The sequence below is a fragment of the Leucopleurus acutus genome (genome assembly GCF_964270905.1).
Source record: "Leucopleurus acutus genome assembly, chromosome: 16".
NCBI lineage: Eukaryota > Metazoa > Chordata > Mammalia > Artiodactyla > Delphinidae > Leucopleurus > Leucopleurus acutus.
Window position 1 is genome coordinate 36791429 of NC_139158.1, and position 217204 is coordinate 37008632.

At 49.8% G+C, this 217204-nt stretch overlaps 9 protein-coding genes across 15 annotated transcripts; 4 read left to right on the forward strand and 5 right to left on the reverse strand.

The window, feature by feature from the left end:
- Positions 1-894: 894 nt before the first annotated feature.
- On the reverse strand, positions 895-22393 carry TBC1D24 (TBC1 domain family member 24; the record flags this gene model as incomplete). Of its 5 annotated transcripts, none has more annotated exons than XM_082856173.1 (7): positions 10486-10639; positions 5642-6721; positions 4426-4584; positions 3182-3245; positions 2026-2121; positions 1507-1729; positions 895-1059 (listed from the first exon to the last, which is right to left on the reverse strand). In XM_082856173.1, the coding sequence occupies exons 2-7, from the start codon at positions 6604-6606 to the stop codon at positions 905-907; spliced, it is 1662 nt and encodes a 553-aa protein (XP_082712299.1). In that variant the 5' UTR covers positions 6607-6721; positions 10486-10639. The 5 variants fall into 5 exon arrangements, with proteins under 5 accessions (XP_082712299.1, XP_082712302.1, XP_082712301.1 ...); XM_082856176.1 differs by lacking the exon at positions 10486-10639 and adding an exon at positions 7856-7944; XM_082856175.1 differs by lacking the exons at positions 895-1059; positions 10486-10639 and adding an exon at positions 22307-22393 and having other exon boundaries at positions 1349-1729.
- A 1701-nt stretch (positions 22394-24094) lies between these two features.
- NTN3 (netrin 3) lies at positions 24095-26748 on the reverse strand (the record flags this gene model as incomplete). The annotated part of the gene is made up of 6 exons (XM_082856416.1): positions 24095-24602; positions 24899-24973; positions 25102-25152; positions 25321-25470; positions 25561-25749; positions 25821-26748. The coding sequence occupies 6 exons, from the start codon at positions 26746-26748 to the stop codon at positions 24253-24255; spliced, it is 1743 nt and encodes a 580-aa protein (XP_082712542.1). The 3' UTR covers positions 24095-24252.
- Positions 26749-32374: 5626 nt separating this feature from the next.
- On the reverse strand, positions 32375-36348 carry TEDC2 (tubulin epsilon and delta complex 2). The gene is made up of 10 exons (XM_082856565.1): positions 36299-36348; positions 36115-36213; positions 35817-35887; positions 35311-35719; positions 34791-34844; positions 34058-34151; positions 33774-33885; positions 33581-33682; positions 32957-33144; positions 32375-32650 (listed from the first exon to the last, which is right to left on the reverse strand). Exons 1-10 carry the CDS (start codon positions 36337-36339, stop codon positions 32501-32503), a joined length of 1320 nt encoding a protein of 439 aa, XP_082712691.1. The 5' UTR covers positions 36340-36348; the 3' UTR covers positions 32375-32500.
- A 1652-nt stretch (positions 36349-38000) lies between these two features.
- Positions 38001-38536, forward strand: LOC309972784 (coatomer subunit zeta-1-like; the record flags this gene model as incomplete). The annotated part of the gene is made up of 1 exon (XM_082856628.1): positions 38001-38536. The coding sequence occupies one exon, from the start codon at positions 38001-38003 to the stop codon at positions 38532-38534; it is 534 nt and encodes a 177-aa protein (XP_082712754.1). The 3' UTR covers positions 38535-38536.
- A 2917-nt stretch (positions 38537-41453) lies between these two features.
- On the reverse strand, positions 41454-60123 carry CCNF (cyclin F; the record flags this gene model as incomplete). The annotated part of the gene is made up of 17 exons (XM_082857777.1): positions 41454-41929; positions 42586-42755; positions 43384-43511; positions 43588-43693; positions 45799-45886; positions 46241-46421; positions 46702-46825; positions 48726-48890; positions 50893-51044; positions 53418-53495; positions 53790-53894; positions 54554-54607; positions 55033-55226; positions 56574-56641; positions 57584-57690; positions 58734-58888; positions 59994-60123. The coding sequence occupies 17 exons, from the start codon at positions 60121-60123 to the stop codon at positions 41454-41456; spliced, it is 2481 nt and encodes an 826-aa protein (XP_082713903.1).
- On the reverse strand, positions 60120-151639 carry LOC309973486 (ATP-binding cassette sub-family A member 17-like; the record flags this gene model as incomplete). Its single annotated transcript, XM_082857778.1, is given in 25 exon segments — positions 60120-60518; positions 61196-61256; positions 63332-63669; positions 64135-64204; positions 64337-64531; positions 64783-64953; positions 66172-66359; positions 74038-74192; positions 79825-80041; positions 80643-80847; positions 81015-81288; positions 83251-83374; positions 83376-83555; positions 85118-85280; positions 92209-92307; positions 99191-99341; positions 101572-101782; positions 102090-102260; positions 106672-106809; positions 109069-109212; positions 110175-110210; positions 110212-110261; positions 110264-110344; positions 116996-117169; positions 151552-151639. Coding segments are annotated over 25 exon segments (4083 nt in total).
- Positions 151640-152593: 954 nt separating this feature from the next.
- On the forward strand, positions 152594-189217 carry LOC309973188 (phospholipid-transporting ATPase ABCA3). Its single transcript, XM_082857210.1, has 30 exons — positions 152594-152657; positions 152811-153075; positions 153971-154098; positions 154796-154961; positions 157570-157829; positions 159767-159883; positions 160161-160281; positions 164399-164572; positions 166957-167138; positions 168866-169009; positions 169508-169637; positions 170138-170292; positions 170560-170715; positions 170802-171012; positions 172017-172167; positions 174419-174517; positions 175664-175847; positions 176619-176922; positions 179222-179495; positions 181186-181390; positions 181747-181966; positions 182238-182396; positions 182674-182846; positions 183451-183579; positions 183677-183871; positions 185617-185804; positions 186278-186448; positions 186698-186892; positions 187036-187105; positions 187480-189217. The coding sequence occupies exons 1-30, from the start codon at positions 152604-152606 to the stop codon at positions 187609-187611; spliced, it is 5112 nt and encodes a 1703-aa protein (XP_082713336.1). The 5' UTR covers positions 152594-152603; the 3' UTR covers positions 187612-189217.
- A 6800-nt stretch (positions 189218-196017) lies between these two features.
- Positions 196018-205406, forward strand: RNPS1 (RNA binding protein with serine rich domain 1). Of its 3 annotated transcripts, none has more exons than XM_082857013.1 (8): positions 196028-196080; positions 199068-199255; positions 199485-199640; positions 200301-200492; positions 200682-200784; positions 201088-201241; positions 203742-203883; positions 204481-205406. In XM_082857013.1, the coding sequence occupies exons 2-8, from the start codon at positions 199185-199187 to the stop codon at positions 204578-204580; spliced, it is 918 nt and encodes a 305-aa protein (XP_082713139.1). In that variant the 5' UTR covers positions 196028-196080; positions 199068-199184; the 3' UTR covers positions 204581-205406. The 3 variants fall into 3 exon arrangements, with proteins under 3 accessions (XP_082713141.1, XP_082713139.1, XP_082713140.1); XM_082857014.1 differs by lacking the exon at positions 196028-196080 and adding an exon at positions 196284-196472; XM_082857015.1 differs by lacking the exon at positions 199068-199255 and having other exon boundaries at positions 196018-196080.
- Positions 205407-206653: 1247 nt separating this feature from the next.
- ECI1 (enoyl-CoA delta isomerase 1) lies at positions 206654-216473 on the forward strand. The gene is made up of 7 exons (XM_082857061.1): positions 206654-206710; positions 206805-206918; positions 209612-209739; positions 213270-213416; positions 214205-214326; positions 214447-214625; positions 215989-216473. Exons 1-7 carry the CDS (start codon positions 206659-206661, stop codon positions 216153-216155), a joined length of 909 nt encoding a protein of 302 aa, XP_082713187.1. The 5' UTR covers positions 206654-206658; the 3' UTR covers positions 216156-216473.
- Positions 216474-217204: the final 731 nt, after the last annotated feature.

Consider the following 217204-nt stretch of genomic DNA (forward strand, 5'->3'; position numbering starts at 1 on the left):
GCTAAGGAGGGCCCGAGCTGGAGAGGAGGAGGGCTGAAAAAGGTTCCAGGGGTCCAGGCTTCTCCAGGCAGGCCCCTGGAAATGTTGGTTGGTTTGGGGTCAGTCACGGAGGGCCCCTCCCTGGTCGGCCTCTTTAGGCGTGGCTACACACTGAGGCCCAGCAGAAGCAACAGGCTCTGTGGAAACACAAGGACACGTACTGTCCCCTGCAGCCCTTCATCCTACTGGCCCTCGGCCCTCCCTCGGGAGGGGCCCAGAGCCCTGCATACAGCCTACCCTCCCTGCCTTCACCCTGCTGTTCCTGTCTGAGAGGCACCCCCAGAAGGCCAGTATGGGGAGGAGGGAACTGAGTCAGAAGTTTCAGGCAGATGCTCCTGCTAAGGAATAGTCCCCAGGATGCCTGTTGTCTTCCCAAGACCAACACACCCCTAGGGAACCACCAGCAGCAGGCCCGGCAGGAGGCCGCAGGGCCTGCTTGGGAGCCATGCTCAGAGGCACCAGCAGGGGGTGCCATGGACCCACACTCGAGGGGCAGGCTCCCTCTGCCTTTCCAGTCTCATCTCCCCCACCCCTCTCACCCCACAGAACCAAGGCTCAGGGGCTGCAAGACTTAACCCCTCCGGTCTTGGGCACAGGATGCCTGCACAGAGAACAGCCAGGGCCTGAGTCCGAGGTGGAGACAGTAGCAAGTATGGGCAGGTCTGAGAAGGGCCAGGAGGGACAGGCCTGGCCAGCTGAGGTGCTGGCACCACTCCCCAGCCCAGCACCAGAGCCCAGCTGCACCCTGATGGTGCCCACGCACGTGGGGGGGGGCGGTCTTCATTCACTGCCTCCTCCCTGAAGAAGGGGCCCAGCCACCACCCCACCCTACAGCAGCAGCTCAGTCACCGTTACATCACGCCTGTCACTGGGTGTCAGGGTCTTGGAAGCCCCAGGCCTCCACAGCAGCGATGAGGAAGTTCTCAGAGCAGAGGGGCTGGTTGTTGAAAGTGTCGCAGTGGCCTGTGCGGCCCCGGTTCAGGTCCCCGTCGATGTAGAGTGCCTGGCCGCCCCCTCCACCTGTGGGATGCTTGGTCAGTGGCTGCCCGCTGTCCAGCGCTGCCCCCAAGGGGCTCTCCTTCTGCTCCTGAGCAACTCCACTTGTACAGGGCAAGTCTTGGAGCCGTCCCTGTGCAGCCCTGCCAAAGGCCTCTCTAAAACCACGGGGCTGGCTTTCCACTCTGTAAAGTCCCCCGGCTCCTGGTGAGACCCTGCTAGTGAGCTCAATTCCCCACACACAGCCTCAGGTCCCCACGCCTGCCCCGCATGCATGCTCCACTCCCAACAATCCCACTGCCTTCCTCCGTCATCACAGGGGCTCTGCCTGTCCCTCAGGTGAGGTACCTATCACCTGGCTCAGCAAGAGCTGGCCTGGGGCTTCAGCCACCCACGACCCCGTACCCTCCTCCCAGGCTAAGTGACCAAGGGCAGACAGGAGCCCAGCCTGAGGTGCAGGGAGGCGCCCACCTATGATGAGGCAGTCGTTGCCCCCGGCCATGAACAAGGACTCCGTCTTGGAGGGCAGGTTGAAGTGTCGAGCAGCCAGGAACGGCGAGAGGCGGTCAGCAGGGTCTGAGGACACAGAGTGGCAGGGCGAGGACAGAATGGTGGTAGACTCCAAGGACACAGGCTTGGTCAGCTCCGGGTGTTTGATGACCACCCACTCGTAGCGCTGGACCTCGGGCTGCAGCTGAGGGCAAAAGGGCAGCATGAGGAGTTGGCACATGGCGCCCACAGGGCCCCTGCCAGCTTCCCGCCCCCCACCCCACCCAATTCATCATCAGTGCCTTGAGTGAGGCCCTGAGTGGGGGCTGGGAGATGGCGCCACACAGCGCAGATGAGGGCCTGCCCGCTCTCACGGAGCTCACGGTCTAATGATCACAAACCAGAGAGAGACGGCGAGGTTAGCCTGTAGGGTAACAGCTCTGATAGAAGTAAACAGGGTCACGTGAGTGGGGGTGATCTCCCACAGGGAGGCCCACTCACCCTAAACACAAAGCATTCTCCGGTCCCAAAGAAGCCCAGCTTGCCTCCAAACTTGTTTCTCTCATTCCAGTCTGTTGACAGGTAAGCTCCACACACCTGGGGAGAAAGAAAGGCCCAGGGTGAGGCTGTGCCCTGCTTGCCTGCAGGAGTGTCCCCTCACTCAGGACCTGCTGAGAAGCCACAGTACAGTCACAGCTGGGGGTGTTGTGGTCACAGCCCCCCTCACACTTGAGGGCCAGGGCTGGAGAGTAGTATGGGAAAGTCAGAGTTTGGAGGGCATGGGGCTGGCAGTGACCATGCGCGGGGGCTGCCTCGGCTGCCATCAGCTTAGTTGGGATATTTTCATTTCCCTCTTGGGCCCTAAAGCATGGGAATAAGCTCCATATCCACACTCTGATTGTGGGCATCAGTGCCAGGGAGGCCCCTCAGATGGAAGCTTCCAGGAAGCACCCCTGCTCAAGAAACGTTTTCCAACCCTCCCATCAGCCAGCAAAGTGGTTGATTTCACCATTAAAGAGTCACTCCTTTGAGTCGCTACAGGATTTGCCCAAAGTATCTGACAATCAGAGCCATCTGCTATAACATAGATGCCTGGGCTTCTCCTGGAGAGCCAGACGCAGACTCTGCAACAGGGTGAAGAAACTGAAACTCCCACAGGTGCAGGTTTGGGAGCCACTGAACGAGGAGCCTCTATCTCATGCAGACACCCCCAGGACTGGGGTGCGTGAGCTCTGACTTTATTCTAGACATCTTAGATACTTTCCAGATGACAGCACTGCAGAGAACAAGGCCCTGAGAACTACCTGTCAGGGGCTGGAGGCAGGTGAAGGCAGACAACTCACCTGGTGCTGGCCAACTACTACAGGAGGAGGTGAGGCCTCACTCACTAGGCATTCCTGCAAAGCTCCTCTAAACTGCCAGGCTGTGTCAGGCTTGGGGCCTGGACCCCAAGGGGAAACAGGGAGGCTCTGGGTACTTAGGGGGTCCTAGGGGAGGCTAGATTCACCTCTCTGTAGAGGGCTGGCCCTGCTCTGCACCCCTAAGCCCAGGGAGCCTGGGTAGGGGCTATCAGGGAACACCCATCCTCTCTGGGGCACAGACTCCCCCAGAGCTCATCAGAGGCCAGGACCCCAAGCTCCCTCTGGTCCCTCCTCACCTCCTTTTGCGTGGTCTTGATGAGCAGGAGGGTGGGCTCGTGTCCTTCACACTGGAAATAGAACCTGGGGGCAGAGACCACACATGCCAGTCCTGACAGTAACAATCACACCTGCACCCCTTCCCTGTGCCACTTCAGCCAGCCTCTGTTGCCCCAGGCTGTCTGGGGGTGGATGGACCTGGAAACTGCTTGTCCTCCTCTCCCAGGGACCAGGCACAGTGGCTTGGATGGTAACACCTTGGCCCAGGCACTTTTCTCAGACAAGATGGAGCCCTGGCCAGGAGGTCCGCAGGCCAAGCGGTCAAAGGTCCCAGGACTCTCTGCCCTGGTGTGACACAGAGGAGAAGCTGCATGGCAGAGGGCCCCCAGCAGACAGAGCCACGTGCCAGATGCTTCAGGGAAGCAAGAACTAGAGGAACAGGTCCCTGCTCTGGGAAAGCTCGGAATGTCCTCGGAAGCTAGGCAGCACTGAGAAGCATGTGAGGAGGACTGAGGCTGCCGCTGTGCCAGCACCAGGTGCCCAGGGGTTGGCTGGTATCCCTGGTGGCCCTGCTTAGCCGTCCCTCAGCAGGCCTCCCACACTGCACAGAGGTGGGGGCCAGGTCAGCGCAGCTCTGGTGCCTGCTGTGTGGCTGGGCCAGCCCCGACTGCATCACCTATGACCCAAGCCAGACCTTGGGTCAGAAGCTACCTGCCATCTGAGGCTCTAGGGGGGTGGCCACGCCTGGCAGAGTGACCCTGGGAGACAGTGTGCCCTGGGGGAAGCCTGTACAGGGCCCGGCACAGCCCACAGGGCCAACATGGACCTGGTGTGTGGATTGATGAAGTGGGGTGGAGGAGTAGTGAACCAAGGCCGGCCGCCTCAAGTTGTCCTGACAGTTCTGTAAGCTCCCAGGAGGGAAACTCTGCCTCCCGTGTCATCACAACGCCTACGTGGGGGCCTGGAGCTACGGCGTGTACTGTAATGACATCTGATGTTTGAGTGGCCTTGGAGTGAGAGAGATGCCCAGAAAAGGGGCTCCCAATTCTAGGGCCCCCCAGGAAGAGACAGGGCCTTGCCCAGGTGCTCATGTTTGAAGGCTCATTTCCAGGCCCACCATGACCTCCCGGAAGTGGGGACAGGACGAAGAAGCTGGGCAACTCCACAGCTCACTCCACCCCTTCTGCACTGTCTGGCCCTTGAAGTCCATACCTTGGGGCCTTGGGAGGGTAGGCCCAGCATTCCCCAGCCTCCTGGGCATTACCTGGTCAGGCTGTACCCGTGCTGCAGCGAAGAGAAGAGCAGGAGGGGCTGGCAGAGGGCGAACCGCTCAGGGACCCATGACCAGATGTCTCTCATCTCCTTCACGCCGACGATCTCTGAGTGGAAGTTCTCTGCATGAACAGCCAGGTGCACAAACTGCCTGGGGGAGTGGGAAGAGGTCAGAGCACAGCTGCGACCCCAGCCCTGGCCACGCCCCCCACCCTGGAGGTGTGCAGAGCCTCTTGTGTGAGCTCAGCCTGGAGGAAACGTCTCACCTGTTCAGCCAGGTCAGAGCCTGGTTCTAGGGGCCCTCAGGAAGAAACGGGGTGGAGCTGTCCCCCTGGAGTCCTGCTCCCACCCCGCTACACAGAGGGGAGAGCGCCCAGCCTGGGTGGGGACAAAAGCACCTTTTCTCTAATGGGGATAGAGAGTGAGTCAGCTCTGAAAGACAATGCTTCCTGGCCAGCCAAGCACCGACAGGCAGACAGACAGGGCCTGAACTTCGGCCAGGCTCTGAGGCAGCACTGCTGAAGCCAGCGCCGAGAGCCAGAGCAAGCAGCCAGGCTGGAAGACAGAGGGAAGCCAGGCGTGGAGACATGGTTTCCAGACCTACCTTTTAGAAAGTGAAACACTGAAAAACAGGAGGAAGCAACAGACGTGGAGAAGAGGAAGAAAAATAAAACAGACAAGGAGAGGTTAGTTGCAAGTACTGATGCCCAGGATACGCCTGCCTTTGGCCTGCAAGAAAGGCCTCCACACCTAGAGTACACTCACAGCGTCTGCCGCCGAGGTCTCAGGACACCATGGGCCCTTGCCACGCCTGTTCCCCAGGGGTCTGTGCTCAGGGCAGGGGGCCACGCTCAGCAGCCACGAGAATGGCCGGCAAGGGAGCCCAGAGCTAGAGTGGTAGAGCAGAAGCTGCTCTAAAATGACCCAAGGAGGACAGCCTGGCTCACTGCTGGACCTGCTGGGGCCATGGTCAGCAACCAGCTTCCATCTCAGCCATGGCCCCTGTACCCGGGAACAGGACCCTATGCCTTCTGCGCCCACAGGTGCCTCAGCAGCCTGTGGCTGTAGCCAGGAAGGCCCTTTCTCCTTTCCCGTGGCTTTCTATCCACACACGGATGGCTGGCTGGACAGGCTCAGGCCCCAAGCACCCAGAATGCATTCCCCCAAAGCCCCACCCCACTTGGGCCCTGATGGTAGCCCCTGCCTACCTCTTCTGCTTGACAGTGATGCCCTTCTGCTTCAGAGCTTTCTCATTGGCCATCTGTAGGAGCTGAATCTCCTTCCGAGAAAAGAGGCGGATGGCAAACGCTTTCTCCAGCAGCTTCTCGGGAGACACAGTCTTGGCGATGTCCTTGACAAAGGTGCGGATATCCTGCTTCACGTTGTCTGACTCCAGCGGCTGCCCAGCTCTCACCTTGTGGAAGAATTTGAGGATTGCCAGCGCCACACGGTACAGCACCTTGTAACCTTCCACCAGGAAGACGTCAAAGACACGAGCAAAGTAGTTGAGGGGCAGCTCCCCAAACAGCCACCGCTGCCAGTCCGCATAGACCTGCAGGACGTCCTCTGAAATGGCCACCATCAGCTTGTGGGCTGCCTGGCAGTACTTGTTCACCAGGTCCCCGAACGTCATGCAGGAAGACTCGAAGGCCAGGAAGCTCTGGTCGATTAGCTTCTTGCTGGGGTCGTTGCAGGCCAGGATGCGGCAGGCCTTCTCGAAGCACTCGGCCTCGTCGATGCTGTAGTGGAGCAGCAGGGCCACGACCGCAGGCAGCGCGGGGCAGAAGGAGACATCAGGGAACTGGTTGGCGATGCACAGCAGGATCTTACGCACGGCGCCCTCGCCCCGTGTGTTCAGGCAGTAGCTGGGCACCTGCGTGTTGTCCACAAACTCGGGCAAGGGCAGGCTTCCACTGCTGTGCTTGCCCACGATCTTGCCGACGATGTCACTGTACACGCTGGCGTCTGGTGTGACCGTGCGGCAGGGGATATCCCGGATCAGGCGCTGGTACACCTTTCCCCGCAGGGTGTAGCTGCGGGCCCAGTAGCCCTGGCGCGCCAGCTGCTTCAGCTCCTGCAGCTCGGTGCAGCTCAGCTCCTTGGGCCCCAGGTCCTGGATGGTGGCATCCATCTTATCCCTGTCCACAAAGCAGTTGTACCCCGGGGAGTCCATAGCGCAGGGCGTGCCCAGGAGGAGGCCCAGGGCTGCCAGGAGGGGGCGAAGAGCAGCTAAATCCACCAGCGCTCTGTCCGAGGCTTCTCTGCTAACCTGTTTGCCATCCCATATCCTACAGGATTAAAAACCATGCTTAGTACGCGTGTATAAAGGTTTACATTAAAAAAACACATGTTTTTGTTTTAGTCTTTTTTTTAATTGAATTGTATACTTTATTTTAAAATTAATGAATTTTTATTTTTGGCTGTTTTGGGTCTTTGTTGCTGCGCGCGGGCTTTGTCTAGTTGCGGCAAACGGGCTACTCTTCGTTGCGGTGCGGGGGCTTCTCATTGTGGTGGCTTCTCTTGTTGTGGAGCACGGGCTCTAGGCACGCGGGCTTCAGTAGTTGTGGCATGTGGGCTCAGTAGCTGTGGCTCGCGGGCTCTAGAGTGCAGGCTCAGTAGTGTGGTGCACGGGCTTAGTTGCTCCGCGGCATGTGGGATCTTCCCGGAAGAGGGCTCGAACCCATGTACCCTGCATTGACAGGCGGATTCTTAACCACTGCACCACCAGGGAAGTCCTGTTTTAGTCTTTCTATAAAGTATCAGTAGGGCTTCCATTTAAGATAAGTGGATACTCTGAGAATTCACTACGAACTCTGGAGCATAACTTCTTTCCTTGGGGCTTATGAAGATACTGGAAGAGGTCACATAGATTCTGGGTCATGAGAAAGGGCTTCGAGAGGCTGACTCTACTGTAAACAACTCTCTGCTCAGGGGTGGGTGGCCCACCGGGCCCCCACGCTTCACCCTGCAGGCCTTGTAAAAGGAGCAGCTAGTCAAGAAGACTCCATGAAGTCAACAGATGCTGCGTTTCTGCCCCAAGACCCCTGGCTTGCAATCTGGAGGCCAGCTCTTAATTCTCTAAAAATAACAGCTAAGTTTCGGGCAGGTATTCCGAGAAGACTCAGTGGTGGGGAGTAGACATGAGGGCTGAGAAATAAATGGAAGGTGTCACAGCTTCAAAATTAGACATTTCTGGAACCAAATGAACCAGAAGTATTGGGGGATTTGGGCAACTATTGAGATTCGTGCAGACATTTAAAAAAAAAAAAGGATAAAATGTGCTATTTGAGAGTCTCTGGCTGCATGTGGACAGCAAGACAGAAGTCTACCGTTCAGAATACCGCAATCTGACATTTGTTTTGCCAAAGGCTACTGTCCTCAACACTAAAGTACAATAGTCTGCCCATGCACCTCTGACTAACCTTTCCACCTGGGATGGTACACTGTCCAGAGTTATCACAAGGGTTTGCTTCAGTGAGTTTTGGTAAATGACCAGATCATTCCGGTTCTGCTTGCATCAAGAACATTTATCTGAAAATATTAAAAGTAACATTTTAAAAATATTGAGTGGAAAGAATTGTAATGTAAAACCTGTTATATTCAAGAAGATGTCTTGAGAAATCACCTTGATACGGTGGGTTTTTTTATTGTGTTAAAATATACCTAACAAAATTTACCATTTTAACCATTTATAAGTATACAGTTCAGTAGCATTAAGTACATTCACAATGCTGTACAACCATCACCACCATCCATCTCTGGAACTTTTTCATCTTCCCAAATAGAAACTCTGCATCCTTTAAACACGAGCTCCTTATTCCCTGGCCCCCACCCTGTTATCCACCATTCTACTTCCTATGAATTTGACCACTCTAGGGACCTCATATTAGTGGAATCATACAATATTTGCCCTTTCGTGTCTGGCTTATTTCACTGATTATGTCCTCAAGGTTCATCTATGTTTATAGTATGTATGAGAATATATTTTTTGAATTTAAGACTATTATTTAGAGCAGTTTTAGGTTCACAGCTAGAGAGGATGGTACAGAGATTTCCCACATACCCTCTGCCCCCACGCATGCACAGCCTCCTGGTTATCAACCTTCCCCACTAGATGGTACATTTGTTACAACTGATGAGCTTAAACTGACATATCACCCAAATCTATAGATCAATGAGGATTCATTCTTGGTGTTGACATGAGTTTGGACAAATATAAAATGACATGTACCCTTATTATAGTATCATAAAATGTATTTTCACTGCCCTAAAAATCCTGTGCTCCACGTATTCATCCTTGCTCCCTGCAACATCAGAATTTCATTCCTCTTTATGGCTAATGTTCCATTGTATGGACAGAACACATTTTGTTTATCTATTCATCTGTCGATGGACATTTGGGTTGTTTCTACCTTTTGGCTGTTGTGAATAATTCTGCTGTGAACACAGCGGTACAAGTATCTGTTCAAGTCCCTGGATATATATCCATTGATACTGTTTTTATAGGGACTTTCCCACAGAAATAAGGTTTTGTGACAACATCTATTTAACACGTCCCACTGGAAAAACCTTACCCACAGCAGGACCAGACGCTGCCAGTGCTGGAAACTTCTTCCCCAGAAAAGAATCCCAAATGGCAGTTGGTCTGTTTGCTCTATCCTGGGAGGGATGGCAGTTAGGGCTCTCCCATTTCCCCAGGTTGTGAATTACCTGTACAGTTTACATCTTTCGTTCTAGGCTCTGAGCCCACTAGCCTCTGGAGGGACCCCAGGCCTATCCTCTTTTCTCGAATAGAATCCACTCCTTGTCAGGGCAATAAACATGTTTATAAACAGAATATGGGCTTCCCTGGTGGCGCAGTGGTTGAGAGTCCGCCTGCCGATGCAGGGGACAGGGGTTCGTGCCCCGGTCTGGGAAGATCCCACATGCCGTGGAGTGGCTGGGCCCGTGAGCCATGGCCGCTGAGCCTGCGCGTCCAGAGCCTGTGCTCCGCAATGGAAGAGGCCGCAGCAGTGAGAGGCCTGCGTACCGCAAAAAAAAAAAAAAAAAAAAAAAGTGTTTATAAACAGGATAAGAGCTAGGCAGGACAGTGCCAAATCTTGCTCAAGTGGCCTCAGATTCAGGTTGAATATTAAACTGGAAACTCCAAAAACGGTTATTGCACCTTGCAAATTCCTTCAGAAAGGACCTTCAGGGAGAAGCAGACCCACTTTTTTTTTTTTTTTGCGGTACGCGGGCCTCTCACTGTTGTGGCCTCTCCCGTTGTGGAGCACAGATTCCAGACGCGCAGGTTCAGCGGCCATGGCTCACGGGCCCAGCTGCTCTGGGGCATGTGGGATCTTCCCGGACCGGGGCACGAACCCGCGTCCCCTGCATCGGCAGGCAGACTCTCAACCACTGCGCCACCAGGGAAGCCCAAAACCCACTTTTTATTTGTTCTTTTGTGGCTGTGCCGCAGGGCACGTGGGATCTTAGTTCCCTGATCAGGGATCAAACCCACGCCCCCTGCAGTGGAAGCACAGAGTCCTAACCACTGGACCGCCAGGGAAGTCCCCCACTGTTTTATTTGTTGTAGCAAGTTGTTGCAGCCTGGGGACTCCGAGGCAAAGACAGGTGCAGAAGACCCTGAAGGAGGTCCTGGATCCCTGCAGGCCTTCTCCCACCTGAAAAGACAGCATGGTGTTTGTGGAGCAGGGCAAACAAGGCTTATGATGACCTCCTTAGGCATCTATAAAGCCAGGTCTCAGGGCAGGTTTTTGTTTGGTTTGTTTTTTACATAAACACATAATCATGAAAACATCCAGTAATACAAAATTATACAGTAAAAATGTAAAGTCCTGTTTAAGTTACCCCCTCAATCCTACTCCCTCTTCTACCTAAGGTAATCACTGTTCACATCTAAGTGCATGTCCTTCAAAACCTTTTTCTTTCATTTACGTGCACACGCATCCACAACCCAGTTAGATAGTTTAAGCTGGCTATTGGGAAGGGGAAGTCAGGAGATGGGAAACGGATCAAAAACACAAAGTCGCTGGGCTGGACCCTCACTCACCGTGTGGAGGTGAAGGTACACCCTCCCCGAGCTGTCCCACCTGCAGCTTGCAGCCATCCTGCAACACTGTCCACACCTCCAGCTCCCACTCAGAAACAAGGCCTCACCGGCTCCCCACAGTCCCCCAGCTCCTGACTGAGGCGCCAGGCCCAGGAAGGAGGCTGTGCTCCCTGGTCCATGCCTGGCAGCCAGTGGTAGAGAAGGGAAGCAGTTTACTCGGGAAGCGAGCCAGTTTAAAGTCAGACAGGCCGGGCTCAGAGTCCAGTACTGCCGCTTGTTGGGCTGAACCTCAGATAAGCCATGCCTCCTCCCCGAACAGCTGGTGCCCGTCTCTAAAATGGAGCCAATGAATATAAGCCACTGGACAGACATTAATCCCCACACAGCACCTGTGGGTTAAGCTCTTACTCTGGGCTCACTGGCTGGGGTGTGGGTGACACCCCACACACAGGCACATCCCACTCTCTTCCACTCCCCCTTGCCCTGTGGCAGCCCAGGGCAAACAGCCACTCTTCTCTGCCAGCGGGGCCCTGGCGGCAGGTGCACTAGGAAACCACTTTCCCTCAGCCTCAGGAAGGGGAGGGAGGGAGTGAATTCTAATCTCAAACACTGCACTCACCTTAAGCACCGCCCCCCCCCAGTCTCAAGTTCACTGCAGAAGAAGAGGGTGGGGGCAGGGCTGGCTCTGGGGTGGCACCTCTCCATCAGCCCTGTGGGAGGAGGCTGGCCCCAGCTGCCCACAGCTCCCTGAATTTAGAATGTAGGAAAGAACTTTGTGTTTTCTGTCCTTAGCTTTGGGCCTAACCTGCAATTCTGGGAAAACAGGAAAAATTCTGCTCAGCATCCTGTTAGACTCACAAGAACTGCACACAGTGACCATTTCAGATAGTTGGGACACCACGCCGTGTGTCTGGAGGGTGGCGGCTACTTCAGCTAGGGTTGTCAGGAGGACCGCTTCCCTCCCGAGCTGAAGTGATGAGAGGGAAGCTGCCAGAAGAGCTGAGGAGAGGTCACTCTGGACCACGAGAAGACCGCGTGCAAAGGCCCCGAGGCAGGAAGAGGCCTGCTCCAGAAAGGGAAAAGCATCCAGTACAGCCAGGGCACAGTGAGAAAGAAGAGCGGAGACATCCATGGGTTGGATCGTGCACGGGGAGGAGCCTGGACTTTAAGTGCAGTGGGAAGCAGGGAAGGTATGTGATCCAACAGACGGGTTTAAAAGCTGACTGCTGTGAGGATTAACTGAGCCTGTTTATAGAAGGCACTCAGCCCGGCCTGGCTCACCAGGGCAGCTCAGAAGTCCCGAGGGCCTCTCGTCGTTACTGCTCCTTGGGCTCTGCTGGTCTGGCACTGGCTCAGGGAAGTCTGGGGAGTGATGGGGTCAGGCAGGTCAATGCTAATGCCCGATCAGTCCTGTGGTGAAGCTGAACCGTGCCCCTCCTTAAGGGGGCAGTGCAGCCACAGGAGGCTGCTGCCAAGGTTTTCCCACGGGCCGAGAAGGCCCCTGCTCTCTTTGGGATGGTCCCTTCGAATGGCCTCTTCGAGGGCCCTTCTTCCCCTTCCCTGCCTGTGCTACTGCTTCCCCACCCGGAAGCCCCTTCCAGTCACCGTCATGTCCCTTTACTCACAAATACTATACCTGTTTTAAGAGTTCAGGCTACCTAATGGAAAGCAAGTATTCCTTAAAAAGAAAAAATAAAAACGTTAAGTGGAACTAAGTGACCTCTATTTAGGGGTGTTAGGGGGCCCCTTCAGCAGCTCTAGGACTGCAGTCCCATGGACCCTGGGACAGGAAGCTTTTCTGAGGAGGGGAGTTCCTGTGACATGACTTTGTTCCCAGCTTTGGCTGGGAACACCCCATGGGAGGTCAAATAAACTCGAACTCTGCTCTCCTTGGTGAACCACCAAAGTGTGCCCACAGGAAGAGGAAGGCGGCCAGTGGGGTGGGAGAAGCCCTCCCACCCCATACCCGCCACTTCTGCCTCCAGAGTGACCCCACAAGTGTCTTCGACCCCTCTCCCATCTCAGGAGCGCAGGTCACCCAGGAGGGCCAGCCCCACTGCACTCCCTCCTCAGCCAGTTGAGGGCTGGCTTCTTAATGCCACACTGCTATCCCAAAGCACTACCCATGGTCTGATAGTCACAAGACCTCTGCCTTTCTCACCTTTTTAGTGGGGAACATGATTTTCCCAAACAACTGGATTTGAAAAAAAACTCACTTGCATGTGACAGACCGCCCCCACCCCCCTTAAGCCTGGGTGATTCCATCTTAACCACCCGACAACACTCGGCACTATGCCTTCCTTACAGGCTGCCTCTCCCAGAGGGCCCAGCACCCCATCATGCCTCCCCTTGACTCAAACTTTTATTCATTTGACAAACTTCTACGAAGTTCCTTTTCTGGGCAGGGCACCGGGGATACGAGGGTAAAAGACAGCTCTCGAGGAGACCAGTGGTCACGGCATCCACAGTAAGACTACGAGAGCCCAGGCGGGGCACTGGCAGACCACCGAGGCAGGCGTTGACTCGGTGTGAGTGCCACAGAGGGGACAATAGTACCTGAGTGTACAAAGACGGGAGTGGGGACAAATGCATGAGGGAGAGCACGGCAAACTGGGGAGCCTCAGAGAGATGGTAGGGAGTGACCGGAGGTGGGATAGGAGGGGCTGATGGCCTTCTGTGCCAGCTGCACTAGAAGACCAGACATCACCCCCACACAAGAGGGAGCAGGAGGAGAAGAGCCGAAGCAGAAGGTGACATATCATATCTGCATTTTAGAAAAAACCCCTGGTGGCCAAGGAGGAAGGAGGGCAGAGTCCAGAAGCGGAGGCAGGAGGAGGGTTGGGCTGAGCTGGCCAGGGAGGATGCAGAAGATGGGGTGGATTCCACCAGATGAGGTGACCTGTTCGGGGTGGGGGGCAAAGACCCAAGCAAAGAACAGAGAATTCTGACCCAGGGGTGGGGTTTTGGTGGGGCAGAGGAAGTGCTCCATTTTAAAGTGCCTGTTTATACACAGATGCCTCTCAGGCAAATGCCAGAGCAGGTCAGGTGAGGCAGAACCCTGGGCTGCTGTGCTGAGATCCTGCCCAGACACCCACCCCTCAGTCCTGACACCTACACTGGCTCCTGGACTCCTCTATCACCCAGTGGGCTTCACAGATGGCCCCTCCACATACCCAGAGGCCACCAAAGAGCCAACTGTGGCCCAGGTAGAAAAAGTCAGCCCTGTGCAGAGGGAGCCTGGTGCTCCCCAGGAAGCCTACCCACTCCTACTGACCTCTGCCCAGCCCAGCCTGACCACTCCCCACCCTCCCCCTTGGCTGCAGGAATAGCTCATAGCCCAAGCAACCGGGGCTCAGCCTGGCCGGGCCTTAGTCACTGCACCACAGGACAGGGTGCTGCACAGTTGTGTCTCAGTTCTTCCCCTTCACTCTGAGCAATCCCACATCTGTTTCCTGAGAGTGAGATCAGGAAACAAAGAAAGAAGAGGAAGGAGGCTGGTTCCAGCCCTGCCGACCGGTCAAGAACGGGGCGACAGATGGGAAGGAGGGGCAGTGAGAGGCGCTAGGTCCTGGGCCTGAGGAGTTCCACGTGACCAAGAAACATATGCTCCTCTCAGGCAGTTTCCCCAGGGTGGAATTCAGAGCACGCGCTCTCTAGGGAGCCCCTCACCCTCAGAGACCATTGGTCCCCAGCCACGACGCAGCAGAATGACGAATCCTTCAAACAACTAGTGGCCCCACTCTAGCCCTCAGGGTATGTGAGGTCTGGGGATGAGAAAGACACAGCAATTACAGGACATGGTCACTGTCTGATAAGATCTCAGGGTGCCAGGCACAGAATGTGGCAGCAGGACAGGGAAGAGCAGATGACCTCCTGCCTGTGGCTCTGCTTGTAGGGTATTTGGGTAGAGGAGCAGGGCAGGTGGGACAGCCTGGAAGGGAATCTGGGCTGGTGAGTAGGGTATGGCAGGTGGAGCTCTGAGGCAGAGAAGGTGGATGGAGGTGGGGGGTGGGAGTTATTCCTGAGGCCATCCACCTAGCACACCCAGAAGGGGCAGGGTGGGTGGGGCCTGGAGCAGGATGCATTCCACCCTCTCCTCAGGCTGGGACCTTCCTCTCAAGTCCAAGTCTGACTTCCTTAGGAGAGGCCCAGTGCTCCCGTCCATCTATAGGGAGAGGCCAGGGAAATGCCCAACCCCACTCCCAAGGATCTGCTGGAGGCCTCGGAGACACAGCTTCAAGACTCTGTCTGGAGTCCTAGGTCGAGGATACTCATCTCCCTGCCCAAGGCCTCAGCAATAGGATGATTCCCAATTCTGCGGATGACTGGTGGTTGACAGTGTCATTGATTGGGGTGACTACCGTCACCGATCCCCCACATTCGCTTCCTTTGCTGCCTTGCTTTTTACTGACCTCACTCCCAACTCCCAAATCTCTTCTTGCTCTGGAACTTGGCTTGTAGCAAACAATCCCCCACCTCCTCATCCTCTCCCCTAATGCACCCTTCCTCCAGGCCAGAAAGCAGGGGGCTCTCCCTGGGATCCTGCCCCTTCTCTCCAGGGTCTCCCCAGGGTTCTGACACCCCTCTGTCCAGGGTCTCCCCAGGACGTGCCACACACTTCATTCCAGTTCTTGGCCTCCTCCTCTCAGCTGCCCTCATTGCAGGGCATTCGAGGGTCAAGCAGGCAGACCTGGTTCAAAGCTCCCCAACTTTTTGGTTTTTTTTTTTTTTTTTTTTTTTTTTTTTTGCGGTACGCAGGCTTCTCACTGCTGTGGCCTCTCCCGTTGTGGAGCACAGACTCCGGACGCGCAGGCTCAGTGGCCATGGCTCACGGGCCCAGCTGCTCTGCGGCATGTGGGATCTTCCCGGACCGGGGCACGAACCTGTGTCCCCTGCATCGGCAGGCGGACTCTCAACCACTGCGCCACCAGGGAAGCCCAAAGCTCCCCAACTTTAGAAACCTTTACATCTCTGATGCTTCATCTACACCCAGGTCAGCCCCAGAAACTCCTCCACTCAGTGGGCGCATATCACAAACACCCCACTCTCTTGTAACTGTCCTGAAGCTCTTCACTGCCCTCCTCCCACTCGCCATAACTCTATCTCCCCGCACCGCCAATCCTTTGTGACTTTACTTCCTTGTCTGCTCAGCCTAGACCTGACCCTCCAAGCCTCAGCTCCACCACTTCCATGCTCCTGTCTCAGCTACCCAGAAGCCCCACGAGAGGCCAGCCTGACCAACTATAGAGAGAAAATCACACTGCCCTGCTCGTGGCCCTTGGAGCCACCTGGCAGCCCTCAGCATGCCTCGTGGCACCCGCCCCTGGTCCCCACACTAGCCAACAGCTTCACATCTACCACTCTCCTTGAGAACCCAGTGTCACGCAAGAAGCATCCTCTCCTGTCTGACCCTGGCCCTTGATATGCACCCCCACCCTTGGTCCTGGATCTGTTAGATAGGGCCCCAACCCCAGCACCCAACACTCCCCTTGAGCTAAGCCTTTCCTCTTTCTTTCCTTCCCAGTCAAGCTCCCGGGGAGAGCAGGCTGTATGTCTCCCCCCTCGCCCTTCACGCCTGGCTGCCAGACCTAACAGACACCTTTGAGCCCTTATCTCCCTGAATCACACAGAGCTGACCCAACTGCTCTCAGCTCTCCTCTCCCCAGGCCTCCAGAAACCCCTTCTGTCTGTCTCCTTGCCTCTCTGGCTGCTGCTGCTCCTGTTCCTGTCCCTCAAATGTCCCTTTTGCAGAAATCCATCTTCTTTTCAGCCAAGAATTCTCAGGTCCCATACCTCCAACTGCTTTCCTGAAGTCTCCCCACCTTCACACACTCCATGTGACTCCAAAGTAGCTCAGCTCTGACTCCCAACCCGCTCTGCCCCAGCTCTCCACCTGAAACCCTTTCCCGCCCACCTCCCCAGCCCCCCCCCTCCTTTCAGGATTTGGCCCTACCTGCCCTCCACGTAGGGCAGCTTCAGGAGTCTTGACAGTGGGAAGGGGGAAAGGCAGGACACACCTGTTCTTCTTCCTCCTCTCGGGCCAGTCTGCTTCAAGCCTCGGCCCAATGCCCCCTCCTTCACCAGCCTTTCTAGACTCCTGACCTCACAGGCAGGACTGAGGGCAACCTCCCCACACTCCACCCCTCCTTGTCCAAGTCTGTTTGAACTTGGCAGGCCTCTGTGATGAGCTGCTTATGAATCAAGCTCTTCTACTCTACTGTGACTTTGAGCCCAGGTGTCTCACACCATATACTCAGTGTACCCAGGAAGGAGGAAGCAAGAGAAGGAAACAGATGGAGACTCGGGAAAATCCCAAACCACTTGGGCCCAAGAGGGAAATTTAACTCTAAATAACAGGGGCCATTTGCCAACTTGTTTGTTCTAGGCGTGTGTCCTTCCCAGCAGACATCTTCACATGATGAGAAGGCAGACTGGGCTCCGCCTCAGCCCTGAAGCAGCACTGGGATTTTTCAAATGCTAATGGAAACTGGCATTCCACAGTGACTGCCAGGCTGCCAGTTACCCGGAACCTGATAGTGGGCCCTTTGCTGATGGCACATAATGGAGGGCACGTGCCAGGTATAAAGGGGCGTAACCATTAAGGAGGCATTAGTCACAGCACCGTAGGCCAGTTGGCTGGCCCATCTGCTGCCGCTGGTCAGAAGTTCAAATGCAGGTCTTACCAGTGGCAACTGAGCCTATGGATGGGACCCGAGCAGGGCAGAGTCCTAACCGTATTAGCCACTCAAAAGGTTTCCTGCAGGGACTCGGGGACTTCCCTGGCGGTCTAGTGGTTAAGACTTGGCGCTGGGACTTCCCTGGTGGCGCAGTGGGTAAGAATCTGCCTGCCAACGCGGACTGGGGACACGGGTTCGATCCTTGGTCCGGGAAGGTCCCACATGCCACAGAGCAGCTAAGCCTGTGCGCCACAACTACTGAGTCCATGCACTGCAACTACTGAAGCCCGCGCGCTCTAGGGCCCGAGTGCTGCAAATACTGAAGCCCGTGCCTAGAGCCTGTGCTCTGCAACAAAGAGAAACCACTGCAATGAGAAGCCTGCGCACCACAATAAGGAGCAACCCCCGCTCACTGCTGGTTTGGTCCACCCACAAGCAGGGACTGGGGTTGCAAGGGGGCTCTGCTAATTCAAGGTCTTTACCTTCTGAGTTCAAAAGGTCCTCCCAACAACAGCCCCCAAGGGCATAGGAGAAACCAACTAGCTACACAGAATGAGAAGCAGAGAGAGAAAACCCAGCTGTCAGAAGCTAGAATTTTGACTGGTCTGAATTCTAAGCAAGGTGCCTGTGATAGGTGTGCCTCGGAAGGCTGGGCACATGGCAGGCTCTCAGCAAGTATCTTTAGGCCTGACAACAGAGCTGGGCTGGGAGGGAATCTTGCAGGTTTAATCATTTTAGTAGGCATTCAAGACACTTCCTGAACACCAGTGTATCAAGTGCTGGAATATGAAGATGCAAGGCCCAGTCCTAGCTCTCAATGAGCTTCTGGATGTGAGGACATGGTGTATTGACCATGCCAACTCAGGAGCAGATGCTATGAGAGAAAAGCACAGGGTGTCTGGGCCCCCAGCCTACAAGAAAAGAGGGGTCTGGAAGGATTCCCTAGCCAGCACCTGCCTGGCCTAGAACCTGAAGGCTGAGGAGGCCTTCGGCCAGGAAGCAGCAGAAACAGCATGCGAACAGGACAGGGCCTTGGAGAGCATAGCTGTTTAGGGCCAGTGAGTGTCATTCATGGCTCAGATTCAAAGACAGTTCTACAGCCCAGCTTCATGGGCTCTAAGAAGCCAAAGGGCCCAAGACAGAGGCCTGGGGTTCACCAGGCTGCCGAGGAAGGACAGTGCTTCTGTGTGCTGGGAGGTGGGGATGGGATGGCCCAGGAAGGCAGGGAAAGAAACCAGAGGCAAGTGGAGTTAACGTATACCCCTGGATCCTTTGAAGGCCCACAGGTTTAGGAAGATAGGAAGGCGGGAATGACCCTTGCTGAAAAATGAATTACAGATGATAATTAGGGAATGAGGACAAACTGACTCAAGGAAAGGCTGAAGGGACAGAAGCCAGGGAAGCTTTTGGTGGGACACAGGTAATGAGCTACATTTAGAATGCTACACAGTGGAAGGGCTTTTATTGGTAACAGAATCACCCATCGGTAATCAATTGGTACCCAATTAAAATTGTGTAACTATTAGGCGGACGCACAGTTTCAGGTTATGCGAAACAGGCCAAGCCATGTGTAGCGGCTTCTCAATGGCCTGTAAGAGGAGAGTGCAGGCTGGGCAGGATGGAGGGAGAAACCATGACCGTGCACACGTGACCTCTGCCAGCAGCTCCTTGGGCAATACCCAGGGGAGATGGATAAGGTCCCACAGCCAGGCAGGGGACCATAACTGCACAAGATAGAAGGAGAGCTTGTTGCACATACCCCTAACTGAGCAGGTTCCCTAAGAGACGAAGATAACTGCTAACAGCACTTATCCAGAGGCCGGGACAGCCCTGGGGGCCATGCGCCTCCTTTGGGTAAAGAGGAACTCCTTTTGCCTTTCCTCACCCTCTCCCGTGTGGCCCCTCAGCATGGGGGAAAGATTACGGAGGGGGCACTATACACTTGGCCTCTGTATCTTCAAGAGTCTTTCCAAAGTCCCACCTGCTGCTAATGCTGATGCACTACACAGAAACTGGGGTCCTGGAAGAAGAGCGACAGGACCCAGAGAATTCTGCGACCTTGGATCTATCTCTGTGTCTGAGAAGGCCTGTTTTCAGAGATCTAATTGTGAGAACGCCCTGAGAGGACCAACTGTCGGGCTGGAGGGGAATGAGGTCCTTTGAGATGAGTGACAATCTGGAAGTTTCCCAAAAGGCAAATAAACACACATGTGACAGGAAGCCCTGGGAATCAATCATGTGATTTTGCACCTTTAGTATCTTACATTTTGCTGTTTAACCAACAAACAGGGGCTCTACGACAGAAATAAAAAGCCCACTATCCTGCCCCCATCTCCCCAAAAGGCAAGAGATCATTAATCAGATTTTTGTTACCTTATCTACTCTGCTCTACAGACATGAAACATCAGGCATCTCCAAGGTTCAGTCTTCTTTTTCTCACTCCACACCACCCCACTCCCTGGCTTCAGTGCCACACAGGAAGTAGTACCCAGGACACTTTTGTGTTTGCTCTCCTTGGCTCCAGACCAATCTCTATCCAGGAATTCTTACCGACCCTCAGCTCAACATCACACCGCAAGTCATCACCCACTCCCAGGCCTGTCCCTTCCAGCACACTCTGTGTGGCACAGCCTTACCAGCTGCCAGTCACCTAACCTTGGAATGTTCCCTAAGTCCTCCTTTATCCCTGGTCCTTCTCATCCCTGCAGCCACTTGTCTCAAGGTCTTGCTCTCTTTTCTGTCCCCACTGCCCTTCCTTGGTGCTGGGCCTTTTGTCCCGCCAGGTATATCCCCGTGTTCTGTTAATCGCCCTCAGTGCAGGACTTCACCAACCCACCCTGGCCACCACTGCCTGGTCACCCATGAGGGCACAATCTGACCAGTCACTCACAAACCCGAGATCCCTTAGCGGCTCCCCACCACTCTCAGGGTAAAATGCAAACTCTGGACTGGTACTCAAGGCCTCTCCTGACTGCCACCAGCCTAGCTCCTTAACTTAATCTCCCTCTCCTCACCCCAACCACCGGAGCTACCCACTGCCCTTCTCCCAACAGCCGGTGGGTGGGAGCTGTATTCCTGTACTTCACACACTGTGCCTTGGCCTAGAAGTCTCATTCCCTCATGTGGCCCTGCCACTCCCATTCGTTTTTCAAAAAAAAAAAAATTTTTTTTTTTTTTTTTTTTTACCACACCGCGAGGCTTGTGGGATCTTAGTTCCCTGACTAGGGATTGAACCCATGCCCTCGGCAATGAGAGCGTGGAGCCTTAACCACTGGACCGCCAGGGAACTCCCCGTTCTTCAAAATTTAATTCGAGCCCTTCTCAGGAGCCCCCACTAAAGGCCAGCTGGACTCCACCCCTCTGTGCCCATAGCAAGCTCCATCTGCCTCTGTGAGAGCGCCGACTGCAGTGCCACAGTTCACTGGCCTGTCTCCTCACTGTACCCTAAGCTCTTCAAGGGCACAGGCTCACTCAACTTTGTAGCCACAGAATACCGGGCACAAGTCCTCATCATGTGAATTATGATTTAGATAAACCTGCACTGAAAGAACAACAAAAATCATCAAATAATGAATTTAGGTTGGTCCTTAGTGAAAAGCCCAAGGTGTTGTTTCTCTGATATTATCTCCATTTGGAAAGTGACACTTGAAACAGCCACTGAAACTGCTGCTTCAAGTTGAAAAGGCTTTTTTTCTTCCCTGCACAGAGTTGTCATAACAGAGAAGCTATGCTCAAACAGGTAAAACATTGAACAGGGTAAATATTAAGTGCTTTTTTATAACCTGCTTCATTGTCCTTATGTACTTCAAACCAGAAACAATCTAAAAGCAAACACTTAAATATGTCTTCTGAGATTGGCTGAGACTGTAATGAGAATTAGGCGCAACACTGCATGCCCAAGGTCACTTGGCCTGCTGACAGTCCTGGCAGGTGTGGTCAGCGACAGCTAGCATGGCTCACCAGCAGGTGAACTTGCAAATTCAGGGTGTGAATTTTGTTATTATGAAAAACCTGCCTAGATTACTAGATTACTTCTACATCCTCTGAAGGTCACCCTTCATCCAGATGAAAACCACTGCATTAGTTTTAGCACCTTGGTTCATTTCAACAACCATTCAGGGAGAACCCCTGGCCCATTCCATATGAGGCAATGGGGGAGCAAAGATGAATGCGACGTGGCTCCAGCCCTGTTCATAGGGAGAGATGAGCTTCTAAACAGAGCACTCGCTACTGGATAAGTACTTCTCATACAGGCTTTACCTGAGAAGACTAAACGAGGACCAACCTTCAGGATAAAAGGATGCATATGTGGGGGTTGTACCACTGGCTAGAAATGGAAACTGTAAAACCTCCGCGAGTTTTCTTGATCTTTTCTTACCTGGGTTTGTTTCTCCAACCCTGTATCCCTTAAAAAGAAAAAACCAGCACATCTGTCTTCAAGGCAATTAAGTAAATGTTTACAGGTAGCTACTGTGTACTGGGGCTAGAAAGTGAAGATGGAGCGGAGCCCTTGCCTCAAGTGGAATAAACCGCTGTATCTGATGAATAATGGGATTTTTTTCCCCCTGTAATTGCCTAGATGTTCCTGCAGACCTGGGAGAAAACACACACAGAACTAAGGAAAACCACCTTCAAGTCCTTCTACTGGCCCTGGAAAGGCAGGCAAACTCCTCACCAGGAATAAGCAGCTAGGTAAAGACCTCAACACAAGCATCACAACCACAGCCACATCGGCCACCATGTCTGTGCCTCCCAGGCACATCGCTATCTTAACAGCTGACCCGCGCCTCCGCACTGCCCAGGTGGTCTTCAGCCTCTGGCCTTAAGTGTCAGCCCAGCAAGTGGTAATCCAGGAAGCCCACAGAGTAAGGCCACCAGGCCACCAGCGCCCTTGCCAGAAGAGGACCTTGACCGAGTGCAGCCCATCCCCGACCTCCAGCTGTGCTTACTCAAGGCTCAGAGAGCACAGCGCCCAGGGGCCCCCGACCTCCAGCTGTGCTTACTCAAGGCTCAGAGAGCACAGCGCCCAGGGGCCCTGTGGAAACGCTTTCGTCCCCAGCACAGCCTGGCGGACAGCTGCCGCCTGGCACAGCGGCCACCCCAGGAGGCACCCGCCGGACAGGACTCAGAGGCTGGGTAGATACCTAGGCGGCAGGTGGGCAGCGTGTAATCCTGGGGCAAGCGTAGGACCAGGACGGGAGCAGCTGCAGGTCTTCGAAGACAGAACGTTATCAGAGAATCTGTTGCAATTTCGAGTCTAGAAGAGGATTTCCTACCCCGCAGAGACCGAAAGCGCCCGAGGAAGGAGTGACACAGAGCCAGCTCTTCCCACCGCCGCCTCGCCCGGAGCCGGCCGGAGAGCCGACAGCGGCTGGTGAGGGGCGCCGGCGCGACCCCCGGGGTCGGTGTCCCGCGGGTCCGAGGTCGGCTCCGAACCCACGTCGCGCCCTGCCCGGCGCTCGGGCCGCGGGGCAGAGCCGGCGGCGGCGGGCAGTGCCCGGCGGGCGGTCGCGGGCCCAGGGCGCGCGGGCTGCGAAACCGCCACCCGCACCGCGGCCGGTCCCCGCGCCCCGCTCGGACGGAGGCCCGGCAGCCAGGCCCCCACGCCCCCTCCGTCAGCACGCCCCCTCCGTCAGCACGCCCGGGACGCGGTGACAGTCGGCCACCCGACCCCGCGGCCCCCGCGCCGGGCCGTCACGCCCCCGCCCACCCCGTTGCGCACCTACCACCGCCCGCCGCGCTGGCCGAGAACCCACCTCCCGGCGCCGCGCCGCGCCGCACCGCGCCGCTTTCTCCTCAGCTAGCTGAGCTCCCGAGCGTCGGCCTTTCTGCGCACGCGCGCACGCGGCCCCGCCCCCGCCGAGACGCGCCGCCGGCTGCCCACCCGCGGCGCCCGCGGGTCTCTGGGGCAGCGGGCTCCGGGCATGCGCGCTGACGCCCCGAGGCGAGGCGGCAGGAGCATGCGCCGGCTCAGCACGGGTCCCGATGAGAGGCGAGGGGCGCGCGCGAGTGGGCGGGTGGCTGTCAGGCCCAGCTGTGGGCAAGGCTGGGGTATCGGGGGTCGGCAGGGGTGCCCGCCGGAGTCGCTGCCGGGTTACGCGTAGACCTGGGAACGCGCGCCCGCGTGGGCACGACGTCCGGTCCCGAGCGGGCGGAGGAGGAGTGCATGGGGGGACCTCCGGGTGGGACCTGGGTGGAGGAGTCCTGAGGCCGAGGCCAAGATAGACAGCCAGACGGAGACAAGAGACAGGGACACAAGGGGGCAAAAAAGAGGCTGAACACAGCGGGGGGCAGGGACACGGACGCCCAGCCGGCAGAGACAGGACAGGCAGAGGTGACCTACGGGACAGACGGGAACCAGAGGCCGCCGTCCTCGTTGGGGGAGGAGTCATAGCGCCCTCTGCGTGTCCTGACAGGGGGCGGGGGAGCCAGTGTCACCGAGCTCCATGGGGGTCCACAGGCGTCTGTGGTAGCCACAGTGCCTCTTGGGGAGTCAGGGCGCTCTCTGGCGGATCACAGAGTCCGGGGGCGGGTGGAGTCTCAGCGGCCCTTGGGGTATTCGCAGATCTCTATGCGTCCTGGCATCAGAAGGGGGTTCATAACTATTTGAGGGGGGTGTCAGTGCCTTTCAGGAAGGTGGGAACGCTGAGGGACCACGACATCACGGGGGGCTGTGTCACAGAGGCCCTTGAGGTGTTCGCAGAGCCTCTAAGTATTCGGCCCCACAGGGGGTTCACAGCCCTCTGGGGGTATCGTGGTGTCCCTTTGAGAAGGCAGATAGCTTGAGGGTGGGGGGGCCAAGGGGTCCTTTGGATGACAGGTGCTCCAGGGGGCCTCAAAGCAGCTCTCTGGGGCTATCACATCCCTCTGTTGGGGCGGGGGTGTCCCTGCGTCCGTCACACCCCTCCTGGGCAGGAGCTCGAGGCACCGAGGGAGGCGCAGGGCAGTGTCGGGGCAGGGGGCCCAGATGGCGACGCGCGCGACGCGAGCAAAGACTTCTCGTGAGGCGGATGCACTGGATGAACGTGTGCCTTGATGTGTGAGAAGCGCCCCGCCCGGTCCCCGCCCGGCCCCCGCCCGGCCCGCGGGCTCAGGCCGCCCCGCAGCGCCCCCGCCGCTCGCGCCTCTGCAGCCTCCGAAGGCGCCTCGTCCACGCATCCCGCCAAGGCAACACGAGGCTCCCGCGGGCGGCGCTGAGCCCGGGCCCCCGGCCCTCGGGACCCCCGGCCGCGGCCCCCGGTCCGCCCCCCAGCAGCAGGTAGCGGCGGTCCGGTAGTAGGCGCGGGCAGCCGCAGGCGGCGTCCCGCGCAGGCACCCACAGCGCGCTGCTCCCGCGCCGCGCGCGCTCCTCGCCGCTCCGGAACACGGCAAGCACGGCCACCGGGAAGCGCGTCCAGGAGCCGCGTGCCTCTCCGCGCGCGCGCACCGCCACCTGCACCGCTGCGGGGGAGGCGAGAGGGGGCGGGGTCAGGCGGGGCGGGGCCCGGAGGGGGCGGGCCGCGCAGAGGAGGACACGGCGCCCGCGGGGGTGGGAGGCGGGGTGGAGGAGGAACACAAAGAGGACACGCCGCAGCGGGAGCACGAAGAGGCCACGGGGGCTGACAGGGCGGGGCCGGCGACAGCGTAGGACCTGAGGGCCAGGGGATGGCCTTGGGGTCCAGCGAGGGTCAGGGTATACGGAGAGAAAGTAGGGCAGGGTGAGGAGGACGGGGGCAGGAGGCCTGAGGGTGGCCTACCGTAGTCCTTCCTGCAGAACTTCTTCAAGCTGATGCGGTAGCTGCCACGGGCAGGTTTGCAGTGCAAGTTGCAGTCTGGGAGGAGGGCGCAGGAGGAGGTTGGCACCGATCTGCACCTCCTTCTCCCACCCTCTCCTCCTCCCCTCCTGAAATCCATAGCCCCCTCCAGCCAAGGACATGCCCCCTCTGGAACCTCCACTCACCCTGGGGCTCCACAGGGCTGCTCTCCTCAGTGGGTCCAGGGACAGGGGTCTCTGTGGAGAGGATGAGATAAAGGCCTTCCTTTGAAGGGAGCCAAGGGAATCTGCAGGGCTCAGGGGACAGTTGAGGGGGGCAGGGGGATCTGCGGGGCCCAGGTAGGCAGCAGCAGGGAGCTGGGTTGACCTTGGCTGAGGTGGTCTAAGCAGGGCAGCATCACTCACTAACGCAGGGTGCCACTGGAGAGCGGCTCTGCTGGAAGCCAGGGGCACAGCGGTTGCAGGTGAGGCCAGTGACGCCATCCTTGCAGGGACACTGGCCTGTGGTCTGGTTGCAGGTTTTGCCAGCAGCACCAACAGGGTGACAGTCACAGGCTGAGGATAGAAGTGGAATGGTCAGAAGCCCATCTAGGGATGTGGGAAACCAGAAGGTGAGGGTGTGCAGGTAGCTGGCAGCAGGCTCACCCCTACAAGCGCGGCGGTCACTCAGGGCACGGCCTGGGTCTCGATAGAAGCCCTCCTGGCAGTAGTGGCAGTGCCGGCCGGCAGTATTATGCCGGCAGTTGAGGCAGACACCTCCACTGCGGCGGCCAGACAGTCGGTACAGCTCCATGTTGAAGCGGCAGCGGCGGGCATGGCCATTGCAGGAGCAAGCTGCAGGGAGGGATGAGTCAGGGACAGGCTGGCCTGGTCTCAGATCCCCAGGCCACCCTCCAAGGCCTCACCAAGGCAGGCGTGAGCTTCCCGGGCTGTGGCCCGCTGCCATGGCCTGTCGCAGTAGAAGGGCTTGCAGCGGCCGCAGTCGGGGCCCTCGGTGCCATGCCGGCAGTCGCAGATCAAATGGCCCTGGGTGTCCAGCAGGCACCTGGAGGCATGCCCATTGCACTTGCAGCGCCCGCCCACCTGGAGCTCAGTGGCTGAGTAAGAGTAAGGGACCATGGCCGTGGCGTCCCTCGTGTCCCCCAGCATGGTAGGCCTTGTGAGCACTACTTGAATGTCTGTGGCGGTCACCCAGTCTTGGAGCACCGGGCTGCTGTCCAGATCCAGGCCTGGCGGGCTGCCGTCCTGCACGCTGAAGGCCAGAAGGCCACCCCCATCAGGCTGGGCCTGGGGCTCAGGGAAGCACAGGGCTTCGGGCCCCAGGCCAACTGGGCCATCTGCAGGGGCAGGCACGCGGCCATAGTCCAGGCCACAGCGGGAGGAGAAGAAGCCCAGTGGGGTCCAGCTTCGGCCATGGTCCTGCGACTTGAGCAGGGCCACCGAAGTGGGGGGTGCAGAGCAGAAGCGCAGGCTCACGAACACCAGCTCAAAAGCCTTGCCGAGGGGCACTGTGAGGGTCACGTTGAGGGGCACCTGCGTCAGCGAGTCCGAACGCCAGCACACCGGGCTTGTGGTGCCCCCTGCGGAGGTCAGGAGGGTGGCAGGGTGTGCCCGCCGCGGGTCCGAAGCGTCGCAGGCCCGCGTGGCCGGCCGCCCGCACGTGCTGGACGCCAGCACCTCGCGGCCCAAGGCCGCGTTCACCAGGCCGGGCACGCAACCGCGGGGCGCGCCCCCCTCGTCATGGCAGGGGTCGGCGGGCCCCGGCGGCCCCGGGCTCAGCGCGGCCGAGATTGTGCCCGCGGCCAGCAGCAGCCCCCAGGGCCAGCCGGGCATGGCCGGAGCCGCCGTGGGTCAGCCAGCCGGCCGGGGGCCCACGCCGCTGCCCTCGGGAGAGAGAGCCCGATCCGAGGCTCTGCCCGCTGGCCCGCGGTGCCGAGCAACCAGAGCCCCGGGCCGCTCCAGTCAGGGCCCAGAGGTGGGCGCAGCCGCCGTTACGCCCCGGGCCGAGCGGAGCAGCGGGGATGTCGGCGCGTCCTCCCGCTGGGCCTGGAGCGTTGACAGGCGTCGCCCCCGCTCTCGGCGCCTCCGCCCGCAGAGGCCCCACCCGCCGCCCGCCGCTCGCACTCACCCACCGAGGGCCGGGTCGAGCAGGTCTCCCGGCCTCCCGGGACTGGCCGAGGGCGGGCGGGGCCTGGGGCGCCCCGGCCGCCGCCTCCTCCCGGCTGCAGCGAGGGCGGGCAAGCTGTGCCAGTAGAGGGTGGGGGGCGCAGCAGGCGCAAGCCTGGGCGCAGCCGGGGGCGGGGCTGCTCGGGCCGGGAAGGAGGGAGGGAGGGGAGGGGAGGGGGCCGGGGAGGGGGCCTCGTCGGCAGAGCCGGAATCAGAAGCAGATTCAGACACTGGCTGGGCCAGCGGGGGAGGGGGCTGGGAGGCCCTGGAGCCGGGGGAGGGGCCGGGGAGCCAGGAATGTGCTGGCGGGAGGGCTCTGGAGGGGGTGGTTCAGCCACGCAGCCCGTGGGGGACCACCCAGCCGGCCCCCGGCCTGCCTCCAGGCTTTGACTGCTCCTGGGGTTGTGCCACGTGCCGGGTGGGGGTCTGGCTGCCTCCTCCCTCAGGCCCATCAGGCAGGCTGGGCCCTGGATCTGAAGGTGGGACCCTCATGCTCCCATTGGTCCCTACAGGGCACACTCAGCACAGAGGGAGCCAAGCTGGGCTGGTGGTTGTGGGGTGTCCCCAGGGCAGCAGTCTGCTGTAGTAAAAAGAACCCAGGATTGGGGCCAGGTCTGATTTTGAATCCAAGCTGCTTCAGTTTCTAGTTGTGTGGTTTCAGTTCCTCAACCTGCCCAAGCTTCAGTTTCCTCATCAGCCAGATGCCTATTATTCAACTTTGCCAAGCTGTTGGGATTTCATGAGCCACATAGGTATTGGATGTAGCCAGGGAGCTCAACAGACTGGAGTCCCTCCTTGATGGAGGAGGCAAAGCATCCCAGGAAGGGTCAGCCCCATGCAAAGGGGGCAGGGAACATGGGAATATATCCCACCTGGGAGCAGCTCTGAGGCCTGAAGTTCTAGATGGGAGGCTGACCCCAGGCCAAGCCCAGCTGTCAGTGGAGGACACCACATGGGTGTGTCTGTGTAGGCGGGGCTGCCACCTTCGGTTGGGCCAGAGACACTGCAAGGACAGATAAGAAGAGGATGGAGAGAAGCAGAATCCTTGTGCTATTTAGGAGAGGAGGAGCAGGAGGACATAGAAGCCTCCCAGGGGACACTGAAGGAGAAGAGGACACACGAGGGCTTGACCTTGGAGAAGGAGCAGCAGGAAGACAAGGTGATTGATGGGCTACCTGGAGTGACTGACACTCTCTGGTCAGGCCCTTCACCAGGCCTAACCAGCACAAATGCAGGGGTGAGGGATGAAGGGACTGAAGGGATAATAGGAGACTTTGGAAAGACTAAGCCAGGAGGGCCAGAGGGGCTGCTGGCCTCTCTCTTCTTCTCTGGCAGCAACAGGAAGGCTGAGGGTGCCCCTCACCCCACAAAGCAGGTGCCACTGGGGCCTGTCCCTCAACTTCCCAATAAAGAGAATGTGTCCCTTATAACAAACAGCCATGCACGAATGAGGTAGCTGACGGGGAACACGGTTCTGCTCTGGGATGGGTCAAGTTCAGAAAGAGCACCTTCCCAACCATTCTCTTCAAGGTTCTTCTGATCATCAGCCTCAAACATGCTTGGGATGGGGGGAGCTCTGGTGGGAGAGAGGGAGGTGCGATAGACCCTTCTCGGACTGTTAGAAGCAAGGAGGTGGCCACAGTGGGGAGAAATGCCCAGGCCCAAGCCAGTGGTTCCCCAGGGCCTGAGACAAGACTCCAGGGAAACCTTGGCTGTCTGGACTTCAGGACTCCTGCTGGGAAGGAGGAAAGCAGGGAGCAGCTCCCCCTCCCGAGCCTTGCAGACTTTGTGTGCAGCACAGCCTCCTCGTGAGTTGAGGGTAGGGTGTGCAGAACATCTGGTGGCCTCTGGTGTGGGTGAAGGCCCCCAGGGCTCATCCTGCAGAGTGTTCATCGGGGTCAGCAGGCAGGTACCTGGCCCAGAGCGTCGTTGCCCCACTAGCTCCCCAGGGAGGTGGCTGCAGGCAGCCCAGGCTCTTTTCTGGAGTGGCCCTAGGTGTGCTTTCTATTCTGGCCCCGGGGGCAGCCCTGGCAGATGGTGTGATGGGAGTTAGGGAGGGCCTTCCTCACAGCCCCCCACCCAGGCTCAGTGCTCCTTGGGACTCAGCCATCTGTCCCCAGTCCTTGACTAGGGCCTCTCAGACCTCACATCTCTCTGCTGGCCCTGCCCCTTCCTGGCACCTTAGAAGAGGCTCAGCCTCTAGTTCCCCACCTGCAACTCCTCAGGCTGCTGCAGGCCTCCCCTCCCCTGCCCCCACTCAGAGTGACAGCTGCTAGCTCTGGGGCTCCAGGAACCTCTCTGGGGGAAAAGGGACCGAGGGGGGTCCTGATATGTCTCAGGGGGCTGGGGTCTTTCTCTTAAAAGGCCAACTGATAAAATACTCCCGGCTTAGCCCAGGACTTACTGTCCCCACCAGACTTTTGCAAGCCACCACTTGTTCATATATAGCACAAACATTTACTGAGCGCCTATTTTGCCTCGAGGGGCTTCCAAACCAGTGGGGTTTGGACAGCTAGGGGAGGAGGACACAGACCACTGTGCCTCGCCCCGAGGAGGGTAGCCACGTCAAGTTCCCGGCCCGCCGCCGCCCAGGACCCTGCATACCCTGCAGGGCCCCCGTGCCATGCAGACTGCCGCCAGCCCCGCGCTCAGCCAGGACGGCTCTGCGCGCCAAGCGAAACGCTCAAAAGCAACACGGGCGGAGGCGGGTGCGAGAGCGGGAGAGCTGAGTCGGGGGAGGGGAGGGAGATGGCTCGAAGTGCCCAAAGCTCGGGCATCCTGAGGGTTCAGAACAGTTTGGGGACGGCGTCTGGGGAGGAGGCTTCCGCCACACGCGCTTGGCACTGCGCCAGCCGGGCCCAGGCGAGACCCGGAGGGAGGAGGCGCCGGCTCGCCGTGACCTCGCAGGGGAGAGCGCTTGGCGCGTGGGTTCAGGGCGTCCCCGGCTCCCGCCGCCCCCCGCGCCCGGCCTTCTGCCGCTGCCGCCGCCGCCGCCGCCGCCGCCGCCATGCGCGCCAGCACAGGAAGGCGGCGGCCAGTAGCCCGAGGCCCGCGCCGAGCCCTGGGCCAGGTCCAGGCGGGGTCCGCGCAGCGAGAAGGTGATGGCCGTGGCAGCGACGCCTGCAAGCAGAACCACGGCGCCGAACGGCGGGACGCAGCGCGGCCAAGAGCCCCCCGCGACGCCGGTGGCCAAGAGCAGCGAGCGTAGGGCCCCGGGGGGCTCAGGGGCCTCGGCAGGCGCAGGGGGCGAGCGCTCAGCCGCGCTCATGCTACCGAAGCGGGGTCTGCGCTCCGGGTGGGTGTGGGCGCCCCCTGCAACCCCGCTTGCCCGCCACGTCGGAGCAGATTGGCCGGTGATGCAGTGACGCCACGGGGACAGTTCTTCGCTGCAGCCTCCTGGCGTGGTGTGGAATCGAGGTGGGCGGGCGCTAACTCGCAGGGGGTCTCCCTTTTCTGCTTTGGGTGCCTTGTGTTGGGACCTACCCAGATCTCTCCCCTCATGTTATCTGCTGGCACCTCCCTGCCCATGAAGGCCCAGGTGCCCACAGAGGTCCGCAGGACACCACCAGTGCCCAGGACTGGCCAGGTGGGTCATTGAGTCAACAACCTCTGGGTGCCCATCTGCGCTTAGCTAGAGATGCAGGTGGACAGCATCCCTGACAATAAAGTGCACAATCAACTAAGACAACCAGTGGGTGAAATAATTGCAGTGAAGACCACCTGCTACGGATTCTGGGGTGGCCAGTAACAGGGGGGTGGTGGGATTTGCCCTGGAGATTAAGGGTTCCTCCAGATCCCAGCACCTGGACATAAGCTCTGGAGGCAGCAGTGGAGTGGCCAGAAGGAGGTGGTTGTACCCCAGGCTCCCTCCCTCTCTTTCTCCCCCTTCCCTGGTTTCCTGCTCTGGAGTTCCACTCCCTGGAGGCCCCCTTAGTGCAGTGAGGGCCCTGATTTTTCATTTTCTACTTTGGTCTGTCATCTGGTCCCCAGCAGCTCCAAGGACCTGGGACTCCATGTCCAAGGTTTCTGGCCTGTTGGACTGTGGGGCCCTTTACAAGTAGGGCCTCCTGCAGGGTGGGGCTACCCTGAGGCGGCTTCAACTTCACCCAGTTCATCCCCCATACCTGCAGCACTTCATCAGGCTTGCAGAAAACCTGGCCTTCTCCAGGAGTCATCTGCCTCCTGGGCCTGGGCTTCTCAGGGCAGAAGCAGGTGTTATTTGGTCTCACATCACTGTCCACACAAAGGGCTACTGCCCTAGCTCTGAGGGTTGTGCCTGGTCCACACAGGTACTCACTAAAGGCTCATGAAAGGGACACTGCTGCCTCAAAGCCCTCACCAGGGTGCAGAGCTGTGAAGCATCTAACACCACCTTATTCATCTTCAGCCCAGTGGTAATAACCACTACCCCAGTATGACAGTGGGGACAACACTGGGAACTGAGGCTCAGAGTCTTTCAAGAATCTTGCTGGAAGTCCCAGAGCAGCAAACAAGTCATGATGTAAACCCAAGATGTGTAACCTGTAAACCCAGAGGCTGTGACCTTGACCTCTACACTTTCTTGCCTTCCAAGAAACAGTGCCTCCTTCAACAGGAGAGGTAGGAGCCTTGGAAGTGACAGTGGAGCAGGGGAGGGGTGGACTCAGTCTGGGGGGCCTACATAAGCCACAGCAATGGCACAGGAGCAGGTGGTGGGCATGGGTGCCAGGAAAGATGGCTGTGGGCAGACAGTGGACGTCCACTGCAATACTGGCTTGTGGCTTTTTTGTCTTTTGATAAGCCCGGTACAAATGTAGGCACTTGTGGGGAGAGGTTTCAGGTATGCTAGGGCCAGTGCATGAGGCAAGTCCCCAGGGCAGCCCACTTTGAGTGGCTTTGCCCCCTCCCTTCAGTACACAAGGGATATGCCTATTCTTGGTAAATATACTTGATATATTCTTGGTATATAATAAACACAAAGAAGAAAACAAACATGCACCAAGTCGCACCTTGGTATGATTTAAATATATAAACTTTCTAAAGTAGTTTTAATGTCACACAAGTAGCTTTTAAGTGTACAGCAAGAGAAAACAGAAGTAGCTAAGAAAAGCCCCCACCAGTCTCAGGTCTCCTGAGCCTGTGGAAAGCCAAGCCAAGCTGAGCCCTGACCAGCAGCTTTAGCAGCCATTAGAAAGGCCCTAAGTTCCTCAGGAAGCGCCAGGGGGCAGTCCCCGCCCCTTGGAAACCTGGTTTCCTAAGGGGGTACAGGCATCTCTGGGCCCCTGGCTCACTGTACCAGTGAAAGTCCCCTCAGTGCCCATTCATTTGATTCCTCCTAGGGAAGGGGGGCTCTCACCAACAGTCAGGCTAGAGGCAGAGCCAGCCTGCCTTTGCTGCAGGGTTCTGGGGGACTGGGGGTGGGCCTGGCCATGGGAAGGGCTCAGTCAGCAGGCTTATCTTCTCGTAGGATGGTGAGGAAGCGCTGGCCTCCCTCACAGAGCAGGCTGTGGACAGCCCGGCACAGCGCTAGCCAGGGTGGCCCCAGCGGCTCCTGCTTGCTCACCAGGGGGAGGAGTTCGGCCATCAGGACCTGGTGGGTGGTGCAGGACCAAGGTCTCAAGGGGGCCCTGTCCCAGCTGGCCCAGGGACCCCAGAGGAGGGCTCAAACCAGGGCCGGCTTTGAGGCACCATGCCCCAGCCCATCCCTCCTCCAGAAGCTCCAGCACCCTCACAGGGGCACAGGCCCAGCAGCTCCCACCCTTCCCTGGTGGGTCTTGGTGGGAGGAGCACAGATAGGCTCTTGAGGCCAAGCCCTCATGAGGCTCCAGACCTAGAGTCCTCCCCAGGGCCCACGGCTCCCCGACACTCAGTCACCCACTCCCTACTCTAGAAGTACCTTTTCCAGGTGGATCTGCTGGTGCAGCATGGCCACCCGCAGCCTGAGGGCCGCCAGGGTCTGCAGCTCCTGGGTACTAGAGTAGAGAAGCAACTGGGGGCTCCAGATAGGGTCTGCTCCTCCTCCACAGGGCAAGGAGGCCCTGGGGAACCTCCCCTCAGGCCACGGCCCCAGCTGCTGTTCCACCACTGTTGCGAGGACAGGGGATATGGCCTCACAGGGCACAAGCCAGGTACCTCCTCCCCAGGCCCCTTTAAGGGGGTGCAAAGTCTCCCCTTGCCTCCTGTATGAAGCCCTATTATCCATAAACAACTAACTCTTGCAATACCAGGCATCTGCCAGTATCTCTCTGATTGTCACAAGGCACTTTTTCAATAACAGGATAAATAAGTAAGCTACTCGGAGTGGTGGGGTCTGTGTGTCGGGAGAGAAATTGGAGCAGGGGTGCTGTGCTGGCCAGCTCCACAGCACAACTGCAGAGAACTCAGAATGCAGTGGGGTGACACAGGGAAGGGCCGTCCTGCCCGCCTGCCTCCGTTCCCAAGCTGCTGTTAAAGTCCCAACACCACCCCGTGGCTAGAGGATTTTGACCCCAGACTTCAGCACGGGCGGGGCAGGCCTCACCTGTGCATAGCTCCCGCAGCCTGTGGAGACACTGCCCCACGATGGCCTGCAGCTCCTCCAAGGTGAGCAGGCAGCGGTACTCCTGCATCCAGTCCTTGGGGTCTACACGAGAGCCAGGGGGAGCAGGCCAGGTCCACGCTGGTCCTGAAGCCTTCCCCACCCTGACCAGAGACGCAACTGAGGGCCCACTAACCTGCCGTGAGCTCTTCCCCCATTCGAAGTCTTAGCAGCAAGCAGGCCTTCTGCAGGTGCCGCACCTCTGCCTCCACCTCGGTGGCACTGAGCCTGGGGCCAGGCCAGCCTGACTGCATGCGGGTCATGGAAAGTCCCCTGTGGTCAGGCCCCTCCACTTTCCCCAAGGGCTGGGTCCTGGAGTAGCTCTGGCCCTCCCTGGAGTTGTTCCTCCTCAGACTCGCCAGGTTTAGAGCCAGAACCTCTGCCCCCCACCCCTCACTCCCCCAAGCCCCGCAAGGATACAGTTGTCTGCATTTTCTGGAGGAACTGCATTTTGGCGGTGGTAGCAGCATCCACAGAATCACTGGTCTGTGTAGAGCTGAGCTCGGCCCACAGGCTGGGATACACACATGCACAGCCCACAAACCAGAAAGCAACGTGGTTACTACAGCCAGCTGGGCTGGGCCACGAGAAGTAGGCAAGGGCCAGGGTAGCAGCCCCAGCCTGGGGTGTCTGGCTCTTCTGAATGTCAGGAGGGGCCTTTGGGTGTCCTGGGGAACCGAGGGGGACACTGTCCATGAAAAGGGGACAGAGCTGACCCACTCTGGGAAATGCTAGGAGAGAATTCAAGGAAAAGGGGAGAGGAGCCAGCAGTGACTGGTGACCAAAATGTCTGGTAAGAGCTTTGGATGCTGGCTCTGTACCAGGCACAGCACAAGCACCCGAAAAGCCACCACCTCGTTTAACCCCTACAACACCTCTAGAAGCTGGTACTATTATTGTCATCTTCACAAGGAAGACAAATGGGGACTTGGAGACACTAAGTGCCTTGGGGCCTCAGAAGCTGCTGGCTGAGTCTAAGGTGACTACAGCCGTCCTAGGGAGGCTGACTCTCCTAATGTGGAGTGTCACCACCCAGCAAAGAAAGCCAAGGGACCCGTGGGAAGTCTTACCAGTGGGAAGCCTCAGCCTCCCTGCTCTCCACACTCCCCTGGTCTCCCCTCCCCCTTCACCCAGCCACAAGACTCAGCCTCACCGGGAATTCCGGGAAGCCGCTTTCCTGAAGGCCTCAGGCAGCTGCAGCAGGATCCTGTCAGGGAAGCCGGTGCTCAGAGCAGCTCTGTCTCACTCTGGGGGCTGCAGGCCCCACTCCCTACTCAGAGCCCAGTGAGAGATGAAGCTCACCCACCCCTCAGACAGGGCTTCCAGGGTGACCACAGGAGCCAGCCCAGTCCAGGTACCACCTGGCAGAGAGAAGAGAAAGCAGAGCCCAGGCCTTCGAGAGCTCATGTGGAGCCCTGGGGCTGGGTGGATAAGTGGATAGGGCACAGGTCACGCCCCAGTGCATCAAACATGGCACCTTCACAGCCAGCTGTTCCACTCTGCCAGCTTCTGGGCTTGCCACCCCTCATGGGGTGGCATCCTGGGGTTCCCCTGGCCCACATCCAGCTCAATGCCCTGCCCTCCCTGTCACCCCAAACCCAGACTCCTGCTGCTGCCCAGGATCTGATCAGGTAGAGACAGTAGTTCCTCTAGTGAGGGTCTGGGAAACCTACCCCTTATCCTTGAGTGTAAAAGCTTCTGGGGCCTGAGAAGCAGCCGACAGGACTATTTGTTCGTTCCTGAGGCCTGATTTAGGCTTGGTGGCTCCAGCCCCCTGCCCCATACAGGCCTGATCCCCCACTGACAGAAGCCTGCGCTCAGGGAGGTCCTTGGTAGGCACCCTGGTTTGGAGGATGCCCCTGGGAGGTTTTGTCTCTGATGCACGGCTGCCAGCCCTGTGTGAGGTGCTGGGTGGGGCAGAGGCTCTGGTGGCAGGGGAAGTGGCAATGGATCCAGACTTCAGGCTGGGGGCCTTGTTTCCTTCTCCAGCCTTTGATATGCCTTTTCGCACCCGTACAGCCTTCTCCAGTGCCTGGGTCAGAAGCTCCAGCTCCTTGAGGTCTTGCGGGCTGGGTATGCATGCTGCAAAAACCAAGAGTCATGTAGAGGTCCCTCACCACTTCATGTCTGAAGACAGGCCAGCGGTGGCACCTGGAGAAGGTAGATGGCTGAGGTTTACCTGCAGATGGGGCCTCTTCATTAGTTTCTGGCCCTGGGGTTGGCTCCGGAGCCAGGGTCTCGGCTGGTTCCCTGTGAAGACACAAGGCAGCCGTGGCATGGCCAGGGCCCAACAGGCCCCCAAGGCCGCCTGGCCTAGGGGCAGACCCGCAGTCTCAGAGCCTGCAGAAAAAGCGGGGAGCACTGACAACCCGCAACTCCGAAGTGAGAGCTGGGACGGGCCTCCCGGCCCGGGGTCGCTAAGCGGGGTTCTGACGGCCCGAGGGAGGCCTAGCCGGGTGGTCCCGGGGTCCGCGTACCAGGCACGCAGCAGCCGCCGGGAGACTCGCAGGCTCCGCTCCAGCTGCCGCTGTCGCTCGGCGCAGGAGTCCAGGGCGTCACGCAGCTCGGCCACTAGCCTGGAAAGGACGCACCAGAGGCTCAGCACCCTGGCCAGCCTCGGGCCGCGCAGCCTCCCGCCCCCTCCAGCGGCGCGGGACCCACCGGCGCGAGCTGCCGGCAAGCAACGTGAAGGCGGTATCCATTCTTCGCGATCTGCCGCCGCCGTCAAATCCCGCCCCTTCCGGCCTGGAAGATCGCCCCTTCCGGCGGACTGCCCAATTCCGAGCCCAGAGTTCAGGGCCCGCCCTACCCGATGATGATCCCGCCTCAAGGCCCCCCATTTCCCCCGGGGTCCAAGCCATGACTCCGGTTCTGAGCTCGGGCCGGGGGCAGCGGAGGGAACACGGGTGAGGACCTCGGGTGACGCGCAGGCTTCTGGGTTGGATAACCGGGTAGATGGTGGCACCTGTGATCGCTTAACGGTTGGCTTCGTCTTTGTAGTGAAGGCGCTCTAAAGCAGGGCCCTGCTGCCTTGCTGACCCCGGGCCACCTAGCACAGGGCAAGGCACATGGAGTGGCCCAGTAGGTATTTACTGCAGTCGACAGAAGTGAGGATTACATGTGTGTTGGGAGCAGGGACAAGGGAGGAGGGAGTGTCCACTTTTGGATATGTTGGTGAGGTGATGACATCCAGGGGAGGCATCAGTGGGCACCTGGGCAGAGGCGGATGAAGCCCAGGAGCCAAGGATGTGGCACATGGAGCAATGGGCCTGGGCGAGCTGGTCCAAGGTGGGGCAGGTGTGCATGGATGGGGACAGGTGAGGGGGAGCTGGAGCCCAGAGAGGTGGAGGGACAGCAGAGCCTCGTGTCACAGAAACCACAGGAGGCTATCCCAGGAGGGAATGTCTGCGGGTTGGGGGAACGGGGCCTTCAGAGAATCAGGAGACACCTGGCGAGGAGGGATTGTAGGGACAGATACTGGCTGGGAGGAGTGGTTCGGGCAGCAGGGTCCACTGTAATTGGAGATAACAGGAAAAACAGATGAATGCCAACCCCTCAGGGGCCAAGAAATCTCAGGGGAGAGCAGGACAGGTGACAAACCTGGGAGGGGTTGTTTCAAGTTGGCGAGGTGTCCGTTTCACAGTGCTGATAGGAAGGTGCTGCAGCAGAGGACAGAGACACAAAGGAGGGAAGTTGAGGGTGCCAGGCAGAGAAGGAGAAGGGGGTGAGGACCTAGGCAGCCCTGGGACTGCCCTTAGGGTGGGCCCCTCCATCGGTAGTGGCCTGTTTTCTTGCCTAGTGCGGGGAGGCTGACAGCATTCTGACTAAAATGAGATTCTCTGTGAGGTAGGAGGGGAGGGAAGAGGGCTTCAGTCAGTGCTTAGAAGATGCAGGGAGACCCCACCCCACCCCACGGTCAGGTGGTACTAGGTCCCCACTGGAGTGGGAGAAGGCAGTTCAGTCATGCACATCACGTGGCTGCTACTACCCTCATCACATTTAGTCCTCACAACACCCCTGTGAGGTAGGTATTATTGCCCCATCTTACAGATGAGGAAACTGAGGCTCACACATGCCTAGGGGCACACAGTCAACAGGGAGGTCTGCAATCCCTATGCTGGGATTCCCTTATTCAACCATGCCTGGCCCAGGATGGTCAGAATTCTACTACAGTAGCAAAAAGAGCTCCTACAGGGAAATCAACACCCAGAAAAGCCTCACGGAGTCAGCATCTCCCTGTCCCTGTCGTTTTGGTTCAAGAGCATTTGGGGGACACTCCTGGCTAAGTGGTTCTTTCTGACATTTTCGAGAGGAAGCAAAAGCTATCAGCAGGGCTCCACGTCGGCACCAGCTGCGGGGCAAAATGGAGGCGCTGATTTTGGAACCCTCCCTGTATACTGTCAAAGCCATCCTGATTCTGGACAATGATGGAGATCGACTTTTTGCCAAGTACTATTATGACACCTACCCCAGTATCAAGGAGCAAAAGGCCTTTGAGAAGAACATTTTCAACAAGACCCACCGGACTGACAGTGAAATTGCCCTCTTGGAAGGCCTGACAGTGGTATACAAAAGCAGCATCGATCTCTATTTCTATGTGATCGGCAGCTCTTGTGAAAATGAGCTGATGCTCATGGCTGTTCTGAATTGCCTCTTTGACTCCTTGAGCCAGACGCTGAGAAAAAATGTAGAAAAGCGAGCTCTGCTGGAGAACATGGAGGGGCTCTTCTTGGCTGTGGATGAAATCGTAGACGGAGGGGTGATCCTGGAGAGCGATCCCCAGCAAGTGGTACACTGGGTGGCATTAAGGGGAGAAGATGTACCCCTTACAGAGCAGACCGTGTCTCAGGTGCTGCAGTCAGCCAAAGAACAGATCAAGTGGTCACTCCTTTGGTGAAGACCCCATTGTTCCTGGCTCCTCACTCCCTCAAAAAATCCACATGTCTGCTGTAACTTCTCATCCAGCCCCACAACTGATGCTCTCAGGGTCATCTCGGGGATAACAGGGATCCTTAAATCTCCATCCTTTCTGTGGTTGCCCCCTCGCAAACCCGTATACGTTTCCCGTTCCTTCTCACTCTTTTTTGCAGTCCTGGGAGTAAAGCTCTTAGCAGATTTGGACACAGGGCAGGGGAAGCACCCTCTTCCTTGCTCGACTGGATTATACTCCCATGCTCTCCTATCCCCCATATTTTCTCCTCCACTTCTGTGCCCTTTGCTGCAGCTACACTTCAGATCAAAGCAGGAGAAAGAATATGCTGAGTGTTTTCCTCCCTTTGCCTTTACCCGGCCTTCATCCCAACAGTCCATATGTCCAGCAAGGGGAGAGAGAGAGAATTCTTTTCTATAGAAGGAGTGCGGGTGGGGAGAGGCATATGAATTCTCAGCCACAGCCCCGCTTGCTGGACTCGGTATTTTCTCCCATTCCTTTTTACTGCCCAGGCCTCCAGCCTTGGAAAAAAGATTGGGAACAGCTCATAGTCAGGGGACAGAGTGGAAGGAGCAGTGATTTAAATTTTATTGGAGAGGGCTTATAAAATTCTGTATTTCAGACACAGCTGCATTTTTTACCCTCATCCTGGCTTATAGCTTCAAAACTGCTGTGGTCTGTGAGTGTTCGGTGTGGGAGTGTCTGTCTCTCGGTCTGATACCTTAACTTTCCACCTTCACTACCCCTGCAAGCTCTGCCTGGCTTGCCCTGTCTGTGCCCTGGAGCAAAGCCAGTCCCTGATCTAAAATGCCATTCCAGTCTTGGGAAGAAGAGTTTCTGCTCAGAACTGGGGATAGGGTGGAATTTATGACTTGGGCCTCTGGGCTCTCTCAGTCCCCTTCTCTCTCCCACATGCACCTCACTCCTCTGCCTTGGGTCTGCGATCTCTGCTGCTTAACCCTGTCCTCCCTCTGCCTCAGCCTTACATCCGGGCAGTAGGTCTGGGCGCCTCCCTTCCCTAGGTCACTGAGAGAGGTGCCTTTCTTCAGAAGACCTTTGGGATTTGGCTTTCCCCAGGAAGACGGAGGATGGGACACCCACTGTTGGGTCATCTCTCCCCTTGACCCAAAACTTCCCACAAAAATGTCGCAAGAAACCTTCCTGAGACTTAGCATCCTGTCACCACCCACTAACTGCCAGTTCTCCAAGTGGGGCGGGTAACTGGGCATCCTGGAGGGAGCATTTTTGTGTAAGAGGTGTGCGGAGTCAGCATGATAGCCACCTTCATATACTGTTCTGCGCAAAGAGGAATAAAACATTTCTTTTTCCAAAAAAAAAAAAAAAAAAAGCTATCAGCAGGGTGAGTGTGTCAGCAGGGGAGAGAGGTCAGGGTCAGTCTTTGTCAGATCCCAAGTCCCTGTGGTCATTATTCTCAGGAACTCACAGCAGATCTACCCTCACCCAACAAACAGGTCCTCTGAATCTTGCTCTTCTGTATCTTGGTCACCTCAGATGTTACAAATGACATTTAATTTTTTTTCTGGCTAACCTCTCTGGGAAAATTGGTTTTGCATACAGTGTCAGGATAGCACTGAGGGGTTTGAATCGAATTTTCTTTTTTTTAGTTGAGCCTAAATAATGTTGAGAATTAAAAAAAATTAATACCTTATATATTTAATGTTTTTTTAAAAAATTATTTTATTTATTATTTATTTTTGGCTGTGCTGGGTCTTTGTTGCTGTGTGCGGGCTTTTCTCTAGTTGCGGCGAGCGGGGGCTACCCTTCCTTGAGGTGCGCGGGCTTCTTGATGTGGTGGCTTCTCTTGCTGTGGAGCACGGGCTCTAGGCGCGCAGGCTTCAGTAGTTGTGACTCGCGGGCTCTAGAGCGCAGGCTTAGTAGTTACGGCGCACAGGCTTAGTTGCTCTGAGGCACGTGAGATCTTCCCGGACCAGGGCTCGAACCCGTGTCCCCTGCATTGGCAGGTGGATTCTTAGCCACTGCGCCACCAGGGAAGCCCTCATATCTTCTATTTTTAATTTTTCTTTTGTTTTTTATCTTAGAGGGATGGAGGATGGAAATAAAGACAGGGAAAGAAATGGCCCAGACATTCCGATGTTCATACGGACATCATCTGTTGGGGACACAGACAAACCATCACAGGAGAAGGGGCAGATTTCTAAAATGAGCTGAGAATATGGGAGGAAGAGAGCCTGTGACCAAGACATCAAGGCCCTGGCCTGCAAAAATGTCAGGGCCCACTCACCCGGTATTCACACGCAGTCCGAAACGATCCGCGGGGCAGAGTTCCCTCACGATAGGACCCACCACCCAGTGAGGAAAGGAACGGCTGCCTGGGGCAGAGCAGGCCAGGCCAATGTGGGCGCAGGGATGGTGTGCTCAGAGCTATTGGCTCCCCCTGGAACCCCGAACCAGATAAATGTGGGAGGGGGTGAGCTGTGCCAGGATACCTGGGTCACACATGTTCTCAGCTGTGAAAGCTCTCAGCTCCCGCGGTGCCTGGGGCTCCGTGGGGCTGGGAAGTTCAGGACGTGGGCTTAAGTTTCCCAGAGAAAGCAGGACAAACATGGGAGGGGACAGAGAAATAGGCTTCACACAGTATGGCATGATTGCTTTGAGGCTAAACTTTCCAGAGAGAAGGAACTGAGTTTTTGTTGTGATTTAGACATTCTGATGGCTCACAGTGGGCTCCCCTAGAGAAAGAAACTTACTGCCCCAAGTTCTCCTTTCTATTCCGTGTGACTGCCACCAGGGGTCTACAGGGATCCATCTCCAGCGCCCCCCTCCCCCTTGCTAGTGCAACAGCAGCCCTGCCTCAGCAAACATTCACTTCAGCCAACATTCACTGCAGCAAACGCACTGACACACTCACAGCTTCAAAAAGCCCAAGTTCATGTCCTCCTCCTCCTCATTGTGGGCGGACAGGTTTTTCCTCTTCACCTGTTGCTGGGGAGCACAGCTCTCCGGGGGGCTTGGGGGACGACACTGTACACAGGACTTCCTCGCGTGATGGTGGCAAGGCTGTGTGTTCAAGTCGCTGCCCGGGGACAGTACTGAGGTAGATCGGGCAAGGCCCCCCAAGCCATCTGCGGAGTTTGTGGGACTTGTGCTGCTGACAGAGGAGTACCCTGAGGTCGTTATGTCCTTGCCTGCCCCCCTCCTGCTGCACAGAGGGCGCTCGAGCCCTGGGGTCCAAGGTGTCTGGCTGCCTGGTGCTGACGCCTGTGTGTCCTGACGCCCCTCCTCCTCCGGGCAGGCCTCCTCATCGCTTGATTCCTGGCAGCAGTGCTGTTCCGGGTTCAGGTAGACCACAGTGACATCGAGGACACCGCTGGGAGCTGTCACTATGGGAGATGGGGGGAGAGGTCAGGCCATAGCCTGAGCATCAGGGTGACTCCGTGCTCGGTCAGGACCCAGGGGAGCCCAGGGTCCAGCTCTCGGCCGCACATCCTGAACCTCGCTGGACAGTCCCCTTTCCTTTACGTAAGAAATTGGGGGTGAAGTGTCTCCTTTCAAACTTGGGGTAATACCCAATGTGACTTAGGGGACAGTAGGAAGTGACAACAAACTGGCCATCTAATAATTTAGTTAATCCCCTGAGTGGACACAAAAATAGCAGTTGGAAAATCAACAGAAGCTGTCGAACTGGGCTTCCTGTGCAGATGGCTGATGAGACATGGGGACAGAGCCTCCTGCAGCCTGCCCTAGATGGGTGCCTGAGGGACAGAGCCCAGCAGGGGGCACATCTCACACAACCGTCTAGAAAGGTCTATTTCTCTGTCCCTGACCTGGTGAGGTCCTTCCACCAGCACAGGTCCAGCTGGAGCTGGGCGCAGGTTGGGCCCACATCCTATCCTCCCTGTGGGCTGGTATTCCAGGGGCTCTGCTCTCTCATGTCTACCTGTGTCCGGACACACTCTCCTGCAGCTCAGGCTGGGGGCCCTCCTGCCCGCTGTCCCCTCTGGGGCAGCACTGGGTGGTCTCCAGCCCTGGCACTCACCATCGCCCTCCTTCTCGCCCTCGCTCTCTTGGTCGCCCTCGTAGCCGGAGCAGTAGTCCAGGCTCCAGTCCAGGAAGCTGCCCAGCAGTGTCTCCTCCTGGCTGGACAGCTCTGCGGTCGGCGTGGTGACGAAGCTGCCCCTGTCCTCCTGGAGGCTGTTCTCCCGTTTCCTGTGCGGTGGGAGAGCCGGGAGCCGGGTCATAGGCAGCAGTGTTGGGAGGCCCAGTCTGGTTCTTGGCACCTGCCTGACCCTGCCCCCACGTGCTGTGAGCAGGGACAACACAGCCACCCAGGAACTGCCCTCAGAAGCTCAGGGCAGATTTGCAGAGACAGGGCCAGCACCATGGCGAGGTTCCTGCTCATCTGGACTTTGTAGGATGGATAGGAGTTCTTTAGGTGGGTGAGGTGGAGGGGGAGGTTATTCCAGGCAGTACAGCTGGGATACTGAGATGGAAGAGACAGGGATAAAAGGGATGCACACAATGAGGGCACAGCTGGAGTGCAGTGAGTGCCACAATGTGGTGGAGCAGAGCAGTCCCGTATGGCTCACACCGGGCGTGGGGCAGGGCCAGAGCCTGAGCGGGCTCAACCTGTGCTCAAGACCACCATCCCTCACAGGGAGCCAGGCTGGAGCCAGAGAGCCACACTGGGGAAAGGAGACGGTACTGTAGGCAGTGGAGACTACCAACCGCAGCTTCAGTTTTCTGAGGATCTGCTCTCTCCCTGCTGCTCCTCAGGAGCCCCGATGGCTGCACAGGTCACGAGGGAACCCAGGCCTGGCCCGCAGGGTTCACTCACCGCTTGGTTCTCCTTCCAGAGGGAGAGCTGAGGAAGGTGTGAATGTCCCCTGTGCTGAGGAAAGACGCGGGTTCTGGGCTCTCTTGTTTCACCCCTAAAGTTGCACACAACTGGCCGTAGCTCAGCACCTGAGGGGAAGCCGGGGTCAGAGGGAGGGCCGAAGCCCCGAGGGGCCCACGGGGACCCCCGCTCCCTAGCACCCACCAGCACCTCTTCCTGGCTGATCTCTTCGTATCGCTTGTCCTCGAATCGCTGCTTCACGGCAGTGAGAGAGACCTGCCTGTAGTCCTTGGGGGCATCGTCATGGAAGCTGCCGACAGAGGGACACGTGAGGGGTAGTGGGGGGCAGACGGTGCTGGCACCTCCACCCCAAAAGCTCCCATCTTTAGCCTCCACTCACTGAAGTGAGAGAGGACAAGACATTTTCAAAACCAGCCCAGCAATGGGAGTGAAGCCCAGCGCTGCTGTGCACAGTCTGGCGGTTCCTCGAGTCACCTATGACCCCCAGGTGCATCCCCAGGAGAAAGGGGAACAGAGATCCACACAGAAACCTGGACACATATGTTCACAGGGGCACTATTCGCAACAGTTGGAAGGTAGAAAAACCCCAAATGTCCATCAGTGCACGACTGAATAAACAAGATGTGGTCCCTCCATCCAGTGGGCTATTTGTACAGTGGAAACATTATGTAGGTGAGAGGCTGGTCACAAAAGGCCCCAAGTTGTACGATTCCATGTTGGTGAAACATCCAGAACAGAAAGAGCCAGGAAATAGATGAGTGTTTGCTGAGGGCTGGTGGGGAGGGGAAACGTGAAGGTAATAGGTAGCAAGGGCGGGGTTTCTTTTGAGGGTGGGGAAGATGTTCTCGAATAGATTGTGGTTTGTGGTGATGGCTGCACAATTCTGAATATACCAAGAGCCTGTTGAATTGTACACTTTAACAAAAAGTTTCGTTGGTAAATAAATATGTTTCCAGTTTATCTGGATTGGGGAAAAAAAAACAAAACAACTCGGTGGGGGGCGGGGGATGGGTGTAGGAAGGCAGCCAAGCAGCAGCTTTTGGCAGCCTGGTCAGGCACCGACCCTGCACTGGTCTGAGCAGCCTCGGGGGCAGACACGTGTTGACCTGCCACCGTCACCCATGCTCCCGTCCACCAGCGACGAGGTCTGGGCCCTGTAGGAGAAACGGGCTGCACACACTAACCCAGGAAATGCTGACAGGCTCCCCGTGTTAGCGGGGAGGGGGAGAAGTGGCAGATGGGCCAGAGGGGCTGGTCAGAGGAATCTCTAGACTCGTGCCCAAGTTCTGATCTCATCCCCAAGGTGTAAGCAGAAGTGTCGTGTTCAGAGGCTGCCCTGTGGAAATCCAGGAGGCGGCTGGGGCAATGACCATGGGCAGGTGAAGAAAGTGCATTGGCCCCGAGAGCCGCTGGGATGCAGGGACAGAGAAGCAGAAATGGGCTGGCCTGAGGGCTCTGATAGGATGACCGGGGCCTTGTCCACCAAGCACCAAATGAAATCTATGAGGAGGAAGGGCCTGGCGTGGACAAGCTGGCAGGGGGGTCTGTGGCTCGGGTCAGAGGTTGGCTTTTAGATGTGTTCTGAATCCTGGAAGTGGTTAAGTCTCCCAGGGAGCGTCTGGGTACAGGCAGAAAGGCAGAATTACCCGGACCCTCGTGTCAGGGAAGGGGACTCTGAGGCAGTGTGGCCTGGCGGAGAAAGGAGGAGGTCCCTGGGGGCTTTAGCAGATATGCATGCGGTGGGGAGTGAACGTGAGACTGAGGAGTGGGAGGAGCGAGTCTGCCAGCCAAGCTGAGACAGGAGGCGAGGGAAAGGGCCAAGGTGTGTGCCCGGGGCTGCGGTCTGCTAACTCCAGAGCTGGAGGCCAACCTGTCCTAGACTGAAATTACCGCTGGTCAGGGAGACAGTCTCATTTTTTCTTATGTTCCACTGCCCATGGAATTAGGTTTGGGTTGGGGGGAGCTGCTGCCCACACATCAAATGTTAAAAACGTATGAAATAAGCAACATGGCCCTGGAATTTCTAAACGTCAGTCCTGAGATACGCGGCTCACGCGGGTAAGGTCTGAGTGTCTTGACAGCCCTCACGTGAGAGCAAATTCCCCCTGGACTTGTGGTATTAAGGACACACCCTCTGTGTGGGGGGACAGTCGGGGGGTTGTGGGGGGAATTGCTTCCTTACACGCTTACCACTTTTTTTTTTCGGTACACGGGCCTCTCACTGTTGTGGCCTCTCCCACTGCGGCTCTGGACACGCAGGCTCAGCGGCCATGGCTCACGGGCACAGCCGCTCCGCGGCATGTGGGATCTTCCCGGACCAGGGCACGAACCCGTGTCCCCTGCATCGGCAGGCGGACTTTCAACCACTGTGCCACCAGGGAAGCCCACGCTTACCACTTTTGATGAAGGCTTAAGACACAGGGGATGAGGTCTTCACAGGAGAACCCAGTGAGGTCCCATAACCGAGTGGTCCAGGGCTGTGCTGGGGAGGAAAGCAGGAATAGTGGGGCCGTTCTGATGCCCACTCATGCCCCACAGCCCTGATGGTTCTGGGATGGAGTTTCCTAGGGCTCAGGGTTGAAAAGGCCCCAGGTACAGAGCATGCGTGCTCATTGTCGACAATGTGGGAAATATTAAGCTAGAACTGTCTCTAACCTCACCCCCAGACAATGGCTTTTAGTCCATTCTGGTGTTTCCTTCTCCAGAAGATGAACACACTTCTTTTTCTCCCTCCAACCCCCTTGAATTTGAGCACTGGCTCCTGACTCCAGGAATCCCCCGGACCACTGGCTCAGCCCATGTTCTGAATGGCTGGTGGGGAGGACCAGCTCCTTACTCTGCCCATGTGTCAGCCTCGCCAGGAGCAGGGCGGCTGCAGCCAGGTGGGCCGGGGCATAGGCGGCCAGGCTGGTGTGCAGCAGGGAGAGCTCACAGAGGAAGCTGCACAGGTGCTGGGTTCTTGGCGCCATGGGGACCAGCGTCAGCAGGACGTCCTTGTAATCGACCACAGTGGGGACCTAGAGGGAACGGGGAGGCAGACGTGGGGTCTCAGCACACAGAGGGCCCCTCCACCCACTCGGTGGGGAGGCTGGACCTTAGAAACACCACCCTCGGCGTGGTCAGCCCAGCATCTGGCCCGACTGCTGTGCACGCCAAACAGCTGTGGCCTCGCGCCCTCTGGGTCCAGGAGGGCTTCCCAGAGCAGGGAAGCTCAAAGCCATGCAGATACCCTCTACCCTCCATGCCCTCACGTGACCTCAACTTTGATTCAAAAGGAAAAAGCAAGTGGTCACTTACTCGAATCTTCCCTTCCAAGGCAGAGATGATCTCTCCCATCATCCTCACCAGGTCCTCGTATTTGTACGTGTTGTCTGTGAGCCACACAGCCTCCCGGATCGTCAGGATCTCTTTGCTGATGAACCTGGAGTGTTAAGAAGGGGTCTGAGCACTGAGCCCACTCCCCTTAGTGGGGTGATCACTTTAGGCTTCAGTGATGGGGTTGGGGGGGTCCAAAGAGTGGACCCTGCTGCCCCTAGCCACTGAGGGGAACTGAAAAGGTCAGATGAGCCTATCATGGGGGCTGGAAGGGAAGGGGGATTAGTGTCACAGATCAGTGGCAGTGAGAGCTGCTGGACTGCTAGGCATGCAGGTGTTTCTGCAAAACGCACCCACGAATGACATGATCGGTCAATCCTCTTAACGACCTGAGGGATAAGGGTTCACCCTGCCTTGTGTCAGCTTCTATGGAGCGAGTATAAACAGCTTTAACCCAGAAGGCAGATGAGCCAGCAGAACCAGAGATAGAGGTTGTTTGAAGGTCTGGACCCAGCATGGGGTCTGGCCATGGGAACTGGACTGTCCTTAGGCAGGTGGTCACGCTGTTCTCTACTCTCCACCAGTTCCAACTATCAGGGAACACGCTAGTCCAGCGGCCTGCCGAGGACACCTCCCCACACAAGGGTGGACTGGGACCGGGCCCTTGGCTGCTCTGTCATGGGGACTCTGCAGCTCCCTTGTTTGCTGTTGCCTGGGCCAAGAGAGAGGACAGGAGTTGTAGGGACCGCAGGTGCTGGGGGATGTTATGTGAGTGGGGCGGGCGAAAGCCCTGTGCTCAGAGCAGCGGCAGGTGCTGCTTTGAGAGTGGATGTAGGGGCATCTCGGCTTCTAAAAATCTTTTAAAGCAATTATCGTCTCATTGCCAGCAGCCTGTGGTCTGGTAGTACCTCAGTCTCTCATTGCAAGGACATAACTACGCCATTTGGATCCAGGGAGGCTGGGGACCCGTCTGTTCAGCCCTCTCTGGTGACAAGACCTGGAACGCCAGGTTCCGAAAGCACACGAGAGGTGCTGGACAGCGTGTGGCATTTGCTCACCGACTCTGAGCCCACGGACCCTGCTTCCACAGCCACCTAGAGACCCCACTTCCCAGTTCCCGTCGTGGCCACACGACTGCGCTCACTGCAAAGGTGGACCTGGTGGCCTCAGGGGTCATGGCAGGTAGCAGAGAGCAAGTCAGGACCTGGGCCTCCTTCATGACGTCATGAAACAGATAAACCATCCCAGTGACACAAGCCTCTGGGTTACTGTGCAGAAGACAAATCAGTCTCTCCATAGTTGACACCACTGTGTGCAATGAGCCTGTTCCTCCCTCGAAAGCCTTACAGATAATGATGTTGGTCTGGAAAGCACCACCCAGGGGAGATAGCACACCACGTAGGAGAAGTCTGCTTTAGGAAAACAAGAAAATGCAAAATGTATGGTGGGAACTGCCATCCACATTGTGTCCAAAGGCAAAACTGGGTGGAAAGGTGGATTTAGGTAAACCTTAAAATGGTCTGATTTGAAAAGTCAGAGCTGCTGCAGGGGTAGGCTGCCTCTCTGAGGACGCATCCTGCCCATGTGGTTGGAGGGGGTCTGTGGGGAGTTGGGGGTGGGGGGCACATGACACTGATGAAACGCAGGTCTCTGGACGCAGAGTTGAGAACCAGACTGGCAAGGGCAGCCGCCTGTGACCCTCCCTCATCGCTGTGTTGCCCTCAGGGGCCAGGGGAAGAGGGTTCCAGCCTGAACCTGCCCGACAGAGGCCACGTTCTGGGTCCTGAGGCCGCGTGTTGGGATGAGCGGCTGCCCACACACCAAGGGTCAGCCTTGCCACCCCCGTGTGGGTAGGACCACTCGGCATGGGCACCCCCTAAAATGAAAATCCCTGTCATAAGGAGGTGGGGTGCTGAAGGCTTGTTCCACTGAAAAGCCAGCCTGTGAACTGGGCAGCGCCAGCATGCTGTGTTCCATCTGCGGGCCCAGCCTGGGGGGTTTCTTACCGGGTGCACATGACCATGCAGGCGATGCCCAGCAGCTGGAGCCTGTACCGGGGCACCAACCGCCTCCGCAGGTACCGGTCCACGCACTCCACGGTCAGGTGAAGGCACAGGCTCGAGAAGTCCTTCATGGTCGCAACCTCTACCAGCCAATCGATGAGAATGTACCTGTGGGAAGAGCACCATCCCTGAAAACCAGGCCAAGCCTTCATGAGTGTCCCGTCTCCCATTCCTGCCCGGCCATCTGTCCCGAGGGGTGAGCGATACTTTAGGCATCACTGGCTTATCCAGGCACCTGTCCAAGGCTGAGACACCCTGTCCAAGGGGGAGGCCCCATGACTCCCGACTTTGTTCCTGGGAGGCAGGTGGGCTGCACATATGTGTACTCTGCCTCCCCCACCCCGGGACCCCCAGGCACTGGATAAGCCTGGACCGTTACTTGTAAGGGAGCAAAGCAGGTCTGCTCTGTGGACCTGGGACAGGTCACAGGACAGGAGAAAAGTCAAAGTTTATCGTTCTGCAAACCTGTCTTCTCTCTGAGGAACTCTCACCCATGGGGTCATTTATCACAACCCTCCGCAGTGGAGCAAAGAGCCAGGAATGCATCTAAAGCAGGATTCCCTGAGCCTGTGTGCTGGAGTTCTCAGTCACCCAGCAACCATGATGGAGAACTTGGGCCGGCAGAGCCAACAGACATAGGATCCCTCCTCGACGGGGCTAAAAGCCGGGCCAGGGACACAGACGTCACAAGGGGATACTGCATGCAACATCAAGGATGCCCAAGCATGGTGAACGCCTTTTTGCACAAGGGAGAAGAGATGGGGAGAAGAGAAGCAAGAGAGAAAAGAAACGTGGTGGTGAGTGATTCTAGGCAGACAGGAGGGACTGCTCCAGGTGTCAGCCTGGACAGGAGCATCTTTCATAGGCAGAGGAAAGGAGGGAGTGCTGGGGCCGAGTTGGGGAGGGGAGGAAGGAGGAGGGATGAAGGGGGAACAGGCTGGGGAGGAAGACACGCAAGGCCAGGTGTTTGAGGGTTAGGGGCAGAAGAGGAAGCTTCCTACGCAGACACCTTTGACAAGCTCAATGATCTGACTTATAAAAACAGACCAACGGAACTGTACACTTTAAAATGGTTAAACCTGAAACTAATGTTACATGTCAATTATAACTCAATAGAAAAAAGGAAGAAAAAGTCAGCTGTTGCTTTACATAGAGGAAAATGTAAAGATGCTCAACTTGGGGATTGAAATGATATTATTGCAATAAAACTACTTTAGCTCTTGAAAAGAAAAGAAAGGTTAAGTTTATGTTAACCCCCACCCCCAGCACACAAAAGGAATAGCAACAGTCCCTGGCTCCCGCCGCCAAAAGAAAGGCAGACTGGGAGGGCATGGCGTGGGGCAGGGGGCACCACCCCCAGCACAGGCACAGGACTCAAAATCACAGCAGCTTGGTGACATTTAATGTGGGAGCCAAGGACACTGCACCCCCTGCTATGAGTAAAGACGGAGCCTCTCCAGGGAAGAGAGCTTACCAGGTGCTGGGCTTTGTCTGCCGCAGTACAGCCAGAGCCTGCCCATTATAAATCTAAAATTTATTTGAAATCTCTGGTGTAAGCTTAAAAAATTATTCACATTTTCCATTTTACTCTCTAAACAAGTTCTGTGATTGAGTGTAAAAGTGTGTTATCTCCAAACCTCGAGGGAAAATGGACCTGCAGGAAGAGGCAGTTTGTGGGGTTTCTGAGGCTGCAGGCACATGGCAGCTGCCTCCCACACTCCCGCACGCTGATGCGCGTGATGATGGGTTGGAAAGAAAAGGTGTTTTTCTGGCATCATTTTTGAAAGATGTTTAGTACGGTTTAATATAGTCTGAGACTTAAAAAGGAAAACTGGAGAGAGCAGACATTTATGTGGGAAATTTTTCTTTTCAAAGCCCTGGATAACTTAGGCATAACTGGTTTTAGAACACACACACACACACACACACACACACACACACACACACACACACACACACACACACACACACACACACACACACACACACACACACGTGTGGATCCCAGTGGGGTTGATGACGCAGGGGCCCTGTGACAGGAGGCTCAGCTGAAACAACAGACAGACCCTGTCACGTGGAGACGGCTGTCGCTCTGCCTCGGACCCCTCACCTCATTGTGTCATTGAGTCCCTTCTGCACAGAGAAGACCCTCTGCTTACTGACAGCGTGGGAGGCCTGGAACAGCTGGCAGACTATCTCGTTGGAGGCTTTCGCTTCCAGTCCGAGCTGGTTTCCGTGTGCACAGGCTTTGGCTAGAGACAGCTGAGGACGAAAAGACTCGAGGGATGAGCAAGGGGTTTTGAGGTTCCTGCTTCTGAACGCGAGGAGGATTCTGCCTGTACATACACTGGCCCACTTAAACCTTGTAAGCCTTCTGAAACCAGGAGGGCCAAGATTTTAATCTTTTGGAAATAAATAATATATCATGATAGAACATTTTAAAAGGCACAAAAGGTGCATAATGGGATATCAGTTGACTTCCTGCCCGGCACAGCTCCACGGCCAATTCCAGTCTTCTGCCAGCATTTTCTTTTAAATTAAGTTTGTTTCTGCTCACCACTCCCTAGTGAAAGCTGATGCTCTGGGGGAGGCCACGTAGCACAGTGGCTGAGAGCTGGCTGGGGGCTTGAATGACCCGGCTTTAAGACCTGGGTCTATGTGTGACCACAGGCAAACTGGAGGCTTCACGGCACCTCAGTTTCCCTTTTCACCAAATGGCACAACAGCAGCTGCTTCGGCAGATGCCGTTAGGATTGAATGAGATGCACGAGCACCTTGCTGAGGACCCGCCGGGGCCCTCCAAGCCCTCAGTGGTTACTGTTGACCATCTCTACGTATTTCCTTCCAGAGTTTTCTATGCACTTGTAGCAGTGTGCATGTGCATTTGTGATCACGGAACACACATGTTACCTTTTCTTTGCCTGCCTAACGATTAACGTGGTTCTTTGCGATAGGAGACTTCTGTAAGCCTGTTTTCCTTGTTCTTCCTTTGAGGGGGTTTCTGTTGGTTTTGTCACATTGAGGGTCACCTTTGTGCACCTTCTGCTCACGTAGTCGACCCACAGGCGCTACCTGTGCCCAGGGGCTTTCTGAAATTCCTGCGCGCATTTTCACACACGCTAATAGGAACACTATTTTTTTTTTTTTTTTTTTGCGGTACGCGGGCCTCTCACTGTTGTGGCCTCTCCCGTTGCGAAGCACAGGCTCCGAACGCGCAGGCTCAGCGGCCACGGCTCACGGGCCCAGCCGCTCCGCAGCATGTGGGATCTTCCCGGACCAGGACACGAACCCGTGTCCCCTGCATCGGCAGGCGAACTCTCAACCACTGTGCCATCAGGGAAGCCCTTTCCTGTACTTTTTTTTTTTTTTAGGAACACTATTTTATCACATGTTTGCCGGCAAAAACTGCTATCATTAAAAATGTATATTTTCAGGGCTTCCCTGGTGGTGCAGTGGTTAAGAATCCGCCTGCCAATGCAGGGGAAACGGGTTCGATCCCTGGCCTGGGAAGATCCCACATGCCGTGGAGCAACTAAGCCTGTGTGCCACAACTACTGAGCCTGCACTCTAGAGCGTGTGTTCTGCAACAAGAGAAGCCACGACACTGAGAAGCCCGCGCACCGCAACAAAGAGTAGCCCCCGCTTGCCTCAACTAGAGAAAGCCTGTGCCCAGCAACAAAGACCCAACACAGCCAAAAAAAAAAAAAAACAATAAAAAAAAGCCGAAGTGTATTTTCAGAAGTTCCTAGCTATCCACTCAAAAACACAAAGACTACGTGTATATGATTTGCTAGTGTGATCAGGCACGATCTCTTTAAACGTGTGCCTTTTTGACTAGCAGAGAGGTCAAACCTGCTCCGTATTTTGACTGCTTGTATTTATTTCCTCTTTTTTGAGTACCCTGAGGCTCTGTGAACTTCTACAGGGCCTTACTATTCTTATTGATTAGCCTGAGCTTGAACTAGAACCACATTGTTCATTGTTGTATTTCTTGTAAACTTGTTAAGTGCCTTTTTGGACATAAACATTACAACGTCCTGTGATGTGTCAGGCGGGCCATCCCTCTGTGATTTCTTCCCTAGCTTTTAAGGGCAGATGACTCTCAACCCCCAACTTGGTGGGGTGACAAGAGCAAGTGTCTACCAGCTTGGCAAAGGGGAACTTTCTTTGATTTATCTTAAAATAATGACTTCTTTACAGCTGCACAGGGAGAGTGTCTGGAGAACGCCAACTACAGACCCCTGATGTCCTAGTTCCAACACTGGACAACCTGGTGAGCAGGTCAGATAATGAGAAGAGGACAGCATTCCACACACTCATCTGCTCTAAGGAGCTCTAAGTTCTGTAGCCAAGATGCTTTCCCTACAGGACAACTTTAGGGAGCTGTATAAATTTTGATGCAGATGTAGTCCACAGCACTTAGAAATTAAGTGGCTGGCTGTCTTAGATGGAACTGGCAGAGGTGAGGAAAGCGCTTCTGGGCTCTCCTCCCCGCACACCCTAGAGCTGAACTCCCTTAGATTCAGTTCCAAACCCTGGGCCACTCTTATTTCGTCCTGGGTGGGAACCTGGCAGTGTTGCCCCCACGGTCCCCACGAGAGGAGGCGTCAGGACAAAGGCCAGCTCCCAGCTCACCTGTGCTTCCCAGCAGCCTTTGGCAGCAAAGTCCCTGAGTTTCCGGAAGCTGTGGAGGCATCGTCCGGGATCTGACATCTGTCAATGGGAGAGTCACCATGCCCTTACATGGCCATATCTCTGGAGAAACTCAACCAACCCACAGTCTTCTTAAATGTTCCCCCTGACACCTCCAGAGGGTCCCCAGCTGTGCTTTCTTCCCAGCCCTTTATCCCCCAAATGGTGGTGGTCGTTTCAGGGGCAGTGCTGAAAGCAGCCCCATGACCAGCAGTGACCCCAGCTGCGGTGGCAGAACCTTGTCCACGGGCTACTCTGGAGACTGTGCCTTTGGCCAACATAATCCATTCTTTCCCCAGACCTAGGCCCACTCACATCCATCTTTCTGTCACTTTCCCAGAGGAGGTACGAGCTGGTCAAACACCCCTGATTAGCAGACTCTTCAAACAGGTCCCGGGCCTGCTTCTGTTTCTCTTCATCCTAGAATAAGTACCTCTAAGTAACCACATATACTGTTCTCATCTTTAATAAAATGAGTTAACTACATTAGAGTAAAAACAACTTCTCTGAAGATACATGATTTGACAACCAACTCGTGAAGGCAAGCCCATGAGTTCTGCCCTCAGGCCCTGCTTCCTCCTGCACGAGGTTTGTGCTGGACTCGGCTCTGGGCACTGCCCAGACGGTGATGGGGGAGGGTTTCCCAAGGTCTTCCAGCTCCTCGCTCATACTAAGTGTCCCTCCCTGCTGCTGTCAGAGCACCTAGCGCCAGGAGCCACCACCTCCCCCAAGACTGCTGCAGACGGGGTTCCCGAATCACAAGGCTCACTAAGTAGAGAAGTCTGCGTGAGTAGTGGCAGGGAGCCGCCAGTAGCAGAGCCGTGAGACAAATAGACCCGGGGTCCTGTCCCGCTCAGACACTCTTCCTGGCTCCACACAGCCTCACAGACAGGGCTCATCTTGGCTTTGAACCCTGGAAGCCCCCTTCTGCTGCCTTTCACGCAGTTCCTGATTCTTGGTGCTTGAAGCTGCCAGAAAGGCGAGCAGCACAAAAATGCAGACCCGCTGTGCCCTGTGTGCTCACCCGGGCCAGGACACCAAACAACGCAGGGCCCTGTGGGATGGTGGAGGGGACTCACCTCAAAAAGACTCAGCACTCTCCCCAAGCAGTGCAGTATGGACGCTCTGTGAGTCTAGAGAAAGGAGGTGGAGGAGGAGGGGTGACTGTCAGCGGACAGAACTTCCCGGGGACTGTCCCTCCGTGTGTGGGTCCTCCTTGCTCCCTGCCCAGCCCCTCTGTGCAGAGGACCGCTCCCTGATTCCAGGCCTCCGCCAACTGCTTCACAGAGTCTCAGTCCTGCCTTTCCAGCAGTTGACCCGTCTGCAGCCCAGCCCCTCACCCAATTCCCCTGACCCTGGCTCCGAGGCCTCCTCTCCTGCTAGTCATTAGCAGACACTCCCACATCCGCACTGTTTTCTATGCCTCCACTGCTCTCGGGTCCCTGACTTTACATGGTCCACAGCATCTCCCCTCAAAGTTTTCTCACCTCCCGGGAGCCTATGGGGCTCAGCCCGCCCAGCACGGTCTGCCCTACTTGTACCCCTTGCCAGGACTTACTTTCTGCAGCTGGCACTCCATCCTGAGGCTCTCGTGAACCACGGCCTTGCAGCAGCTTCCGGACACCGACCAAGGTGGGCGGATGAAGAGCCAGATGAAGGGCGCTGCGCCCACATTCAGGCGCTCCGTGAGACTGAAGAAGCGAGAGGCCTTCAGCCCGTTCACTTCCGCCCGGGCCTCATCAGACACAGACACTGAAGAGACGGACAGAACACAGCCCGGGATGTCTCTGGAGGAGGGGTGTAGGAAGTTCCCCAGTCTTTTTGGAAAGTTTAAAGCCTTAAGCCGCTACAACGTGAAGTTGCTGGTGTCTTAGGACAGAAGAGCTGGGATGGGGGCTCCTCCCTTTTCTTCCCATGTTTTATGAACCAAGTGCCCTGCGGCCCCTCCCAGCGGCCTGGATTCCGAAGATCTGGGAAGGTCCCCCCCACGTGGAGGCATCAGATGCCCACCCTCCCTCCTGTGGGGAACTGCTGCTCAGACCCCTGTTAACGGGTAGGGGGTTTCTTTGTGGGGTAATGAGATGATGGCTCCAAATTGAGTGGTGATGGCTGCACGACTCTGTGAAGATACCCAAACCACTGGACTGTACACATTAGACAGGTGAGCTGAGTGGTGTGTGAATCTTGTCTGGGCAAAGCCATCTGACAGGAGGGTGGGCGCAGGATTGCTCATCGTCTGCAGGTCCAACAGTCCTGTCAACCAGCTGTGACCAGGGTGACCTCTCAGTAAGACGCCATGTCTTTTAGAAGCAGAAAAATGGCGACTATACCCAAGTCTTTATGCATCTTGGGAGGTGGGACAGGATGAACTGCAGGCTCGCTCCTTAGTGTGCTCAGCAGACAGGCAGGAATTGGGAGAGAGGGCCGCACCAGGTTCTTTCGAGGAGCACCTGCCCCTTAGGGGTGAAGGAATCTAGGTACCAGGCTGGCTTTGACCTGTTTGTACTTGCCTCCCACTTGGAGCCTTGGCTCCCTGTGTTACTGACACTTGGCATCAGGCATGCTTTGACCACTGCCCCAGGTTCCTCAGATGAGCTGTGGCCAAGGAGAGAAGCTGGGGTCTACGCATGGGCTGTGGTGTTAACTAGGCAGCCAGGGAGGGCTGGCTTGCCTGAGTAGCCCCCATTCTGAGTCTCTGCTCAGAGTCACTCGTTGTCAACCGAAATTAATGGTTCATTAAACAAAGAGGCAACTCCCCCAAACTACAAAATCAAACTTCATCCATGGGTCCCTGAGTAGGACACCTCTGGCACAACCTCCCCAGTGGGGACGGTACACAGCCAGACACAGCAAGAACAGCGACTAAACTGCTGACACGGGCAAGAGCTCATGCTTGTTCTATTAGGTTTTTTGTTTTTGGCTACACCACACAGCATGCGGGATCTTAGTTCTCCAACCAGGGATCTAACCTGCGCCCCCTACAGTGGAAGCACAGAGTCTTAACCACTGGACCACCAGGGAAGTCCCTCGTGCTTGTTCTAAAATGTCAGTACCAAGTGGGGTGAGGCCAGCCCCAGCACCAGCCCCTAGAGGACTTACGGCCTTCATTGTAGAGGTAGGCTATGCCCAGCTTCACAGCAGCTTCAAAATTCCCTTTTTCGGCAGCCCTAGAACATTAAGAACATGAAATATCACATGATTTTATTCCATAAAGGTTATGTTCCACCACAGCACTTAAAACTACAGTACTTATTTTCTGAACAGAAAATATTTTTGGCAATGCAGCTAAATATCAATTATCCAAGACATGCTACAACATGGATGAGCCTGGAAAACACACTTGTGAAAGAAGACAGACAGAAAAGGCCACATGTTGTATGATTCCACTCATATGAAATGTCCAGAAAAGGCAAATCCATAGAGACAGAAAGCAGATTAGTGGCTGCATAGGGTCTGCGTTACTATAGGGAAAATAGGGAGTGACTGCTAATGGTTATAGGGCTTCATTTGGGGGTCATGAGAATGTCCTAAAGTTAGATAGTGTTGATGATTGCACAACTCTGTGAGCATACTAAAAACCATTGAGTTGTACACTTTAAAAGGGTAAATTGTGTGGTTGGTGGACTATGTCTCAGGCAGCCTGCCTGTGACCACTGGCATACTACAGCTTGCAGCCCCTCCGGCCCTTCCTCTAGGTCCCAACCCCGGCCGGGGAGGTGGGATCAGCCAATGAGTATAATGTAATAGGATTCAAATCGCATTGTTCTGACCAAAAGAAGAGGGCTGAGGAAAGTTTCCACATGCAGGTGACCTGCATCTGAGTCACACACAATGGGTCACAGCTCAAGTGGACCCTTCAGAAGCACTGCTGTGACTAATGAGAGTCAGGCCCGTGCTGGTGGTGTGGATGACCCATGACTGTGCTGGGAGTTGTGTGACTCGATGGGCGAGGTCGACAGCCCTCAGTCACTCCCTGGGGGATAAGGTGTTGGTGGGAGCAACAAGCAAGAGGAAAATCATTCCCGGGTCAGGCCTTGAGACACAGACTGGCATAGCAGGGAGGCCCAAAGGTAGGAGAAAGCCACGCTCTTCTCAGGGTGCAGAGATACCTTTCAAAGAGCTTCAGGTTCTTTGGAGAAGGCCACAGCTCCTGGAAGCTGGCACATGCCCACACGCTGGCATGGTTATCCACCAGGTACTTCAGGTGGGAGTGCACCTGAAGAACAATGGAAGAGGGGGAGTGGTGGTTAATCAAGGACCTCCCAAAAGCCCTGCTTCTGGAGCTCTTGAAGACAGGGTGTAGACAGATGTAGGGTCTCCTGTTTCCCTCCCCACCCTAGCAGTAAAGGCCCCGCCTCTGTGTATCAAAGTAACTAACAATTGCTTTGAATAGAGAAAAGAGCCCAGAAACAACTTTCTCTGTGGCTCTAAAGATGGGGACAGTGGTCCTGGAAGGGGGAATAAGCACCTAGGCTGAGAAAGGGGATATAATGCTATAATACCTGCAAGGATCAGGAAAATCAACTCTAATGGGAACAGGTAGGTCAGAAATCTGTTTTGAGCTCCTTTACTTAGGGTCTTGCTAGTGGGAGCAAAGCTGGGGCCTGCAGGTCAATAGGGGCTCTCAGAAGAGACTGAAACACATGACAGCAGCCTCAGGTAGGACTTCTGTCCTGGGTGATAGCAGGAAGTGCCCAGGCAGGGGGCCCTGAGCACAGGTGAGCATTTTAAGTGCTAAAGCTTCCACTGCCATTGGAAATTCAGCACCCATGGATATTATGAACGCAATGGAGGCAGGTTTGGGAGTCAGAGAAGTGGGTTCTTACTGGTGTTCCCCCACTAATTTGCTGTATGCCCTTGGTTAAATCCCTCAAAGTGAGGCTTCAGTTCCGAAATCTGCAAAATAACTCCCAGAGTCTCTTTCAGTGCTGAATATTACATGGGCTTTGTCCTCAAGAACATACTATTTTTCTTCTTAATGCTATCTTATTTCTTGAGGGAGGCAAATTTCACTGCCATAAAAGGGTATTTTCTCTGTCAAAATAAACATTACAATGAGCAGACTCAAACCTTGCTGTCCTATGTTTTAGCTTTCCTGCAATCAGAACAACCTTAGGCATCTATTACCAATATCACCGTTGTTTCCTCTACCTTCATTTGTAGCCAAAGTTTTTGTTCTGACATTTAACACACGAAGGCTTCATGGTACAATATAACCAATGATGCCAAGCCTGACACTATTTTCATCTGACAACTTACAGCTCGGACAGCGAGGATGTCTCCAACAGAAAGCCATTTCAGGATATGAAAGAGCACATCTTCAGGGAGACTCAAGATCGTTAGGTTTCGGGGTCTCCTTCTTATTCTCCGCTTTGTAGGATAACAGAAACACTTGGCACACCTACAGTGGATCACTTAAGAAAAAAAATCAGAATGGTCTAAGTGATGTGTTGGAAACGAGTTGTGCTGATATGAAAAGTTACATCTGAACATGATTTAACAGTTACTGTCCTCTGCCCCAGCCATATTTACAGTCTTAAACAAATATTAAATAAAGGAGCAGTAGTGGTAAAGAAGACATCATCATTCATTCAAATATTCAATAAACATTGATGGTGAGTAGTAATCATGTAACCTGGCTATTGGGAAACCTTCTGATCCAGAGCACAGATGACAACCAGGAAGGGGGAAAAAGCAGCCAACGCTGATGATGGTTAGCCTTGCATTTCACTCTCAGGGAGGCGCCTTGACCCTTACTGATCTCTTTGCTTCTATCTGCACACAGGACTAAAATGCATAATGTTAATAAGGATCTACGGAGTTGAACAGTCTGGTTTTCAAGTCCAAACTAGGAGGGTCCACCCTGCAGAGAAGCCAAAGGTGGACTTGGAGGCCAGGCCTGTCCCAGCTCTGCGGATGTCAGAGCTGCCCAGCCAGTCTCAGTGTCCTCTCTCCCCACAGGAGGTCCTTCTAACTTCAACTTCAGCAAGTCTTTGCTGACTCTAAGCAGACGACAGAGAAGCTTGAAGCAGGAGGAGCCCATCACCTACAATTCACCTGGTTTCCCACCCGTTCCTTCCTCCAGTCCCGACAGGAGGTGGCTGCTCTCCCACCCGCACGACTCCCTCCTCAGGGCTTCTTCCTGCCCCCCTCCCCTCGCTCTTCACCTGGGTCTTCCCATCATCAATTAACATGCTGCGAAAGCCAAGCGTACACGCAGGGCGACCGATCCCTGCGTTTTACCGCATTTTCCTCATTCCCTTGCTCTAGGACAGCCACGATAATAACCACGGAAACCTGAGCTGCGCTCACGGCCCTCGACAGGTGGCAGACCCCGCGCGCCGCTTTCACCGCCTTCACGCGGAGCAGGGCGCTCCCGGGCATTTAAACCACGCGCCGAGCGGGCGCCGCCGGGAAGACACGCACCCCGGGCCGAAGGGCTCGAGCCAGCCCTGCTCAGTCTCGAGGCCGCCCCGCCGCGCCCCGCGCCCAGCGCTCACCGCCTCCGCTCCCCATAACCGTGGCTGCCGTCGCTGCCGTCGCCGGTATCTCTGCCAGTGCCGCCTGCCGGCCCAGAGCGCGACTCCCCACGCAGGCGCAGACCCGCCCGCCGCCCGCCGGAGTTTTCAAATGCACCAGGCGCTCTCATTGGCCCGCCCGGGGGGGCGCGCGCCAGTGTTCGGCCGGGCCCCGCCCCCTCCCCCCCGCTCGGGCTCGGACGCTCGCGATTGGCCGCGCCAGGATGCGAATTCGAACGCCGGCTGTTGATTGGTAGAGCTTGCGCGGCCGCCCCGCCTCCCCGGCCGTGGCGGGTGTCCCTAAGGAGCGTGGCTCCGGGCCTGGGTGCAGCAGTGTCTCTGAATCCGCTCCGGCCCGCGTGGACCTGGCCTGTTCTGGGCTTAGGCCTTGTGGTTGAGTCGGCGGCAAGAGGTCCTGGCGACCGGAGGCCACGGCGTGCAATGGTTTGTCAGTGAAGGTCTGAGCGGACCGGCCGCGCCTCCGAGCCCGGGGTCTCGGAGCGGGGACCCCGACGTGGTCTTCTACCTGCGGGGACGCAGGCTAGCCGGCACCCGCGGGCTGCGCCTCACCGAGGCTGGCCCTGACCTTTCCAACCCGCACCCCGAGGCCGCACGCCCTTCTTCCAGCCCTTGCTTCAGGCGAGGAGACCCCTGGTTCGGTGGCCGAGTCGCTGTTGGCATAGATCGTAATGCAGAAAGTGGAGTCCAGAGACCTGGTGCTCGAAATCTTCATTGACTCATCCAACACGTTTGACTCCTTCCTCCCAGGCTCACCCTGGACCCCTCCTCCATCCCTGCCCAGGGCAAGCCCTCACCTTCTCACTTGGACTAGATATCGTCCCCTGTCAGTCCCCAATGTCTCCTCGTGGTCACCTGGGAGCCCAACTAAAATAGAAGTGCACACCTGCTTGCTTTACTGGCTGCTTTCAGCCACAGCTGAGCGTTCTGTTTACTCAGGTATTAGGCAGTGCCCACCCAGTCTGTCTTTCTGCAACCAGCTCACATCCCACCTCTTTCATGAGACCTTCGGACAAGGAAAGAAATGCAGTCTCCTGGGAGAAGTGTTTGATGGAAGAGGACAGAGTGGCTTTTCCTGGAGAAGCCGGGGAATCTGGGTCAAGACTCTCCTCCCCCATTTCCCCACAGCCTCAGACAGCACTCTGTCCCGCTACCACTTATACTCGCTGAACCCCTTCAGGGTACTTGGTCTGTGCTCAGCAGCCGAACACACAGAGGAGCCATGGTGCCAAGGCTCCATGCCAGTCTGGAGCAGGAGACGAACGGATGATCACAGCATGGGATATGAGGCCTTGGAAGCTGGGGGTGGAGGAGGGGCAGGGGTGATGTTCATGGGAAGAGGAGTGGGTAGAGCAGAGCAAGCTTGGAACTTGCTCCCCAGATGCCCCACGTTCCCACACCAGAGGACAGGAGAATCCACAGGACCCCTAAGGGTTTTCAGTCTTCTTCAGCTCACCTTTGTTTCCATTGGTTACTGTTTGCCAATTTGGTACTTTGTTGTCCTCCCCCTGCACTGTTACTTTCTTTGTTGCTGGTCTCCCCAGGGCAGAGGTACACTCTCTGTTAGATTTTGGTGGCATTGGCTTCACCAGTGAGTAAGTCACGCTCTCGCTCCCCTGTGACGCTGCGTGTCTGTGGAGTCCAAGTGGCACCCTGACCAGTCTCTCAGTTGTCCTCTATCTTGCTCCTATGTCCTTACCACTCTTTTTATTTATTCAGAGGTAAAGTTTTCTTGTTTATCAGGAAATAGGCGTTCTTCTCTTGGCTCTGCTGCAGCCATGCCATCCGTCACCCCCACCCACTGCCCTGGCAGTAAGAGCCCCTGGGCTCAGAGGGGTGATGAGCCACTCCCAGAAGGTGTGAGAAGAGCCCATTTCCCATTGGGCTTCAGGAAGGTGAGAGAACTCACTGGAAGAGTAGATTTTTGGGAGCTCAGGCAAGTTCCTGACTGGAATAAGATGGCAGTTGAAGGCCTGGGGTGAATGAGAAAGAAACTCAAGGGTAGCAGGGTGCACAGGGGAGAGTAAGGAAAAGTGAAGCAGGCTGGGAGCCTGAGGCATCCCCCACTCGGAGAGAAAGGAAGAGGAGCCTACAGAGGAGGCAGATGAGGGGCCATGGGGGGCCTGGTGCAGTGGGGAGAAGGGGGCAGGGGACACTGAGATGCCTCAGAGAAGTCACAGGAAAAATGGATGGAGTGGGTGTGGCAGCCAGGCATGTGACAACGCTGTACTTTTGGTGAGTGGTGAGGGGAGGTAGGGAGTGTGGGCAGGGATGGTAGACACCACTTTCCCAGAGCTGAGCTGAGAAGGGAGGGAGAGAACTACCTGCAAAGGAGAAGCCGAATGGGGCTTTGTAGAGGGGTGGGTGTGACCATGCTGCAGGGAGAAAGGCTATTGGGCAGGGCACTTCTCGGAGGAGAGCCCTCGTGACAAAGGTACACGGCCACATCCATCTGCACTCAGGCCGGATGGTCTGAGCTCACAGGCTTAGCTTAGTTCTTCTCATGCCTGAGCTGCATCAGAAGCACCTGTTAACACAGATTGCTGGTCCTCACCCCCCAGACTTCTGATTCAATGGGTTTGGGGTGGGGCCTAAGAATCTGCATTTCTTACAAGTTTCTGGATGATGTGGATGCTTCTGGTCAGAGACTCCACTTTGAGAACTTCTGCCTGAGTTGAATCCTGGCTCTACCATCTGTTGACCATGGAAAGTTGCCGGATATCTCTTAAGTCTCAGCTTACTCTTCTGGGCAATGGGATAATAATCATGTCCACGTCATGGGTTGACGGAGGGCCATATACAGGCTCACCCCTAACATTCGCGTGGGCCAGGGCAGAGAACAAATGGAGCCCCACAAATCCAAATATTGAAAAATGGTGCTTTAAGTTTGCAAACTTGTCAATCTCTTCTCTCCTCCTACCTTCAGAAGTACGGCATCATTACAACCATGGTCACCCCCAGGCCTCCATACTCTTGACAGGACATGGCAGGTGTTGTTCCTCTGAGGCTGCTTCTATGGCCAGGTCTCAGTGAGGCTGAAAGCCACCCAGGTGGGACTTGAGGGGATCCTTTTCCACAGAAATGCACCTGGGTCCTCCATCAGGCCTCTAAGGTGAGTGGCCTAAATCTGGTAGAGAGCTGCCCCCACCCCTCCACCCTCAAGCTGAGCTCACTGGGTCCTCAAGTTGCCTCTGTAACCCTTGCAGCCCATGGCAGGCTGTGTGCACCTGGGCTAACCTGGCACTGGGAACTCTTTATTACAGCAAGACAGCCTTTGAGGGAAGTGGTGAGGGAGGCTGGGAGGGAGGCCAGGAGGAAGACCTGAAGGGAGGTGGAGTGGGAGGCCAGGAGGGAGGCTGGGAGGAAAGCTGGGAGAAAGGCTGGGAGGAAGATGGAGTGGGAGGTGGAGTGAGAGGTGGAGAGGGAGGCTGGGAGGGAGGTTGGGAGGGAGGCAGGGAGGGAGGCTGGGAAGAAGGTGGAGAGAGAGGTGGAAAGGGTAACAAGGGGCCTGCAGGTTCTGCCTTCGCTTGTTTGTTTTCCCCTTGGTTGGGGGGCACAGGGCAGGTGAAGCTCAGGAAGATGTCCTCCAGAGAGATCTGGTTGACTGAGTAGTCTTCCAACATGTACTTTTTCTTGGCTTGCTCCAAAATGCCAAACACCTGTGGGAAACGAGGAAGCCGCTATAGATGATGGGCACAGGGAAGGGGAGAGGAAGGGTCTTTGGGGTTGTTACAAAGCCCCCCAAAGGCCCATCCCTCTCTCAGCTGCTCCCAGACCACCTCTCAAGAAGTCAGTCCTACAGAATTGAGCTCTCTGTGATTTTAGGGAAAGGGACCCTGGCTGTGAGTGGTGCCAGAAGGCAGAGGCCCCAGCTGGGTCCCTGGATTGCTGTGTGACCCTGGGCATATGGTGTCCCCTCTCTGGGTCCGCTCACCTCTCTGTGAAATGAGGGGGCGGGGGGAGCTGACATCCGAGGTCCCTTCCAACTCAAACATTCTTATTTTCTATGAAATCCATGTGAATGTTGCAGCAGCACTGAATAAGACTTCCACCCGAAAGAGAGAACACCAGAAAGTGGGTGACATCAGAGGTGTGCTCCCTCTGATGCCCAGGTATGTGCTCACCTTCACCCAGCTGAGGTCATTGCCAGGCAGGTAGTAATGGACCATCCCTTGGTGCTCATCTTCCAGGACACTGCCTGCACAGTGTCCCCCTGAGGGCCGGGCTGGATGGCCAGGGGAGGGCGGCCCAGGCCCCTGGAATCGTGGCCCTCGTCCCAGGGGTCAGGGATGGACAGATGCACAGATGACCTCTGCACAGCAGCACATACCTGGGAAGGTCAGGTCCACGAATGCCTTGAACTCTTCCAGGGCCTCCTGCTGCCTGTCGCTCCAGATCTTGGCCCGTAGGGAGTAGCCACTGCCAAACTTGCTCTTGAGGTGCTGTGGGCTGCCCAGGCACTTGAACTGACCCTGCACCATGATGGCCAGCCAGGTGCACAAGGCCTCACAGTCCTCCATGCTGGGGAGAGGGAGTGGAGGCCTGACAAACGGCTGGGAGATGCTGATGCCCACCATCCACGTCAAAGGCTTGTGCAGATGGGAAGGTGTTGATGCCCAGATCAGGCTGTTCCTGATTCCCATGCTCAGGGTGTGGCCCACATGGTAGAGCCTGGGGACTCTCCTCACAGACTCTTACCAGATGCTGACAGGTCTTCTCTCCACCCAGCCCCTCCCGGCCCACCCCTCCCTCAGCCCCGGTCCTGGCTTTACCTGTGGGAGGTGATGACAATGGCCTTGCCAGACTTGCAGGCCCTCACAACGGTGCCCCAGAGCAAGCTCCGGGCCACGGGGTCCATGCCAGTGGACGGCTCGTCCAGGAAGATGACTGTGGGCTCTCCAAGCAAGGCAGTGCCGGTGCTCAGCTTCCGCTTGTTGCCACCGCTGGGGCAGAGGGGGAGAAGTTGGGTGATTGGCAATCTTAAGTTTCCAGTAGTACAATCCTCCCCCCTTTTTTCTTCTCTATTAAGAAAGTGCTCACGCCCCACGGTGGGGCATTCAGTAATATGGCCCACCACCCTCCCTCAGGGGTGCACTGTGACTTGGCTGTCCACTCAGCATCTAAACCATTTCCCTGGACACAGGGATAGGTCCAGGGTGAGCACATGGTCCATGAATCTCATTTGAGGGTCTCTATGGATGTTAGGGGGATAAGAGCATAGGGCCTTTTTTTTTTTTTTTTTTTTGCGGTACGTGGGCCTCTCACTGTTGTGGCCTCTCCCATTGCGGAGCACAGGCTCCGGATGCGCAGGCTCAGCGGCCATGGCTCACGGGCCGAGCTGCTCCGCGGCATGTGGGATCTTCCCGGACCGGGGCACGAACCCATGTCCCCTGCATCAGCAGGCGGACTCTCAACCACTGCGCCACCAGGGAAGCCCCATACGGCCGTTTTAGCTAACTTTATTTAATGAACACATAGCATTTACAATGTACAAGGCACTGTTCTAAACATCCCAGGTGTTAACTCATTTAATCATCAGAAGATGCAAGGAAACACAAAAACATGCTTGAAACCGAAGTCAACAGAAGAAAGAGACAGGGCAACATCATCTAACCGCCTCTGACTTCCCTGTCCCGGGAGTGGGGTACTGCTGCCAGCCTGCAGGGGCGCTGTGCACAACTCGAGGGGTGGCCTGGGATTCAGGACATGTGTGGCCTTGCTTTGTTTAAGCTAACTGGAGTTGGGTTAGGATCATTGGCAACATAAGACTGAGGAATCCCCCAGGCTTCTCAGCAGAACAACAGCTCAGATGCCTCATACAGAGCGGGATAAGGTAGTATGTGCTTGAAATGCAAGTCTACCAGAAATCAGAAGCCCTTTGTGAAGCGACAGGAAGAATAATACCAATGGTGCATCAGCCCGTCCTCAGCCACATAACTGCCTGGGGCCAAGAGGAAGCTGTGCCTTGGGGCAGCCCAGGCCATTGGCCCATTCTTACAGGGGAGGGAGGCCATCTTCCCAAAAATCCACGCAGTGGCATGGACCACAAAACTACCCCAAGCACGGAGCTGACACGCCTTGCCCTACCCCTCAGCACTGAGAAGAACCACAACACATCTTATTACTGGAGGGGGAAGGGCCGAGGGAGCCCCAAGTCTCACCTGTAGGTCTTCACCAGGTTGTCGGCGTACGTGTACATGAGTAAATCATCAAGAATTTGGTCCACACAGGCACTGATGTGGAGCTTGGGGATGCCCCGGAGCTGGGTGTACATGACCAGTGTCTCCTTGTCCGTCATGTGGTCCAGCAGGGCATCAAACTGGGGAGAGTAGCCGATCCACTGCCTCACCTGGGGTTGGAACACAGCCCAAGGGGTAGGCGTGTCAGAAGGAAAGCTGCCAATTGGGCAGGGGCCTGGACCCTGCCTCTGTCCTGTGCACCCCCATGTGTGCCACATGAACAGATATGTGCCATGGGGTGCCAAGGTCCAACAGTGACGTTCGGGAGTCTGGATGCAGCACTTGCTGGTGGCGTGAACCCCAATTCTGGAGGGTGCATGTGGGGCTGGAGTGCTTATTTCCTGCCTGCCTGGCAGGAAACCTCAGTGCCCAGTGCTCCCTACCTCTTGTCACCTTCCAAGTATATGGTCAGCAGAAGACGCTTTATTATTTCCCCTTTAAACACATTTTCTATTAGACATGTAACCTACGAATAGATTTTCTTTGTAAGGCTGCTGGAGTCTCTTGGCAGGGCACGCCCTGGGCAGTGCAGTCACATGGGGGTGCACTTCCAAACTTTTGCATGGCTGGGTGCTCCCCATAGGGGACCAACTGTGTTGCAAACAGTATCATCCTTTATCTACCATTCTGCAACTTGCTTTTTTAACTCGCCATTACGTCTTAAAGATCTTCCTTGGTCAGTAAATACAAACCTACTCCAGCTCAGTTTAACTGCTACTTAGTCATCCAGGAAACATTTCTAGATTTGAGTTGGCTGTTTATAAAAGATTCAGGCACATATGTGATATTTCCAAGTTTTTGCCGTTATGAACTTGCAGCAAACCACCCTGATTTGTGCCCATGTTCAAGAGCTCCCCTGGAATAGAAGATGACAATAGTATGATACCATTTTTGAAAGATAATCAGTGTTCTTCCTTCTCCTTTCCTCCTCCCTTTAAAGCAGCTGGACAGCTCTGGGCTCTGCCATCTGGGGGTGGCGTGTGGGGAGACCATGACGGTGTGCAAACCAGAAAATCACCTGGAATGTCTGCTTAGGGAAGAACATTTGCATCACCCAACTAAAGACAGGGCTTTTTTTTTTTTTTTTTGCGGTACGCGGGCCTCTCACTGTTGTGGCCTCTCCCATTGCAGAGCACAGGCTCCGGACACGCAGGCTCAATGGCCATGGCTCATGGGCCCAGCTGCTCCGCTGCATGTGGGATCTTCCCGGACCGGGGCACGAACCCATGTCCCCTGCATTGGCAGGCGGACTCTCAACCACTGCGCCACCAGGGAAGCCCAAGACAGGGCTTTGGATTCCCAGACTGGGACTTCCCCTGAAGACAGATGTCACTAGTCTGGAGGGAACTGCTGAGAAGAAAAACGCAGATGACTTGAATGAAGATGCTTCAAATATTTCGCTATTAAATATAAAGATTTCTGATTGCCTTTATCAACTGATTTTAACCTAATGTTTCTTCTATTTCTACTTTGCTAAAAAATTTTTTTTATTGACGTATAGTTGATTTATAATATTAGTTTCAGGTATACAACATAGTGATTCAATAGTTTTATAGATTATCCTCCATTTATTACAAAAAAAGGCTGTATTTCCCTGTGCTGTACAATATATGCTTGTTGCTTATTTATTTTATACATGGTCATTTGTATCTCTTAATCCCCCCCATCTTGCCCCTCCCACTGGTAACCACTAATTTGTTCTCTACGTCTGTGAGTCTGTTTCTGTTTTGTTATATACATTCGTTTTATTTTTTAGATTCCACATATAAGTGATAACATACAGTGTTTGTCTTTCTGTGTCTGACTTATTTCACTAAGCATAATACTTTCTAGGTCCATCCATGTTGTTGCAAATGGCAGAATTTCATTCTTTTTTATGGCTGAGTAATATTGCTTTGTTTATATATATATATACACACACACACACATACATACATACCACATCTTCCTTATCCATTCATCTGTTGATGGACACTTAGGTTGCCTCCATATCTTGGCTATTGTAAACAATGCTACTATGAACATTGGGGAGCATGTATCTTTTAGAATTAGTGTTTTAGTTTTCTTTGGATATATACCCAGACGTGGAATTGCTGGATCATATGGTAGTTCTGTTTTTAGTTTTTTGAGGAACCTCCTTACCGTTTTCCACAGTGGCTGCACCAATTTACATTCCCACCAACAGTAGGTGAGGGTTTCCTTTTCTCCACATCCTCACTATCATCTGTTATTTGTAGACTTTTTGATGATAGCCATTCTGACAGGTGTAAGGAGATAGCTCATTGTGGTTTTGATATGCATATCTCTGATGCCTAGTGATGTTGAGTATCTTCTCATGTGCCTGTTGGCCATCTGCGTGTCTTCTTTGGAAAAATGCTTATTCAGGTCTTCTGCCCAGTATTTTTTTTTTTGGCTGTACTGCATGGCTTGTGGTATTTTACTTCCCCAACCAGGGATTGAACCTGCGTCCTTGGCAGTGAAAACGCGGAGTCCTAACCACTCGACCTCCAGGGAATTCCCTTCTGCCCATTTTTTAATCAGGTTGTTTCTTTTTTTGATATTGAGTTGTATGAGCTCTTTATATATTTTGCATAGTAACTCCTTATCAGTCATAACACTTGCAAATATTTTCTCCCATTCAGTAGGTTGCCTTTTCATTTTGTTGATGGCTTCCTCTGCTGAGCAAAAGTTTTTAAGTTTAATCAGGTCCCATTTGTTTATTTTTCCTTTTGTTTCCCTTGCCGTAGGAGACAGATTCAAAAAAGATACTGCTATGATTTATGTCAAAGAGTGTTCTATGTTCTCTTCTAGGAGTTTTATGGTTTCTGCTCTTACATTTTATCTTTAATCCATTTTTGAGTTTATTTTTGTAAATGGTGTGAGAAAACCATGGTGTTCTAATTTCTTTTTTAGTTTTTTACTGAAGTATAGTTGATTTACAATCTTGTGTTAGTTTCTGGTATACAGCAAAGTGATTCAGTTATACATATATATTCTTTTTCATCTTCTTTTCCATTGTGGTTTATTACAAGATGTTGAATATAGTTTCCTATGCTATACAGTAGGACACTGTTATTTATCTATTTTATATATAGTAGTTTGTATCTGAAAATGTTCTAATTTCACTCTTTTACACATTCTTTTACAGTTTTTCCAGCACCTTATTGAAGAGACTGTTTTTTCTCTGTTATGTATTCTTGCCTCCTTTGTTGTAGATTAGTTGACCATAAGCGCGTGGGTTTATTTCTGGGCTCTCTATTCTGTTCCATTGATCTATGTGTCTGTTTTTATGCCAGTACCATACAGTTTTGATTATTGGAGCTTTGTAGTATAGTCTGAAGACAGGGAACATGATATCTCCAGCTCTGTTCTTTTTTCTCAAGACAGTTTGCTAAAAGTTAAAAAAAAAATCAGGGCTTCCCTGGTGGCCCAGTGGTTGAGAGTCTGCCTGCCGATGCAGGGGACACGGGTTCGTGCCCTGGTTTGGGAAGATCCCACATGCCGTGGAGCAACTAAGCCCGTGAGCCATGGCCGCTGAGCCTGCATGTCCGGAGCCTGTGCTCTGCAACGGGAGAGGCCACAACTGAGAGGCCCGCGTACCGCAAAAAAAAAAAAAAAAAAAAAAAAAAAAAAAATCATAAGTGGGTACTGAGTTTTTATCAAATGCTTTTTCAGCTTCTATTGATAAATATTTTTCTCCTTTCATCTGTGAAGGTAGTGCTTTACATTGGTGGATTTCCTACTGTTAAACCTTACTTACATTTCTGGAATAAACCTGATGATTGTAATTTTTATTCTTTCAATATACTGCTGAATTTGTATTGTTAATATCTTATTTAGGGTATTTATGTTCCTGTATGAAATTGGCCTATGGCTCATGTTGGATACTGTCTTTGGTTTTTCGCTTAAGATTGGGTAGCGCTCTGTCTTCTCGCCTATGCTTCTGAAGCGGTTATACAAGAAGGAAATAACTGTTTGGTGGTGGTTGGTATACTTGCCCATCAATCCCTTTTAGCCTAGACTCTTTTAAGAAGGGATAGATCTTTAATCATTATTTCAATTTTACCTCCAGTTTTGGTCTATATAGGCTTTCTATTTCATGAACAAATTTTGGGATAGAAGGCTTGAAAATGTTATCATTTGATGCAAAGAAAATGAAGAAATGTGATGTTTCTTACACACCTGAGTTTGCAGTAAGCCTGTTGCCATGGTGGCTCATGTGGGATGGCCAAGGAGCCCTGCTCAGAGCATGGTGGCACCATGGACCAATGACAATCCCACAGTGGAGCTGAATGATTCTGAGTGAGTAACTCTGACAGAAACGCATGTGGACTCTCAGAAGTCACTGCTGATTTTTAGAATACTAGCAGATTCTGGTAAGAATGTATTTTAGGAAATGTGAAAGAATGCTGAAAAATATTTGTACAGGGGCTTCCCTGGTGGCGCAGTGGTTGAGAGTCCGCCTGCAGGGGACGCGGGTTCGTGCCCCTGTCCAGGAAGATCCCACATGCCACGGAGCGGCTGGGCCCGTGAGCCATGGCCGCTGAGCCTGCGCGTCCGGAGCCTGTGCTCTGCAACGGGAGAGGCCACAACAGTGAGAGGCCTGTGTACCGCAAAAAAAATAAATAAATAAAATTTAAAAATATTTGTACAGATAAAGGGTGGTAAGCAGAAGGCTCACAAAGGAAGAGAGCAAGGATATAGCTCTGTTAGAGTTTGCTGATGAGATTAATCCATGTGAGATTTCTAGGAGAAAATGGAGAAGTGGAGGAGCAGGTTTAACTGTATTTAAATTCTATATTTCCAACTATGAATTTTCACAAATTGCCAGGAGGTGATGTGAAGATGGGTTCCAGGGAGACTGAAGTCCAATTTCTTGCCAGCCAGGCAGGATGAAGGTCTTATAGGCAGATGCCACTTGATTTTAAATAATACAAAGAAATGTAGCACTTCTTATCATTTGAGTTTATGGAGTAGGTTCATACTTTCTTGTCTGTGAGCTTCAGTAAATGTCTGTTGGATGGATGATTGATGACAATTATGCCAGTGGGAGGGTCTCTCCACGACCATCTGCCCTTGACCTGTCTTGTTTTGTCTTTTATTCCTTTGTTTGTTCATTCCTTCTTTCTTTTTTACAACAGCTTATTGAGATATAATTAGCATACCATACAATTCATCCATTTACCACAATCACCCATCAGATGTGTTCAGTTCAATGGTTTTTAATGTAGTCACAGTGGTGGTCCATGATCACAATCAACTTTAGAGCATTTCATCACTCCTCTGCAGAGCAACTTCAAATCCATGAACAGTTACTGCCCACTTTCCCCACTAGTCTACTTACTGTCTCCATAGATTGCCTGTTCTGGATATTCCATACAAACAGAATCACACAATCTGTGGCCTTTCGTGACTTGCTTCTTTCACTTAGCATCATGTATTTAAGGTCCATCCATATTGTAGTGTGTGTCAGTGCTTTCCTTTTTATGTTTTTTAAAATTAATTAATTTATTTTTGGCTGTGTTGAGTCTTCATTGCTGCGCACAAGCTTTCTCTAGCTGTGGCAAGTGGGGGCTACTCTTTGTTATGGTGTGCAGGCTTCTTATTGTGGTGGCTTCTCTTGTTGTGGAGCACGGGCTCTAGGCGTGCGGGCTTCAGTAGTTGTGGCACACAGGCTCAGTAGTTGTGGCTCGTGGGCTCTAGAGTGCAGGCTCAGTAGTTGTGGCACAGGGGCTTAGTTGCTCCACGGCATGTGGGATCTTCCTGGACCAGGGCTCGAACCCGTGTCCCCTGCATTGGCAGGCAGATTCTTAACCACTGCACCACCAGGGAAGTCCCCTTTTTATGGTTGAATAATATCCTATTGCAGGGATAGATCACATTTTTTTTATCCATTCATCTGTTTGTTGGTGGACATTTGGGCTGATTCCACCTTTTGGCTACTGTGAAAAATGCTGCTATAAACATTCATGTACAAATTTTTGTGTGAATGTAACTTTTCAGTTCTCTTGGATATATACCTAGGAGTGAAATTGCTGGGTCATATGGTAACTCTGTGTTTAACCTATCTTCTCTAACAATCTTAATCTTTTAATTGGAGTCTTTAGTCCATTTATATATAATGCAATTATTAATATATTTGAATTTAAGTCTACCGTCTTATTAGGGCTACCTACTTGTCCCATGTGTTCTTTGTTTCTTTTTCTCTCGCACTTATTGTCTTCTATTGACTATTTTTTATAATCCACAGGGCTGCCTGAGTGTCTTCTTTTTTCTTTAAATATTTATTTATTTTCTTTTTTGGCTGTGTCAGGTCTTAGTTGCAGCACATGGGATCTTTCCTTGCGGTGTGCAGGCTTCTCTCCATAGTTGTGGCATGGGCTCAGTAGTTGTGGCACAAGGCAGATTCTTAACCACTGGACCACCAGGGAAGTCCCCTGTCTTCATGACATGGCCACTAGCTTCCTGCAGAGTGAGTGATGTGAAGGGGAGAGTGTACTCAAAACATAAGCTGCAGTGTCTTTCATAACCCAATCTCAGAAGTGACATGCCATCTCTTCTACAGTATTCTGTCAGTCACACAGACCAACCCTGGTACAATCTGGGAGGGGACTACTCAAGGGTGTAAATATCAGGAGGGGGTTTTTAGGGGCTGTATAGGAGCAGTTTTTATATGTTTTTGAAGTTAAACTGATATAAATTCAAATTAGAATGTTATAACTTTAGGATGTTAAATGTAATTCCCATGGTAACCACAAAGAAAATAGCTATAGAATATACCCAAAAGGAAATGAGAAAGGAATTAAAATGTTTCATATGAGGTACCTAGAGTAGTCAAACTCATAGAGATGGAAAGTGGAATGATAGCTGCCAGGGGCTGGGGGGAGGGAGATGGGGAGTTAGTGTTTCATGGATTCAGAGTTTCAGTTTTGCAAGTTGAAAAAAGTTCTGGAGATAATGTTTATGATGGTTGCACAACAATGTGAATGTACTTAATGCCACCAAACTGTACATGTAAAAATGGTTAAAATGGTAAACTTCGTATATATTTTTCCACAATTTAAGAAAATAATTAATTTTAAAAGGTGTTCAAAGGATGTGGATAAATCGGAACCCTCATACATTGCTAGTGAAATGTAAAATGGTGCAGCCACTGTGAAAATAGTTTGGTGGTTCCTGAAAAAGCTAAATAGAGTCACCATAAGACCCAGCAAACCCACTCCTAGGTATATACTCAAGATAACTGAAAACATGTTCAAACAGAAACTTGTACGTGAATGTTCACAGCAGCATTATTCATAATAGCCAAAATGTAGAGACAACCCAAATGTCCATCAACTGATGAATGGATAAACAAATTGTAGTCTATCTATGCAATGGAATATCATTCAGCCATAAGAAGGAACAAAGTAGCGACGCACACCAAAACCTGGATGAACCTCAAAAACATTGTTGTAAGTGAAAGAAGGCTGATACAGAAGGTCACATAGTGTATGATTCCATTTACATGAAATGTCCAGAACAGGCAAATCCATAGAGACAGAAAGTAGATTATTGGTTGTCAGATGCTTGGGGGAAAAGGGAATGGGAAGTGACTGTTAATGGATGGGGTATTTCTTTTTTTCAGGTGACGAAAATGTTCTAGAATTAGATGGTGATGATGGTTGTACAACCTTGTGAATATACCAAAAGCCAATGAATTGTATACTTTAAAAGGGTGAATTTTCTATGAATTATATCTCAATAAAAAAATGTAATTAACAAATTCTGTTTGCAATACTCACAAACTTGATTGCACTCAGTCTGGTTCAGGCTCTTGGCATTGCAAAACTTCTGTAGTTCAAAGTTGTAATATAAGTTGGAGAGAGCCATCCCCAGGCAGTGGCCTGGAAGCGGTAGAAATGTGTGATCCAAAGACTCTGAGACTTTTGTGTAGCCTAGATCTGTGAGGGGAATAGAAAATATTAACTCTTCTTTCAGGAAGAAAAGGGAACATCCCCTAGCAACTCTCTGAACCCACTGTGCCTTTTATCCTGTATAAAGGATCTGTTATCTCTATCTGTTGCTATATCTGTCTCTGCACATCACACTGCCAGGCCCAAGACCGGAATCAGGTTCTCCCTGACTCCCAGTGTTCCCTCTTCCCCTGTAGTCATTCAACCTCCAAGCCATAAGTATTTTTCTTTTGCAGTGCTTCCTGAATCTGTCATTTTACTTCTATTCCTATCATTTATGCAGACAAATCAGAAAGAGCTTGGTGTGTTTGAGAAAACCAGCAAGAACGTGGCTGCAGAATGGGATGCACCTGTGGAAGCAGTGGATTTGAAGGCTGGAGGTTTACAAATGAGTTAGGGCCAGACAGGAGGGTCTGGTGGGCCAGCTTTGGAGTTATTTGAGTGTCATCTTACAGGTAGGTAAGAACACAGTTCCTGCCTGTACAGTTTGTAGAGCCAAAACCATCATTATTTGCAAATGCTGTACATTATCATGTACCTAGAAAAGCCACAAGAATCAATCAAAGAGCTATTAGAAATAAAAGAGAGGGAACTTCCTGGTGGTCCAGTGGTTAGGACTCCACACTTCCAATGCAGGGGACACGGGTTTGATCCCTGGTCGGGGAACTAAGATCCCAAAAGCCTTGCAGCCAAAAAAAAAAAAGAGAGAACAGAATAGACTCGCAGACATAGAGAACAGACATGTGGTTGCCAAGGGGGAGGGGGTTGGGGGAGGGATGGAGTGGAGTGGGAGGCTGGGATTAGCAGATGTAAGCTATTACGCATAGGATAGATAAACAACAAGGTCCTACTGTATAGCACTGGGAACTCTATTCAATATCCTATGATAAAGCATAATGGAAAAGAATGTATATATGTGTATAACTGAATCACATTGCTGTACAGCAGAAATTAACACAATATTGTAAATCAACTATACTTCATTTAAAAAAAAGAAATAAAAGAGAGGTCAGTAAACTGGCTGGTTATAAAATAAATATACAGAAACTGGGGCCTCTTAGAGGTTTGAGAAGCCAAGTTTTTAGGTTCATGTTATATTGAAAAGTGAAGAAATGCCAAACGGGGTTATAAATAAACTGTGTTATATTTAAAATATTTTAAATGTTTATTTACAACAAATAAACACAACTGCTCTGCAAAATAAATATGCTACTCATAAGCTAATTAATTTGTAAGAGGATTAACTCATAATGTGCTGCTTGGGTCATGAGCCAGCAGTGGGGCCATGTTTACAGTCCACAAATGTAATCAAGCCCTCACCCACCCAACAGGCCACTTCGTGCTTATCCCTGATAACTACACGTGCTACTAGCCGCCACCCTTCACAAACCACAAAATATCCTCACCAACAAAAAGGGGAAATAACTGGGTGGGATTAGAGCTCTAATTTCAGACTTCATGACTAGTCACACCACCAGCTCTAAACCAGTGGGTAGTCCAAGGGAGAGAGCCTGTGGACGTGTGACTTACGGATTCCCTGAAGAGAGGCTGAATAAACTCTTCATATAAAAAATGAACTCTACTCTCAGGGCTTGGATTTAGAGAGTAGTACAGCTTTTGGGTGTCAATCTGTGAAATTCCTGTCAGTGGAGGCTACTGTGATGTATGGTGAGGTGAATTTGGATATGAGGTCTCCAGACCAACATTTCCTGGGCCAGGACTCAGAAACTGAGCATCAGAGCCAGGGTCCACCCATGCGGCTGGAGGTGCAGTTTGGGGCACAACTCAGAAGTCGTGGCTCCACACTGTCGCTGAGGCCCCAGAGTCATGGCTCTGGTGACCAGACAGCTGCATCCAAGGAGACCATGCCTCAGCAGTACAGCTGCAAAGGTGGCAGACATGGCTCTGGGAAGGAGACACAGTGGGTCACGTCCTCCTCATTTTTTCTCTTTAGAATTCTAAATTTGGAAATCTAACCTGGAGACTGAGGTAGAGGGGAGATGGGAAAACTACCAGAACATCAGCAGTGCAGCTCCTGTGTGGGGTAGAGAGAAAGACTTAACCACTAAGCAAGGCTCATGAGCCCAGACTGGGAATGAACAGTCAGCCACGGTCTCCTCCCAGACCTTCCCCTGTTCAGCGAAAATCTTCGGGCCCCTAAGAGACGAGTTGTTGAAATCTGAGAGGGGACAACCCCATGCCCCAAGCTCACCCTAACCAGAATCAGTTCACCAACAATACGTGTAATCAAAGGAACAGATATTTACAACTTCTGCTTGTTTTCCTTCCTTCCTTCCTTCTCTGCGGATCCTACTCCAAAGCTTGTTGAAGACTGAGGAGAAGTCACAAACCATCCATATCTAGCCCTCCAACTGAAGGACTTTTCTCTGCCACATTCCTGGGTGGGATCCATCCTTTTCTGGATCTTGTGTCTTCTTTCTCCTTTTCTTTACTCCTTCACTTTGCTGGCCTATATCCTTAACTTTCCAAGAAAGTGACGTGGTGACTTCAATTTCTGTTTGCCCATTTGAAATTGTCTTTGTTCTGTCCATACACCTGACTGACAAGTGAATTCAGTATAGAACTCGTTGTCATCTAGGAAGCATCTGGGTCTTTTTTCATTCAGTGTTGGATATTTGATGGATCCCTTCAATCTTGAAGTTTGTTTTTTCAACTCTGGGAAATATTTTTGCTTTATTTCTTTGGTAGTTTCCTCAACTTCATTTCCTCTGTTTTCTCTTTCTGGAATGCTTATCAATTGAATATAATAGCATCTCCTGGACTTACTCTCTTACCTGCCTTTTTTCTCAACTTCTCCTATTTCTCTTATCTTTTTGCTCTACTTTGGCAGGTTAATTGACTTTATCTTCCAACACTTCTGCTAAATTTTTATTTTGGCAATCAGCTCTTTCTTGTCCTCAAAGTTTTTCTTCTTCATGGAATTCTGTTGTTTAATAGATGCAATCTTTTCCAAAATCTTTGTTTTGTTTGGTTTTGTTTCCTGCATGGCCCTACCCCTGTGTCTCCTTTTTGTTGGTTTGTTTTAGTCTTTTCTTGGCTGCCATCCTCAAGTGATCAGTGATCCTTGATTGGTCTGTCTATTCAGAGAGACAAATGAGGCACCAGGAGGTGATTTGCTAGCTTTGTTTATGGAGGTCGGGGGCAGGCTACATTTTAAGGCAATCAGGCAGGGGACCAGTCCATAATGTTTAGGTCTCTTTTGGAAGCAGTTTCAATTCATCAAGAGGAGGGATCTCTGACTGCTTCCGGGTGAGGAGTGGTAGTAGGGCCAGTGGAGATGGAACAGACTGTTTCACTCCCTTTCTCTGTGGTCCCAAGCCTCTCGAGGATTCTGTGTTGCTAAATTAGATACTTGCTCAGCCATTTCCCCCTCTGAATGCACTTTAGATGTTTCTTCATTGTGAATTCATACATTTTTATTTCCTTTGCTATCGTTTTAGTAGAGTCTCAGGAAAAAGAGCTCAGATTTAGCTTTCATAACTCTCTGTCTACTGCCATGGTGACAGCATCTTAATGAGGCCTCTAGGGCATGTGTACAAGGGCCAAGGGCCAGCCTCTAATGTATAGTTTTCTTTCTCAGGGAGTAGGGATGGAGCCTGTGAAGGCACTGGCATCCTTTTCCCCAGACCAGAGGTGAAGCTTCTTGCCTTGTCCCAGCCTCCCTCTTTTTATTTTTTTATTTTATTATTATTTTTTTTTGCGGTACGCGGGCCTCTCACTGTTGTGGTCTCTCCCGTTGCGGAGCAACAGGCTCTGGACGCACAGGCTCAGTGGCCACGGCTCGTGGGCCGAGCCGCTCTGCGGCATGTGGGATCCTCCCGGACCAGGGCACAAACCAGTGTCCCCTGCATCGGCAGGCGGACTCTCAACCACTGCGCCACCAGGGAAGCCCCCTCCCTCCTCTTTGACTCACCCGATTTCCAGTTAGTTTTAGCAGTTGCCTCCTGCTAAGCAGAAGAAGTGCCTTGGTCCCTGTATTGCTGCATTGGAGGGAAGAGAAGAAATAGTATGAAGCAATCTAAGAAGAAACAGATCCCAGCAAGGCCAAAGGATCCAGAGAGAATGTCCAGAGAGTCAGGTGCTAGCTTGGTCATCTTCTCTAAAAGCTCTGCTCCCATCAGGGCCCTCAGTGTCCTTGGACTTTCAGGTGCTTGTCCTTCTCGGGTGGGTTGAGCGACAGAGAAGAGGAGAAAGGGAGGAAGCCTTAGATTCTCCCTGGAGATTAGGGCAAACATTTCTCAGAGTGATTCCCTGTACCACCTGTGTCGGAATCATGCAGGATGTCTTTAAGTGCTGATCAGTGAATCTCAGATGGAGTTTACAGCTGAGAACTGCTGGATTTGGCTTCCCTCAGGACAGGCCTTTGTGTATCCCCTTTCCTCTGCCTGCAGTGTGCTTTTTGTTCTATTTCAATCATAAAGTCAAAACACTGTCACTTTTATGATCCTCTCAGATGAAAATAATTCCGTCTCTGAAATTCCACAGGTGGTATGTATGAGAACTGGAAAAGGCACCACAAACTCTGAGAGTTAAACTAGTAAAATAAATTCAAAATAGAGAATACACACACGTCCTTTAAGAGACAGAATGACTCCCAAGATGAAAGCAGAAGAAGCTGTTAACATATTTTTAAATTAAAAGAAATGAACAAAACCCCAAAGTCAATTTGAAGGAGGTGGTCAGCATAAAAACAAATGAAAAAAAGCCTTACAGAGGTAAAATATGATCATGGATATCTGACCCAGAGAGAGACGGCAGCACAGACATGAAGACGTCGGTTTTAAAGGATGTGGTGTGAAGATGGCTCACCCCTCAGTTTCTTTGACTCTAACTGCACGTCACCAAGCAGCCTTCATCCAACCCTGGCTTATTATTACCTTTTTTTTGTGTGTGCGTGTGGTACGCGGGCCTCTCACTGTTGTGGCCTCTCCCGTTGCGGAGCACAGGCTCTGGACGCACAGGCACAGCGGCCATGGCTCACGGGCCCAGCCGCTCCGCGGCATGTGGGATCTTCCCGGACCGGGGCACGAACCCGTGTCCCCTGCATCGGCAGGCAGACTCTCAACCACTGCACCACCAGGGAAGCCCTATTACTTTCTTTTAAACTGAGGAATAATTTATTTCAGTGAAATGCATGATCATAAGTGGACAGTTTGATGAATTTTGACAAATATTTATGCCCATGTAACAAACACCTGGATCAAGATACAGAGTGTTTCCAACACTCCAGAAAGTTCCCTAAGGTCTCCATGTGGTGGACCCCCTCCCCCCAGCTCTGAGCCAAACGCTTTTCTGGCTCAGAGTGTGCCTCTTCCACGTAGCACCCTGTTTTGATGTTTGTCTGCACTGCTGCACGTGGTGAGCATCTATTCCCTCTTTGCTGCTGAGCATACTCTGCTGATGAATATAACCACTGTGTGTCACTGTCCTCCTGGAGATGCATGTTTGGGACATTGACAGTTTGGGGCTCTTCCATTGACAGCTGCTGAGAAGAGCCTCACACAGGCCCCTGGCAGACACATGTTTTCATGGGTACAACTTCTGTGGCTGCTGGAAGGAAAGTTAAAGCTGTGTGATGTGTAGCCGTAACGGTCCTCACCTTTTTCACTTGTGACTGAGACGAGAACAAGGGGGTCGATGCTCAAAAAGGTGAGCGTGATGATGAGCTTAACACAGGCGCTACCCGCATTGTCAAAGCAGAAGCTGGTCAGGTAGATGAAGGGGATGATAGAGGCATAGAGCATTAGCATCAAGACAACAGCAGGGATGTTTTCTGGGTGTGTAAAAGCTTCTTCATCATAGTACAAAAACACCACCTTTGGAAAGCGGGGTAGAATTTGGAAAAGTCACTAAGAGTCAGTCCTAAGCATTAGAGAAAGGATATGATAATCTTAATTTTAAAAATAAAGTAAATAAGGTGTTAGCAGTACTACATCGGCAACTCCCCTTACTCATCCGGCAGTGCAGAGACAGCTGGCTCTGCCCCTGGAAATCAGTGCAGTGAGATCAGGGGCTCAGAGGCAGAACAAAGGAGGACGTGATCCATTCTGCACAAATGACCAGGGAACCTCAAGCTGCACAACTCAGTCACCACCAAAGACTTGCAACCCTCAGTGCCCTGGTGAGCTATTTCTGGGCACTGTCCCCAAGGCACTGTCATTTACTAGCTTGAGGCAGCAGTTGTGGGGAAGCCACAAATTAGAGACCCTAGAGCTGGCCCCTCTGCTCCTTATGATACTGGGACTGAAATCATGTTTTACTGAGGGTCAGCAATGAAGGTGCTTTCACACCCTGTGTGGCCAATCAGGGGCTTAGCTGCCAGCCTGGACTTCAGGTAGGGTTCTGGTTCTTCACAGGGTCCCCAAGGCAAGCCCCCTGTGATGTGCAGGGGAAAGGCCTCAGCACCATGCAGCTCACCAGCAGCAGCAGAGTGGGGATGAGAAAGGAGATGAGGTCCCACAGCAGAGCGGAGAGCCAGAAAGTAGTCACATAAACGCCACTGATGAACTGGACCTGCTTGGTCTTGATGCATCTCTCTTTGACTGTCAAGATGGAGAAAGAGCTAGACAGGAAAGCCATTCCAAAAAGTAAGTTGATAACAAGATAATGTCCTTTAGGACCCCTGTAAAAGACAGGATATAAGGAGAAAGGTAGCCATTTAAGTAGAACTGGTCACAGCAACCATACTCCAAAATAACAATTTGTGATTAAAACAAAACAAAATAAAAAAAAGGAAGAAGTAGGTGGTAAAGGGAGAAGCACTGAGGAGGGAAGGAAAGTCGTACATACTCGTACAAGATATTCTCAGAGGTCTCCTTGTTTGACTGAGGTTGAGGGTGGTTGAATACCGTTATTGAAGCCCTGGCACCAGAAAGCAATTTGAAGGGGACATTGTCCACCAGTGCCAGCGCCAGGGCAGTGGAATGGTACGCCTGGTTGTTGAACAGCGCTGTCACTATGGTGTGGTTCCCCACGTCTTCAAAGGAAGCTGCCACTAGGTAGTTCTGATCAAAGACCTCGGGCTCCTCCTCTAACTTTTTCAGGAGGAATGGCTCTACTGAACGTAGAAGAGAGCAGACCATCCGAGAGCGTCACACCAGGCCCAGTGAGGCAGAGAGGATTCGCCTTTGGCCTCCCCCAACCGCTGCTCCTCCTGGGTATCTATCTCATCACTAACCCCCGCCCACATCCGAAAGTGGGCTCCTCCTGACATGGCCGTGCTCTGAATTCCAGTGATCCCCTTTGCCCACAGGGCTGCCTCCTGCCCAAGCCCCATGACCCCAGGGCATCAAGAAAGTTTTCCTTTCATTGACTGGAGCAGTATAAAAAAGTCTTGTCTAGTCATCTTTTAAATCTCAGCTCTGTCTACTCCCCTCCTCCCCACGGCCTTGACGCAGCCCAGGCCCCACCACCTTTGCCTGGACTGTGTGGCTCTAACAGAGCTCCTTGCCTCCTATCCAGTCCCTCCAGTCTCATGTGAAAGGACATGTCTGATCTCACACACCCTACCCAACAATTTCAAGTGACTCCCCCCTGCTCTCGGGATAAAGCTAACCTCCTGCACACGACCTACAGTGCCCAGCTGTTATCCAGACTCCGCTTCCTGTCTTGAAGTTCTAGCCATGCCTAAGGACTCACCGTTCCCCATGCTTACAAATGCTCTTCTCATGGTTTGGAATGTTCTTTGGGTTACATTCCTCTGCTGTGGATCAGTACCTATTCACACCTTAGGCTCCTAACTCTGGAGCATCCTCTGGCCCTCCAAGGCTGAGACATGTCTCTGAGATCATCACTTACGGTTCCTTTGTATTGTAACTACTGTCACTTATCCATATGATCTCTGGGCTAGAAGCTGATCAAGGGCTGGTAATAATACTGTTCATCACTGGACTTCCAGCACACAGTGCCAGGCGAAATATATGACCCACTTAGAATTCTGGAATTTTTAGTGCTGGAAGGGACCTTCAATCACAGCAACAACAATAATGATAATTGAAAAAAAAAACCAAAATACCCACAATAATGATAATTGTACCAGTGGCTGAAGGTTACTGAGTGCCAGTGTTAACAGTGTGCAAAGCTCATGATAGGCACTCTCTCATGGAATCCTCCGATGACAATGTGAGGCAAGGTTTATTATTCTTTCCATTTTGCAGGAGAGGAAACCAAGGTTTGGAGAGGTAGGTCACTGTAATCCCAACCACTTTGCTACATCATGTTCTGCATTTGGTCTCTTTACTTTAGTAAAAAAAATGCTTAAAATTTTTATTTTAAATTAAAATATCACATGAATATAATTTTTAAAATCAAATAATTATATAAAACTTATAATGAGAAATGGCAGTGCCATGGCCTACCCATCACCATCCCTGGTACCTGCTCATCAGAGGCAACCACTTTGAAATCTTTTAGTTCATGTTTCTCTGGATTGCTAAATAGCCCATCTCTCTATTGACATCCTATCTTGGATGCAAGGACTTTGTTCTTTTATGACTATCCCTGCCCCCTATGGCCTTCCCCTCCCCTCTCCTCCTCCTAGAGTTGTATCATAAATTCAGTTCAATCAATAGTCAGTTTTGATGTTACTATGACAAAGTAAAAATTATTCACAGCTGAACCAAGCAGTATATTATGACATGTTTCTTTTTTTGTACAACTTTCCCCCTCTGAAGTTAATAACGTTCTCCTTTTCTCATTTGCTTAGTTTTCTCTACATCTATCACTAAGTCATCCACAAACTCCCTTTGTGGGAGGGAGTGTAAATCTCTTCTTAATACATTCAAATGTAACAGAAAATTTATCAGTTTCATTTTTGGACATGCTTTAGTCCCTAGAAAGACACAACTTGGTCTCATTTCTAGGAACTCTCCCTTTCCTGTCGTTTGGTTTTTGAAAGATGTTTTTCTGAGACTTCTAGCTATTCACTCTGACTTCAGGGAGCATCACGTGGCCTGGAAGCACATGGCTTCACTACAAGGAGCAATGGGCCTGTTTCCTGCCCTGTTTTCCTGGGCCTGGTACTTACTTAGCAGCTGCAGAGGAATCTGTTCTTCAGCCATGAGCATATCTGTAAAATGTTCTGAAAGCTGAGGACCCAGCCTGGATTTCAGAGAAATAAAGAATGGAACAATAGTTTGACCATATGTTTTTTAGGGTCAACTCCAATGGGACATTTTCCATGCTTGTACTGAAGTTGAGGAATGAGAGGCTGACCATAAGGATCACCAGAGGTACCAGGATCTGTATTGACAGCATCATCATCGAGTTGCACCAAGAATATGTAGCCCTTTTCAAGAACATGGCATAGAACTGTTGGCAGAGAAGGCTGAACTACAATTTAAAAAAAGGGGGAAACAACATTAACATAGTCACAGGTAGAAGCTGGCAGGCAGTTACGTGGCTCACGTCCAATGTATTCTCTCATATTGTGTCTAACATTTTGATGATGTTAAAAATTGCTTCAGATTAAAATTCTTTGACTTAATTATTTGATTAACACTTAATGGCAGAAAAAGAAGGCACAGATTGGAAAGAGTCTGGAAGAGTAGCCTAAACAGATAACAAATATAAATATGATACAATTGTTTTTTACCTGCCAGATTGGCAAAAATTTTAAGTTGATGAGGATATGAGGAAAATGCCATTGCTGGCATTTTAATTTGGTATAACTCTTTTTAGAAAACAAATTAGCTGAGTGAATAAAATTAATTTGATATTCACACAGTCTTTAATCTAGAAATTTTACTTCCAGTAATGTATCCTACAGGTATACTTGTGTAAGTATGCAGGACACGCACAGAGATGTCCCTGTGGCATTGACAGTAAATGTCAAAGTGTGTAGTCGTGTGCACTGAGATCCCAAGATCCAGTGCTGGGCCCAGAGGCAGCAGACTGTGGAGGTGGGCACTGCATATGCTCCCACCCGACTTGTCTGTAGTGCTGCACTAGCTGGGGCAGGCAGCGGGGCCTTCAAGCCTCAGGTGCCAGTGTTCCTTGTTCTCAAAATACCAAAAAATCCCTGAAAGTCTCTACCAAGCACCCCCCAAGTTTCCCACATTTGACATGATGGAAGCTCCTTTCCCCTCAAACATTCATTAAAAGGCACTGCTAATAACTCATCAGAGGTGGTGCTCTGAGAAATACTTCCTGGGAAGGTTCCAGACCTGTTTGCTAAAGCAAAGCCTGGCCAAGTAGAGGCCGGATAGATCCTTCCTGGGGGTTGGAGAAGAGCCTCCTGTATAAAACAGGCACTGGCCTAGATGACCCCCAAGACCCTTTCCAACTTGGAGGCTCCATGAATGGCAGCTTCCCCTTGAATAGGTGATTTAAGACTATGAAACAGATTAATCTCTTCACTAACCCACGAAAACCACTCTCATTATTTTGCAACATACCTTATAGATAGCTAAATCAAGACCACTATATAAAATGCATATCAATATTCTTTTTTTAAGCATTAAAAGAATGTCCATGTACTTCATAAGAATATATTTTTAAAACTTTAAATTCCAGGTGGTACAATACATGATCTGTTTCACAATGAAAAATTAAAAAGAAAGATTAAGTATGGGTTTTGGCCAGTAGATTTAATGCTTTTATTCTTTCTTCTTCCTGGTGAAAGGAATGGCCACGACTTTTTCTAGATCTTTTCTGATACTCCCTTCCATTGTGTTGATCCTAGTCAGAAAACACCAGCATTCTGACTTTGAAGTGGAGCAAAGAGCATGGTACTGCTGAAACCCAGCAGAGCCAATATTTTAGGCCTAAAATCTGCACATTTTTTCTTAAGCCCCTATTAAAGGTTGATATATACTTCTTGACAGAATAATATCATGATTCCAAGACTGAAATAAAAATCTGCTTTCTTGCATGCATTTGAAATATTTGCTCACCCCAGTGTTTGGTTGGATTGGTAGGCTGGACTGTATTGAGAAAATCCTTGAATGAAGACATTTAATTCTATTAACAGGAACTCTGCTAACCAGAGGGTGAGAATGGAAGGAGGGAAGCTTGATGATTTGCATATCTATACTGGAATCTACCAACTTACTAACCCTAAACCAAACCAGAAACAAAAAGAAATAAAAATTCTCAAAATCACAACACATTTCATTTTGTTTGGATTTAAAGAATGAAAGTTGTGTAAGATATAAAAAAAATAAGTTAGGACAATAATGAGAGAAAAAAGAGCTGCACCAAGATTCCATACTGCTAGCAAGTATATACTGGCTAGAAAATTCTTAAATAAGCACTAAATAAGAACTGAATTAACTGAGGCAACACTAGCATAAATAGATTTCATTATTTTCCTTAAAAGATACCACATACAAACTAAAACAAAAATATCTATTTTATGAGCAAAACTATAAATTATAAAATGCAGCATTGCTGACGCTCTAGGACAGGGGTTTGTAAACTATGGCCAGTAGGCCAAATCCAGCTCAGAAAGGGTTTTACGTTTTTAAATGGTTACATGTTTAGATGGTTATCTAAGTGACTTACGTAATACCCTTGATTATGCCACTAAACCTACATAGCCTGAAGTACTTACTATCTGGCCCTTTAAGAAAAAGTTTGCCCCCCACCCCCCCCACCACACACACACAACAAGGCAAAAAGATGTATTCATTGTTGGCAGCAAACTGTTAGGTCAAGAAACATATTTTTATTCATAGTCTTTGGGCCAGTTATTCTACTGCTGGGAATTTGTCACAACAAAATAATCCAGTAAACCGGTGACTCATTTTCCCTCTAGTACAGTTCTGCAAAAGACAGTGAATTAATTGTTATTTATTGCTGTGACACAGATTATCCCAAAATTTAGCATATTTATTTATTTATTTATTTTAAAATCTTTTGGCCTTGCCACACAGCTTGTGCAATCTTAGTTCCCTGACCAGAGATTGAACCCACTCCCCTTGCACTGGGGGCATGGAGTCTTAACCACTGGACCACTGGACCACCAGGGAGGTCCTAGCATCTTAAAACAATAGTAAGCGTTTATGATCTCACGCAGGGTCAGGAATTTAGGAGTGGCTCAGCTGGGTGGTTCTGTCTCAGGGTCTCTCCTGAGGCTGTAATCAAGCCATTGGCCAGGCTGCAGTTGTCTGAAGGCTGGACTGGGGCAGGAGGGTAAGCTCTCAGGGTGGTGCCCTTATGTGGCTGTGGGCGGGAGGCAGTAGTGTGTGGTACTCTGTAGTTCTGACAAGAACATTGGTTGATGGTTTAAGTAACATTAATGATTAAGATAAAAGTGAAACAACAAAGATGTATGTCAGAACTTCACTCATTCATCCATGAGGTGAGCAACATTTTTGTTGGATTGAGTAACATTTTTTTAATACTGGAAGAGTATTTCCTCAAATTCTATTCTTAATGAAATTGCTTCAGATATGACATACTTTTAAGCTTAATTCACACTATTAACATTTTCTCAGTCATTACTTTTTTAATCTAGACAATCAAAGCAATAAATTAAACCCCAATTTATAGTGTTTATCAATTTCCATGTTGTAAATACTCTCACCATGATTGATTTCAAATTATCAACATAACATTTCCATCATACAGATGTAAGTAGATGTAAAAATAACCTCAAGAGCACTGATAATAGTAAAATGTGGCCAAATCATGAGGAAATGAAGTTTTTATTATTACCTTTTATTATTACCTTTTGTGATTATTGTGATTGATAATAAAAAATATGTATTTGATCTTTGTCCTGGTTCTGGAATAGAGCGCCTAAAATCCTTATAAATTTCTAAGTGATGAGAGCCATAAAAGTGTCTTTTGTTATGTTAATGGATGACTTTTGGAAAGCGCCGAAGGATGGGGGTTGGTTGCCATGGGAAAAAAAAACAAGTGATTAGAGGGTTAGAACTTTTGACCACCTTCACCCAATTCCCCCACCCCTACCTCCAACCTCTGGCAACCACAAATCTGTTCTGTGTTTCTATGAGGTGTTTTTTTTTTTAAGATTCCACATATAAGTAAGATCATACAGTGTTTGTCTTTCTGTGTCTGACTTATTTCACTGAGCATAATGCCCTCAAGGCCTATCCATGTTGTTGCAAGTGTCAGGATTCCTCTTTTTTTTTTTTTTTATGGCCAAATAGTGTGTGTGTGTGTGTGTGTGTTTATGAATCACATTTTCTTTATCCATTCCCCTGCTGATGGACACTTAGGTTGTTTCTACAACTTGGCCGTTATAAATAATGCTGCAATGAACATGGGGGTGCAGATATCTCTTTGAGGTAGTGAGTATATTTCCTTCAGATATATACCCATAACTGGAATTGTTGGATCATATGGTAGTTCTATTTTTTTAAATTAATTAATTAATTAATTTTTGGCTGCATTGCGTCTTCGTTGCTGCGCTCAGGCTTTCTCTAGTTGTGGCGAGCAGGGACTACTCTTCATTGCAGCGCGTGGGCTTCTTATTGCGGTGGCTTCTCTTGTTGTGGAGCACGGGCTCTAGGCACATGGGCTTCAGTAGTTGTGGCATGTGGGCTCAGTAGTTGTGGCTCATCGGCTCTAGAGCACAGGCTCAGTAGTTGTGGCGTGCAGGCTTAGTTGCTCCGTGGCATGTGGGATCTTCCTGGACCAGGGCTCAAACCTGTGTCCCCTGCATTGGCAGGTGGATTCTTAACCACTGCACCACCAGGAAAGTCCCTCTATTTTTAATTTTTTGAGGAACCTTCAATATCAGTGTTTATAGTGGCTGCACCATTTTACATTCCGACCAACAGAACACAAGGGTTCCCTTTTCTCCACATCCTGGCCAAAGCTTGTTATCTCCAGTCTCTCTGCCATTCTAACAGGTGTGAGGTGTTATCTCATAGTGGTTTTGATTTGCATTTCCCTAATGATTAGTGATGTTGAACACCTTTTCATGTATCTGTTGGCCATCTGAATATATTCTTTGGAAAAAAAGTCTATCCAGGCCCTTTGCCCATTTAAAAATTGGATTGTTTTTTCTTTTTTGCTATTGAGTTGTATGAATTCTTTATATATTTTGGATACAAACCCCTTATCATATAAGTGTCTGCGAATACTTTCTCCCATTCAGTAGGTTGTCTTTTAATTTTGTTGAATCATTTTGTTTGCTGTGCAGAGCTTTTTTATTTTGATGTAGTTCTACCTGTTTATTTTCCTTCTGTTGCTTGTGCTAATGTCCTCCCTTTGATTGTGAGCTGGACCTAGTGACTAACTTCTAATGAACAGAATATAGCGAAAGTGATAAAAATGTCACTTCCAAGATTAGGTTACAAAATGAATGTAGCTTCCATCTTGGTCACGTTTTCTCTCTTTCTCTGATCACTCGCTGTGGGGGAAGCCAGTTGCCATATCACAAGGTCACTCCAGCAACCTGGGAAGAGGCCCATATGGTGAAGAACTGAGGCCAATAGATACCAAGGAACTGAGGTCAGCCAGCAACAACAGGAGTGAACTTGGAAGTGGATCCTCCCCCAGTTGAGCCTTTAGAGACTGCAGCCCTGGCTAACAGCTTGACTACAACCACCTCCCAGGAGACCCTCAGCCAGAACCACCTATCTACCAGCTCCTGGACTCCTGACCCACAGAAACTGTGAGGTAATAAATGTTTGTTGTTTCAAGGCTGCTAAGTTTTAGGGTAATTTGTTATGCAGCAATAGATAATGAATACAAGCCAAAAAAAGAGTATAACAGACATGAGCACCTGAAAGGGAAAAATCATGCATAAGTAGTAGTCCCAGGAGGAGTGGACAGACAGGAAGGATCAGAAGAGAGATTGGTTGAGAATTTTCCAAAACTGACCAATATCAGGAAACACATTGTGAAAAGTGGTAAAAATCCTAAGCAGAGGAACACAAAGAAAACCACACAAAGGCACATCACTGTAAAAATGTTGAAAACCTAAAACAAAGAAAAAACAATATTAAAAGCAGCCAGAGGGCTTCCCTGGTGGTGCAGTGGTCGAGAGTCCGCCTGCTGATGCAGGGGACGCGGGTTTGTGCCCCGGTCCAGGAGGATCCCACGTGCCGCGGAGCGGCTGGGCCCGTGGGCCATGGCTGCTGGGCCTGCACGTCCGGAGACTGTGCTCCACAGTGGGAGAGGCTGCGGCAGTGAGAGGCCCGTGTACCGCCAAAAACAAACAAACAAAAAAAAGCAGCCAGAGGTAAAGGACAGATTGCATTAAAAGAATAATAATAATACTGGCAGCTGACATATAAGTGGACATAATGGAAGCCAGAAGACAATAGAATGGAATGGATAAGCAAAAGTGATCTATCCATATGATAGAGTACTATTCAGAAATAAAAAAGAACAAGTATTTATTATAAACACCACAACATGAATGAACCTCCAAAAATTCTTCTAAGTGAAAGAAGCCAGACATAAAATACATACTATATGATTTTCTACATATGAATCCAAATGATTCCATTCTTATGAAATGCCCAGAATAGGTAAATATATAAAAACAGAAAGTAAACTAGTGGTTGCCTTGGGCTAGAGATGGGAACAAGGAACGTTTGCTAATGAACATGAAAAATCTTTTCAGAGTGATGAAAATGTTCTAATATTGGATTTTGGTTATGGTCACACAACTCTGTAAATTTACTAAAAGCCATCAAACTTCATGGTATGAATTAATGATTAATGTTACAGTATGTAAATTATACCTCAGTAAATCTGTTTTAAAAAGAAGACAATAGAATTACATTGTAGAAGTGCTTAAAAAACCCTGCTAAAGTAAAATTCTATATCAAGGAAAAATTCCTTCAAAAACGAAGGCCAAAAATATATTTTCAGGCAAACAAAAACTCTGAGACTTTATCACCAGAAAATCTGCGCTAAAGATATTGTTTAGGCAGGAAGAAAACAGTTCCAGATGGAAGCTTAAGGGTGAATGAAGGTTTAAAGAAAAATGCAAAGGGTAAATATGTGCTAAATTTATTTTAAATTAATTTTTATTGGAGTATAGCTGCTTTACAATGCTGTGTTAGTTTCTGCTGTACAGCAAAGTGAATCAGCTACACATATACATATATCCCTTCTTTTTTGGATTTCCTTCCCATTTAGGTCACCACAGAGCATTGAGTAGAGTTCCCTGTGCTATACAGTAGGTTCTCATTAGTTATCTATTTTATACATAGTATCAATAGTGTATATATGTCAATCCCAATCTCCCAATTCATCCCACCCCCTCTCCCCCACCGGTATCCATAGGTTTGTTCTCTATTTCTGTGTCTCTATTTCTACTTTGCAAATAAGTTCATCTGTATCATTTTTCTAGATTCCACATATAAGCGAGATTATAAATATGTGCTAAATTTAAATGAATACCGATTGCACAAAAAACAATAATGTATTACGGGTTTTTAAAAATACACAGAATTGCAATAGTTGAACGAAATAGCACATATCTCTGTAAGTAGAATAAATGGAATTTAAGTGTGCTATGTACCTTGCATTGTCTGGAATGTGGTAAATGTACTAGTTTATTGTAAACTTTAATAAGTTAAAAATGCACATTGTAATCTTAGGATAACCACCAAGAGAACAGCAAAATAACTTACAAATTCTAAACTAACAGAGGAGAAAATATAAAGTAAAAAAAAAAACAAACCCACTAAATCAATCCAAAAGACCAGAAAGGAAATAAGAGAATATGGAATTGGTGGGATAAATAGAAAACACTGAATAACATGGTAGATTCAAAACCAAATGAACTAGAATTTTTATTAGTTGTAAAGGACCAAAGCTTCTATTTAAAAAGTAAAGATAGACAAATTAATGTTTTTTTAAACTTCAGCTATATTCTGTTTATAAGAAATACACCTAAAATATATGGCTACAGTTAGAATAAATGCAAAAGGATGGACAAGGAAAATATCCTTCAAAAATCAGGGAGAAATAAAATCATTTCCAGACCAAAATAACTGACAGTGTTTGGCACCAGCATAAAAACAGTAAAGGACGTAGTACAGAATGTACTGCAGGCAGAAGGAAAGTTACTGGAGAAGCACGAGGAGAAAACAGAAAGAGCTAACTATGTACATGAATTTAAATGACCATTGTCTTCCCCAAACAACAATAATGTTTTGTGGAGTTAAAAAAGAGAAGTAAAATATATAATAATAGTATATAAGTTGGTGATGGTGGGATGTGTGTGAATAAAATTCAAGTGTTCCAAGGTCTTAGTATTTTCCAGAAGCAGAGGAAAGATACTAATTCACCTGACACTTTGATAAATTACATATGTGTATCTCAATATCTAGGCTTACCACTAAAATAAGAATATATAGTTTCCAGTTGATGTGGGGTAGGGAGGAAAATATAGAATGAGAAAAAATAATCCAGAAAAGGGAGAGAATAAGCCATATAGACTAAGCAGGACTAGTATAAAATATAAAATGATAGATATAAATTTTAATATATCATAAGTAATACTCGTAAATAGCCTACATATTCCATTTAGAAGACAAATATTACCAGACTGGGTAAAATACTCACCTGTTCTTCTTGCCACTTTATGGCCTAGTGTGGCCTCTTGGGTAGTTTACCTGGAATGCTCCCTCAAAGCCTTCCTAGCACTGAGCCAGCATCCCTGCTTCATTACGTTCAAATAGCTTGGTGGATGAATCAGCCAATTTCAGAGCTGCCCTAACTTGGGAAATCTTTTTAAATGAAATAATAAACCTTCCTGATAAACCAGCTGAGTGTGGGTTATCTGTTACTTACAATCAAAAGTATCCCAACTGGTATAATATTTTTTTTGATTTTCATTCCTAGAAATTTATGTTAAAATTTTGTTTGTTGGGTGATATTACATTCAATATTTTCTGCATTAACCAATATCCCTATTACTGGAAGTACTAGTCAGAGGCTGGAAGACCATTCAGTGAGGATGTTATAGAAAGGATTCAAGCACAGGGCAATGTTTAAGATCCCTTCCAACCCTAAGATTCCTGGAGTCTATAGTTTTGTACTTGCTTACCGAATGACGACTTCTTCCATAGTGGTGACAGAGGCCCCAAAGCCGGCAATGCCCAGCTCTTCCTGCCTCAGTTCCAAGTCAGTAAATAGAGATTCAAACCTGGGATGGAAGAACAGTTTTATTCCTCAAAGGTGGAAGGTGAATCCCTCATTATCACCATTGGCTTTCTACAGAGGAAAAAGCATGGGCTATGGAGTCTAGAATATTTTTGTTCAAATCTCAACTCGGTCCCTCTCTAGCTTCATGACTCTGAACTTGAACAATGAGCATAATAGCATTTACTTCAAAAACTTTCTGTAAGGGGCTTCCCTGGTGGCGCAGTGGTTGAGAGTCCGCCTGCCGATGCAGGGGACACGGGTTCGTGCCCCGGTCTGGGAGGATCCCACATGCCGCAGAGCGGCTGGGCCCGTGAGCCATGGCCATTGAGCCTGCGTGTCTGGAGCCTGTACTCCACAATGGGAGAGGCCGCAACAGTGAGAGGCCCGCATACAGCAAAAAAAAAAAAAAAAAAAAAAAACTTTCTGTAAGGATAAATCAAACATACATCTAGCACATTGCAGATACAAAGTAAATATTAATTAATCTCTTTTATTTTGAGCAAGAAGAAATAACAGTACTATTTTTGGAGTGCTTATGAAATTCCAGGGACCATTCTAAGCCCTTTTCCATTTATTAACTCTGTGAATCCTCTCAACAGCTCGCTGCGGACAGTGCTGAGAAGGTAAATAACTTCTGTGGGAGCCTGGCAACAACTGGACTGGAAGTCAGCCACACCTACTAGATTGCCCATAGTAGTCAGCCTGCCACAACAGAAGAGCACACATAGCTCACATAGGAAACACCTGTAGAGCATAGAGCACTGGTGACCAGACAGGAATGCACTGCTGGGATGCATAGGATGTGATGTCCCCTACCTAAGGCCACTTCTCCAAGATCAGGAAATGTAACCAATCTATCAAAAACGTAAAAATAAAAACAGCTGGAATTAGGCAAAATGAGGTGACAGAAGAATATTTTTCAAATGAAGGAACAAGATAAAACCCCAGAAACAGAACTAAGTGAAGTTGCTTAACTGATAAAGAGTTCAAGGTAATTATCCTAAAGATGCTCAAAGAACTCAGGAGAAATATGGGTGAACACAGTGAAAAGTTTAACAAGGGGTTAGAAAATATGAAGAAGAACCAAACAGAGCTGAAGAATACAATAATTGAAGTAAAAAATACACTAGAAGGAATCAACAGTAGATTAAACAATACAGAAAAATGGATCAGCTAACTGGAAGACAGAGTAATGGAAATCACTCAAGCTGAATAGAAACAAGAATTTTTTAAAATGAGGACAGTTTAAGAGACTTCTTAGACAATATCAAGTGTACTAACATTCACATTACAGGGGTCCCAGAAGGAAAAGAGAGAGAGATAAAGGGACTGAGGACATATTTGAAGACATAATAGCTGAAAACTTCCCTAACCTGGGAAGGGAAACAGATATTCAGGTTCAGGAAGTAAGAGAGTCCCAAACAGGACCAACCCAAAGAAGACCACACCAAAACACATTGTAGTTAATATGGCAAAAATTAAAGACAAAGAGAAAATATTAAAAGCAGCAAGGGAAAAGCAACAAGTTATGTAAAAGGGGACTCCCATAAGGCTATCAGGTGACTTTCAGCAGAACCTCTGCAGGCTAGAAGGGAGTGGCACAATATTTTTAAAATGATGAAAGGGAAAAACCTACAACCAATAATACTCTACCCAGAAAGGCTGTCATTCAGATTTAACGGGGAGATCAAAAGTGTTACAGACAATAAAAGCTAAAAGAGTTCAGCACCACAAAACTAGCTTTACAAGAAATGTTAAAGGGACTTCTCTAAGCAAAAAGAAAAGGTCACAAGTAGAAATGTGAAAATTATGAAAGGAAAAATCTCATTAGTAAAGGCAAATATACAGTAAAGGTACTAAGTCAACCACTTATAATGCTATTAGGAAGGTTAAAAGACAAAAGTAGTATAATCATCTATATCCACAATAAGTAGTTAAGGGATACACAAAACAAAAAGATGTAAAATATGATGTCAAAAACAGTAAACATTGGTGGGGGGAAGTAAAAATGCAGGGTTGTTAAAATACGTTCCAACTTAAGAGATCAGCAACTTGAAATTATAGATATAGATATATAGATATAGTTTGCTATACATTAACCTCATGGTAACCACAAACTTAAAATCTGTAATAGATATACTCACAAAAAAGAGAAAGGAATCCAAATAGAACAATAAAGATAGTCATCAAATCACAAGGAAAGAGAGCAAAAGAAGAAGAAAGAAACAAAAAAGAACTACAAAACAACCCCCAAACAATTAACAAATGGCAATAAGTACAAAGCTATCAATAATTACTTTCAATGTAAATGGTCTAAATACTCCCATCAAAAGACAGAGTGGCTGAATGGATACAAAAACAAGACTCATTTATACGTTGCCTACTAGAGACTTCAGATCTAAATATACACACAGACTAAAAATGAGGGGATGGAAAAAGGTATTCCATGCTAATGGAAATAAAAAGAAAGCCAGGGTAGCACTACTTATATCAGACAAAATAGACTTTAAAATGAAGACAGTAACAAGAGACAAAGAAGTACATTATATAATGATGAAGGGATCAATCCAAGAAGAAGATATAACAATTGTAAATATATATGCACCCAATATAGGATCACCTAAATACATAAAGCAAATATTGACAGACATAAAGGGAGACATTGATAGTAACACAATAATACTAGGGGACTTTAACTCCCCACTTACATCAATGAACAGACCATCCAGACAGAAAATCAATAAGGAAACTCTGGGCTTAAATGACACATTACACCAGATGGACTCTCTTTCTCTGTGTGTGTGTATATATATATATATATATATATATATATATATATATATATATATATATATATATATATATATATATGGAACATTCCATCCAAAAGAAGCAAAGTACACATTCTTTTCAAGTTCACATGGAATATTCTCCAGGATAGATCAAATGCCAGGCCAAAAAACAAGTCTCCGTAAGTTTAAGAAAACTGAAATCATATCAAGCATCTTTTCTGACCAAAACACTATGAGACTAGAAATCAACTACACGAAAAAAACTCCAAAAACCACAAACACCTGGAGGCTAAACAATATGCTACTAAACAACGAATGAGTCACTGAAGAAATCAAAGAAGAAATTAAAAAATACCTGGAGACAAATGAAAATGAAAACACAATAATCCAAAATGTACATGATACAGCAAAGGCAGTTCTAGAGGGAAGTTTATAGTAATACAAGCCTACCTCAGGAAACAAGAAAAATCTCAAATAAACAATCTAAACTTACACCTAAAGGAACCAGAAGAAGAAAAATAAACAAACCCAAAGTCAGTAGAAGAAAATAAATCATAAATATTAGAGCAGAAATAAATGAAATAAAGACAAAAAATAGAAAATAATCAATAAAACTAAGAACAGTTTCTTTGAAAAGATAAAAAAATTGATAAGCCTTTAGCCAGACTCATCAAGAAAATAAGAGAGAGGGCCCAAATCAATAAAATCAGAAATGAAAAAGGAGAAGTTACAATGGACACCACAGAAACACAAAGGAATATAAGACATTACTATGAACAGTTATACACCAATAACATGGACAACCTAGAAGAAATGGACAAATTCACAGAAATGTACAATCTCCCAAGACTGAAACAGGAAGAAATAGAAAATATGAACAGACCAATTACCAGTAATGAAATTGAATCAATAAAAACAAAACAAAACAAAACAAAACAAACCTCCCAACAAACAAAAGTCCAGGACCAGATGTCTTCACAGGTGAATTCTACCAAACATTTAGAGAAGAAAAATCCTTCTCAAACTATTCCAAAAAATTGCAGAGGAAGTAATGCTTCCAAACTCTATCTACAAGGCCCTGATACCAAAACCAGACAAAGATACAGCACAAAAAAAGAAAATTACAGGCCAATATCACTAATGAACATAGATGCAAAAATCCTCAACAAAATATTAGCAAACTGAATTCAACAACACATTAAAAGGTTCATACACCATGATCAAGTGGGATTTATCCCAGGGATGCAAGGTTGGTTCAATATCGGCAAATCAATCAATGTGATGCACCACATTAACAAACTAGAGAAGAAAACCATATGATCATCTCAATAGATGCAGAAAAAGCTTTTGGACAAAATTCAACATCCATTTATGATAAAAACTCTCTACAGCGTGGATATAGAGGGACCATTCATCAACATAATAGGGCCATATATGATAAGCCCACAGCTGACATCATACTTGACAGCGAAAAGCTGAAAGCACTTCCTCTCAGATCAGGAGTAAGACAAGGATGCCCACTCTCACCACTTTCATTCAACATAATATTAGAAGTGCTGGCCACAGCAATCAGACAAGAAAAAGAAATAAAAGGAATCCAAACTGGAAAGGAAGAAGTAAAACTGTCACTGTTTGCAGATGACATGATACTATACATAAAAATTCGAAAGATGCTACCAGAAAACTACTAGAGTTCATCAATGAATTTGGTAAAGTTGCAGGATACAAAATTAATACACAGAAATCTGTTGCATTTCTATACACTAACAACGAAAGATCTGAAAGAGAAATTAAAGAAACAATCCCATTTACCATCACATCAAAAGAATAAAATACTTGGGGATAAACCTACCTAAGGAGTCAAAAGACCTGTACTAAGAAAACTATAAGATGCTGATGAAAGAATTCGAAGGTGACACAAACAGATGGAAAAATATACCATGTTCTTGGATAGGCAGAATCAATATTGTGAAAATGACTATACATAGAAAATCCTCAAGATGCCACAAAAAAAATTACTCATCAATGAATTTGGTAAAAGTTGCAGGATACAAAATTAATAGACAGAAATCTACTGTGTTTCTATACACTTACAACAAATTATCAGAAAGAGAAATGAAGGAAACAATCCCGTTTACTGTCACATAAAAAAGAACACAATACCTAAGAATAAACCTACCTAGGGAGATAAAAGACCTGTACTTGGAAAACTATGAGACACTGATGAAAGAAATTCAAGACAACACAAAGTGGTGGATATACTGTGTTCATGGATTGGAAGAATTATTATTATTAAAATGACCATACTACCCAAGGCAATCTACAGATTCAACGCAATCTCTATCAAAATACCAATGACATTTTTGACAGAACTAGAACAAATAAGTCTAAAATTTGTATGGAAACACAAAAGGCCCCAAATAGCCAAAGCAATCTTTAGAAAGAAGTCTAGAGCTGGAGGTATCATGCAAAGCTACAGTAATCAAAACAATATGGTACTGGCACAAAAACAGACAAATAAACCAATGAAACAGAATACAGAACCCAGAAATAAACCTATGCACCTATGGTCAATTAATTTACAACAAAGGAGGCAAGAATAGGCAATGGGGAAAACACAGTCTCTTAATTAAGTTGTGCTGGGAAAACTGGACAACTACATGTAAAAGAGTGAAATTAGAACATTTTCTCACATCATATACAAAAGTAAACTCAAAATAGATTAATGATCTAAATGTAAGACCAGAAGTCATAAAACTCCTAGAAGAAAACATAGGCAGGACACTTTTTGACATAAATCGTAACAATATATTTTTGGATCTGTCTCCTAAGGCAAAGGAAACAAAAGCAAAAATAAACAAATGGGACCTAATTAAACTTAAAAGCTTTTGCACAGCAAAGGAAACTATTGACAAACAAAAAGATAAACTACTGAATGGGAAAAAATATTTGCAAATAGTATATGACTGATAAGGGGTTAATATCCAAAATATATAAACAGCTCATTCAACTCAGTATCAAAGAAAAAACAACCTGATTTTAAAATGGGCAGAAGATCTGAATAGGCATTTTTCCAGTTTGGATGGAAGGGTGTGAAAGCCACTGTGAAGCAGACTAAGTAATGCATGGGTGATGAGATAAAGCAGGCAACATGCTTATCCCATTTTAAGAGAGTTTTGATTGTGCAGGGTTGCAGGGCATGGAGTGGTGGCTGGAAAGACAGGTAGGCTCAAGAGAGTGTTTTTCCAGATCACACTAATATGTTCATGGAAATGACCCAAAGAGAGAGAAGTTGGTGATGTAGATGAGAGAGGAAATTATCAAACAAGTGAACTCTTGAGAAGGTGAGTTGGGTGGGTACTTGAGCTGGTGTTGAAGCAAGCAAGTTTGTAGGTTTGTGACAGGGATAAAATAGAGTTCTTGTTGGATGGTGTTTATTTTCTCAATGAAGTATAAGGTAAGATTCCTCTCTGAAAGCAACATGAGGACTGAGGAGAGGGAGAGAGGGAAGTGTTGGGAACCAATTTGAGGTCTAAGATAATTACAGGGCTGACTTCTGCTCCCACCCCACATCAGAAATCCACTTATAACTTTATAGTCAGCCTTCCATATCCAAATGTTCCACATCCACAGATTTAACCAAATGGGGATAGTGTAGTACCATAGTAACCTATTTATTGAAAAAATCTGTGTATAAGTGGACCCACGCAGTTCAAACCTGTGTGGTTCAAGGGTCAACTGTAATTTAAAGGAAAATCAAGTAAAATCTTCATCTGAGCTCAGTTACTTGGGTGCATGTAATTAGAGTTCACACAATCAAGGGCCCCTCTAAAGCCATCTCAAAGAATTTGATTTTAACCTGAAGGCAACTGGGAACCATCAAGGGTTTTTAAGGAGAAGGAAACATGATCAGAGTCCTGTATTTTCAAGTGCACTCTGGCTGGGGTGTGGTGTCTTTCTAGGAAATACCAAAGGCCTAGGGATCCAGACCATTATAGCTTCGAGTGCCCTTGGTGAGGACAGGGATAGGAGAGACAACTGTACACTCAGTACATGCAAACAATTACTCCAGACGTCTCAGGTATGGCATACTTGTGCACGCTCTCTTTAGGAAGTATAAATGTTATTTCTTCTCCAGTGCTAGACTGGAAAATTGCATTTGGTGTGTGTTGATAAATCAGATGAGAAATCTTCTCCGTGTTACAGTGAGGTTTTTTCACTAAAGTCATATAATATCCTGCACCTGAAACAACATTTAAAAGATCATGAAACAGTTTTACCCTTTTCAGTCACATTTAGCATTCTATATCCTAGAACAGGATAGCTCCACAGGACAGGGAAGCTGGTGAGCCCTGCAGACTTGAATTTAAACCACAGTGAACTTGCCTTTGAAGGTCTATAATGCTACTCTTGAGTCTTACCTTCTACTCCATAGTTGGGAGGTGATAATAGCACATTTAGCAATGCTAGGCAAAATAAAGGAGGGTTGTATTAAGGGCAACACTCTCTTTAAGTGATAACTAATGTGGGGAAGTGAAAACTTAGTAGGTAGGGGTCTTGGACATTAAGGTTAAGAACAAGTATACCTCTATCATAATTAAATTATGTTTTTGAGGATACATACCTTATGGTATTCTAAACATTCTTTCAGAAATTACTAGTAACACTTGTTACTACACTGCTTGCAATGTACTCATTCAACAAACATTCACTGAGCTCTTATGATGTGACAGGCACTCTTCTAGGTACTGAGCACATAGCAGTGGACCAAATAGTCAAAGATCCCTACTCTCAAGGGGCTTTCATTAAAGGGATGTGAGACAGATAATAAGATAAATAAGTAAAATTTAGAGTATATTAGTGACAAGTGCTAAGGCGAAAGATGAACAGGGGAGGGGATACAGAGTATTGGGGATTGTGACCTTAAACAGGGTCACAAGGAAGGCCTTACTGAAAATGTGACATCTGTAAAAGGACTGAAGACCTAAGGAAGAGGAGAAGGCATGACAATATGTGGCCCGGAGGAAGGAGCAGGCCCAGTATGCTCGATAAGAAAGGGGGCCATGAGGCAGGAGCAGAGCAAAGCAGCTGAAGAACTTTAGGAAATGTGGTCGGGGTAATAGGACCAGGCAAAGCAAGGCCTTTGGGCCACTCCCAAGACTCTGCCTTTTCCTTTCGGTGGGACAGGAAGTCATTGGTGGACTGAGCAGAAGAGTGACACACTCATTCTGACAAATGGGCAGAGGCCAGGGGTGGGTTAGAAGCAACTGCAATAATGCAGGTAGAGGGACGGCAGCCTGGACCAGGACGCTAACAAGTGGTAGAGGTGGGAGGAAAGAAAGTTCACTAGAGTTTGCAGGTGGATCAGTTATGGGCTATGAGAGACAGAGGATCAGGGAGCCCCCAAGGTTCTGGCCAAGCACCTAGAAGAATGGAGCTGCCGGGCTTCCCTGGTGGCGCAGTGGTTGAGAGTCCTCTTGCCGATGCAGGGGACACGGGTTCGTGCCCCGGTCCAGGAAGATCCCACATGCCGCGGGGCAGCTATGCCCGTGAGCCATGGCCGCTGAACCTGTGTGTCCAGAGCCTGTGCTCCGCAATGGGAGAGGCCATAACAGTGAGAGGCCCACATATAGCAAAAAAAAAAACAGAAAAAAAAGAATGGAGCTGCCTTTACTGTGGGGGAGATGGTTTGGCAGTAAAGAGCTGGAGCTCAGCTCTGCACAGGTTTTGGACAAGTCTTTCAGGTCTGTTCACCGTCTATGTGGATGTGTGGAGTAGGCAGTTAAATACACAAATCTGGAGTTCAGTTGAGAGGTCCAGCCAGAGATACATACGTTTTTCAGCCAGGTAAGTATTTAAAGTCAGGACACTGGATGAGATCACTAAGTCAGTGGGCAGAGGAAGAAAAGTAAAGCAACCAAGGCATTTCCATGTTTAGAAGTAGAAGTGATGCAAAGGAGCATTCAGAGACATAAGAGGGAAACACAGAGGGCTGGGGGTCCAGGAAAACAAGGGGAGGATGTTTGTGGTGGGATGCTGATGAGGAGCACACCCAGTTGTGGAAATAACAACTCGCACTTTTGCATGCACTAGCTCCCACTTTGAGGAACATGGTATCTTAATCTCCGTTTTATAGATCAGAAAACTAAGGCCAAAAAAGGATGAACTAACTTGGTAGAAAGGATGAAGAGGGAGTAAACTACCAGAGTGGAACTCAAACACAGGCCTTCTAACTCCAAGTCTCAGAGATTTTTTCTGCTTCATTCCTTCTTCGTTCTCACAAGCCCCTCTGCCTGGGGCCTCGGGTCTCTACCCACAGGTAGCAGAACAGGATGTCTAGAGAAGGCCTCTCCCTGCCTGATCTCAGGGGCCCTTCAGGAACGTTACCAATGGATACTTTCTCCAGCACACTGGGCCAGCAACGCTGACCCCACACAGAATGGAGTTTCGGCTGCCTGCCCGGGGCCGCTCACCATATTTCTGCTTCAGGAACAGAGATGACCCGCAGCACTGCAGCTCCCCCTTGGCCATGATGGCGATGCAGTCCCCCAGCAGGTTGGCCTCATCCATGAAGTGGGTGGTCAGCAGGATGGTGCGGTCACTTTTGTGCTGCTGAGGAAGGTCCCAGATGGCCCTCCTGGAGATGGCGTCAACGCCTGAGGTTGGCTCATCCAGCATCAGCACCTGAAGGGCAGAGGAATGACCTTGTGATGACGGCAGAGTCACGTCCCAGGCCCCGGCTGGCTGCACTGCAGGCCCTATGTGACTGGAGGTCAATGAAGATTCAGCAGTACCACCCACACGAGACTGCCCATCCAGGGTGTCCAGAGCTGAGGTGCCTGGGCCATGGCTGAAGGGCCTGCAGCCAGCCCAGGCCAAGTGGGAACTATAAAGTGATACTTCTGGGCCCTGCTGACCCAACGTGTTTGTCTACTGCATGTGGGGGCCCTGACCTGTGTCTTTAAGGAAGCCAGGCCCTGCCGCCCCCTACCTTGGAGCCTGCGATGAGGGTGATGCCGATGAGGGCGATGCCAATGGAGAGCTTGTGCCTCATTCCCCCACTCAGGAACCTGCTCCGGGAGTCCCGTTTGTCCTCCAGACTGAGGATGTGCAGCACACAATTGATTTCTTCAGGGCACTTCTGGCGCAACAAGTCTTTCAGCTGAAATAGCAGAGGACAGAGATCTGGCAGCAGCTTCTGACGGGAGGCTGGCTCGTCCAACAAGCATTTTGCTTGAACAGCAGTCCCCCCTTATCTGAGGTTCCGGTTTCCACAGTTTTAGTTACCCACTACCCACAGTCAACTATGGTTTGAAAATATTAAATGAAAAATTACAGAAATAGGGGACTTTCCTGGTGGCGCAGTGGTTAAGACTCCGCCTGCCAATGCAGGGGACACGGGTTTGAGCCCTGGTCCAGGAAGATCCCACATGCCATGGAGCAACTGAGCCCGTGCGCCACAACTACTGAGCCTGTGCTCTAGAGCCCTCGAGCCACAACTACTGAGCCTGCATGCCACAATTACTGAAGCCCGTGCATGTAGAGTCAGTGCTCTACAAGAGAAGCCACCGCAGTGAGAAGCCCGTGCACCGCAACGAAGAGTAGTCCCCGCTCACCGCAACTAGAGAAAGCCCGCGCACAGCAATGAAGACCCAATGAAGAAGCCAAAAAATACATAAATAAATACATAAGTATTTAAAAATTATAGAAATAAACAACTCATAGTTTTAAATTGTGCACCGTTCTGAGTATCCTGAACTCTGAAATCCTGTGCCATCCGGCTCTGTCCTGCTCGGGATCCCCAACCATCGACATCGTCTGCCCTTGACATCCAACCGTCGACGTTGTCATGACTTGATGATCCAGAATCACCTGGAGCAGATGATTCTCCTCTGATGTATTGTCACTAGGTCAATAGCCTAATGCTGTGTCACAATGCTTATATCATTCACCTGACTTCATCTCATCACATGGGCATTGTATCATCTCAAATCACAAGAAAGGTAAGTACAGTACAATAAGATATTCTTAGAGAGAGAGAAAGCGAGACCACATTCACATAACTTTAATTACAGTATATTGCTATAATTGTTCTATTTTATTATTAGTTATTGTTTTGGTTTTTAAAATTTTTTTTATTTTTTAACATCTTTATTGGAATATAATGGCTTTACAATGGTGTTTTAGTTTCTGCTTTATGACAAAGTGAATCCGTTATACATATACATATATCCCCATATCTCTTCCCTCTTGCATCTCCCTCCCTCCCACCCTCCCTATCCCACCCCTCTAGGTGGTCACAAAGCACTGAGTTGATCTCCCTGTGCTATGCAGCTGCTTCCCACTAGCTATTGGTTTAATGTCTTACTGTGCCTAACTTACAAATTAAACTTTGTCATAGGTATGTATGTATAGGAAAAAACATAGTATATATAGACTTCGGTACTATCTGAGGTTTCAGGCATCCACTGGTGGTCTTGGAACAAATCCCCTGCAAATAAGCCGGGACTATTGTATATACATAAACTGTACATAAGAAAGACACACAATAAACTTACTACCTTCAGGGAAAGGGATAAACAAAAGACTTTTGTATCTTTTTTTTTTTTTTTTTTTTGCCCACACCATGAGGCTTGTGGGATCTTAGTTCCCTGACCAGGGATTGAACCCAGGCCCTTGGCAGTGAAAATGTGGAGCCTTAACCACTGGACTGCCAGGGAATTCTCGGCTTTTGCATCTTGAACCATTTAAATATATGACTTATTAATACTAAGTACCGCAGTATATTAAAAGGATTATACACCATGACCAAGTGGGATTTATCCCAGGAATGTAAGGAAGGTTCAGCATATTAAAAATCAATGTAAGTGTTGTATAATAAAGAATCTGGATGACCTCTGTCCCCAGTTACTGGGAGGGGCCTCTAAATCCTTGGAGTATAGGGGTGTCTTTGCTATTCCTGGTAGTACCCTCAGGCCACACCTGAGTTTATGCTAATGAGGTGGTCAAGATCTGGGCTGGTCATACCAAAAAGACAAACCATGTGATTTGATGGTTGGGGCTTTGAGCCATGATATCAATCTGACCTCCCAATCTGCTGGGAGGGAAAGACTGCAGACTGAGCTCAGTCACGAGGTCCATGATTCAATCATTCACACCCATGTAATGAAACCCCAGTAAAAACTAGACACTTGAAGCTTAGGTGAGCTACCCTCTATATAGCAATGTGCCAGGAGGGTGACACATTCTGAAGACATGGAAGCTTTTCATTTGGGACCCTCCCAGACATCACCCTATATGTCTCTTCTTTTGGCTGGTCCTGATTCTTTTTTTAAATATTTATTTATTTATTTGGCTGCGCCAGGTCTTAGTTGTGGCACGAGGGATCTTCATTGCAGCATGCGGGATCTTTTTATTTAGTTGTGGCATGTAAGCTCTTAGTTGTGGCATGCAGGATCTAATTCCCTGACCAGGGATCGAACCCATGTCCCCTGCATTGGCAGGTGGATTCTGAACCACTCTGCCACCAGGGAAGTCCCCTGGTCAATTGATTTTTGACAAAGGTGCAAAGACCATTCAATGGGGAAAAAAACAGTCTTTTCAACTGGACAACTGGATATCCACATGCAAAAGAATGAATTTGACACCTACCTCATACCATATAAAAATCAGCTCAAAATGAATCAAAGACCTAAATGTAAGAACTAATGTATGGGATTTCCCTGGTTGTGCAGTGGTTAAGAATCCGCCTGCCAATGCAGGGGCCACGGGTTTGAGCCCTGGTCCAGGAAGATCCCACACGCTGCAGAGCAACTGAGCCTATGTGGCAGAACTACTAAGCCTATGCTCTAGAGCCCGAGAGCCACAACTACTGGGCCCATGTGCCGCAACTACTGAAGCCTGCGAGCCTAGAGCCCGTGCTCCCCAACAAGAGAAGCCACTGCAATGAGAAGCCCGCGCACCACAACGAAGAGTAGCCCCCGCTCGCCACAACTAGAGAAAGCCCGCACGCAGCAACGAAGACCCAACGCAGCCAAAAATAAATAATAAAATAAAATAAATAAATTTATTTTAAAAAGAACTAATGTTTGAAACTCTTAGAACGAAACATAGGTGGGAATCCTATGCAATGCTTTTTATTTTTAAATTTTATTTATTTATTTATTTATTTATGGCTCTAGAGTGGACAGATGTATGTATTATTTATTTATTTATCATTATTTATTTATCATTCATGGTCTGCATTTTGGCAGAATTTGCAATTACATTAATTAATTAATTCAGTCAATCATTCAATGATATTTGTTGAGTGCCTATCCTTTGCCAAGCGCGGTTCCAGGCACTGTGGATCCAGAAGTGAACAGAACAAGCTTTCTAGGGAGAGGGATGGGGGAGACAGAGAAATAACACACACACACACACACACACACACATATATATATATATATATATATATATATATATATATATATATATATATATATGTATACACAAACCAGATGAGCACAGACTGTGATGAATACTAGGAACAGAATATAAGGGAATGCAATAGGGGAGAGTCTATGGAGTGTTTGTATCAGTCGGCCTTCTTAAACAAAGTTTGTACCTGACTTGCCTCCTTGATCACTTAGCCTGTTGTCTAGCTGGATCACCCTTCAAGTACTGAGGACCTCACAAGTCTACATAGAAGGGGAGGCCTTCCCTAAATGATCATGCTGCCAGAAGTAGCAATGCCTGTATCTGAGAGAGGACCACCTGTCTGGAGACATTACTGCACCCCCGTCCTGATGCATCCAGAGCCCATCCAGCATGTATCTGCTGGGCTGAAACTTGGTTTTTAAAGTCCCAGTACCAAAGGCACCTCAGACCAAACTTCACAATATTGCTGCTCTTCAAATGCCTTCAGTGGAAGGTGCATCAGCAACCTGTGAGGAGAATTGTGGCAGCTTGACTTTGAAGTGCTCATATCTTCCCAGCCGTTTGGTGCTCTGTATGTAACACAGAAGAACTGGTGGGTTTTCAGAGTGCCTCAAAATTTAGAAATGCATCTCACTGGTTTTATACAGAGCTTTACATAGGTTAAGCCTTCAATAAATATATGTTTCTTGAATGAATGAGTTTTCAAATATCACAGATATTATTTTAGTTAATGGAATGTGAAAGAATTATTTAGGCATAAAAACTATTCTGAAACAGATAATTTTAGAATAATTCACCAGGTATCATTCTAAAAGTGCCCCTGGCAATCAAAAGTAAGTGGATGAAATGTTTGGTTGAGAGATTAGTGGTGCCTCACTGTACCGGAAAGTTCTACCTGGAAGGAAACATGCTAAGCAGTGTTCACAGCTTCCTGATAGTGTTTGAAACTAAGTTCCTCAGATTGACCAAAAGAGTCAAAGATTCCCTTTTCCTGCTACAGAGTAATGTGAACAACCAGGCACTACTACGTAGATAGTAAAAAAACAAACAACAAACAAAGATGCCAGTGAAATCTGATGAGGGGAGATGGAGCCAAAACATCTAGATCTGGATCAACAATTTCTTCAGCACTTCCTCAGGAGGGCTGACCCCACACACATATCTGTGAGCATGCCGCAGGTGGTGGTTTTGCCTGCTCCATTGTGCCCCAGGAGAACAGTGATCTGCCCTCGGTACAAGTTTATGGTCAGATCTTTGACTGCCATGTGTTCATCCTTTCCCTTGTAGAACACCTGTTGAAAAGCCAACTCTGACTGACAGTGTAATATGCACACGCATGTGGCATTTCTGAAGAACCTGTGACAGGCCGAGCACCCACACCAACTTCCTCCGAAAGTTCATCAGTGGGACTCCAAGTGGAAATCCATAAGGGAGCTCCTTCTTTCAGAGTTTAGCTGCCTGGAGCTACTGAGGACCATGATGGGGAGCAACACCAGGGGGGTTTCCCTGGCCTCTGGAGCCTGGTGGTAGAGCAGCTGAACCACAGAGGCCAGAGCTCAAGGACGAAGGGCTCTGAGCTTGAACGAGAACTTCTCTCTGCTTCTCGAGCCACACCTTGCTCTGCACTGCCTGGCTAATCCCCTGAGAAAGGGCACCCTGCCTCTTTTGTGGGCGGTGTTGATCTAGGGAGAGAACACCAGACAGTCTGTCCTGTTTTCTAAATCAAATGTCTCCAGTATTTTATTTTATTTTATTTATTTTTTTTGCGGTACGCGGGCCTCTCACTGTTGTGGCCTCTCCCGTTGCGGAGCGCAGGCTCCGGACGCGCAGGCTCAGCGGCCATGGCTCACGGGCCCAGCCGCTCCGGGGCATGTGGGATCTTCCCGGACCAGGGCACGAACCCGTGTCCCCTGCATTAGCAGGTGGACTCTCAACCACTGCGCCACCAGGGAAGCCCTCCAGTATTTTAAATACCATTTATTTTTTTCTTATTATACAAGTAATTCACATATGAGTATAAGTAAGAAAATAAAATCACCCACAATGCCACTTGCAGAGATACATCACACTTCATCACATTTCAGCTCTGTGCCATTCCTCACACATACCAGGCGCACTCCTTTTGAGAGGCTTCTATCTTTACTGTTTTCCCAGTCTTAGACTTGGTCTGTCTTGTTCATGCTGAATTCCTAGTGCCTGAAACTGTGCCTGATTTCTGTCCTGTCTAATTGCATCTGGGCTGGACTTGGGGTTTGGAGTGCAGACGTTATAGTTGGGTGAGACTTAGACGTCACTTCTTCCCACCATTTATCTAACTGTGTTTGGAAGCAGGGTGCTGCGGAAAGGAATTTGGCACACTTCTCCTGCCCCCACATCCATCTGGTATGATTAATTTGAATCAAGTGTGATGGTCCTCTTCCCTAACTTCTCAGTCTCCCTTTTGCAGTTGAGGTGGACATGTGGCAGAATTCTGGGCAATAAGAATAAGGGGTGATCTACTGAAGGGCAGAAAAGAAGGAAGGAAGGAAGGGAGGGAGGGAGGAAGGAAGGAAAGAAGGAAGGAAGGAAGAAGTCCTCCCAAAAGAAAGCCCCTCGCTCTTATCTTTCCCTATAGATGAGCTACAGCAGCCATCTTGCAACCGGGAAATGACAAGCACGCAGATGAGAGCTATATGCTTCCACTGGCCCAGGGAAAATAAATGAAAGCAAGTGAGCAGAAAGAGCAGGGGTCTGGGACAGCTTTGCTGAGCAGCTGAAATCATGCCAGAACCATGTGCCTGCAGACTGCTTGTTATGTGAAAAGAGGAAACGAAATCCCTGCTTATTGAAGCTACAATAAATTGGGTGAAGACTGGAGCATTCCAAGCTGCTACCACAGTATGTAAAGGAGCTGGGATGATCCCCCCATGCTGTGGAGCCCCTGGGCCAGCATGTGATGCACTTGATCCCATAGGCCAAGGAAGGCAACACAAAGTATTGAGCTAGCACCTTGACTGTGACCTTGTATCAGTCATACAGAGGACACTGCCTCTCCTTAAGCTCATCATATTTGAAGAATGGAAGATTCCAAACAAAAAAATAATGCTCTGGAGGACACACCAGGGTACAGAGCTTATATCCAGTCATCCTGTCAGGGGAGTCCTTAGTCAATGCAGGACTCAGCAGACACTGGTGAAAGAACAAACACTTCTGGAAACAAACACATCTGGAAGCCAGCAGTGAAATCTGGTTTACTATTTGATTTGGTTATGTAAAAACACTGGTGGATCAAAGTCAGCCATCAAATGACTGAGTTCCAGGGTGTCCCCAACAAGAGGTGTTTGGCTTTTGCAAGACTGTTTCAAGAAAGATCATCTAGATCCTCCATCCAGTCACTTAACTTTATGACAGAAAACAGGATATTTTACATTATACTCCTAATTTTGAGGATAACATTACAGAAGGGAATTAAAAATCTATCACAAAATGTACCTTGTAACCACTGGCAGAATAAACAGAAGCCTCTATGCACTATTTCTCAAGTCCTTGGAAGAAGATTTGTGAGCTGATACCTTGTATAGATGTTGGATTTCAATTCCTTTTATCAAATCAGTAGGCTCTTCCTGAATGAACTTGCTTTTCAGAGCTTTCTGAGGATCCCCCAACTCCAGCACTGAATTCGTAAAGGATATATGTTCTCCACACCAGTAGGAGGGCTAGAGAGGAAGTCAACTTACATTAATACATGTAGGTGAATTGGCTCTCTTCTTCTGGAAGATAAATATTTTGGTAAATTAAATTCTCACACTTCCCTCCCCCAACCCCCACCCCAGCCTCACCCACCGGAGCTTCCTGGTATCGAACACTTAATGGTGCCTGAAGAAGTCAAGAATTTGCTCACAGACTTACTACTAATAAACTGCATTTCAACCTACAACCGTCTGGAGGATGGAGCTAAAAATGATGCCTCATATCCACACTCCTGGTGTACTGGGGAAGCTGTTGTGTTGGCAATCAGCACCCCTGTGGGCTGAGGCCTGGAGAAATACTGGCGTTAACAATCTACCCACTTCCCACAGACCAAGAAGGGCAAACATGGCAGCCTTTGCCGAGGCCTGAAGTGAGTTCCTGTGCAATTCAGATGAGATCAGACTGAATCTGCAAGAGGACTGAATCAGGCATGATGGGTTCAACTTTGTAGGAAAATTTACTCACCATAGGACAGAAAAGATTTGGAGAGCTTCATGGGGTTGTCAACGAAAGCTGTGCCCCATGCCCGTGCCCCCAGGTCACAGAGGTCTCAAAGATCTTCAGGGCCTTGCCACCAGCCCAAAGAGGAAAGAGGCCAAGGAGTCCTGAGGGCTCTAGCTTGTTGGGGTGGCATTCTGTGAGAGAATGCAGGGCCTGCCACTCAAGTGGGCACATGTGAGACAGCCACAGGCACTCTTAAGGGAACTCTGCACAGGGTATCAGCAGTGGGGCAAGAGTCAGACTCATTAATTATGCTCCCTTGGCAACCACAAGTTGATAGGTTTGGGGTGAATCCAGGTTAGAGAACTGCACTTAGATTTCCAGGAGTTTGAGGTTGTAACCAACACCACAAAGAGGGATAGGAATATTGATGACGAGCTATAAAAATTCTAATGTCAATCTATAAAACAGCAGCATCAGTACTCACCATGAGAAAGAAGTACCAAGGTTTGGGTGTACCATACAGCCCCTGGGAAGACAGACTCCACATACCAGGTCACCAAGCCATTTAAGAGTCCAGCAGTAGCATCAGCAGCACCTGAGTGAAGTTAAACTCTCCTCCTATACTGCCCATGTTCCTCCATTGGATGCCTGTGCCTATTCCAAAGGAAGGAAAACAGTCACCACATCGAAGACAGAGAAAAGTTACCAGAACTTTCCAATCAAACAGTTGGAGAACAAGCCAATGAGAAGACTGGACTATTCATGTCTGGGGTATTAAGGGACAAAAGTTAGGCACAGGAAAAGAAAAGCTAGCTGTTGGTTTCTCAAAGAAGGTAAAACTTTTTTTTGTTTTTTGGTTTTTTTGACCATGCCACACAGCTTGCGGGATATTAGTTCCCCAACCAGGGACTGAACTTGGGCCCAGCCATGAAAGCACTGAGTCCTAACCACTGGGCTGACAGGGAATTCCCAATAAAACATTCTTATTATTGCCAAAATGATTCTTTGGCACCAAGAAGTGGAAATTTGGTCATCTGAGACACATCTTCACACTCTTGCACATGCTGTCAGGTAAGCCCTTCCTACTCCTCCCCACCTTCTTTGCTTGGTTAATTCTTACTTGGTAGGTCAGCACAGGTATCTCCTTCCCCAGCAAGCATGTATACTCACTCTCTTGGGTTATATGTCTAACCCACGTGCATCTGGGGCACCCTGCGCTAATTGTGAGGATTGAAGGTCTCACTCTGCACTGTGAAACTGCTCACTTATTGCCAACCCCAGCTTGGGGCCAGGGACTGTCAGCTTATCTCAGTATCTCCAACATCTGACCCAGGACCTCATATGCAGCAGCTGCTCAATACATACATATGCCATGAAGAAAGGAGTGCTGAGGATGGGCTTGGGACCAATTCCTGGGTGAGTATAAAGATAAGTATCCTTTGTGATGCCAAGTGTCTAATCTGAATGCAAGTTGACTAAGCTTCTCATGTAAAGCATCCAAGATACCCTGCATCTGTTGCCACACGGCAGGATTGAGGAGGTGGTAACTAGCAACACCAGAGGAGACATTCAAATACTGATGAGCAGACAGATGGGCTAGAACGGTGCTCCTCAAACTTTCCCATGCTTACTAATCACCTGGGGATTTTGTTCTGATTAAGTGCGTCTGGATGGGCCTGGGAGTCTGCATTCCTAACAAGCTCTCTGAGGGTTCTGATGCTGCTGGTGCACAGGCCACGCTGTGAGGGGCGAGGGGCCAGGAAACCTCTGATGCCCTTCCTGAGATGAGATTCTATGACTTGTGTCTGTCTTTGTGCCAATCGAGAGCCTTGCCTTTCACCATGGCTTACAGACAGGTCTCGCAAACCTCAGCTGCCATAAACAGTCAGCACACTTAGTTTGTGAAAGCCAGGTGCATCCTTGTTCAGTGTAAGTCTGCAGTGTCCGAAAAGAAGAAAGAGACAAGGCTCCTTCCCTACCTCAGCAGACATTTGATTGCCAGTTAACTTTATTTATTTATTGGGAATATACATATCAAGTATATAAAATGGAGTTTAACAAGCAATTACACAGGAAGTACTTTGTACAACTACCACCCAAATCAATAACCCCCAAAACCCCAAATGTGCACACCCCCTTTACAACTTCACCATCATCTTTGTCTGTAGGCAGCATCTAGTTGGGTTTTGCCTTTTTATCTAAACTGACTCTTTTTAATTGGTACGTTTAGATTATTCACATTTAATGTGATTATTGGTTGGATTAAAATCTACCACTTTGCCAGCTCTTTTCTATTTGGTCCAAACTTTTCTTTGTTTCTTTTTTCCTCTTTTTGTTGCATTAATGGGGACTTTTTTTTAATCATTCCATTTTATTTCTACTATCGATTTATTACTTATACCTCTAAAAAAATTTTTTAGTGTTGTTCTAGGGTTTAAAATCATCTTTAGTCTATCTTCAAATAATATTATACTACTTCATGTGTAGCATAAGGATCTTACAACAATTTCCAGTTTCCAGTTCTTCCCTCCCACCCTTTGCTACTGTTGTCATACATTTCATTTTCACATAAGCTATAAACACAATACATTGTTACCACTTTTGCTTTAGACAGTCAGTTCTCTTTTAGAGCCAGAAACCTCCACAAAAGACAAAATAAATTGTATCTTCCATTTTCAGTGCTCTTAATTTCTTTGTGCAGATCCAAGCTTCTGTCTGATATGATATTGTTTTTGCTTGAAGAACTCAACATTTCTCGTCATGTCTCCCAGCAATTGATTCTGTCACTTTGGTTTGAGAGAGTCTTCATTTCTCCCTAATTTTCCCCTGGATATAGAACACCGAGTTGACAAGGTTTTTCTTTCAGTACTTTCTTTAAATATGTCGCTTCATTTTCTTCTAGCTTGCATATGTTTATTGGCTATTTGGAAATGTCTTTTCATGAAGTACCTATTTTTGCCTGTTTTTTTCTTTACTATAAAGTATGATATATAATTGATTTTATGAATTCTTTAAATATTCTGGATACAAGCCTTTTGCAGGTTAAATGTATCGAGCATCCTCTCCCACTCTGTAGCTTCTCCTTTCATTCTCTTCATGGTGTCTTAATTTTAATGTCATTATTTATCAGTCTTTCCTGATGGTTAGTTATTTTTGTGTCTTGTTTAAGAAATCTTTCCTACTTCAAGTACATGAATGTACTCTCCTATATCATCTCCAAAAAAGTTTACAGTTTTTTTTTTTTAAGACACCAATTGTACTTAATATTTGTTACTTTTTTAAAAAATTTATTTATTTTTGGCTGTGTTGGGGCTTCGTTTCTGTGCAAGGGCTTTCTCTAGTTGTGGCAAGCGGGGGCCACTCTTCATCGCGGTGCGAGGGCCTCTCATTATCGCGGCCTCTCTTGTTGCGGAGCCCAGGCTCCAGACGCGCAGGCTCAGTAGTTGTGGCTCACGGGCCTAGTTGCTCCGTGGCATGTGGGACCTTCCAGGGCTCAAACCCGTGTCCCCTGCATTAGCAGGCAGATTCTCAACCACTGCGCCACCAGGGAAGCCCCACTTTATAGTTTTTTTACATTGGAAATGATATCTGCATATGGTGTGAATTCAAAGTCCAATTTCAATTTTTTCCATAAGGTTCTTTAGTTGCTCCAGCACCACTTATTAAATCCCACTGCTCTGAAGTATCATCTCTGATATTTAACAATGCACTTATCTCTCCCTTCTTTTCTGTTCTATTAGTCTATTTGTCAACCATAATCTTAATTACCATTGCTTTATGATAAATCATGAAATCCGGTAAAACAAGTTTTGCTGTTTTGTTCTTCCTCAAGAGTTCTTGGCTATTCTTGGTCCTTTATACTCCCATGTACATTTGAGAATCAGCTCATCGAGTTCTATTTAAAAAACAAAACAAAACAAAAATACTGCTGGAGTTTGGATTGGGTAGGAGTTAGCTGTTACTTCTTTCCACAATTTATTTATTTGTGTTTGAGAGCAGGTTGCTGCTGAAAGGAATCTGGCAAAGTTCACCTGCCCTCACATCTCTTTGATCATGATTGTTCTTCCCTGACTTCTCATCCCCCTTTGCAGTAGAAGAGGCCATGTGACATAATTCCTCTCCCACACCACTTCTTTTTGACTCAACCAATCTTTTGATTATTCCATTTTCTCTCTATTAAGTTTGAAAGTTATACATTGTTCCTAGCCTTTTCCTGGTTGGCTCAGTAGTGAATTACCTGGTACATTGCTGCAAAGTCTAAAGTTAATCAATATCTTTACTCCCCTTCCAAAAAGTATTTACCCCCACTAATTTCTGACTTTATCTCCTCAAAAACCCTTTTATGTATTTTAATTCTATCTTTTTAAAAAAATCCTAAAGACATCATCATTATCATCATCATTATTATTGTATACAACGTATAAAGCCACTATCTTCAGGCTCCCACTCTTGGCTCCTTTGAAAAGCAATGTCTTTTTTTTTCCCCTCCAGCTACTTTTAAGATTTTTCTCTTGACCTCTGGTGTGCTCAATTTTATGTTGGTATGTCTAATGTAGATTTCTTATTGTAATCTTGTTTGGGATTTGCTGGTCTTCCTGAAATCCAGTTTTGGAACAGGTTTGGCCACCATCTTTTCAAATGTATTTCTCTGCCCTATTCTCTCTTTTCCTACTGGAACTCTTTTGCTCAGAGGTCATTTACTAACAAGAAAACTTTGGGCTTCCATTCGGATGGCCTTTCAAGGCAAGGGAGCTAAACGACAAGGCCCAGCGTCCCACCCAGGTGGAGAGCAAAATAGGAGACCTCTCTCACATTAATAGGGGTCCCAGAGATAAATTCAATAGTCACAGGTTGGGTTCCTTGTGACACAGACCCTGAAATGGAGTTTAGTATGCAAGATGTTTATTAAGGAATACCCTTGAGATCAATACCTGTGGAAGGGAAGAGATTGAAACAAGATTAGTCAGGGCTACAAGACAGCACTGACAAGCTTGAGGAGCTGAGATAAAAAGGCCCATCTGAGCATCTATAATAACCCATCCACTAAGTTTTTTATTAGTTATAAAAAGATATTTGGGTATTAATAAGATGACATCTCTGTATTGTTTCTCAACTGGTTCAGAAACTAAGGAGGGGAGAAGGGTGCTATTTACTGGGCCTCTTAAAAACTAAAATCAATCTAGTAAATAATAAATTAACAAATCAATAAATGGAAATTTCAAGTGACAAACCCAGTTGCTCCACAAGCATGCAGGTTCTGATTTTAAGAGGGCAAAATGTTTCTGCCATACAACCAGAGGCCTGATTCATGTTGTATATAGTGATTCCTGCTCAAGATTAAAACCGAAAGCACTGCACTAGACTTACTGAGAAAATGTACAGATTAATTTTTTTTTTTTTTTCCTGCGGTACGCAGGCCTCTCACTGTTGTGGCCTCTCCCATCGCGGAGTACAGGCTCCAGACGCGCAGGCTCAGCGGCCATGGCTCACGGGCCTAGCTGTTCTGCGGCATGTGGGATCTTCCCAGACTGGGGCACGAACCGGCGTCCCCTGCATCGGCAGTCAGACTCTCAACCACTGTGCCACCAGGGAAGCCCCATAGTAATTTTATTTATTCACTCACTAGAAGGCATGCTATCTGATTTGAGCAGATAGGTCAAATGAATAGGAAAGCCTAATCCAGTGAAAGTATGAGGATTCTAAATAAGAAATATTATCCTCGGATTTCTAACATTTCATCAATTATATTCTTAGAGATTCCTACCTGCTTATGATCATATGCATTTGTATTTCCTTCAGCTGTAACACTAGACACCATTTATGGGCTATCCTGTGTCTTTCAGGAATGAACACTGAACATAACACACCGTTCATCCAGTCCAACCACCTACCTAAATTCCCTCAATTTCAACAGATAGGCTCCATAAAGCATCTACGTTCATTCACTAACATGTAAGGAATCAGATATACCATTTCAAATATACTTTTCCTCCATAAGTATTTGTAAATCATGGTCTCAACATTGCTTTGTTAAAGAAAACCACTCACTTTCAATAAATTCTGGTCAACTTAACATCCTTTATTAAATTTTAAGCAACCTTAACCCATTTAGACCATCCAAACTTAATAAAGAAATTCATTGGTAGGTGATGCCTCTAACCAGGACATTGGAGATTATCCCAATTGCAGTAAGGGGACCCACAAACTCGACCCAACTTATAACTCCTATCCCTGTTATCTGCTGCTAAACCAAGCTTTATCATTTGGGACCTGGACTCTGGTGATAAAAGCTAACATTGAGCAATGAAGGCACTTGTTAGAGTGTTCAGAGCAGATTATCTTAGTACCACCGAAATGGGAAACTGTTCCATTCAGATGTACTGTAACCCCACAGACCTCAGGGTCCTACATTTTATTTATTTACTTGTTTGTTTGTTTATGGCTGTGTTGGGTCTTCGTTGCTGCGCATGGGCTTTCTCTAGTTGCGGCGAGCAGGGGCTACTCTTCATTGCAGTGTGCAGGCTTCTCATTCAGTGACTTCTCTTCTTGCAGAGCATGGGCTCTAGGCATGTGGGCTTCAGTAGTTGTGGCATGTGGGCTCAGTAGTTGTGGCTCACGGGCTCAGTAGTTGTGGTGCAGGGGCTTAGTTGCTCCGTGGCATGTGGGATCTTCCCAGACCAGGGTTTGATCCTGTGTCCCCTGCCTTGGTGGTGGATTCTTAACCACTGTGCCACCAGGGAAGTCCCAGCATCCTACATTTTGATTGACATGTTGGCTGCAATCTTCTGCAATGACTGTAGATGTTGTGGGGAATTCTTCAAACTCCAGAAACATGAGACAAATGAAAACTTCACATTGTACTTTCAACTCCAAAGTGTGGAAGTTGTAACATCTCTGATGGAAGGCCCCCTAGACCAACTTGTGAAAGAAGACTAACTCTGAAGCCTATGAGAATAAAATATGGTATCTGTAATAGCACTACATTATCTGTAAAGTTCTAAAGTGTTATTTGAACTTCTAATCATAAATCTATACATTTTAGATCTATACAACTATATAGGTGTATAATCATTTACATGCTTTAGTTTTTCTCCCAAACTACATTGTAAGCTGCATGGTGTAAACGTCATTCTACATTTCTTAAGTGTTTCTTACAGTACCTACCATAGATGTAAGTATACTGTAAATGCTCAGAACACTGAATAAAATGAGCCAGTTATGTTTATTTGGCAATGAAGGTCAACTCTGCCTGTCAGCAAATGGCAAAACATCAAGGCAGTTTACCTTGAGAAAGGTAAGGTTCACCTTTTGTCTTATATGTGGAGATTAATCGGACTCCCAGTGCCATGGCAACACTGGAGAGGAGACAAAAGGCAGTCTTTTGGAAGTGACTCCTTTGGTTGTAGCTGAAAGCGAGGTACAGGTATGGGAGGTAGGTGAAGAAGAAGATGATGCCTCTGGAGGCAGTTGCAACATGAGCTGCAAATTCAGAGGGGAAAAATGAAGAGTTTCATCAATAATGCACCAAGAGGGACTTCCCTGGTGGCGCAGTGGTTAAGAGTCCACCTGCCAATGCAGGGGACACGGGTTCAAGCCCTGGTTTGGGAGGATCCCACATGCCGCAGAGCAACTAAGACTATGCACCACAACTACTGAGCCTGTGCTCTACAGCCCGTGAGCCACAACTACTGAGCCCACGTGCCACAACTACTGAAGCCCACGTGCCTAGAGCCCGTGCTCTGCAACAAGAGAAGCCACAACAATGAGAAGCCCGCACACCACAACAAAGAGTAGCCCCCGCTCGCCGCAACTAGAGAAAGCCTGCATGCAGCAACAAAGACTCAACACAGCCAAAAATAAATAAATAAATAAATAAATTTTTAAAAATGCACAAAGAACCTATATGAGAAAACAATCTAAGAGAGAATGAATATATGTATATGTATAACTGCATCACTTTGCTGTACACCTGAAACTAACACAACATTGTAAATCAACTATACTCCAATAAAATGAAAATATTAAAAAAAGAATGTATATATACGTATAACTGAATCACTTTGCTGTACAGCATAAATTAATACAACATTGTAAATCAACTATATTTCAATAAAATAATTTTTAAAAAAAATAATGCACAAAGAAGTATAATGCAAGTCTCTTTTCCCTGCCATGGTAAGGAAAGCATCTCTGCATTTGTCTCAGCATTTCAGAAGGGAAGCAGTCTTTTAAAAAATTTTGATAGAAACCTTTTATACTTGCACTTTCACCATCAAAAGTCTAAGAGGATTTGTTGCACTTAAGAAATTAATCAATCCTTACAAAAAAGCACAAACATTTAATTGCCTAAAACTTCCCCTAATACTGCATTAATAACATCTCCTACAATAAAAACCATCTTCTTCAAAGATAAGCGGTAGATTATATAGCATCTATGGAGCATTGCCTGGCACTGGGTAAGCACTTTATATACAGTATCTTATTTAATCTTCATAACCTCTCTGTTTTTCAGATGAAGAAACTGAGGCTTAGCCACATTAAATAAATTTGCTCAATGTCATGGAACTAGTAAATGATGGGTCAAGGATTCAAGGTTTCCCAGGCTCTAAGTATAGTGGCTCCAGATTTGGAGATAAACCAATCAAACTGAAGTCTGGGAGAAAAACGCAAAATAAATGCAAACATTTGCCTTCCAGGAAGTTAAGAGAATACAGATCGAAAATGTAAGGATTGCATATATAACAGAAAGAGCCACAGTTAAGGCATCAGGCAGCCCTTCACTGACCCTGACTACATGAACTATGGCTGACCCTGGGTCTTCTATAACTTCTCTGACTTTGCTGCTTCTTTTGTAAAATGTGATAATAATTGCTAACATGTACTAAGTTCTTACTATATACCAAGTATTATTCTCAGCATTTTACATCCCATTTAATCCTCATAACTAAGTTATGAGATAAGTGCTATCATTTTCCAGTTTCACATAAGGGGAAATGGATACAGAATCTATTGACCTGCTCAAGGTCAGGATCCACACCGAGATATAAATACAGCACTCTGAGGCTGGAGCAAGAGCTTCTGACTTGTTGTAACAAGTAAATCCTTCTTGTTTATCTACTTGATATACAGTAGTGTGTATCTCTCAATTCCATAGTCCAAATTTATTCTCTCCCCTTTCCCTTTGGTAACCATAAATTTGTTTTCTACGTCTGTGAGTCTGTTTCCATTTTGTAAATAAGTTCATTTGTATCATTTTTTTTAGATTCCACATGTAAGTGATACTATATGATATTTGTCTTTCTCTGTCTGACTTACTTCGCTTTGTATGATTATCTCTAGGTCTATCCATGTTGCTGCAAATGGCATTATTTCATTCTTTTTTATGTCTGAGTGATATTCCATTATATATACACTGCATCGTCTTTATCCATTCATCTGTTGATGGACACATGTTGCTTCCATGTCTTGGCCATTGCAAATAATGCTGCTATGGACATTGGGGGTGCATGTATCTTTTCGAATTATAGTTTTTGTCTTTTCCAGATATATGCCCAGGAGTGGGATTGCTGGATCATATGGTAATTCTATTTTTAGTTTTTTAAGGAGCCTACAGACTGTTTTCCAAGGTGGTTGCACTAATTTACATTCCCACCAACAGGGGTTCCCTTTTCCCCATACCCTCTCCAGCATTTATTATTTCTAGACTTTTTGATAATGGCCATTCTGACCAATGTGAGGTGATACCTCATTGCAGTTTTGATTTGCATTTCTCTAATAATTAGCAATGTTGAGCATCTTTTCATATGCCCATTAGCCATTGGCTTTAGTTACCTTTACCAGGGGTCTTTATTTCTTCTTATGGCTTCGAGTTATTGTCTAGTGACTTTTCATTTCAGCCTGAAGAACTCCCTTTAGCAGGGAAAGGAAGGACTATTGGTAATAAACTCTCTCAGCTTTTGTTTATCCAAAAATGTCTTAATTTCTCCATCATTCTTGAGGGATAGTTTTGCCAGATAGAAAATTCTTGGTTAAAAGTTATTTTTTCCTTTCAAGATTTAGAATGTCATCTCACTACCTTCTAGACTCCATGGTTTCTCTAGAGAAATCAGCTGTTAATCTTATTGAGTATGTAGGGAGTCTCTTCTCTCTTGCTGCTTTCAAAATGCTCTCTTTGTCTTTGAGTTTTGACAATTGGAATTTTAGACTTTTACTGGGGATCTCTTTGAGTTTATCTTGCTTGGAGTTAATTGAGCTTCTTGGGTTTGTAGATTCATGTATTTCATCAAATTAGGAGGAGTTTTCAGCCATTATTTCTTCAAATATTTTTTCTGCTTCTTTTCTCTCTCTCTTGTCATTCTGGGACTCCTATGATGTGTATGCTGGTGTTTGATGGTGTCCCACAGGTCTCTCAGGTTCTGTTCTAACAAAGAAAAGCCCAGGACTAGATGCCTTCTCTGGTGAATTCTATCAAACATTTAAAGATGAGTTAACACCAATCTTTCTCAAACTCTAGATATAAAGACCAATGGAATACATTAGAGAGCCCAGAAATAAACCCTCACAAATATAATTAACTTGGGTGCCAAGACTATTCAATGGACAGTCTTTCAACAAATGGTGCTGGGAAAACTGGATATCGCCATTCAGAAGAATGAAGTGGAACCCTTACCTTAATTCAAAATGGATCAAAGATCTAAACATAAAGCTAAAAACCATAAAACTCTTAGAAGAAAACTTAGTGGAAAATCTTCATAACCTTGGATTTGGCAATAGTTTCTTACGTATGACACCAAAAACACAGACAACAAAAGAAAAAAAATAGATAAATTGAACTTCAACAATTTAAAAGGTTTTATGCATCAAAAGACACTATCAGGGCTTCCCTGGTGGCACAGTGGTTGAGAGTCCGCCTGCTGATGCAGGGGACACGGGTTCGTGCCCCAGTCTGGGAAGATCCCACATGCCGCAGAGCGGCTAGGCCCGTGAGCCATGGCCGCTGAGCCTGCGCATCCGGAGCCTGTGCTCCGCAACGGGAGAGGCCACAACAGTGAGAGGTCTGCGTACCGCAAAAAAAAAAAAAAAAAAAAAAAAAAGATACTATCAAGAGAGTAAAAAGACTACTCACAGAATGGAACAAAATATTTGCAAGCCATATACCTATTAAGGAATTGATATCCAAAATACATAAAGAATTCCTACAACTCAATGTCAAAAAAACAAACAATGCAAGTAAAACATGAGCAAAGGACTTGAATAGATATTTCTACAAAGAAATTGGAACCCTTGTGTATTGCTGACGGGAATGTAAAATGGTGCAGCTTCTGTGGAAAACAACAGTTGGATGATGCCTCAAAAAGTTAAACAGAATGACCATATGACTCAGCAATTACACTCCTTGGTGTATACCCAAAGGAACTGAAAACAGGGACTCAAACAGATACTTGTACATGAATGTTCATAACAGAATTATTCACAACAGTCAAAAGGTAGAAACAACCCAATGTTCATCAACAGATGAATAGATAAACAAAATGTGGGGAGTATTACTCAGCCATCATAAAGAATGAAGTGAGGAAGAAGTCCAAGTGGCTATCCCATTGTCCTGGTGCCATTTGTTGAAGAGACTATTCTTTCTTCATAGAATGGTCTTGGCATCCTTGTCAAAAATCATTTGGTAATGAGATGTATGGATTTCTAGACTCTCAATTCTATTCCATTGGTCTGTATGTCTATCTTTATGCAGGTACCACACTGTTTTGATCTCTATAGCTTGGTAGTAAGTTTGAAATCATGAAGTGTGAGTCCTCCAACTCTTTCCAAAATTGTTTTGGCATTTTGAGGCCCCTTGCAATTTCATATGAAATTTGTCTATTTCTGAGAAAAAGGCAGTTGGGATTTTAATAGAGATTGAATTGAATCTGTAGATCAATTTGGGGAGTATTGCTATCTTAATATTGTCTTCCAATCGATGAACATAGGATGTCTTTTCATCGATTTAAGACTTCTTTGATTTATTTTAGCAATGCTTTGTAGTTTTCAGTGTACAAGTATTTCATCTTAGTGGTCAGATGTATTCCTAGGTATTTTATTTTGGATGCTATTTTAAGTGGAGTGGGAATGAGGTGTATTTTCTTCTGGCTCAACCTTACACTAAGAGTACAGGCATTTGGGATCCCAGCTCTATGGGGAGATGGTCTCCTGTGAGACGTCCCTCCTGAATGAGCCTTAACTTTTTCTTCTTTCCCTCTGTGCCTTACAAGGCTTGAAACTACATCTCAGTTCCCCCTCATATGATGCAGTTTTCATAAGAAGCAGTTTGAGGACTCCACTGACCTCTCTGGGTTCTTTCCTTCTTAAGAAAAATATCTAAGAATATGGAAATATTTTAACAATACAGTAAATAAAAAGTAGGTTACAAAGAGTTCATACAAAATGATCCTATTTTTGTTAGAAAAAGGGCAGGAAGGGTGTATGTGAGGTTTTAAACAGCACTTGTATCTGGGTGATAGAATTATGAGTAAATTTTCCTTTTATCCTATATATGGTTTTTTTTGTTGTTGTTGTTCTTTTGTTTCCTTAGCCTTATTTAGGTTTCTTTTTAAACACACACATATACATACACACATATTTGGTTAAATTGCACAAAATAGCATACACACAGGAAGGCATATGAAACACAAATGTTCAGTTTAATGAACAATTATAAAATTAAAATCTAAGTAATTACCCCTTGGATCAAGAAATAAAATATTTTTACCCAATGCTGTTTGTCTTGATGGTTCCTTACTGTCTATTTAGTTCTTTAATACTTTTAAGAACATATTTAAATATTTATCCAGCATCTGTTTTTCAGAAAGAGGGTTGGTCCAAATAACCTAGTCTGCCGTGTTACCAGAAGCAGAACAGCAATAATCTTTTTCCCAGAAATTCCCAGGAAAAAATCTAAGTGTTTCCTTGAGTCTTACTGAGTTATGTGTCTCCCCTGAACGAATCCCTATAGCAAGGGGACTGCCAAGTGCAGACTGGTGTAGACAGAGGTTACATGACTCATCCTGAGCCCAGGGTGGAGTCATCATGGGCTCAGAGTGGGAGAGGGATCAGGCCTCCAGGGAGAAATAGGCTGTGCATATATCAAAAGGGTCGATAGATGCTGTGAAGAAAAAAACCCAGAAGTCTACCACAGTTTGGAAGGGATCGTCAAACTATTGTTTGTCCTTACTTCTAGGGTGGAGGATTTGCTTAGGGGAATGGCATGAAGAGGGGAGTTTAACTTTTATTATCTTTTTATACTGTTTGAAATTTTCAGTGCAAGGAGTTCTTGTATTTATTGTAAATTTTAAGATGCTTTAAAAATTTTTTTTAATTCCAGAAAAATACATCCCTAACAGTTAACAAAGAATTCTGGGAAGTGGGATTAGGGATGGGAACTTTAACTTTTTACATTAAACACTGCATTGTGTCATGTATCATTCTGTAATAAGGAGAGAGGGAGGAAAAGAAGGCATTAAACTGTTTGAGGACAAAAAGTGAGCAAGGAAGACTCCAATGGAAATGGCAGGGAGGTAAAAATAGATGAAGATTACAGTATCACAGCATTCAAAGCAGTAGAGAATTCCAAAGAGATGGATGAAAGCATCCCTGTCACAATGAGGACAAAGAAAAGAAGATGGGAAAGAAAGCACTGGATTTGGCAATTAGCAAGGCATCTTTCCCTTCCTGATGTCTGCAAATTCTAGTCCCTTCCAATCACTCTTCCAGAGAATAACCAGATAAACCTTTTTAAAACAAATTACATTGCAGCATAACCTGTCTTCTTAAAACCCCTTCAATGGCTCCTTCTGCATGTAGAAGAAAACCCTAACACTCTAACAAGGCCTGCAAAGCTCTGCATTATGTGGCTCCTACAGACATTTCAAACCTCATCTAACTCTCTCAACTTACTTCAGCTTCCCTTGATGACTTTCAGATCCTCAAACACCTCAGGGCCTGGCTACTCGCTGTGCCCCTGCCTGGATAGCCCCTGACTCCTGAAACACACCACCCTCCTATTTCCTATGGCTTGTTCTTTATCATCATGTTTTATCTAACTTATCACCTCACCACGGAGGAATTCTGGTTTTTTTTCTTTTAATTTTGTAATCTCATACTTATAAAAGGTAACTGAATTAGAATAATATTTTAGAATACTAGGCAAACATAAAGCACAACTTTCAAAACAGTAGTTCCCACACATTATACCACTGAGGTCCTTTAAAAGAATTGTCTTCATTGAGTGGCACTCAATGCTGAGAGAGGAGAGCTCTTTCTTTCCATGTTCTACCTTATATATTATTAGAATACCTTATAAAAACATATATTACAATTATAGGAACTTTGAAAAGTTACTCCATATTTTGAAAAATTTTATCTACCTAACTGCATTCATTCAATAAATATGTATTGAGTACCTACTGTGTGCCAGGCACAGTGTATGAACAAAACACACATAGTCTTCTGCCTTCACGGAGGTGGAACCTAGCAGGGAAAGGCAGACAGTGCACAGGAAGCAGTGAGTGGCAATGTAATTAAACATTTATCAAAATGCTATGAACATATCCAATGGGATTCTGTGAGAGAGAAAAAGGCAGAGATGGGAAACCTAAAACCTACATTCCTAAGTGCCATTTTAGCTGAAACCTTAATGATAAAAAGGAGCAACCCACAGGAAGAGCAAAACATTTTGTCAGAAGGGAGGAAAGACTCACAGATTCTGGGAATTGAAAGGTGGCAACACCACCAGTATGGGAGCCCAAGGAAGAGAGGAAGCCAGCAAGACTGGGGAAGGGTCTGGTTGACTGCCAGTGCAACGGAAGTCACTGAAGGGGCTGAATCGGGAGACTGGCCAGATCCCACAGATCTTTTAAAGATCTTTTTGGCTCCATGTAGAGACTGGATGAGAATGGGACAAGAAGACGAGGAAAGAGACCAGTTAAAAGGCTAATTCAGAAACTCTGAATGTTTCCTGTCTTTTATTAGTCAGAGACATATTATGACTGCAAACCAGGATTAATATGAGATAACCAGTGTCGCTACAGTAAATTAAAAACAAATACTTAACATTTTAACTAGCCTTGAAGCCTTGTGACATAAATATACAAGTCTCTTGTGCATTGTGTGAAATAGTAACTATACCTTGTGAACTGGTTTCCCCCAACTACCACCTTTGCAGACTGTTCAGAATTCGGAGACCCCAGATTTGGAATCAGTATTGTAAGAACTCACAGGAAAAAACTTCAAACTATACTTTATAAAAATGTCCTCTCTATCCTTCCCGCATCTTTATGTCTAACCTTCAAACTCAACACCAAAGGTTTTTTCCACACTTTCAGTGATACTCTTCAAAGTTTCACTTTTGGAAGGGATATAAACTAGTTGAAATCTATTTTTCAGAGGATATTGCATGAAGAATTCTGGCAGTGAAGTGATATCAATTGCACAGTAGTTGACAGGAGGTCTATTTCCTGGCAAACTACCAAAATGAAGACACATTACAATTGCAGAAAATAGTAATGGCATCAAGATTTCAAGGACTGTTACCAGAGTCTTTGGTTTCTAAAATAAAAACAAAAGCCGTATGTTAATCCAAAATAGAACACAAGCATTAAATGGCTATGTGGCAAATGTTCTTCCATTAAGAATGTTTTCAATCAACTTTACTTCACTAAAATATATATTATATATATAAATAAAAGAATGCGTTCATTTCTTCCAGCCTCCCTGTACAACACATGACAAAGAAAAAAACAATGAGAATTAGCTAGAAACATCTCCTTTTATTTTTTCTATAACAATGGCTAGAAATCAGTAACAATGATGCTACCTTCAATAATTAGGGCTAACAGAACTACTGTGAAAACATGGCTCATTTGCAGAAAAGGGCCCCTTTACAAGTAAAGTTCTTAATTTTTTCTTTACTCCATTATTAGAAACGAATTTAACTAAATCTTTCAGTTCCTCCCAAGGAGACTCACATTTTCCCTACAGATAACCATACCTACCTTTAAAATGAAATTCTTCCAGAGAAGAAGTTTTAAGTTCCTGAACATCGTCATTTTTCTAGCTGAAGAGGAGGGATCATCACTAGTTGGGAAACCAATGGGGCAAATATTATGCGTAACATAAAAATGTTGAATTACTCTTTCATCCTTGAAAAGCTTTCTTCTCTTAGGCTTTCAGAACATTGTTCTGGACTACTTTTCCTCCTTCCTTTCTAGCAGTTCCTTCTCTTTTTTGGTGACTCCTCCTCCCTTCCCCACCCTCTAAATATTAATGTGCTCCAGGGCTCCATCTGTGGACTCATCTCTTTTCCAGCGGCACTCACTCTGAAGGTGCTCTCACTCACTATTTTGGGTTTCAATCCATCTACATGATGACTTTTATACTTTTTTTTTGTGCGGTACGTGGGCCTCTCACTGTTGTGGCCTCTCCCATTGCGGAGCACAGGCTCTGGACGCGCAGGCTCAGCGGCCATGGCTCACGGGCCCAGCCGCTCCGCGGCATGTGGGATCTTCCCGGACCGAGGCACGAACCCGTGTCCCCTGCATCGGCAGGCGAACTCTCAACCACTGCACCACCAGGGAAGCCCTACATGATGACTTTTAAATTTATATTTCCAGCCTTGACCTTGCCTCTAACTCTAGACCCAAATGCCCAATTGCCTGCTTGCCATCTCCACTTAACCCGTCAAAACGGGGCTACTCATATTTCTTCTAAAACAGATCATCCTACAGTCTTCCTCATCTCAATGAATGTCAGTTCCACTCTTTGAGTTACACAGGGTTACTGACTGTACTTTAAAAATATACCCAGAATTCAATCTCTTTTCACCACCCCTTCTCTTATCACCCTGGTCCAACACCACCTCATCTCTTGCCTGGATTTCTGCAAGAGCCTCCTCAGTGGTATCAGTGTGTCTGCTCCTGCCACCCTGTGATCCATTCTCCCTGCAGTAGCAAGAGTGATCCTGTTCAAGTCGGGTCACACCCACTCCTTTGCTCAAAACTCTCTAATGGCTTGAATTTCGCTCCAAGAAAGAGCCTAGCCTTTATGATGAGCTACAAAGCTCTAGGGGATACACCCCGTTACCTCGCTCATCTCTTCTCACTTCATTTCCTGGTCTACTTTCCCTCCTTCTCCCGCTCCTGTATCACAGACCTAGAACAGAGAAACCACAGTTCTGCCTCAAACCTTTGCATTTGCTATTTCCTCTGCCCAGCACACACTTCCCTCATGTGTTGACATAGCTAGCTCTCCTACTTCTTTCAGATCTTTATTTAAAAGTCACTTTCTCAGTGAGGCCTTTCCTGATCATCCTATATAAAATTTCAAAACCACTAAACATTTTGTATCAATCTTCCCTGTTATTTTTGCTTCTTAGCACTTTTAAACTATTTAACGTGGTATTTATTTAACATATTTATCGATTTAATATGATTTCCCTACTAGAATTCACATGCTCCATGAAGGCAGGGAATTTTTTTGTCTTTTTTTTTTTCTTCACCATTGAATCCACAGACACAAGAGTAGGGCCAGTATGTGGTAGTCATTCAGCAATACTGAATGAATGAATGAATGAATTAAAGGGTAGGCAATTTTTGTAGGCATGTGGTTGGAACAGACGTGATTGTGAGGAAAGAAAAACACTTTGGATAGCACCAAGTTACTTCCCTTTTCAGTCTTTGTTTCCCAAGTGTAACATATGCTTTAATTTTTAGATACTACCACAATGAGCTTTTCTTTTTCAGAAAAACATTTTTCCATTGAGGAAATATGCATACTTTTCCTCCAGTTAAAGTATCTCTGACATTGTGCATTAGAAATTAAAGAAACTGGGACTTCCCTGGAAGTCCAGTGGTTATGAATCCATGCTCCCAATGCAGGGGGCACAGGTTTGATCTCTGGTTGTGGAACTAAGATCTCGCATGCTGCACCACGCGGCCAAAAAAAAAAAAAAGAAAGAAATTAAAGAAACAGCATTATGAATAATACATGAAATATCACTGAATTGTACAATTTAAAATGGCTAATTATGTGTTATGTGAATTTCCCCTCGATGAACAAAAGTAGTGAATGTAGTGATACACTTAGTCAGCTATTGCTGCCATAAACGTATATGGCAAACACCACACCAGAACTCAGTGGCCTACAACAACAGGCATTTATTTCCTGCTTATGGGTCTGCTGGAAAGTTGTGGCTGTACTGGCCTCCTGGGATTGCCTGGACTTATCTTCAGGCCTGTCATGGGCTCAATTGTTTCTCCCCCACCAAATTCACATGTTGAAGTCCTAACCCTCAGTACCTCAGAATGTGACTGCATTTGGAGTTAGGGCCTTTAAAGAGGTGATTCAGTTTAAATGAGGTTGTTAGGGTGGGCCCTAATCCAATCTGACTGGTGTTCTTAGAAGAGGAGGAAATCTGGATGCACAAAGAGGAGCCAGGGATGCATGGGCACAGAGGAAAGACCATGTGAGGACACAGCAAGAAGACAGCCACCTGCAAGTCGAAGAGAAAAGTCTCAGAAGAGCGCAAACCTGCTGACACCTAGATCTTGGACTTCTAGGCTCCAAAACTGTGAGAAAATAAATTTCTGTTCTTTAAGTCACCTTATCTGTGGTATTGTGTTATAGCAGCCCTAGCAAACTAATACAGATTTGCTCTATGTGTCTCCTCAGACCAGCTTCCAGCTGGAGCATGTTGTTCTAATAGCAAGAGGCCAAGCCAAACCACACAGATATGCTGAAAGCTTCTGCTCATACAACACTTGCTAAGCATTCCACTGGCCAGAGCAAACCCCACAGCCAAGCCCAGTATTAGCACAACAGGGAAAGAAACTCTGACTACTCTAGTGGGGTGCACTGCAGCATCACATGGTAAAGGGCACAGATGTAAAATTTCATACAAGGAAAGAGTGAAGAACCAGGAACAATATCCACCTACCAAAACATTCAGGGCTTCCCTGGTGGCGCAGTGGTTGAGAGTCTGCCTGCCGATGCAGGGGACACAGGTTCGTGCCCCGGTCCGGGAAGATCCCACATGCCGCGGAGAGGCTAGGCCCGTGAGCCATGGCTGCTGAGCCTGTGCGTTTGGAGCCTGTGCTCCGCAATGGGAGAGGCCACAAGAGTGAGAGGCCCGCGTACCGCAAAAAAAAAAAAAAAAAAAAAAGAATCCCAAAACATTCAGCATTTAATTCTTTAAAAGTCGGCGTTAGAATTTGCCAACCCTAACCCTCACCATGTAGATGAGGAAGTATTTTGGCTCATTACTGGTGCAACACAAATAAAAAGTAACAGCCAGGGACAATGAGAATACACGGTTTTCTCCAACCACATTTACAGTTCAATGGACAGGAGAAAAATAAGAGCAGGTAGAGGTTTTCATATCTTTTTAAAGTTTGTGATAATACAGGTAGACTGTTTCTTTTAAAAGAAAGTTTATTGGGCTTCCCTGGTGGCGCAGTGGTTAAGAATCCACCTGTCAATTCAGGGGACACAGGTTCGAGCCCTGGTCCAGGAAGATCCCACATGCCACGGAGCAACTAAGCCTGTGCGCCACAACTACTGAGCCTGTGCTCTAGAGCCCATGTGCCACAACTACTGAAGCCCGCACACCTAGAGCCCATGCTCTGCAACAAACAGAAGTCACCGCAATGAGAAGCCCGCACCCTGCCACGAAGAGTAGCCCTCGCTCGCTGCAACTAGATGCAACTAGAGAAAGCCTGCATGCAGCAACGAAGACCCAACACAGCCATAAATAAATTAATTTTTTTTAAAAGTTTATTTAGATGCTTGTAATGTACAATAACTGGCAATTATGCATTAAAGCAATTATGTTTTGAAGGCACTGTGTCTGAGCAAAATGATATCATAAAAAGACCAGTAATGGAGCTCATTTTCATGGAACCCAGCAGTGGAAAATAAGCCTAGTAAAGGAAAATAATATATACAAAGGAAAACATTATAGCACAAGTAAAGTGAGAATCAAAAGAGATGCACTTAAGGATAAGCAAACTTAAGGACAAATGAAACAGAATAAAAGTCTAGCAAGACCTCACAGGTATAAGGTCACTTGATTTATAACAAAGCTGACACTGCAGAACACAGGGAAACAGTCTTCAACAAATGGCTCAGAGTCAATTGGCTGTCCACATGGAAAACAATGTATATTGACTCCTGCCTCCACCGCACACAGAACAGCACTTCAGGGGAAATAGAGATCGCAATGTGAAAGGTAAAACAATGAAGTTTTTAAGGAAAAAAAAATAGAACATATTCATGACCTTGAAGTAGGTAAACCTACTTCATTGGGTTAGCTGCAAACCACTAAATATAAAGAAAAAACGCTAAATGGAATTATATCAAAATTAAGTATCTTTGTTCCATGAAAGACATCTACAACATCTATAATACATACATCTGACAAACAACTGGTATACAGAATATTTAAAGAGCTCCTATAAGTCACTAAGAAAAAGACAGACATCCCAGTAGAAAAATAGGCAAGAGATTTGAACAGATGACTTCCAAAATAGAATACCAAATGGCTAATAAACATGAAAAAGTGTTCAACCTATCTGGTCATCAGGGAAATGCATTTTAAAACCAAGAGCTGACACTGAGATGGAGATTTCTGCACAGGAAGTTTACTGGAGAGCACTCTCAAAATCAGTGCTTTGGAGAGTAAAGGAAGCAGGCCTGGGCAGAGAGAAGCCAGGCTGCAATGCAGTCAGAATAAAGGCCTCAGTCATTTCTGCAGGATCACAACATCACAACCAAACACAAACTATGATGAATTATCAGCCTCAAGCTCAATTATGAGGACAGGATTCAAACAGGCCCCAGATAAGTAGGAAGGGGATTAAGGAAAGTCCATTTATGCTATATTTGGGAAAACAGATGACTGAGATAGAAAAAGAAAAAATGGGCTTAAAATAAGCAACACAGCAACTATTCAGAATTTCTACAAGAACATATTACTACCCTTTGACCCACCAATCCCACTTCTAGGAATCTACTCTACAGACATACTTGCACAAGTATGAAATGACATATGTACAAGGTTATTCATTGCAGCAGTGTTCATAACAGCAAAGAATTGTAAACAGCCCAGTATTCATCAATAGGGGATTAGTTATAAAAACTATTATTTATCTAACAATGAAGTAATGTGCAATCTTGAAAAAAAAGGAAGAGCTCTATGTACTAGCAGAAATCTGGGATCTGCAAGATATATGTGAGAAAATATATTTTCTTATTTATAATAAATGTGAGAAAATATATGAGAAAAAGAATAGAGACAAAAAAATAGAAATAAGATTATAGATAGAAAAGATTAAAAGATATGCAAGATGCAGATAATTAATATTCCTGAAATAGAGAATGCTGTGTTGGTCTTCTTGGGCTGCCATAACAAATACCATAGACTCGATGGCTTAAACAACAGAAATTTATTTTCTTACAGTTCTGGGGGCTAGAAGACTGAGATCAGGGTGCCAGCATAGTCAGGTCCCAGTGAGAGCTTACTTCTTGGCTTACAGATGGCCACCTTCTCACCGTGTCCACCCATGATGGAGAAAGACTTCCCTCTCTTTTCCTCTTCTTATAGGACCAGTCCTATCAGATTAGGGCCCTACTCTTATGGCCTCATTTAACCTCAATTACCTAAAAACTCTATCTCCAGATGAGTCCCATTGGGAGTTCGGGCTTCAACATATGAATTTTAGGGGAATACAATTCAATCCATAGCAAATGGCATAATTAAAACAGAAATATATATATATATTTAAATACGTGTGTATTAGGAGAAAATGTGTCAAATGAAGGAATAGCTAAATCAGAAAAAAAAAAGTGTTTTAAAGATCCTCATGTTCCAATAAAAACCTAAATAGAACTGTCAAAATAGAGACCATCCTGGTGAATCACTGAACTTCAAGGATAAAGAAAGACTCCTACAAGCATCCAGGCAAAAAAAAAACCCCAAAATACCAACTCAAATCACTGACCAGAAGGGAGAAAATCAGTCCACCCTCTCTCAGTCCTCTCCCCAGAGACTGTCAGCAGACAGTACAGGAATATCCTCAGAGGATGGAGGCAAAAGAGTACAATTCTGGGGCTTCCCTGGTGGCGCAGTGGTTGAGAGTCCGCCTGTCGATGCAGGGGACGCGGGTTTGTGCCCCGGTCCAGGAGGATCCCACATGCCGCGGAGCGGCTGGGCCCGTGAGCCATGGCCGCTGAGCCTGTGCGTCCGGAGCCTGTGCTCCGCAATGGGAAAGGACACAGCAGTGAGAGGCCCGCGTACCGCAAAAAATATAAATAAATAAAAATTCAAAGAGTACAATTCTAAGATGTTATAATCAACTAAGTTAACAGGCAGACATTTTCAAGCTCGCAAACATCGATGGACCCATAAACACCCTTGAAAAAAATTGAGGATGAAATGCAATCAGTGCTCAAATGATTCCAAATAACTCAGAAATGGGGCAGCTTTCACAAGAAAATACTTGTAGTGGGCACTGAATTTAATGCGCATCTCAAACTTGAAGTGTCCACAAAGGTACTCTTGATTTTATCCTCTCTGCCTTTTCTACTATCCACCTCAGTAAATGGTAAGTCTATACCAGCTGCTTAAGCCAAAAATTTAGGTTTTAACCTTAATCTCTTTCCCTCACCTCTCATATCAAATCCATCAGTAAGTCCTGATGGTTCTGTCTCTGAAAGATATCTCAATGTCATCCACTTCTTTTCTTGTTTCAGTTACAAGTATCAGAAGTCCAATTCAACCTAGCTTAAGCACCCGCCCTCCCCCCGAAAAGGATTCATTACTCACATTACTTTCCAGTCCAAAGTGGAATAAACTACAGAACACAGCTGAATCCAAGTATTCAAATAATGTAATCAAAGTTTGTCTCTCTCTCTCTCTTCATTCTACTTTCCTTTGTGTATCTTCTTGTCAGGCAGTCTCTAAATACATGGTGGGGTGGGGGGCGGAGATGGCCCCCAGGAGCTCTAGGCTTATATCAAAATCCCAGAGAGAAGAGTGTCTCCTTCCTGGTAGTTCCTAGGAGGACGCTTATTGGGTTAGCTTGGGTCCCAGCAGAGTGGCAGGTGGAAGGAGGGTATGGAAAATGGGGGAGAAGAGGTCAGCACCTCCTGAACTATATGGAATAGTTACCCCACACACACATACACACACCAAAGAAGGTTTCTATTACCAGCAGAAATGGGGTGTGTGTGCACAAAGCATACCTCCTTTGCTCTCCACAAAACAGAAATCCTTCCTACATACAAAATTTCCAAACTTCTCAGCCTAATATAATAAACCAACTATGTGCAACATAAAACACACTTGCTCCCTCTTCAAAAGATCTGCTAGGTTTTGTGCAGTTTCTGTATCCAAGATCAAGGCTAGGCTGTCTGGGCAATGCGCATTTCTCTGGTACTGGTCTACATGTGACTCCCTGGGCTATGGTAGTTTGGGCTAAAAGATGAGAATATGACCACCCAAGTCATCCAACATACACTGAAAGAGGGAAAACTGGTTGTATTTGCCATACTTCATGGCCTTTCGTAAGTAGGGAATAGGAGGCAATTTCCCTTCTGAGCAGCTGCAGAACCTTAGTAGCCCACTTCTTACTGGTGTGATTTTGAGAAACACCTAGAGACTAACTTAGGGGTTGAACAATCACAGAATTTTGCTTATTAAACATTCCCCCCATGCCCCAGAAATAAAACTCCAGTAAAATATCAGTCAGTTGCCAGTCAATTTACATTATGTTGGCTCCTTAAGCTAGGAACTAAAACCAGATACTCTGTCCAACCACAGGACTTGAGTTTGGATGGCAGCCATGGAGTTCTGTCTCTTTCTACAGATAAGGTCTCTCAGGTTCTCAGTTTACTACTTCTAGAAGACTTGACCCCTGACTCCAAAAGGACTGAGATATTGATGTGGTTCACTGAAATTAGTTTAGTGGAGTTCTTGTTGAAAATACTTTCTAAATGAAAATTCATCATTGCTGGTGTAATTCTGACTTAAAGTGGGCATTCAAATCATCTTTGGGGTCAAAACGTCCACCATATGAAAAAGGGGTCAATATAAGTGGGTCAGAAAAGTTCATACACATCCATGGACTATTCATGAAGACAGAGTTGTGTCAACTATAAAGAAAATGTCAGATTCTAAAAAGTTGAATAATGCTGACCATATTCCTAGACCAAAATGCACTGAAAGTAAATATTAATAAAATAAAAGTACTAAGCACAGGAAAAACAAACAAAAAAACAAAAAAAGAAAACACTGCAAACCTTTGAAAATTAAAAACTCTCTCCTAAACCACAAAACACTACATAGACCAGGAAAATGAGACTCTATAGGCCACAGACAGGCAGAAAACATTTACAGAAGACATATGTCATAAAGGATTGTTATCCAAAATATAAAAAGAACTCATATAACTCAGTAGTAAGAAAATGAACAATCAGATTTAAAAAATGAAAAAAAATTTAATGAGCAAAAGACCTGAACTAAGGAAATGACAAATAAGTACATAAAAAGAGGCTCAACATCATTCATCATAGTGAATTGCAAATTAAAACAACAATGAGATACCACTACACACCTATTAGAAGGGCCAAAATCCAAAATACTGACAATATCAAATGCTGGCTAGGACATGGAACAACAGGAAGTCTCATTCATTAATGGTAGGAATACAAGATGGAACAGCCACTTTGGAAGACAGTTTTGCAGTTTCCTACAAAAGTACACATATTCTTACCATACAATTCAGCAAATGTGCTCCTTGGCATTTACCCAAATGAGATGAAAAACTATGTCCATACAAAAATCGGCACACAGATGTTTATAGCAATTTTACTCACAATTGCCCAAACTTGGAAACAACCAAGATGTTCTTCAGTAGGTGAATGGAAAACAACCTGTGGTACACATAGACAATGAAATATTATTCAGTGCTAAAAAGAAATGAACTATCAACCATGAAAGACATGGAGAAAACGTAAATGCATATTACTAAGTGAGAGAAGCCAATCTGAAAAGCCTACACACTGTAAGATTTCAATGATATGACATTCTGGAAAAGGCAAAACTATGGAGACAGTGAAAGGATCAGTGGTTGCCTGGGGTTGTTGGGGAGGGAGGGATGAATTGGTGACCCACAGAGGATTTTTAGGGCAGTGAAATTATTGTGTATGATACTATAATGGTGGATACATGTCATTATACATTTGTCAAGACCCATAGAATGTACAACACCAAGAGTGAACCCTACTGTAAACTATGGACTTTGGGGAATAATGATGTTTATAATGGAAGAGGCTGTGTCTGTAAGGGGACAAGGAGTATACGGAAAATCTCTGTATCTTCCTCTAAATCTTGCTGTGAAACTAAAACTGCTCTAAAAAATAAACTCTATTTAAAAAACTATACCGATGCAAAATTGTATCAACAGGAAAATTCATAATCCTAAACCCCTTCACTATTAAATTAGAAAATTTTAAAAGTCATACAAATTAAATTAAAAATCAATTAATTGGGAATGTGTGTAATTTTTTATTACACGGACCATACAGTTCCTTAAACTGATTCAAGGAACTAGGTCTGTGCAGTTACACAGCTGCAAGAGCTTCTTATAGGTCATTAACATCTTTATCACCCACTGTTAGGGATACTAAGGATGTGTATGATGCTTTAGCTTAATGAAAGTGTTGTTGATGAGAGGAAAGAAAGGCAGTCCTTCTTAAACAAAATATAGATGTAATCAAATGTTCCGCTTATGTAGTTATAACTTGAAAGGTATTTTTAAAATATGATAGTTGAGATTCTGGCAAGAAGAGGATCACTGTTATAGTACGTATGACTATCTCTAGTGTATAACAACCCTTTCCAATTGAAAGAATTGTTTATGTAATGTGTTTTCTTAATTCTAAATTTCTTAGAAACACAAGATATTGTTTCATAGCAGAGAGTTTAAATTTAAAAAGAGAAAAGAAGGATTGACAGTTGGGAAATAAAACCCCTAAAATAAATAATCCACTAGCACACCAAGTCAACACAAAAAGGGAGCCAACACACTGACATATTAATTAAGAATAAAAAAGGGAGTTAAGATTTATCCTTCTAAACTATTCCAAAAAGTTGCAAAGGAAGGAATGCTTCCAAACTCATTCTATGAGGCCAGCATCAACCTGATAACAAAACCAGACAAAAATATCACACAAAAAAAGTAAATTACAGGCCAATATCACTGGTGAACATAGATGCAAAAATTCTCAACAAAATATTAGCAAACCAAATTCAACAACACATTGAAAGGATCATACACCATGATCAGGTGGGATATATCCCAAGGATGCAAAGGTGGCTCAATATCCACATATCAATCCATATGATATACCACATTAACATACTGAAGAATAAAAACCATATGATTTCTCAATAGATGCAAAAAAAAGCTTTTAACAAAATTTAACATCAATTTATGATAAAAACTCTCCACAAAGTGGGTATAGAGGGACCATTCCACAACCTAATAGGGCCATATATGATAAGCCCACAGCTAACATAATACTCAACAGTGAAAAGCTGAAAGCATTTCCTCTAAGATCAGGAATAAGACAAGGATGTCCACTCTTGCCACTTTCATTCAACGTAGTATTGAAAGTCCTAGCCATAGCAATCAGACAAGAAAAAGAAATGAAAGGAATCCAAATTGGAAAGGAAGACGAAATAGGCAAACTACCTGAAAAAGAATTCAGAGTAATGATAGTAAAGATGATCCAAAATCTCGGAAACAGAATGGAGAAAATACAAGAATCATTTAACAAGGATCTAGAAGAACTAAAGAGCAAACAGTGATGAACAACACAATTACTGAAATTAAAAATACTCTAGAAGGAATCAATAGCAGAATAACTGAGGCAGAAGAACGGATAAGTGAGCTGGAAGATAAAACGGTGGGAATAACTGCCAGGGAGCAGAATAAAGAAAAAAGAATGAAAAGAATTGAGGACAGTCTCAGAGACCTCTGGGACAACATTAAACACAACACCTTTTTTTTTTTTTTTTTGCGGTATGCAGGCCTCTCACCGTTGTGGCCTCTCCCATTGCGGAGCACAGGCTCCAGACGTGCAAGCTCAGTGGCCATGGCTCACGGGCCCAGCCACTCCACAGCATGTTGGATCCTCCCGGACCAGGCACAAACCCACGTCCCCCCCCCTGCATCAGCAGGCAGACTCTCAACCACTGCGCCACCAGGGAAGCCCAACATCATTTGAATTATAGGAGTCCCAGAAGAAGAAGGGAAAAAGAAAGGGTCTGAGAAAATATTTGAAGAGATTATAGTTGAAAACTTCCCTAACATGGGAAAGGAAATAGTTAATCAAGTCCAGGAAGCACAGAGAGTACCATACAGGATAAACCCAAAGAGAAACATGCCGAGACACATATTAATCAAACTATCAAAAATTAAATACAAAGAAAAAATATTAAAAGCAGCAAGGGAAAAGCAACAAATAACATACAAGGGAATCTCCATAAGGTTAACAGCTGATCTTCAGCAGAAACAGCCAGAAGGGAGTGGCAGGACATATTTAAAGTGATGAAAGGGAAAAACCTACAACCAAGATTACTCTACGGAGCAAGGATCTCATTCAGATTCAATGGAGAAATTAAAACCTTTACAGATAAGCAAAAGTTAAGAGAATTCAGCACCACCAAACCAGCTTTACAACAAATGCTAAAGGAACTTCTCTAGGCAGGAAACACAAGAGAAGGAAAAGACCTACAATAACAAGCCCAAAACAATTAAGAAAATGGTAATAGGAACATACATATCGATAACTACCTTAAATGTAAATGGCTTAAATGCTCCCACCAAAAGACACAGACTGGCTGAATGGATACAAAAACAAGACCCATACATATGCTGTCTACAAGAGACCCACTTCAGACCTAGAGACACATACAGACGGAAAGTGAGGGGGTGGAAAAAGATATTCCATGCAAATGGAAATCAAAAGAAAGCTGGAGTAGCAATTCTCATACCAGACAAAATGGACTTTAAAATAAAGACTATTACAAGAGACAAAGAAGGACACTACATAATGATCAAGGGATCAATTCAAAGAAGATATAACAATTGTAAATATTTATGCGCCCAACATAGGAGCATCTCAATACATAAGGCAAATGCTAACAGCCATAAAAGGGGAAATCGATAGTAACACAATAATAGTAGGGGACTTTAACATCCCACTTTCACCAATGGACAGATCATCCAAAATGAAAATAAATAAGGAAACACAACCTTTAAATGACACATTAAATGAGATGGACTTAATTGATATTTATAGGGCATTCCATCCAAAAACAACAGAATACACATTCTTCTCAAGTACTCATGGAACATTCTCCAGGATAGAGTGTATCTTGGGTCATAAATCAAGCCTTGGTAAATTTAAGAAAATTGAAATCGTATCAAGTATCTTTTCTGACCACAATGCTATGAGACTAGATATGAATTACAGGAAAAAAACTGTAAAAAATACAAACACATGGAGGCTAAACAATACACTAGTAGATAACCAAGAGATCACTGAAGAAATCAAAGAGGAAATCAAAAAATACCTAGAAACAAATCACAATGAAAACACGATGACCCAAAACCTATGGGATGCAGCAAAAGCAGTTCTAAGAGGGAAGTTTATAGCAATACAATCCTACCTCAAGAAACAAGAAACATCTCAAATAAACAACCTAACCTTACACCTAAAGCAATTAGAGAAAGAAGAACAAAAAAATCCCCAAAGTTAGCAGAAGGAAAGAAATCATAAAGATCAGATCAGAAATCAATGAAAAAGAAATGAAGGAAACAATAGCAAAAATCAATAAAACTAAAAGCTGGTTCTTTGAGAAGATAAACAAAATTGATAAACCATTAGCCAGACTCATCAAGAAAAAAAGGGAGAAGACTCAAATCAACAGAATTAGAAATGAAAAAGGAAACGTCACAACTGACACTGCAGAAATACAAAGGATCATGACAGATTACTACAAGCAACTATATGTCAATAAAACGGACAATCTGGAAGAAATGGACAAATTCTTAGAAAAGCACAACCTTCCGAGACTGAACCAGGAAGCAATAGAAAATATAAACAGACCAATCACAAGCACTGAAACTGTGATTAAAACTCTTCCAACAGGGCTTCCCTGGTGGCGCAGTGGTTGAGTCCCCCTGCTGATGCAGGGGACACGGGTTCGTGCCCTGGTCCGGGAAGATCCCACATGCCGCGGAGCAACTAGGCCTGTGAGCCATGGCCACTGGGCCTGTGCATCCGGAGCCTGTGCTCCGCAACGGGAGAGGCCACAACAGTGAGAGGCCCGCGTACCACCAAAAAAAAAAAAAAAAAAAAAAAAAAAATCTTCCAACAAACAAAAGCCCAGGACCAGATGGCTTCACAGGCGAATTCTATCAAACATTTAGAGAAGAGCTAACACCTATCCTTCTCAAACTCTTCCAAAATATAGCAGAGGGAGGAACACTCCCAAACTCATTCTAAAAGGCCACCATCACCCTGATACTAAAACCAGATGAAGATGTCACAAAAAAAGAAAACTACAGCCCAATATCTCTGATAAACATAGATGCAAAAATCCTCAACAAAATACTAGCAAACAGAATCCAACAGCACATTAAAAGGATCATACACCATGATCAAGTGGGGTTTATTCCAGGAATGCAAGGATTCTTCAATATACACAAATTAATCAATGTGATACACCATATTAACAAATTGAAGGATAAAAACCATATGATCATCTCAATAGATGCAGAAAAAGCTTTTGACAAAATTCAACTCCCATTTATGATAAAAAACTCTCCAGAAAGTGGGCATAGAGGGAACCTACCTCAACATAATAAAGGCCATATATGACAAACCCACAGCCAACATCGTTCTTAATGGTGAAAAACTGAAACAATTTCCACTATGATCAGGAACAAGACAAGGTTGCCCACTCTCACCACTCTTATTCAACATAGTTTTGGAAGTTTTAGCCACAGAAATCAGAGAAGAAAAAGAAGTAAAAGGAATCCAAATCAGGAAAGAAGTAAAACTGTCACTGTTTGCAGATGACATGACATTATACATAGAGCATCCTAAAGATGCTACCAGAAAACTACTAGAGCTAATCAATGAATTTGGTAGAGTAGCAGGATACAAAATTAATGCATAGAAATCTCTTGCATTCCTATACACTAATGATGAAAAATCTGAAAGAGAAATTAAGGAAACACTCCCATTTACCACTGCAACAAAAAGAATAAAATACCTAGGCATAAACCTACCCAAGGAGACAAAAGACCTGTATGCAGAAAACTATAAGACACTGATGAAAGAAATTAAAGATGATACAAACAGATGGAGAAATATACCATGGATTTATATGTTTTGATACATCGAATACTCACAACAATCCTATGAAGTGGGTACTATACAATCCCCATTTTACACAAGGAAACCAAGGCACAGAAAGTTAAGACATTAAGATCTGGGATTCAATTTGAGGCTGTGTGGCCAGAGTCCATAACCAGTTTTAACCACTGCAATATAATGCCTCTTAATCACTGAATGAAGGAGTATGTGTACAGCCCTTAGTTTAGAAGGCATCCCCCAATTATAACATAGTCCTATGGAAGCAACTGGAAAAGCCCCATTCTAAAATTCTGCATTGGGGACTTCCCTGGTGGTGCAGTGGGTAAGACTCTGTGCTCCCAATGCAGGAGGCCCGGGTTCGATCCCTGGTAGGGGAACTAGATCCCACACGCATGAAACAACTCAGAGTTTGCATGCTGCAACTAAGGAGGCCGCCTGCCACAACTAAGACCCAGAGCAACCAAGTAAATTAATTAAATTAAATTAAATTAATTCTGCATTGAATATCAGTAACTACCATACAAAAAAAATACATATATAAGCATATGTAGGTATAGCTAGATAGTATTTGTGCCTCTCAAAAGAAACAGGTGCTAAAATATTGGTTTCATTTTAAAAACGCATATAGTATATATAGGTATATTATTATGTATGTCGGCCAACTATTATAATGACTAAGTTTACTGCCTTTTGTAAAGCCATAACATTTGTTTATGAGTGACACCATCAACTTTAACATTTGCCATCAATCTTTGAGAAATGTCTGAGCCATGTGAATCCCAAGAAGTATACCATGTAATTTCTATGCATATATTCATGGTATATAAATGTGAGTAATTCACGTACCAGAGAACATTAAAGAGCTCACAAACCTGAACACCTGGGTTCCGGTCTCATCTCTACTGTGTACTTTGAACAAAATTATGACCATTATGTGGGCCTCCCGATGGAAGCAGAAGACTAGATGGAGCATCTAGGTTTGTTCTGTTTTTTTCAGTAGTGGGCCTTGAGCAGAACATTGGTGGATTTTTCAGTGATTGTTGAAAAGCATCAGAAGAGTCCAGCCCACTGTGGGCAGTTGTTTTTGAACAAGAGTCTAGAGCCTGGAATCTTTGCATGTGACCATCTGCCTTTGCCAGTGACCTTCACACCCTCCCGTTCATGATTATGATAATTGATAATAATTACAATAGCAGGCACCCTAACATGATTAAGAACAAAGATATAGAATTCTTTGCAGTTGTTTTTTTTTTTTTCTTAATAAATTTATTTATTTATTTATTTTTGGCTGTGTTGGGTCTTTGTTGCTGCACACGGGCTTTCTCTAGTTGCGGCGAGCGGGGCCCACTCTGTTACAGTGTGCAGGCTTCTCATTGTGGTGGCTTCTCTTGTTGCAGAGCATGGGCTCTAGGCGCTCAAGCTTCAACAGTTGTGGCACGTGGTATCAGTAGTTGTGCCTCCCAGGCTCTAGAGCACAGGCTCAGTAGTTGTGGCACACGGGCTTAGTTGCTCCGCAGCATGTGGGATCTTCCTGGACCAGGGCTCGAACCCGTGTCCCCTGCATTGGCAGGCGGATTCTTAACCATTGCGCCACCAGGGAAGTCCCCAGATGTCTGTCTTGATCTGCATGGTCATTCTTTTTCCTGTGCCCCTACCCTCACTTTCCATATAAGGGAAACTCTGAGTCAGCCAGTTCTGTTTCTGGATTTGGTTATGCAAAACTGGGATCAGGTTTAGAAGGGGTTTGAAAAAAAATTGCAAGGTGTAACCAATGTAAGTTAGAAATGGAAAGGATGGGTTCCTGAAATTAAAAAAGATTAAGAGAAGCAGGGTGAAGAGAAGGACGAGTCAGCCAGGTTCACAGAGTTTTTCCCAGCACTTTTGTTGGGAGGGAAGGGGTGCAGTCTGTGAGGAATAATGGGGAGAGACGGTTTTTAAGATGTTTGTCACATACTAATAATCCACTCTTCTACCTATCCAGTAATTGCCTTCAATTTTTTTTTCTGAATCCTCATTACAGAGACCAGACTATATAAGTCTCTAGTTATATTTCCATTATACTACCATTTATTTGGCATTTATGTGCCAGGTATTGCGATAAGCACTTATGTTTTTTTCTCATTTCACTTTGAAATACTAATTACCTTTGAGTTTGGTATTATTTTAATTTCAGGGATAGGAAATTGAGGTTCAGGAAGTTTAAATGCCATGCCTGCACTAGTTAGGGGATAGGGTCAAGATTTGAAGCCAGGTCTTTGTGACCCTTTCATTCAACAAATATCTATCAAATGCCTCCTCTGTGCCAGACATGCTAGGACCCTGGGATGTAGCCATGAACTAGACAAAGTCCCTTTACTCATGGAGCCCATCTTCTGGTGAGAGACAGAAAAAAATAAACAAACAAGTAAATAACACTACTTCAGATAATAAAAGATGTTAAGTAAACAAATGGGGCACTGAGACACTCTTATCACTAATCCATAAACAGTCTTGGGGGGCAGAGGTCTGCCTCCCGAATTGGGTCATTACTTTACGATTCAGTCAGTCTTGTCCTCATTCCAGAGGCGCGCTTGGAGCGGGGGCGGGGCCTGGCTGGTCAGCAGGCGGCGTCCTGGGACGGCGACCTCAACCAGGAGCCGCCACCTCAACCAGGAGCCGCCAGAGGCTGGGCAGAGGGAAGCAGGGCAGTTGGGCAGCCAGCCGGCAGGTGCACATCGGGCCGCGGGAGGATCCTCGGAAATGATGGGCCGCTGGCGGCGCTCACGACCTGGACAGTCGGGAGCCGAGGGGCCAGCCCGCGTGGACTGTTAGCCACGCGCCGCCCACGCCTCGAGACCCTCCGCCCCCGGTGATCCCTGTCGGGCCTCGGGACCCTCCCGTCCAAGGTGACCCCCAACCCAGCCTCACAACTGTCCCTGCTTCAGGGGACCCCGACCCGACCCGACCCGTGACCCTCCTGAGGTAACCCTGACCCTGACTCTCGACCCTCCTGCCTGAGGTGACCCCGAGGCCTCCCTGCCCCTCTGAACTGCGCCCCGGGACCGCGGCCACACTCAGGGACGCTGGGCCGTCCTGCCCACCCCAGGGTCGTTTTCTAGAAATTTCCTAGGAAGGTCCACCCCCAGGGCCTCTTCCGCCCAGCAGCGTTCGTGCCAGGCCTGAGGCAGCAAAGCGCCCTCCCTCCGTGAGGTGTACGGCGCCCAACAGAAAGACAGTGCTGGAGGGCAAATGGAGGATGGCCAGGGAAGGCAGAGGTTCGGGCGAAGACTACTTCAGCCGCCTGTAAGTCCCTACGGACCACGCGATTCTCCTACCAGATCCAGCCCTCGCCCAGACTCCCGCGTGTCGCCCCTCCTGCCGGCCTTGTAGCGGGCGCGCTGAGCCCTATGCACGCGCGATCAGGGGCGGGGCGGGGCGGGGCGTCCCGGGGCGGGGCTGGCCCCCGCAGGGCGGCACACTGCGCATGCGCGGGCCGGCCGAGGGGCGCCTCCTGCAGGACCCCGAGCGGCCCGGTCCTTTGCCAGTCGCGGGTCTCAGGCGCCCCCTCCCCGCCGTGGCGGCCTAGCAGTTGTCAGCAGTGGTCGCCGCCGCCGCGAGGCCAGAGCAGAGCCGGGAGCCGAGGGAGGGGACCCCGCGAGAGGGCAGCGCCCCGGCCGCTGCCGCCCGGGCGCTAAGGGTCGGTGAGTGTCCCAGAACCCGCCGCTCGCGCGCGCTGACTCCCAAGGCTCGAGATTCGGGGGCCGCTTCCCCGCCCGGGGCCCCCTCCCCACCGCGGGCTGCCGCCCCCCCGGCCGGGCACCCGGCCCCTCCCGCGGCCCTGCCCGGCCCCCGCCCTGCCCGCGGTCTCCTCCGGCGGCGCAGCAGGTGCATCTCCCAGCAGTGCAAGGCCGCCCTGACTCAGGCTTCCCCTCGGCGCGAGCCTCTGGGCGTGTCCTCATCCCCTCAGGCATTTCCCCAAAGCCGGCCCCCCCTTGGGGAAACGTTACCTTCCCGGAGCTAGAATCGTTGTGGAATCCTTTGTGCCGAGGCGAGGAGGGTGGACAGACATTTACCACGCTAAGACCCGCTGGCCTTCACCCGGCAGACAGTTTGAGCACTTGCCTGCTAAAGCCAGGCGGCATCACAGGCTGGGGAGCTGAGGCAGGCCCGCCAAGGATGCTGCTGGCTCATCTCTCGGTGCAGAGATTCCCAGTGTGGGTGGGAATGCATCCCCGTAACGGAGTCCGCCCTGCTCCCAAACCCGCCTTCTCATGAGCCTCAGAATGGGGGTCCAGTGGTCCACTGTTAGTGGTGGGAGTTGTGTGGGGGACAGAAGGAAAGGGACCTCCTGGTCTAGGCAGAAGGGCCTGCAACAGCCCTGGTGCCCATGGTCAGTCTGTACTTGGTATGAATTTGTGTTTACATAGGTGTTGGCTCCTTCCTGAACTAGACTATAAGCTTCATGAGGGCAGGGACTATCTCCTAAATGAGTGCTTAGGACACATGCTTAGTGAATATTTGTCGCATGTATGAATGCCCCTCCTCACTTCCTTGGACATTGCCTAATTAAAGCCTGTTACCTGATAGGGTTGTTTCTGTTTGCCCCTTTGCCTCCTGATCTGTGAGCTCCTTGAAGGCACAGATTGTCTCTTGTGGGGCTTGCACTTCTAGCACATAGCCAGCACCTGGCACATGAGAGACACTGAAGGAACGCTTGCTGAAGAAGTGGATGACACCCTGTAGCAGTGTGGAAATCCAGGCAAGGTGCAAGTGGAAGAGTTATGCTCTTTTCTCCTGAGCAGCTATATCATTTGATTCAGAACATTTTGATGCTGCCTTTTGTAAATGTGAAAAGGTTAAGGATGTTTTCCTTTAGAAAGTTAACATCATTGGAAAAGTAAAAGAAAGGGAAAACAGGTAAAAATGGATGCCATGGGAATCCCCACACCTTTTTAACTTCTCAGAGGTTTGTTTGGTTTTTTTAATTGAACACTTGCTTACTATATTTGACAAACAGGATGACATCTTTCCTTCTTTAAGGTGATCTATCATCATTCTGTTGAAACAGCCTTTTGGAACAAGAGAGGGAGCTAAAGCTGTTGGTTTTTTTTTTTTTTTTCTGAGTTACTAGCTTTCCACAGTGCATATGCCAGGCAGTCCGTGGGAACCTGTTTTAACTTAGTCTCAACTGGGAAAGCCCAGGTAAGACTCCCTAGTTGACAGTTTCTTTTCCAGCCCTGCTTCCTGAAACAACAGTAGACTCCTCTGCTATTGAGTCTGTTACGGGGCGGGGAGCATTCTAGAACTCTGGGGAGAATGATGGGCAAGGCTCTTTGCACGATCGGGGACCTTAGGATGGAGCTAAAGAGATGATTTATTCACAAGTAACTGACCTAAGACAGAAAGAGATAAGTGCTACATGAGACATCCAGAAAAGCTGCCTCAAGTATGCAAAGGTGGAGGGATGGCTTTCGACAAGAGCAGAAGGTTTCAACCCTGACTGCATGTTAGAATCACCCGGGAAAGAGTCCCATGCCCAGGCCACAGCCCAGAATCTCCAGGGGTGGGCCTCCAGCATCAGTTTCTGTCTTAAATTATCCCAGAAGATTCCATTGTGAAGCCAAGACAAAGAACCCCTGAACCAGTCAGGGTTGTCGGTGGCGGCTTCACAGAGGAGCCAGACCTGGACTGGGAAATGATAGGAAGGATTTCAGAAAGTAGAGATGGGACTGGTGGGTGATACTCCAAGCCGACAAAACCACAGAAGGCCCACACACTCCCGGGAAAGTGTAAGGTGTGGCAGTCCCTGTCCTGGGAGACTTGGACAGTGCCTGTCGCTCCGACTGGCTGAGTCGTTCGCCACATTTGGAGAGATTTGGAGTCAACGGGCAGATAAGTGTGGTTGCAGGAGCTGAGTAATGAGCTTGCTGCCTTGCTTGTTGCAGAAGATCCATGGTTACCTCTCTCTGGGGATTCTCAATTGCCTCCTTACCTCGTTTCCTACACCTAGAGAGGCAGAAGGCTAGCAGGACGGGGAATGGGCCCGAGGCTGCAGCAGGGGTTAGGAGAGCAGGCAGTGGCACAGATTTTGTAGAACTCTCTCCTGATAGCCTCCTCTGGGCCACACCTTTGGCTCAAAAATATACCCCACCACTCCCTGCCAGGAGCTCCAGTGTAAACTCAGAGCCACATGATTCTGAGGAGCCCGCCGCCCTGACCCAGGACAGCACAGGTGGTGGCATTGAGTGTGAGACCTGTAAACTAGGTCTCCATCTGGGCCTCCCAATGCAAATGACCATGGCCTTGAACCTGGCCTCATGGGGCTCTTGGACAATGACTGCGGCTTGTGGCATTTGTTCCCACCTTAACCACACAAGGGTCATTTCTGTAAATAAGTTGTCCACAAGCTTTTTTCCTGCTATATGTAAAAGAATTTGAGCATGCACCACCATACGTTTTATTTATTTATTATAAAAGAAAGCCATATACTACTGTCTTGAATATCATGGACATAGAAACACATACAAATAAAGACCTATTAAGTGGATGAGAGGCGAAGTGAACACGATTAAATTTTTCAGTGTATCAATAGTACATAATCTATTATACAAATGTGTGCTGTTTTTAAAAGAAAGCCATGTGATCAAGTCTACATCCTATTTATAAACTCGGTGAAACCTGAGTCCAGCATTTGAAGGTGTGGTTCTGAGTTCTGTTTATTTCAGTTCCTGGTTCTTGAGGGGTTCACAGGTAAGCACAGTGAACCTCAGGGAGGCATGCAGACTTGCTGTGCGTCTGGTACTTGTTTTTCAATCCCACCTGCCAGTCATTTGAGGGCTCTTGATGAATCTGGGCTGCTAAGTGTTCAGGGGCTATCAGGGGAGGTGAAAGTCCTGGTTCCCAAAGCTTTTGCTGTGCAGGTGTCAGTGTTCATGTGGATGGCGCACTTGCCACATCCTTGGCAATACAGTCACACACCTGTGGAAACATCGCCAAACGTCTGTTTTCATAAATGCTCTGTTCTTGGCACAGATTATTTTGAAAAGCTGTAACTCATGCATTGTCACCTTTTCCTGGAAGGGACAGATTTGAGTGCATTGGCTTAAAACCAGTAAGCTAGCTCACACGCTGCTGCGCTCATTTGTCATTGAATAAAAAAAGAAAAAGGTTTCCAGGTTTGACACTTCTCATGAAAGAAAATATGTATTTCCTCCTTAAGTTCTAAGTCACAAGATAACCAGGTATTCACAACTCCCCAGATCACTGCAAAGTATTGTAAAGCTTTAGCTATTTAAGTCTTTTTTTTTTTTTAATTGACCACAACCATGATATCCCAAAGCATGTAAACTCCAACACACCTGAGAGACTTAAAGTAAACTAGCGGGCGAGGGCCAGTCATCACCCACGTGTCACAGAGCCCCTCCTCTGTCAGGATGCTGTGGCTGCTGACACACAGGCCAGCAAGAGTGCCAGGGTGCATTCATGTGTTAAATATTAGTAAAACCAATTTTTCCTCATTTTTAAAGTAGAATTTCTTGCCATTCCTTTACTCTAGCAGATTGTCTTGCTCATCCCACTTGAAGACCAATAGTGGGGTTCACTGGTGGGAACCACCCTCTATAAATGTGCCTGCTATTTTCAGCCTATTTTTTTACAGTGCTTATTGGTATTTGGACATTCACCTGCAGAATCCACTGAATTAGATATTTTCACAATTTAAAAGATCATGTACTGGGTAAAAGATTATAAGCAAAACAGAACACCCTCGAGCAGAATTACTGCACTTTGGATCCCCTCCCCACCCCCCATCCCACCCCTACCCCTGCTCCCTTCTTGGCACGACATCCAAGGCCTTGGTCGGCTTCCCCTTCTGGCTCCGTCCCTGGTGCTCCTCCCCAGCCACTCAGAATTACTTGCTGTTCCCCCCACACACTCTTTCATTTCTTCATGATCCTATAATGCTCTCCCTACCTCAACTAACAAGAAACCCGAGACTGGTCTCCTGTGTCACCTGTTTCTGGGAGCCTTCCCAGAGCTCACCCTGTCTTACACATACACACAGAATCCTGATCTCCAGAATCTCATGATGCTTCATTTGGCTTCAGTTATAGTGATTACAGTACATGCAAGCATGTGCAGACTGTGAACTCCTTGGATTAAGAACACTGTGATTTTCATTTCCAGATCTTTAGTGCCTGGTATAAGTGCCTATCACACAGTAAGTACTTGGCAAATGTTAGTTGGATGAGTAGATGCTTTTTTGTTTTGTGTATCCTAAAAAACCACAGATTCTACCAGCAAACGTGAAGTACCTATCATGCCTTCTGCAGCGTGTACACACGTAGACTTAACACCGCTGACTGTTGTGGGCTCCCCGTGTGAGAAGGAAATGCTTTCCTAGCTGAAATGGGTCCTCACCCACCTCAGTCTTCAGGAAAAGTGCCGAGTCCCAGCGAGCACCACCAACAAGGGCATCTCTCTGTTCCACATGTGTGGTCAAGAGGGCAGAGCCCTGGTTGTCTGCTGTCTGTGTGACAGCAAGATGTCTGCCTTGACCTTACTGAGACCCCCTCCCTCCCAGCCATGACTTCCCCCAGGCCTGTGCTGACGGCTTCCGTGGAAGGAAAGGCACCGAGCTCGGGATACGACAGGACACGTGACATAACAGCATGTGCCTGGCCTCGGGGCTCCGTCCACTTCTGCTTGCTGGCCTTGAGGCCCACTCAGCAGTGATCTTTCCAGAAGCGTTACCACCATTCTGTTCTGTATATGCAGAAATAAAAGCTTCTTTTGCTTGGGCACATAGAAACTGGAGGACATATTCAAGCCCATAATGAAAAAAAATACCCAAATCAGGAAGCAGAGCTGTCGGGACTCAACACGCAGTGGCAAGCACCCAGCACAGTGCTCCCAAACTAGGACAACCATTTCCCAAACCGGGACAGCCATTTTCAGAGGAATCCCATGTGACATCAAGAGAGTTCTTAGGGACTTCCTTGCTAGTCCAGTGGTTAAGACTCCATGCTCCCAATGCAGGGGGCCCAGGTTCGATCCCTGGTCAGGGAGCTAGATCCCACATGCCACGACTAAGACCTGGTGTGGCCAAAAAAATAAATATTTTAAAAAAAAAGAGTTCTCAGAAGTTAGCAGCCCACAATAGGCACTCACTCTGGACCAGCTCCACTGCTCACCTGAAAACCAAACATTGAAATACTCAATGATTTGTGTAATGTTTAATATTTTAACGGTAAGCAAACACGCCTTTCCGTGGTAAAAAGAGCTTTCCCTTCCCTTCCTGGCTCTGTCCTGGGAGGAGTGAAGTGAGCCTTGGGAGAAGTCCTCAGACGTTCTTGTGGGTCTTTGCGAGCGGTTGCTTTGGAGTGGACCCGCCTGGGCTGGTTCTGGATCGCAACCCCCGCCACTTCTGAGGGACTCTGAGTGCCGCGGTCTTAAGTGTTTTGAGGAACTTTAACTTCCTTTCCTCGTGTACATTTGCTGTCGCAACCAGAAAGCTTCCCAGATTTTGTAATTCTGGGAATCTCCTCCTTTAAATTCCTTTTCTGCTCAAACTGAACAGACACGAGTATGGCATTTAGTGAGACTTCAGATAGAGCATGGCAGGCACAGAGCAAAGAGCTGGGTGCCTTGGGGAGACAGAAACACGTATGATGTCTGTTAAGGCGGTGGGGCTCAAGGGATATTTTTTCTTTTTGATTTCTAATGTTAGGTTCTGGGAGAAATACATAAAGACTTTATAAAGATGTTTGCTGCTTTTAGGATACACAGACTGTAGGGGTGCAGTGGTAAAAACACAAACTAGGAAGCTCAGATCCTGGGTGTGTGCCTTGCTTCCTGTGTGATCCTGGGTCAGGCACTTCCTCCTAGTTTCTTAGTTTTGAAAGGGTGATAGTACCAGAAGTTAGGGCTGGATTAGGAGGCTCTATAAATATAAAAGTATATAAAATAAAAGCTTCTTACAGTTTATTGTACCAGGAGAGAACAAAAGCCACCCCAGAGTTCTCTGATTCCCGAAATCCATGTTTCTTTGATATTGGACTTGGCTTTGCTTAAGTAACATGCTTGCAGTGTATTTTGCACTTCGATTTCCTACCTCGGTGAGAGGCGTTTTATGATTATTTTTTAAATTATGCTCTGGCACCCTCCATTTGCCCAAAGGTGGCCGGAGCGTCATGCCAACGAGCCCCAGGCCCTTCCTGATATCCTGTGAGGCGTCAGTGCTCCGGAGCTCCAAGGTCAGCCCACCGCACTCCAGAGGCCTACCGGCCCCACCCCAGAGCCCTCTGTGCAGGGCTGCTTTCTCCCAGCCAGACCTCCCATAGCCCCAGAGGAAAGCCTCAGCCAGGAACCTCTGTCAGGACTCAGGTCAGTTCCCCGGTGTTGCTGTCTGGTGTTGTCCTAGTGGGAAGGCGGACGGTCTGTCTCTCTGCCCTGCCCACCCCTCTGGGCCTAGAGAGGTGGGATTAAGCGTGGGGACGTGTCCTTTCTTGACCAGACTTTTCCGGAAAAGGAAGTCATCGACTTCTCTGACCAGAAGACTTCTTTGAACTGTGACCTTTTCACATTCCCCTCTTGGTAGAGAAAGAACCTTCATCTCTGCCAAGACAGGCACCCATCAGCCTGCTGTGGGGATGATCAGCTCCGTTGGAGGCACTGCTTTCCCCTCTTAGCCTAAACCACTTCTTGAAACTGTTCATAGGCCGTAGGCCTTCGTGGGTAACATTACACTACTGCTCTTTTATTAACTGTCTACGACTGATTTTAAGACAGGTTTTTCCACCTTATTAATTTTAAAAGAATTTGGATAATTTATTAAGTTGCCACTTAATAGCCCTTCATTACTATTTTAGCTTTAATCTCTCCATATTTTAACCATATGGTTAAATAAAAGCCATATTTTAAGTTAATTTGTAAATAACTTCTTGCAGTTGTGTTTTCTACTAATATTTATTGAGTGCCCTTTAAAGCTTAAATTTTGAGGAACTACTTTTAGGCAGATACGGACAGCTACATCTTTTTTTTAAAAGCGAGAGTTTAATTTAAAAATGAGCTTTAATGGAAATGATTTTTCAGCTAACTGAAGTCAAAGGCAAAACTGGCTGTTTCAAAAAAAAAACAATCTCTCGCTCCATGCGCACTGGGCCTCGAGATGGGTTCTTTGGGCCATAGTGTTAGAGCAGGTTAACTAATGAAGGATTTACCAGCCATTTGTCCGTGCCGTCCTGACGCGCCTAATGGATGGTGTTGGGTTAGTATCGACCTGAGTGTGGAGCCGGCTCACTGCACTCAGGACTCTTCCCTGTGAGTCACAGATGCTTCTCCCCACCTGAAGGACCGTGAGCTGTGGAGGGCCCCTCTCCGCTCCATCTGCATACTTGGCGCAGACGGTGACCAGGAGCTCTCCAGGGCCTCCCCTCCTCTGCCACCCTCGCTGCCCACCTCAGGTCCAGCCTCGGCATTCATGCCCGCAGCTTACAGAACTAGGTGCTTCTAGTCATGAGCGTCCTGGGGTCTTCCTGAGCTAACTCCAACTCCCTCCTTCTCTAGAGGTTAGTGTGGCTCCGTGTCTCTGCTTCTCACACTGCAGTCTCATGACATAGATTTCCCTAAATTGAGGAAGACCTTTATAAAGCTCTGTTCTTGTTTCTGCTGTCACTGTGTTTGATAATTAGTCTCAGCAGATTTTCCCAGCCATACGTGCCAGATTTAAATATAACATTCATACCTGACATAGAGTAGATTTTCTCTGGAGGAAAATGACCAGTGTCGTGTGGAGGCTCACAGACCACTGCTCACAGTTAAAGCAGGAAAAACTGGTTCTTAGGGTTCAAGGTGGGAGAGTACATGCCATCCTGCCGCCCACGCGTCCGCCTCGCCTGCTGTGTCTGCCCCTGGGTTAAGGCCACTGAGGGCCCTCACCCCAGGCTCCTCCCCTGCTCCCCCACAGCCCTCTCCAGGTCTTAGAAATCAGCCCGCAGCCAGGATACTGGGCTGAGTTTCCTTTTACTGTTCTGTGATGGTGGAGAATAAAGCAGTCAGGGAGGGGAATTCCATCAGCCTGAGTTTTTGCTAAGAAATAGCACATTCATACGAACCACAGAGAACATCTGAATAGCATTCATCGAATGATTGCCATTCCATTGGCCACGTTGCATCTACCAGCCCTGCCGTTCATCTCCTGTTTCCAGAAGAAACAAAGTCAGCTTCCTAAAAGGGCGTGTGTTCCTTGAACAGAGTAGAACTGGCCTCTCCCTCTGGGGAGCTGTTCTGAGTTAGGCTGGGACAAAAGAAGGTGAGGAGAAGTGGAGGGTCTGTGTCTCAGGACTGACTCTCCCCCACTCTCCCTGCCTTCCCCAAACACAATTCGCAAACCTGAACCAACACCCTTTTTGTCTTTGGTCCACAACTAGCGGCCCTTCTGGCAAGGATGGCGGTGCTCAGGCAGCTGGCGCTCCTGCTCTGGAAGAACTACACTTTGCAGGTGGGTCTGGCCCTGGGGGCATGCTGCAGGGGGAAGGGCGAGAGGGGCCTGGCAGAGGGGGTGTCAGCAAGAGGCGGCATCAGTGGGAGGGGCTCCAGGAGCCCCTCGCCTCCACCTCGCACTCCTCAGCCCTCGGTTTCCATTGCTCTTTAGAAGCGGAAGGTCCTGGTGACCATCTTGGAGCTCTTCCTGCCCTTGCTGTTTTCTGGGATCCTGATTTGGCTTCGCCTGAAGATCCAGTCAGAGAACGTGCCCAATGCCACCCTCTACCCCGGCCAGTCCATCCGAGAGCTGCCACTGTTCTTCAGCTTCCCGCCACCAGGAGCCGCCTGGGAGCTCGCCTACATCCCATCCCAGAGTGACGCCGTGAGGACCGTTGTGGAGACAGTGAGGAGGATGCTGGTGATCAACATGAGAGGTGAGTTGTCGGGGACTCAGTAGTGCTGCGGGACTTGGGCTTTGGGGCAGGGACTGGCCAGGCGGGGAGCCGGGCAGCAGGCAATGCAGTCTGCCCTGTAGTGGCCGCACGGCCCGCAAATCCCTGTGTCATGTCTCATTGCAACAGGGACCAGGGTTATGACGGCTGTGGGAAGCAGTGTGTGTGACAGTTTACAGCCCCTGGCTATTCAGAGTGGGGATGGCGTCCACATACCCCACAAAGCTGTTTAATTATGAGGGCAAGGCCCCGGTGCCAGGAATCTCTTCTGGGATATGGTTTTGGGAGGACAGCTCTGATAAAGGTCATCAAGAAGCCTGCTGAGGGCCATTCCCAGGAAATGTGCCAGTCACCCTCGCTAGGTCTTTGCTTTCAGAATAGAAAGTATTATCCCTTTTCCTCTCCCTCTTGATTTTGGCACTGTGGCCTGTTTAATTCAGTGTAGCAAACACTTAGGGGAAGATCCCTGGTCCCTCACTATGTGATTATAGTCAAACCCTTTATGTGAAATGGGGTCTGGGTGAGAGAGGTCGTTGAACAGACTATACATTAGTGTCCACTTGAATTTTTAAAGCCCACCATTATGGTTATGAGAGAAACTGATGCTGGCTGCAGAGCTCAGGGCAGGGCAGCTGCCCACATGGAGGGGCCCTGCTCCAGCTCTCAGCTTCTAGATGCCCAGGGCCGGCTTCGATGGTGAGGTTCTGCCAGTCTTCACCGCAGCCCGTCTCTGCCCAAAACAAAAGCCTCCTCGAGTCTTAGGAAAGGTTTACAAAGCCCTAGAGAAACTTGTAAGCTTTAGTCCTTTATCTGAAGGTCCAGCTTTCTCAAGCAGAGTGGACGATTGGGCAACTCTGGGCCCCCCTCCTCCCCACAGCTCGCGGCTTCCCCTCCGAAAAGGACTTTGAGGACTACGTCAGGTACGACAACCGCTCTGCCAACGTGCTGGCCGCCGTGGTGTTCGAGCATGCCTTCAACCACAGCAAGGATCCCCTGCCGCTGGCGGTGAGGACCCCAGCCCCACGGAGCCAAGCTTCCTCCCCCAGGAGCCAGAGACGCTCTGCCTGCCTGGGAGCAAATGCGACTTTCCCCTTGGGTCCAGAATCACCTCTCAGCCCACTGAGGGGCCCTGATGGAGTTTGACCCATCAGGCCAGAGCGGTTTAGAAACCTCGCGTGTCTGAAGAAAGTGGCCTTAGACCATTGCTGTGGCCCCTCTTTGTCCTCTCGTTTTGTGAAAGGCGTTACAGGTCTCCTTTGACAGAGTCAAACAGGACAAGTAGGAAAGTAGCAGATACTCGGGACTTAGCACCATATGGCATTAGAATTTCTGTTACATATTTAAACAAACAAACAAAAAGAAAGGTTTTTTGGTTGCCCCAGTGGCAATAAGACTGGGAAACTGTCAGGTCCCTCAGCATCACGCTGGTGGCCCTGCACTGGTTAGCAGTGACGAGTCATGCATGGAGTTCCCATTGGTAATGGCAGAAGAGGGTGGTGAAGAGCACTGCAGAGGTGCCCCTGGGCTCTCTGTGCCCTGGCAGGACCGCTCACTCTGACCTCCTGAGATCCAGACACTGGCGGGGGCTGGGGCAGTGGTGAGGTCACCGTAATGAGGGTCCCCCAGCCCTCCCACTGGATGCAGACATTTGCTCCTCTGGCTGGATCCCTTAGAGCACTTGGTTTTCTCTTTGTTTCCGTAGGTGAAATATCACTTACGGTTCAGTTACACGCGAAGAAATTACATGTGGACCCAGACAGGCTCCTTTTTCCTGAGAGAGACAGAAGGCTGGCATACCACTTCCCTTTTTCCACTCTTCCCCAGCCCAGGACCAAGGGAACCCACATCCCCTGATGGCGGAGAACCTGGTGAGGAACACTTTTAGGGGGTCTCCTTCCCTCCCCCGGGGTGCTGGCTCATGATCATCACGTCGGGGGAACCCATCTTGCATTTCTCTGGAGGAAGATTTTTTATGATTATTTGACCTTCTTCTTTGTAGGAGAAGGAAGAAAACATCCAGTAAAACTGGCTTCTGAAAAGCAAAATAATCTTTGAAAACAGCAAAGGCTGTCTCCCTATTTCCCAGCAAACGTGCTGTTGAATGAAACATTTATATTTCAGTTTTTAAGGAGCTTCAGTTTGCATTGGGTCTTTTGGGCTTGGTTTTCCATTTCCCTTCTCTCCTTGCCCCTCTCTCTGTACAGTTGTATAGGCATTGTACGCTCTGTTGTCCTTGTGTAATTGTCCGTGGTTTCATTGAGTCAGTGGAATGTTTGCAGAAGTCGGATCTCAGCTCACTGTATTGCCAGAGGGTGTGTCGGTCTGTTTGCTGTTACTCTGGAAGGTAGTTGGCTTGTTTGTCTTCTCTGATCAAGGTTCCATCTTAGAACCAAGTAACTGGGGCCCAGGACTAGACTATGCCCTCAAGCTGAGGCCCAGCTACAGGCTCCAGGAGGCATCCTGGGTGTTGCAAAGAACACAGAATTAATTCCCAGGTCTGCAAGAGGCAGAACTTGTTAGAGATTTTGATGAAAAGACCCAGGAATGTCCTAAATAGAGCACCAGGAAGGCAGGAGGCAGCCAGCATTTAGATTTATTTCTGGTGCCAGGACCCTATCACCAGGCTAATGTTCCAGGAAAAGATTTTAAATCCAAAAGAGGAGCTAAGACGACGAGCAAGGCAAGGTGAAGTGTGCAAGGCCCCAGAATGAAGCCCTGGACAGGTCACCAACTGGAGAGGAGGAGAAGCCACATCAGCTGCCACGCCCACTGCCTGTGGCCAGCAGCAGGAGACACTGGCTGTGTGACCTTCGGCGGGGCTGTCCGTCCTGTTTGTGGGGACAATTTCCTAAGCTTGGAAGCGATAGAGGCAAAAGTTCTCCAAGGAAAAGACTGACAGATTTCACTACGTACAAACTTGAAATTTGCTAAAAGAGAAAAAGACATAACACCAATTTTGAAAGCAAATAAGAGATTGGGGAAAACATTCCAGCAGATGACAAAGGGTAAATACCTTCTGTTTTATAAATGATTCCTTAGTCCAAATCAGTTTAAAAAAAACACAAAGACCCCAAGAGATGTGGAAAGGATGTGAACCTGGCACACAGCAGGCCCTCCAAGAATTAGGCCAGTGTTCCCCCCAAGCCCACCCCCGAATGTCCATACCTTAGACCCCTGATAAAAATTGAGCCCCTGGAATAGTCTGAAAGAAGGAGAAAATGCAGAGGCACAAAAGATGTTCCCCACAGCATTGTTTATGATCATAAAAACTTCAGTAATGGGACATGATTGATCACAGAGGGTGGCTTTGCCTCAGTGCTGAGCAGCTGCAGAGGTTGTGGTGGTGAAGACCCCATGGCAGCATGCAGAACCTCATGGAAGAACAACTAGGGAGCAGGAGGCCGGCAGGACGTTTCCTGGGGGAGGTGTTGTGACGTGAGAAAGACACTGGCTTTGAAGCTAAGAGACCAGGGTCCCGTCTCAGCTTTGTCCCCTCCCCCTTTGTGTGGCTCAACGCCCTGGGCCTCAGTGGCCCCGTTTGTCCAATGAAGATGTCGTTCACTACTCTGCAGGGTCACAGTAAAGATGAGAACTAAACCCCCACCCAGCACAACGAGCGGTAAGATTTCACTGAGCACCTGCTATTTCTGCAGCCATATAAAACTACTTACTCAAGGGAGGTGGTAGAAGTGCACAGATGTGGTGACCTCGTGCTGGGGGTGGGGTGGGCATAAAATTGCTTTTCTTTTTTCTAGAAGCTTGAACTCAGGCAGCTGACAGTTCTGTGTTGGAGGATGTTAGGTGTTCTAAATGTCACTGTTTTAGGAATGAGGGTGCCCACGCCACCCAGACCTGCACCCCATGTCCCCTCTCTGTCCCCTGGGCTCGGACATCAGGAATCCAGGCTGCCTTTCTCTCTCCTGAGGCTATGCCATACTCCTTCCATAGGCTCAGCCTCTCACAAGCCTCACTCTGGACTGGAATATCGTATCCCCCTGGCCCTTATCACTTTAAAAATGTGGGGAGTCAGAAAGGGCCAGCAGGGAGGGACCACAAAGCACACAAAGGTCGTGTAGTGGTGGCCTTTGGTCTGTGGTTCCTGCCTCCCTTTGAGATGGTAACTCAAGGGTGGATGGAATGAAAGTTGCTGATCAGCTGGTCTCAAGGGAACAAGACTTGTCGATTATCCCAGTAGGTCCTTAAAAGTGGGCAAGGGAGGCAGAAGAGAGAGTCAGAGAAAGATGTGATGACACGGAAGCCAGTCAGAGAGATGTTGCCTGGATGGTTTGGAAGGTGGAAGGAGGGGCCTCGAGCCAAAGAGCGAGGGTGGCCCCTGCAAACTGGAGGCCTGCAGGAAACCCCAGGCCACTTCACCAGCTCAGTGCCCTCAGCGCTCTGAGCACCAGCACCCAGGACCTGGCTTCTCCCACATGTATCGACCCCACATGCCGGAACATCCTCTGCTCCTGCACTCAGGGTATATCCGTGAGGGCTTCCTGGCCGTGCAGCATGCCGTGGACAGGGCTGTCATGCAGTACCACGCCAACGCCTCCACGCACCAGCTGTTTGAGAAGCTCACCGTGATCGCCAAGAGGTTCCCTTACCCGCCTTTTATCTCGGACCCCTTCCTCGTCGCCATCCAGTACCAGCTTCCCCTGCTGCTCATGCTGAGCTTCACTTACACCTCACTCAGCATCATCCGGGCTGTCGTGCAAGAGAAAGAGAGGAAACTGAAGGTAACCCTGTTTGCGTTTGGCTTTGAGAGATCCTGAGTCCGGGCACAGTGTGGCCATGGGCTGTCGTGTCCTGAGTCCTGTCATCAGGTGGGGGCAGCTCCTGGGCACTGGGGGCACCAGGGCAGCTGGGCGTGGGGCTAGTGCCCACATGGCTCAGCCCATGTCAGGCTTCTTTGAAATCAAGCCTGTTCTGTCCAGATTTTTAAAACCCTGATAAAGCGCTGTAGTTCATGTGCTGTATGTTAAGGACTGAACATTGAAAAGACAGTGTTTTGGATACATTAGGTAAAGTAAAATACATTGTTGAAACTAATTTCATTTGTTCCTTTAAACTCTTTTGGCTGCATTGGGTGGGTCTTTGTTGCTGTGCGCGGGCTTTCTCTAGTTGTGGTGAGCAGGGGCTACTCTTCGTTGTGGTGCGTGGGCTTCTCTTTGCAGTAGCTTCTCTTATTGCGGAGCATGGGCTCTAGGCATGTGGGCTTCAGTAGTTGTGGCTCGCAGGCTCAGTAGTTGTGGCTCGCGGGCTGTAGAGCACAGGCTCAGTAGCTGTGGCGCACAGGCTTAGTTGTTCCGTGGCATGTGGGATCTTCCCAGACCAGGGCTCGAACCCGTGTCCCCTGCATTGGCAGGCGGATTCTTAACCACTGTGCCACCAGGGTAGTCCCTAAACTTTTTTTTTTTTGGCCACGCCACACGACTTGCAGGATCTTAGCTCCCCGACCAGGGATGGAACTCGCGCCCTCGGCAGTGAAAGCGCGGAATCCTAACCACTGGACCGCCAGGGAAGTCCCCCTTTAAATTTTTTTGATGTGGCTACTGAAATTCTGAATTACGTATGCGGGTTGAATTCTGTTTCTGTTGAAACAGTAGGTCAACACAAGACAAATGTTCACATACATGGAGAGCAGGAAGCGAACTTTGCATGTGATCAAGGACAGCTGTGGTGCCCAGCTGTCAGGCAGTGTCGTGGGGGATGGAGAAGTGTGTGGAAGTGTGTGAGGTGTGCTCCACAGGCATCTCACTGACATAACCATGTACATCTGGATGAATAGTGTCCTCTGTAAGCTCTCACCTCTGACGCTGCCAGAATTACCCAGAATTTATGTGAAGTTCTTCCTTTGGCAATGTCTGCAGTGCCAGTGGAAGGACGTTTAGAGTATTCTCAGTGGTGCCAACTCTGTGATTATTGGAGCTTTTTTTTTTTTTTTTTTTTGCCACACCGTGTGGCATGTGGCATCTTACTAGTTCCCCGACGAGGGATTGAACCCGTGCCCCTTACATTGGAAGCTCGAAGTCTTAACCACTGGACCACCAGGGAAGTCCCTGTTGGCGCTTTTAAATTGTTGTAAATGAGGGGCTGGGAGAACTAATGAGGTGGGTCCTGTCCACTTCGGTGCCTAAATAACTTTAATAAAATGGTGCGACACTGAGATGGTTAGCAGTGGACAAGGAAATGGTTCAGGAAAAAATGTTTGTGCGTGCACGCGCCTCCAGGTACATAGATGAAAACAGTGTGGCGGGATGTTGAATGATCACTGAGCCCAAGTGGTATGTGAGTGGCCACCGTTCCAATCTTCCTATTTTTCTGGTGGTTTGAAATTGTCCATGAGAAGAAGTTGGAAAATCAGCCTACCTTAGTGCCTGGTACACAAGAGACACTTAATCAGCCCTGGTCCCCTCCCCCAGACCAGTGTTGTCCATGGTAACAGACAGGCCTGGGTCTGCTGTCCTCTACGGCCCCACTGGGCACTTGTGCCTGGCGCGGCAGAGGAGCTGGCTTTTTAATCTTAAGTAATTTCAGCCAAAATAGCTACGTGTGGCCGCAGGCCGCTGTATTGGATGGTGCAGGTTTAGCGTGAGGGAGGCTCCTGGGGTCTGGTGTGGCAGGGGTGGCAGGCGGTGGGGCGTGTGGAGCAGCACATGTGCCCCTCCCCCAGGAATACATGCGCATGATGGGGCTCAGCAGCTGGCTGCACTGGACCGCATGGTTCCTCCTGTTCTTCCTCTTCCTCCTCGTCACCGTCTCCTTCATGACCCTGCTCTTCTGCATCAAGGTGAGTGTGGCTTCAGAAGGGGGTCTCACATGAAAAGCAAGGCGTTGGAGTTGGTGGGAGGGCCAGAGACAGCTGTGGCACCACCAGGGAGACCCCAAGACTCCGCATTTATGGCTTTGGTTGGGGAGTCTGCCCTTTTGGTAGAGAGGACTGGTGTAGCCCTTCTCCCACCCTTACCAGCTCCATTTGGGGCTGGGAAAGTTTGAGACTCTTCCTGGTTTTGTCTCCCCTACCCTGCCCCGACCTGCCCCCACCTGCCAACGGGATGGCTGCACAGGTGAAGAAGAATGTGGCAGTGCTCGCGCACAGTGACCCCTCGCTGGTGCTAGTCTTTCTGGCCTGCTTTGCTATCTCCTCCATCTCCTTCAGCTTCATGGTCAGCACTTTCTTCAGCAAAGGTGAGTTGTCCTGCCTCTGAGAGTGGAGGTCTGTGGGTGATGCACACCTCAGAAGACCAGCAGTTTCTCTTGGGATGAGTAAGGTCAAGGGGTCCAAGGGCATCTGAGCAGAAATAACCCGGAGACTGAGGTTTTCTTTACTCTGTGCCTTCCTTTGGATTCAGTTTTTTGGGTGTCAAAGTACATCCCTGAACAGTCCTTTCAGTGAAGCTCAGCGAGTGGTTAATTCTCATTGACTTTGTGTATCTGAAGATGTCTCTGTTTTGCCCTCACTCCTGAATACTGTCTTAGCTGCGTATAAAATTCTCCTTGGCGCTTTGATAACATTACCTTATTGCCACCGGATTTCCATTATTGCTGGGAAGAAGTCAGCTGACAGTCTAGGTCTGATTTTTCTGTATGGATGTTTGGATCTGAGGACTCAAGTCTTTTCAGTTCTGCATTTCCGTTCGTCATCAATCAGACTTTGCTCCCTGTTAATCCCCCTTCTCTTCTATTAGACCTAATTTGAAGCCTCTCAGTCTGTCCTTCATGTCTCGTAACTTTTTTTTTATTAATGTGGTAAAATACATATGACATAAATTTACCACCTTAACCATTTAAGTGTAAAGTTCAGTGACATTAAGTACATTCACATTGTCATGCAACTGTCACCAACATCCATCCCCAGAAATCTTTCATCTTGCAAAACTGAATCTCTGCCCCCATTAAACACTAACTCCCTACCCCGTTCCCACAACCCTGGAAACCACCATTACACTTTCTGTCTCTATGAATTTGACTACTCGGGACCTCGCGTAAGTGGAAATCATGGAGCGTTTGTCTTTCTGTGACTGGCTTACTTCATTTAGCATAATGTCTTCAAGGTTTATCCCTGTTGCAGCTTGTGTCAGAGTTTCCTTCCTTTGTAAGGCTGAGTAATATTTCATCATATGTATAGACCACATTTTGCATATCCATTCATTCATCAATGGATATTTGGGTTGCTTCCACGTTTGTGGCTATTGTGAATAATGGTGCTATGCACATGGGTGTACAAAGATCTCTTTGAGACCCTGCTTTCAGTTCATTTGAGTGTATACCTAGAGGCAGAACCACTGGATTCTATTTTTAGAATTTACTATTTTAGTAATTCTATTTTTAATTTTTTGAGGAACTGCCATACTGTTTCTACAGCAGCTGAACCGTTTTATATTCCCACCAACAGTGCAAAAGTGTTTCAATCTCTCCACATCCTCACCAATATTTGTTATATTTGCTTTTTTTTATAGTAGACCCCTCTTGGGTGTAAGTATATCTCTCAGTCTGTTCTTTATGTCTCTTAACTACTTTTTCATAGCTTAAAAAAATCTCTTTGTGCTGAGCTCTATATGAATTCCTTAGAGTTGTCTTCTAATTCCCTAATTCTCTCTTTGACTGTGTATGTTCTAGACTGTGTCTCATCTTTGAGATTTTATTTCTATGACTATATTTATCCTTTACCAACTATCCAGTTGATTGTTGTACATATCCACTTATTCTTGTTTCTTCATCCATTTTTGTGGGGAAAAATCCTCCTTTTATCAATGGAAGCATTTCTTCATTTCCTCCTTAAGTCCTTGATATTCTTGTTTTGAAGTCTATCTCTTTCCTACTCAAACTTACTCCTTTGGAGAGCTTTAAACATGGGGATAATTCCCAGATTCAGACTCATGCCCAGCAACTCCCATTAGATGTTTAACATGTGTCTCAGTCAGACGTGTCCTGAACTACTGATGGTGTCCTCAAAACCCCATTTCCCCATCTCTACCATGTGCTCACACTAAAAACCTGGGAATGCCCTCGACTCCTCTTCCTCTAGCATCCTGCCCCAGTCCAGTCAAATCCTGTCCACTGTACCACAAGGTACCCCTGAACTCCAGCCATCTCCCACCTCCCCCACAGCCCTGCCCTGCCCCAAGCCACTGTCATCTCCAGCCTGGTTGACAGCGGTAGCCCCATAACTGGCCTTCCTGGTTCTGCCCCTGCCCCTCTTCAGTTTCTGCCCAGGTCAGAGGTTCTCCAGTGTGGTCCACGGGCTCCTGGGACCTTTAGAGGTTCACAAAATCAGAACTTTTTGTGATAATATCAGAATGTCATTTGCCTTTTCTACCATGTTGACATGTGCACTGATGGTGCAAAAGCAAAAGTGGTAAAACTGCCGGCCCTGTGCACGATCAAGACAGGCTCCAAACTGCACTTGACAGTGGCGTGTTCTTCACACCACACACTCTCGTAAACAAACAAACAAAAATGCCAGTTTCACTCAAAAATGTCCTTGACGGAACAGTAAAAAATGTTAATTTTGTTAACCTTTGACTCTCAAGTATACTTTTCTAATATTCTGCATGACTGAATGAGATGTCCACAGAAAGTGCTTCCTGAGTATTGTAGTATAATGATTCTCTTGAGGAACAGCATGTGTGCAGGTGTTCGAGTTGTCAGCTGAACTAGCCACTTTTTTCACGGAACACCATTTTTGCTTGAAGCAATGACCATCACACTGTCATTCACTTGCTGGTATTTGGTAAGCATTTTCTCAAGTGTGAGCTGCCTTTTTGAGGAAAACAACTGACAATATCTGATGTCAATTACAAAATTCAGGCTTTCAGGCAACAAAAATAGAATTTTGCAAACTTTAATCTACCACCATGAGCTTTACAGCCTCCCAGTACTTACTTACTTTTTTATGAAATTAGTGATAATATTACCCAGTGTGATTTTTTTATGTGGTGTAATAAAATGTGTCAACATTTGGAAGATGTTCTTTGCCCAACGAGCAATATTTTCCAAATGGCCATGCATCATGTTACAAAATCATGCAAGAATAGTAAATAACCCATTCCAGGTACAAGATGGACCAATAGATTTTCACATAACAGAGTATAAAAAGTTCATTGTTCAGGTTGATTCCACGTGGCACCTCACCTTTAAGAAACCACCCCTTGTTAAGTGGTGGTGTGGTAGCAAAGAATATCCAAAATACCTAAAAAGGCTATTAAAATTCCTGTCCCTTTTCCAACTGCTGATCTCTGTGAAGCTCATTTTCTTCATTCACTTCACCTAAAACAAGGCAATACATCAGAGTGAATGCAGAAGCAGATATGCGAATCCAGCTGTAATTGGTTAAATCTTTACAGAGGTTTGCAAGAATGTTTCACAAGGCTACTCTTCCCACTAAATTGTGGGAAATACAGGTGTTGTTCATAAAAATACTTATGTTAACTTGTAATGGGTTTATTATTGTTATTCTTAAATATCTTAACATTTTCTTAGTATTCATCTCTGACACAGTGGAATGTTGACATATATATAATGTTTGTATCCCACATAAACAAAGTTCTTTGACATCCTCAACAACTGTTTACAGCTAAAGGAGTCTTAAGACCAAAGGGTGTAAGGGCACTGCGTCGACTGAAGCCATGCTGTCTCCCCACACCTCCACCACCCCATCCTTACCTCTTTCAGGTCTTTTCCACATTCACCTCCTCATCAAAGCCTTCCTTGGCCGCCTGGTTATAGTTGCAACCCTCAGCCTAGGGAGTGTCTTGTCCCAGGTCTGTGGCTTGTTGCTCTTCACAGGGCTGTACCCACCCAGCACCATCTGCTTTACTTACCTTCTTGTCTACTGGCTGTGTCCACACTGGATCCTAAGCTCCCCGAGTGGAGGGCTTTGTCTGTTCTGTTTCCTGGTGCCTGGAACAGGGCCTGGCACAGAGCAGGTGCCCAGCGAGTATCTGTGGGATGCACGAGTGAACAAGATGGGGCAGGACCAGGCGGGGGATCACATGCTCCGTGTTAGTCGTGTCAGGTGTGCGATGCCCAGATAGCTGGAGGTAGGTCTGCAGGAGAGGGTGGAGAAATCCCCTTGGGGTTCCTGGGGTGGGCACAGGCACGCCAACAAGGGCAGAGGCTGAGAGCCGAGCATGGAGCGCCCCCCCCCAGCACTGAGGCTTGTGTCCCCGTGTCCCCGGCTCCTGCCAGGCTGGGGTTGGGCAGCTCACCCAAGAGAGGCGTCCTTTGTGCCACGGATGGAGCCCATCAGTGCAGATGCCCTCGCCTGGTTCTGGCACACTTGTCTTCCTCTCTCCGCCCATAGCCAATGTGGCAGCAGCCATCGGGGGCTTCCTCTACTTCTTCACGTACATCCCTTACTTCTTCGTTGCCCCTCGATACAACTGGATGACGCTTAGCCAGAAGCTGTTCTCCTGCCTCCTGTCCAATGTTGCCATGGCAATGGGAGCCCAGCTCATAGGAAAATTTGAAGCAAAAGGTGAGTATTTTCCTTTACACGGGCTGTCCTTGCTGATTCAGTTACCCCCAGAGGGTCTAAGCAGAGGGGCCTCCAGACTCAAGACTCTGGCTCCAACGATAATCAGACACATCAGCACAGCTAAACGAACAGTGCATTTGGAAGGCAGGTCCTCGGCGAGGGGGAGGCTCATGCCCAGGGCAGACGGGGAGGAGTGACCAGAGCCACAGGAGAGGTAGGTCAGAGACACGTGGTTCACAGGACAGAGAGTTGAGGTGTCCAATGCAATGTTGGCCACCACCTGGCCATTGCGGTCCCGGCTCTGAGCTCCCCTCGAAGCCCTGCCTGGAACTGGCCGTTACTTCAGGAAAACGCTGGCCGTGAGCGTCTGCATCTGCCAATGGTGGGATTCAAGTTGGTCGCCTCTGAGTCTCTGCCTGCCTCTCGAGGCTTTAGGATTCCTAGGCCAGAGGTCTCAGTCTGCAGGGTTCGAAGGGTTCCCAGCTCTTGGTGAACTTGTAGAACTAGCATCTCCCCTCCTCCTGTTACCCTGATACCTCCTGCAGTAATTGGTGATGACGGCAGGAAGGCCTGAGAGAGGAACAAGTCACAGACCAGGACATTGCTTTCTTGAGTTTTGTGAAATTTCCTGATTTTTAAAATGTCATGGGTGTCAAATAAACACCTCTAGGGCTGACGTTGGCCTGTGGGCTCCCATTTTGCAAACCCTGCAGGAGATGCTCAGATTTCACATGGTAGAGTCAAGGCTGCTCCTCTAAAGGGTTGAGAGGACGCCTAGTTTAACCCTTAACCCCACACCTAGTGGGAAATCTCCAGAGATGGAGTGCTCACCTCTTAGGAGAAGGCCCCGTTCATTTCTGGATCACTCAGACCACCTCACAGAAGGGCCTTGAAGAGGCAAGTGGACCCAGACCTGGCCCTGCCTCTGTCTCACTTGCCTTGGTTCCAAGCGGAGACAGAAGGGACAGGATGAGTTTATGCGTGGCTGGTGTTGTGTCGGTATCCGTCTCCCGGGAGCTCCTGGTGTTGCTCTGGCTCTGCTAGCAGGAGGTGAAATACAACCTCGCTTCTGAGTGACTGACCTGAGTGCATTTTGAGATGGTTTCACCCCGCCCCACCCAGATGTTCTCTATCAGGCTGAATGCTCTGGTTTCTTCCAGTCATGCAATGCCTAGTTGTAGCTTCCTAGTTGTGGGTCTAAGGAGGGAGGGAGGTGGGTGGCCACGGGAACCTTTAGTGTGGCTTTATCCTTAATTAGAATTTTTTTCTTCAGTTGGCAAAAGTCCTATGACATTGGTGCTTTTAAATATACGTGGTTCTCCATGTTCAGTAGTGTGTGATAAAATATAGATTTTTTAAAGGCATAGTCCCTTCCAGGGTTCAAATGCTTTTTAAAAAGCCATTTATAAAGAGGAGTCTAACTACATGGCACCTCTTAGTTTTCAAAATTCTATACTGAATTTTCTTCTTTTTTTTAAAAATTTTCTCCTATTTTTTATTTTTTATTTTTGGCTGTGTTGGGTCTTTGTTGCTGCACGCGGGCTTTCTTTAGTTGTGGCGAGCAGGGCCTACTCTTTGTTGCGGAGCACAGGCTCTAGGCCTGTGGGCTTCAGTAGTGGCATGCAGGCTCCGTAGTTGTGGCTCACAGGCTCTAGAGTGCAGGCTTAGTAGTTGTGGCGCATGGGCTTCGTTGCTCCACGGTGTGTGAGATCTTCCCGGACCAGGGATCAAACCCGTGTCCCCTGCATTGGCAAGCAGATTCTTAACCATTGCACCACCAGGGAAGTCCCTGAATTTTCTTAAAATAGACAAACTTCTAGTTGTTTGAAAGTGAACAGTGACCAAGGCTGGAGAGCAGCCATTTCCATCACGGGCCCTCGAGCCAACCCAGGTGGTCCAGCCGCACAGAATCCCCAAGCATCATTTGGACTGTGATGTTGCAAACCAGAGAGAGGACAGAACACCACGAGCACCACTAAACAGAGCTTTATTTATGCCGGGAGTGTTTCCTTTTTTTTGAAAAGACTTATATTAAATGCAGCCTCTTCCAGTGTTGGCCTTACCCAGATCACATATGTGTACGTGTGTATGTGTATGTACACGTGTATGTGCATCCGTGTATATGTACAAGTATGTTATGTAGATGGATATGTGTTTATGTGTGTATATGTCATAAATCAAACATGAGCCCCTCTCGTCAGTTCACAAGCTTTTGTTAGTTCTATGACACCGATTTGGTGACTTGCTCTTGTCTAAAGGCCTGAAGAAAGTTGTCAGGTTTGCTGTAGGCAGGGAAGCGTCACACTGACTTTGCACTGCTGCGCACACGTGTACATTGGTGACCACGGGTCCGCTTCAGGCCCGTTTCCTGGCATGTCTTCCAGGCACAGGTGTCCAGTGGCGAGACCTCCTGAGTCCTGTCAACGTGGACGACGACTTCTCCTTTGGGCAAGTGCTCGGCATGCTATTGCTGGACTCCGTCCTCTACAGCCTGGTGACCTGGTATGTGGAGGCCATCTTCCCAGGCCAGTTCGGTGTGCCCCAGCCCTGGTATTTCTTCATCCTGGTAAGTTCTGACAGCCACCTCTGTGGGGGTGGAGGTGGGCCCAGCACCCACCCCAGGCACCTCTAGTCCCTGACATGCAATGCATGCCCTGTGCGCTGTCATGAGCCATGTGTCCTAGGGACCCCGAGACCCCCACGCCCGAGGTTATCCCTGCGCTCCAAGGTCTGAGAGGAGGAGCTGGCGCTGGCTGGCCTGCCACAGGGCCAGTACACAGCCCCCTCCCAGCCGTCTTTCTCAAAAAACATCTTGTTGGGTTTTCTGCCTACAAAGTAATAGAGCTCTGTGTAAGAACGATCACGTGCTGGAGTGCACAGCACACTCCCACCACCCAGAGATGAACATCACTGACACTTTGAGGTGTAGCTCTTTAGATGATTTTCTATGCATGTGCAGCTATAACATATATACGCTTGTTTTTAGATGGGGGGATTATATTGTAAAAATGCTTGAAACTTGCTTTTTTTTTTTTAACGTAACAGTACAGCTTAGATATCTTAAGTACATATACATGTGGTCTATTTACAAATATGTTTTTAGATTTTTATCTACATATGTTTATAAATTTTTAAATTTTATGTATAAATATATTTCTATTTAAACATATGTGATTTTATCAACCAACTTCACTTTTGAATGACCACACAGTATTCCATGGATGTACCACTGTATCGTTAACTTAATTCCCTGTTGGTGAGCTAGGTTAGCCAGGTGCCACTTCATCGTTCGTTCTTTGATTCAACAAATATTTATCAAGCATCCATTTACTGTATTTCATCAAATCTAAGATGGCCCTTGGGGAATTCTGTGGCGGTCCAGTGGTTATGTTAGGACTTGAGCTTTCACTGCCAGGGTAGGGTTCAGATCCCTGATCAGGTAACTAAGATCCCACAAGCCGTGTGGTGCAGCCAAATAAATAAAAATAAAATAAAGCTATAAATACATTTAAAAAAAATCTAAGATGACCCTGATTCTTAGAGGCACCGTTACTTTATCACTAAGAAAGAAAGATACTGACAGTTAAAACTATGGCATTTCTGTGATTTGTAAGACACATTCTGATTTCAGTCACTTAAAACTTGAGACATGTGTCCCCTAAAACCAACAGACTGTGATATGAGGAACCACCCCAGGCTGTGGGGTACGTGGGGGCTAGAGCTGTGGGTGAGATGTTCTCCCCCCGCAGGGCTTCCCTCCGGGGTGTGGGCATTTTTCCAGGGCCCTGTGCTCACCGCTCTTGTGACCCTGCCCAGCCACTGTGCCATCAGTGTGCCACCCTCAAGTGACACCTGCACTGCTGGGGCCAGACTGTAGAAGGGGAGGCCTCCTCCCAGCAGAGGGAGGCTGGCCCTTGGGCTTCTCCTGCTTATTTCATGAGCGCCTGCGTGGCTGAGTGAGGATGCAGCTGGGGGCTCGCCCCACATGGCTCTGGGCTGGATTTAATGACCTGTTTTTGTATTAAATTCCATTGTTAACTTTCCCTGTATCACCTCTGAGTTGACGTGCATAGTAAGCCCCTTCAGCGGAATAGGAAACAGTCTCAGAGCTTCCCAGGGCAGCTGGGTGCAGAACTGCGCTGGGTCTCACCCCAACTCTGAACTCTAAGCAGCGTCTTCCCTGCAGGGGAGTCTAAGGGTGGCTACTGTCTGCTCTAGCTTGTCAGTTGGTTGTCGCAAACAAAATGAACTGACGTGAATTGGCTGTTTGAGAGCTTCTGATTTCCATCCTAGCCCTCATATTGGTGCGGACACCCAAGGACAGTTCTAGGGAAAGAGGAGGAAGACGATGATCCTGAGAAAGTGCTTAGGACCGAGTACTTTGAAGCTGAGCCAGAGGACCTGGTAGCCGGGATCAAGATCAAGCATGTGTCCAAGGTGCCATACCTATGGGGATGGGGACCGCAGGGTCATGGGGCGGAGACCATCCTCTGGGCCTTGTTTCTCCTGGATTCCTGTGGCTGCCCTCTGACCAGCTCTCCTGGGCACCAGCCATCCCTCAGGCTGTGTCCCCAGGGCCCAGTGTGGAGGCTCAGGGTCAAGTCAGCAACCTGTGCTGCCCCACTTAACCTCTGACCAGCTTTGCAGTGGATGCTCTCTGAGCTCGCCGTATATGATGCCTGGGCGTCATGGGCCTTCTAGTCCTGCCGAGACACCAAAACACCTGGGTGCTGTGGACCTGGGGTGGGGCGGAGAGCAGCAGGAAGCAGCGGGGCCTCCTCTCAGTCCTCTTCCTGCCTCCCTGTGCGCTGGTTGGTGGTACTGGGCGTGGTCTCCTCCCCAGACGCTTGGATGGGTATTCCAGAGGGGAGTAGAAGGGGCCCTTTGCAGTGAGGGGCTCCTGAAGTCTGGGGCCACCCTCTGCCTTTCCTGCAGGTGTTCAGAGTGGGGAACAAGGGCAAGGCAGCTGTCAGAGACCTGAACCTGAACCTGTATGAAGGCCAGATCACTGTTCTGCTGGGCCACAACGGCGCGGGGAAGACTACCACCCTCTCCATGCTCACTGGTGAGGGGCCCAGCCTTCATGCCCTACCCTGACCTCCAGGCCCTTCCTTCAAGGCCACCTCAGGCTGCCCCGGCCTTGTGCCCTCAGGTGGCTCTTGTCCTCCCCCTGCTGTGCTGATAGCTAGTGGAGCCCCAGGGGCTCTGGGAACAGGGTGGGAGCCTCTCAGGCCACACAGAGGCGGCCCCACCCACGCTGATTTAGTCCCGAGCCCACTCTCCTAGAAAGTCGTCCTGAATGAGCCAGCCCAGCCCTAACGGTCGTCCTGTCCTCCCTGAGAACAGGCTCGAGTAGGACCTGGGCTCGGAGAGCGTGGGGGATGCGCCTCTCTCATTCCTTACAAGCCACACATCCTGGCAGTGGGCATCCCCCACCCTCCTCTGTCTCCGGAGACCCACACGGCAGGGTGCACACCGTGTGAACCAGGGAAGCTCAGCACTCCTCGTGCTACTGGAGGATGTTCGCGCTGAACTTGAGCCCCGGGGTCTTCTGCTCGGCCCTAGGTCTCTTTCCCCCGACCAGTGGACGGGCATATATCAGTGGGTATGAAATCTCCCAAGATATGGCTCAGATCCGGAAGAGCTTGGGCCTGTGCCCGCAGCATGATGTCTTGTTTGACAACCTGACTGTCGCAGAACACCTGTATTTCTATGCTCAGGTGAGCTGGCAGGTGACAGGATTCATGGGTCGTCGTGGTTATTCCATCACCTACATGCTCGGGTCCCCAGGGCAGCCATGTGAGCCCTTAGCCTCCCAGCAAACTGAACCTGCTCCGAGGAGGCGTTCGTGAATTGTGGGGTGGGTGGGTGTCAGGACATGAGATCCAGCCTGGGGAGGGACGGAGACAGCACCATTCCAGTGCCAGCTGGACGGGCTGGCCTCCCATCAGAAGCCGCTGCCAGATCTCTGTCCCCTCCTGTGTCAGCTGAAAGGCTTGTCGCGCCAGAAGTGCCCTGAAGAAGTCAAACGCATGCTGCACATCCTCAGTCTGGAGGACAAGGGGGACTCCCGGAGCAGGTTCCTGAGCGGGGGGATGAGGCGCAAGCTCTCCATCGGCATTGCCCTCATCGCAGGCTCCAAGGTAGGGGCGGCGGGGCCTGCAGCACAGCAGCCTGGGCCTAGGACGTGGCTCTGCCGTCATCACAAGCCCTTTCCTCTGCCCTCCAGGTGCTGATGCTGGACGAGCCCACCTCAGGCATGGACGCCATCTCCAGGAGGGCCATCTGGGACCTTCTTCAGCAGCACAAAAGTGACCACACCATCCTGCTGACCACCCACTTCATGGATGAGGCCGACCTGCTGGGGGACCGCATCGCCATCATGGCCAAGGGGGAGCTGCAGTGCTGCGGGTCATCTCTGTTCCTGAAGCAGAAATACGGTGAGCAGCCACAGGCAAGCAACGGGGCAGGCAGCCGAAACTCCATTCTGTGTGGGGTCAGCGTTGCTGGCCCAGTGTGCTGGAGAAAGTATCCACTGGTAACGTTCCCGAAGGACCCCTGAGATCAGGCAGAGAGAGGCCTTCTCTAGACATCCTGTTCTGCTACCTGTGGGTAGAGACCCGAGGCCCCAGGCAGAGGGGCCTGGGAGAATGAAGAAGGAATGAAGCAGGTAGTCTTGGTTTGGAGCATCATTCAGCTTTGAGCAGTGGACTAGCAGTCAAGTGCCAGGGCCACCAAGAGCAGGGGTGCCGTTGCAGAGACCAAGCCCGCTCTCCAGCCTTGCAGCTCCCAAACAAGTGAGGGGCCCACGGCACTGTCTAGGGCTGGTGGGCAGCGTGTGGAGTCAGCCCCATCTTTGCTGTATGAGCATGGCTTCCCATCTCGAGGACAACTCATGGTCTAACATGGTCCTGGCATGCCAGGTCACATCCATGTCCCGCCAGCAGAAGGAGCCAATACAGAAGACCAGCACCCCACCCCCAGGACACCCCAGGATTTGCACCCCTCATATCTGCAGCTTCCTCTGACCAGCACACAGCCCTGAAAGCAGAAGGTGACCTAGTATGGTCACCATCAGGCTGGGGGGAGGCTGTAAGAGAGTGGCCTTTGCCCTTAGGTTCTGCTACTGAGAAAGCAGGGAGAAGGGGTTTTGGGGACAATTTGTACCCCAGTATCTGAGACTTGACATCTGAAGTCCAGCTCTGGTTTCACCTCCTTATCATGCTCAGCAACCCAGGTCCTCCAGCATCTCTCCCCAGCGGGTGGAGGTGGGGTGGTGAGACCCTCAGGGCAGTATTGAGGTGCCCTGAGATGCATCAATTCCAGTTCACTTGCCCCAGCTCTGCAGCCCCTTTCCCAGGAGCCTGACCTGCAGGAGCCCGGGGCCCTGGGTGGGCCAGGAGGAGAGTGGGATGCAGCCTCACTGGGCTCCTGGGTGTACCAGGCGCAGGCTACCACATGACGCTGGTGAAGGAGCCTCACTGCAACCCCGAGGGCATCTCCCGGCTGGTCCACCATCATGTCCCCAACGCCACCCTGGAGAGCAGTGCCGGAGCAGAGCTGTCGTTCATTCTTCCCAAGGAGAGCACACACAGGTACATACATGTCCCAGAGAGCACGGACAGGTACACATCCTAGAGAGACCAAGCACAGGCACGTGTGTGTCCCAGAGCACTCACAGGTACAGATCTGAGAAGGAGGTTCAGGGGGCCTTAAGGGCTCCGTGTGTAGAGTCACCCGCCCTGCACCTGTGTGGCTTGGCCAGGGGCACCTCTTAGTTCCTGGGCCTGTGATGGTCGGTATCCAGTGAATCTGCTTGCTGGGCCCAGGGTGCCAGGCCTTCCTGTGCGTCAGGGCTGTACCCGAGAGGGAGAAGAGTGGCTCATCACAGGGTACTCAGTGCCCTGGTGCCATCCACACTCGGCACGAGGCTCACTCCTCACACTGCAGCCACTCAGGGTTAGTGTGCAGCTGTGAACTCGTGTGTCTTCTTGGTCTCAGAATCTGAGTCATGAACACAGGCCTCATAAACAGAGCAGACTCCCAGTGTGGGGAGGTAAAAAACAAACTCTTTAAGTCACATTCAGAAACTTCGGAATAGAAGACTTAAAAGTACATTAATCTTGCTGCAATCTGGATTGAGAAATGTTGTTTTAATCACGACAGTGTTCTCTGACTCATTTTTTTTTAATTAATTAATTTATTTATTTTTGGCTGTGTTGGGTCTTTGTTGTGCGCGGGCTTTCTCTAGTTGCAGCTAGCAAGGGATATTCTTAGTTGCGGTGCACGGGCTTCTCATTGCAGCGGCTTCTCTTCTTGCGGGGCATGGGCTCTAGGCATGCGGGCTTCAGTAGTTGTGGCTCGCAGGCTCAGTAGTTGTGGTTCGCGGGCTCTAGAGAGCAGGCTCAGTAGTTGTGGTGCACAAGCTTAGTTGCTCTGTGGCATGTGGGATCCTCCTGGACCAGGGCTTGAACCCAGTCCCCTGCATTGGCAGGCAGATTTTTTTTTTTTTTTTTTGGCTGCGTTGGGTCTTCGTTCCTATGTGCGGGCTTTCTCTAGTTGCGGTGAGCTGGGACTACTCTTCGTTGCGGTGCATGGGCTTCTCATTGCGGTGACTTCTCTTCTTGTGGAGCATGGGCTCTAGGCGCATGGGCTTCAGTAGTTGTAGCTTGCGGGCTCTAGAGCACAGGCTCAGTAGTTACGGTGCACGGGCTTAGTTGCTCCGCGGCATGTGGGATCTTCCCAGACCAGGGCTCGAACCCGTGTCTCCTGCATTGGCAGGCAGATTCTTAACCACTGAGCCACCAGGGAAGCCCAGCAGACGGATTCTTAACCACTGCTCCACCAGGGGAGTCCTCTCTGACTTAGATATAGTATAATTTGTTTTACACCTACTCTGTTATCACACACACACAAATGTGCTAATGCACATCCTTTTAGAAAAATCTTTGTCAACATCTCCAATGACCCCTTAGAATAGATTCCCAATAGTGGGGTAAATTTTACCAGATTCACTTCTGGAAAGGTGATGTGTTTGACTTCCCCAGCAGCAGCATAGGGGAGTGTCCATTTACTCCACAGTTGCCAACTTTGAGTAAAATTTCTTATTAATATTTGTGTATCTAATGGGTGAAAGTGGCACACACACACGTAATTGGCATTTTGTATTTCTTCCATTCCTGCTGACGGGAGGTTGACCGCTTCCCATGCTTATTGGGCTATAAGCGTCGCTTCTTCTGCGTGTTGCATGTTCACGGCTTCTGTATTAACATCAACCATTTGTGTCGCAACATTTTCTAATTTGTTGCTGCCTTTTAATTTTGTGGGATTTTTTCCCCCTGCAGATGGGATTAATGGGTTATATCTTTTCCTTTGTTATTTCTTCTTAGAAAGTACTTCCCTACCCAATAAGTAAAAGAATATTCGTCAATTTCTTTTGGTTTGCTTTGTGGTTTCATGTAGGTGTATAGGTATCAAAGAGTGCCTTATAGGCCAACATACTCAAAAAATGTTATGTGTGGGAATTCCTTGGTGGTCTCGTGGTTAGGATTCAGCACTTTCCCTGCTGTGGCCTGGGTTCAATCCCTGGTCGGGGAACTGAGATCCTGCTAGCTGTGCGGCATGGCCAAAAAAAAAAAAAGATTATTAAAAAAGAAATGTTACATGGGGGGAGAAGGGGTGTGCAGGGGAAGAACAAAGCCTAACTTTTTTTTTTTTTTTGAGAAGGCATCTCAAGGAGCTAACCTTCCTTTGCTCCTCCCCCGTACAGCACAGAGGTGATTATTTAGAAACAAATTATCTAGAAAGTCACTGAGAAGTGACTCATCACTCGGTCTTTTTCTTCAGGTTTGAAAGTCTTTTTGCTAAACTGGAGAAGAAGCAGAAGGAGCTGGGCATCGCCAGCTTCGGGGCCTCTGTCACCACCATGGAGGAAGTCTTCCTGCGGTAAGTAAACGTGCGTCTGCATCTGTCTAGGGCTCAGCCTTGATGATTTTTCTAAAGTGTGATAATAAAGCAATCCCCTTGATCGTCATCTGGAACACCCATCTGAGGTGGACCTACAGCCCGGGGGAGTGGGCAGCAGGGCAGTGGGCCGGCTGTCAGGACCCGAGTTCACATCACAGCCCTATATTAACACTTGCACAGACTCAGCCAGGTTCCTGACACGCGCAGTGACTCAGACAACAGAGCAGCCGAGCTCTGATCACTGGAAACTCCACTCCCACGTTGTGAGTGTGTTGGCATCTTCCCTGGGGCCCCTCCCGGGAGCACCTCAGCAGCATCAGGCTGGCCAAGCTCCTCTCAGGTCTAGGTAATGATCCCGGAGTGTGTTTCCATCTTTGATGAAGATGTGAAATTTAGCCTTCACCCCTCAGAACTACGGGGTGAGCTCCAGACGGTTAATACATTGGTCAAACATTGCTTGAATGCTTTATTTAGCAGATATAGTGCTAAGAACAAGAAATACAAAAACTGTGAGATAGATGTTTTTCCTTTAGGATCGCATACCCTACAGGAGGCAACAGGATAAGTGAATATAAGTACAGTGCCGTTTGAGTCGGGTGGCTCCCTGGCTTCGGTGCGGCGCCAACACCAGGCTCCGCCACAAGGCCTGGCAGCCTTACCACCCACCCGCCCTCCATGCACCCGTCTCTGTCGCACCTGTCCCAGTGTTGCCCCTTCTGGAACACACTCTTCTGCTCCCTGGTCTCAGAGTGACAGTGAGCACCCCGAGCCACGGTGTCCTGTATTGTGACAAGCCCTCCTGGTGCTGCCATCGTGCCTCAAGCCCCATCCTGTCCCTCTGGAAAGCCCGGGTTATAAATGCTGACTTCGATCAGTCTCCCTGGCAGACCAGGAGGCCCTCATGGGCAGGGCCCTGTCTAGTTGTCTCTCTCCTGGACTTTGCTTGGCTGCCATAGCTGGTGTCCTGGAGATACTTATCGATGAATGAGTGAATGAACAAATGAACATCCCAGCTGATGGAGCAGATGGCGCTCTGCTTTAGTGCCCCTGACAGTCGCCCGCCTTTGCTGCCCCTCTCCCTCCCCGAGGAGCTGAGTTGTGACTGGGCCTCCATGTCTCGACCAGGGTCGGTAAGCTGGTGGACACCAGCATGGACATCCAAGCCATCCAGCTCCCTGCCCTGCAGTACCAGCACGAGAGGCGGGCGAGTGACTGGGCCGTGGACAGCCACCTGTGCGGGATGATGGACCCGACTGACGGCGTCGGCACCCTGATTGAGGAGAACACTGCCGTCAGGCTCAACACCGGGGTGAGACTGCGCGACCTCGAGCACTGCATGAGTTAGAGGCCGCGGGGGCAGATGTGAGCATAGGGAGGGTCAGCACTCTGGGAAGAGGGCAGATTACAGCTCGTGCTCCCATGGGCTGGCAGGCAGAAGGAAAACCTGGAACATTTTAGTCGAGTACCTGTCGTTTCTCGTTGTTCTAACCTGGCCACTCACAAATAAGGGTGAACACTGCTTATAAGGCTAACAGTGCCCCGTGTACCGAGAGCTTAGAGCTTGCTATGTGCCCGGCACCCAGTGAGACAGAGGGCAGCACCGGTCCCATTTTACAGACAGGAAGCTGAGGCCTGGGCCAAGGTCAAATGGGCAGCACATGGCGGAGCTGGGCTCTGGTCCCTGCCGGCCTGACCTGCACTTAGAGGACAGTGAAGGGTGGGCGTGGGGAATATAGGCAGTGGGGGGAGGTTTGTCCATTTCCTCTGCTGTGAGGTTGGCCAGAGTCCTCTGACCAGGAGCATGGGGAAAGCAGAGGCCTCAGCTCCCCTCTGGGATAGCAGAGGGTCCCTTAACCTCCTTCCATGGTGGAATAGTGCCTGCCCTGCCGCCACAGCTGGTGTGAGACCCCCAGGGCCCATTTGGGACCTATGGGGATGTGTTCTTGTGGGTCTTCCATGTCATCGACTGGGCCCCAGGAGAAGCCCTGGCTCATGTGCAGACCGTGCCTGCTGCTGGAGGGCGGGGTCAGGCACTGGCTCTGTGGTGGCGGTTGTATCACCCTCATCCCCTCTGTCGCAGTTGGCCCTCCACTGCCAGCAGTTCTGGGCCATGTTCCTGAAGAAGGCCGCATACAGCTGGCGGGAGTGGAAGATGGTAACGGCCCAGGTCCTGGTCCCTCTGACATGCATCACCCTGGCCCTCCTGGCCATCAACTACTCCTCCGAGATCTTCGATGACCCCCTCCTGAAGCTGACCTTGGCCGAGTATGGCAGAACCATCGTGCCCTTCTCGGTTCCCGGGACCTCTCGGCTGGATCAGCAGCTGTCAGAGCATTTGAAAGATATGCTGCAGGCTGAGGACCAGGAACCTCGAGAGGTGCTGGGTAAGGGGTGTCCCCAGGCGGCTTGGGGCCCAAGTTGTGCTGTCAGAGCCTGCCTCTCAACCAAGGCATTGTGGACATTTGGGGTGGTTCTTTGCTTAGCAGCATTCCTGGCATCACCCCACTCCAGACATTGCCAGGTGTCCCCTGGGGGAGAAAATCTTTGCCCTGAGTCAAAGGAAGACAAAAGTCCACGTCTCTAGGGCTAAACTATGTCCAGGCAGTCATTTACAGAAGTCAGATTCTTCAGGGCCATTTACAAATGAAATGTAAAACCTCAGCAATGTTTACGTTACCTTTTTTTGTTTGAGAGGACGGTCACGATATGCCTTATGTGACATGGTGTTTTCTTACCACATCCTAAAACTGAAACTATCTCGTGTCCCTGGCGGTGGCAGTTGGACACTGCCCTGGCTTTAGAGCAGGCATCGCACTCTAGTTAAATGGAATATGCTTGAAGTTTTTCACGTTTTTCTGCTCCCCTCCCACTTCCTGGCCAGCAGCTTTGAGGTTCAGCACGCTGATGGTTCCAAAATCTTGGCAGGGGTCAGGTTCCTCTTTAGGAAAATGTCGACCGTATCAACGGCCTAGAGCAGGCCGGCACTGCCAGGGGCACCGCTGCCAGAAGGAGCTGTTGCAGCCGGAGTCCCTGCTTGGCCTGCCAGCGATCAGGGCCCTGAGTAGCCCTACTGACAGTGGTGGGCACCTTGTTTGTCACCCCCATTCCATCCCATCTTGTTTTCTGGCTGTCACTCAGCCTGGTGTGAAGATTTCAGGGCTGTCATGGTGCGTGGTGGCTCCAGGGATTTAGAACAGTACCGTAGGTGCCCGGGCCTGAGAGGGTGTGGAAGGCCAGACTGCCTGCTCCCTCATGGAGCGTGGGGACTTTCAGTCCTGAGCACCTTACTGTGGGTGAATTACGCTGCACCTAACGCATCTGACCCTTTTCCTTGTGTGCCAAGAGCCACAGCAAACCTTGCCAGGAGCCTCTATAACTGTCTCCATTAGGATTCACCAACGGGTCCCTGTCCCCTTGCTGACACTGGGGTCCCACAGTGTGGGTGTCATTGCTGTCCCCAGGCGACAGCTGAGTGAGAGGCAAGGCGGGAGCAATGAGTATGTGTGAGATGCTGGTTCCCTGCAGCCGCGCGGCCAGCTCTGGGCTGGGCAGTGTGTGCTCGTGAGCTAGTGGAACTGAATGCCCCCAAGGTCACTCGTGGGTGGGCAGCTGACCCCACCCCCATCAGAACCCCCACTTGCTCTGTGCCACAGCTAAGGAGCAAAGTGACGGGCCTGGCATGATTAGGATTCTGTTGCTGCCCTTGGGTTGCAGGAGAATACCAGGCATATGGGCTGCCCAGAACCCAACTGCCTAGAGAATCTGATGTGAAGTGGAGATTCGCTGGAGCTCATTCGTGTGCCAAGAGAACAGCTCCTTCTCCCAGGGCCTTCTCCCTCAGGCCACTCTTTTTAAAAACTCTTTTTTTTTTTTTTTTTATGATTATAAAAGGGTACTTACGGGCTTCCCTGGTGGCGCAGTGGTTGAGAGTCCGCCTGCCAATGCAGGGGACACAGGTTCGTGCCCTGGTCCGGGAAGATCCCACATGCCGTGGAGCGGCTGGGCCCGTGAGCCATGGCCGCTGAGCCTGCGCGTCCGGAGCCTGTGCTCCGCAACTGGAGAGGCCACGACAGTGAGAGGCCTGCGTACAGCAAAAAAAGGAAAAAAAAAAAAAAAAAAAAAAAAGGGTACTTATTCCTTCTATGAAAACTGGAAAAACAGAGACATAGAGGGACAGTCCAGTGTAATTGCACCCTTGGAGGTAGCCCCTCACCCACCCCTGTGGTCCTGAGGGCGGGTCCAAGCCCACCTAGGGCCACCCCTCCCTGCACCTGACTGGGAGCTTCGCCCTTCAGGCCGCTCAGAGGTTTCCACAGCTCTGACTTCTGGATCCTCACCTCCTCCTGATCCAGCCTCTTCCTGCCACGTTGACCCTGGCCCAGGTCCGGGCCTGTATCTCTGAGAGGCCCTTTAGTGTGTGTATGTGTGTGAACAGGGGGTTTGTGGGGGAGAAGGAAGAGCCTGCCCTGCCACTCAGCTCCTGTGGCTATGGGGGTGTCCCCCCCGAGGCCTGCAGCCCTAGGTCCTGCTGCTCCCACCACGTGGCCCCATGGTCCGTGGACAGTGTGCGGGTGGAAGGTGATGCATCCTTTCTGCTGTTCCTCCGGCCCTTCAGAGCCCCACAGAGCAGGGCCTCAGAGGGGGATGCAGGACGCTGCTGACTCTGCCATTGCCCACCCCCAGGTGACCTGGAGGAGTTCCTGATTTTCAGGGCCTCGGTGGAGGGGGGCGGCTTTAACGAGCGGTGCCTGGTGGCGGCATCCTTCAGAGACGTGGGCGAGCGCACAGTGGTCACTGCCCTGTTCAACAACCAGGCGTACCACTCACCGGCCACCGCACTGGCCATCGTGGACAACCTTCTGTTCAAGCTGCTGTGCGGCCCTCAGGCCTCCATCATGGTCTCCAACTACCCTCAGCCCCGGAGTGCCCTGCAGGCCGCCAAGGATCAGTTCAACGAGTATGTGCACTGTTCCCCCCCCCCCTCAGGACCCCATACCCTCATGGTCAGGACCTGGCCTAGCCCAGTCAGGACCCTGCTCCCATCAGGTCGGGACCCCGCACCAGGCCTGACCACCTCGGGCACTGCCAGGGACCCCCAAGGGCCATGGCGGTAAAAACAACATTGTTTCTGCCCTCAGGAATCTCCCAGTTCTTGGCTGGGGACTCCTGCCCCACATCCTTCTCGGCCTTCCACACTCAGCCTTCCCTTGGACAGCAGATAAGTTGGTGAGACCACAGCCCCCATACACCCAGGCCCCACGGGAGACTCCTGAGGATTTGGAGGGCCGTGCCCTCTTCCCAAATCTGCACCCAGCTCTTGCTGGCCACTGCCCCTGGGGGATCCGAGTGTCTGCTCCTGTCCAAGCTGCAGCACGCAGCTGTTGTGTGTGTTGCTGCCCCTCGGTGGCCTCGAGTCAGGGAGCCCATTGGGCATCTCTGTCCTTAGGCCTGTCACACCATCATGTGTGTGGGACTCTCCCTCTTCCTCGTTGCAGAGTCCCCAGACCTCTGGGGACCGTCCAGAGGAAGCCGGAAAAATCAGTGAATTTCAGAACAATCATCCCACCTCAGGGCAGTTAATCAGTGGGGGGCGGCTTCATCCCCACTTCCCATTTTAGACTGTGCCCTGGCCCTCTAGTGTCTCCCTTCCCCTCTGCTCCCTCCCGTCCCCACCACGGAAGCAGAGACACAGCGGCGGTCCTCTGTTCTCGCCATGCTGGGGATCAGGCTGAGTTGGGCTTAGTAGGGTGACAGTGGACAAGGAACAGGAGTTTTTGTTTTGTTGTAACAGCTCTAGGAGATATAATCCACCTGCCATACAATTCACCTGTTCACGGTGTACAACTGAATAGTTTCTAGTGTATTCAGAGTCGTGGAGACATCACCACAATATAATTTTATTGAACGTTTTCATTATCCCTGAAAGAAACCCCGGGACCACTGGTAGTCACTCCCCATTCCTCTTTCCTCCAACTCTAAGCAGCCAGGAGTCTGCTTTCTGTCTCCGTGGATTTGCCTGTCCTGGACATTTCATGTAGATGGAATCAGATACCACGTGTGTGGCCTTTCATGACTGGCTTCTTTCACTCTCGAGCCTCATCCACGTTGTGTTAGCACTTCACTCAGTACCTAGCATCCATTTGTCCCAGCACCATTTGTTGAACCTTTCATGGTGTGGGATGTTTTAAGCTACAGAAGAATAATGCTGTCAGCGCTGGTTTCTGGAACATGTTGCTGGCACCTGAGGGTCCTGCCCACTCAAGAGCGGGGAGACGGCCACCACCCTGATGCTGTGCCCGACAGCGGGTCTGACTGGGGCAGCCAGAGAGAGCGAGGTGGAGGTCTCAGATCCATACCTGAGGGTCTGTGGGAGTGGGTGGCACGGGGACAGATTGAAGGCAACTGGGAGAGTGGCACTGCCATCATTGGGGATAGGATGTCCAGAGGAGGAGCTGTTCTCAGGGGGATGGAATTTTCCTGGTGCAGAGACCCTGAGGCTCTCATGTTCTCCCTTAAACCCTTTAGTGGCTGGGCCACTGCATCACCTGCTTTGGACAGTAGTGACCCAGCACTTGATACCCCCACCTTCCCGGACATGCTGTGCTCTGTCCCTGACCTGTCGGTGCGCCCCCTCCTCACCCCCACAGGGGCCGGAAGGGATTTGACATCGCCCTCAACTTGCTCTTCGCCATGGCGTTCTTGTCCAGCACGTTCTCCATCCTGGCGGTCAGCGAGAGGGCCGTCCAGGCCAAGCACATGCAGTTTGTGAGCGGAGTCCACGTGGCTACTTTCTGGCTCTCGGCTCTGCTGTGGGACCTCATGTCCTTCCTCGTCCCCAGTCTGCTGCTGCTGGTGAGCTGCATGGTGCTGGGGCCCTTCACCCACATGTCCAGGGGGCTTGCCTTGGGGACCCTGCGTGGACTGAAACCAGCCTGGGGTCCATGCTGGCAGCTCAGCCCCCGTTGTGGGAGGAGATTGGGAATGCCCTGGCAGCCCCCCTCGCCTGTCTGCACACCCCCAGCCTCTGCCCCACTTCGGTAGGTAGGTCCCTGGAGCAGGTGCCCTGGTGGACAGCTCCCTATTTCCTCAGGGAGGATGCCAGGAGAGCCTTGGAGGTGGGTGGGGGGCAGACAAGGCCAGAGGGGCTGATGGGCCTGGGCTCATGCGCCCCCTGAGGGCACGCCGGCCACCTGTCTGTGCTGCTGCAGGTGGTGTTCAAAGCCTTCGACGTGCACGCCTTCACGCAGGACGGCCACGTGGCCGACGCCCTGCTGCTGCTCATGCTCTATGGCTGGGCCATCATCCCCCTCATGTACCTGATGAGCTTCTTTTTCTCGGGGGCGGCCACTGCCTACACGAGGCTGACCATATTCAACATCTTGTCGGGCATCGCCACTTTCCTCGTGGTCACCATCATGCGCATCCCAGGTGGGAGCCAGGAGACCACCTCCCTGCACTCCCATCCCTGCACCCACAGAGCCGCTCAGCCCGATGGGGGAGGCCCAGATGGGGGCACCGGGCAGGCTGGTGGGGCCGCCTGCCAGAGGTGCTGCCCCGGAGGTCTGGTGCCTGATCCCTGGGGGAGGCACAGCTGGCTATGCAGGGAACTCCGGAAACCTGCCCTTCCCGATTGCTCTGTTCTTGGAGGCAGGTGTGGTGTGTCCTCCAGCGCTGACTTGTCTGTGCCTCCTCCCCACAGCGGTCAAGTTAGAAGAACTTTCCAGAACCCTGGACCGCGTGTTCCTGGTGCTGCCCAACCACTGTTTGGGGATGGCGGTCAGCAGCTTCTACGAGAACTACGAGACAAGGAGGTACTGCACCTCCTCCGAAGTGGCAGCCCACTACTGCCGGAAACACAGTGAGTGTCCAGGCCTCTCTTGGGACAGCCTGTCCCCCATCACAGGCACAAGGGCCACCTCGCATGGTGAAGCCACCAAAACGCAGGAGATGCTTGGGGCCCCCGTGTGGCAGTGACACACCCTCGGAAGCCCAGTGGGCCCCGCGCCAGCGCATCCTCCACCCTGGGGGCTGAGCGCAGGCACCTCACGGTCCCAGAGAGAGGGTCGTGGGCTGGGACCCCGGAGGGGAGGGGCGCTCAGGGCGTGGGCACAGCACCCTGTCCCTTGCTTGCATAGACATCCAGTACCAGGAGAACTTCTATGCATGGAGCACTCCGGGGGTTGGCAGGTTCGTGACCTCCATGGCTACCTCAGGGTTTGCCTACCTCACCCTGCTCTTCCTCATTGAGACCGATCTGCTGTGGAGGCTGAAGGCCTGCCTGTGTGCCTTCCAGAGGAGGCGGGCGCTGGTGAGTGGTTCTGGGCCCCGTCTGGCCTCTGGCTGCTCTGCATTGGGCGCCCTCCAACCGAGGTTGGGCTTCCTTGAGGCCACCACACAGGGAGGGCCTCAGCACTGGCCACAGCCTGGCTGCGCGTCCACCGGCAGCGCTCACAGCCTGGAAGGGGCTGCGGCCTCACCGTCCCCAGGGGCCCTCTGTCCCAAGACCCTGAAGCCATGGAGTCGAGGGAGCCTGGGGCCTCAGGGACCACGGTCTCAGTGGAGGCGTGTGGACTGGGGCGCTCTCATGTTTGTCACATACATTCTCTCCCTAAACAAACAAAACCTGTTGAAACAACATTGGATGGACAGGGCTAATTGGGGCTAAGGTATTATGACTTTTCTAAGAAAAGGGGTTTCGTGGTTTTCTCCATGAGTCCTGCACCGTCCTTGTCCCTCAGGTAGTTTGTGTCTCCTCGAGGCAAATGTTAGCCCTTACAGCTGCCCAGCTCTCCTTGTGGGAGGTCTGAGTCGGCACACGTGGGACTGAGCTGGGGTGAGTAGTTTAGCCCTTCCTCCCATGGGGAAGGACCGCTCTGGTGGGAGCTCACCCTGGTGGTCTTTCTCTGGAACAGACAGAAGTGTACACCCGGACGTCGGCGCTTCCTGAAGACCAGGATGTGGTGGATGAGAGGAACCGCATCCTGGCCCCCAGCCTGGACTCCCTGCTGGACACGCCTCTGATTATCAAGGAGCTCTCCAAGGTGAGGCAGGCCCTCCCTCCGCGGGTCTACCCCCCAGCCGGCTCCCGGCTGTCCTCAGGCCTCCCCACAGCTGTGTTTTCTCCCGGGCACTGTGCAGGTGTATGAGCAGCGAGCACCCCTCCTCGCCGTGGACAAGGTCTCCCTCGCAGTCCAGAAAGGGGAGTGCTTCGGCCTGCTGGGTTTCAATGGAGCTGGCAAAACCACGACTTTCAAAATGCTGACCGGGGAGGAGACCATTACTTCTGGGGACGCCTTTGTTGGGGGCTACAGCATTAGCTCTGACATCGGGAAGGTGGGTACAGCCAGGGAGGCAAGAGGAAGGGCACCCGGGAGGTAGGGATGGGGCTTGTCTCTGGCTCATGGTTCATGGACAGCAGGACAAGGCAGTGACCACGGCCAAAGGTAAGCAAGTGATGAGGAGAAGACTGAGGAGATTACAGCCCCCTCGGCCAGAAGGGACCAGGCCTGGCAGGCGGGCCGAGACCGGGTCCCTCCCAGAGAAGCGGCTTCTCTGGACCTGGGCACAGAGTGGCACCCACAGAACTCTGCCCGCTGGAAAGAACTCTAGTCTGTGCGCGTAGATTTATAATAATGGTGTTCTGGGCTATTCAAACTAGGCGTTCCACCGAGAACCAAAAGCAGGATAAAATGTTAATGACAAACCACATGGTTAAGAGCATCTAAGAGCCCGAGGCATGGTGAAAACCTCCGCAATCTGCAAGCCCCGAGAGGCTCCACCGGAGCGCCCCTGCACAGAGGGCGCTGTGGTCCCAGTGACTTGGTTTAGGGACCTTATCGAGTGTATGGGGCAGAAACAAAGGGCCACCCCTGTAGGTTAGGATGAAGCAGGCTACCCTCCTGCTCTCCCTACCCCCCGGGGATTGCATGGATGGTTTCCCGTGTGCTGAGCAGGGCAGGGGAAGGAACAGAGAAGATGCCTGTGACTGGGAATGACTGCATCTCCTGAACTGGCAGCAGGGGCTTCCAGGTGGCTCTGCCCCCACACTGCAGCTCACACCCTCTCTGCAGGAAGGCTTTCATCCTAGGCCTCCAAGAGCCCCTCACATAGTGCTTCAAGGCCTGTGAGCAGTGCACAAGCAAAGCAAACAAAGCAGACAGGGTGCTGTGGCTGGAGCCACAGACACAAGGGCTCCACAGCCGGACAAGCCCACCACTTTGGATTTGCCATTACCAGACCCAGATTATGAAACAACTGTGTTACTATGTTCAAAGAAATAGACAAGATTGAAATTATATGCAAGGAAGAGGAAACGGTAAATGTGATCTAGGAAATGGAGGCAAGGTGAGAAGCCTGAAATACGTTTAATCTGGTTCCCGCAAGAAAGGAGAGAACGGGGGGAAAGGTAGTAACTGCCATGGTCATGGCCAAGAACTTTCCCAGACCAATTAAGAACAGATTCCGGAAGTCTAAGAACCCCAAAGAGGTTAAAAAAAAAGAAACCACATCTCTGGAATCCACAGAAACCAGGCTTGCCTGTCCCCACCAGCTGCCGAATGTGGCTGGAGGTGGAGGCCTGCCACGCAGCATCCTGGCTGTGCTGAACGTAGCCACTTGCTACAAGACCAGCTACCATGCCATCTGCCCAGGTGACACCCCACCCCAAAGGTGTTGCCAGCAAACATCTCTTAACAGAGGAGGAAAAAGAAAGGTCCCAGCACACATTAGATGTTTGTCAAGCGTCTAATGAACGGGTATCTGTCAGCTGTAAAGCATTGCATGGATACGGTCACTTTGTATAATCAATGCATTCTTGCACCCGTCTGCCCCTGTGCTGCCCGGGGTAGACTGGTCTCTGGCCTGTCTCTGACTCCTGGGTGGGGGGCAGTCTGGGTCCCGGTGCCTACCCGGCCACTGAGCCAGCCGAGCCCCTCCAGCAACCCCAACAAAGTGCTGCTCGGCAAACTTTGGCAGTGGGAGGCCGCCAGGGCCTGTGTACCAACTGAGGGACCACCCTAGACAGATCCCCTGAGAGAAACCCTCTGACCTGCTGTCTCCTGGCTGTGCTCCAACCCCAGATGCGGCAGCGGATTGGCTACTGCCCCCAGTTTGATGCCCTGCTGGACCACATGACGGGCCGGGAGACACTGGTCATGTACGCCCGGCTCCGGGGTGTCCCCGAGTGCTACATCGGTGCCTGCGTGGAGAACACGCTGCGGGGCTTGCTCCTGGAGCCGCATGCCAACAAGCTGGTCAGGACGTATAGGTGCGCCTGCGTCCCAGCCCCTGCCCTGCCCCCCACCTCAGTGACCTCAGGCCTTCCCAGGGTGGAGTCAGGCTCTCCATTACCATAGAGCCAGGGGCACTCGGGTCAGGGGCTGGAGCTCCCACCCATCATTCCAGGATCAGTGAGGATTTGGCAGCATGGCCCAGGCGGGTCCAGATGAGAGGGGCTGCCCCTCAGGTTCCTGCTACCTGGAGGCACAGCCAGGACCCCCTGTCAGGCCCCCTTAGATGCAGACAGGTGGTGTTACTGCTCTGTGTGGGGCTGTGGATTGACCCCCTGGGCACAGCTCTCTCTAGGGCTTCCTACTCTATGAAGTGGGCTTTCCAGGCATGCTCACCTCATTCTTCTTCACCTGAGACACTCTGCCATCACTGGGCCCGGTCCTGTGCTGGGACCCGGGGAGCCCACGCTAATCATCCGCCTTGCCTTCCTCTGCACCCTCTCTGCCCTAGCGGCGGCAACAAGCGGAAGCTCAGCACCGGCATTGCCCTTCTTGGAGAGCCAGCAGTCATCTTCCTGGACGAGCCGTCCACTGGCATGGACCCCGTGGCCCGGCGCCTGCTCTGGGACACCGTGGCAAGGGCCCGCGAGTCTGGAAAGGCCATCGTCATCACCTCCCACAGGTAAAGCCAGGACCGGGGCTGTAGGAGGGGTGGGCCGGGAGGGGCTGGGTGGACAGAAGACCTGTCAGCATCTGGGGAAGAGTCTGAGGAGAATCCCTAGGCTCTACCATGTGGGCCACATCCTGAGTATGGGAATCAGGAACAGCCTGATCTGGGCATCAGTACTTTCCCATGTGCACAGCTTTTGATGTGGAGGGTGGGCATCAGCATTCCCCAGTGCTATATCAGGCCTCCACTCCCTCTCCCCAGCATGGAGGAGTGTGAGGCCTTGTGCACCCGGCTGGCCATCATGGTGCAGGGTCAGTTCAAGTGCCTGGGCAGCCCACAGCACCTCAAGAGCAAGTTTGGCAGTGGCTACTCCCTACGGGCCAAGATCCGGAGTGACAGGCAGCAGGAGGCCCTGGAAGAGTTCAAGGCATTCGTGGACCTGACCTTCCCAGGTATGTGCTGCTGTGCAGAGGTCATCTGTGCATCTGTCCATCCCTGACCCCTGGGACAAGGGCTACAATTCCAAGGGCCTGGGCCGCCCTCCCCTGGCCATCCAGTCCAGCCCTCAGGGGGACACGGTCTCTCCTTTGTGCAGGCAGCGTCCTGGAAGATGAGCACCAAGGGATGGTCCATTACCACTTGCCTGGCAATGACCTCAGCTGGGCGAAGGTGAGCTTGGGCCCCACTGGACCTCCAGCAGTTGCTCCTTCTCCAGCCAGCTGTTTCCAAGGAGGAATCACTTCCAGTTTCTCCTCTAACACTCACCCTAATATTTGCTAGGTTTGGGGGTTTATACCTCAGATATCTGAGTTGGGAAAAAAATGGTGCAAAAAAGGAGACTGGCCCAGAGAGGTAACACATCTTGCCCAAAGGTCATACTCTGAGCTGGGAAGAGTCAGGAGGAAGCCTGGTGCTGGGGCCTGCTCACCCCGTGCAGGGGTAGGATCTCTGGTGACCTTACCATCCCCTATGGCCAGAGGAGTCCCAGACCAGCTGAGGAGCCAGGCCCTGCCTTGTTAACAGTGGCTTTTCTGCTTCCAAAGGTGTTTGGTGTTCTGGAGAAGGCCAAGGAGAAGTATGGCATGGATGACTACTCTGTGAGCCAGATCTCGCTGGAGCAGGTCTTCCTAAGCTTCGCCCACCTGCAGCCACCTGTTGAGGACGAGGGGCCGTGAGGAGCCGGGCTCACAGATGGGCATCCTCTCTCGCTCCGAGTTCACCTCATCCTGCACCTTTATTTCTGATCACTGTTTTCTACAATGGATTCAACAATCAAGGCACAGTATGGACCGGGTGTGTCGCACCCTCATGCCGGGAAGCAGCATGGGAATGTCCACATCTCAGGCATTCTGAAGCCCGCTGTCCAAAACTCAAGATCCCCACCAAGAGCGTGTTGGGCAGTCTGTGCGGGCAGGCTGCGGGGTCTGGGCGGAGAGCTGTCCTGGAAGGGGCCTCACTGACCCAGGGGTCAAGAGTACCCAACCATATCCCTGCATTCGCACCTGGCACGGAGCTTCCCAGGGGAGGCCTGCAGGACAGTGGGCATCGGGCTCACCAGGCTGCCCAGGATGGACAGAAAGATGCCTGTCGCTGTCCTCAGGGGAGATGCAGCTGAATTAGGCACTGAGGTCTTGGTTTCCAGTGCAGCTGGGTGTCCTGGAGTCCCTCTCCTGAGAGGGTGGACACTGCACCAGACAGAGCCGGCCTTGAGCCCGGTGTCATCCCACCAGCATCTTCCAGAGTGACCAGTGAGGGGAGGGGTGAGCCACGGGCCGGGAGGCCAGTTGGGGACCACCATGGGGCTGAGCGGCCACCCATGGAGGGCACACCTAGTGCGTGGTGACTGTCCGCAAAATAAAGGCTGGGAGGGAACATAACCGTGGTCTGTGAGTCACGAGGTGGGCCTGCGGGCCCCGTCACCCAGCGCAGTCCCAGCACGAGCCTCCTGTATCAAGTTCCAGACAAAAACAAGTGCTCGTTTTTCCCAATACGTAGTCAATTTACAGAACTTGCTGCTGTGGAATAAGCCAAAAATGCAAGTGCACAATCAGGATAGCTAAATGGCCACCTGGAAGACCCTTCATCCAGGGTGAGGAAAGAGGCATGTAGGGTTGGCAGAGGAGGGTGTGGAGCTGGGTGGGCAGGAGGCCTTTGGCTCCAGGGCCACTTGGCTTTACACCATTTTCCAGGAGAGTTTTCTTCAGCATCAGCTCCCTTTTATTAATAAGACGCACTCATTTCTCATGGCTTTTTTTTTTTTTTTTTTTTGCGGTACGCAGGTCCCTCACTGTTGTGGCCTCTCCTGTTGCGGAGCATAGGCTCCGGACGCACAGGCTCAGCGGCCATGGCTTACGGGCCCAGCCGCTCCGTGGCATGTGGGATCTTCCCGGCCCGGGGCACGAACCCGTGTCCCCTGCATCGGCAGGCGGACTCACTGCACCACCAGGGAAGCCCAATGGCTTTCTTTTTAACCTTTTTTTTAGTGGTTTGAGAGACGGCAATTTTTATTTGTTTGTTTATTTATTTATTTATTTATTTAGCTGTATTGGGTCTTCATTGCTGTGCACGGGCTTTCTGTAGTTGTGGCGAGCACGAGCTACTTTTCATTGCAGTACGCGAGCTGCTCATTGCGGTGGCTTCTCTTGTTGCGGAGCACGGGCTCTAGGCGCACGGGCTTCAGTAGTTGTGGTTTGTGAGCTCTAGAGAGCAGGCTCAGTAGTTATGGCTCAGGGGCTTAGTTGCTCTGTGGCATGTTGGATCTTCCCGGACTAGGGATCGAACCCATGCCCCCTGCATTGGCAGGAGGATTCTTAACCACTGCGCCACCAGGGAAGTCCTCTTATGGCTTTCTAAATTTCCGTGATTTGAATCTCTGTGCCTTTTACATTACCTTAGAATTCATAGGTTTAGAAAAGACTTGTTTTCATCACTCTGGTTCATTTGGTACAGTTTCAAATTTGCATTTTTATCATTCTCTCAAAGTTTATGAACGTTGCAAATAGTTTCTTGTAGCTCTTTTATTCCCTTTAAGATTCTTCCAACCATCATCATTTAGTTCCATATTATTAAAAAATAACAACAACAACAACTTAGGGGTGGTTGTGGTCCTAATCGTTGCCCAGCAGCAAGCATCTTCTGAGAGGTGGGCTGTGACTTGTCTGCAGGTGTGTGGCAGCTGTAGGTTTGCTGGTCAATGGAGGAGGGCAGAGGCCAGCATGGCCTGGCCACGTGTCCTCCTGCAGGGCGTCCTGGCCTTGTTTTTCAGCCTATGTGTTAAAGATTTAGAAATTTGACATTTTTCCCTTCAATGTCACAAAACAGGGTGTGAGGAAAGGTGCTCAGGACTGAAGGAACAGCATATCTGAGGCACACGCATGAGATCAGATTGCAAGGGTCCAGGTAGAGGTGGGTTTGTTGACGGGAGATGAGGTGGAGAGACTGGCAGGATGGAAGCAGGGGCTGTCGTGATCGGAAACCCCTTTTGGAAGACAAGTCAGCAGCGTGGAGAGGATGATGGAGTCACAGCCAAGGCTGCAGCAGTGGGGACAAAATGAGAGGCATACGGCAGTCAGGGGAGAGGAGCCCATGACTGTATCCACGTGTGGAGCTTGGGCAGTTGCAGGAGAGACAGTTAGGAAGGACCCCAGGAGCAGCAGACAGGTGCCGCTGTTAGGGTCCACGCAGCACCCCCAGGTCATCTGCAGGTCTGCTGGAAACCCACCATTGGGCCCAAGTGTCCTCAAAGAGCCAGGATTGGGGCCTTAGATGCCCGCAGCCCTGGTGGTTTGGTTTGAGCTGTGGCACCTCCAAGCCCAGGGGCAGGGCAGGACCCACCAGCTCCCAAACAGGAGAGTCGGCCTACCCACACCCCGCCACCTCCTGCTCCATGCCTATTCCACTTTACTCAGATCTCCAGGCCCAGATGGTCCCTAGAGATGCTGGCCCCAAACAGCTGCCACATCTGCCAGGGCCAAGGTCCTGCCTTCCCTGCCCTGCACAGTCTGGTCCGGGGCTCCGGAGGTCTAGAGACCACATCAGGGCTGAGAGCGAGGCCTGTGGAAAAGTCCTGCCGGGCCCCACGGTGGCTCAACTGAGACAGTCAGTAGACACATGGGCTGTCCTACAGCCTGACAGCTGCACCCAGAACCGAGGGCCCTGAGGAAGGAGGAGGGCAGCCTTTCGGGGAGGAGGGGAGCACCTCCTCTGCCTTCACCATGGGAAAGGGCTGCCGGGCAGCAGGTTACAGGAACAGCTCCTGTGGAACAAAGACTCTGCAGTGGCCTTACTGCACACATCAGAAAACTACACCGCGGTGGTTTACAAAAGACAAGAGTTTATTTCTCTGCCAAGTACGAATTCCAGAGAAGGCAATCTAGGCATTCCATTACCAGTGGTCAAGGTCTCAGGGAGCCAGACTCCATCTGCCTGCTCCATCCAGGTGCAGGCCTCCCTCCTCAAGGTCACCTTTCAGGGCCAAGGTGCCAGCGAGACTTCCAGATGGAGTGAGCAGGAAACAGGGTGAGGAGCAGGAGGGCACAGCTGGCCGTCAACGTGGTTTTGCGTCTTTGTCATCATCCAGAATGCAGACACATGGCTGCACCAGACGAGGGCGCTAGGACATGCAGTCTTATATTTACCCGGGCACCCCCCCACCCGCAAGAAAAACCCCAATACCAGGACACAACTGCAGTCTCAACCGTGATTGTAGAAGGCAGGCTGGCTTCCTCAAGAAATTGGTCCCCCCATGCATGCCTTCCTTGTCCACCTTAGCTAGTGAGACCCCACTTCAGCCAGGAAGACCTGGGTATGGCCGCTCTGTGGCCCTACCCCAGGGTCCATTTCCCCATCCACCACCCTGCCAACAGAGTGCCCTAGCCCTTTGGCTGCAGGGGCTCAGAAAAGCAAAACAAACTGGACAGTTTCTTTCTGGGAAAATTCCAATCCCAGATCTTTAGCCTAGAACTTGAGGGGAAGCCAAGGTCACCCAAGTCCCTGGGACCCCTGACCCAGTCTCACAAAGCAGCAGGCAAGAGTGAGGCAGAGAGCCCAGCCAAATGGAGGAGTGAGCCAAGGCCAGCACCTGGAGGGCAGGCTGGAAGGAAGGTCCGGGGGTGGCCACAAACCGTCTGGGGATGACCACACCCACCAGGTGGAGGAGGAGCTGGCCCTGTCTGCCTGGCCTGGACTCACACACCCCCAGCCCGGCTTGAACTCAGGCCATTCCTTGAACACAGAGGCGATGACGGCCCATGCCCCAGGGGAGTCAAATTGACACCTGTGGGGCCAGAGCCTGGGAATGAGGGGGAAAGGTTTCCAAAAGGCTAGCCCGGGGCTAGACTGCCAGCCAGGGCAGCCGATTCCTGCTGCTCCATCTGAGTGACACCTGCGCCAGCTGCTGTTCAGCTCACCTCCGGGTACCAGTGCAATGCTCATGGCATAAGCTAGCAAGGCCCTGTAGGACCCTCACTCCCACACAGATCTGTCAGTGTGAAGGTGAGCACCACCCATGCTCATCCAGACCCTGCTGGCTGTGCTAAGGGCCAGAGCCATACCTGCAGACAGGGACACTCCTGGGTAGACAGCCTGGGCCCACCTGGGTCCAGAGGGGCTAAACACCCACTCCATCAAGGAAAAGACCCACAGGGGTTCCATGAGGTACCTCCAACACCAAAGACAGGGTTAGGCTGCTCACCCAAGCCCACAGCTGAGGCCAGCAGGCCGAGTGTGCAACATCACCCCTCCAGACACAAGGCCCCATTCCCTGAACCTTAGCTCAGGTCTGACCCCAAACCCTGGAATGTGCAAGCTCCTGCAGCCCCTCTCCCATCCCCACTGGAGGGCAGGGCACCCTAAGGGGGTTTCAGGGTAAAGGTGGGCCTGGAGACTGCTTGAGAAAGGGCACCAAGACGGCAGTCCAGGTCCCCACAGGCCCCCCAGGAGAGACAGCCAGGAGGCAGCACAGCACTGGGCCCTGGAGTCTCATGCACACATGATGGGCACACGTGGCCTGGGCTTCAAGCAGGCTGGAAGAGGGGCTGAAGCTGGGGGTCGGGCCCAGGGAGCGGGGGCCCTGCCTTCCTTCTTCAACACACAGGGCCGCCCAGGCCCCGCTCCTGGGGCCCGGCCCACATCCCAAAGATGCCAGCATTAGATGCCTCCAAGGTCGGAGAAGCCCCAAATCCACTGGCTGCGGAGGCCAGAGTAGGCATGGGGCAGGCCTGAGCAGCTCACCCAGAACCCAGCACACCTGCTTCCCTTCTCTGGCCAGGCCCCTCCCTGTCCCCTGTGACAGCCCCAGGGTGGGCAGCTCAGATATCACTATCCTTGACCTCCTTAGGGCAGAAATGGACATGGGGTTTAGGGCATGAAAACCAGCACAAGCTCCCAAGCCCACCGCTCAGCAGCCCTAGGCCCTGTAGCCCCTCCAGCGGGCAGCCTGTTCCGCCCATGGGGCCCCAGGATCTGACGCCCCCACACCTTGGAGACGCAGAGCCAGGGAGGCCTCACCACAACTCCAGACCCTCATTGGCTGGCTGGCCCTTTCATATCCAGCCTGACCACCCAGAAGGACAGGCCAGTGCCTCCTCCTGGGTGCCTCCTTCTGGGCTCCTTCAGGGGCTGCAGGCATTCACCCCCACAGACAGAAGCCAGGCCTCTTGACCCGCCCCTCTTCTGATGCCTCCTCCAGGGTCACCTAGACATCACAACTGCCTTGACCCCACCCAAACCCCTTTCTTCCACTTGGCCAGACCATGCCTGCCCTTGGCACAGAGCCTGTCAGCAATGGGTAGAACTGCTTCCTTGACATGGTTTGCAAGTAGATGCAATGCCTGCTCAAAGCTCCCGTGTGGCCCACTGTGACCTCCAACACAACCCAGGCCATCCCTGGCCCTTTCAGTGTGCCAGGTTACTAGCCTCCAAGGGCAGGCACTGCGGAGGCCTCCAGGCCCATAGAGAATAAAGGCAGGGGGATATTCTGCCTTGATGTGGGTATATTCTCAAACTGAGTGCAGCCCCACATCGTCAGCAGGTGGCCCTCGGCCCTGGGGGAAAGGGAGGGGGGCTCAAGACACTGGCCAGAGCCCACAGGATGCTTGTGGTGTAAAGCTCCAGGCCTGGGGCTTGTTTGCCCAGTGCCCTGTCCCAAGGAGCCCTGCCCCACCCCCTCCATCAAACCTGGGCCAAAGACCTCCTGAGGTCCCCGAAGACCACAGCTCCCTGGCCCTCAATTCCCATGGCCTCAGCAGGTTAGCACTGGGGGTTGGGAGGGGAGAAACCCAGGACTCCTGGAAGGCTGGGGTCGGGGGCCCTCCAGAGTTTTATTTTCTCATGTTCCTTCCAAACACATTCTGCTGATTCTCAAAATGGCAAAAGCCAAGATGCTCAAATATTAAAGCTCAACAGCTGATAACACACGATAATAAAATCAATAATATTTAGAAACAAATTTGATTAAATTCATAAATGAATAAATCATGCTTTTAAATTTAATACGAAATGTGTTAAAATTTATATGCGTGCCAAATTCTACAACAACAAAAAAACTGAAGGGGGGACTTCCCTGGTGGTCCAGTGTTTAAGACTCCATGCTTCCACTGCAGGGGGCACGGGTTCGATTCCTGGTCAGGGAACTAAGGATCCTGCATGCTGTGTGGCAGCAGCCAAAAAACCAAAACCAGAAGGGGCTATCCGCCCAGCTGGCTGTGTCCCCATCCTCCTTTTGCCACAGTGGGGATCATGGGCTTGCCCCACCCCCACCTAGGGTGTCACTGTGTCCCTGGGCAAAGGCTCTGGATTTGGGGCCTTTCGGGCACACATTGACGTGGCCCTGAATATGTGGGGCTCCAGTGTGCTGCCGTGGCCTCCTCACAGACTTCTGTGTGCTGCAGGCCTGGCTCATCAAGGCCACACCATCCCCAACACCGACCCTCTGGGTCTCTTCACTGATGCACGGCCAGGGATACCCTTCTGTTCCACTTATGCCTCCATTAGTGGCCATGGCAGATGTGACAGTGATGCAGAGATAAAGGCCCCCTCCTCCCCAAATCTAAATGCAAAGGGAGAACCAGACCCACACTGACTCTGCCTGCCAACCCCCACCCCCAGGAGTGTGTTGGTGCCTAGGCAGAGAGGATTCAAAAGGCAGGCTGCTCCTCCAGGACTCTCTTTTGTCCCCAACTTCTCAGACACTCCTCGGCCCAGGGTGAGGTGTTAGGGGCACACTTGACACCCTGGACAGGGCCAGAGGAACTGGATGAAGGAAAGGAGTCACTATCCACTGGCTGGGAAAACCACATGGAGCAGAAAGCAATGACCTGCAGACTACAAACATAGGTATACCCATCCATCGGGGCCACTAAGGCTCATCCTGGACTCTCCTGTCCTTTCCCGTCCTTTCCCCTGACATTTCATCCATCTCCAAGCCTCACTGGTTCCTCCCCCACCCCCAAATCAGCACCTTGGATCTGTTCCCCTCTCTTCCTTGGGACACCCACCTGTTCACACGGCGTCTGGGACGGGGATGCACCTTCCCTGCCCCCAACTAACAGTCACGCAGTTTTGACTGCTTACCAGGCACAGCGCGGGAGGAAGAGGGACATAGCGGTAAACAAACCTGCAAGCCCTGATGCACTCAGCGCCGGTTTTACTCCGACAGCCTCCTGCCTGGTCCTGGGCCTCTAACCCTCACCCTCCTGCCTTCGCCAGAAGGCTCTGACAGTGCCTCCCCGCCTGCACCGTCCACCGGCCAGGGGATGACGCCATGGCGCCGTATATTGCACATCTTCCCCGTTCTGTCCAACGCTAAACTCCACCTTCCTAGCCGCGGCTTCTTCCAGCGAGCCTCCGCGCATTCGCACCAGCTGTTCCCTCTGCCGGGCGCGCCCTTCCACTCGGGTCTCAGCTGCAGCGACACCTCCTCGGAAGCGCCTCCCTTTCTGCACATTATCTTCTACCCTGCAGTTTGCTGCCCGTGCGTTCTGGCTGCACAACCCCGTCTTGCCCACCAGGCCGAATTCCGCCGGCGCAGAAGCTGAGTCTACACGGTAACCCCTCACACCACTAGTGGTAATCGCAAGAACCCATCCCCGCAATGGGCCCGGCCCGCTGAGCCGCCTCTGCCATGCGGGTCCCCACGGCCTGCCGCCAAAGGCCGCAGCACCTGCACACCCCTCCCCTAACCCCGCCGCCCGGCCTCTCCCAGCGCAAAGCTGCGGGGTCTGGAGACAAGCGCCTAGGCAAGCCGGGAGGCACGCCGCGAGCCCGGTGCGCACGCGCACGGATAGGGGCGGGGCCACGGCCCCCTTAACCCGCTCCGCGCCGGCCCGCGAGCTGCCCACACAGCGCAGTCCTCCCAGCCCCAGAGAGCTGCCAGCTTGCCGACCCCATGAGGGGTGCAGCTAGCCCGGGACAGCCCCAGTCGCCCCTCCAGAGAGGGAGACAGAATATAAGCGCCCCGACTCCTCTCTCCCCAAAAAGGCCTTGGCCCTTTAACCCTCTCCTCGCTCGCACTCATTGGCTGAGGCGGTCTACGTCATCGCTGCGCGCCGGACGAGGGTGCCTTCCCGCTCCCTAATCCTGACGCCAGAGCGGCGCCCGCGTCAGAGGCTGAGGAGAGCGAGCGGAGGTCGTGGCGGCGGGAAGATGTAAGTAGGGGGAATCCGACCCCATCCAAGCTTCAGGGGCCGCCCGCCAGGCTCGGCAGGGCGCATCGTGGAGCCGGCCTGCTCCCCGGCCACGCGGTGACAACGGCGGCCTAGCGGCGCGGTACAGTGTTTGAGAATAAAGAGTGTGGCCCGGGGCGGGCTGAGTGGGAGGCGCCGAGGCCGCGGCCCGGAAGTGGTCGGGGCCGCGGCGGGCGGAAGGGCGCCCTCGCTTCGTCCGCTCTGCGGCGGGCCCAGTGAGGCCCCCGGAATTCGGAGCAGCCGGGAGCTCGGCCTCCGCCCTCGGGGCCTTCTCGCCGGGCTGGAGACCCAGGCCCGCAACGCCGGGCCCTACCCTGGAAGTGCTCGCGGCCCGGCGCCTGGACTGGGGAGTTGTGAGTGAACGCGGACGGTGGGCGGCGAGATCGCGTGTGGGGCCGGTGCCGGTGGGTGCGGAGTTGCTTTGTGGGATGCCCTGGGTGACCGACTGACCCTCCCTTCGAAGCCGTTAATTCAAACATCGACTCCACGAACGTCTGCCGGGTTCCTGTGTGCCGTTCTCGGTGCTAGTCCTTGGGGATAGGCCCCTAACGTCTTGGAGCTCAGTTTGACGGGTAACCCCAGGAGGGAGGATACGGGAAGGTTAAAATCGATGGAGGAGAGGCATGGCTTTTTCTCTTTGTTATTTCGCATGAATTGTGCCTAAAATGTACTTTTAAATGGGGAAGGTGCTCTGAAGATGTGAGCTGAAACGCCATCTACTCGAGATTTAACTAATTGTTCTCTCCTCTCTCTGGCTGTTGGACGCGCACCTTTCCGGAGGATGGGGGAGGTAATCAAGGTCCTGTGCTGTTACCTGAACTTGTGTAAACAGAGAACCTCAACCTTTGCTTTCTAGTACTCAGGCCACGCCCAGCAAAGCGTTCACTTACTCTGTGGTTCTTAATTTTTAGTGTTTTAAGAATAACCGGTGGTGCTTGTTTTCACAAAGTACATTAGGGCAGATCTTTAGGACGGCGGTGGGGTCCAGGAATCTGCATTCTGGGACAGTTAAACAATAAGGTAGCCATTGGCCACACGTGGCTATTGAGTACTTGAAATATACCTAGTTCAAATTGAGGTGTTTCAAAGACTTAGTATGGGGAGGTGTAGATGTTTTATTAATGAATTTGTATACTGATTGGTGAAAAGATAATACTTGGTGTGTAGCATGTCAAATAAATATATTACTAATAGTTAACTTTATCTGTTAACCAAGATTTTTTGTAATGCAGCTACTAGAAAATTTTAGAGTACTCTTGTAGCTGGCACTCTTTCTATTGGACAGTGCTGCTCTTGGTGACGCTAATAGGGGCAATCCGGGGACCCCTGTTGAGCATTCAGAGACTGTGTGTGACTTTAGAGTCAAGAATTTATGTGAGAGAAGAGCCTCCAGAGCCTCTCTTCTAACATTAGCTACCGTTTATTGAGCCTTAACTAGGTGCCAAATTAACTCCTTTATGGGTTAATTTGGTTTATGTCCCTGATAACTATGAGGTGTAGGAACTGTCTGTGTCACTGTACTGCTGATGAGAACTTGAGGCTCAGAAAGGTTAAGTGATTTGTCCAAGGTCACACAACAGAGCTTTGAATCAAACCCAGGCAGGCTGACTCCAGACTCTTAACCATTGAATTATACTCACTGATTGTCCAAGGACACTAACCTTATCCAATGTTGCCTGCTGGGTGTCTATAGTACCTTATTATTTTAAAACAAAACATCTTTAAAAATTTTATAGTCCTGGAAAAGAGCAGCAAAAGTGACATTCTCTTTTGTACTTCACTTGCATGTCCAAAGCTGGGTACTCTTTTCTTCAGTCAGAATGTTTATCCAGCATTTTGGCAGCACTATTCACGTGGAAACAGGATCCCGATTGGTGTGCCGTGTCCAAGTTACTTACAGGAAGGTGAGCTAGAGGTAGTTGAGGCTGACATCCCGAGATCTTTGCTTGCAACTCAAGCAGATTGTACAAAACCTCAGTGGAAATACTAAAGACAACAGTCCTGAGGAAACAGGGCACATAATTAATTGTTTGTTCTTGAGTAATATTTACTATTGCTTGTTCACTGAGTACATGGCAGTCCAGGCACTTGGCTAAACCCTTACATGTGGTACCTCATCCAATTCCAATGTCTACTTTTTTCCCTCCAACATTTTATTTTTGAAAAAATGTGAACATACAGAAAAGCTGAAAAAATTTTGTGCAGTGAATAGCCACGTCACCACCACCTAGATTCTACATGATACATTTCTGTTAACATTTGCTTTATTTATATCTAGCCACCCATCAATCTTATTTTTTCTTGCATTTCAAAGTAAGTTGCAGACTTTGGTATACTTCCCCCCCTAACTCATATGCATATCATTAACATTAGTCAGTGTTTACAATGACTATTCTTCAACGGCTTATTTTACTGCTTTTTAAGTGTTCATGGGGAACGTTTCATTTGTTTGTGTTTGGGTATTAAATGTTTTGATGCCGGTACCAGTCACTTTTGAAATGGTTTTTGCTTCCAGTCATATCATATATTCAATGTATCCTACAAAGATTACAGCAATGAAACAAGAAATCTAATCCTGTCAGTTGGGTTTTTCTCTGTTCTGCATGCAAATGTGGTGCTGTAGTATTTCTAAAGGACTGTGGAGGGCTCATCATCAAACTTAAGAATGAAAAACGGGTATTGTACCGCCTGTAAAATAACAGGACACCACCATCCACACCGTTCCTTAAGAAAAAGACAAGCTGAGGTGATGGTTCTACCTGTGCCTCCTGTGGGGGCGGGATTCCCCCCCTGAGGAAACAGTGCTCATCCCCCGTGTGTTCCTGGCTTTGTGGATGCTTGCTGCTTACTGTGTTCCTTGCTGCCTTCTCCTGTGCTCAGCTTTTGATTGCAAAGTAGATATGTTGCCTTGCCAATTTACTCTGTAAATCCTTTTATCTTGTTATTAGGCTGCACTTTGGCGTAAATTGCAATCGATTAGGGATCGTTTCTCAGACTCAAGTTAGAAGTGAGAGTTCAGATAAGTGAGGCCGCCATTGCTGCTTTGAACACCTCAGAAGGGGAGAATGGATTTATCAGGAGTGAAAAAGAAGAGCTTGCTAGGAGTCAAAGAAAATAATAAAAAGTCCAGCACTAGGTAATCCTTCTGTTAGATTTTTCTAGTGCTACTTTGGGGGTGCTCATTGCTAGGGACCCTCAGAAAGGGGAAAATTGGAAATGTCTTGAATTTTACAGTGAAAGTGTCCTAAGCCACAGATATTTTGCCCTGTGATTGCCTGGGATTTGTGTAGCCCTTTGGGGTTGTGCTGTTGTTTCAGGGTTCATTCAAAGGGGCATGTAATCTCATACTCTTCCTCACTATCCAGGGCTCCTTCTCCTACCAAACGCAAAGACCGCTCTGATGAGAAGTCCAAGGATCGCTCTAAAGATAAGGGGGCCACCAAGGAGTCAAGCGAGAAGGATCGTGGCAGGGATAAAACTCGAAAGAGACGCAGCGCTTCCAGTGGTAGCAGCAGCACCAGGTGGGGCTGACGGGTTAGAGCATTGCCAGGGCCTCGCGTCCACAGCCGTGTCCCTCTTCCTTCCCGAAGAGCCTGCAGAGTGCTCTGTCTTCTTATAAAGGAACACACTCAGATTTTTAATAGAGACTCTAATTTATGGCAAACTGGTTTGGGGTTTGCTCTCATTATATACAGAGGATGGTGTTGGGATTCTTTCTTTTCTGGAGATGTTAAGGAATGGGACATCTTGGGGTATGCTTTTCTGTCAAGTGCTTTTGATTTGGAGTTGTGCTTGGATTGCCCTAGCCTGGAGCTTCCTTTTCCTTCTGTTGAAAACCAGCCTGTGTTAGTCAGTAGCTGCCTTCCAAGCTGAGTTAGTGGCTCTGACTTGCCAGGCTCCTCCTTTACCTCCCAGTAGGCAAGGCTTCTGTGTAGGTTGGAAGCAGCTCATTCTTCCTTCCCTATCACTGCACAATATGTATGCTGTTTTCTGTCCCTACCAAGGGCTTTGGCTTAGGGCAGGGATCGGAGGATGTCAGTGTTTGCCCCGCTGGGGAAAGCAGTGGGTTTTGAAAATACGAGGCTAGCGGTTCATCTTGGGAGCATGTGCAGGCTTGCCTGTTCAGTGAAGAAATGCTGCTCCCACCACTTGTCTGTGACCCCCTCCCTCTTGCCCCTCAGGTCTCGGTCTAGCTCTACCTCCAGCTCAGGCTCCAGCACCAGCACAGGCTCCAGCAGCGGATCCAGCTCATCTTCAGCATCAAGCCGCTCAGGAAGTTCCAGCACATCCCGCAGCTCCAGCTCCAGCAGCTCCTCTGGCTCACCGAGTCCTTCTCGGCGCAGACATGACAACAGGCGGCGTTCCCGCTCGAAGTGAGCTCCCTTCCAGCACCACTTCTCCACCCGGGAGTAATTGGCTTGAGGGCTCTCCCCCAAAACCTGTGAATTACCTGGGGACCTAAATTAACAAACGGGGGGCTGTAAAGTCACCGTAGTTATTATAAAAATAGACCAAAAAAGGAGTTTTACTGTCTTAATAGGATTTTTTGTTTTTTCAATCAGATCCAAACCACCCAAAAGAGATGAAAAGGAAAGGAAAAGGCGGAGCCCTTCCCCTAAACCCACCAAAGTGCACATTGGAAGGCTCACCAGGAATGTGACCAAGGTGAGGAATCCTGTTTCTGTCCAGTGGACAGTGGGGTGTGTCTATTTTGCAAATTTTCAAAGTGGAAAGCTGGAGAAGCAAGCCTCTGCCAGAAGGTGAACTTAGAATGTAGCATTTCGGAGGGCTGACTTGGTGGTGCATGACCAAGTAGAGCACTGGTTAATTCATTTTAATGGAATATATTATATGTATGTGTTTAGATTTACCCCCAGGTGCCAAGGTTGTAGTCATTGTGTAGTGGGTTCTCTGACTCTTACACAGGTGATTAGTGGGTGAGCATTAGTGACTCTTCTTTCTCCCTAGGATCATATCATGGAGATATTCTCCACCTATGGGAAAATTAAAATGATTGACATGCCTGTAGAAAGGATGCACCCCCATCTGTCTAAAGGCTATGCATATGTGGAGTTTGAGAATCCAGATGAGGCCGAGAAGGCGCTGAAGCACATGGACGGAGGTGAGTTAAGCCCTGCCAGCTCCCCTCTGAACCCCTGTTTCTTTGTCCCCTGTCCATGACCAGCTACCCACCACGCATAGTGTGTTTAAAACCAACTTTCAACCTGGCTGCATGTAAGAATCTCCCTGGAGCTCTTTCAGGATTCCAGTTCTTACTCAGTGGGTGGGTGTTTACCAAAAACATGTTTTGTGGAGCATGGTTCTTGAAAAAAAATTCATCAAATATGAATATCAATCAAAGTTTAAGGATCAAATGAACGGTTCCCCCCCACAAGGAGTATATTATGAATATAACGAAGCATCATTTTTATATGGAAATGTTTTCTTTAATCCTCTCTGAGTCATTCTCTCTCTCTCTCCCTCTCTCTCCCTCTCTCTCTCCCTCTCTCTCTCCCTCTCTCTCCCTCTCTCTCTCTCTCTCTATTTGGCTGCATTGGGTCTTCGTTGCTGTGCACGGGCTTCTCATTGCGTTGGCTTCTCTTGTTGCGGAGCACGGGCTCAGTAGTGGTGACTCGCAGGCTCTAGAGCGCAGGCTCAGTAGTTGTGGCACATGGGCTTAGTTGCTCTGCGGCATGTGGGATCTTCCTGGACCAAGGCTCAAACCCATGTCCCCTGCATTGGCAGGCGGATTCTTAACCACTGCGCTGCTAGGGAAGTCCTGAATCATTTTGTCTTTTGCTAACATTTCAGCATTTTTAGGATAACTTTGCTGAATTCACAAATTTTACCCATTTCCCATAGCCACTTTTTATTCGGTAGAATGATTTGTCAACCTTTGAACGCTTGTGAATAGCTTCAAATTTCGAATAGTCTGCATTTGAAGGAATATGGGATTTGTCTGTGCCCCAGTTCACTGCTGCTGTACTCTAGGCAGCTGGAGCTGAGCCGGGACTGCCCACAGCACTGTGTGGGCTGCCAGGCCAAGTGGGAAGGAGATTCTGAACCCCTTACAATCTTGACATCCTTGGAGGCCCTCTTATACATTTGATAAATAGCCTCGCAGGTCTTTGGCCCTTGAGCTCTGGTAGAGTTTGTATACTACAAAATTTTCCTTGGTACTGAGGTACAACTCTTTCAATCTACTTAAATCCCTCTGGAGTGTTTTATGAGTTAAGCATAAACTATGATCCATCCCTCTGCACACTTCAGCTCTTGGCTTTGTTGAGTCACACCTTTGTTTTAGAGACTGTTGATCTTGTGTATTTGATAGAGTCTGAGCACTTGCTAAAAATTTGGGAGACTTGGGCACGTTCAGGATGTGTGTGATTATAAATATTCCACGTTTTCTTAAGATTCTGGTAGGACTTTCCTGTGTGTATTGTGCTGTGCACCACTGAATGGAACAGCTCCACACTGTCTCCAGAAAGAAAGCGGGGGGGGCTTTGCCTTTACTGGTAGCTAGCCAGAGGATGACTTTGCCTCTGTTGTTACATAGTCAGTGCCTGTGAAATCCCTGACTTGGACTGGCTTTTGGCCATAGGCCAGGGCCACCTTAAGCCGTGTTTACTTAAATTGAGCCTTTCAAGTATGTTGCGAACATAGGTCCAAATTCCTGAGTCACCTTAATACCTCAGAAGTTCCCTTGAAAGTAGGAGCTGAGAAGATAGAAGACCCTCCACTCTTTGGGGGTACACGGGCTGTGCTTGGTCCCCTGAGCAGTCCCTGGACTGGATCCGGGTGCCTTATCCCCTGGGATTCTTGGGTCTGTGCCTCAGTGTCCTTTGCTCTTTCTTTCCCTGAGGTCCTGCAGTTTCCTTGTGCCTCCATTCTGAGCTGCCTCCCCTTGCCGTTCTACGATTTCATTCACACGTGGTTTTAGTACTTGCTGCACGTGGACTCACCTCCCTGAAGCACTTTTTTCAAACTCTTCAGACAGACTTGACAACTCCTGAACATCCTTTCATTTTGTTCCCCACCCCAGAAGTCCCTTCTTCCTCTCGGGCCCCACCTCTCAGGAGATCACAGATCATCCAAAACCCTGGTGCTGATCATCCTTCACCCCACCCCTGGGCTTGCTCACCTGATCCATCACCAAGCTCCGGTGATTATACCTCCCCGTTATCCCTTGAGTTCTTATGTTTCACCCCCATCTCAGTCCTGCCAAAGCCCCCTGCCAGGTCTCCTCACTGCAGTGCCCCCTTCACATTGCTCTTAAGAAGGAAGTTCAAGTGCAACACCACCTTCCAGCTCAGGGCAGGAGCATAGCTCTTCCCCTCACTTAGCAAATTCCAGGCTGTTCTTTAGGTGTTGACTTGGATGGTGCTTCCCGTGGAAGGCTATCCCAATGCACTAAGATTAGGTTCCCTGCTTCCTGGTAGTTTTCTTTATGAAACCTCCAATAACAGTAATTATGAGGTTCTTTCTGTGACCAGAGTAGTTTGTCCTTGTCCCCCCAGGCTCCTCTCTGTCTCACTCACCATGATATGCCCATAGCTGGCATTGGGCCTGGCCCAGGGTAGGTGCTTGTTAGATATTTTGTGACTTTATCCTTTTTTCAACAGGACAAATCGATGGCCAGGAGATCACTGCCACTGCTGTGCTGGCCCCCTGGCCTCGGCCACCCCCCAGGCGATTCAGCCCTCCCAGGAGAATGCTGCCACCACCTCCCATGTGGCGCAGGTCACCCCCACGGATGAGGAGAAGGTGAATCACTTCGGGGTCTCACAGGGGACTGGTTAGGGCCAGTTTCCGTTTATCTTATTTACAAACATAAAGTTAGGATGATGACTTTGGGACTTTGTCCAGCCCTGCCTGTCCTCTGTGCCTCATGATGGGGGTGGGAAAGCAGCATTGGCATAGGCAGTCTTCAGAGCTCATCGTGTTCTTTCCAGCTGGGGAAAGGAAGAGCTGCCTGATTGAGGGACCCTCGGGAGGTGTGACCCCTCCCCTCCCTCCATGAGAAAACCGGAAGGGTCAGAGGAGTAGGGGAGAGGCTAACAACACCCTTGGCAGAGGCCAGTGTCAGGCTGTCCTCTGCTAGCGGTGTCAAGGTGCACTTTGCACAGCCCTCGAAGAAGAGAGTGCCTGGGGTCATGCCCTTGGTCTCCAGAATATTTGTGTGTCTCCCAAGGGTTCTGCGTCAGGGACGTCCAAAGGGAGCTGTCCTGACTGGAGTGTTGGAGTGTGAAGCTGTGTAGAATTGTTCCCGAAAGAAGGCAGCTTTACCCCTGTGATTCCAGATGCGGAGCTGCTCCCGGGGCGTGGGTTTCGTGTCTGATGTGGTTTCTCCTCTTCCCACAGGTCACGTTCCCCTCGGCGCAGGTCCCCCGTGCGCCGGCGATCCCGCTCCCCTGGCCGCCGCCGCCACAGGAGCCGCTCCAGCTCCAACTCCTCCCGATAAGCAGGGCCACCGAAGCTCTGCCCTGTGACTTGTATACCATCCAACTTACTTTTGTCACTTTTCTAGCAGAAGGAGGATCGGTAGGAAAGAAATCCCTCACTCAGGGGCAGGCTTCGAAGGTGAAGGCAGTAATTGTTACATTTCCCCTGGCGGCAGAGTTCCGGCTGCAGGAGTGTTGTTGGTTTGGGGTCGTGCTTATAATGATGCCCTCCAGTTTTCTGGCTAGAAAGCTTCCACATTTCTAGTTCCTGAGAGTCAGTTTAGTGGCAAAGCCAGCAGGGATGAGCAGGGGGCTCCAGGCGGTGGTACAGCCCCAGCCTGGGAGCATGTTTTCCCATTCCACAGATGACGTGGGGTCCATCTGGTGGGCTGGTCGTGCCCTAACCTGTTGGCCTGCAGGGTCCCACAGGAAAGGGTGTGCTTTTACGCAGCTGCCATTCCTGTTAGCCTGGCCCTGCTCCCCTGCTTGAGTCCTCTTCTGACCTCTAGGGCCAAATACCCAAAATGGTTCTTTTCACGTGTACTCATGTGCGTGCACACACACACACACAGACAAACCCATGTCTCCCTTTCTCTCTGAAACTTGTAAGTTGAGAGCCAGCTCTGTCCGGTCATCACAGAACCCCCCGTTGTGTTGGTATTCATGGTGGTCGTGCAGGTTACTTTGGCAACGTGTACATTGCTTTTTTGGCTTTTATTGTACAGTCAGTACTATACATTTTCTGTTTTGCGTTTTGTAACTTTGTAGCATTTTAGATAATATTGTGTTTGTACTTTGTTGTGTAGAGAAAAGAATTGTGTTGAATAAACCTAGGATTAGAGTGCAGCTCGAGTGTTGGGTTCGCTGCCTCCTTCCTGTCCCTTGGCCCCAAAGGCAGCTTCAGTTGTGAGGTAATTAAACATGATTGTCTAAAAAATGTTTTGGTTTCATTCCCAAAGTCACAGCTCCAAAACCTCTCAACCAGAAAAACACTGGAAGTGTTTATGAGTGTTGGGCTGCTCCTTGGCTAGACACATTTTAGAAAGAGGTGTTTTTTGTTTTTCTTTATTGGCCACACCATGCAGCATGCAGGATCTTAGTTCCCTAATCAGGGATCAAACCTCCGCCCCCTGCACTGGGAGTGCTGAGTCTTTAACCACTGGACCACCAGGGAAGTCCCAGAAAGAGGTGTTTTATCACCTTTATATTACAGGAGCTTTGAATTCTGCCTGACCAGAAATGTGGATTTCATTTGCTGCTGCTATTTTAGGTGGCCATGGAAAAGCTATTTTCCACCTCAAAAACTGGTTTGTTTCACAAGGAACAATTGAAAACACTTAAGATGTTACAAAAACAAGTCTCAGTTGCCCCCCCCCCCCGTACTTGACCCTTGGCCCTTACTGTGTCCAGTGTTCAAACTGAATGGTCAGAACAGTGTTCAGGCAGGATCAAGTAAATACAAACACGAGATGTCTCCTTCCCCTTCCTTGTGGGGAGCACTGCAGTCCCACAGTGGTGTGAGAGCACCTCACCCCTTGGGGAAGGTGAAGGGTCAGTTCTTAGTCACCAGGCTATGCTGCCCCACGCCTGTGGCTAAACCACCAGCTGAGATTCCTGGTCCCCCCCACAGGCAGGAGGCGGAGTTCACACTGGCCCCCATCAGCATCCCCTCTAGCATCCTTTCCAGTGCCCACAGCTCTGCTGACGGCTCTGCGGGGCCGCAAGCTGCCGGGGTCCCCACAGTCCCTGACTACCACTCGGTTCACAACCCTCTCCGGGACTCGCACACTCCGTGACTTACGTGTGGTCCCGGGCCTGGGCGGCTCGATCTTTGCGTGGTGGCGCAGCTGCGAGTCGTGGGGAGGTCGTGGGGAGTGCGGCGTCTGGCCTGTCCGGTTTTCCCTATCGGCGACCCTTCACCCCGCAGCCCCAGCGTCCTGCTCAGCTAAGCCCGAAGCTCCGCCCGCTCGGGCCTCCGACCGCGGCCTTGGCCGGGTGCAGTAGCCCCCGCCTCCCGGAGGAGAGGCCTAGGCCCTGGGGGCGGGGCGGGCGGCAAGGCCACACCCCGGCGCCGCGACCCCGACCCAGTGCGGTCAAGATGGCGCTGGCAGCTGGAGCGCGTGTCTTGTCGCGTGCCCTGCTTTGCCCGTGTGCGTGACTGGGGGCGGCGGCCGGGTTGGGCAAGGGCCTGGGGAGGGGGGCAGGGGCGCGGCAGGCTAACGGGCCTCGCGCTGCCCTCCGCAGGGGCCTTGCTCCGGGGCGCGACCATCAGGCGGACGGAGCCGACGGCCGGCAGCGGGGACAGCGCGCGGCGTTTCGGGACCCAGCGGGTGCTGGTGGAGCCGGACGCAGCCGCAGGTAAGCGCCCGGAGCGCGGTCGCCCGAGCGCCCGGCCGCCCGGCTGTGGGGAAAGAGGGGGGCGCTGGCAGCAGAGCGGGCTTCACTGGGCAGTGCGTTTGATCTCCCCCAGCTCCAGGCCCAGACCTGGAATCCAGACTCGGGAGAACGCTCGAATTTCTAAAGGCCACGGGATAAAGCCCAATTTTAAAGGCAGTTTCTGTTGAGTTCAAAGCTTAAGGGTCATCAGTCTAGGTGTTTTCGCCCCCCAGTTCATTATGAAGATAAAAATATTTCAGTTTTTAAAGTTTGGGGCATGTGCTCCTTAGCTGTTAAATTGGGAACTAAAATAATTGGAAGTATTTCAGAATAAAATATTTTAATTTTTCTTAATACTCCCAAGTGGCACAGAACCCAGCAGATATTTTTTTAATTAAAGCCAGGAGCCACAAGTGAAGTCACTCCTACCCACTCCCATCAGAACACCTCCTAAAAGTCTCCAAGGGGGATTTTAAAAAGATAGAAAAAGCACTTTTGAAAGAGAAACCAGTGCTTTCTCTACCAGAGGGCACTTCAGAGCTGGGTCCTGAGCAGGCTTGACGTCGGAGACGTGCAGTGTCAGATTTTAGGACAAGCTGTCTCATGACCTCCCAGCTCCTGGCCTCAGCCTTTCAAGATGCCTCCCATCCCCAGTCCACTCTGGCTTGGCAGGGAGCCAAGCTCCTCCCCAAAAGGGGCTACAGTTTCAGCCCCCCAGAGCCCCCCAGACACGCACAGGTTGTGTATCGCTGCCTGTGCCTGGACTGCTGTCAGGGCACCCACCGTGTTCCTTGGTTCAGTTCTCTAGTTTAGCTCCTCTCTGGGTTGGGGGCTGCCCGAGCCAGGTGATGAGGGGCCCAACTACGAGTCCAACAAAAACCTGAGTTTCTGAAAGGATTGTTTCTGTGACAGATTTGAATATATATCAGAACTTGAATAAAACACATTTTTAAAGTATTGAAGTAGGTGGTGGTGGTTGCACAAGATTGTGAATATACTTAATACCACTTAGTTGTACACTTAAAAATGGTTTGAATGGTAGACTTTCTTTTATGTAAACAAGTAAGAAAAAAATTATCAGTGAGACAATTTTTTACCAAAGTGCTTTCCCACCCCACCATGGAAGAACTCGCTAGCTTCACCGGCTTATCATGGTAGAAGGTTGAGTTTGAGGTCAGAAAGCCAGGCTTGGTTCTGTCCTCACTGCCAGACCTGGGTAACCTTCAGGCATCTTGAGGCTTGGAGGAATTAATGGAATAAAAGTACTTTTTTAAATGTTTTCATTTGAGACTTCCCTGGTGACTCAGTGGTTAAGCATTTGCCTGCCAATGCTGGGGACACGGGTTCAATCCCTGGTCTGGGAAGATCCCACATGCTGTGGAGCAACTAAACCTGTGTGCCACAACTACTCTGAGCCTGTGCTCTAGAGCCCACGTGCCACAACTACTGAAGCCCATGTGTCTAGAGCCCATGCTCCGCAACAAGAGAAGCCACCGCAATGAGAAGCCGACACACCGCAACAAAGAGTAGCCCCTGCTCGCCACAACTAGAGAAGAGCTTGCGCACAGCAACAAAGACCCAATGCTGCCAAAAATAAAATAAATAAATAAATTTTAAAAAAAGAAAAAAGAAACTTACCTCCGAACCAAGTTTGGGGAGCTCACTTCTGAAAGTTTTGATTGCTTCTTATTTTTACATGTACATACCTGTAGCCAGTTAATAATTACCTCTTCCTCATAAATCATAGGTCTCAAAAGAGTCTCCTTGCCTTCAGGACTTAATTCTCATTCCTAGAGAATGGTTTGTGTTGACTATCCAGAGATTTCCAAGGCCTTGACCAGGGAGATGTACCCTAAGTGAACGGTGGCATTTCTAAAGCCCTTGGGGTCTGCCCTTGGGCCAGGCAGTGAGAACAGATGGCCCCAGCCGGCGCAGGCCAGCAGCTGCACTGTCCACAAGGGCAGGCCCTACCACTCCTGCTTTCCCTGCTGCTGGCAGTATAAATGAATAGATGGAGTGTTTAAGAACATCTGACCCCTGATATTCTTACTCTCAATCCTTAAACAAGCATGAACCAGAGGCCCCCACTGGCGTTCCTCCTTGCACATCTGGTTTAGTGTTTGCTCACTTACTCAAGAAACTAAGGCTATTTCTTACTCCCCTGAGGATGTAGGACTTACATCTGGGAGAAAAAGATCAACAAAAATTTGTACATGAATGTTCACAGCAGTATTACAATGGCCAAAAGGTGGAACTAACCCAAGTGTCCATCAGCAGGTGACTGGATAAGCAAAACATGCTGTACACAGTTAATGGAACGTTATTTGATCTTAAGAAGGAATGAAGCACTGACACATGCTACTACATAAATGAACCTTGAAAACAGTGAAGACAGACACAAAAGGTCACATATGATTCCACTTATATGAAATGTCCACAACTGGCAAATCCATAGGAACAGGAAAGAGATTACTGATTGCCAGGGGCTGGAACAGGAAGAATGGTAACTGCTGATGGGTACAGGGTTCCCTTTCTTATAAGGTATATGAATCTCACCTCAATTTAAAAAACCCAAAATCTGTGTAGCTTCCCATGGCCTGGTTGAGGGTGCAGGGTAGTTGGGGGTACCTTTCCCATGTTGGGTATGAGTTTTGTCCTTTTCATTTTCAAACTAGGGGTCGCCGTGATGAAGTTCAAGAACCCCCCAGTGAACAGCCTCAGCCTAGAGCTGCTGACAGAGTTCATTATCAGCCTGGAGAAGCTGGAGAATGACAAGACCTTCCGAGGCGTCATCCTGACTTCGGTGGGTGCTCCTTAGCTCCCCCAAGGCCCCAAGTTCTCAGGTCGAAGTCTAGACTCAGGAACCCTCCTACACACTTCACATGGTGGAGAAAACCCAGGCGGCCCAGGTGTGGGTGCCACCACAAAGGGCTTCCAGGGGTTGTAGTCCTGGGTGTGGGGGCTCGAGGGGGCCGTGCCATGGGCAGCTGGTTCTCCCGCAGGAGGCTGATCCTTAGTTCCCAGGTCATGCGGTTGTGGAGCCAGACCTGGGGCAAGCCTCGGCCCTCCACACCCAGGGCCAGGATGTAGGTGAGGGCAGGTGACATTTCTGCAGGATATCCTTGAGGCCATTCGACCTCACGAAGGGTGGACCCTGTGCAAACTTGGCAACAGCTCCCTGGGGACCTACCCAGGCCAGCCCCAGTGACGGTGCTCATCCCAAAAGCTGTGCCCTCCATTCCCATCTGGGCAGGTCCTAGAGTTGAGGTCTCAGAGGGCAGGCTTTTCCCTTCTGAATTCTCGAGGGGAATGGGAACGGCAGCATTTCCCCTACAAGCCAGCAAATGCTGGTAACAACAGGACTTTGTTGGGTCAGGAAGAGCACTGGGGTCACCTTTCAAGTTAGAAGGAGGCACAGACAGCATAAGCGTCCCCCAAAGCTAAGTGCCACGATACTAGAGACCAATGGGAACACCTTGGCCCTGCCGTCATTAAAGGTGCAGGAAGCAGACGGTCACAGCCTGCTTCCTGCACCTTTTAGGCCAAGGTTTGGAAGGTCCACTGTGGGCTCGCACCTGCTTCCTTAAACCCTCAGGTTGTCCTGGGGTGGCCTGGAGTTGCAGCTCTGGAGAGCCTGGCTGCCTCTGACGAGGGGACCCATCACTGTGCTGGAGGCACGGACCAGCAGGGAACCCTCAGGGGCTGGCCTGATGCACGCACCCAGTGTGTCCCGTGAAGCTGGGGTTTGCAGAGCCAAGCCTTGCCCCATCCCATGGGAGTGAGATGACCTTATTGCTCCAAGGGTAGGACTTATACTGGGTGTAGATCATTTGAGGGAACTTTCTAACCTGCCTAGAGATGCTGAAATTGCCTAGGAACTTTTCACCCTGGATAATTCCTGAAAATACTCCATTTAAGGTGTCATTTCATAGCCTGACGTTTTCTTTATTATGCTCTGAAAATGAGAGAATTGCGTGTCACCAGAGATAGGACCTTTAGAACGAAAGAGGGGAAGACCTGTCGCTTGTCCAGGCCCCCAGCCCCTGTGCTCTGGGGACAGGGAGCCAGCATTTGTCCCTCCGGAGCCTGCGTTCTCCTTGTGACAGTGTCCTCCCCTCCAGCAATGTGTCTGCACCTCGTGTTCTGTATCAAGTTCCTCCTGTGTACGTAGCACAAGGCCTGGCCCAAAGTGGGTCCTCAGCAAATGTTTTGGAAGGACTTGTGTTAGTTGGGGCCACCTTAACGAAGGACCACCAACGGGTAGCAGTGGGGCAGAACAACAGAAATGTATTCCCTCACGGTCTGGAGGCCACAGGTTCAAAATCAAGGTGTCAACAGGGCCAATCACATCTAGAGGCCATGGGGGAGAATCCTTTGCTTCTGCCAGCTTCGGGGGGCCCCTGGGTTCCTGTACTTGTCTCCACGTGGCTGTCTGCCCTATCTCTGTGTCCGAATCCTCCTCAGAAGGACACCAGTCAAAGGATTTAGGACCCCCATACTCCGGTACGGCCTCATCTTAACTTGATCTCATCTGCAAAGATGCTATTTCTGAATAAGGTCACATTCTCAGGTACTGGGGTGAGGACTTGACCTTGTCTTCTTCGGTGACACAGTTCGGCCCACTACAGATACGTTGCTGAATCACAGAAATCACGGAAATAGGCCAACCCACGTCCGTTTTCATCTGTCTGGCAGAGGCCATCCCCAGCTGGGATTAATGTGTTCGCTTCTCTCGCATCCAGAATAGAGTTCTTTGCCTTTGCTTCCCTCCAGCGCCAGGACTGTGGGCAAGTGCTGTCAGCCCCTCCAGCTTCTGTGCTGAGAAAATGAATTGGGGAGGCAGTGAGGAGGGGGGAGCCAGGAGCTCATGGTGGGAAGAGATTAAGGAGGAAGGCTGAAAAGCTGAACATCAGTCCTGCCACATCTTCAGAGCAGGAGCAGCTCCATCCCCGTGCCGTCCCACCCCCAACAGGCGCTGGCTCACGGGTCCCTGCTCGGCCTGTGAGACAGCAGGACGTGGTGTACCGACCGCCAGTCTTTCCATCCCTGTGGGGCCTTTTTAGTGACAGGAGTGGAACACGTTCCACGTAAACAAAAGGCCAGCCTGCTGGTATCAGTGCACACACAGGCACGTGTGTATATGAGAAACACGGGGCTGCATCTATGCCCTGCACTGCAACTTGCTTTTGTCGCTTAATATAAGGATGTAGAGGACTTCGAGTGTGGCTGCCCCTCCTCACAGACACTGCAGGCAGGGGAGGGGGTTCAGTCGTTGCTGCAGCAGCACATGGTGACCGCGGCCAGTGCTGGTTAGTGATCAGCAACCCCAGGTGCGGTGTTCTCGGGTGAGGGCTGGGGAGCTGCCCCTCCCCTGGCCTGCATTCTTGACAGAGCACCCAGAACCTGGTGCCCATGCCCAGAAGCACCTTCTGCCTTCGTCTGCGCTCCCCACCCCCACTTCAGCGGCTGTGTTGGGGCCTGGGGCGTCCACACAGGACACACGTGCCTTACAGATCCTTCCCCAGGCTTATGTCTCACGTGTGACAGCCCAGGGCAGAGGTCTGTCTTCTTTTTTTAAAAAAAAAGCTAACTGCATGATGACCAGACTGCAGCCATGACATAAGTTGGTCCATCTTTTTTTTTTTTTTTTTAAACAGAAACCATTTTATTTTATTTATTTACTTTTGGCTGTGTCGAGTCTTAGTTGCAGCACGCGGGATCTTTCATTGCGGTTCACGGGCTTAGTTGCCTGCGGCCTGTGGGATCTTAGTTCCCCGACAGGGATCGAACCCACATCCCCTGCACTGGAAGGCAGATTCTTAACCACTGGACCACCAGGGGAGTCCCGAGGTCTGTCTTCTTGACTGCTCACCACTCCCTCCTTCCCTGGCCGGGTCCTGACAGCTCCTTCTGGCCTGCACCGGAGTCTGCAGTTTGCTTTTGGGGTACATCAGAACGTGTGTCCCCTCCGACTGTCAGGAGTCCTCCCCCGCCCCTGAGTTCCTCTGCCCAGGATGAGTACAGAGGTATGCACAGAGTCCGGTGTGTTTATGTCCCTGGGGGAGCACCTGGCCCTGCTGCCTTTTCTTCCAGTTTGAAGCTGGAAAGGGAAGAATATCCCAGGATGCAGAAGGAACAGAGTCCAAGGGAGGTCCAGGCTGCCTCTCTGGAGCCCCCAGCTCTGGGCTCCTGGAGGCAGCATCCTGCTGCCCAAGCATGACCTCAGTTCCCCTGTCTCTTGAGCACCTGTGGGCTCCCTGGGCCCTGGGGCTGTGTTGGCACTGTGGGGCAGACTCTGACGGGGCCCCTGCCCACCCCCCCCCACCTCCCCAGGACTGCCCCAGGGTCTTCTCCGCAGGCCTGGACCTGACAGAGATGTGCGGGAAGAACCCGGCCCACTACGCCGAGTACTGGAAGGCGGTGCAGGAGCTGTGGCTGCGGCTGTACCTATCCAACCTGGTGCTGATCGCCGCCATCAACGTGAGTGTCCCCGCTCCCGAGGGGCCTCCATGGCTCGCTGCGGGCCAGCCCTTAGGGTGGGTGTGGATGTGGCCCTGCCCTCAAAAAGCCCTCAGAGAGGCAGGGGGCAGTCGGGAGACCCTCAGAGGTGCACAGGTCAGCTTGCCATTACAGACCAGGTGAAGGGGTGGGGCTGGGGGGGACTTGCTCACTGAGGTGGGGGTGAGTGTGGGGGCAGGAACTAGGGCCCATGGTCAACGTGGTCCAGCAGGAGGGTTATGAGGGTGGGGGCAAGTGGGATCAGATCTACATTTTGGGAATATCACTTTGGCCTAACCTAGGGAAGGCAGGGGTGGGGCTAAGGCCAGAGAGGTGCCAGGAGGGCCTGAGCTGGGTGGAGAGGAGGGATGGCCAGAGTCAGGAAGACTCCATGGGGTGTGGTGGCCGCTGACAGCCTCTGTTTGGGGCAGTGGATGTATGAGATGAGGGCAGGGTGAGGTCGGGCCTCGGAGGACCTCCTGCTGGAGGAGAGGAGAGGCCGCTTGCTGCCCTGACATGTGCGTGAGAAAAGAGGGGGTGTTCTGGGCCTGAGCGCTGGCCACCTTGCCAGTGCCCGCGGCCTCAGGCTGATGGGCAAGCCGGAGCCCCTTGTGCGCACACCCCCAGTGTTGGTACAGCATCCTGGGGGCTGAAAGCACCCAAGAGCTCACGGCCACCTGAGGCCCTTCCTTGGGACCCTGGGTCTCTGGAAGATGACCGGAACCAGCCACAGCAGCACCCAGAGCCCGTTGGTCCTGCTTCCCCTGTAGGGAGCCTGCCCGGCCGGAGGCTGCCTTATCTCCCTCACCTGCGACTACCGGATCCTGGCTGACAACCCCAAGTACCTCATTGGGCTGAACGAGACCCTGCTGGGCATCGTCGCCCCCTTCTGGTAAGACCGGGGGCTGCACCCACACTCCACCAGACCCGGGGCTGAGCCCACCACCGCCCACCCCCCGACCCCCATTCCCCGGGAGCCCTGAGCCCACCGTGAGTGGGTGTCTGCTTCCAGGTTCAAAGACACCCTTGTGAACACCATTGGGCATCGTGCCTCAGAGCAGGCCCTGCAGCTGGGGTTGCTCTTTCTGCCAGCAGAGGCCCTCCAGGTGGGCCTGGTGGACCAGGTGGTGCCTGAGGACCAGGTGCTGAGCACAGCGCTCTCGGTGATGGCCCGGTGGATGGCCATTCCAGGTGAGGGGCGTGGCGGGGGGGGGGCAACAGCTGTGGGTACCGGTGGGCAAGTAGAGAGCCCCGTCCCCTCCCCAGCCTGGAGCTTCTGGTGAGACAGGAGGTTCTCAAGCAATTCACAAATGAGCCATTCACAATAGCAGACTGACCTAGTGTCCTGAGGCTGATGTAACAAATTACCACAAGAGGGGGAGTTGCGGGGCAGGGGGGTGCTTAAAACAAGGGAAATGCATTCTCTCTCAGTCTGGAGGCCAGAAGTCTAAAATCGGTGTGGGCAGGCCCTCGCTCCTGCCAGAGGCTCTGGGGGAGGCTCCTTCCTGCCTCTTTCAGTTTTGGGGGCTCCAGGTGTCCTTGGCTGTGGCTGTGTCACTCCCATCCCTGCTGTGTCTTCACATGACCTTTTCCCACAGTGTGTCTCTATATCTCAGAGCTCCCTCTCCTTTTACGGACACCTGTCCCTGGATTTAGGGCCCACCCTGAATCCAAGATGATCTCAGTTACACCTGCAAAGACCTTTTTCCAAGTAAGGTCTCTTGCAGATACTTTTTTGGGGTCCACTGTTCAACCCACTACACAGACAACTGGAAACAGCTTGTGTGTCTGTGTATAGAAATAGGGCTGCTTGGGACTTCTCTGGTGGTCCAGTGGTTAAGCCTGCCTGCTTCCACTGCAGGGGGTACAGGTTCGATCCCTGGTCAGGGAACTAAGATCCCACATGCAATGTGGCCAAAAAAGAAATAGGGCTGCTTATATCAACTATGGTAGAAACCAGGGATCAGCAGGCTGTCTGTAAAGAGCCAGGGAGATTTTCGGCTTTGTTGGTCACATGGTCTCTGCCATAACGCCAGAGCAGGAGGGCGGACTTAGAGCACGTGAACTAACAAGCGTGTCTGTGTTCCAATAAAACCAGGCCACCGAATTCTGAATTTCATGTAATTTTCACGTATCACAAAATATTACCCTTTTAAAATTTTTTCCATCTATATAAAAATGTAAATACCATTCTTGGCTCTTGAGCTCTGGGGGGCCAGGTTTGCCGATGCCTGACACAGACAAATGCCTGAATACCGTGCAGCCATTAATTATGTTGTAAAAGAGTATGTAGTGACATGGAAAATATTGCCGACAATATAGTTGAGGGAAAATAACAGGTTAAAAAGGCAACTTTCACAATATCATCCTGTATGATTTTAAAGGAAATCAATGGACAGTAGGGAACAGGTGGCTTTCATTTTCTTCTCTTTGCTCATTTGAATTTTCTAAGTTTTCTACCGGAGTTTCAGTTGGAACTCCCTTGGAAAGCTTGGGAATACCACTGTCCCAGAGAAGAGCATGGGTTTTCACAGGTGGGACCCATCTTCTTTAGATCACGCTCGACAGCTGACCAAGAACATGATGCGAAAGACCACGGTAGATCGCCTGGTGAAGCAGCGCGACGCGGACATCCAGAACTTTGTCAGTTTCATCTCCAGAGACTCCATCCAGAAGTCCCTGCAGATGTACTTAGAAAAGCTCAAACAAAAGAAAGGCTAAGGGCTGGGCTGCCCATGCAGGGTTTTTAGCCGTTTGCACCCTTCCGGGGGCCCTATGGTTCCAAGGGATTTAAAGAAAGTGTTTTCCAATTTAAACGTACTTTTAGCTCTTTGTTTTGCTCATCTCCCTAAAAGGCCTGTTCCTTGTAGCCATAGTCCTAAGGCCTGTTACCACTCACGAGTACCCTTTGTGCCTGGCGGGTGGGCAGATGGGCACAGCTGGCAAGCAGTGTCTTGATTTGGGAATCATAAAGTGGTAGATGGCACCCTTCTGGACCTCAGCGATGTCACTGTTGAGTGTCTCCTCTCCCAGAGCAGAATAAAGCCCTTGAGTTTCCCATCCCTGGCTGGTGGGATGCCTGACTGCTGGAGGCATAAGGCCAGGTAGTTGTGGGCCCTGGCAAGCCACACAAGAAAAGGAAAAGGGAAAAGCCCTTGGGCTGCCATGGTTTTTTGTTTGGATGGAAAGCCTGTATAAATTTCAGAGAAATTGGGTGACTTGGAGAGGGAGGAGGGAGGCATTTTACATCACAGGTGTCCTAAATCTGACTTTAGAAAGATCTAACAAGAAAAGCTTGTTCAGATTCTTGAAACAAAGGTTTTTCTCCCCCATACAATTCAGGCCAGTTAAATCCTGCGGAAGGTGAGACGCTTCGAAAACCAGAAACCTCATCAGGCCCCTGTCATTTACACTGTGTACCCCAGTTCTACTTGTTCCCAATCCTCAGGTGATGGGTTTACTCAGGGTGCAGGCCACTGTCCTCCCTGCTGAGTCCTTGCCCAGCCCAGGGCTCCTGAGGAAGAAGCTACCAGGAAGGCACCTTTGAAGGGGCTGTAACCACTGTGAGCTGTTCAGGTTCTGTGGACAGGACCTTAACCCAACCTGCCTGCTCACCACTGAGGAGGCTCTCCACATGTCCCAGCGCCGCCAGCCAGCTGGTTGCAGGGGGCCAGCCTTCTTGACCTCCCCCCCGCCAACTGCAGTGCTGGGTAGGAAAGGACCCTCATACACAAGTGCCTGTGAGTGGCCTGCAGGCCTGGGAACCGGGG

Excerpts from the sequence above, each read along its gene's own strand:
- TEDC2 (XM_082856565.1), bottom strand. The coding sequence starts at position 36,339 with ATGGATACCGCCTTCACGTTGCTTGCCGGCAGCTCGCGCCG. Across the intron at positions 36,214-36,298 it reads CTTGCCGGCAGCTCGCGCCG|GCTAGTGGCCGAGCTGCGTG; the intron begins GTGGGTCCCGCG and ends CGTCCTTTCCAG. Across the intron at positions 34,152-34,790 it reads GCGGCTTCCCGGAATTCCCG|CCTGTGGGCCGAGCTCAGCT; the intron begins GTGAGGCTGAGT and ends TGTGTATCCCAG.
- ECI1 (XM_082857061.1), top strand. The coding sequence starts at position 206,659 with ATGGCGCTGGCAGCTGGAGCGCGTGTCTTGTCGCGTGCCCTGCTTTGC. Across the intron at positions 209,740-213,269 it reads GAGGCGTCATCCTGACTTCG|GACTGCCCCAGGGTCTTCTC; the intron begins GTGGGTGCTCCT and ends CCACCTCCCCAG. Across the intron at positions 214,626-215,988 it reads CCGGTGGATGGCCATTCCAG|ATCACGCTCGACAGCTGACC; the intron begins GTGAGGGGCGTG and ends CATCTTCTTTAG.
- RNPS1 (XM_082857013.1), top strand. The coding sequence starts at position 199,185 with ATGGATTTATCAGGAGTGAAAAAGAAGAGCTTGCTAGGAGTCAAAGAA. Across the intron at positions 199,256-199,484 it reads AATAAAAAGTCCAGCACTAG|GGCTCCTTCTCCTACCAAAC; the intron begins GTAATCCTTCTG and ends CTCACTATCCAG. Across the intron at positions 199,641-200,300 it reads AGTGGTAGCAGCAGCACCAG|GTCTCGGTCTAGCTCTACCT; the intron begins GTGGGGCTGACG and ends CTTGCCCCTCAG.
- LOC309973188 (XM_082857210.1), top strand. The coding sequence starts at position 152,604 with ATGGCGGTGCTCAGGCAGCTGGCGCTCCTGCTCTGGAAGAACTACACT. Across the intron at positions 172,168-174,418 it reads CCCAAGGAGAGCACACACAG|GTTTGAAAGTCTTTTTGCTA; the intron begins GTACATACATGT and ends CTTTTTCTTCAG. Across the intron at positions 183,580-183,676 it reads TTATCAAGGAGCTCTCCAAG|GTGTATGAGCAGCGAGCACC; the intron begins GTGAGGCAGGCC and ends GGCACTGTGCAG.